Here is a 288,358-nt window from a genome sequence, read left to right on the forward strand (position 1 = left end):
GAACTGTCTCTGCTGTGAAGGTAGTCTGAAGAAACTCAGGTCAGGTGGGAATATTTAGCTCTACCTCCTGTATTGTCTGTGTTTTCTAGAACTTCTGAGAAATGCATTTGTAAGACAATGATATACTTTCCTCAGTACACTGGTCGTCATTTTCTGCTGAACAACTGCCATAGTGTAATGTACATAACATATCTGGGGTGATTGTTCCAGACCTCACATGTAATAACAGCCAAATAAATGTTGTCTTTTTTTCAAATGGAAACTTTTTTTGTCTCAAGAGTGCATATTGACATGCTGATTTCAACGATTAAAAATAAAAGTTAAGAAAATATATGTTCTCCCAGTCAATTACAAGTTTTTTTTAAGGCAACTTACATCAATAGATTTTTTTTTTAGCAAAATTCAAACTCTTGAAAAATTTGGAAATGTTTTTCCAAATAATAATGTTTTGAAGAGATAATTTGCCCTTCTGCTTTCGATTAACTTGTTTGATTAACTTTGGTTAACTTCGGAGTTTTATACTCCAAATAAGATATTTTCATTTTTAAACATTTAATTTTCAATCACCCAAATATTGTCGAATCACATGTTGAAGTTCAAGTTTATCTAAAGTAAATTATCTCAACAAAAGATTATCGGTCAGCAAAACGTTTAGTTTATTTCAACACTTAAGAGTTTAAGTTTGCTTGAAAACTCAAAGATCTAATGAAGGCAGTTGCCTTGAAATTATGAGTTTTGTGAACTTTTTACATTGAAGAATCGCTGTAGGCCAACAACAGTGGTAAATGAAAATAAAAATAAAATGAACTGTTATTCATTTCCATATTTCTTTTTGTCACAGCCACTGTTCCAGGCTAAACTGGATACTTCGATATACGTCTGGAGGAGACGAATAAAGAAAGTAGGCTAATCATATTCAGAGTGAGGCTTTCTAGCACCTTCTGCTCTGAGACCCCTATGAATGTGTGTGTATGCGCGCGCTCGCGTGCGGGAGAGGGCTCGACTGCTACGTCATGTTAGCCCCACCCAATCCCGGAAGAGCCGCCTGGTTAGCGGCAGCTCATCAGAGGAGGCTGCGACGATAATAAGCTCGAGTTTTGTAGGATGAAACAAAGATTTCTCCCTGCTGAAGACGGTGTCCGGCTGCGGTGAAGTTGTGAAACACTTGCAATTCCGCTATGACCGGGTTATGACGGAGCAGCTGTGTCATAAGGCTTTCTTATTGTTGTTGTTGTTGTTGTTGTTGACAGAGAGTCGTGTTCACGCTGTCTTAAGCTAACCCGTCTCTTTTCCTCGGTCGGCTACAAGGTTAGTAATGTTACCTCAGACTGGACTGTAATGGTAGCCACAGCACCTTGAGGCTTTGTTCTGTTTACCTCCTCTGTCGTGTGTGTTCAGTCTGCCCCCCCTCCCCACTAATGTAGGTGATGTCATCATCTGGAGATGACAACAGGGAACCTGCATCTCTTCTTCTTCTGCTTCTTCTGTAACATGAAGTCCCATCACATTACAAATACCGTTCACTGATGTAGCAATACTGCATGTGCAGCTAGAAAAATCACTGACACAGCTTCATGTAACACACACTCACCGCCTTTCTACTCTTTGTTGTAGAGTCTAGGGATGTAAGATAATGTTGAAAATATCAGCTGCAAAGACCAATTGATTATCAATCAATTACTGAATAAATTGCAAACTATTTGGAAAGTCAGTTCATTAGTTTGAGTAATTTTTAAGAAAAAAATGTCACAATTTTCTGATTTCAGCTTCTTAAATGTTAATATTTTCTGGATTCTTTACTCCTTTATGACAGTAAATGAATATCTTTAGGTTGTGAGTAAAACATATTAGGACATGATCTTAGGCTTTGGGAAACACTGACATTTTTCATCATTTTCTGACATTTTGAAGCAAACAACTATTTTTCGATTAATCGTCAAAATAATTGAACGATTCATTGATAATGAACATAATCTTACTTGCAGCTCTATATTTTGTGATACTGTATCAATTTTCAAACGCCTTATTGTGATATTGTGATAAATGCAAAGATTTGTGTCACTGGTTAATTTTGTGTGGCTTAAACCCAGCTGTTAGATGGCAGTGCTGTTACCTGTTCTGAATGCATAAAAAAGGAAACTTTTTTAACTCAGTTGTTATACATGTGGTTTGTTCTTTATACGATGACAATTTTTCAAAATCATATTTAAAAAATAGCGATATATCATCTTACTTACAGTATTGCAATATATTCCAGTATATTGAATTGTAACCCCTGTATTGTTTCTTGACATTCTTGCCAATCTGTTTCAATGCCCTGATGTCAATTTGAATTTTATATTTATGTAGAATACTGGCTCTAATATCTGCACAGGCCCCATAACATCCAGTATCAGTCAGGCTCTACTTTATAGCGAGTGAAATGAATTCTGATTGCAACTTGAAAAATAAACCATCTGTTTTTTTCGCAGACTTTAACATGCCAAAGGAGGCAGACCACCCAGAGGGGGGAGGAGACAAGGAGTCAAAGGAGGAGAGGACGCAGGATGCTTCTGAGGAGACGGTGAGGAAGAGGGTGCGGGCAAATACTCCCAGTCCACACAGAGGGAACGCTGCTCAAGGTGAGAGACGGGTTGAACTCAGAAGGGAACACAGAGCAACACACCTGATCAGAGACAGGGACCATGTGTGTCTGATCCTACATCCTACATCCTACACAGCTTCATTTGAAACACTTCAAGACAAGGTCTACTTAAATTTAAAAAATTTGGCTTTAGGATGTCCAAGCTACTGTTGCTAGTGGCCTCTGTGTATTTTAGAACTTGGCGTGTGGAGCAAAGCTTTCAAGTTCTTGGCTTCAATCTGCTCCTTCAGTTCTTCAGTATCTCGTCAGCAGTTCTTTATAAGCACAAACACGTGGACTTAAACCTGAACACAAACAACCCTCCTTTTGTATAGAGCGGAAGAAACATTCATGTGAGGAAATGTGGCAGCCTCATTAGCACGTTCCCTCAGGGGTTGGCAAATAATCTCTTCCTGACTGTAGTGCTCATCCCCTGTAAAGGAAAAGAAAGTTTTTCTTCTAAACACATTATATATGTTAGAGCATAGTTGCTGAAAACATGTTAAAATGCTGAGAACTGTGTAGATGTGAATTCTGGGAATAGACCGGTAGACTTTCCAGTAGATTTCTGTGTCCAGGTTTTTTTTGGGTGGACCTGAAAAATGGCTCAGTGACGTGCCAGAGCCATGGTCCCCCAACACTGTATAACCCCATGAACCAACACTTAAAGGTCAACTTTATAGTCCCATATTAGTGGGGAATTATGTTTAATTAGTTACACTGAGTTGTTATCATGTAGCACACCGATTTTTTTATGTTTTCTGAATCAGTATAAGCATTCTTGTTTCTAGCTTTTGCTGGTAATACACTGTGTCATTTTGCAAGAGCACATTTTAATCATTTAATTTAATTTCTCCCTCACAGCCAGCCCTCCCAGATTTGTCTCTGTGGAGGAGCTGATGGAGACAGCTAAAGGAGTCACCAACATGGCTTTGGCCCATGAAATAATGGTCAACCATGCTTTCCAAGTCAAACCTGCAGAGCTTCCTGAGGGGAGGTGAGAGTTTGATCAGATACAGTAGTCCTTGTCTTTGAGTGAGTACTTTCTCACTATAGAAGTGATTGTTCCTGCTTTGCTCCTGTACAGTTTGGAGCGCAGAGTGAAGGAGATCATGCACAAAGCATTCTGGGATTGTTTAGAAGCTCAGTTGAAGGAGGATCCCCCGACGTACGGACACGCCATCAAACTGCTGGCTGAGATCAAAGAGGTGAGACAGAGGTTTTTATTTTATTCAGGAAAGACTCCCATAACTTTTCAAATTTGTAGTCTTATTTTAGCTGCCACCGTCTCTCAGATATGATCCTGCAATGTATTTCAAGAATATAATATAATACAACATCTATTAATTCTCTTAGTCTTTTCTTTCCCGTCTGTGTTTTTAATCATCCTCTCTTTCCCTGCTCACCCAGACACTTCTGTCTTTCTTGCTGCCGGGCCACAGCCGTCTGCGCTCCCGTATCGAAGAGGTTCTAGACCTTCCCCTAATCCAGCAGCAGGCTGAGAACGGAGCACTTGACATCAGTCGACTGTCCCAGTTCATCGTTGGCATGATGGGCTCTCTGTGCGCCCCCTGCAGAGATGAAGACATCAGTAAGCTAAAGGAGATCACCGATATTGTGCCTCTGCTCAAGTAAGCCAAGAGACAAGAGAGAGACTATTATTAGTTCTGCATGGTCCTGGTCGTGGTTTAACTTTAGATTGTGTAATTTCATTCCAGTGCATTACAGCACAGAGGTCGGCTCACTCTGGAGTGATGTTATCATAGAGGGTAATAAGAGATGAGTGAGCTGTTCCCCACACTTAAAGGGATAGTTCTGATTATTTAAACTATGGAAGATAAGCAATAGACTGCTGTGGACACGGGCAGCAACAAAAGATATTTAGTCATTTAAAAAAGGTCCACCTAAAACATCAGAATCAGTTGAAGTGTATGCTATATTTAGAATGTTTTCACAGCTTTTCTTTGCTGTCAAGCAGCCTTTTGCAAAGGGAAACGGTCATTATATAAGCTAAATATCACTCTCTCCAAACCAACCCAAAATTTCATGGGTGCAACCAGAAATTTTACCCTGCAGAAAACAAGAGTTGCTGGTCTACCGCTGCCTCAATCTGTTTGTTTGTGTTATTGTGTGACTTTAGTTATTCCAGACTATCCTGTTAAAACACCAAACTTGAACAATAATCTGCCTCTCCAGGATTTCGCGGGCCTTTTTTGGGATTGGTACAGCGTAAAATGCCTGATTTCATGGCAGCTTTTCTAAAAAAATTGCAATGCATGTTGCAATGCCTTCATGCATTTTTTGCAATAAAATACTAAAAATTGAAGGCAACTTGTTCCAGGGAGAACAAAATGACACTCTGTTCTGAGTGTTCCAACTAACCTTATACCAAAAAGGCTCAGAATTACAAAAATGATAATAATCAGCTTTTTAAGTGCATGGATTGTTTATAAATGTCTGCAACAATGACAAATGTTGTGTTTTTTTCAGTACCAGTGATGACTGGTCAAATTTGCATAAAAGTTCCAAGAGTTTGGACCAAAATTGCAAGGTCGTATAGAATTCACAGGGATTGGGTGAATTTGTTTGCAGTTGGAACTTTTTGGAGTGACTGAGTAACACAAACACACCAACAGATCAAGGTAGCAGTAGACCATCAACTCACATTTTTGCAAGGTAAAATTACTGATTTCACCCATGGTGATTTAATATAGTGTTTAATATAAATATTATATTTTTAGTTTGACTTTTTTAAGAGATTAAAATACTGTTGCTGACTCGTCACAGTACATTGCTTCGCTTCCATGCTGGTACTCCTCTCCATTTCTCTAAACTGGGGGCGCGTCAACCATCATCTACTGTAGCTAATACACAGACTATCATTAAGTCCCTCATACAACCCCAGTTCAAATAATTCCAACTATCCCTTTAATGCAGACTTTATGAAAATGAATACCAAGACAAACTCCAGTTCAGTTGGACTTTGATTTTTAACCACTACAGTATATTTTGAGAGGACAGGATTTCATGACATACAACTATCTCTTTCTGTCTCCATCTTCCTCTGTCCTCCCTCCTTCTCAGGGCGATATTCTCTGTGCTGGACCTGATGAAGGTGGACATGGCTAACTTTGCCGTCAGCAGCATCAGGCCTCATCTGATGCAGCAGTCGGTTGAGTATGAGAGAAGCAAGTTCCAGGAGTTTCTGGAGAAACAACCCAGTAAGGAATCACTCTGGCATTTAGATAATATTAAGATCTAAAAACTACATACAGACAGTCGGGACTGAAAGACACCACAGAGCTCATGCCACCATGAAACAAAACCTGAAATTGTTTATGAAATTCAAGTGAAATTCAGTGACAACTGAATGCTTTAAATGCCGCAATTTCTGCACTCAGGGTGGAGTGAAGTAAGGACATTCATAATGGTCTACCACTTCCTCTAGATGCTTCTGCTGCTCTCCCCTTTGATTAAGCATTAATACATTTCTTAGTTAGCATGGTCATTTACACAATCTTCTGTTGACTTCTGCTGTGCATAAATGATGGAAAGCTATTATTAGTGTTTAAGCACTTAAACAGACGGATGTTGCAAGTCATGCGAAACAACTGGGACAACAGGGATCTGATCTACCCAGGAAATAAAATAAACTGTTCTTCTTTAGATGCCTTAGACTACACTGAGAAGTGGCTTGAGGACACAGTGAGATGCCTGAGAGAGGCCGCGGCAGATGGTTCGAGTGCTGCCTCATCTGACCCTCCCTCGCTCCTCCCCCTTAATGTCCATAATCATGCCTATCTACGCCTGCTGAGGTGGGACCATGCCTCAGACCCCTTCCCAGAGGTAAACACTGCCAATCCTGAAGCCTATCCTTGTGTCTCTCTGAGGTCGTTCATACAGGATATTAACATGCGTCATAGGTGACCGATCACAAGTGAACAGCTCAGTTCACTGAATAAGAGACAGACAACAAAGAAGAGTCAGAGAAAGTAAAAGTGAACAACTTTTCACAGCAACTCAATGATTTTTCCAAGTAAAGAAGAACTTAATGAATCAAATTTACTGATGAATTTACAAGAAGGCAAGAGTTATTAAGAATTTGCTGCAGATGTTTTACTTCTCCACTCTTTCAAGATTCAAGATGATTATTGTCACACAGGTTATACAAGTACAAACATGACATGCTCCAGTATAAAAATAACAGTAGGTAAGTAACAGAAACACAGAACTAGAAATAGAATAATTGTAAAAAAAAAAAAAAAAAAGACAAAGATAAAATATACATAGATAGGAAAAAAGAAAAAAACAAGCAACAATATTGATATATGCAAATAAACACACGTTTGCAAAATGTGTTGTTATTTTTAGTCGGTGGTATTAATAGCCAACACACACAGACAAACGAACACAATGCTTTTTAAACAGAGAAAGAAATAGTAGAAAGTATAATATCTGCATCTTACAAGAAAGCCCAGATAATTAAGAAATGGTTGTATGCAGCATTTAACAAAGTTTTAATAAAGTCTGGGATTCACAAATGTCTGCTGCTCATCCTGGCAAGTAAAAGAGCCCCAACATAATTTGCATTACAGTGAAATGCTACCAAGTATTCACTGCGTACTATTTGACGATCATTCAGAGACTGAATTGAGATTAGTTGCGTCAAACAAGCCGTTATGTTCACAGTGTGTCATGTGTTGCCCAGTGTTATACAATTAGTCCAACAGTACCCAAGCTTCTGACAATAGTCATATTAGCAGCATAGTAGTGCCAAATTCAACAGGATAAGCTATGGAGTAAACACTAGAACTACATAAAACATGGAAAAATTTACTGCCAGTTTTAGGTCACAGCAGCTGGTGTTTATCCACTGATCTTGAACCGATACCGGCAGGCTTTTGTTGAGAAAGTAGTCAGGTGGAGTAAAATCCACACACATGTTGTCATCAACACTGGTGAAACAAGGGAAACAAACACGGGAAAATAGATTTTAAAAGACAAAACCATAGTTGCACAAACTATTCGTTGTTGTTGTTTTTTTTATAATTTAATGACTATTCAAATATTCAAAAATCATGACCCATCCCTAGTACTAACAGGATGTCAGTTGAGAAGGCAATGCAGCACAGACTACCTGCACATCTGGTCTGAGCAACTGGATATCAAATACATCTTGGGTGTTTTCACACCTGTACCTCCACTTGAGTTTAGATCACTGAGACAGCATGTTAATATCAGGGGTAAAGCCTCTCTGTTAGTTATATATCTTTTTTAATTCTCTTGTGTTTGTTTCTGCCACCATAAACCATAAACCTTGTCTTCTCCTCTCTGTAGACACTGTTGATGGATCAGGTTCGGTTCCAGGAGATGCAACAGGAGGCTGAGCAGCTAGTCCTGCTCTCCTCCGTGCTCCTTGTTGTCTACACTACCACAGGGGAGGCCATCTCAGGCCTGCCGGGGCTGATGGAGACTCTTAAAAACACTGTCAGTGTCATGCTTGCAGACATGCACACACCGTGAGTACCAGTACTTTGTCACAAATATACAGCCATCCAAAAGTTTGGAATTGCCCTAATAGTTTTTCTCTACCTTTAGCTGAGTTGTGTTGCTCTACTTAAATACTTTATTTTTGCCTGTCCCAAGGTCTTTTAGTGCACAGGAGGCCTTAGCGACCATCGGGGAGAAACTGTGTGTTGAGCTGAGTCAGTGTCTAAGCCAACATGGCTACTCTCCATTTTCAGCTGACCGAAAGAGCATTCTGAGAGGACAAATCTCGGCCACCGTCCAGCCAGACAACACAGTCCGCAAGCTGATGGGTAGGCACAGTGACACGTGTGATGACTTCCACGTTTGTGTGCACATTTCTTTGGCAGTGACAAAGACCCCCTTTCCTCTCCCCTCCTCTCAGACTCTCGGGTCCAGAGCTACCTCCTGGCTTCCCTGGAGTCCAGTCAACATAAGGCCCCTCCTCCTCTCCCAGGAGGTCTGGTTCCAGTCGGCAAGGAGCTGAAGGAGCTCGCTGTTCGCTTCAGTCGCCTCGTCAACTACAACAAGCTGGTCTTCTCTCCGTTTTACCAAAAGATTCTCCATAAGATACTGGCAGGAGTGGAGAGTCCTTAAACACTGATCTGTGGAGTTAGAGCAGTGTGGAGAGTGGTCTGTAGTTTTGCCATTTCCCCTCTCTAGTAATGGTTAAGATATTGAGAAATGAGTTGAGGAAGCTGATCTGTATTGAGCAGATAAATCCAGAGCGTGCACCTTAAGCTGACATAATCAAAAAACACTGGCTACCATCCCAGCTGCATTAACTCACAGTGTTGCTTCTTTGATAAAATCTCAGGCCTCATAATTGTGACCTTACAGTAGCCATCTCGCGTTAAGTTGAGTTCAGTATTACTAGCAGGGGTGGGTATCAGTCCAAATAGTTTGATAATATCGATCCTATACAATATCTTTGTGTTAGAAACATTTCTGAAACAATACCTAGTGTTAAGGTTACCTTACTTTGCAGAGTATAAACACATTTCTCTCTACAAAAAAGGTCAAGTATAACATAACAGATTAATGAAGTATCAAGCCAACAAGATAAAGTGTCTCGGAGTAGGAAATCAGTCCTCATTGGCCAGCAGTTCTTAGAGTGACACTTAATTGTTCCTGCATTTAAGCCTAGAAGTATTTTATCAGTGGGCCTCTTGCATGAATTGTTTATACTCACAGGTTTGATCTTAAATTTTGCATGCAATTAATCTAAGAACTTTCGTGGCATTCATCAGTACTCATCATCAGTAAATGTAAAAGTGCCCTCGACCACACAACTTTGTAATATAGCCAAATTCAATTGTCTATTTGCAGGAGGTGCAATATTTGTGAAATGCAAAATGTGTGTCAAAATTAGCGCTGCGCGACTTCATTAAAATAAAAGTCGCATTGCGATTATTTTGACTGAAATTGCAACTGTGATATGCAAAACAGTTAGTGAAAATTATGAGTTTTGCATTATAATTTTCATGTTCACTGAAAAGAAATTACAATACCATGATGATGATGATGGCGAACAAGATTTTGGGAGTAAGATTTTAGGCCAGGTCATTCTATGCAGCACTACAAAATTGTGATTTGGATATTGCACTTGGCCATATTGCAGTTTCATTGCAGTTGCGATTAGCTGTACAGCCCTAGTCCAAATACCATGTTAAATTAAATATTGTCATGCCGCAGAGATGTCCTGGCCTTTATATGATATTCTTCAGACTTAAGAAAACTGTTATGTTTGGTACAGATCCCCACAGAAATCATACCAGAATTTTTTTAAAATGTTTTTCATGAAAATGATAATAATGACCTTAAAATAATAATTCCCTCTATGACTGTAAATCATATCACAAGTAATCACACTTATTTATTCAAAATAACTTTGCACCAATGAAAACACACGAGAAAAATGTTCTACAATTATTTATTGATTTAAAAAGTTTACTGTTCTGGAGCCTCAACTTAAATCACAGACAAATGATCTAATCCACCTCCTCTGCAGGTACCGAACGCTGTCAGTTTCCTGGCAACTGGGATCTTCAAGGGAGAGACTGGTGATAGGTCTGACATATCCCAGAACACTGTTAGTCATGCGCTCCCCAGAGTTCCCCGGTACATTCAGTTTACATGCTGCTGCTCAGCAGACCAGATAAATCCACTGTACTCCTGCACATCAAGGCACTGTTTCCAAATTGGTTCCCCTACTCCAATAGAAAAAAATTCCATTCAGTAAACATCCAAATGATATGTAATGGAAGAACGTGACCTGACTGCAACCCGGACAGAGAAATCTGTTAGTGACTGACTCATCCATGTCTGTTGAAAAGTTTTTTTTACACCTGTCAGTGTCTCGTTGCTTTGTGGTTTGCAGATGGCACTTAAGTTTGCTGCCCTTATATGGATTTATTTGGATGTAGCCATATGCTAATTGATAATTTCCTCGCACACACATCCAATTACCGCTCAAACGCTCAAATCAACATACTCAGGTGGATTTAGGACAGATGTGGTTGTCAGTGCATGTTTGATGAATCCCATTGAGGGTTTTCCTACTTCCCTGTTATTGCTTTGTGCTAGACTAAATAAAAGAGAAAAATAAAACCTTCATGCATGAGGCCCACTGTTCTACACGTAGAAAATGTTCCTTATCTCTGCCATATTCAGGTGAGCTCCAGAGGTGTCTCAACCTGTCAGGAGTTGCCAGGAGATGGCGTTCAGGCAGAGACGTGCGGGCACATTCCATGGAGGCAGAGACGTCCCATGATGACAAGATTATTTAAGGAATAATTTTACATTTTAGGAAATATGTTTAGTAGGGTTTTTTTTTTTTTTTGTTTTGATTTTGTCGAGAGATGCATAGCACTCATGTCATAACTCAGGTCTGTATGGTGGATATAAGGCTGCAGCCGTCAGTCGATTAACTTGAAAACTTAAAAACTGGAAATGGAGCAAAACGGCTAATCTCGCTTAGTTTAAAGGTTTTAAAATCAACCTACCATCACTTCTAAAGCTCACTGACATGTTCTATCATGTTTATTTATTTCATTGTTAAAAGTCTGAGTCTCTGTGTCGCAAGACTCCATATTCACAAACTTGACTTGACTTAATCATGTCTAACCAGGAGTTATAGCTTTAGAGCATCTCTGAGCAAGGAAGGGACAAAAACTGTTATCTCAGTGAGGAGTTGTGGTCGACCCCTATTGCTAGGTTTGACTCATTCATCCAAAAAAGAAAAAAAAAAGCACTCATAGTGACACTGGGCATAGAATGCACGGTAAAATCGACAGAGTTCAGTCTCTTTCATGACATGGTGTAATTCTGAAAACTATCTAAGAATATCTTTGTTAAATAAATTGTAAGCCAGACTTTATTATTATTTATTATAATTATTATAAAACAAACATCATGCTTGTATAATTTAATGTGTCATTCAGCATTTGGAGAATATTTCTCTTACATCTTTGTCTTTCTCCCATTTTCTCCTCTGCTCAAGAAGCTTTTAAGCCTATTAAAAATCCTCCTTCCTACTCCTAACAGTTTTTCACCATAGGAGCTTTTATCTTTACTAAGATCGACTCTTAGAAAGCCTTAGAAAATGTCACAATTCTAAGAATTTTCTCAGAATTTCTCCACCAGGAGCAACTCCTTGCACTAGGAAGATTTGTGAATGCGGCCCCTGACCTTTTCACCAAGCTCTGCAAGAAAGCAAATGAGTATGTATAGCCCAAAAATGTTGAACTATTACTTTAAAATAGACCATTTTGACACGTTTGATGTGTTAATTTGCTCGGCAGCACATCAGACACAGTAATGCACAGATTCATCCAGTTTCCCACCACTCATTGTGAAATAACAGCTTTAACAAGCTGCATTAATCCAAATTCCTGGTGTATTTATTTATTTTTTCATCCGTGTATGATGTATATGAGTTGGAGGGGTCATGATATTTGAGAGGTGCGTTGATTTCTTTTCCTGTATAATGGCACACCAGTTTACAAAGCATGCAGCAGAAACCTCGGTAACTAAGTCACCAGGTTGTCAAGCACTCCCTAAACAAATCTCCTCCAGCAGAATGTGTGTCTACTTGACCAGTTTGTCCTGTCGGCTCACAACAGGTAAAACACCTCTGGAGCTCTCTGAAATACTGGCAAAGATGGCAGCCATTTCCCAAGTTAAGAATGTTAATAAAATAAGCTTTTACTCTGAAGAAAGTAGGACCGAAACTGCATCACTCACAGCATTTTTTTCTGTGACAACAGATTCCTACACTCAGACACTGGATACAAACCTTGGCCAAGTATAACCGCTTTCAGTGCTTTATAAATTTCAAACTCAGTGCCACTGACACAGTTTAATTGACTCAAAGGGTTAAAGAATCGTATAGCATGAACTAAACTGCATGCTGTCCTATATACTTCAATTATTAAGAGATACAGTGGATACAAAGGCTCTTTACACCTTTATGTCTTGTAAAATTTTCTCTTCATTTGGCTTGACATCAAATGATTCTTAAATTTCCTCGGTTAGAGTAATAGTAAGAATATGTTTGTGCTCCTTTCTTACAGTGTGTTAAAAATGAAAACATAACACACACATCTTCATAAAATCACAGTCTGGAGTCTTTATTTGACTAAATTAAAATCAGTAGAGAGCCTATTTGAACAAATTTTTTATTGTCAAAATTAGGGATGCCCAATAATATTAGCACATCATTGGTAACAGCTGATAAATGCTTTAAAATGAAATATTGTTCTTGGCCTGAAATGAACATTTCTGCCAACATGACAGGAATGACACAGCACGAGTGTGCAGTGTGGAGGTTTTCTGAAGTGTCTGAAACGGATAGCGAAGGTGCTATTTATAATGGTTGTTCAGCGTCTGTCATGTGAGGAGGAATTTGTGAAGAACAAAGTGAAACGGGCACCAGCGAAAAAAAAACCTGTTTGCAGTAGTTTTCTTATTTTTGCCCAGTGAATGTCTGCATTTTGAAAAACGTTGTGTTTTATGTCTGCATCTGCCAGTGGGCCATTATGAGAAGAGCAGGCAGAATAGTGTGTTCATTCATTAAGGGAGATACTTGATGTTCTCTGCAATTAGGTGGAAAAAAATGTGCCTATATCGGTATTGGTAATGGGTCCTTTATAATAATTTATGTTAAAGAAGCGGATCTACTTCTCTTGTGAAAAAAACACCTAGTTTTTTTTTCTACATTTCTGTAAATGTGGCAGTGAGCTTCAGATTTATTTCACGTGGATACAAAAATGGGCAACTGTATTCCATTACAGTTACAGATTAAAAAAGGAAATGATCAGATTGCATACACATTCAGTAAAAATGGGAATTATTAGTAGGATTACAATTCTTAAATGAAGAACGATATACTTCCATGCACAATGCACACACAGCTTCCAATTCATTATCATGTCCTCTAGTTCAAAATTATTATTAATATTGTGATACTTGGATCAAGTTACTGATTACATTTTTTAGCAGGTCATTAGTAACCCTATCAGAATACATTTTTAAAGTAACCCTGGTCATTACTGAATACAGATTACAAGGCAATTTTTGTAATAAGTAATGTGATCAATTGGATATCAAGAAATATTAATCTGAGTACTTTTTGATTACACCCCATTTACACTCGGTATTAAAAATGTGATCTGTGTCTGGATAAATTATCCAGATTGTTGTACACATTGTGTTTACACCTTCCTAAGATTTGAACACAGTGCAAGCCAGACTACCTCAAATGTGGTCTTGCAGAACTGATCACATTCAGATCATGGAGTATTTCCTCCTTGCATTAATACCAGGTGTAAATGTGGTGTTTATCTCTATGTCAGACCCATTTTTAATGTGTCAATAGAGCCCTGGTTATCTTGAAAAAAAGAATTAATTTTGATAACAGTTTGATAAAAATGTAATCCTTGACGGTGTAACTATAATCTAATTAAACATTTGTTCAATCTGGCCTCATGATAGTTACTTATTTTTTGTAATCTGATTACATAATCCGTCACTGCCCCACCCTGCTCTCAGCAATATGAAACTACAGGGGTGTGTAGAGATTTTGTATCCACTGTATGTGCACAAAAGACGGTTCTTTTACAGTGTATCACATAAAGGGAAAATGACCAGAATGAACTGATGTGTACTGAAGTCTGACTGGTGTTATGGACCAACTTGAACTGATGCTCTTTTAATTGTTGGTTTAAAATTCTGTTCACTTATTTATAATATTTCTGATAGTTTATAAGATGTTTAGGATATTTACTTTTGACAAACACTTTGCTTTGCATACATACATACATATTTTTACACACTCGACTCACCACAGAGTACTCACCACAGTGGTTGTTAACATTTCTTCAGCTCCTCCAGGCAGAATGATGTCGCCTGTTCCCCAAAATGAATAACACATGTTCCTTGACTGGTCACATCAGTTACATTGATATTTGTCTTTGAATGTTCATCCAACATGCCAATAAAGCATTGTTTGTCGCACACAACAGAGCCGTTTCTTTATTTCCTCCACATCTTCTTGGTTTAACCTCTTTCCTGGCCTGTTTGCATCACATTTGGTGTAAGTGAGGGATCTAATGGGATTCTCATGTTGCTCTTTGGCCTGAGAGATGTTAGTCAGCTGGATGAAACTGGACTAGACTGAGTAGATCATTTTAATGTTAATGACCTAATATGTTTATGAGATGACAGTCTCTTCATGCAGCAAAGATTTCTGTGGTGACTAACCATCATTCTGACATTGTACTCCAGGCTTATTCAATTACTTTTTTTTTTTTAGAAGGGTCAGATTTGAAAAAAGTGAAGTATGAAGGCGCAGGACCCTGCTACGTTTTTTGGAGCTACTGGAGTTTGACAGGAAAACAGCATTGCAGAATCTCCAAAACAGTTTAATTGAATGGTGACCAGTTTTCAAATGGAGAAAAAAACAACAACCCAGAAAGTAAATAGATGAGTGAAATGCCTCCATACTGATCGTTTGGTGTAATTCAAGTCACCTGAAGCCCCGACATGCCAAGTTGACTTGAAAGATTCATTTATGCCATGTTTCAAGCCTAAATCTTTACTGATCCTGAGCTTGGACCCACGTTCACGTGCACATGAACCGGGTGAGTGTGTATGATGGTGTGCACGCAGAAGTGAACAGCATGTTGGGGCTTTAGGAGACTTGAATTACACCAGACAAGAAGTATGGAGGCTTTTTTTCTTTTTGGTTTGTTTGTTTCCGGTTGTTTTTCAGCATTTGAAAACTGGTCGCCATTTGCTTCAGTTGTTTGGGACATTTTACAGTTCTCCTGTGAAACTCCAGCAGTATTTTGTGGACTAAAAAACTTAACACAACCTTCAATCGGCATGAGGATGAGTAGATAATGACTGTACACAATTTTTGGGTGAACTATCCCTTTAAAAGGCCTGAATTAAAATAAGTATTTCTGTGCTTAACAACAGATATAACCAAAACTTGTTAGCAGATTATTCAAATCAAATCAAGATACTTTTTTCATATTTATAAATGATCACAGGACCAGATTGAAGGACAGCCAACTGAATATTCTTGTTTTGCTCCATCTTTACTGGCTGGTTGTCTGACTAATCTCAGACCAAAGAACAATCTGAATGTCATGCAAACAACAGAGAACACCCACCACCATCATCTCGACCAAACGGCCTTAACATGATTTACATATGAGACACTAGGTGGAGCCAGAAACCCAATTTACAATCTGATATAACAGTTTGATCAGTCATATAATAGAAGCAGAATATACAATAATTACACAGCAGCCCTTAACAACCAAACCCTCAACAACAGCAAATGTATAGAGTTTTTCTGGCAGTAGTACAACATACAAATGATGGACTGACTGACAGAATGAGCTACAGAATTACATTTTAATATGTCATTAAATACACTTTGTTATAAAAGTTGATGCAGGATATTTCTAAGCTTTGTGACAAGCAAGCAGTGACAAGTGCTCATAAATGTGCAAAATACATCTGGCATCAAGAAGTGTAACAGCTATCTTACCAATGGTTAAACTATAAACCAGCACAAATGTGAACATGGGAAATGGGAAATGATTCAAGATTCAAGATGTTTCTTGTCACACCGGTTATACAAGTACAATCGTGTGAAAAACTTTGGCTGGAATGCTCCAATACAAAAATAACAGTAAGTAAGTAACTGAAACACAAGTAAGTGATACAACACAGAACTAGAAATAGAATAATAATTTAGAAAAGATAAAATATACAATAATCAAGCGTATAATACTGAGAAAATAACATAAACAAACAACATATACACACAAAGCAGTGAAGGTTGCATAGTTGTAGTACTGCAAAAGCTTATATTGCGCCTGAGGTCTGAGGTCCACACTTCAGACTGGGGAATGGAGACAGCGTCTCAAGGTGGGTCCCCTGAAAGTCAAACAGCAGCACCATCAACTGAGAAATCTGAGGCGCCGGTGTTTCCAACAAAACCCCAAGCTTCCACCGAGCTTTGAAAATATCACCCTCAACCCCTGAAATGTGTTTTCTTTGTGGTGGTCGTGAACACCAACCTGATTATTCTGAGGGGCTCTGACTTGAAAAGGTTGAGAACTGTAGCTCTAAACCAAACCAAACCAAACTCTTTTTTTTTTTGTGGGGACACACTTTATAAAAATGGCAAACATTTCACTTGTGCATAAATAAACATTCATGACCATTTTTACTGGCATTTTTGCATCACCTTGACTTGTGTTATTCAAAACATATACATGTTAAGTACCATGTAAATCAGTTTTTACTTCCTCTCATCAGGAAAACAAGATAGAACATTTCATATATAAGAAAAAAATAAGCGCATTTAGGTGGAATCAACAGGCTCTTATTTTTCCCTATCATCAATAAAATAATATACAAATTTTAATTGCTTTAAAAAAGCTGTAGTGTTGATATAAATCTTAAATTTGCAGAATTTACTCCATAGTCTTTTATTTATTTGATGACCAAACAAAAATCTCCCATGACCCAGCAATCTTTATTCTGATTAAATGAGATATTGCCCTATTTCTTAAATTCTGTTTAGTGGTGAGGCCCTGTTCGTCACAACATTGCAGTTCCTTCTATTTGGATATTCCGCTTGGCCATATTGCAGTTTTGATAATGTTTTGATCAGTTATTCAGGAGTATTACTATTATCCTATCCATGTTCGTAGTACATCTAATGGATCTGGCAATAACATTCTTAAAACTGTGCTGATTTGTGAGTTATTACAGAAGATAGGATAACTAATTTGAAATACTTTACTTTTATATATAATGCCTGAATAAATACTTGAATAAACACATTGTGTATGTAGAAATTCCCCTGAACTTTATATGTAATAACTAAATAAACACATAAGGTTTATGAATAAGTTTGTATTAATCCAATGAAATCTAACTAATATTTTTAGTTTATTCCTTCTGACTCAACATGTTGGAAAACACTGGATTAAATGTGATCCTTTAAATCAAACTTAGGTAATAACATTATCCATAAAATGTACATGTAATTGAAATAAATTATATCAACTTTTTTGACAAAATTATGTTTATGAGTGCATTTGATGGCATAGTTTGATTTAATTCTAGACAGCGGTATTGTTAGACAGAGGAAGCTGTACTTTACTCATTATAGTCGAAAGCCCTTCAATGCATTTAAGCAAGTCCGTGGGCACATCTATGACAAGAACCAGGTTCTAACTGCAGCTCTGGCCAGTGCCTGGTTCAAGAGCAATGGCAGGACTGCCCCTTCACATGCGTCTTTCTAGATTTGCAGATTTTATACTGGAATAACCCTTTTTCACAGATAACATAATTTCAGTCCAATTTCATTTAGTTTTGCAAAACCTTTCCAGTGAGCCATCATGCACAAGAGCAGCACCCTGACTCTGACAGACCCTTGATTAGTATCATTGATAACACTTACTATGCTTGAACAGAACAGAGCCATTATTAATAATATTAATAACATCTGTGAGAGCTCAAGAAAACTGTTGTGATATTATAAAAAATTACATTAATCTATACCCTCAATACATACTTAAAACTATTACTATTAAACCTTTTATGAAGCACACAAAATGTGTGTAGTTTTACTGATGAGAGGAAAAAATGAAAGCCTGTTAATTCAACCTAAATGCACTTATTTTGATTCATTTATGAAGTAGGCTAAAATGTCCTACACTGTAAAAACTAAAAAGTAAAGAAAATTCACAATTTCAATGCAACTTACTTCAATAGATTTCTGAGTCTAAAGCCCAGCTTAAACTATTAAAGGGACAGTCCCCCCAAGTCAAAATTCCATCATTATCTACTCACTCTCATGGTGACTGAAGGTCGGGTTTAGTCCTTTAGTCCACAAAACACTGCTGGAGTTTCCCAGGAAAACAGCATTGTGGAATCTCCCAAACAACTGAAGTGAATGCCTGGTTTTAAAACGTAAAAAAACAACAGAATAAAAACATAAAATGCCTCCATACTGCTCACCTGGAGTAATCCAGGCCTCCTAAAGATCCAACATGCCGTTCACACACTATCACATCACACACACCCAGTTCAGACGGTGTGCACATGCACGTGAATGTGGCTCAAAGATGAGGACAGTGAGGATGTGGGGTAAAAACATGATGTCAGTGACACCTTTCAAGTCAACTTGACGTGTTTGGACTTTAGGAGATTATTCCAGACAAGCAATGCAGAGGCATTTTATATTTTTTTTACATTTGAAAACTGGTCATCATTCACGTCGATTGTTTGGGAGATTTTACAATGTTGAATTGAACCTGTGAAACTCCAGCAGTGTTTTGTAGACTAAAAAACTAAACCCGACCTTCACTCGGCATGAGGGTGAGTAGATAATAACTGAATTTTCATTTTTGGGTGAACTATCCCTTTAAGTTTTAAGAAGGTTTTACCAACTGATAATGTTTTTTTGAAATAATTTACATTTCTTCTATAGATAAAATTGAATCTTTACGTTTTAGAAAACCACAAAAATGTAGTTCACAAATTATATAATATAATTATAAAATTAAATTCAGCCTGAATGCATTTATTTCTAATTTATAAAGTGTTAAACATGTGTTTCTTGCCTGCAGATAATATAAAGTGATGTGGAAATGGTAGTAAAATGATCAGGAACATTCACTGATGCACAAATGAACTCTCCCAGGAGGTTTTTCTAAGGCCTATTGTGAATTGGATCATGATGGTTGTCATTTTAAAAAAGTGGGTCCCCAAAAAAAGTTGGGGAAACACTGATGGATGGATAAACAACACTAGAGTTAAGAAGAAAATATGTATTTTTGTTTTTGCAGTGAACTGTCCCTTTAAATAAAGTTCAGTACAGATGATTAAATAAACACATCATTATATGTTTTTAAATATAACATATCTAAATTTATCTAATGGAGTAAAATATCACGGAAGTGAAATGTTTGTGCTCAGCTGTCACAGTGTGACATTTATAGACACAGTGTACAGACTCTCCTCCCTCCCCAACATTCCACACATGCGGAGAAGCAACAAGCTACTGAACCAGCAGCTAGCAGCAGCAGCAGCAGCAGCTAACTCTCTCTGTCGGGGACGCGGCGTATTAACATGCAAAAGTTTAGAAACACGGATTCCTTGTCCTGAGTAAAGGCGAGAGCGACGCGCGGTGAAACTTGAGGCGGATGTGGAAACCATGGGTCACGGCTGGCTTTCGTACTAGCTAGTTATTTGCGTTATTTGAAGCTTCAAATGTGTGAAAAGTCGCTCGGTGTCTCCTCGTCGTTGAACAAGATGGCAGCAGCGGCGGCAGCATCGTTGCAGGATCTGGCTGTGGTGCGGCTCCTCGTTGCTAGCCTGTTCCTTGACGCTCTGGGTGTTTGTATAATTTACAGGTCTTACTGAAGGTAAGTCACTTTATTTAACTAAACGGGTTGTCAAATACGTTTTCCTTGTAACGGTGCTGGTTGTCTATCTTATCATTTTAACGTTGAACGGACCCAGCTGGGTTAGCTTGTTTGCTAATTGTTAAGCTAGCCAACTTCAGTTTGTTCCCTTTGGCAGACAAGTGTTAACGTTAGCTGCTGAAGCTAATAAGTTAGAGCTAACGACGAAGAGTAGTTATTCAAGGGTTTATCGCCAGCATGCAGTTGTTTGTGGTTTGTGTTTGAGTAACTTTAGCTGTGCTTCTTGTAACGTTACTTTGAAAAGATGTGGAAAAAAAGACATGGGAGCATCGTTTATTGGGTAAAAAGATATTGATAATCGTAACATTTACCTTACAGTAAGTATAATTGGCCAGAATGGTTATCAAAAGTTATCGAGGAAGTTATCACCTATCCCACACAGTAAAACACACCCATTATTTAGCTGCCTGTCACTTGCAACATAAGTTTCAACAGGTGTCTAGGCTGGTGTTGCCCTTCCCCCAAACACACACACACACACACACACACACACACACACACACACACACACACTACCCCTCCCATATGTTAACTGTCTCCTAGATTGATCAGTAACAAATTGCGTATACAGCTGGCGTTTTTTTTTTTTTTTTTTTTTTTAAACAACGGTGAAACACACCACAAACACCCATGCGCGCACGCACACACCTGTGTGTCATGGCTCTCCATTTCAGGCTTGGATCCTGTCGCCCTGTGGTATATCAGGCTACCTAGTTTGGCAATGAGAGGACAGAGCAGGAGGTATCATAGCTGTGTCTGTGTCAGTGTCACTGGAAGGCTAATGAGTATGGCATCTTGGCCAGCATACCCAGCAGGGCTGCATGTTATGGTTATAAAATGATATTTTGATTATTTTGTCAGATATTGTGATTGCAATATAATTCACGATTAGTGGATATTGTAGGCCAGGTCAGCACCACAGTTCTTCATTACGAGGCTGTTTTGTGACAGATTTTTCCTTTATTATAAAGTTCCAGCTTTTTAAGCTACTTTTCAGCTAATTTAGATATTGCACTTGGCCATATTCAAGGCTCAGCAGTGAAGATTGCCCACATGCTTCAGGCAAGTAAAATTCCATGTCAGGCCACTAAACCTCCCCAAAAATAGAAGTAAACAACTGTCGCTTAATCGTAATCTTTCATACAGATTGGCAGAAAATGCTGTTTTCAGCCTCTCAAATATGATAATTTCCTACTTTTGTTAATTTATTATCATATTAAACTGAATATATTTGGGTTTTGGACTGACAAAACAAGGTGTTTAAAGACATCACCTTGGACTTTAAAAAGAAAAGGGTGAATATTTTTTCCTATTTTCTGATGTTTTATAGACGTTGCAGCTGTGCAGCCCTAATACACAGGGTGAAATACCTGCACCGCACCAGTCGTAAGATGGAATTTCTTTTGCTAACCTTTGTCAGTTGCATCAACAAAGTATTTTCAATAGCTGCCAGGCTCGCAGCTGTGGGTGGTAAATGAAGAAAGTGCTTTTCTAGCATACAAACAATGACCTCTCCTTAACGACAGCAAAACATTATCTTTATGGAAATCTCTCTTATCTGCAGAAATTTTAATTTGACCCTCCCATTTGCTGTCTGGGAGTTGACCAGAAGAACTTATTTATTTATAGTTAGCCAGTACTTGTTAGCTCTGTTTTGCACTTTAAAAACCAGTAATATTGTTCTGACTAGATGAAATCCATAGAAGTTTTTTCTTTGGTTGAAGTTTGTGTGTGACAGTGGTGGGTAATCTCAGTATTTGTGGTTAAACTCTCCTGCCATTCAAGTCATGGGAAGTGAAGTGTGTTGCATTGTCATGTAGCCATAAAGGCACACCTCTTTGCCTGTCTGAGCCTGTGTGTGACAGCTTCAGCAGTTAAAAAGGCCACTGGCTCTCAGCAGGCCTTTCTTGTCGAACAAAACTTTGTACTTGAGACAACCAGCTTCATGAGTGTGTTTATATGAGATGTGTGGTGTAGCATTAAAACTGGAATCACCTGAGTCTGAGTATGAACTCAGTCAGGCAAAATCTATGTCTCTGTTTGGAAATATTCAGGAAGAGTGGTCGATAGGCTGGGCCCTTGCCTGTTTGCTTCCTCATATCATGGTGTCATGAGTTGCTCCATGGACAAAAGAAACTTTAAAATATTGTTTTAAACTGGAAAATAGTTTGATCTAACAACAGCTATGATATACTTAAGTTAGTATTAACAGTTAAACAGATGATGCCCATCTATAGATAGACAGAACTGACACTGATACTGAACAGATAGTATTGAATATGTTAGCAGTTGAAAAAATGCACACAGTTGATTTTTTTTTTTGTTTTCAGCATACCAACAAAGCTTTCATTTAAACGCACAGATCTGGGTTTTCTGGTTCGTACAATTCAGTTGCAGTGCCTGTGCTTTTTTTTTTCTCTCTTGCGCCTCCAACTACCAGAGCAGGGCTGAACAATTAAGTATTATAGAAATCACAGTGTCGCTCACTGCAATATCCTGATTGCAGGAGCTGCAATTTTTTTATGTCACAGCATGCCATTATAAATGAAGCATTGTGGTGCTATGGAGATGCCCTGGTATACAAATCCTATTCTCTAGATGTAAGAGAACATGCTTGTTTGGTACAGACCCCAGCAAAAATCACACCATCATTTTTATGTTTTTTCCCAGTGAAAATCAAATGCAAAAATTATCACTCCCACAAAAATTGTAGCTCATATTGCAATTATGATATCTGTCAAAATAATCATAATTGGACTTTTCCTTAACCAGTAGTTGATAACAATCGATAAGCAATTAATCAATAATAATTATTAAACTACAAAATGCCTGTCTGTTTCTCGGTCTTAACTTTTATTTTAAAAATTCTAGTGGTGCATTAGTAAATGTGAAATGTGAAATATTCATAAATGATTCACAAACAAATTTTAAAGAATAGAATAACAAAACAATAAGGATGTCACTCAAAACAGCTTCACTTGTCTGCCTCTTATTTATTACATAAATTTTTCCAAACAAAACAAATGTGGCACAATTACTGCCATTTCTAGAAACAAACAAGGCAGACCAAACCCAACTGTGAGGAAACCTGTGAACTCTGGAGAAATAGTACATTTTATACACAAACATACATTGTCGGGCAATGAATTTTGGATGCTGATAATACTGTTAATTATTAACATTCCCAATTACAGTATGATTTTTTTTTTTTTTTACCATGTCGTTCAGCCCTATACCAGAGACAGTGAGTAACACTACTCGTGGTTCTCCAAGGGCTAAAGAATGGAAAATTCGGTCTCATTTGTTTGTAAAGACTTTGTTGTTAGGACAGGCAGACATCGTAATATTACTCATGTATGCATGTGGGTTGTTTTGGGTGTAAACTCGGATGTCAGATATGAGTCACGTAAAAGTAGATGTAAAGATATGGTTGAAAATACTGAATGTTGAGAATGCAGTCATTGCCAGTGGTCTTTATGATCTCAATAAAATTTGGAGGTAGAATGAGACCTGCCAGACTGTATGGACTCTTACTGCATTATATTATTTGAATTGTAGCATTGCACAGACTAGGGGTGGGGGAAATTTCCGATTCTTAGATGCATCGCGATTCGGACGTGGACGAATCTGAATCGATTCACAAACGTCCAAATTTCGATTATTTAAATCTGTTAATTAAAGTGATACAGAAGCTTCTAAATAATGTGGAACTAAGAAGCGCGGTACGCGTCATCGCCGGGACACTTTGGGACGCGCACCTGGAGCGACACGCGCACAGCGGAAAACAAACATGGCCGACCGGCAGCCACCTCGCCATGAGGTCCGAACAGCTCCTTCTAATTTAAAAGCAGCCGCGTGGAAACACTTCGGCTTCTATAACGTCGACGGCGGAAGCGAACTGGACAAGAGCCACGTTATATGTAAGCTGTGTCGAGCTAAAATAAAATACTTTGGCAACACAACAAACATGAGAAGCCGTAACTCGATTCCACCCGACGGAGGAGTCGGGGAGACGGCAGGCTGCTGTTGCTGCGGCTACTAGTGGCTACTGTTGGTACTTTCCAGTTTGCACATATTTCCAATAGTTTAATAAAATATAATCGAAATGAATTCTTATTACAAATGCGCTGTTTTTAAAAATTGCAAGTGACGAATGCTTATTCAGTGAGACAAAAAGAAATGTGTTTGTGAAAAAGTGCATCAATATACATAAAGATGCATCAATAATCGTTTTATAATCGAATCGTAGCCCCTGAATCGTAATCGTAATCGAATCGGCAGGTGCCCAAAGATTCCCACCCCTAGCACAGACCATAAACTAAACAAGCAGCAGCTACAGCTCCCATGTGAATTTAGTTCAGCATTTCAGTAACTCAGATTTGAATTTTGAAGCACAGCAGATGAACGTTGAGGTTGTTTCTTGTAACAGTAACAAATGGTCATGGCTTATAAAACAATATTTCATTAGTACCCCACACAGCAAGGTTTATCAATTGGATCAGGTGTATAGATGTAATTGTAAAATGTCAGTGAGTTACAGAACATTAATTATGCTTCATGATGTATCATTTACCCCTGGAGTACTGCTTGCTTTGCGATTCTACTTTGTATGAAACTGACCCTCCATGGTAGCGTGCAGGAACAGGCTAGAGATGCAACGGGCTTTCCCCATCTCCCATTACAGTCCACCAGTTCCCCTTTCCAGTAAGGGTGACATGACGGCTTACTTGTGTATTCACTCTGGCAGCTTTCATGACTGCTTTATTTAGACTGCAATCTTTGTTAGGAGCATGGTGCCATTTTGCTATTTAAGGGTTCACTTCTATGGAGTTATGTGGAGTGGCTTTGAACAGCGTCTCATTTTAATATTAACAAGTTGTGGGCTGAATCTGGCCCCTAAACGCACTCAATACAGCCCTTAAATCTTTGAAAGGCTTTTCACACTGCACCTAGCCTTAGGCTAAGAAAGTTTTCACACTGGCAAAATCCTGGCACATTCCAAAGTGGGCTAACCCCAACTTAAGCCTTGGGCTTTCTTGCCCTGCTCAGGAGCAGGGTTAGACCTGAGTTTGTGGGGTTAACCCCTGAAAATTCACTAAACCCAGGGATTAAAAGTGCCAGTGTGAAATGTGGATAAAAGATAAAGGAGCAGTCACTGAACATTCTAAAAATGTTCACAGCGGTTGCTGCACCAACAGACATTTAATGTAGAGCTGTAAATTGTTTAGCTAATTGAATGAAAAAAGACATTAATTAACTAATCTAGGCCTACAGAGGGCTTTGTTTTTCCAGTACATTTTTACAAGTTTCTTTTCCAATTGTCAAAACTGATAAAGCAGAGAAAAAAATAAACACAGTGTTTTACACATATAAATTTTGAACTTTACAACTTAGACATAGGAAATGTTATTGTGTGCCCCCTTGGCACTTTACTGATTTCAAATCTGGCCCTTCTAAATCAGCCATAAGCTATCTCGGCACATGAACTAATCATATGAGCAAATCCTATTCTTTAAGTCTAAAAACTTAATTGTGTTACCTTTACTATACCTGTTATGTGTCTCTCTTGTTTAGGTATGGCCTCACAAGTCTCGGTCTACCCATCACACCTGCACTCAGCTCAAACAAGTGCCTTAGGATCCAGCAGCAGTGGTACCAGCAAACACAAAGACGAAGCTCACTGCAGTAATAACACCAGCAGAGCCTTTCAGCACCGTCCCCCGCCCAAGACCTATGTGATCGGAGTCAACTACGGTATTGCCTATCCCAACAACGTTATCCCATCCTCAAGTGGTGCTGATTCAGGAGGACTACACAGGGGACTACAACAACTCAGAGAGAGGGAGGAGTGGGCGTTGTTGGCTGCAGGATTACAGAGAGAGGAGAGCTGGGAGGGACAAGGAGAAGGCCCAGCTGGGATTGAGGTGTCTCTCAGCCAGAGCAGAGGCCCACAGGAAGTGAGACTTCGCAGAGACAGTGGTGGAACGCCATCAGGTGGAGGCCTGGACTGTGGCCTACTGAGGAGGGCCTGCATCAGAGCCAAGGCAGAGGAGGACAGAAACAGAAGAATACAAGCAAGAGGAGAATACATCAACCTTCTAGACACAGGTGCCACCCAGAGATGTGAACAGAAGGCAAGTGAAGTTGGAGAACATCTGCAGGAGAAAAGCTGCAGTGGAACCATGCAGATAGTGGAGGAGGTATCTGCTCTGCCTTCACTTCCTCCCCCTGTGGCCATGTTGCAAACCAGCAAAGGGAACAATGCAGACACACTCAGATTAGGGGGCGGAGGGACACTGCCTACTCAACACAACAGGGTTGAGGTGGTGAATGGCATGGGAGTTGGGGTGGACGGGGCAGAAATCGGGCCTAATCGCAGCACTGAGGCCGTGGCAGGAGCTACAGTGACCAGAACTGGATCAGGAGATGGTGACTATCAGCTAGTGCAGCACGAGGTTCTGTGCTCTTTGAAGAACAGTTACGAGGTCTTGGAGTTTCTTGGTCGTGGCACCTTTGGTCAGGTGGTGAAGTGCTGGAAGAGGGGAACAAATGAAGTGGTGGCTGTCAAAATACTGAAGAACCACCCATCATATGCACGTCAAGGACAGATTGAGGTGAGGATTTGTACAGTATAGGCTGTGTTTGATCTCTCTAGATGCTAAAAACTGTCCATTTGCTTTAAAGTTTTCTTCTGGACTTTTTTCCTTAACTGAATCTCTCATATTGTATTTCTTGTTTTTGAACCCCCAGGTGGAGATCCTGGCACGTTTGAGCAGTGAGAATGCAGATGAGCACAATGTGGTTCGTGCTCTGGAGTGCTTTCAGCACCGCAGCCACACCTGCTTGGTGTTTGAGATGCTGGAGCAAAACCTCTATGACTTCCTCAAACAGAACAAGTTCAGTCCACTGCCACTCAAAATCATCAGGCCGATTCTTCAGCAGGTAAAATGACGTCTCTTGTAGACATACAGATATATGCAGCTACAGTACACATACCAATGGATGCAAACACAGATGCACATAGAAGATGATGTTTTCTTAAGGCTTGACATTTCCAATTTTGGGTCCAGAATCTCAAACTGATGCATCTTTTATATATGTAAATCTTTGCAGGTTGCAACAGCCTTAAAGAAGCTGAAGTCTCTGGGTTTGATCCATGCTGACCTGAAGCCAGAGAACATCATGCTGGTGGACCCCACCAGGCAGCCCTATAGAGTCAAAGTCATTGACTTTGGCTCAGCCAGCCATGTCTCCAAGGCTGTCTGCTCCACTTACTTGCAGTCCAGATACTACAGGTGAGGTCTTTCACTTTCTGTCAAAGTTCTGTGTAATCCATGGTTCACAAAGTTCAAGAAGTCATAGAAATGTCTTTGTTTCAGAATACATAAGCACTGCAAGGGAGTCACCGTGCAATGGATGAGTCTTGAGTTGACTGACATACCTATTCATACTTGATAACACTGGTTTTGTCAGCATTCTTCTCAGTTACTTATCAAAGTTGTTACATCTCATAAACATCATTTGCTATGATCAGGACAATTCATTAGACTGGCTTTTGCTAGTGTAGAAATTACAGATTCAGTGGTCAGTGATATTTTTTAAAAACCCAGAACCCCTGTGTGAAATGAGGAATTTCTTTGTGGGGTTGTCTATCCCATACCTGGGGCTGAGCACAGTGTTGAATTTCGGACCAAATGTTCCAAAACTTTTGGTCTGAAGTTTTCATTCATATTACACCACTGACACAGAGTAAACTGTCCACAGGTGAAAGTGAGTTGTGTTTAATTTTTATTTGTAGTCTTGTTTGTTATGAGAGAAACCAAAAATAGTAAAAAAAAAAAAAAAAGTTGCACACCTCAGAAGAAACACAGCAGCTTTCAAATAGTACAAAATGTTCAGAAATGAGATCCACATGGTAGGGTATTTTTACTAGGATCAGACATGTCAAGAAGTCAAATGTCATTTGTCATCATGATATGCCACCATAGTTAGCTGACCTAGTCCCACGGGTAATGGTTGTTTATATGTGTGTCTCTGTGAGTTTCCCACAGGGCTTAGCAACGTCTTGCCCCAGCTTTATGTGTTGTGGCCTTCTCTTTTCTTGTGTAATGTGAAGTGCTCTGTATTAACCTGCACACAAGGGACGTGCTAGAGATTGGCTCCAACGTCACCAGAAACCACATGTACACATAAATCATCTACGCACCACCCTCCTGGACCAATTATTGTCTTTAATTTAGAGACCCACACCCGCACTATGGGGCTGCCCCTTAAATTCTTTCAGTCAAGTACTCATTTTTTTCCATTGTCAGTGAGTGTGCATCATAATTACAGGATAAAGCAAAAATGCACACAGAGAGCATTTCAATGAGGAATTATAAATAAGGGGAATCATCAGTATAATTTTATATTGTTTGTTGCACAGTAGTCCTCGTGATAATGTGCTGGTGGTTTAATGATAAGAGAAGATGAAATGAGTAGTTGGTAAAGTTTCAGTTCTTGTTTTTTAGTGGCATCATGGTATTTAGCTTTAAATGTGTTCACATTTTAGAGAATGTAATTATTTTCCTTATTAATGATATATTTTTTCATCCATCCGCCATTAATCTATGTTAATATTTAAGACCCACCATGCCTGACCTATGGTTTTCCCGCAGGTATAACTGCAGCCCGTGCATCTCTACTGCACACCCTAACTGGGAGCTCCACGATAGCCTTTCACCCCACTTTCTCTTTTTCTGGCTTTTCACTTTTTGTCCTCTTTGCCGGCTGTCTTTCTCTTTGCCCTGCCCCCTCACTCTTTCCTCCACTCTGGCATTTTTGGACCCATGCCTGCATGCATGTATGTCTGATCTGTGTTCAGCACGTCACGCCCTAAACTCTGCTGCTGTTGCATAACGTGCAGAGGAACTGAGATGTTTATATGAGGAACAGCGTAATGAAATATTTGGCATGTCTTGTAGGCTAGAGTGAGAGCGAGAATGAGAACGTGCTTAGGAAACACAGCCAGGATTGTGAACTTCAAGACATATTGTTCGACAAAAGAACTTCATTAAGTAATTAAGCTGCAAGCTTGCATTATGCCACAAAGTACATGAAGGATCTGCTGTAGTTTAAAAACTAAATTGCACATTGTAAGAAGTGGATCATTTGTTCATCACCCAAACCTTTTCATTCATTGGAAATGCACTGTAAATAGTTGATGACTAATTGTGGACTTGAGGCAAATAGAGGTCAGTGGCAGTTGACACATGTAATGATGTCCACACTAGTTTCCCAGGCAAAATATTTCCTTTTCACTAACCACTGGAGAACTTCTTGGCTGGTAATTTTGTTCAGCTACACTGTCACAAGCAAGTTTCAGCAAGGTTGATCAGGTTGGGTAAACTATTGCAAACTCTTCAAACATTGCGCAAGCTATGACAAATGCTCTTGAGGTACTGGGTATGTCTGCAACTAATGCACTGCACACACCCACCATTACACTCTATGTACTCCCAATTTTGTTGCCCTATGAAGAGCACCACATTTTCTCAGTTATTTCAAGTATAATTTCTGCTAACAGAGATCATGCAGACAGAGCACCAAAATACCAGCATTTACCCTGCAGCTTCTCTATTTTTGCAAAAGCAAGCCACTTGTTAGGCCCCCTCTCAGATAGTGGAGCTATAGCTGTTGCATAACATAAAGGCTTTGCTCTGCAGTTGACCTGCTTAAGTGTGTGTATGAGAGTGTGTTCATGTGTGCTTGTGTGTTTTGTCTTTTGAGTAGCAGCAGCAACGCTGAGATCATAGTGCAGTTAAAATGGGCCGGCACTGAAATTTAGGGAGGTCGCTCAGGACACAGAAGGCCAGGGAAGAATGTGGTATGTTAAAACCCACATTTAGATCCAGGAAAAAACATTCAGACATTCCTGTGTGTGTCTGGGTGTGTTCATATGTGTGCCCCTGTCCATGCAAGAGCTTGCATGCTGGATACTTCATGTAGGTTACACATTGTACCCTATCATGCTTCACAATAACTCAGTTCAAATCTGATAAAGAGGTTCTCTGAGGATGGAAAACTGGTGTGTCAAGATTTTTAACTTAACCTGTGAGACACAAAGCTACATTGATCCTGTGAAGTGTAACGTCTGGCCATATTTTGCTGTGCCCACCACCAGTGTGCAACAGTTTCAGTCTTTTTTATTTTATTTTTTTTATTGCATCTATTTTTTCTTCTCAAATAAGAGTCACTGGTTAGAGAGTTTATTCAAAGAGTTCAGACACAGCAACATTTTGGTTTCTAAGGGTACACCAGCATGTCCAATGGTCTGTCTCTTCACTTTATTTGCCCCCCATCCTACCTGCTTTCCACTGTGTGTGTCTATGTGTGAGCGTGTGCATTGGTGGGCCGGTATGTTAGCTTGATAAGGTAAATACCTGTGTTGTTAGGGGCATGACATCACACTGTTTTTCACTGCTCTGTACTAATTTTCATATCTATAAGATTATGTAATCTGAGCCCCAGAGTGGTGTGAGTGTGTATGTGTCATTTTGTTTGAACATCAGGTTATCAGGAGAGTGATTTGCAGGACACAGTGTCTCCTCATCTCATATTGCATAATGGCTGTACTGTATTGTTACCACACTGAAGCTGCTAAAAATGCTAGCCTCACCACAGTGGGTAGGAGGAGGTTTTTTACAGCTCTGGGGTTTTCCCTGGATTTTCCAGAACCATAGGTAGCTACGTTGCCAGCAGTTCAACTTTGATGTAAAAGTCAGTTTTTCAAGAAACAAAGAAAACCCCAAGGGCCTATAAAATTCAGGTTGTCTTAACACTCTGATTAAAGGCACAATCTGAGATCAAAATGAAACAAAATTACAAATACAGTCAATACAGTTTTGCTTTCAGCACTCACATATGAACTGGCAGTTGTTTAAATGCGCAGATAAACACTAGACATCTGTAGGGTCCATGTTTTTTTGTTTTTTTTAAATATATTTTCTGATTTACTTCGGGTTGTACACAGCTTTGCCAAACAAATTCATTCTTTTCACGCATAGCCTTTTGAAGTAAAGCAACACAAACCCAGACACTGGCGAAAAGGATCACCAAACAAAAACGTCCGGCTTCGGTATAACAACAAAGGTAAAGCTGGCTGAGCTAGTGCTGCAGCATAAACTTCCATTAAAATCTGTTTGAAAAAAACAGTAACTGGCATTTGACCTACTACTCTTGATATCCATTTGGCTTCAAATGAGGCTTAATATTGACATGGTTTCTCTCGTCTTGATATCACAACATCAGTCCAACATAGCACCAGCCTATGGTAGTAGCCACCCACAATAGCCGTAAATTTTGCCAATGCCAAATTCAACATGATAACCTACAAAATAAAGACTGAAACAATGTAAAACATGGCAAAACTTACAGCTTTCGAGCAGCAGGTCACAGATAGCTGTTATCAATCTATCATTGAGTTGCTTGAACTTGAACTGACACTGGTTGACAAGGCACATGTTGTCATCAAAAATAAACTTTTTATTCCATCAGCTCTTCTCTCCTGTGATTCTGGTGCCAATTGCAACAATTTGTGCTGGTTCTTTGACATGGTGTCAATTAGTTTGGGTCGAGTCTGCATACAGTGTGTCGCACCCATGACAATAATGGATTAAAAAGTGCTTCTCTTTTTATGAAAGTAACACTGATGACTGTCTGGCAAATGAGAATTTGGTCGGACAGGAGCATATTTACCAACTGACTAAAAGCCTACAAGCATGGGCACTTTGTAGACTAAAACATGCCAGTATTTTAAAAGATCAAATGAGTGACACTCAAAATGTTAATTGCCCGAATGAACAGAATGGGCCTTAAACCATTAGCACATAACAAGCATTGATGGGACATTTTGTCATTGTCATAATTGATTATGTTCATGATTATGAACATTGTCATAATTAATATGCTAAATAAAGGTGTCCCACTGTTCACCCTAGTTTCTGTCTGTTTTGTCCATCTAAACATGTAGTTTTCAACAACAATAATTGGATTCACTTGTACATAAATCAGCTTATGGTTTCTCTTATTGTCTTTGACTAGGAGGAGTTAGAGGCCTGTGTGTCTAGTACTACTTCCCTTAGGTTAATTCTTCCTGGTGGTACATTGCCATCCATTATTAGCATCCTACCATTGGAAATGAGTAGCTTGGTTGGCTGTGACTCTGATATATTTTAGAGTAGTAATGCATGTTTTATGCACTACACTTTTTTTGCCAAGCTTTCAGGCTGTAGTTCAGTATACTGTAAGGATTGGTTTTCAGCAGCAGTATTCAGTTTTCACACTGAATTTGTTTTGGATTTGTATATATATCTATGACTCACTAGGATGTCTGTGGCTCAGGTGGTAGCATGTTCAGTATTAGTAGGGTGGTGTTTTGATCCCTGGATTCTCCTCCTCAAGTAATTAGTCATTCAAGTCTGGTCTTATAGTGACATAAATTATGTTCTGCAGTAGATTGTGATAAACATGCATTCAGCATAATTTCTACTGAAACGGTGTACCAATCGTTCGTTCATCTACCCACATCAATTAGTCATCGTCCCTGAATGGACCTTGTTAGTCCACAGCCAGGCAAACAGGATCTTGCCTTATGCTTTAGTAGTCCCTGGGTGTTTTAATTTGCCTTCAGTAAACAGGTGCAACACTTTTTCTTGCATAGTATTTTCAGTTTAAACACACAGATGTCTGTTAGGTAGCAATAGGAACTTCAACTCTGTTGATTTTGTTAGCATAACTCTGTAGCTAGAAGTCTCTGGCAGAAGCTTTTCAATGCTTGTCATGCTCTAATGTGTTGTTGCCATAGTAGCATGACACAGCAGGGCCTGGTGAGGTGACTGTTCTGTCCTGTGGGTGCTGGTGACGTAAAACCACCTCCCACAATGAAAATGGAGCACTGGGCTATGTGAATAATTCAGTTTAACAGATCAGGTGGAGGGAAAGGTGGCTATCATCTTAGCATGCTTACAGATTTGGGCAGGCTTTGTTAGACTTCCATCATCTAGGTGTGATTTCTTTGTCATGCTGGTGGTGGTGTTTTGTTTTACACTAGCACCTAGTTGCATACATGTTGTTGTCAATTATTTTATGTACATACTCAGATGTGTATTCTCCTTAGAAGTAACAGCAAAGTGCATTTCTGAGTAGACCTTGACAAGTAGCCCAGAGCCTTCTTTCTATGTTGAGTTGTGTTTTGCTGACTGGCTCACACTGTCAGTTTCACTCCACAGTTTCAAAAATCAAGACCAGTAGATGAGTGGTTTTTTACACAGCTGGGTACTTTTACTGGTTAGCTAAATACGCTTCAGCACTGCTTGTGGATTCATGTTGTCTGACCCCATATGTGCTGCAAGGACTCAAATATAGTGCATCATGAATAACACATGATCACCTACAAGTGGTGCTTTTGTGAAAACATGTTGCTAGTAGAGCCAGACAGATAGTGGATTTTTTTTGAGGCTGATACAATACCTGGGAGAGAAAAAATCTGCTGTGTGTAAACTGGGGGAAAAAAAAAAAATGTTTCCATATTGACACATACGCTGTTACGTATATATACCACTATAGATGTGAAGGGCCAAAATTGGATGACTGATAGGCCTGTGTTAGTCTTGCTTTTTCTTACCAACAGGCTGTTCATTTTTACCAAACAAATAATTAGCCTACAACATGTTATTTTTGTCTTTGCTTAGCCTTTGTGTTTTTTTTTTCTTTTTCTCAAAATGCTACTGCCTTTCCTGCTTTGTTCATGCATGTGTATGTATTCGGTCAGCTTAATTATGGTCTTAATGTGGACCCCAGAAAGAGTAACTGCTACTGTGGTATGAAACAGCAGGGGAAACTGATGTTGTCCAGAGGTACAGTTTAACATGAGGAAACGCAGCTTTCCACTCCCTTGGTCTTTTTTCCTTCTCATAAGCATTTAAGACATGTTGTATTTGCTCTGTTTTTAATTTTGCCTCTAATTTAACCTAAACTGGGCCATTGCATTTGTTAGAAACTGAACTGCTATAATTCTTTTTGATTGAGCCTGATTGTCATTAAGACTGCTAGTTTGCTTACGGTCATAGCTGAATTTACTATGGCCTTGTGGCTTTTTTTTTTAATAATTAATTTATTGATTTATTCATTTAGTGCTTCCTCGCCTCCTTGACTCCTGCTGTGTGGCCAAGTCTGCCACCCACAACAGCCTTTTGTAGTATTAAATAGGTGATTTTTTTTCTCTTTCAAAATAAAATCAAAGATCAGGTAGCCTAATTAGTTTCTAGTAGTCTTAATTAGTCTTAAAGAGCAGCTCTGTAAATATAGACTTCTAATTTGCATTGCTGTCTTTTACAAAGACTGGGGTCACAGGGTTATAACAAAGTATTACATTTGAAAATCCAAAACCAATTAAATGTATTGAATATCATTGACAAGTCTTTAATTTTGTTAACAAAGGTCTTTTTCCTGTCCTTTCATAGGTTTATGTAAATACAATAACTTCAAAAATAACTGTCAAATACGTGTGTTTTGGTGTAATTTATTATCACACTGCAGTCTCACCCCTGCTCCGTATCAGGGCGGCTTTTACACATAGGTACACACACAGACACAAACATGTACACACAGCGAAGTCCGTGAACAGCAGAGTAGAGGTGGCATAGTGGAGAGACAGTAAAGTGAAAATAAATCAAAGATGAGTCTACTTGAGTTTGACTACTATGTTACTGTAAGTAAGTAAGTGGCAGAAAAGTTTGAGTAAAAAGCCAATACTTTATCAGTACCCCTGTTTGTTTTGATTTTTTTTTCTTTTAAAGCAGTTATTCAGTAATATAAATGAATTTTTCATTCTGTCTTTAATACTTCAGCTGGTATGGTCATGAAGTTGGCATTAAATTTCATTCTAAGTGGTATTAAAAAGTTCTGAAAAACCCCAGGGAAATACCCGGCAAGAAAGGACAATGCAAGCATTTTTAAAATGCAACTGAAAGTAATTACAAGTTTGATATTCAAGTGGTGCTTCTCAGATGACCTCAGCTTTTAGTGTGTATCTCTCTGGTTGCTGCACATGCGCGTTGACTCTTGTAAGTTGATCTGCTGTCCTGCACATTAAGCCTTAGTAATGTAGTGGGGTGTGTTTGAAATGTAATCATCATGGATCAGCTTTGTCTACAAATGCTAAAGCACTGGGTTCATATGTCCTGTAGTGAGTCACCTCTCATGGTGTTTAACACGCTTGCATACTGTTCGTGCCTGAAGTGATAGCTATCCCAATTCTCTGTGCACAGCAACAGTGGTTCGCCATATAGTCTGCGGTGTTTGTTCTTGTTGTAACTGCTGCTCTCTAGTGTGACTAGTTAGTTCTGGAAACCTGGTATGGCTGCCAAACACCTGTGGGTGTGTGTATAGCTCTGGAAAGCCGGGGCCATTGCTGCAGCTTTTATCAGTCTGGCAGTATAGCTGGGAGCAACAACACACACATACACAGTCCTTTTTTTCAGTTTATTTTTGTGTCTCTCTTAATCCCTGACACTACGTGTGTGTGTGTGTGTGTGTGTGTGTGTGTGTGTGTGTGTGTGTGTGCATGTTTGTTTATATTTACCATCGATCTGTAATGGACAGGTATACCCTGAGTGTGTGTTGGTGCAGCCTGTGGATAATATTTGTTTCTGCAGTTAACACTCATCTGATGGAGGAACAGGCCCTGCTAACAGGAGTGTGAAATCAAAATACTTGATGATGATGATGTTTTAAAACTTTTTAAAAGAGCTGTATAAAAAAACAGGCCCTAATAAAACTGGTCAAATTTTACTATAAAACTTTTTGTCCCTGTTTGTTTCCTTCTGTACCTCAAACATTAAGCAAGAGCAGAGCCCGTGGATGTGATACCAGATCACAGACAAAACCAGACTGTCCCTGTCTCTGTTTCTTCATCAGTGTAGTAAATTGTTTTAAGTTTTGTAATCTTGAGCAGTTACTTAAGTTGGCCTTACTTGATCATAAGTGTGTGCAGTGTGAGTCAAGCAGAACTGAAAGCTGTGTAAGAAAAGCAATATCAAGTCTATGTAGTTACTCCTAATTTTGTAGTAGTTTACTACTGCCAGTGTGTAGTTTGTTCACCTATGTTAGTTTAAATGTATTTTAACTGCCCTTAAGACTTGTCAAAAAGACTTGTCACTATTTTGACAGGTTCCTCATTGTGTCCAGAAAGGTTTTTTGTGGTCTGATGGTTTTGTCTGTGGGCAAATTCACCTCTGTTGATTGTAGTGCTTAAAACAAGGAAAACAGCAATCAATGTCTTAGTCCCTGCTTCACTGGATTGTTCTGTAAAATGTTTGAGGCAGTCTCCCCTAAGGGTCGTTTGGGTATTGCATAACTGGATGTCTTCCTCTTGATGGAGCAATAGGAAATGGTAAAGTGTAATTTCCTCCTCCAGGCTAAGGAGGGCAGAAAGCTTGAGCTGTGATGGACATGACATCTGAAATTGTGTGTCTGCACACATAGAAACACACGTATGCTCACAGTCATACACACATGGAGGTGAGTGATGGCCCCATTTATCACCCTGTAATACTGTTACATTATGGTCTTGCGTCCGGTTGTTACTCGGCAACAGTCATTTCCCCTGTGGTCGTCACAGCAGTGGTTGCTATTTGCAGCACTGTTGCTCAGCTGCTGTGTCCAGGCCTAATAGCCCATTGTTTTCCCGCACTACCTCATACTACTGCTGCAAGATTACAAGTCCCATTTGAATTGTGTAAGTGACAAAGTCCATTCGTTGGAAGAGATTTAGTTCTTTGTTGCAGTAACACTGCATTCACGTCATATGGGTGTAATGTTCAATTTGAGATCCCTGAATAACCCTTGTTGATGAGAGCCTGATTTTTTGCACAGTGACAGTTAAGTACCATGCTATGTGGTAGTTTTAAGCTTAGCTAAAATTATTGACTTAGTTTCCTTTAAATTGAATCCAGTTTGACAGCTGTAATTGGACCCTGTGAAATGTAAAACCTTAACCAAAAAGCTGATGATATGAGTAAAAGTTTTTGCCATTTATTTAGATTTCTAAATGAGGGAAATTTGGTGCTTTAACCATGACATAAATAAACATTGGTTCCAGAGAAAAAACCCTGTCTGCCTTCTCTGCCCACAGAAAGCACCATCTATAACAATCTTATGACTCCCACTGTAAGTGGAAAAAATTTATTTGTTCATGAAACATATTAAATCGTAAAATGCCACATGATAAGTATTACAAAAAACTGTTACATATAATATATTTATCCAATATAAATGTCACCCAAATCAGATCTGTTTTCAGTATGGTGCTTAAAATAACCCATAAAAGGAACATCAGTGTAATCTAATTCATATTTTCACATTCTTCCCTTAATATTTAAATTTTCATTTTATGTTGATGGGTAGAACTAATCGTTGTTGGTCCATGGTTGGTCCTGCGGCACATCTCTGTGTGGCCGCAGAGTCTGAAAAAATGGGAAGAGTGACTGATTTTAAACGCTGTCACATTGCCTCTATCGAGTGACATCAATGTTCGTTGGTGACTTCTAACCAATCAGATAGTGTTGTGGGCAGGATATTGAGCCAGATTATTGAGTGTAGTAATGTGGATTGCAATGAACTGCAGGCCAGTTTTGGTTGTAGCCGACAGTGGATTAGCGGAGGCTTTACAGATGGCATCCTCCGACACAATTTATTAGCCACCATCGAGGAATACAATTGTATCAAAAATCCAGCAGCTTTTACACAGAAAAGAGCCAAAGACAGTGTAGTAGCAGGAGCTGAATATATTGTGCTGACTAGGAATCATTGAACTTTGGTTACCAATCACGATCACCTGGGTGTAACTTAAGTCCCACTTCAGGGGGACTTAAGTTACTTTGTTACATCAGATTGGTACATAGACTTGCGTACGTACTGACACCGATATCAGCATTTTAGGCTGTATCAGAGACATTATTTTTCAATTCTGTATCTAAATCGATTGCGATTAATCGATTATGAATCAGTTATTAAATTAATCGATAATAGATTAATTCGATTGAGTAAAAAAAAAAAAGGAAAGTCAGAATTCTTTGATTCTTTATGACAGTAAACTGAATATCTTGGGGTTGTAGGAAAAACAAGATATTTGAGCAGTAGCGGACTCAGGCTGTCTGAGGGGCAGGGGCAAAAAAAGGTGAAAGTTGTGATACATTTATGGTGAAACAGTTCCAATAGCTGGTTTACATTTAGATTGGTATATTGTGTGACAACTCGTATACCACTAAAAACACACTGTGAACTATTTAGCCATTAAGAGGTTTGTATAGAGACCAACTCATTTGTCTTGGACAGTGGGCCACTTAATCATATTTTGGCTTTCTTAGGGGCATCAAGGGTTTTGTAATCTTAAGTAGTTACCTAATCAGGCCTTACTTGATCTTTAGTTTGTGCAACAGAGCTGCATCAGAAAAGCCATATCAAGTCTGTGTTGTTAGTCCTAATTTTGTAATAATGTATCTTATGTATTGCCAGTGTGTAGTTAGTGCTACGCTAGTTTAAATGTAATTAAATTTAAATGTATTTTAAGTGCTCTTGGTCCTTGTGTCCACCAATGCATTTGAAGACTGTGAAAATAATCGTTAGTTCCAGCCCTAGCGTAATGTGTACGGATAAGAGCCAGTGTTGAATTGAGCTTTCTGAGCTACAGTAGAAACATGACTGTGAAACATAGCAGATTCCATAGGAGAGAATGTGTGTCTCTGCAGATTTAATAGGCTCATTCTAAAGTAATGAAAGCACGTTATTCCATTTCTGCCATATTCTACCAATAGATCCCTGCAAATTTTACACACTGTCCCTTTAAATTCCCTATGCAGGAAACACAATTTGGAGTCATAGCAGTCATATTAGTCTACTCTAATATTGCTTTTATATGGTTGACAGGGTTTGCTCTGTCCACTAAGCTATCTGACCTTTTGGTGCAGTGGAAACATTTTCTGTTCACCCTCTCTTTTTGAGCTCCATCCATCCAACAAAAGCCCCAGACCCTTGGCCTGCCACTCTTGTGAATGTTGTGTGACATCTTGTCCTTCGGGCTGTGACTGTGAAATTTTTTTTTTATTTTACATGACACACTCCTAGACATAACCTTTTGTGCCTCTCTATTTTTTTTCTCTCCGTAGGGCTCCAGAGATTATTTTGGGCCTGCCATTTTGCGAGGCCATAGACATGTGGTCACTGGGCTGTGTGATAGCTGAGCTCTTCTTGGGCTGGCCCCTCTACCCTGGAGCGCTGGAGTACGACCAGGTAACATTCCTCACACACACACACACTCACACACACTCACACACACTCACACACACTCACACACACTCACACACACACACACACACACACACACACACACACACACACACACACACACACACACATGCAAGAACTGGAAGCTACTGTGTCATATGCAAACACACTCCAAAGAAGGGAAGGAGAGACCTTAAAGATGTAGCCCTCCTAACCCTAACCCTAACCCTGAGAGGGAGTGAAAAGGACAAGATAAACAACAAGAAATTACGTTTTTCACAGATTACACAATACATATTTAATGCTTATAATTCTTGGGTATCTACTTTCCCAGAAACTGAAACTCATCAGTATGTTCATTATATAGTTAAACCTTTATTTGTTGTTGCTCCGTGATCTCTCTCTCGCCGTATGACCGAAGTCCAACAAATCCAGCACGAAATCCATCTAATACTAATCTGAGCTGAGTGAATCAGGAAATTGTTCTTGGCAATGTGTGATTATCTTCCCACAGGGTTGTCCAGTCTAAACTACACAACTGGGACTTTAAATGGAGTCCCCCGGCGAGGGAGAGGGAGCATGGGAAAAGGCCCACACTACATTCACAGACCAATACAGGATTACCCTGTGTTTGACTATAGGCAGAATTAAACCTGAATTAGACCAGAATTAAACCTGTCATGTTTTCAGTATATAAGTTTATACATTTTGAAAAGAAAAGCTCTAACACCCTGTTATTGTCGTGTCTTGGCATTTATTATGTTGGGAGAAAATTATACTTCACCTTTTATGGACATCTACAGAGTTCTCCCAAGCTCTCAACTTCTTGGCCAAACCAAATGTTTGGAATTGGTTGGATTTCCGTAGTATATACGCCAGTACCAAACATTCTTGTTCATAACCTTTTTTTTTTTTTTTTTAAAGAATTGTAGGCTTGTTTGGTGAGATCCTGTATAATGCGTGTGCATGTGTCTGTTTTTGGATTTTTTTTTTTTTCTTTTTTGGTGAGGTATCACTTGTGGCTCCAACAGTAGCTAGCAGTTTGGACAATCATCAGTCAGGTCTAGTGGCTGATGGAGCTTTGCTGTGCAGTGACAGCTCTGTCATACCACTGGGCAGTGCCAGGACGCACACTCGCGCGTGCACGTTGAGTCCCCCAAAGTATGCTGTGCTATGCCAAGGCTCACTGCAGTTCCACTCTACACAGCAAAATGTATTTATAAACATAAGCCTGATGGTAGACATGTGCCCACACACACACACACACACACACACACACACACACACACACACTCACTGTGGTGAGCATTCAGTGCACCATCAGCAGGTTCTCAGTCCAGTGCCCTCTGGCCAGTCAGTGTGTTTGTTCTGGGCCGTAGACACGTGCACTCATGCTCGCACATATACAGGCTGTAAAAACGAACCACTGTCAGACTTCTATTGGTTGTGGGATTTCTGGAGTATCGTGGAATTTTGAGAGGACTAATCAAGACGGGGCAGACTGGAGAGTTGAATGAATTTTTGGGAAAAGTTGGCACATATCTACGAACTTTTCGGGGGTATACCAGAAAATGTTTTAGAGCCTGGAAATCATTAAACTGAAAAACACACAATAACAGAACAAAAGAAACAGATTATCATTTCAGTAGAAATACATTTTTATGGTCAGTGACATAATCTAACTTTGTCATACAAAAGTCATGTAGTTTGTACAGCCATGTTTGGAAATGCCAGTGGAACGTGTTAGAAATTTGCATGTTTCAGTTGTAGATGTAGGGCTGCCCCCTGATAGTCCACAATTCGAATCATTAGTCGCAGATGCCTTAGTCTACTGAGATTCCTCCAATCGAGCACTTGTTTGTTTTATTTCTCTGTCAGTCAGTGTGCATTACAGTTACAGCCAACAGAAGCTTACAAAAAAATTGAAGGAAATCATAAAAATATTTTTATGTTAGCTCGTGCACTTAAACAAGTTTCTGCTCATTTTTTATTTTCATGATTGTACACAGAGCAATGCAACAGCATCACAGGCTGTAAACTTTACAGACTGAGTCTCTACATCACCATGAACTACAAAACTAACTGTGATGGAAGAGGGTAAGGGTGATAGAAACACAGAGCAACGTGATGCGCTATCAGCCACCTTATCCAAACGCACCCACAGTGAGCAAGTGTGCTTGTTTTTGCCACTGACAGGCACAGATTGTTGTTGATGTTGATTATTGTTGGTAGTCTCTGAGAACATTATGGACGGATCACGACAGTGGGAGGCCTTATTTTCAAAAGTAGGATATGTTTCGTTTAACCAGAAACAGCTGTTTGATTGCTCTCATCAGACTCAGAAACTAAATAAAACTCACCGAAAACGTGTTGGTTCTTCTTTCCACTGTCCCAACAATCAACATTACCATCTCTGGTTTGGTCCAAATAAATCTTTAATTCACGGCACAAAAGCGTGTGTAGGACCGACGATGCCAGACAGCGAGTGCAACCTCAGGAGAGAAGCTCCACAGGTCTGCTGATTTTATAACTGGACTGTAAAAAGTATGCTAAACTATATATAAAGTATATTCTACACAACTAGATAAAATAACTGAACTACAGGAATTTCTATGATCTGAAAAAAGAAGGGCATTAAAACAAAAGTCTAAATGGTAAAACATACTCATGTAGGCTCATATTGGAATTTCGACTATTCGTATAGGACAGCCAAATCTGATTTGACTAAAGAAAATCTTACTTGGGGTCAGCCCTATTCAGTTCTATTATATATATTTTTTAGATCCATATGCACAGTTTGAGGGTTTTTTGTGTTTGTTTGTTTGTTTTTTGTAATTGCTGCATAATTGCACACAGATCAGTGCAGGATAACAGCATGCCAGACTGTAACCTTGACAAACAGACACTCAAAGTGACCTAACCACAAAATGAGCTGTGATGGAAGCAGAGAAGGGTAATAGACCGGACAGCCCGGCAGGCTAACCAGAACACACACTTTTAATTTCTTTTGGTTACTGCATTTTCAGAATGTCTTCATTGGTTTGACGTAAGCTCTGGTCATAAGATTTACATCAGGGCGAGAGACATTTAATCTGTTACTTAAAGTTCAAATAAGGAAATTGAAGTCATGGGGCTTTGAAGATACTTGTTTAGGTTAAGTATGAATTTAATTAGAGTACTTTGTCTTTGGCTGTATTCAGTAAGGATTACTTTTTTGTAAGTAATGCATGGTTTAAAAGTTTAAAAGTGTTAACATAAACTGAATCCTCAGTGCACACGATCTTGTTTAGCTCATGTCACTAACCTCTGACTGCCCTTTCCATGTGTGTGGCTTGTTTGCTGCATCCGCCTTGGGCTCATGAAGCACTCCATCTATGTCAGTTTGGCAGAGCAATAAAGGTTAAAGTGCATGGATTTTAAAGTGCCGTATTAGATAACAAGCAACTTATAGACCAGCTCTTGGACAACCTCCAAAATGCAGAGCATAACATAAGTTGACATGTGGGTGATGATGTCTGTGCCTCATGTTGTTTACCATTACAGCGCTGGTCCTTGAAATATCAACCAGTTCATATTTTTCATGACTGTTCTGCAGGATTTTTCTGTCTCTTCACAAAAACAGTTTCACTTCCTTTATCACCTTTATGGAATGAATAGAGCACTAGTGAAAAGGTCTCCAAAATGTACCTCCACGCTAATAAGCTGCTGACATATGTTCAGAATTGTATATGGTTGGAGTGCATCAGCTGAACACAAGGGTTTATTTTCAGTAACTGGGTAAAATTAATTAAGTTACAAGTTAATTATCTTGTTTTCAGTCAAGGTGTTGTGATATAAACCACTATCTCTTAATACTCTCTCAACCTCTCTTCCTTCCTAGGGATTTCTCTTTCTATATTTCCCCTTGTCTTCTTTCACATCTTTTCTCTGTCATTTCACCATACTTGAATTTCTTTTTAATTTTCTCCTCCTTCTCCCCGTCTTCTGTGTCTCTGCTCAGATCCGGTACATCTCTCAGACTCAAGGCCTGCCTGCTGAGCAGCTGCTCAACAAGGGGACCAAGACTTCTCGTTTCTTCACCAAAGAGTCAGACTCTCCCTACGCCTCCTGGAGACTAAAAGTACCTGCACACAAATAACACAAATATACACGCACATGACATGCTTGTTATGAGCAATGCCCGATTTGAGTGGGAAGCTGACATTTGAAAACACAAGAGATATTCATTGGAAATTCTAGAGAAAGTTCCTGCTGCAAGGGGGGAAAAGTATGAAGTGGCAGTACATTCCCTATAGGAAACAGCTGCATAAGCTTTTCAAAACAGGACAAAGCCAGCACACCCTGATGAAGGCTCCAGGAAATGTGAAACTCTGTTTAGACTACCTGCTGAGTGGATTCTAAATAATTTTAAATGAATGTGTGACTAATATTTATCTGTCCATGTACTTTCTAGCAAAATCCTAACAGTGTAACACTGATTTACCACATAGATTCACAGACACTCTCAGCTCGCACTACCTGTTTATATGTAATACTTTGACCTTTCATTCTTTGTCATTTAAACCTGACAAAACCAGCAGTAGCTTTCAACACACAGAAATGTGTTTATACAGAAATCTCAACATTCTGCACCTACATGCTGTAGATCTTTTTAATTTTAATATTTTCTCTTCCCCCAGACAACAGAAGAGCATGAGAAAGAGACGGGACTTAAATCCAAAGAGGCCAGAAAGTATATCTTCAGCTGCCTGGATGACATAGCACACGTGAGTCCAACCAGACAAAATGACTTTAATCACATACAAACCAAAGAAGAAATGTGATATCTAGAGGTGTAAGAAAGACAGTTTCGGGTTTGGACACATGACATTGTGTTGACTTTAAATGTGTTGGAACTTCAAGATCACATCTCTAAACATAGTGAACCAAGTTGTGTTCAGGGCTGGGCAATATGGCATGTAAATAAGATTTCTATTCTTAGGCTGTGCTATGATATGAGATATATGTTGTGATATATATCTCAATATATACATTTTCTCTAAAATAGCATTCCAGAAATTCTCAAATTGTGACGATCTCATAGAATGTGGGCAATGCTGTCAAATATCACAATTATATCACAAAATTTTAGGGATGACTTTGGTGCTTTCACAAAATATTAACACAGTGGGATTTTTGATAGGCCAAGTAATTATCAGTAATGTGGATATAATGACTGAGTGGGTACAAGCAAATAAAAGAACAGCTAGAACAGTTTGATACGTTCAGAAAATTACATCACATTACTGTAATGCAGCCTTTAAAACCAGGAAAAGACAACACATATTCCATGACATGATATCTAGTCTCATATGACAATATTGATTTCACTATATTGCCCTGGCCTAGTTATGATGCTGTAAAACCACAATATCACTTCATTGGTTCAATTACTCCTGTTTTTCTTTATGAACTGTGACATCAACTGTGTGGTTCTCAGATGCAGTGTTTTCTTTGCCTCCCATTTTTTCAGGTGAACCTGGTGCTGAGTCCTGATAACAGTGACATGCAGGCAGAGAAGACCGACAGGAGGGAGTTTGTTTCTCTGCTGAAGAGCATGCTCTTGATCACCGCTGAAGACAGGACTGTTCCCTCCAGCGTCCTCAATCACCCCTTCCTTACTATGACTCATCTGCTGGACTACCCACACAGTAACCAGTAAGGCTGCTACAACTGCCATTGACACACACAGTGTGTTGGCTTGCACACTCTTGCTTGTTTTGTTTTTCTTCTCTGTAGTATAGAGCAGCATGCAAAGAGGCATAACTGGTATAAACGTGTTATTGATGAATGTACTATGAACTCAAGTCATAAAATGTTTCTCCAAATCCACTACAATGCTTCTCATTCCCTCCAGTGTGCAGTCATCTTTCCGCATCATGGACATGTGCCACAGTCGGCCCACCAATGCAGTTTTTGACGCTCTGAATCAGAACACCATTCATTTCTCAAGACCTCCCGTAGCCCCCACTGCCTCCTCTGGCCTCCCTCTGGGCTACAGCAACTTGCCAGTCCACACTCAGGTGAGAAACTGTAGCCATGTATGTATATGCTCCAAGCAACTTTTGGTTTATCTCAATATTATATTTTTTAATTTCATCTGTAATGAATTATATTGGCATGATGAAGATCTTGATTTACAAACACCACAGTCAGTTCTTTTTTAACCATGGCTGTGGCTACATTATTTAATTTGAAAATTAAACCTCTACACATAGTTTCTCAGTTACATCTCATTTTTTTTCCCAGACAGAACATAAATAAATGCCCATAAATCTCTCTAATCTTTGGTTATGTAATGTTTCTCTGTGTTGTACTTTTGACCCAATGTTGCCCTCTGCAGGGTAGAAAGTGCTATAACATCATCTCAGTATTTTGGTCATTCACTTCATTTCCTCTAAATCAATTTTCTTAATATTCTTTTCACATTTTCCCTTTCTCCTTTACATTCTCTTCTCTGCCTGCTATGCCATCTCCGTTTCTTTCTCTGCCACTCTTTTTCCATCCTCTTTTTTAAAGCAGACTATAACCCAGTCAGCTCCCTCAGTGTTGCATCCTGGCATAGCTCTAGCAAGTGGTAATGGTCAGTTTGGGTGCAGTGACTCGTTTCCACCTGCCCTTCTTCTTTGTCCTCCCACAATGCAAGGTATGTAGGCTGCTTTTTTTGTCATTAAATTTTAATGCAAATATTTCAAATTTCAAATGATGTGATGTGTTAAATGGATAGTTCTTTTAGTCCTTTTTGATGTATGGTTGTATGAGGTATTAATCAATAGTCAGTGTATTACAGCAGATGGAGGTCAGACAGCCTTTTCTAACAGCAAACCACCATTATTTAAGCCAAATAATGGTCTCTCTCCAAAGTAACCAGACTGCACAGTTGTTTATTAAATTATAGTATGTAAATAAGTAACCGTACCTTGCAGAACATGGGTTGCTGGTTTACGCCTCAGTCAGTTAGTTTGTCTTATTGTGTGGCTTTGTTGAATCCAAATATCCTTTTAATATACTGAAGATGCACAATGAGCCAAAGTAACTGATGGCGGCATCAGTATACCAGCACCTGGTGTTCTGTGAGGGAAAATTACTGAGGGAGTCTGGTAGCTTCTGGGGGAGTGATACTTGGCTTACATAACAGCAGTTTCCCACCAGAAAGGACTTTCTGGCAGCAAGTTAAAGTGGTGAAAATACACTAAATGCCGCATACACTTAAACTGATATTGATATTCTTTGGTGAACCTTGTTTTTGAAGTGGCTGAAATACTTCTTGGTAGGTGAATAAATAACAGGTGGGTTTTCTTACGCTTTTTTCTTAAAGGTAACCTTAACCAACCAGCAGGGTATTCTGTTCCCATGGTAACTCAGGCCCCTCCCATACAGCCCTTACCAGTGAGGCCTGGTGTAATTGCACAGGTAAGACATGACCCAAACCTGAATTCTACATAGGTGTGTAGATTATGTGTTTTCTTAGTCTTTGAGACCACTTTTCTGTACTCCCCAACATAACCTTTGACCCCACCATCGTTCCTCAGGGTAGTCTGAGGAAGTGAATACAGATTTTGACTAGATGATTGCATAACATCCTTGATTTTCCTGTTCTGTCCCTGCAGCAGGCATGGTCTAGCCGGGGGCAGCAGCTCCTGGTCCCAGCAGCCTGGCAGCAGATGACTCCAGTGGGTCCTCCTCCCTCTCACCCCCCACCACCACCCCCGTCCTCTCTTACCAATGATACCACAGCCGGACCACAAAGGATCGGCGACTGGGGGTGAGTCACACTACTCTGAGTCACCCAAACTCAAAGTCTGGGAAATTCCCTGTTTTAAGACTTACCCTCGTCAAAAATTTTGCTGCATTCAATGTGTGGACATGCAGTAAAGTAACAAGATTACTGTCAGCTTTCTGTTGTAACATAATTTCTGAAATGCAATGCAGTTTGCATTATGTTTCTCTTGCACCTCTCTTTAGTTTTTTTCCTTTGTGACCTTTTAATAGGAAAGTGCGTCCTCACAGCAGTCACTACAGTTCAGTGATGCAGCAGCCTCTCCTGACTAATCAGATGTCAGCCCTTTCTGCCCATCAGCCAATCAACATTGGCATAGCTCATGTTGTGTGGCCCCAGCCAGCCAATAAAAGGAACAGACACAGTCATAACAGGTGAAACTCTGCTCCTTAGTCATGCCTTTGAAGTTAACCCACTTTGCCATTTTATTTCTAGCTAACATATTATCAACTGCTCTGTTATAAGGAACCTGTCCCACCTCAGCAACATCCACATATCAGCATGTCGGACACCCAAGATGGCCGACGTTGTTGGACAGGCAGTGGCACGAAGGGAACAGCCTCAGAGCGAGGTGCCTCTGGTGGAACCCAGGCAAGTGGAAGTTCAGAACACAGATGAAGAGGAAGACGATGTAGAGGAGGAAGTGAGCTGCTTTAAAGAGGTAGTACCAAATGGTAACAGCCAGCTGGACCTGTCCAGTCAGCAACAGCGAGATGTGGCTGTTCTGATGGGCGACACACCAAGCCCCGCTCCCAGTGTTATCAGCATCCACAGTGAACTCACCGATGGAGAGGATGAGGGGGACGATGAAGACCCTCAGAGGTGCCATTTGAGCGAGTGAGTAATATCAAAGATAATAGACATGGGATTATCAAAATCAACCTGTTTGTTCAAATCCTTACAAAGACGTGCAGAAGAACTCGGAAAGCAATGACCTTCACCTGCTCTAACAGTGTTTGTTTTCAGTAGCTGAATGTGCCTCTGTAACAGTGTCTGCTTACCATTGTAAATCAAATGAGGTTTGTGCCTCACTAATGCTAACCTGCTTTTTTCTGTCCTTAGGTGTAAGGAAGAGTGCGTGTGTGAGGCGTGCAGAAACACCAGCGTGTCCATGGAGAGAGTGTGTTCCCTGAGCAGCCCCGACAGCAGCCTCAGCACCAGTTCTTTTGCCTCCAACTCACTCCAGTCCAGTCCCTCTGTCTCACCATGCAAGAGACCCAACAGGTGCGGATGTGTGTCCTTACCCTTTGGGCAAGAAACAGAAATGTTTTACTTGCCTAACAGCCCAAATTTACCTGTCAGAAATGGAAAATATAGGCCTATTAAAAGAAGAAAAATCAACTTTAGACATTTGTATTATATTATACTTAAAATGCTTTTCCATTAGTAAAGTTTCAAATGTAGAACTTTAACTTGTAGTTGAGTATTCACAGTCGGTTTAGTATTATTCCTTTTGCTGAAGTATGGATGTAAATATTCTGCTTCTGGTTAGCACACCCATAAGCTAATTGCACCTGTGTGACTGGCTCGAGCCTTCATTTCTAGGGAAAGTTGCGTTGTCGGTAAATTGTGTATGCATGTGGGTGTGTGGGAGTCTAGTGGCTTTGTTGTTAAAGTGAGTTTTTCCCAGTGTGTGAAGGGTGGTTACGTTACTTTGGTCATAGAATATGTAGATAAGCTCAGGTTTCACTATAATAGTTACTGAAAGTCTCTGTGTAGCTACCACAGAAAAGAGATATAAAAGTCCCTGCTGCGTAGTGTTACCGGTGTCATCTTGTACTCTTCACAACAGAGTTAGTCTAGACTATGGAAAGCTATTTAGCAGCTATGAGTCAGGCTAAAAACAATTGAAATATAAAATCTCTGCGGCTGGAAACCTTTTCTCCTGATGACTAGCAATGACTTGTAGCTGCTAACTAGCTACCTTTAAGCGTAAGTGGAATGGACACCTTCGCATGGCGACTTATAAAATCCTAAAGCAGTGGTGGTAATAAATGTAACGGTATGTAACAGAAACACTGGAGGAACAATGTAAGCCAAAAACAAGACGGTCACTCATTATTCCATTATGCAGCTCATTGGGGATCAGAGCTGCCACAGTCAGACACCGGAAAATAGATGAATGCATCACAGTGGTTTTCACTTCCCTAGTGTGACAGTTCCATGAGGCATTCCACTTACCCAAACACAGAGCTTACTCGCCCCAGGCAAGCGTTAATGTGGACCCCTGCCAACTATTTAAGGAAGTAATGTTCCACAAAGGGAAATACACTCTTCCAGTTCCAGTATCATAATGTGTTATTTCTCCTCTCTGCTCAGCATGTCCGAGGACGACGGCCACGAGAGCGGCTGTGACACAGTGGAAGGCTCCCCCACATCCGACACATCAACCTCCCCGCATGGTAACAGTACCTACCGTTACCTTGACAACAGTAACCACAACAACCGCCCACCTTTGGCTGCAATGGTAGCGCCACTGCCTTCCCCTGCAGTACCGGGCAAGAGTCCCCGTGGCATAAGGACCATGGTGGTTCCACCAATGAGAGTGCAGAACAACAACACTCAAGGGACAGAGGAGCGTGTTCAGAGAACGGGTCAGTGGAAATGTCTCTTTCTGACAGAGAAGAAACATTTTAGTCCGTGTGTTCATATACTTCATGATTTCTTTTGTTTATACATTTGATGGATATCATGGGTGAGAAGTGGAGCTGCTACAATTAGTCGATTAATTGATTAGTCGATTGAAAGAAAATTAGTTATCAACTATGTTTTTCAAGTAAAAACGTCAAAACACATGCTGGTTCCCGCTTCTTAAATGTGAAGAATTGCTTCTTTTCTTTCTCATTATGATAGTAAATTAAGAGGAAAATAGAGTCTTTGGGTTGGACTGTTGGTTGGACAAAAGAAGCAATTTAAAAATGTCACATGGTGCTCTGGGAAACTGTGATGAGCATTTTTCAAGGCTTCTTTTGACATTTCATGGACTAATCAATTAATATCTTAAACATCAATTAATAGCTTAAATTTAGATATAATCTGCAGTTTACTTGATAATCAAAATTGTTAGTTGCAGCCCTAGTGAAAAGTGGAAAAACGAGTGGTAGGTTTTAACCATTTTTCCCCATAACAAGCTGTGAGACACTGATGCTTATGAAAATATTGTTGTGTACTAACATCCAGAAAAGTTTTTTTTCCATAATGTCTGTCATCTTGCGACCAGTCATGTGGTCTGTCACCTGTGCTTTGGCGGTGTCTGCTTTGCAGGTCATATGGAAGCAGTAGGGGCTTACCACCCCCTTGTGGGTCATAGAGGCTTTAACAGGTGATCAAGAGACACCAGTGGAGAACTGGCCACATTTTATCAGTACCTCAAAGATGCATCCATAGGAGGCAATGCTAACATTGCCAGTAGCTCTTTTATGGCTTTCCCTCCATCAAAATAGCAGTTTTCTTGAAGGAAACAAGATGCTGTGTTTGTTCCTCAGCTACTACACATGCACACTTAGATAGGGACATGAACACTGTCTTTTACATGCATGCATCATTTGAAATTTGTCAACATCTAGTGTACACTTCAGTGAACCTGATATCCTGAGGCAAAGCAAGTTTCATTAATTTGGGTGCTGTGCAGAAAGAGTGAAATGATGGAAGCTCTCCTCATCTGAGCAGTCACTTTGGCTCATGGTGGAGGTTTTTTCCCTGTTAATCCCTTAAGTAACTCACTAACCCTTCAAAAGAATATCTTAACTGCAGCTTAAGTATCTAAAACAAATCCCTCCTTGTTTGACAACACCAATTTATGCCTGCCTCAGTGATCCACAATTTATTTTACACTAGAGGAAGAGGGAAAGCACGGCAGATGTATTTTTTTGAACAGGAGTCTGTTGGATCCTAATAGTGGAGGGAAAGGTGGATGCATTTCTTTTGGTATTGAGTCATAGGCCATGTTTTCTCTGCTGGTTCTTGTCATTTGACAAAAGTTGGTCCAAGGCTCTGATCTGATATTGATTTCATAGTTGTATCCTCCCCAGATGTTAATTTTTATTACTGGTGAGGTGACTTTAAAACAGATACAGACCAGAGTCCAAGGATCAACTTTGCTCCTCAGGTGCCTTTTCTGAGTGCCAACAATCTTTTTCTTTCCCTTTCCCCAACTTGAAGGATTTTATTGTCGTTTTTTATGGTGCTGTGTTTTATGAGAAGATTCCCAGCTGTTAAAAAGAGAAAGACGTGTTTGATGATTCTTTAATAGCAGCAGAAATTACAGTTACTCTTCGGCCATAAAATGCAAAATTTTTATTCCTCAGACATTTCATCTGAAGCAGGTAATTTTCTCATCCTCACCGGGGTCACAGCCCTGCTATGATATAAAACCTCTTCCGCACCGACTGTAATGCAGAGGGAGTGGCGTGCTTCTGCACTATCAAGTAGTGCTTCTCTTTGGCCAGCTTGTAGGTGATCCAGTACAAGTCTCTACAATGAGTAGAACATGTCAACACCTCAACATGTCCATCACTGTATTTGTCTCTGTCAGAAAAAGTGCTGGCAGGGCACAGGGGAGCGCTGGGATGAAGCGTGAGAAAGTGCAGTTTGCTTTTTATTGTTTCTACTTAACTCTATGCTAGCAGAGGGTTGACTAATACTTACAACAAGCTTATGATGTGTAGGGTGATGAAAGTAGACTTGAGACTCACCAGTAACATTCAGTGTTAGGCTAATCTGCTCCCACAAATGGGCTTTTCAGTTTCTTTCTGACATATCATCAAGCTCAGAACATGGCCAAAGCAAGCTTCTCCTCCATTTTTTTTATTTACCGGGTTCACCTATCCTGCCATATTAATGTGTGATTGGTTGCCTGAAAATGAGTGACACTGAAGACATGAGCACCTTTTTAAAGTTCAGAGATTTTCAACTAAAAGCACTCAAAAAGATGCTGGCTGCAGTGGTTTTTCTCACAGCATACACACACTCTTCATTCGGAACAACTGAAAAAGGTTGCTATATAAAAACGCGATATGGACACTACCCCTTAGATTATACCTGTGAAGTTTAAATAATCCTTTGGCTGTTCTTAAAATAAGCAAGTTGTTCTTGTTCCGTTGCAGATGCTGCTGTGTCTTAATAATTAGCTTGTTATTCTGTTTTCAGATGTTGTTGTCCCTTCAGTTTTGCCTGCTTTTGCTGTGAATGTAAATTTTTGTTTGTGAAAATCTTTCTTCTGCACAGCCCTCCTAGAAATGTTGTGCCGCTACATTGATTGTCTTTAATCAGCACTCGGGAGAACAATTTGGCGTCTTTGCTAAATTCTTCCCAATACATTTTACATTTCTCCAGTGTCTACAAATATTTTGTTTTTGATAGTGTGTTCAGACATTTTCAGACTTTTGGGACCAACATGGACCAGATGCATCATGCTGCTCTGAAGCCTGTATGTTTAGCCTTTTTCTAGCTTGTAAAGTTACTCTTGATACATATGAGGACTCTGTTCTTGTCCTGTAAAAAAAATCATTTTGTAATAGTTCATCTCATAGGTCGCCACAGCCACACAAATGTTGTTTCAACAATGTGAAGTGCTCCACATGGGTTTTATTAATGTAACTGCTCCTTAAGTAACATATTAGTAAATGCAGTGAGGGGTAATGCTGTTCAAAACTTTGGTGGTGACAAATATATACAAACCTGAATTCAGGTTTTACCTGGGAATGTATGCGTTTGATATCTGGATAGATTTTCTCTCTGTATGCATGCTTGTTTGTTGTTTGAAGTCTTTGTTGTTGGTCTGCTTCACTGTCTTCAGTCTTGCAGGTCCTACGGACTAAAACTGCCATCTGTTTTTACAGTATATAAGTCCTTGTTTGACTCACTTCTGTCTTCTCTCTGGCCTAGTCTCAGAATCCTGGTCCCGGTCCAAAGGGCGCTGCAGCCTCGTAGGACAACACAGCACTCCCTCCTCCGTCCCCCTCCTCCCATCCGCCCCTCTCCTGTCCCGGCAGCAAAAGGTGACTGGGCAGCAGCAGCATCATCTGGGCTTTGGACAGGTCAGTTCACTTCCCTTCCTTTCTCTTTATAGTATATGGAGTATTATGCAGGAGCTGAACACTTCAGAATATAGCGGTGAATATAAATAGGAGAGTGTGACATTTTTTGTCAGAGCTGTGGTCATATGACAGGAAGATGAAACTGATCCCTCAAATAATTCAGAAGAAATTAAGCAAGTTTTATTTTTTGAAATACTGATGTTTTGAAAAAATGATGGGGCCTGTGTTGCTTTGTGGAATAAGATTAGGTATTTTAATGAGCTTGCAAAGTGTGGGTAGCAAGAAACAGTATTTGTACAAAGATCCTCTGAAAAGTTAAAACCCAGTGGCTACATTGTGGAAGCTAATGGAAACAGACAGATGTGAAAATCACAAATGTGTTCTGACACTTTGTTAGTAAAGCAGTTTGTGAAGACCTACCTTCAGAGATAAATGCCTCTGAAGCTCATAACATACGCTTTAACATGTTACATCTTGTTTGTTTGATTTGAATAAACAAGTTGTGGTTATACAGGAGGCTTTAGAGCTTTAGAGGTGCGGGTAGGTAGATTATATCATTGGGCAGAGCCAGGCTAGCAGCCTCCCCCTCCTGCAGTTCATTTCAGTCGGCAGAAAAACTACGAAAAGTATTTTCTTTAGCCCACAATGATGCAAAAATGCACTGCTGATGATCATCTTACCTGCATATGACTTCAGTAATGAAATAATTGTTGATAATAAAAAAAAATTAATCAATAGATTAATCAAAAAATAATTGATAAAAAATAATTTGTAAGGTGCAGCCCTAATAGAGTCTCTAAGTTGTGCCTAAATTCAGAGAAAAAATGAATGGTTGTCTGTGGTGAGACACGAATTATAGGAATTATATTTGTTGTTTATCAACTTAAAACATAATTTTACAAGTCAAGAAAATCTCAGTTTGTGTTATGTTTGCCTTAGTTTAGCTTTAATTTGACAAAAGATAATGTGTGTGATTCATGGCACAAATTTATCAGGATTTAAAAAATAATTTGTCTTTAGCCATTGACTAGAGTTGATATTTTTTCTGGAATAAGGTCCCATGGTGGTCCACTGGAGGGGACGTGATTTTGGCACTCTGTTGTATTGTTTTTAAGCACATGGTGTTGGGGAAAAAAAAATCAACAATTTTGAGAGCCACAGCCAGAATCGTCCGGTGGGTCAATGGGCTGTTATATTTTCTATTTTACATGTACAGTGTGAGCTCATAAATCAGGAGCTTTGGCTTTGCATCGTAGATGGTTTACTCATACAGTAGGAGCTGGAATAGCTTTTGTAAATTGGAGTGTATGCCCAGCATTACTCTCAAAAATAAAGCGAATGAACGGATTTTCCAAAATGTCCAAGCATTCTTCTAATACAGTCTGTAGAAGCTGTGTGTGAACACTGTCTCTTGTGTCTCTCAGGTGCAGCCGTACGGTTCAAACCACAGCAACAAAGAGTGGAACGGCAACTATGGGCCTCTGCGACCGCACGCCTACATCCCCCCTACTGTCCACACACACACTTTCACACACCTGCCGCACAGCAGCCCCACGCACACTTCTGCTGCCCCGCACACACACAGCCAAGGCCTGCCCACACACACCTTGCTGTCCTACCCTCCCAATGGCCCCCTCCCCGCCGCTCACCACCCCCACCCCATCCTGCCCTCTCGCCCTCCCCCTCCCCCTCTCCTCCAGCACAGCTACAGTCTCTCCCACCCGCAGGGAGGCGCTATAGTTCACCAGGTGACCCTTGGTATCGGCACCCACCCCCACCACCCTGGACACCCCGCTCCCCACCCACACAGGCTCCTCCCTTCCCCGACCATCCACCCACATCACCAGCCCGGCTATGCCCACCACCCCCACCAGTTCAAGCCTCCCTTTCCCCCTCCTCACCCTTACATGGCCTCCCCGGCCGCCTATACCGGCTTCCCTCTGAGCCCCACCAAGCTCAGCCACCACCCCCAGTTCTCCTACATCTGAGGAGCCGCACGGGGCCACATCAGTACCTTCTGGTGAGGAAGGCCAACGGCAAATGGACTGGGGCTGCGACCTGGGCAGGTAGAGCTAGCAGCAGAGCACAAAACGGACACTTGTGATGATGAAGATGAGGAAGAGGAAAATGTGAGAGGGAATTGCGAGAGAAAAAAAAAACAATGTAGAAGATGATGTTTTCCGGTGACACGCGGCCTCTGCAATCTGGAGGTTCACATCAAAAGTCACCGATCAAGTTTGTCAGAGCGACTTCGGCTCTGAAAGACCTCCTGCGCATTGTCATTGTTGCTCCTATCGTTTGTTGTTTGAGAAGTGTTCGATCTAATTAGAGGCTGGAAATCATTTGTCGTCTTTGCTGTCAGGGTGCTCAGCCTCCCCTTCCTTCCCTTTATCTTTGTTGCCTTGTAGCACATGTTAGCCGGTCAGATCTGTTTGTTAAGCCATCCCAGTCTGTATTAATCAGGATCGAACGCTCCTGTCTTTGTTTGAGGCAGACTTTACTGCTGCCACCTCCTAGTGCCTTAAAACCAGAGTCTACGATGTTACTTCAGGAGCTTATAGATTGTAAATTTCAATGGGCTTGCAGCACTTAACCTTCAGACTCTGAATTCGATGGGCTTATTGGATAGACGCGAGGATTAACGCTTGTGGTTATGTTATAATGTTGGACTTCAGTTTGCTTTCTAACTCAGAGTATGGATTTACTTTAGCTAGAGGCTGCACATTTAGGGCTTTGACTGAATGAGCTTTTTATGTACATAAAGAGTGATTTGATATTTTGAGAATCGATTTCTATTCACTATAGTACTTAATTCATAACAGTATTGTCACTGTTTACTGTAACTGCAATACAATCTAGAAAGCCTCTGGGTTGCTGTGTTTTTATTATTTTTGCATTTAGGCTAGACTTGCATTAATGCATTTTGTGTTTTAGTTTTTGGGAGTGGCATAGACTAAAAAGAAAAAAATGTTTCATGTTTTTACTTCTAAATGCTTCTCAGTGTTTGAAATAACCTATGAACTTACAGTACCATTGCTGGGCTATTGAGTGTTAGAGGTGTATCGATAATTGTTTCAATTATTCGTGTGCGACGAACCTTTTTGTCCATGTATTGAAGCCTGTTTCTCAGTTTTGATACATTCCTTCAGGGTGGATGCATAGCCTTGATTTTGTTTTGGTTGTGTTTGATTTCCAGTGTGTAGTAGAGCTGCGTCTTGACCTGTCATATCAGCTGGTATTTTACTCCAATCAGCACCAAAGACTGTTCATTAATCATTTCTGAAGCATGGTCGATACTATTTCTCCTTTCACCTCCAGCATACTGTTGCAGTTATCAACATTGGAATATATTGTGAGATCTCTATTTTAAAAATGAGGTTGAGGTTTTATTTTTCTGAGCTATGTTTGGCAAATTGTATTTCGAATGTATAGATAATAAGCTGCTATGTACTGATTATCTGCCACTTCGTAGCTGTGAATTTAGAGGATTAATCTCATTCTAGCCTGCATTCTCTCTTTTGTATTGTAGTTCTGACGACTAGATACAATAGAAGTGGGTTTTATTTTAAAGTATATTGAATGCTATTCCTATATGCTAGTGCCTCTGTATATTAGCTTTGTTATTTTGAAGTGATTGTAAACTGCTGTAATGGAAGTTATCAGTTTTTTTTTAATTCTGTTGCTTTTATGGTGTGTGTGTGCGTGTTTTTTTTTTTTTTTTTGTGCGTGTGAATTTAGCATCAGTATTTCAAACGTAGGCTGGGTTCACTCTTGGATTCCGTAACCGGTGTGTTGTTGATGTATTATCGTTTTTTCGTGTTTTCTTCTAATGACATGGCTTTTTATTTCCGTTAATGGACTGTATTCGCAACTCTTCGTACTGTACAACTAGTGCCTTTCTCCAAACAAGTGGCTGACAGATCGTCTTGCATTGATATCAAAGCAGTCTGAAAAATTGTAGACTAGTTCCTTCTAAGGTGATCAGTTCCTATTTTCACATCACGAAACCCCAAAGTTGTTTGTTTGTTAGACTAAGATGAATTCTGAAAACAATGCTTATTTTTTTTACAGAATCCTAAGAAAGTACAAGTCAGGGAATGTTTTATTGCGCTCACCTAGAACACCGTGCAGTACTCAAAAACATAGGGCCTGAATATACACAAATGCAAAGCTTTATTCTCACACCGTGAATGTATTAGTGGAACTCGAGACTGTTTTCAGTTTGCAAATGAGTTAGTTGTTGCATTTCTGACGGCTACACAGCGTTTTCTCTCATTTTGTGATTGGGATGTTGATAGCTCCTGTATGCAGCTATTACCATAGGTTGATATCATCATGTGTTCCAGTCAGGGGTTCTTTCAAAATGCTTTATCCATCAATCATACTCAAAGTTTAGGTCCAAAGCTGTCCCATCCTTATCTATGGAAGAATATTGCTGCCACTGTGACAGAAATATCTGCTCAGTTTCTAGTTATGAGAAACTTTGCTTGTTTTTACAAGAACCTACAAGAAATATTGTCAGTATTGATAAACCTACAGATATTTTCATGATTAAATAATGCTCACCACAGTTGCCCAGAGCCCAAAGAGTTCTTCAGATGGCTTCTTTTAGTCCAAAACCCAAAGACTCTTCATTTACTGTTGTAAATGACAAAGGATAAAAAGCAGCAAATCCATAGATTTCAGAAGCTTGAAGCAGCAAATGTTGAAAAAATTTTGAAAAAATGACAATCGAGTATCAAAATTGTTGGCAACTAATTTTCTTTCAATTGACTTACTGTTGCAGCTTCAAAATGTTTCTTGTAAAAGAAAAAAAAATGAATAATTTGTCTATTAATGACAAGAAAATCTGTCAAAACAAAAATTTGTTCTGATGTGAAAACCAGGAAAATTTGTTGCTGGAACAAGAAGCCTGATATCTTTGTCACGGTGGCAGCAGTACACTGCCGTTCTCACCTACTTAATGTATTACGTTGTAATGGTTTTGCTATGTTGCTTGTAAAGGGTGTATTTTGTGTACTCGTCTAATATGCTACTGTGTTGACGATCCTTAGACAAACGAGAGGATGCACTGTTGAGCTCGGAGTGCAGCGTATTGCAGTGCAGAATTATGACCGATAGTTGCGTGTCACGGCACAGTAATCTGTACTTTACTTCAAGGAAACTGTTCTGTTTTTCCACCCCGTGGTGTGTGCAGCCTCTCTTGTCGATTCCCCGTACGTCTCTTGTATTCTTTGTGTCAGCTCAGCACCTGTGATGAGATGAACACAAGTCCCACTTCAGTGATGTCCTGCCCTGTAATCCCCCCCACCACTTTGGGTTGATTGAGTAGGAGGAGGACGATGGATAATCCTTCCTCCCTGCAGCCTTGTGCTGACAGTTATATCATCAGTGTCACCGGTGGGTCGCACAGACCTCAGATCCAAAGCTCAACAAGCACATGGAGCCCAGCAGCCTTAAGAAACGGAGCAGGCCTGGGGACTGTTTTAACACTTTTAAATTATTAAGGGAAAATTGAGCAAACATGAATCACGTTTTATAAAATGGCAATAAACAAGGATTGGGTCCAGCTTGTGTTCATCAATATTTCACAGATCAAGCTGTAGGTTTTGGTCCCTGTAGGCCTGCTTTTACTGGGATCTCACATGAAAAAACTCAACAAGCATGGGTCTGAACATCTCATTTAGGTACTGGGCTGAAAAATAAATAAATTTGACTCCGAAGACACATTTTAGATTTTGTACCACAACTATCTAATTATTTGGTTGACATTTATTGTATTTAGACACAAATATGTAGACATGATTGCTAAATTGAAACTGTTACTGTTCTAAATATGTGTAGATCTGTGTGGCTTTATGATTTTATTTTATTTTATTTTTTTCCTAAATGCTACACTAGTTTGACATGTAGCAACTGCACTGTGCAATATTCAACAATATGAGGACTGGGAAAATGATTATTGTTTGGATGTAATAATGTGTGTCTTACCAGTTTGCGGTCGTTTTCTTTTCCCCCCTCTAGTTCTCAGTGAGTTTCAATGTGACCAAGCCTTATGTACTTTGTCACAAAAAGCGGGTTCCTTCTTGGTGACTCTTATTGGTGAGTGTCAAATTATGAATTGATTGTGTACTATGTCAAGATTCACTTTGAATTAAAAAAAAAAGATCTTTTGCTTCAGTCACTGTTGTCTTTATTGATCGATTTTCATTGTTCGTTGGATTTTCAACCAACAAGCATTTACATGTATGTTGGTTTATATTAATGACAGAAATTTGAGGAAGGTTTCTCTCTGTAGCTGTTAACTTAGTAAGTTTATAGAGTTGTGGTCAGGTTGTGAGCTGCAGCTCTCACACTAATGATAATAAGTAGACATACCTGAGCTGCCTTCAGTTAAATGCTGTGAGCTGAACAAGCAGCAGCAAGCAATCCAACAGTGCTCTGCTGTGGGTTTGGCCGCTCAGGCTGCATATTGGTTATCCTACCTTCATTTTTTGTTAACCATTTAAAGTCCAACACATGAAATAATTGCCAGAAAATCTCATTTTAATTGGACCATTTGACAAAATGAAAAAAAAAATCACTGATCGGAATAGTTTTTATTGCAGAAACAAAAACAAATATTCTTCATTTTGTTTGGAAAATCTGGCACATTTCGCTTGGTTTTGGTTCTGTTTTTTTTTTTTTTTTTTTTGACGAGGAACCCTTTTTTATTTTGCCTTGTGATCAGCAAAAACAGTCTAATCAATATAAATCTGGTGGTTAACAGTGGTTAACACTGCTGCCTCACAACAAGAAGGTCCTGAGTTCGATTCCCCCAGCTTAGCTGGGGCGCTGCGGCCGCACCTTTCTGCGCAGAGTTGGCATGTTCTCCTTGTGTCCGCGTGTGTTCTCTCTGGGTTCTCCGGCTTCCTCCCGCAGTCCAATGACATGCAGCATAATAGGTTAATTGGTGACTCTAAATTGCCCGTAGGTGTGAGTGTGAGTGGTTGTTTCTCTCTGTGCACCCCGCCTCTCACTCAGTGTCAGCTGGGATAGGCTCCAGCCCCCCCATGACCCTTCAAGGATAAGTGGTTACAGACAATGAATGAACGAACATCCAGTTATGAGATAATTGGTCAGTGTATATGTGAAAAAGTGTTGGGAGTAAATTGCAACCTTAACAGACTCTGCAACATTATTTGAACAATTCTTTTTTTTCCATAATGCTTAATAATCTAAGTCTGTCAGTGGCAAAAACAAGCTCTTTTAGTGGACGTACTGATTACATTACAGGCCATTTTGTGGCTGCTGGCTGCAGCGGTCTCATTCACTGGACCCGTTTCAGACATTGTTGTCCCCATGAGTCACTTGGACACAAAAACATGGGAAAAAGAGCAAACTGTTGAGGGGATCACCGGAGGCGTTGTTAAAGTTAAGTTCATTTTTACATGTGTTGGGTACACTTGGATTACAGTTTTTCTCAAATGCACACACACAAAAAGTGGAACTATGCACACAAATCTAAAAGCTCAAAGCTCATGTATCAACAACAAGACTCCTATGACTGCTAAACTCTTAGCACAGTTCCTTTGTTTCCACTCAAATAGATATTGTACATCACATTTTTGCAGACATCTAAGCACAAATCGCATCATTTTCATCACATTTTTTTTTATGATTGCTTAAGCATAGTTTTAAAAACGGGGCTCATTTTGTCAAAACACTTCACACAGTTCACACACAAGTAGCAGAACACCTCAGATCTTTTGCAAAAGAGCTGATGCTTTACTTCCTAAGTGTCAGGTTTCACTAACTGTTATTTTTACTTTTAGTGTGTAAGCAATTGCAAGAAACTGCAAACACCTTCAGTCAGATTTGATTAATTCAATGCAAACATCTACATAAACCTTGTGTGTTTGTTCAGTTATTGCATGTAAAGTTAAGAGGAAGTTTTACATAAGACTTATTGTGTATACACTTGTCTTGTGCACAGACATAAACCAAAAATAAGCGAACAAACTGTATGTTGTGTTCACGCAGTAGCATTTCGAGCACTTGGTGTAGTAAAACGTTGCCTCGATATGTTTTTTTTTTTTTCCTGTGTCCACACAGGGGTTTTATCGCAGGTTTTCTCATTACAAGTTACCAAGTTTGTCACTGATTTCACTCATCCTATTACATGTATACAGTTTTTGTTTTTACAGACAGAATTGGGGAATAAAATAAAAAGACAGAAAAAGGAAAAAGAAACTAGGAGAAAAGTGTCCTGCAATGTCTTAAGTATAATTTAACTATTCCACTCCATCTCTTTCTTTAACCCATTTACTCCAGTTTCTTTTGAATTCCTCCTCTCTGTTCCTCAACCTGTAAGTGATTCTTCCCATTTCTTTAATCTCTTCAACAGTGAATTTCCAGGTGTCAAAGATGGTGACTTAACATTCATCCAGTTCTGTGTCATTTGTTTTAATGCAGCTTTACATGTTATTGTACACATATTTATCTCCTCCCCTCTCTGTTTCTGCTGGAATGATTCCTGTCATAATATTTGACTGGCTGTGCTGGCTTCTTTAAATTAAAAATGTTTATGGTTTTCTCCTGAATTGACCCCCAAAACATTTTCACCACAAGGCAAAAGTGAAAAGATATGTGAATGATGAGCTTCCTGTTCCCCACACTCCCTCCAGCATTCAGTGCCGCCTGATTAACTGTATTTTGATGTGATTTTCGGTGTTGCAAAAACCCTCATGTTAATTTTCCAAGCAAATTCTTTCCAATGTTTTGATCGTCTTCCAGTCTTCTCATTTGTATAGGTTTATGTAAAAGAGGCCTATTCTCAGTCTGGTGAACAATAATCCTTTTTCATGGCAGCCATATTGATATGAAATAGCGTGGTCGGCATGTGTTACCAATAATAATGAAGGTCCTGTTCCATCTCGTGTATCAGAGTCTTTCCACTGAACCAACATGCACAACAGCAGCACCCAGACTCTGTTTGACCTGGATTCTTTGTGCACCAGCCTGTCAGTCTCTTATGAAACAAACTGCTGAATAAGCTATAAAATGAGCCATTTATTTTTAAGTCTGTTGTTCTGAATGGCATAAAAATGGTGATTCAGTGAGTTCATGAGTGGGAATAAATGATCTGTTTGTTCAGATTACAGTTTTTTACAATGACTTGCACACTAAAATTAAAAATAACACTGTTAGTGAAACCTGACACTCAAGGAGCAAAACGTCAGCCCAGATCTGCACGACTATAAGCACGTTTGCAGCCTCACACTTTTTGCAAAACACTGAACAGTGTTTGTCAAATCAATCGACACATTTCTCTACATCACCTCCTTTTCAAAGCACAACCTTTCAGAATACCACACAATTCAAACCATTGATCAAACACAGCCATCAGGCGTCGATGGAGACGAGGACCAAACTTTACAGACGTGATTCGAGCAACATTGCTTGTCCATGATGTAAACTCTGGGTTGACATTGAGAGTTCAGCCCAACCTCAAGCGATCATTTGAACATTTCAACATGAGCTCAAGTGAAAAAACAACTTTTCTCTAAAATCGTATTTTTTCTTTCTTTTTGTCTCCTCAGTTGTGTTTGGTCAATATATTTATGTACTTCACTCTAACAACATCTCTGAAAAACTTCAATCCAGACAATAAGACAAGCAGAAATGTTCTAAGTGTGTAAGACTGAGCTCAGTTGTGTGTAACAGCTTCAAACAGAATCAGTTCATATGAAGCATATGTGTGCCATGCAGTGAAGTGTTCTGCCACTTGTGTGTGTAGTTAGATGAATTGTGTGTAGTGTTTTGACTAAATTATAAAAAACTGTAATGTGATTTTTTCCCCCCAAATTAAAAGTATCTGCAAAGATTTGGTTAATGATAACAAAAGTTAATGGTTACTGATATATTCAACTAATATCCTTTCTTAGAGCCTCTCTGGGAACTAAAATTGATTTACCTACACTCAGTGATATAGATAAACATTTATGTTTGACATCCAAGGTTTATATTATATTTATATATTATTTTAGATGTGGTACAGCAGAGGGCTTGTTTCTGCACTGCTCTTGGTCATGTACCAAGCTCAATACATTTTGGGACAACTTTACTGATATCATGACAAACTTACAGGATCCACTAATTTGCTTATTGCAGAATTTTACAACCATTAGAGTGCATTTAAGGAACTTCTATAAGAGTTTTTTGGAAATAGCTTTGTGCACTGCCAGGAAGTGCACAGCAGTGACACTGAAGTCTGATTCCCACCTTCCCATAGTTAGATGTTTTTAGGAAATGAACAGCTGCATCCCACTTAAAAAGATCACGTATACTTTTAGAAATGTGTATTATTATTAATTTTATTTATTTATCTGGTTGTATGTGGGTGGGCCGGGAGGGCATGTGGAACCATGTTTGTGTGAAATTTGAAAATAAAAAATATATTTAGAAAAAAAAAAGAAAAACTAATTTTAACTTTTTTTTTTTGTCATTTTTTTCAACCTAGAGTCATTCAGATAACTTCTCCTCCTGTGCAGGTTTAGGTTAAATGCACTTTGAGGACATACAGTCTTTGAACAGTGTGTTACAGATTTATGGTACTGGAGGTTGTTCCAGCAGTAAGTGGTCACAGTGACATGAGGACTGATGCAGAGTGTTTGTCCCCAGCGTGGACGTCGTCCTGCTCCTGTGAGTGTAAGTCTCCCACCAGGGGCCGCCTGCCTCCCGTTCAGCCCGGAGCTGCTAACACATCGTCATTAGACCTCTGCTCCTTCATGTACGGCACGTTAAAGAGGAACCAAAGACTCCAGTCAGTTGTCTGGACTCTCGGCTCAGTTTTTAAAGCTGGGGGGTCATTAGTGTGTCCGTTATGAGGAGTCTGTCCCTGACAATTTCACGCAGCAGCCTCAGTCTTTACCTGCTGCGAGCTGCGTCAAGCTAGCGTTAGCCACCAGTTAGCCTCAACAAGACCGGAAGTTGCGCACACATTAAAAGTAACAAAACAATAAATAAATTAAAAAAATATATTGTATTGCAATTTTTCACAATTGCTAAGACACATTTATTTAAACCTTCCAATATTTTCTCAAAATTCTAAACACAAAACCAAATATTCAAACTACATTCACAACAATGCTTTCAGATCATAGACACATCCAGTCATTATATATACACAGCTGAACAGTCATTATACACCACATAAAAAAAAAAAAAAGTGTTCAGGACATGGAGATACAGGAAAACATTTCGGTGTGTATAAATGCATTTTGAATTTTCAGAAAAATGGGTAAAAAACGCATATTTACAGTTAAGTACAGAACATATTGTGTCCCGAGTACTTCAAGTAATACAGATGATAGATTCATTCTGGCTCAGTATCCTGATTTTGTACTGGAACAGATCAGAGGACTTCATGTACGTCACAAGCAACATTTTAGGGGGTGAAAACTCTCCGTGCTGGAAGAAGACTTGACAAAAGTCCAAGTCTATCACTGCAGGTCAAGTCACCTGTAGACATTTTTCCTGATGTATGGGTTACAGTCATAGACCATGCAGGCATTTACAGTTTCTTACAACTGCTTAGGCTCGATTGTGAAAACACGGCTCATTTTGTCAAACACACATGTAGCAAAACACCTCAGATCTTTTGCAAAATGAATCACTTCATGTACAAAAATGAGTAAAAACACAACTTTGTCACCATAAGCACAGGCATGCCTCATACGATCTGATTTTGTTTCATATTTTTTACTTTTTTTATGACCCGGGTTTTTTTAGAGATATTGTTAGGACGGTGGCTCCCAAACTATTTTTTGGCATGTCCCTCGTTTCAGAAGCCAAAAAAAGTTTGTGCCACCCCCCTCACCCCACAGTTTTTATCAATCATTAACAATAATTGAGTTTGGAACTGCTAAAAAAAAAGATTCAAAAGATTCATTTTAGTGAAATAAAGTTTGGAGGGATGCAATCTGTTAACTTTTATTTGTTTATTTCCCAAACATAAATCATATTCATTCAACTTTGTTTCATTCTGTATTTCCCTCTGCAGTAGCTCGGCCACCCACTTTGGAAACCACTGTGTCAGGGTACAGTACATGAATATATGGATCAAATACAACACAAAACAGTCCTGCACACCGATGAAAATATTTCTCTTCACATTGTAAAAACTGACAATTCATCCATGCATTTACAAAATTTGCATTTTGAACTGAAAATCAGAAGAGAACATCGTAAATATCACATAAACACAACAGCAACATGTGTGGAGACAAAACAGAAAGTATGAATTACATTCAGTAATATAGCTTGGCATTGTGATTGGCGTTGCTTTCCAGAGGAACACATGAGATTTTACTGTAATTTTGAATGTTGCATTTATGCAGAGTACTACCTGCAGCGTTTTGCAAAAAATGTGATTTACATAGAATTAAAAACTGAATATATGGCAGAAATTGTGCTGCAATGTTGCATGCAACTTAGGGATTTGAAACATGGGTTTATGAGTTTTGCATTTAAAGTTCCAGTTTTTTGTGCAAACTCTTGTAGACATTTGTAATTCACATCATTAGAAAGGAGTGTGAGGAATTTTGAGCTGAATGTAAATGATGACAGTTGTGTTGTAGTTGTGTTCAGCTTCTGCCGCTCATGTTCACCATTTTGCAACACAAGTGCATCACAGTGCAAAATGTGCCATAGCAAATAAAAATGTGTTTAGAGTTTAGAGATAAATGGATTTTAGTGCACTGAGCGTTTGCTTCAGAGAGTGGGGTTTAGTGTTTTAGAAACTGTGAAAAACTAACAGTGTTCAAAAATCTCTAGCTTGAATCTCACTTGTGAGACCAGGAGTGGGTGGGGAGATTCACCTGCCAGTGCACAGGGGAGGAGTTTGGAGAAGGCGGAGGTTATATAAAGTTGGGAGTGGTTTGTGAAGTCATTGTGTCTGTGACCCTGCTGCCACACCAGTAAGTTTGTTTGATTGTTTCAACCAGTTTGTTTGAATGAACTTATTGTCTGTGTACTTTGAACTGACATGACATACATCCAAAGTCACTGTGTGTATTAGACTTTCTAAGAGACCATAATGTTTGGGGGATGTTTGATTTATCTACCTGAGTAAGCTGAAATGTTTGATGCATGCTAGATATTGTGTTGGAGCCAGTTGCACTTAACCTGTAGATGAGCTAAATGTGTAAGTAAAAGATGATGATGATGGTGGTATAGTTGTATATCCTGTATTAACTGATGTTTCTGCTAACAGGATTCCTATGAGGACCTGTAGGAGTGTCTGTTCACCTCAATGGATGCATTAATAATGTAAGCTTACTCATGTGCATTTTATTTATTATTAATTATTATGGCAATATATTAATTTATGTTTGTTTTGAGATCATCTCAACCATTCCATCCTATCATCCGTTCATCTATCAATTTAAATTTGATCAAAATTGCAGTATGGCCTATGGCAATTTTCAAATCAGAGGAGGTGCAATATGTGTTAAATACAAAACGTGTCTCAAACTTCCATGTCAAATGAAAAACCGTGCTGCAGTGATGTCCTGGCCAGCATGTCAAATTTGTACATCATATTTGTGTATTTGTTTGGTACAGATCGCACCATAATGGTGTTTTAAATGAAAACAGTGACATAAAAATTAGCATTCTCTCTAATATCACAATTGCAATATCGATCAAAATAATCGCAATTAATTATGTGTTCAAAATTACTAAGTACTATGGTCATCCCAGTCAGTCAATAAATGGTTAAAATGGTTGAAATGAGTCTGGGATTCTTGTGTATGAATATGCACACCAGGTAGAGGTTCACTGGTCCAAATTATAAATGCACAATCTTTTGTTCAAACAGTGTAAAGCTCCAGCTTTGAATGGATGCTAAACACAACCTGCAGCTGTCTTTAAAGGCTTTAGCACCTTTGATCTTTTTCACCTTTAACCAGAGAAAAAAGCACCACTGAATTTAAGTTTTAGTCAGTGTAGAAACATTTCTTTTTTACCCTAGCCTATTTGTACTGTTTTTACCTCAGAGTGCAGTATCAGACAATATGTTTTTGAATTTTACAAGTTAATCTTGATATCAGCCCAATAGACCTTCTTTTATCACAGCAGCCATAATGATACGAGAGAGTAAGGTTCATTTAGTGTAGCAGAGGCTTTCCGGTGAGTCAGCATGTACAATAGTAGCACCCTGAGTCTGTTTGACCTGAATTCAGATCAGAAATACTGAGCATCGTCCGCCAGATGTTGAAGGACCTCAGCCGTCTCAGAAAAAAGACGGTTCTGGCCCTTCTTGTAGAGGCCTTCAGTGTTCCTGGCACAGTCCTGTTCACTTGTCATTGTGTACCGTACCTGTTATCCTCTACAGTGTCCACTCTAACCCTCTGGATGAGAGTGGGGGGGTCATTGTTGTCTTGGCTCTAAGATCCACAACCAGATCCTTTGTCTTTGTCACGGTGAGCTGCAGACGGTTCTGCTCACACCAGCAGCCCTGCACTCGACTGCATCACCTTTGCTGATACACCTAGAGGCATTTTACTGCTTTTACACAGTTAAAGGGATAGTTAAAATTATTTGATGTGGGGTTGTATGATGTACTGACAGTAGTCAGTGTATTACCTACACGCCCCTAGTTTAGAGAAGCAGAGAGGAGCACCAGCAAGGAAGCTAATCAATGTACTGATGTGGGCAGGTTAAGCAGCAAAATGTATTTTAGCCACTTGAAAAAAATGTCCAACTAAAATAAAATCAGTATTAGTTTAAGTGTGCCCTATATTAAGAGTATTTTCACAGTTTACCTTGTTGTCAGACAGCCTTTTCCAGCAGGAAACTGTCGTTGTTTACACCAAACATCGCTCTCTCCTGCTCAACTAGATTCCATTGAAATCAATGATTTTTACCTCGCAGCACACAGGAGTTGCTGGTCTACTGCTGCCTTGATTGGTTAGTAAGTGTTATTGTGTGACCTTGGTGAATCTGACCTAAGCTGATATTGATGAATCTGATACTGTTTTTTTTTTGGTGGCTAAAATTTATTTTGTTGCTCAAACAACAACTCCACGTCAAATAATTAGAAATATCCCTTTAACTGTGCAAAATCAGTGACATGCCCCTTTATGACTTTAACTGTCACATGCGCTTCCAGACAAACTGCACGCCTTTATTTTGAAGGCAGCAGAAGCAGAGTTCCGGTGTAGTGTCGGTACGTTGATGCCGCTTCCAGCAGAGATGGGGAGCGCTCTGCGGTCGCAGTAGGGACATCACACTTCACGTACACAAACACACACACACACACACAGCTGAGACGCGTAAAGGAAAAATTACAAATCTGTTTGTTTCCTCCTCGATCCCCGCAGCCTGCAGGCTCATGGAGAGCGGAGCCCCGCTTGTCCGCACCGGGGGCGCGTTGATCGGATGCCTTTCACCACAGCAGCGCCGTTAGATGCTCTCCATCCAGGATTAATTGGTTGACCAATGGCTCCCAAACATGCGCTCCTCTCCAGCAGCGGCAGCAGTGGCCCCGGGGTCGGAGGGGTGAATCATAATGGAGACCCCCGCTCTTCCTCTCCGGCGGCATGGATCCTGAATGCGGGGATGGTGGCCGTCTCTTTGCCGAGGAACGGGAAGAGGACGCGGGCGCTGGATGGGATGCTGGCCCGGTGGTTTGTGACCGTCGGCGCGGTGCTGGTGCTGATGATGCAGAGCTCCTCGGCCTCTGACGGTAAGACACTGATGCTGTGTTATCTTCCAACCTGTAAGAATGGTCATTTATTCCGTGTATAATCACACAAATAAACCACTGAAACCACAGGACCAGCAGCCTGAGCAGTGCTGAATGTTCTGACTCCCATCCCAGTCCCAGCCTGTTCAGTATCACCCTATATATCATATTATTAATACAGATATGTATAAGTCAATTTAAGAGAAGATTCATGTATGAAGATTTAATCAGACTCTGACTGATGGAAGTGATAACCACTAAAGACAACAGCTGGGTTGTATAAGACATGGCAGTCATTTTGATGCGTCTGGAGCTCTTTCAGACATCTCTGAGGGCTTTGTTGTCATTTTCACATCCTATATATTTTTATTAATTTGATTTAATGCTCCGACTTCCTTAAATATGTTCGATATGCATTTAAAACCGCGGTGCGGTCGCATACAGGCCCTCACAACCGATGTCACGTCCCCAAACACGCAGCCGGAGCGCACGGCGGACCGCAGCGCTGCGCCGCGCTGCGCCGAACCGGGTCGCGCCGCCACATCTCATCTCACTGACCGCAGCCGCTTCTTTGCATTAAGGAGGGAAACTTTTTTTTTGTTTGTTTTTTAATTCATTCATGGAGAATTGAGCCTCGAGGTCGCCAACCTCGAACAAGATCCATAGGGGACGTTTCATAGTCGGCACAGATAAATAATTTATGATCTCCGTGTCTTCACAGTCATCTGAGGAAAACACAAAAATAGCAGCAAAGACGTTCACATGTTTCAGTCAGATTGCTTTGACTACAGCTCTTAAAGAGGACAAGACATTGTTACACTTCAGTGAACAGACAGGGGTTGTGATCATTTTGACAGCAAATATATATTAAATCTATTTTTTGTTCCCTGTTTTGGCGTGATTTTGTTATGATTTCCAAAATATTTGGACTCGCCCAGAGGTTTTATTAAAGGATTATGTTTAATGGTTTTTAAAGCTCTGGTCGGTTCCTAACTGAGCTCTCTGGCAGCAAAAAAACTGAACCCCAACCAACCTCCAGGCGTCACTGTGTGTCATTTACATTTCGTTTTGATCTAAAACCTTGGAGGAGGTTGTTAGTCATGTTTGTGTTGATTAATGGGATGTCACTGTGAAATCCATGTTTGGATTCGTAATCGATTTAATACTTACAAGATTCCCAATGTTAGATTTAGTTGGTTGCATTTGCTAAGGGGCTAATCATAGCCTTGATTCAACAAGTGGGCTCACATTAACAAGAGTCCAAAAGCATTAATGTTACCTACTTCCCAACAGTGTTTATGGGCATCTATGGAACATAGTTAACATGACGTTTCTGCACCTTCATGTCTCCCTATGACTGCTGTATTAGTTTGAGCTTCACTGTACCAAGCTATTTTGGCACAGTGTTTATTGAGAGCTTTAGAGCTGTTGCGTCAGTGGACGAAAAACTCCTGTTTTGTGATGACTGTGTGATTTGATTGGTTCTTTGGATTGTAACTGAGTCTGTCGACAACCATACAAAATATGTTTTTGGACATCGTTGGGAAGGCTGTGAAAAAGTTAGCCTGGAGCGCTGCACAGTCATGCATCCTGCTGCAAACTTTTGTTCGGTTGTGATCGTCTTCTCTAAATGTTAACACATTTCTCCTGTCATCCTAAATGACAGCAAATCTAAAGTAAAACTGTCACTGCCTAATGTTCAATATCATGTCATAATCAATAATATGACACACTGACACTGGTTGACATGCTCTTAGATAAATATCAGTCATGTTCTGAAATCTGCACCACAACCCCTAGATTCTCAAACTGTGGTGAGCTAGTGGTTCGCAGAGGAATACCAGAAATATTTTCTTAAAATTAAATATATTATGCAATCAAAATGCTGCAAAAAATTTGACAGAAAACACATGAAAAAAATGAGATGACTGAAATGTAAGTTAAAATAAGTTGAATTTCTTGTGTTTTTGTCTCAATATCAACCTGCAACATAGTCACAGTCATGCACATAGCACGCCCATATGTCATCCATGATTACCAGTAGTTACGAGCTAAACTGTGAAGGCAAGTATAATAAGCAGAGGTAAAATGGAAAGGCTAAAATAAACCCTTCAAAAACACTGCAATTGTAGCTCCAAACAGGAGCTATTATGAAGAGAAGTGCAGATCAGGAGGAGAATATTTGAAGCTGGTGTGTTGAAAGTGAAGAGGATGACGGTAACCATGTTCTTTTGCTACTGGCTACTTAAGAAACGCCAGTGAAGTTTCCAAAAGTTAGGTTGTACTTGGAGAGCTCAATATTTTCTGAGGTGGAACGCGGTATGAAAAGTTTGAGGAACACTGCCATAACCCAGTGCATTTTTCTGTTTCATTAATACAAATCTGTAACATGTTTCTGATTAATTGATTAGTTGTTTGGTCTGTAATGTCTAATGTCAGAAAGTTGGGAAAAATGTTGATCAGTGTTTCTCACAACTCAAGCTAATGTCCTCAAATGTCTTGTTTTGCTCATAACCCAAAAGATGTTCAGAATAAAAATCATATTTAAGAAGCTAAAGAATGAATGAAGAGAATTTTGAGGTTTTTTCATAAAAAAAATTACTCAAACCAATTAATTGATTGTCAAAATAGTTGGTGATTAATCATCAGCCATTTAAAAAACCCACATCGGTCGACCACCAGTTAAAAGTTTAAATAGCTGTATTTGCAGAAGTTTGGAGACATTGGCTGCTCAAGATCTGCAAAGTTCAGTCATATGCACTGTTAAAAACAAGTTTCCCTATACAATGAATGCTGAATGCTGTTAAACAATCAAAGCACTCTTAAAATAAAAAAATACAAATATGAGAATATAAAAATACAAGAGATAAAAATAAAGATATTGGGGGAGAAAGAAGAAAGTACCTAAATAAAGTAACCAAGGAACACTACATCAAATTACAATATTTAGTTTCAAATACACATGTTCCATACATTGTCCAAAAACACACAATAAACAGTATAAATGATATATAAAAAAGTATATGCAAAATTTGTATACATGAGCAGAATGGCTGTGAATGTCTGTGAATGTGCAGAGTGCAGTGAGTGTTTATGTGTGTAAAGTGAAGTTATTGTTATGGTGAGGTACGAGGGGGATGCAGCGGCAGTTGGTTTGATCTGTTGATCTGTCTGATGTCCTCAGGAAAGACGGTGTCCCTCAGCCTAGAAGTCCTGCATTTCAGAGTGCAGATGTGTGAAGAGTCTGTGGCCCTTTTTTGTGTGTTTACACTGAACTAGGGCTGCAAGTAATGATTAAATTCACTGTCAATTAATCTGTTGATTATTTTCTTGATTAAATGATTAGTTGTTTGGTCTATAAAATGCTATAATATAGTGAAAAAAAATATTAATCAGTGTTTCCCAAAGCCCATGATTAGATCCTTAAATGTCTTCTTTGTCCCACAGCTCAAAAATACTCAGTTTACTGTCAGAGTAAAGAAATCAGGAAATATTTGCATTAAAGAAGCTGAAACCAGAGAATTTGGATTTTTTCTTTCTTAAAAAAATCACTCAAACTGATTCATCAATGATCAAAATAATTAATTTAATAATCGATCAACTGTTGCAGCTCTACACTGAACCATGCAGCTCTGGCATGAAGCCGCCACAGCGTGTCCTTTTACACAGCATGAGTGACATAACATAACAGCACAACGGTCAACATGTGATCCCACTAGTTTATAATCACACATGGGGCTGATAACCTTAAAGCTTTTTATGTGCTCCTGGATAAAGGGGCCGTCACTTCTGCAACAGTTAAATTAAAAATATCACCTTGTGTGATGATCTGTGGGGAGGATTTCTCTCTTCCTGTGTGTGTCTGCTCAGTGCATGTAACCCTGTGTCAGCGCGGTAAAAAAAAAGTTCAGAATTTAAAGAATACACTCAAAAATGATAGTGAACGTGTAAATCAAAGATGCTCTCTATATAGCAGCTGTAAGACAAAAAGTCTGTATATACCTTAGCTGTCATAGTACACTGTGCACACATACAAAAAACTTAAATCTTCCCTGATCCCTGCTCTGCTTTAAACATCCCGACATCACATTTCGTACAAAGTGAATATGATAATAATTGCACTCTATCTGGCCTGAAGGAAACCCTTGGGAGTTTGCCTTTATGGACAACATAAAGAAACTTGGACAAAAGCAGAATGAAATGGTCCTTAGTAATGGAAGCACTTGAAACATTTTAACATTTCAAAATAAAACATTTATTAAACCAAAGTTAGACCTCAGCGGAGATAAAATAAAAATATTACAACCGCCAGTTTACCTGTATATACAAATCCTACATAAGCCAGTACACAGTCGAGGGCTTCTCTCTTTTCCCATCAGTGGGCAAAAACTTTACTCGGCTTCACTTAAACAGTAGTAAAGACTCAGAAAATGTGTGTTAAGGGCACTTTTAACTGTTACAACTTCAGTTAAACTAATGTTAATTAAAAATACTCACCATAGAGAAATGCACATGCAGTATTGGCAGGCTCAGGCACCAATCAAAACAAAGAAAAATGCCGCAAAATTACTGAAGTTTCGCCCCAGTTGCAGGCCTGATCGTGGCTGGTGTGGGCTGGGTCACAGATAAGATGATGGCTGCTGAATGTGACCATGAAACAGAGTAACTCACCCTCAGAAGTCCAGTTTACCACAGAGAAGGTGAATTTTCACACCAGTTTCTCAACAATTGATGAAGACAGCCTCTCTGCCTTCGTCCCCAGAGGTGCAGCTTGGCTTTACCTCGCCACCCAGTGCGCTATTTTGTTTCCTCGTACCTGTTGTCGTGTTGATGATGTCCATTAAGGTGCTGGCTGTAGGTAAGCATCAAAGCTAATAAAGACGAAAGTCCAGATGCGTTACCTTGGTGACAGCGTGCATCAAAGCGAATTAAGTTCTGGTCTAGCTCAATAAGAACCTGGCTGTTAGCTAAACATTAGCAGTTAGCTGAAAACTCACACAACACTTTCAATTTTACCCTTTTTTTTTTAGATTATTTTGGGGCTTTTCAGCCTTTATTTGATAGGACAGCATTAGACAGGAAATGGGGGAGAGAGAGAGGAAAGACATTGAATCAAGGGTCACCAACTTCAATATCACTCTTATCCAACTCGTATCATGCAGACATTCAAAGAATATATTAGACATTATATGGTTATATAAATAGAAAAGACGGAAAATATCCATTTGTGGACCCAGGGGGTTACATATAATAAGTATTAAAGTGATTGACTGGCTTAACTTGCATGCTGAGAGTCAGGAAGTCAGACGAACAGTCTCTCTGTACGACCGTAGCAATCTCTTATTAACTCTCAAATTGGAAAATAATGAAATCCTGGCTCCTCTTACTAACACATGCTGCCACTTCTCAGGGTGTCATCTGAGGGTAATAAAGGATGTCTGTGCCCGCATGATTAGCACAGATGTATTAAATGCATACCCCCTTGTTAAGCGCAGATTTTAGAGCGAGAGCGGAGATACAGAACATGGAGAAGATTGCCAAAGTATTTGGTAAAAGACAGTTTATCTGCCCAGCCTCCCCAGTTAAATCAGAGCAAATCGCCCACTCACTCTTAACATATCCTCTTTTATATCATGCTGCTGTGGCACTTAAGAGCGAGCTTTTCCACAGCATGGCTCGGGGAGATTTGACTTTCTCTTACCTGGTTATTCAAGCATTCAGCCGTTTCAGGTCTTTTTAGAGAGAAAACATTCCTGTTGTATTTTTGTATTCTGTCTCCATTTATAACAAAAAGGAGGTTTTGGTGGCTGATGCCTGGCTGGTGTATGTGTGTGATTTATGCATGCGTGTGTTAGCATTTGTGTCTGCAGGCATGCACAGAATGTGTGTGTGTAGGTGTTTTCTTTAATAGGTCTACAGAGATCTTCATCCTCAGTCAATAGCTGAGATCTATTGGTCCGTGTTACCATGGGAACAGATCAGCAGCTAGTACTTTTCTCACTGTGTGTCTGTGTTTGTCAGTCAGGGATTGAAATAACATCTGAGTAAGTGTCAGGTCTGTTGCCTAGTAATCAGCGTCCGATGACACACCAGCGGAGATAAAACGCTCTCTGGAGCACTGGGAGAACATTTGTGGGGTTTGAACTCAAACCCTTCCAGCTGCTAAACATCCGGCTCTCCGCTAATGTCTGAGTCAGCGCTGCTGCTGTTTTCGCAGAATTGAATGTCATTTGTGTGTGTGACCCTTTTCTCACATCATTCTGTCCTTGATATCTACAAAACAGTTCCAAGTTAAACCAGCAGCATGACGGCATTTCTTGCTACAATGTAGATGTAGAAGTAGTGTCCGGAAGGGTCTGGAGAATAAAGGAAGATTAAAATATTGAGTTGCAGCCAGTAACTCATTTGTTCAAAATTAACAAGAGTATGTGGCAAAATGGAAGATGTCTTTTCTTTGTATCGTTCCTCCCATAAAAAAGCAAATAACAACAACAGCCACCTCTTACAGCTTTTCTGATCATATCTAAATAATCTGATATACAGTAGTAATTAAACAGTATCACTGTAGTAATGCTAAGATTGATATAGTCAAAGATTTAAGGCTTGACATTGTTCAAAAATGTTTGATATTGCCAATATGACACCTGTATGGACACCAAAAAATTCAGTTTTTCAGTACCTTGGTTTGTGTGTCAAATGTTAAATGGCATCTAAATACAAACTTAGGCACAAAAATGTCTATAATGTCTAAAATGATCAACAGATATGGTAGGTGAACATTATTAAAAAGTCTAAAATTAATAAAATAAGCATTCTAACCTACTTGTCAACTTAAAATGCATATTTCACCAGAGACCCTCTATGATTGGCTTTTTACAAAAATCCTATTTTTAGTCTTGGGCAACAATGTTCAAAGGTTCTGTTCATCAAAACACCAGTAAAAACTTTTTTCTCCATTTAGTATTATAAACAAAAAAAGGGGTGAGAATAGCCACCTTTTTCAGCTATTTACACCTTGCCCCAGAGTTTGAATAGACTTTGCCGCAAAGCCTTTGTGCACATGGAACATGTGTAGATGAACGAGTACAGGACTTTTAAACATTATTACTTTCAAGTTTCAGTTGCAGTTTGTTTAGGTTTAGTCAATAAAACTAGCCTACTTGATTAGCTTTAGGAAAAGAAATCTAAATGTGAAAAGTTTCTTTCTACCAAAGAAAACTGATCTGTTGATTATTCAGAGTGAGGCTGTGTTCAGACAAATGGCGCCCACCCCACCGCAATCACGTTTTCTTTTCGATCATTGAGAGGGAACACTAAATGATTGTCACTTCGTTAACTTTTTGTTATAAATCACCTGCAGTGTTTTGGCATCTGATAAACCTTCAAACTTATCCATGCCAGCCTTTACAATTTGACAGTTGACACTGTACATTTTCTACGCCTACTACTTTTTGGCACGTTTTGATCTGGTTCTGATTGTGGAGGAGCCTGAAATGATAATGCAGTTTATGTGCTTCATCATATAAAAAACGGCGCTGACTGCTCTGAAGCAGGTGCTGTAATGGCTTTCATAAACAAAATGATGTATCTTCTTACTGGCTGAGCTTAAAATGGCTTGTTACTATACTTTCTTGGCTTTAAATAGAGGGATCGGACAAACTCCTGGAGTCAATAACCTGGGCGGGAAAGTGAGGACTTGAATGGCTGCCTGGCCACATTGATAAATCGTGTGCTGAATATCATTTATCTGCTGTCATCAATTACAGTGATCGATTGTGCTGATTAGGTACAGTACAGGTTGGCTCCTGTCTGTCTCCTGTGGTTTCTGAGAGTGGAGAAGTTGGCTGAGGATCAGGGCTCTGAGACTCTGCACACTCACAACCTGATTAAAAGTTTGTTGCCTGTACCAAGACAACAAAAAAGTTTCTTGTGATACTGCAGAAGAAAAGCAATGCTACTGTTGTGTTAACTGCATATACGAGAAAGACAGAAAGAGAGCAGGCAGTCAGACAGATTCACACACTGATGTTGAATTTATGATTACAGGATCAATACAAGTCCGGCTCATAGGAATGATTGGCATTGAGATCAGGTGTGTTAAACCCTCTGGAAATTTGAAGAAGTGAAAATGCATACATGATATGTATCTCATTAAGCATCCACATATATGTATGTGAAAATAAACTTTCATAACTGCTTAAAAAAATCTAGTAAAAAAAAGCTGTTAATTTAGCTGTTTTAGACCATTTCTCAAGACTGTGTAGATGTGGCAGATCATGTTTTCATTGACATCTTCCTCATGAGCACCAGCATGGAAGTGAAGCAATGTACTGCAGTGGACAGGGTCAACAGCAAAACATATTTTAGCCACCTATAAAATTCAATAGTTTAAGTGTGCGCTGTATTTAGAATATTTTCACTACTTTACTTTGCTTACTTCAAAGCCACCAGAGTCCTTTTGACATTAATTTTACCTCACAGAACTGGTGCCATGATTGGTCAGTTTGTGTTATTGTGTGATTTTGGTGTTTTCACATGTTGTTTGGATCCAACGGCAAGCTGCAGCGATTAGTTGGTTAGTCAGTTAGTTGACTGATTGATAATAAATGAAGAGTCTTTGAACTGTTTGTTGGACAAAGGAAGGAATTTCGAAAGACGTCACTTTGGGCAGTGGGAAATTGCGATGCACATTTTTCACAATTTTTTGACATTTTATAGTAAAATGAGTGATAGTGAAAATAACTGGCAGATTAATGAAATGAAAATAATCTTTAATTGACCGTACGCTAAGCACTACCCTCCTTAGTTGCTGCTGCTAAGCCTGTCAAACTTTTCATTCTTGCACTCCATTGATGCAGCTTATGGTGATAACACTGTCAGATTTAACATCGAAGTTTGGAGTAATTGTAGAAACACGAGCCCTGTGAATCCTTAGAAGTAAACAAAAGCAACGTTTCATTTCTAGCTGATGACGGTGGATTTTGTCGGCTAAAATTATGACTCACAAGCAGATTTTATGTGTAGCTGGCTGATGTAAGCTACTGCTAACTTGACTTGAATCAGATGAGAAGTCTCCAGTCGACGCTTTCATATTTCCATCTGACACGTTTTAAAACAAGAACCCTGTGAAAGTGTAAATGTAAAGTTATCTGACAGCTGCACACATGGTATAACGTTAATGCTAAAAGACTGAGGCTAAAGCTAGCTTACATCTCAGCAAACATTGGTCGGATGGTGAAATACAGCAGGTACATCTACATGATAGATGACATAAATACTCTCATTAATGAGGGAAAAGGAAGCAAAGAGACTCGAGTAGTGCTGCGGACCTTGAGGCAGGTCACCCAGCCAGACCTTGATTGTAGAAGACAGCCAGGATAAGAACTAAGCTAAGCGGCTTAGACCTGAGACAGCGAGCCAGAGAGAGATGCATCGTCGACGGCCCACTTTGATTCTGCATCAGCCCACATCCTCCTCAAAACTCCACACAACAAATGCAGATGCAGTGGTATCTAACAAGTTTGACTGCAGCTTACTGCAGCTAGTACACTAGTGTTAGTTAGCTGGAAATGCTAACGTTTGCAGCTTATGTTAGAGCAGGTGAGAACAGAGACATTTCTGAGAGACAGCAAAAAAGACGGCGCCATCCAGACTCATGAAATGCAGAGTATCGCTCATCTCAGAGCCTCCTGCACACCTTCAACATGGGGAAAAATAGAAAGCTTGACAGCTCTAGTTATGGTTGCTAAACTATGATTGGACAGTTGCTGTTGCTTAGCAAAGGGTCACTTTCAGTAATAATCCAAACCAACATTACATGCTGCACATAATTAATAGGAGAATTGTTGTTTTTGTTGAAGTAATATAACTGTTTCAGGTCAGAGTGGATCATCTGACATGGATTCAGCCGTTGCCCTAAAGGCCCAATTCAAACCTCAGGAAAGTTCATAAACCTAAAATGACAATATTTTCAGAATATTTCAGCTCTACCAAATCTGGGGTTGCACTGAATGATTAAAACAATAAAATCTATAAATATTCATCTTTGCAGCCCTTTATTAAAAGTGAAGGGAGAATGACTTTGCCGTGCATCCTTCTGTGTATGTCAATTTTTAGTCGTTTTGACTCATAATTCCACAAGGTTCATGGAGCACTTAAGCGCAGAGCTCGTGTTTAATGCATGGAGACTGTCAGATGTGATCCCTCTGGAAACTTTGACGATGGCTGACAGATGAGAACGCTTGCCGCGCTACAACCTGCTTTATTTGATGTCGGCTACTTGGCTTCATAAGGATTCTCGCTCACACACCGTCGCTCAGTTCATCGCTTTAGAAACCCCTGACAAATTGAATGAATGGCAGCACACTCCGCTGTGTCCTCTGCAGCGCCGAAGTAAATAACATTTCATTCCAAAAGGTTCCTGAAGCCACAGTTCACTTCTGCTCAATTTATTTTGTGTCAAAGCGTGTCTCTTAAAACTGCATTTAAAAGGATATGTCAGCGAATATCAGAAAAATAAAGTACAGCGCTGTGGCAAGTTAGGTAAGTGCCGAGTTGATGTTCACTCATGATCCATAGGTAATAATGTAGCCGCTAACTTTTCAACAATACGAGAGATGGAATGGCACAGATGTCATGATATTTGTTCATATACCAGAGACACACAAGCATCCTGTATAGCTCAAGCATCAGGTTGGTTGCTGTGGTTACCATCGTCATTATATAGGCTATGTTAGTGGAGTGAAATCATCCTGATGTACAATGTTGAGCCAGCTAGTCAGGAACAAGTATTTTCTATGTACATATAAATAGCAACATTATAGAAATACAATCATACGTATTAAGTCTAGTTCTATTTAATGTATTCATTTAATTAATGTGTCATTAATCAGAAGAACAGCCTAAAAGTTTTTACACTAAATTAATGCTGTATCAAGAATATATGTAGCCACAAAGCAGAGGAAATGTCTTATTATTGTTATAGTCTACCCATATTATACTCACATTGAAGCTGTGGCTACATAATTATTAAAGAAAAGAAAATAGAGAATCATCCTTTTTTATTTAAGGCAGTGTATGTGAGAAGTCAAATAAAATAAATATATTGTGAAAGTCCAGTATCCACACTGGACTGGCCTGCCTGCAGCCTGGAGACCCCGGACTGTTGAGCATCTCAGGCAAGAATAGGAAATAATTTAACTTTCAAAACTTCAACAGTCGGTGTCATCAGTTCCCAAAAGCTTTCGGATTGTTATTAAAAGAAAAGGTGATGTGTCACCTGTCATCCGTCCTAACTTTTTTTTGGAATGTGTTGCAGGCATCAAAGTCAGAATGAATGTATATTTATCAGTTTTAACATTAAATGTCTAGTCTTTGTACTGTATACTATTGAATATAGTTTGAAAAGTTTTTGCAGATCATTGCATTCTGTTTTTATTTACATTTTACACAGTGTCCTAACTGTTCAGGAATTAGGGTTTTTAATAGACATCTGACAATCGGTAAGAAGCAGGTATATTCCAGGGTTGGTATCGTATCCATTATTAGATACTCCATTACCATTTCATGTAAATTTCCATTTGTGCATTGAGAAAGTAGATAAGAAGAAGGTGGAACAAGGCTAAATATTTCAAAACACTGAGTGCCATATTGCTTTTGGCTGCAGCACCATTAGAGGCTTTGCAGTCGCTGGTTACCTCAGCCTCATGCTAGATGTTGGCAGACATTTCATCAAGATGAGTGACAAGAGTTGGAGCACAAACCTGACTGGAGAGGGAGGAGACCAGCACGATCAATACTGTCACTACCTCAAGGATAAAAATTTCATGTTGCAGCTTTAATTCATGCCATCACAAACCGTAAGCTGTCCTCCTTTGCCTCATCACACTGCTCCATTTCCCCCCCTTTTGTCTGAAGAGCTCAGGTGATCAGAGGTGTAGCAGTACATCTGGAATTGATCCAAGGCCAAAGATCCTGCATATGGTCCCAGAGGCAGGGGAGGAGGGGGGGGGGGCACAAAGCACTGCATCATCCCTGCACATGTTCTCAGCATTAAAGCAGCAGTGGCTCGTTTTGCATTGCTCCGCTTGGCTGCACCCCGCTCTGCACTGCTCTGTGTCGCTCTGATTACGCACTGCTGGAGCTTTTCACACCGATAAGGAAAAGAAAAAAGAAATCGGATGGAAGTTCTGCCTTTTACACCCCACACTGTTACATACAAACCAGGACTATGAGAGTATTCTGACACTGGAAGGAAGTGGAGACTTAATTAAATAATCACTGTTAATGAGAACATGATGAGCCACATTTCATAATACAGTGCTCATCAGTTTTTTTTTGCCTTCAATTTCTCATGGTGCTGCCAGTCCTCTTTGTAATATTTGTCGTTTATGGTGCATCAGAGACTGCTCTGCACTGTGTAATCATGCCTGCTATCATGTTTAACGTCTCTGTTGTCATCGCTCTCACTGTTGCCAGGCAGAAACACAGAGAGGCAGCTTTATTGTACAAGGAAGATGAACTCTCATGATATGATTGACACAACTCTTGTTTCTGTGATTGTGACCGGTTGAACGTCTCTGACAGAGTCCTTATCTGAGCTGTTATGCACCTCGGCATTTTCCCCTCTATCACACACATAATGGGCATGAAACACATACACATACTCAGTGCAGCACTCACTTTCATCAGTGTAACAGACAGCTCCTTTCTGCTGCATTCTGGTGATAATAATTTCTGGGAAATGTGTGAGTGAGGAATATCGAGAGAGACTGGAAGTCGGCGGGGGGGGAGAGAGGTTTCATATGCAGATCATAAATATTTCCCCAGCTTGTACATTAAATGCATTATGCATGGCAGGGCCCTGTTACAAATCATACGGGTAGGCAGAAGCCCTTTTGGATAAATTGATTTTTATAATCCCAATTAGCCACACTTTGTATTTTTCTAATCTGTGGGGGCTGTGCGAGGCTGCGTGTTTCCTCGCCGGTGTGTTTTAGGAAGGTTAATTATTTTCCAACAGTCTCATGTGAGGAGCACTTTGATGTACAAAAGCGTCTTTACATGAGAACACCTCTCATGTTCAAAGCTCAGTCAAGTGTGCGCACGGCAGATACACAATATGGAGTCATGCGATTGCAGATTGTAAAGTCTGTCTTAATGTGTCCACAGAGGATTCGCAGCATGCAGTGTGTGCAGGTAGCTCTTTGCAGTAAACTGGAGACATCTGTGTGGGTGCATGCTTTGTGCGTCCCTCCAGATGTTGTGTAATGCAAGAACGGTGCTGCATTTCCAGTGAGCCTCTGCTTTGCGTGTAATAAGGGAAAAGAGGGAAATTAATATTGTGATTCACCCCAATTAGACACACACACACACACGCAAACACACAACATCTAATTTCTCAAGTGAGTAGGATATTGGTGCTTTTGGGTTTATTTGCAATGATTCTTAGATATCCAACCCTTTAAGGTAGCTTATGTACTAAAGAGAAGACACAGAGGTAAATGCCAGACGAGATCTAATGATCATATTCTACAGTTCACCCTCCAGGTTCAGACTGAATGTTAAAACGTCTAAAAACTCTAGACCTACTTTGTTCTTTTGTTGCGTACCTACATTACCCTAAAATGTTTACAACCATCGTCAGACCCAGAGAAATCTGTAATTTATTCAAGGTAATGGTGCTTTTCCTGTTAGCCACTGATTGCTATAACTTCCGGGGAAACATGGGATACGTCGGCTACGTCAAAGAGTGAAGAAGTAAGTTGGCGAACACTTCTGAAGGTATCGACAAACAAAACTTTAATATGTCACCTCATTCGTGAATATGACTTCTGAGTGACGTGAGATAGATTTTTATCTGCAGTGGTGGTTGATTAACAACTCCCATGATCCCACGCCATTTCACAACATCATCAAACTACATCTTTTGTTAATGTTCGAAAGTGAGACAGCTCTAGCAGCAGAACTTACATATTGTGTGTTTAGGCAACACTCCAGAACAGTAAGTTTTACTCTGCAGATGTTTTGTTTGGTCTGTTTTTTGTCTGGTTCATCTGTAGTCTAATTCCAGAGACTTAATTAAAGGGTCTATGACCAATTTTATCACCTCCTCCAAGATTTATATCAGTGCAGTATCTATATATACTGTGTATGATGATCAATTTATACTGCATATTCTCTCTTACTCACTCATGCACTGCTCACTTTATAATAAACACTTTAAAATTCACACTGTAGTGAGCAGTAAATTCACATAGTCATTTTAAGTCATCATCAACACCAACAGTTGCACCACTGCAGTTTTTGCAGGCATGAAATGCTCTGCATGGCGTTGTGGTTAGCAGAAAGTGATGTACGAGCCATGAAAATGACTTTTTTTCATTTGATACAGAGCATAAATTTCACACTCAGAATTGGGACTCTCAAATAAAATGATGGACAGTGAACTTACAGTGCTCTGTCACTGAACTCAGAGCTGTGCGTGACTGACATCTCCCAAACTCTACTCATAGGTTGGGTGTTTTTTTTTTTGAATGGGAAAATTACATATTTATCATTCATGTGACACATTTATCATACATTTTCACTGAAGTACTTTTGACAGTTCCAAGTAGGAAAAGCACAGGTCTAAATAATAAAGTTGATGATGGCTGAATTCCATTTAGCTGCCTCAGTTTCAGGGTCCTGCTATTGTTGAGAGTCATCAAACGTCAGCAGACGTCCAATCACCCAGAATAATTAACAACACTCGTGTGAGTGTGCAGAAATATCTAGTCCCAGTGTGTAAGATTTAAAATGGTGAGCAAAAAATGTGCAAACAGGGCAAAGTATTATTTTGCTTCTTAAACGTCTCTGGCACCCTGTCTTGTTCACTTGTAATTAAAGATTTAAGGTTCAGATTTAAAGATGAATAAAGATACACAGCTTTTTAAAAGTCTATATACTGTATTTCCATCCATTTTTTTGATCTAGTCATGTCTGTGCTTTACATCCCACACACCACACACAGACTGATTGATCATGTTTGCCATGTATTGATTACCATCATTACTTTATTACATTAGCCTGATAAAATGCAGACATGTTGCTGCTGCCAGGAACATTCATACTGTGTTGACTTTAGAGACCCCTGTGTTTCCTCCACCATAACCACAAAATGTGACTCCAAAAATAAAGTTGCCTAAATAAAAATCCCCTCCTGCTTCTTTTTAATGTACGGTTCACTGTAACTTCGCCTGGGAAAATGTAAACACAGGCTTGTTTCATATGAACCCTGGTGGCAGCATTAAAAATAACTAACAGCTGATCTTCTCACTGATGCGCTCGTTTGCTTATGTAGGCCACATGGAGGCATCGGTATTAAACTGAGACTGCTTCATACCCAGTTAAAAACTCCTTGTAGTACGCTTAACAAATAAAAATCCTCTGAAGTACACTTCATGGGATGAATGTAGGCACTACCATAAACACCGCTGCTTTATTTTTTCCATCTTTTCAGTCTTGTTTGTTTGACTCAGTCGGTCAGCAGCACCTCAGAAACATGAAGAAATTCCCAAGAAATTTGATGGACAGAAGGAAGAATTGAGTAAATGTAGATGATGATCCAAATGTGAAATGTCAGTCATTATTTGATAGCTGAAATGGAACTAATAGAAATTTGGACGCCTAATAGTACCTAATTCTTCAAGGTCAGAAAATCAATTTTGTAACGCCGAGCAGAGAGAATTGTTCAGCGCTGGTGGAGGTTTGTGTTTTCAGCGGTTCTGCCTAGTTGCGTGATTGAATTGACAAAAAATGGTTTTGGCGTGACCCCATCATGAAGTGATTTTCATGAGGTGGCAGACCCCCCCCCCATACAGGCAACAAATAAAAGATGGAGCTTGATAGAGAGCACACACTGTCGGTGGTAATAACAACTTTGGAGATGAAGTGTCAAACCTGGAATTGGAAATTTCCCTCTGGAGCAGTCATGGACGGTGCCCAAAGAGTTTCATTTCCTGATTGGTTCGGTATGAAATGAGGAGACAGGAAGTATCAAGAAAGGGGGAAAAAATGAAAAGGGAGTGGAAAAAAAGCTGACATCCTGACTATCTTATGAAGAAATTGAACAAAAGTGTGACACACTTGAAAAAAGACTTGTCATCACCATTGTTGTCGCCATTGGCCTTGTAGTTGTTGTTTCTGTTCAAAGAAATGAAAACCAAAGCTTTCATTTACAGTATAACAGGTGTCACTGCAAATCATTTAAACTGCTCAACTTAAAAATGTCCCCTGCTGCCCTAAAAATACGAGTTAACTGAACCATGGTTGAGTAACTTCTTCAAAGTTTCCTGAGTTTTGAAAATGTCAAACCAATTGAGTTAAGTGAACTTGAGAAAACATTTAAGTTCATTAAACTAAAGATATTAAGTTGAATCTAAAGCTGCAATTATTAACCAATTAATATATTAGGAATAAATTAAATTAATCTCCAACTATTTTGGTAATCAATAAAAGTATTAAAAGTAAACTGTAATATCTTTGGGTTGTGGACAAAACAAGACATTTGAGGACGTCATCTTGGGCTTTGGGAAACACTGATGGACATTTTGTTTTACCAAGCAACTAATCGATTTATCGAGAAAATAATCAGCAGATTCACTGACAATGAAAATAAATGTAAATTGCAGCCCGTAAGCCGTAGGAAATGAATTTGAAAACTTATATTATGATTTGTCTTAACACGTTAAAGAAAAACAGCACGTTTCAATCTTGTATTTTTGCCTTCAAACTCCAAAAACAACTCTAACAACTGCATGCTGGGAAGTCTGCTAATTTGCTGCAAAACTTAATTCAATGAGTTAAGTGAAACTAATTCAACTCAAAAGGCCTCAAGTCAGAACAACTCGTATTAATATGTTCTGAAGTGGTCTGAAAATAAAAGCTTGAAATTTTAAATAGATTGAGATGACTTGAGAGAATTAAAGTGTATATATTTCTATAAAGTTAATGAAAAACTATTAGTTAATTCCACTAAATTGCTGTCTGATGTTTTACAGTGTTGGAGGCTCGATCCTTTTCCACCGTTCAGTCTGGATTTTGCTTTTCATTCAGTGTGGCCTTGGTCGAGGCTTATAAGAGCTGAATTTTCTCTGACAGTGAGGCTTTTTGAGTGATTTTTCCATACTCTTGCCTTCAGCCTCAGGACTCTTGAACGAGAAGATTTATTTCTCTTCTGTCACTGAACAAAAATGGAATAAAAACAAGGTATATTGCTTCTGTGCGAACTCCCCGCTGGTCTTGTAAAGCTTTTTATACCGACTGATCAGACCGATTGTGGAGTGCGCGTTCAAAGGCCTCTGTGTCTTTGCGTCGGGACTCGCTTCGCCGTCCCGTCTTCAAGGTGTGTTTGTATCATTCACTCGAGCCTGGTCTCAAGTTGTTCCACTATTCAATTCAAAATCAGCTGCTTTAGAAAATCTTGCAGGACAAAGAAAATGCAATCCAGCCTGTGATGACTGTGAGAAAAAATCAATTTGTTCACACGAGTCTTGTAGGGTGGAGGCTTTCTTCTGTAGATGTAGATGTTAAAGAGTTCCTTGTACCCACAGGAGGTTGTTTCAGCCTCCAAAACAGGCCAACAGACAGGCGGCAGGGATTTATTTCTACTGTAGCGTCTGAAAAAGAAAGAAGGGGGGGAGGAAAGCGAGAGACAGAATGAAAATTTAATCAGCCCTCGCTTCTTAAGGGTTGACCGGGAGCGAGAAGGATTTATAGCTGCTTGGCCTCCTCTCCTTCAACTCACCATGTATCACTGCAGCTGCTCACCTCCCTCCTTCACTCCATCGCTGTGTGCACCCGTCTGTCCAAGCGTCTTTCTGTCTGTGTCTGATGTCATGAGGCCTTGAAGTCACAGTTGTGTGTGTTAACAGCCTCATTTTTTTTTCTCCTTTCTAAGTTTGCTATTCAGCAGTGAGCTTCATTCACTGCAGCTGATGCCTGAACGACTTGGCTCTTATTGTTATAGTTTTGGCCATCATTCTTATTAGTAATAATAACCGCACTCGCCAAGTTAAAGTTATAATATGCAAAATTTCAGCATTAATATGTTTAAAAATGAGTAGTTTACTTATATTATCTGAAATGTTTCAAACGATAAAACACAGAGAAATCTGTAATTTACTCAGGTTAATGTTGCTTTTCCTGCTAGCCACTTGTTGCTTTGACTTCTGGAATACGTCAGAGAGTGAGAGGTGCGTATTTCCTGTTGTCTGTGCCATAGCATTGCACAACAATAATACCACACAATGCTGAAAAGTTGTCTGATTCCACTTTAATTGCTGAAATCTAAGAGAAAAGGCGAGACAGGTCAGACAGGGAACATGGATGTTCAGTTTTAACCCATTGCTCAGGTTAATCACACTTTGGCGTTTCCCCCGAAGTTACACAATAACACAAACAAACAAACTGACTGAGGCAGCAGCAGACTGGCAAGTCCCGAGTTCTGCGAGGTAAAATGACTGATTTTGCTAATGGAGTCTGGTTGAGCAGGAGAGAGAAATATTTGGCTTATACTGTAAATAACCCCAATTCATTGTGGTTAAAATAGTTTTATTTTGAAGTGTATTTGTTATGCTCCTACATTGGCATTTCCTGTGAAAAAGTAGGTTTTATTTTGAAAGGTCACTGAACACAGTGAACCAAAAGTGAAAAAAGCTAAACAGTGATAAAAAAAAAAAAAGTAATAAATATGAACAGGAAAGTAAGCTGTTAAAAGAAGTTTGGCTCCAGTCAAGAGTGGCAATTTTTTTTAGTTTATTATGTGTATTTTCATCTTGATGGTGTTTAAAGTGTACTGTATTATTTACCAAGCAATAATGTGCTATTTGTCTTTTGTTTATTTTCTGTTTAGCTTTTCGATCATTGTCGGTTGATGGTCTACTGCCTTTTAAACGACAGTAGACCATCAGTCCTGGCTTACCCTTATTTCAGCTGGAACGCTGCGTATGTATGTATAATGGTGGTTTCCAGCTGGACAAGGCTTTCTGATGTTAAGCAGTGAAAATATTCTAAATGTAGCATACAATTAAACTGATATTGATTTTTTTTTTGGCTGGCACATTTTCTTGCTGACCCTGTCCACAGCAGTACATAACTTAGCTTCTGTGCTGGTGCCCCTCTCTGTTTCTACAGACTGTGGGCCGACCTCCATCTGCTCTAGGGAAATACACTCGCTGTACCTCGTACAGCCGCACTTCAAATAATCTGAACTGTCCCTTTAAGTTTGAGGATTCAGCAAAGAAATGCTTTGGTCAAGCCCACCTCTGTGCTGATAATGAGGGATAAGCAAGCACTTGTATATTTGTGTTAATGGCAAACAAAGTATGTGTATTGTATGGTTAACAGCCAACTCAAAGACATGGTGAGTGTGTTGTGTGTGTTGTGTGTGTTGTGTGTGTTGTGTGTGTGTGTGTGTGTGTGTGTGGAGTGTGCTACATGCTGTTCCACCCTGCTTCTTTACATAAAGGCCACACTAGTTTGTGTAGTGGAGTTAACATTTTCGACTTGGTAAATGAAAACAACATATTTCATCACCAAATAAAAAACAGCAGCTCATAAAACCCATCTGAGTGTGATTATATAACAGCTGCAGTACGGTGATATTAGCTTAAAATTACTTTACTTTTTCTATTAGATAAGCTCATGTTTATTACAGTATGTCTCCTCTGTTTCCATGGTGATGTTTGAAATATTCCCTTTGCTTGTCTGTGATAGGAATATGAAGATGCATATAAACAGCTTATCCTGAATTTGACCTCAGTCAGGATTTTGGTTATTATCCTGAACACTCAGTGCTTGTAAATAGCAGCTAAATCTACGGGCCGGGTAATTCAGGCTGCAAAATATTTGGACGGCACATAGACAGTATTCATAAATTACATGGAGCTTAAATGACAGTTGATTCATTAAAAAATTATAATACATTTCAAGCCATTTCATTTGTGTTAAAATCAAAGTCAACAATCAGCAGCAATTAAGTGACTCCATTTCCACATGGCAGCTTGTTTTCCTCATTATGTCTGTCTGCTGGACCGAGGTTACATTGCTGTTTAAACGGAACAATTGCTTTCGATGAGGAAGGTAATTATTCCCCGTGGGTAAATCAAAGTCAACCGGCACGGTTCTGACCTCCCCGCACACCCTGCTGTCTATTTACCAGCCTGGAGAAAAAAATCTTCATCGAATATTCATAACTGTGCATAATCATACACGCTGTTCAAGACCTAGTTTAGGTGTTTGGATGCTGTAAGCTGGCCGTGCTCTCGACAACCCGGATTAGATCGTGTATTTGTGAGAGGGAAATGTGGAAAACATTGGTGCACCCGTCGGTTCAGATGAAATTCAGTCTGAAAGATCAGAGGCGGAGGCATTATGGAGCCGGGGCCTGAGTTTAAGCACTGAGAGCCTTGATATGAAAGGTGAAAACGGTGGAGAACAGTGTTTTTGGTTTGTATTTTTCATTCTTTAGGATTGAAGTGAAGTGTTGAGTTCTGCTGTAAAATCACTTTCTTTTGAAGACTTCAGAAGTCTGTGATGTCTTCTTAACTGGCACAAAGCGTCAGTGGGGATGTTGAACTCTGTCACACACTGTGTGTACGTGTGTGATTTTTTTTTTTCTTTTTTGGTTCAGACGGTTACATAACGGGCAGGGACTAATTAGTGTAGACTTTATTCTCTTTACTGTAGTTTGAAGAAGTGCAGGGACTTTATTTTCATCAACCTCGCCATCCACATCATCACATCATCATCTCTGGGCGGAGGCAGCGAATGATATGGTATGAGTCAGGTTAAGGATAACGACGACTACGCTTAATCAGATTAATGCCGACAGTCAGTAACGAAATGGCACTCTGTACTCACACCATATGTGTCTTATAAAACACACACACACAGTGTGCCACCACAGGGGACACAGTAAGGGCAAACAGACATCAGATGCTCAGGGCCAATCAGATTCACTCAGCTCTCCGATTGGTTTGTGCAGAGTCACATGGTGCATCCTGCAGCAGTTTTGGCATGTGTTTTACTGGAAAATCAATATTGCTTTACACACAGCCACAAATACTGTAGACACACACACACACACACGCACACACTCAGACACACAATGTTTCAAAATCATCAGTCAAAGTGCCAGAACAGCCCACTATGATTATTGCTTTCGCATAAGCATGTGTGTGTGTCTGAGTGAGTGAGTGAGTGTCTGAGTGTGTATGAGTGTTCACTTGTGTGATGATGCGAGTGTGTGATGTGTTCTGTTTTGAGGGCGTACTTGAGTTAATAGGAATTCATAAGCGAATTAGAGCTTTGAACTTCCCTTCCTGTGTGTTTAATGTGTGTGTGTGTGTGTGTGTGTGTGTGTGTGCACGTGTGCGTGTCTGTGACGTGTGTGTGTGTGTGTGTGTGTGTGTGTGTGTGTGTGTTTGTGTGTTTCACACTACAAAGAGGCCTGTCCTCCTTTCTGACGTTTCCTCAGAGGAAATGGTTTTCTTCAATAATTTGACAGTTTTCACATGTTTTTAGAAAAACCAGCACTCTGCAGCTGACACATTACTCATGACAGCTGAGAGCGAATACAACCTGATGTGACTGGATTTTAAAGGCAGCTGAAAAATGCAGTATATACTCTCCATTTAAAAGTGCAGCTTTTATGGCTCACATGGTAGAAGTGAATTTACATATACGATTAAGTTGAGAATGCATAGTTTGTTCTGTGTTGCACATTAAAGTTACGTCCCTGAGATTCACACTTAAAGTAACATCATCTTGACGTCACCTACAAGAATAAACTCTGAGGTGAAACTCATGTCATTCACTCTTGAGTTTGAGATGGTTTTCATTAATATTTTTCACTAAAAAGAAACTTCTATCTTGACATATAGATCCAAGTGTATTCTCCTGACAGTATCCCCAACTCACCCCTCCCTCTCCTCATTCCCCTGTCTCAGGTCACATATACATAGAGTAACAGTAATGACAATAAAAACAATACTGGTAATGATGCTAAGCAAAAATTTGAGATGAAAAAAGCTAATATAACAACAGTAACCCCCTAACCCATATTAATAATAAAAAAGTAACAACAAAAATAATATAAATACATACAATTAAGTAAAAAAAATACATAAATAAATACAACAAAAGTGGTACATTACAAGCTTGACATCATAATAGGAACATCATCAATTTTCAGTTGATGAATTTATAGACCAATTTCAGTTAGTTTATTAATTTACAGAATCTGTTAAAGCCTTAATATATGGGGACCAAGATTTCTTAAATTTTTATATGAACCACGCATAGCAAGTTTGAATTTTTTTTCCTCCTGGACCCACTGAGTAAAAGAATTTCTGGGCCACTCACTTTTCAATCACACTGAATGATTCGCTGGACCAGCAAGGAGGCAAACGTGATTGCGTTCCTTTGGTGACCTGGAAAGCCCTCCTCGGGTTGGACTGTCAGGTTGTGGACAAAGCAAGTGATCTAGGAATGTCATTTTTGGGCTTTGGGAAACACTGATCAGCATTTTTCACTCAATTACATATAGAGTGATAGTTTTGACCTTTAAAATTCAGTCATTTTATTTACACCTTTACAGAAACTCCTGTGTCTGTCTGTCTGAATTCACCTGCTTGTCAAGTAATTCTGTTTGACAGGAAAAAGTTGAGTCTTTCTTTTTATGAGACATCATTAAAGCACCTTCCACTGGTGAGGTGAAACTGAGGCTCTCAAACTGTTTTATGTGAGTCTCTGATATTGCTGTCCAGATTCAATAAAACCAGATTGAATTTCCCCCCAGTGACAGATCCATGCTCCAAAAACAGACGCTACTTAATCTAACAGACTCTGGCTCTCCATTTTACCTTTACCAGAGCCGAAAATTGAAATCTAAAAATAAAACAAACTGCTCTGCGTGCTGTAGTGTGGATGCAGAGCACCACTAAAAGCCACCAAGAGGTATTCTCGGGTGTCCAGTGACCCATGCAAGGTATTGGGAATCATTGTCTGCTGTTTTCCCAAACTCGTCAAAGTTAGTCAGAACTGTCAGTTGCAGCTTAAAGGGATAGTTCACCCAAATATTCAGCACAGTTCAAAATTTAGTCATTATCTGCTCACCTAATGCTGATTGAAGGTAGGTTTAGGTTTTTGTTGACTAAAAAGCTAAACTAAATTAGCATTTTTGGGTGAACTATCCCTTTAAATATGTGTAGTTTGCATGCACTGACTTGCATCTCTCAAGAATTTGACTTGAGAGTCTGTTTAACAAACAGATAAGTTGGGTTTGTAGCTTTGTTTGTCATCTCCACACAGTCACCGCTTCAAGAGCAATAACTTTTTGATAAATTCAAATACTCAGAAATCCTCTAAAGAGATGTCAGCCAGTTGCACATCAAGTACTTAATTCATCATTTTCTGACCGTAAAGCTGTCTTCCTCTAACAGTCTATACCAAACAGGACTAAAAATAAGCCCAGTTTCGTCTGGGCAGATCACTCCTCCCTGCAGCACAGTAGACAGATTGGACATGTCACTTTGTGTGGGTGGAGAAGATTTCCCACCAGTGACCATACCCAGCAAACAGGGCGACACCGTGGGCTGTCCGATAGACAGGAATGGTTCCCAACTTGGAAAATCTTCCCAGTTTCACGTTAAACCTGCATTTGCAGATTTTTATTTTTTGGCACCTTGGAGACCACATTAAGAAGCTGTAAACACAAAATTGACATATTATCACCTTTTAAAGCAACATTTTGTATGATTTTTTTTAAAATGCGATTTGGTGCCCCCTGTTTCAGTGCAGCATGAAAAGACATAGCACGCAGCTGATATTACTTACTGGTCCAACAGTGAAAAGGACAGCTCGGCCTCTGTCTGTCAGCCTTTTATTTCACAAGCCTCCCACCAGTGACTGGACTTGTCCAGTGGCCTCTTGCTTGGTCACTCTCTCCTTTTCTCTTCGTAGCTTCCTCCGTCAATGTCCTCTTCGATCTCTTCGCCTCTGACATGATGGCCATAGCGTTGCAGGCTGAGCCCGGTTAGGATTCTGACATGACACTGGCGCCACTCCGCGCCAGTATTCCCTGTCACCCCAGGCCTGAAAACCTGTGGCTCTCCCCCTGTGGTCGGACATGATACCCAGTCCCACTCCTCCTGCCTGAACCTACCCAACCCCAGCGGCCCAAACCAACAAAGGCAAAGAGTAATAGTGAATCAGAGTCAGAGTAGGGCAGGTCATGACCTTGCAATCCTGAGGGAAAACAAAATGTGCCTGGGCAGTAAGGCTAAGCTAAGTACGGCCGGCGGAGCAACCGGAGAACATCAGAGGGAAAAACAGAAAATGTTTTCTCCTTTAAAATATGATCTGGTTTTTACCAAAATCCACAGTAAATGACGTAATTGTTGATGTATGACTTAAAGCATTACGCACTTGTTGTAACCTGCCCATAAAAGTTACATAGTGCTAGAAATTCATGCTATTGCATGTCAGTGTAGCATCAAATGATTTTAAAACAGTTATTTTATGGTACAGTAGTTATATAATGTTGCTTGTTTGTAGATAGATGCCTATTCACATATCCAGCAGATATAGAGCAACATGATCATTCATTTGGAATCATGTTTTTGTCCACCTGGTGAATGCAAGTCTCATATTCACTCTTATTCTAGGTGTGTTTTGGTGTCTGCCTACTCCTGAGGGAAATATCACACTTGTTTGGTGCTAAATGCTCCACAGTGTTCACCAGCTAGGTGCTATCTTTGCCTGCTGTTTGGTGCTGGGCAGGTAGCGCACAGCAGATTTTATATGAGCTTTCTCCCTGAAAACAGCGGGCTGCTGAAATCTGAAAACAGAGGTGATGGAGAGTGGTGAGAGTGAGCAGAAATGTAAAATTAAGGATTTGTAAAACGGAAACTGTGTGCTGAAAGAAAGATGAGAGTCGAGCTGAGCTCATCCCTACGAGCAACTCCTTTGATACACACATTGATATTTGATCCATTGTTAATAGGGATGATCATGTTTAATTGATAATCTGTTAATCAGTCGTGAAGAATTTGTTTGATCAAGTAAAATTCAATCGACCTGCTATCAATATGTAGATGTAGGCTATGTAATTTTCATGACTTTTCAATCACAATTAATCAGTTGTTTTATTGTAATGTTACTGATGATCGATTGAGGAAAGTTTTTTGTAAACTTTTAAGATAAAGATTAAATCAGCTTGAATACCTTCAGACATCCTGTAGAAATGATGCAACGCTGCACAACTTCGGTTACAACATCTTCAAATAAAAGTAGATAAAAAACTAAACTTGACATCAGCAACTTGCAAGCTTTTCCGTAGGAAACTCAAATCTACAGTTTTCTCTCCCCCAAGACGACACTATATCAAATGCAAATGTGCAGCAGAAAATCAATGCCGATCAATACTGCATGCAGCCTGGATATATTCGCAGCTTCACAATCGCTTGGAGACGTTCCAGCTTTTGATTTTTATCACAAAAAATTTGATCTGCCAGCTGACCAGAGGAGCACAGAGGTCTTACAGGTCACTGATGAAACTTTCCTACAGTTAAATTAAACTTTTTTTGATGTTTCGCACATGTTTATGTTGTTGACACTGGAGTTAGGGATTTGCTCAAACTTTGAGATACATCTCGGTTTTATATCACTCCTCTGCTTCTCTGTGCTTGTTCAGCTTGAGCAGGCCTACAGTTGCTTGGTTGAGCCTTAGGGATTGGTCCTGCTGCTGGAAAATACTGTTTTCAGAGGAAGTACAGAAGTGAGCAGCACTGACCCATGATGCACTGGGCTCCTCTTTCCTCCTTCGTTAGCGGTACCAAGTTCTCTGTTCTGCTTCAAAAACGGCTCCATTTTCTCTATCCTCTTCTCTTTTATGTTGAAACTGCTTTGCTTTTTTCACAGCCTGTTCATTAAAAAAAAATCTCCCCTCTGCTCCACAGCAAGTTATATTTCTCAGCCTTCCTCACGTAACTCCTGCCTTCTGCTTTAATTATACCCTGTTTACACTTTGCTTGTTAAGTTATATTTGCTTAAATCAATTTTTTTAATCCAAATCTTTGCCTGCTGGGGTTGTGATAAACTTTGTCTGCAGTGCCAGGTTGCCTGACAGATTTATTGGTGCACAGCACTGAAGTTGCTTCACACAGTCCACAGTTCTGCTCCGAGATTGTCCGCTAAATCCAAATGTGTGTCTCATCTTTCCTGGTAGCTTTATACGGGCTTCCTTGTTGATCTTAAAATAGATTTTTAAAAATCCTTTCTTTGCTTTGCTCCTCTCTCACACATCTGTTTTATTCTGTTCTGTGTTCTATCATGTTGATTTGTGACAGTGAGTCTCTGGTACCACTTTACAATAATACCCTACCCTTGTGAATGATTTATAGATAGACCTAATTAGGTTGTAAACACTTTATAAATCATTAATAAGCTGTTACAGCGCAACAGTGACCTGTTGCTTGCCAAATAGTGAGCCCACATTTATCTGTACTGTTAAATCCTCAGAGTTCTCCATCCATCAGTGTTTATACTGGTGAGCTTCATCAGAGATTTGTTAACATATAACTTGTATTTATAACTGCATGATATGTTTAAAAAACTGAAAGAAATATAGGCCTGTTGAAGTTATTTTGACAGGTATGATGCACCATTAGTGGGAATAATCATTTTTGCATTTGCTTCACAATTTTCATTTTACCTGGAAAAAAAAAAACAAAAAACTTTTGTTGGGGTCTGTACCTACAACTAGGGTACAAGGTATGTAGACCAGAGTATCTCTGCAGATACAGATGATTATGCAGGTTTTATGCACAGTGGATATTCAATTACTTTATTTCATGGCTTTGTTAAATACTCTATTCTGACTGGTCAATTACAGCAGTCTAAGGTCTGTTATTTCTGCACAGCTGACCATTGCTTTGTATAACAGTCATGAAAAACAGACCTTAATATTAATATTAACCTTAATATCATTTTAAAGGAGGATCATGTACACTGAGCAGGTCACTATTGTGAAATAAATGTTACGGCTGACAAAGTGGAGGACCCAAATGCAGACACAGGAGGCAGGGGGTAGACTTCAAAAGGTATTTAATGAACAAAAAAAACCAAACATAAGCTTACATGAATGACGAGGGTGAATCCAAAAACAGGTAGGGAGGAACAAAACCAAAAATCCATAAATCCGAAAACACTGGGAAACACTGACCAAGACGGAGACGAGACGCGAGAGTGACAGAAACAATGAACCGACAAAGGAAGAGGACAAGACACAGGATTAAATACACTAGGAAGGGGAAGGAAAACAAGACACAGGTGAGGGCAATCAGGAACAGGTGAAAACAATCAGAGATCACAAGGGGAGGGAACACAGACAAAGACAGGAAGTAAAACCAAAACACATGAGGGAGGAACAGAAACTATCAAAATAAAACAGGGAACAACCAACCAGAATCCCAAACCATGACAGTACCCCCCCCTTAAGGGACGGATCCCAGACGTCCCTTCATAAACTAAATCAAAACTCAGTCCAAAAAAAAAAAAAAGAGTCCAAGAGGAGCAGGGTGGGCGGAGGGGGTCCGGAGGAGGGCAAAACAAAAATCAGTCACGATCTCAGGCACCCAGCCTGGCAACAAGGATCAGAAGTCCGAGTTCATAGGCCCCGGGGACTGGACAGGGGTCAGACATGAAGGCTTGAGGGCCAGGCCGAAGCGAAGGCGAGAAGCAGAAGACCTCAGGCGGACGGCCTGAGTGCGGGGCAGAGGCGAAGCAGGAGACCTCAGGCGGACGGCCTGAGTGCGTGGCAGAGGCGAAGCAGGAGACCTCAGGCGGACGGCCCGAGTGCGGGGCAGAGGTAGGGACCTCAGGCGGACGGCCCGGGTGCAGGGCAGAGCAGGAGCAGAGCCCTTCTTGAGGCCGGCGACGAAGGCGAAGGCAGAGCCCCTCTGGAGACGGGCGACGAGCAGGAGGCCGACGGCGAGGGCTAGACCACTCTGGAGACGGGCGACGAACAGGAGGCCGACGGCGAGGGCTAGACCACTCTGGAGACGGGCGACGAGCAGGAGGCCGGCGGCGAAGGCAAGACCTCTCTGGAGACGGGCGACGAGCAGGAGGCCGGCGGCGAAGGCGGGACCCCTCTGGCGGACGAGCAGGAGGCCGGCGGCGAAGGCGGGACCCCTCTGGCGGACGAGCAGGAGGCCGGCGGCGAAGGCGGGACCCCTCTGGCGGACGAGCAGGAGGCCGGCGGCGAAGGCGGGACCCCTCTGGCGGACGAGCAGAAGGCCGGCGGCGAAGGCGGGACCCCTCTAGCGGACGAGCAGGCGGCCGGCTGTGCTGGCGAAGACGGAGGTGGAACTCCTGTGGCAGTTGAGGCGACAACTCCAACGGCAGCCCAGCCACAGCAGGAACTGGAGGCTGTGGCGATGGCTGTGGCGATGGCTGTGGCGATGGCTGTGGCGATGACTGTGGCGATGGCTGTGGCGATGGCTGTGGCGATGGCTCAGCCGGAGCAGGAGGAGGTGAAGATGGAGGTGGCGGCTGCGGCAGTGGCAGCGGCCCAGCCGCAGCAGGAGCAGGGACTGGCGAAAACTGCAGTGGAGGCTGCGGCGGCCGCCCAGCCGGAGCAGGAACTGGAGACGGCGGCTGCGGCGGTGGCCCAGCCGGAGCAGGAACTGGAGACGGCTGCGGCCCAGCCGGAGCAGGAACTGGAGACGGCTGCGGCAGCAGCGGTGGCTGCGGCCCAGCCGGAGCAGGAACCGGAGACGGCTGCGGCCCAGCCGGAGCAGGAACCGGAGACGGCTGCGGCCCAGCCGGAGCAGGAACTGGAGATGGCTGCGGCTGCAGCGGCGGCGGCCCAGCCGGAGCAGGAACCGGAGACGGCGGCTGCGGCGGTGGCCCGGCCGGAGCAAGAACCGGAGACGGCTGCGGTTGCCGCGGCAGCGGCCCAGCCGGAGCAGGAACTGGAGACGACCCAGCCAGAACAGGAACTGGAAATGGCTGCGGCAGCGGCGGTGGCTGCGGCCCAGCCTGAGCAGGAACTGGAGATGGCTGCGGCAGCGGCGGTGGCTGCGGCCCAGCCGGAGCAGGAACTGGAGATGGCTGCGGCAGCGGCGGTGGCTGCGGCCCAGCCGGAGCAGGAACTGGAGATGGCTGCGGCAGCGGCGGTGGCTGCGGCCCAGCCGGAGCAGGAACTGGAGATGGCTGCGGCAGCGGCGGTGGCTGCGGCCCAGCCGGAGCAGGAACTGGAGATGGCTGCGGCAGCGGCGGTGGCTGCGGCCCAGCCGGAGCAGGAACTGGAGAAGGCTGCGGCAGCGGCGGTGGCTGCGGCCCAGCCGGAGCAGGAACTGGAGAAGGCTGCGGCAGCGGCGGTGGCTGCGGCCCAGCCGGAGCAGGAACTGGAGATGGCTGCGGCAGCGGCGGTGGCTGCGGCCCAGCCGGAACACGAGGAGATGATGGCGGCGACCCATCCGGAACCCGAGGAGATGATGGCGGCGACCCAGCCAGAAGAGGAGAAGGCTGCGGCGGCCCCATCGGGACACGAGGAGATGATGGCGGCGGCCCCATCGGAACACGAGGAGATGATGGCGGCGGCCCCATCGGAACACGAGGAGATGATGGCGGCGACCCAGCCAGAAGAGGAGAAGGCTGCGGCGGCCCCATCGGGACACGAGGAGATGATGGCGGCGGCCCCATCGGAACACGAGGAGATGATGGCGGCGGCCCCATCGGAACACGAGGAGATGATGGCGGCGACCCAGCCAGAAGAGGAGAAGGCTGCGGCGGCAACCCAGCTGGAACAGGGGAAGGCTGCGGAGACCCCACCGGAACACGAGGAGATGATGGCGGCGGCCCCACCGGGACACGAGAAGATGGTGGCGGCAACCCAGCTGGAAGAGAAGATAGCTGTGGCGGCCCCACTAGGACAGGAGGCGATGGTGGCGGCGGCCCCATCGGAACAGGAGGCGATGGTGGCGACGGCCCCACCGGGACAGGAGAGATGAAGGCTGGGTTACAGGACAGCGGAGGCTCAGGAAAGCTGGGCAGCTGAGGCTCGGGTACGCTGGGCAGCTGAGGCTCGGGAACGCTGGGCAACTGAGAGGCACGACGCCGGCGGGAGCCACGCCCGCGTCCGGGAGGCCCCCCAGCAAACGACTCCGGGGCCGGGTCAGGCAGGCAACCGGCAGGCTTGAGGCCTGTAGATGGAGGGCCAGCCAACCCAGATGCCGGAGTGGGGGGAGGGCCAGCAGGCTGAGCAGGTGGTTCTTGGCTCGCAGAGTCCAATAGATCGAGGTAGATCTGTAATTCCCTCTTCATGTCACCCAGTCCAATTAGGAGCTGAGCAATTGGGGGGAAAATCCAAAGTCTGGGTCTAGACGACACGGTCTTTTCAACTAAAGAATAAACAAAAAGCTTACGTCTGGGATCCGTGCATCCCTGGATGGCTGAGAGGAGCTGGCCACTCTCCTCAACAGTCTTCTTAAGTTCCTCTGCCAGCTCCACTGACACAGAAAAATCTGCTGGGTCCATGTCTGGTCGGTTCATTCTGTTACGGCTGACAAAGTGGAGGACCCAAATGCAGACACAGGAGGCAGGGGGTAGACTTCAAAAGGTATTTAATGAACAAAAAAAACCAAACATAAGCTTACATGAATGACGAGGGTGAATCCAAAAACAGGTAGGGAGGAACAAAACCAAAAATCCATAAATCCGAAAACACTGGGAAACACTGACCAAGACGGAGACGAGACGCGAGAGTGACAGAAACAATGAACCGACAAAGGAAGAGGACAAGACACAGGATTAAATACACTAGGAAGGGGAAGGAAAACAAGACACAGGTGAGGGCAATCAGGAACAGGTGAAAACAATCAGAGATCACAAGGGGAGGGAACACAGACAAAGACAGGAAGTAAAACCAAAACACATGAGGGAGGAACAGAAACTATCAAAATAAAACAGGGAACAACCAACCAGAATCCCAAACCATGACAATAAAGACATAATCTTTTGAAAAGTAATATTTTTCGACACATAAATGTTTGACAAATATATATAAGTATATTTTTGTTAAATAACCACGTGATAAACAGGATAATGTGCAGTGAGTAGGTCATTACTGTGAAATAAAACTCTTCATAATTCAAGATCCTTCCACTTTGCATTGGTATCCTGCTTCATCGTGCTGGGATTCATTTCCTTATATATTTCAATGCTTGCATTTTACAATAAGGCTCCTTTTTTGCCAGTTATAAATGGTAGTCACTCATTAGTAAGATTATTTATTAGAAAGCAGTAACTGAATCTTGCCAAATAGTGAGCCCATGTTGATGTAAGAAAACGTTATAACTTTATAAACGATTTATAAAGTGTGTACAGCCTTATTAATAACCCAGTTAATGACCATTTATGAATCATTTATGAGGACAGTCACATTGTAAAGTGCTGCTCAGTCTCTTTTCAGAGCCTGAGAATCCTGCAGTGTTTTAGTTGTAATGCTGCTGAGACGAGGTGAATGCTGAAAAGGACGAAGACTTTGAAACAATCAGAGAAACAAACAAGGCCTCAGCAGCATCCATCCATTCTCCTTACACCATGCACACACACACATACACACACATACACACACACCCACACATACACACACACCCATACTGTATGAACACTTCCACAGTGATCCGTCATCATCTGTCATCATAGAGCTGCTGTCACGCTAGCGAGGCCTCAGCAGCAGCAGGTTGGCTGCGGGAAATGAAGCGAGAGATGGAACCTGAGCTGGCGTAAATGAGTGTGTGTGTGTGTGTGTTTGTTTGTGTGTGTTTTTCTTAAATTTTGATGTTGTTTCTGTTCTGTGCATTTTCTCCTGTATGTGTGTCACTCCGTCAGGCTCGATGTTTGCGTGCATGACCGTCTGTGTGTGTGCGCATGTGTCTGGATGTGTTACTGTCACTGTATGTGTAGCTCTGTGTGTGTGTGTGTGTGTGTGTGTGTGTGTGTGTGTGTGTGTGTGTGTGTGTGCGCCTGAGTAAATGGATTTAGGCAGATGATGTAATAGTTTTTGTCCCCTTGTGTGTCGCTCCACATGAGCTAAAGGCTCCGGAGTTCAGTGTGTGGCAGACAGGATGTACAGTGTGTGTGTGTGTGTGTGTGTGTGTGTGTGTGTGTGTGTGTGTGTTTGTGTGTGTCTGTGTTGGGTAATTTCCCTAGATGCATCTTGTTAAAAAAAAAGACAGGAAAGTGCTCAGCAAAACCATAATCCCTAATTGTTTAAAGTGCAGTATTAAAATGCTGAATTTCATCATCAGCACAGAGTGATGTAGCTGAGGGTTTATTCTTCGAAAGAGTGTGTGTGAACTCAAAAGAAAAGCTGCACCCAATATTAATATTAAAGATGGTTGAGACTATTTCCAAGGCCAAGTGGTGTGTATTTAAAAGCCATTACAGCCAATAAATAAATCGGAAATTAACATAATTGAGGCTGACATCACTTATTGCTTAGGAGAAAAGAGATGAAATCCTTCATCCTGAACTGTCATCGGGCTTCTCAGTGGTTCACTGGCCTGCTGCTCTGCAGTCACTGAGCTGAGGTGCTTGATCACACTGCACAATGTGAGCTGAAAGGACAAAACAAATATGTGGAGTAGTGCACCTAAATGCACCCAGTAGGCCTGGGTGATAAAGCTGAAAAACCTGTTGTGATAGTGAGGTTTCATATCTATATGTCTGTTGATAATTATTGATCATGTAGGTTGTGACTGATAACATGCTTTATACTCAAATGTGGGGAAGCAGCTGAGGGGATAAAATGAGTAAATATCACAATATTTTTGACCAAATACCTCAATATTTTAACAATAATGTGGGTATGATTTATTGGTGCTTTCACAAAATATTAACACAATGAGATTTTTGGTGAATAATCATCACGAAAGACAAATAATAGAACAGTTAGAACAGTCTGATAAGTTCAGGGTATTACATCACTTCACTGTAATGCAGCCTTTAAAATCAGGAATAGATAACACTTCAGCTATATCATGATATAACGATATCCAAAATCTATCACGATATCTAGTCTTATATCATGATGCGATATAATACTGACAGTGGTGGACAAAGTACTCAACCCCAGTATTTGAGTTGAAGTACTAGAGAACTTTCTTCAAAACATATTTAAGTACTGAAAAGTACAAATTGCAAAATACATTTTCTAATATCAATACATGCTGTATTGTTTTCACGATACATTTACAGAACCTTGTAACTCTCTGAAACCATCTAATGATGCACTGACCTGCTTGTAGAACCACTCTGCTACACAAAGTCTATAGAAACACCTATAAACACTTCAGCATAGAAATACAATCAAAAACAAAAAGGACAGCTGTTGTCATTTTCTGATGTAACTTTATTAAAATCACTGCATAAAATTAGATTGAAGCCAACTGTAAAGATTTATTCAAGTCTGTTAAATAACTGAGATTTCTTTCTGGCTTCAAGAGCAGTATATACATTAATTATGGGGTATTTTTCACCATGATAAAAACAATCCAACATTAAAAGCCGACCTGGAATTATCTCACTTTTTCTAATTATAATAGAGATAATAGAGATTTAGTTTTGTCTTTCTCCTGCTGTGACCATTACAGAGTTTTGTTTGAATAAAAGAGGGAGAGCTTGTTTGTTCTTGTTACACTACGCTCCTGGATGACGTATTTCTGCTTTTACATCGATCCCAGTTGAGAGCGGGTACTGTGATTGGTCTCCTTCTGTGAGGAAAACAGAGTGTGACCAATTGCATTTTAGAAACTCCAACAGCTGACTTCAAAGCTCTGCTTAGACTAAAAGTAATGAGTAACGTCAACCTTCCCAGAAATGTAGTGGAGTCAAAAGTACAATATTTGTCTTTGAAATGTAGTGGCAAAGTTTGAAGTTTCCAAAAAAACAAGTTCTCGGGTAAAATACAGATACTTAAGTACAGTACTCAAGTAAATATACTTCGTTACTGTCCATCACTGAATATTGATATATTGCCCAGCCCTGCCTCCTTTATTTCTTTTTAAATTCTTGTAGCTTTCTGCTTTCTGTGCCAAACTCCCATGCATGTGATCCAGAGTGCAGTGTCTCTGCATGTCGTACAGGAAGACGTGTTCAGGGAGCGGATTAGAACACATTAGATAACAGAGAGAATCAATTGACCTTTGCTGCTCTCATTCTCTACAGCAGTGTGAGCAACAGAATTGCCATGACGAAGAGAGGATGATACTGCTGTGCGGTATTGTACATGAGGGGGGCTTTTTGGCGGTTGTATAAGAAAATTAAATTCAAAATGGATGTGCCTCACATGGTAAATTAATAATGGGATGATAAAAGTGAAAGCTTATGACGCAGAGGAGCCAACCTTCTGCTCTTTGTGTCTCTGTGTGTACGTGTGTTGACAGATGCGACAGATGAGTCGATCTGCGTGGAAACAAGCTAAATCATTTCTCTCTGTGACAGATTTCCTCTTTTTTTCCCCCAATCTTTTGGTTATATCTGAAATATCAAAATCTTCATGCAGGAACCACTCATAAAAACAGATCTGATTTAAGAGAATTTGTGGTGTTCACCAATTTTCAGTTGGTGCAGTCCAGGTCATAGAGGTCATATAGAGATTTTCTGCCTTCCTCCACAGTAAACAGTTGCTGAAATCATGTGAAAAGACTGAGAAATGTGTAGTACTGGATTCTGGAGTTTGACTACTGGACTGCTGTTCATGATTTCTGTGTTCAGGATGTTTTGGGAAGACCTGAAACATGGCTCAATGATGTTGGAGCCATCGTCCCCCAGCACGATATATGCTCCACGAACTGACACACTAACGACACCGCCTCCCCCTCCCCTCACCCTCCCTAATGGTCAATAACAAACGTACCTTCAGTGACTCTCTCAGTCCAAATCAGCCCAGCAGTTCGCTTCAGCTCATTTCAGTTCCAACAAAAAAATCCTGTCACTGTCCTCTGGTTCTGGTGGCTCAGACATGTCTGGGCGTGTCCAATAAAGCTGCCATATGTAGTGTCCATTATTCAGATCATTTTCATTTCATAGTGGTGTTTGACACTGAGACAGAGCAGAGAAAACTTCTAATTTTTTCATGATTTGGAGACCAAATTTTTTAATCTTTCGAATTTGCCTGGCTGATTAATTGCACTCTGTTTCTGGCGTGACAAACAGATCACGCATTCATTCCTGATCCCCAATTTTTTTAAGGATTGTAATAGTTTAAAAATGTTAAATCTAATAAAAATAAATAACTATAACTAAAACAAACTATTACATGGTTTCGGTGAAATTTTGTGCAAACATTCATGGTTCCCGGACGATGAATCATAATTTCTTAGAGTTTCTGACCCCCCACGCAGGGACTTTTTTGGGGGGTGAAACTTAATTTAGACCCTGGTCTCTGCAGCGGAGCGGAGTTCTGCCAAAGGTTCCTAGTTCCTGGGAAAAATTCCAGTGCTGCAAACATTACATTTTTCTCCTCCTCCAGTATCTCTTTTTCATTAATTAATCTAACCACCTGCATGTCATCATGTCATGTAATTGTGAGGATGTTAGCATGCTCATGTTAGCCTTGTGTCTCAAAACGCCATTGTCCTTTGGCATTGTCCCACAGAATAGCAAGCGCAACTGTAGATTGCAACTTTCCTTAGTTGTCAGAAAAATCTCTTACTTGCAGGAGGTGCTGCATGGTCTTTATGCAGATTTCTGTCCAGGTATTCATGTTATGTCAAACACTTACACTTTATTTCCTTGGCAGTATAACAATATTTCTGCCCACAAATAGAGCTTTGATTAGCCGTTTATTGTGCTCATGATCAAAACTCACAAAGGCACACCTGCTCATGAACAGGTGGCGTTCATCAAGTTGAAACAAGCGATTAAAACGTTTTCACGGTTAAGAAAATCTGGTGAATCAGACTTGGAAGACTTGTATGAGTGAGCCTCATGGAGAGAAAGTTAAAGTTGTGTATAAAAATATGAAAATCTTTTTGCACAAGGCCCATTCTCTTGAAAGGCGACAGTGCCCCATGATCACACACCATAAAGACCATAAAGAAGATGAACCCTAAGACTCTCCTCTGACCTCCTGCAGTGTGCCTGCAGGCTCGTGTCCAGGGTCACATTGCCATAATCTCCCTGCTCTGTGGGCCATACCCGCATTTCAATAAGATGCAAGAATTGTTTTTGCTTCCTCCGAATGCTTTCAACACCATCCAGCTCCTCCCGCTGGGGGAATATGCTCATGGCAGCGAGTGTGAAGACACCCACGGTGTCAAGGATTATAGGCGATCACACTGGCAGGCAGCGGTTCGGGGGCCTCCAAACCAATGAATAGCAACAAGCACTGGGGCTTGAATTATGGTTGTTTCTGTCTGTATTGGTTGATATTTTGGGCTTGCTGAGCTTTCTGAATCTTTTAAGATATGAGGATGAAAAAAGTACAAGGCAACTGTATAATAAAATATTAAACTGAAAGACCCCAAACAGCTTCAAACTTCCAGCCACCTCTTTTTTCTTTTTTTATCTCACTCTCCCCTTAGGGTGGAGGCAGCTTTGTATGTGTGTTACATATTGATTTGGACTGACTTAAGGTTAGTGGAACTTGACTTAATATTAATATCACAAGTTCATGCTGATTTAGCTGATAATGCTGCCTGCAATAGAAGTCAGCCAGTAGCTGCATTTTCCTATTTTCATACCGAGGTAGCTTTTAAAACTGCACAAACCATATTTTGATTAAAAATAAACTAATATCTGAAAGGTGACAAAACAGTCTCTGTGCAAGCCACTTACTACTTTGTTCTGAAAGTGTACTTTTATCAGCTGCTGTCACAAAACTGTAGATGCTCCAACCTTCCATTATTTTGTGCTTTTAGGTCTTTTTGTCCCCTTCTTGCCTTAAATGTGACCTATTGTACTCATTTCCAGCTCTATATTTTCATTCTGGTGTTCCACTAGAGGAGCTTTAAATGATTCACAGTTCAAAAACGTATTTATTTTATAGTGGCCCTTTATGTGGCCGCTCTGTTTTGCCTCTGTCTGCAGCAGGCCATTTAGCTCCTGTCTCTTTCCATAAAAGCCTGCTTTATTCTGATTGTCCAGCTTCTCGGCAGGGACATTGCCTGTGCTTGTGAATTAACTGTTACATAGCATTGCACAGCATATCTAAACAAAGGAAAGGAGAAAGTTGACACAGGTATCAAGCTTGCTCAACTGTCGCTGGTGCAGAGAGTGGAAAGGGGCGGGACTAAGGAAGGGTCACTTATGGGATCTTAGTCGACTGGTAAAACAAAGTTTCATCAAGTCAGCGAATGGGGCTTTACGTCTGGCACTACTGGCTGCACCGAGTCAAACCGTGCCATACTGATTTGCATTTCCGTTGCCACTTTTATTGCGCCTAGCTGTGTGGAGTCGCACTCGAGATGAACCTACTCTGGAGCGGGACCAAAATAAGACTGACCCGCCTCCAAGCAGGCTGCAGTGACGACCCTCCTTCTCTCCCTCATACAAGCGAGTGTTGTGAGACTCAACTCCTATCTCTGCAGGAGAGCAGACAGAAAGACGTTTCTCAGAGTCTGTGACTGACTGTTCTCTCTTTGCTGCTTCATAATAAAAGTTTTTGTATAACACAATAAGCTAGGACTTTTATTGTGAAAAATTTTCAGGAAGTTCAGTGTTTATTTGCAGTTTTACAGTTGCTTGACTCAAGATAAGTTGCTCATCCTCAGTCGTGAAACGCACCTTCAAGTGAGTAGCCCAGTTGTAATGTAAGTGTTTATTTTTTGTAAGAACTGCTTAAGAAAACGAAGAGTGATTAAACCTGTCATCAAAGCTAAAGGTGGCTATTTTGAAGAATCTAAAATATCAAAGAGCAAACTTGTGGGTCATGAGGTGTATAGGAGAAGGGCATGGGTCGACAATGTAAAGCAAAAAAGACTCTTTGCACACTCCACTGTCAACAATGTTGTTAAATCCTTGATTACACGTGTAAAATACACGTTTGTCTTTTTGCCTCTTAAGAATCTAAAATATCACATTTTTTGCTTACTGCACTATTCTACAAATAAAAATAATAAAACACTGAATGAGAAGATGTGTCCAAACCTTTGACTGGTACTGAATGTGTAAAAATGGACAACAACATACTGGTGGTCATGGTCAAGTAAAGCTGCTGGATGGAAAACCATTGAGTGTGCAAGTGTTTTATTGCTTGTTAATTGAACGTCTCAGTTGTAAGAGGAAGATTTTGTTGTTTCTTCTTTCCAAAGTTACATAGTCCTGTTTGTTTCACTCAAAGAAAGCCCAAAAAAACCCAATAAAAAAATAAAATAAATAAATAAATAAATGCTTGCGTGCGTAAAAAAGGTCACTTTTATTTTCTTCACAATCACATATTTGAATATACATAATACAACAGACTGTGTAGAGTATATGGTCTATTAAATGTCTCCATCTGCGGTGCTTTTAATGCCATTGGACCTGTGTATCAGATATCAACAATGAGACAAAACAACTGAAAAGCTGCCAAAAGACTGGTGATGGCTACGATGTTGAATATCCTCCTACCGACCGTCGAGCAGTGTTTCAGGTGGTCACCTGACAATAGGCTGCTCCCCTCCCACAGCAGCTACAACACCGGCCAGATGGGATGTTGTTGAACACAGCTACAGCGTGAGCTGCAGCCAGCTGGGAGGGTGTTGAGAAGTGTTTAGGAATGGATACAGAATCTGTCGCCTCTCTGCTTCTCAGCCCCAGCTCAGTCTGAGCTTGTCTGCACACAGCTACAACTAATCTACAACCCTGCTGGAGATTGGAGATTTTACTTTCAATAACGTTCACGTCAGGCTTCCCGACTGTTTTTTTTGGAAGGAGCTTCCCAGAGTTGCTGTTGCTGCTGTCTGTCCGTTAATAGGTGTCTCGACCCTAACGTCTCTGCATTTCATCTCTCTATTCTCCTGAAAGGTTTTAACATAATCCAAACTATATTTTGAGACGCGTTTCAGTTCAGATCAGTAGGACGTTAAACATAAGGCTGCAAAATTAATCAAAATGTAATTGAAATCACAGTGTGGCTTTCTGCAAATTTCAAATTGCAGGAGGTGCAATATTTGTTAAGGGCAAAATGTGTCAAAAACCTGTGAGGCAGAGATATCCTGTCCTACAAATCTACAGACTAAAAAAAAAACTTAATTTAGTGCAGATTCCTGCAAAAAAAGAAATCACACCATAGTCATTTTAACATGTTTTTAAAGAATAATGATGTAAAAATGATAATTACCTCTAATATATTTTTTCTAAATCATTCAGCCCTAGTTAAACCCCAACGTTTTACATTTACAGTTCATATTTTTTCCAAAGTGGTCCAGGGGTTTTAAGCGTACTACACAGCCATGATGCCACTGTGGTCTTATTTACTGTAAGTGTGTGTGTGAGACAGATGGAAAGACCGTAATAAGTGGAGACGGAGTGGTGTTTTGTGTATGTGTCTGTTTTTATCTGCATATGAAGGGAGAAAGTGGAGATGGAGTGTGTGTGCCAGTACGAGTCTATTTTTGCCACAGAAAATGTGAGTCTGTCTGAGTGTTTGTAAGTGCCCGACTCAAGTCTTCTTCTACGCCTCAGTTTAAATGTCTGCTGGCTTGCGTGAGTTCATGTGAGTATGTTGGGTGTGCACGTGTCAATTAAGGTCTTTGAGCTCATGTGTGTTTGTACGTGTATGTGTGTGCGCGCACAAACATCCGAGCAGCCCAGGATGTCTCCCCAGTTCTGTTTATGCTAGACTGGCTGACCTACTGAGTGCCCCAGAGCTGTCACATGACTGTGTCAGCCAGTCACATGGGACCCTGCGACAGAGCAGCACAGATGAGGCGCCATGCTGCCTTCTGTGTGTGTTTGTCTTAATTATTGCATGACTGCATCCTTATTGCCTTACCGATACTTTACCTTCTCGTGTGTTGTCTGTGTAACAGCGCTGAACTTCTCAGATCAGGCTCTGGTGGTAGAAATGTGTGAAAAGTGAAAAGTCATTCAACTGACTTTTAAAGGTAGACCTCACTTAGACATTCAGGTCGTTCACAGCTACTCTGGTTTAATTTATGTGTACTGGTGCGCATCATTTCTTATTATCCAAGCATATTAATACAAAGTGTAATACAAAAATTGAAGGGTGCAACAGTCTGTCCTAATTTGCTGTTCCTGGCCAAAAAAACACTTTGTATGGAGTGGTTCAGCAACCTTCAGGCCGGGGGTGTCAAACTCATTTTAGTTCATGGGTCACTGGCAGCCTGATTTGATCTCAAGTGGGCCGGATCAGTGAAACCACCTATAAATAACAGCCTCCAAATTTTCCCCTTTTTCAGTCTGAAAAAGTACAAAAGCAATGTGAAAACATTCACAATATGAATGATCCACTTACAAAACAGGTGAACAGCCTGAGGATCAGTGTGTAGGATTTAGTGGCATCTAGCAGTGAGATGGTAGACTCTGTGGAAGAGAACCTGCAGCCTATTTAAATAAAAACAGCATGTTCTAAGTCAGGGGTCTGTAACCTTTACTGACAGAGGAGCCATTTCTGGCCACAAAGGAAAAACATTAAGTGTGTAGGTGACACATTTTTACAGTTGGACAATATAACAATCGCTTGAGGCCTTGACAAATAAAAATTAAAGAAACATTATTAATTTCTATCTAAATTTTTTGTCAAAGCCATTAGGAGCTGCTGGAGAAGGACAAAAGAGCCACATGTGGCTCCGGAGCAGCAGGTCGCAGATTGTTGTTCAAAGGCAACAAAAACGCACAACTTTCATTTTTATTAATAGAGCTTCCTAATGTTACACATGTAACCTTTAAGACAAATAAGCGCAATTTCAACAATGGCTCAGTTTTTCCACATTTATTCAGTCTACTGTCATTAGATGTGCATTACAATATATAGATCACAGTGGACCTAAATTATATATGCATAAAACATTTATGTATTTTGGAACCAAACAACAATACAGTATTTTACTTCTTTATTATTTAGAACAAAGAAACACTGAAACACTAACAGAGACAGGTGTGTAGGAGAAGGGTGAGTAAACCAGAAAGTTGCGAGAGGACTCCCACACACTGTCTAACTTGTAACATTTATTTGTGACATTTCAGTACTAGACCTTCATCAGGCAAACAGTTTGTGTTGATGAGAAGCCGTCTTAAATAGGGAGCAGTTGTTAGTCTGCAACCAGTCAAATTTCCTGTGTGGGAAAAAAAGGACAAAAATACATATTGCTTTTTAAATACGCTACACTTTCCAAACAGAGTTATAAAAATGAAACACTCTACATATTTACCCATTTAATGAAAGTCTTTTGGGGATACATTTACAATTGTAATTATATAAAGGTAAAACAGCATTCTCAAAATATATAGAAATTACAAAAAAAATTCATAGATATTTTGAAATATTGCATCTTACATTTGTAAATGAGACAATAGGGACAAACTAGCATCAATGAATTAATAGAAATCCACATGACAGACACAACAAAGCAAATCAGTGAATGAAAGTGTTCACTGTTTTTAGAGAACTATATTCTGGTCATCCGGTGGGCTGGCAGTGGACCCCTTTGGTAGGCTGATTCTGACCCACAAGCCATATGTTTGACACCACTGCTTGAGATCACTCTAACATCATGACACTCAGTCTGTGCAGACTGTTGTTTCTCACTATGTTGCAATAATTGTGTCTTATTTGGTATGCACATAATAGGCAGCTAGTCATAATAAACGTCTGGGAGGCTGTTAGTCAGTTTTGATGAATATAAAATGTGTAATGTGTGTGCTCACTGTGTTTATGTGTGGGAAGTGATAACACCTAGCTTGGCCTTGCCAGACGAACTCACAAACTGGATACACCTGCAACCAATCAGATATTTATTTTAAAACTGTAATCCTACTAATAATCCCTATTTTTACTAAAGGTATCTGTAATGTGATGATCTTTTTGTTATCTGTAACTGTAACGGAATGCAGTTACCTCAGTGCTGCATCCAGATTATGTAATCCCGTTAAATGTAATCCTTTGCTCCCTTTTAAGCACCTGGCGGTTTCCAGCAGCCTATAAGGCAGTATTATTATTACGCCGCTGCCAACTTTCTGACACGTCTGGAACGTGGTGTAATAATAATCTGCCACTAGCTGTTTGACACCTGTATTTATTTTGACCACCAACAGTGCTGCTCACCCTCAGATAGACCTAAATCACTTGAAGGGCAGTTTCTGTTTTGTTGAGCTTTTCGTGAGCTGCATTTCTGCATTAATAGCATATTCATTTTCCCTTTCTCTGTCCAACCACTCGTAATATAATGTCCTATGATTCTTGACTGATCTCATTCTGACACTCACAGCCTTGTTACATGGCAGAACACTGACTAAATTATCATATAGTTTATTTTATGGTAGCTAAAATTACTCTGTTTTTATAACAGTAATAATAATCTTTTCTTTTACTTTTGATTGGTAGTGTATAGATTGAGGTGACCAGCTGTTTAAACTAAAACAAGGGCAGAACTGAATATATTTTATGTGCGTGTTAGATGCAGTAAGATGCCCCTGAAACAACTCAAAAGGTTTTTATGTGTTACTTGTTTCCAGTGTTACTTCACGTTCAGTCAAGACAAGTCAACCACACCTGAGAAATTGATTTATGCGTTTATCCCCTCCAGTGAAAATCACGTTTTTTAACCTTGTTAACATGCCTGTGTGGTGTTTCTCATGTTTTACGAGGCATATCAGAAGTGAAATAAGTGGTGAACGCTTAATGTCTGATCATTTCTTGCTTTGAAACTCCTTTGAGCAAAGGTAGTCTAAAAAAAAAAAAATGAAGTCATTCAGGCTGGGTGTATGATAAACTTGAGGAGCCAATCCCAGCCCACAGGAGACTTAGGGGAAGGGGTGGGGGTCAGTGCATGTAGGATGAGCAGAGAGGACAGGGACTATTTGCATATTCATGAATTCTTGAATACCAAATAAAGGTAAGGTGTCGAGTTACATGTAAGCCATTTTAGCAGGATATTTGAACTTATTTAAAAAAAAAAAAAACACATCAGACACAACTTATTACTTCTTGCAGAGCGTTTTATTGTTTAAGACATGACTCCCCACAGTCCAGATGAAGGTTGTGACCAGAGCAATGTACAGTTTGCTGAGTCTGTTCTGTTCTGAGTCCAGTTTTGAGCTGATGTGGTGTCGTCCATCTGTTGGGTCAATAGTGCTGATCCTCCTCACCACAGCAGAGCATTTTAGGGAAGGGAAACAGTGAAATCTTACTATTAATGTTATTTCATCTTCCATATTTTGAAATCATGTTTCAATCAGTTTGCTGAACCTCGGGGGAAGTAAGAGTGCTCGTGGGGAAAAGTGTGATTTTATATGGTATTAAGTGTGGTTACTGTGATGGAGGGTTGGTTATTTTGATGTAGGTCGCTCAGTAGGAGGGCAACCCCACTGAGCCCACTGGCCTCTCACATCAAACAGAAGACCATCGAGCCTGAGGTCTAAATATAATCTACAGCTGACTCTTATTAGTTTTGTGCTCACCACAACTAACCTTCCTAATGTCCTCTATAACTTCAATGAATCATTCTTTTTAAAGGAATCAATTCAAATGAAAGCAGTTTTGTTTCTGTCCCCTTTTCATGCAACCAACTAATCCTCGTAAATCCCTAGTAATAATAATTTTATTATGACAGATTAATAAACAATTTATGGGTCAATTTATCATTTATCTTTGAACTGTTGCCACAGTATGTTAAGCCCTTGTGTGCGTTTTCATCCTGCCATTAAAAATAACATCTAATGCTGCCTCTTATCATAAGCTGTGTAAATGCAGGGCACTGATGCGACCATAAGTTCTCTGATTTGTGTCAGATGCCGAGGGTGATTGTGATCATATACTTTACTCTGACCGGAAGCCAAAGACTGCCAAAACAAATCTTTTTTCTGTTTCCTTCATTTTGTCAGCTGATATTTTCAGTTCATAAAATCCTCGTTGGTGAAATTTTCTCAGTATTTATTAAATTACATGAATTCATTTTGTGCTCTGCTCACTTGCAAAGATGAAAGTTGTTGCGTGAAATTGATTTTGTGTTTGTTTTGATAACATCACGGCACCTTATTACTGCTCCTTTGTTGTTACAGCTGTATTTCAGAGTGATGCACACGACAGACAGGACGGACGTCACAAAAGCACAGAACACTCTGTTTCCTTCTTTATATCTGTGGTAATGGTTACCGTGGTGACAGCATCCCTGCGGTTGCTGTAGAGACCCAGCAGCAGAAGCAGCCCTGCTGTCAAGCTGAAAACAGCACTGTTGATTTGGTGTTACCTCAAATAGGTTCAGTCTCTGCTTTGCTTCTTTTCATCTCTTTATTAACCGGGTGTTTGGATGGCATTAGTTACCTGTTTTGATCTTTAAGGTTGACATCTTATATTGATGGCAACTCAAGTTTCTTTAATACAACTAAGTGTAAACTGGAAATCTCTGTTCATTAGCATATTATGAGACTTCTCTTTTTTTCTCTTCCTCTTTGATTTTGAGGGCTTTAGGGTATCAAAGCCTTGTTGCTAGTGAAGTAGAAACCGAACATGGATGGTTCAAAAAGCTCTGAAGCTCTTAATTTGTTCACTCTAAACCATGTCTAAAACCAGAGAGAAAAAAAAGAGGAGCAATTATTCTGTCCTCTTTCTATCCTTCTAGCAATTTCCGATAAAGTGTCAATACAAACTGCATGACACAGGGCTTGACACAGCAATTCTTTTTATTTTTGGTTGCTGAATTGACCCAAACACCCAGAATGTTCAGCTCAAACAGCTGTGAAAAATGGCATTTCAGCTTGACATTTTGTGACTTTTTGTGCTTTCCCTCCTCCATACCAGTCCAAAGACCACACACACACACACACACACACACACACACACACACACACACACACACACACGTTAGGTAAAAACCTACTCAATCTCTTGTACAGTATGTCAATGGTCTGTTGAAGGGAGGTACATTCACTGTGGCTGTGGAGCTGCAGGATTAAAGGCATACTATGCAGTATTTTCCTAAAAAAACGCAGCTGATTTAACCTTTAAATGATGTGATAATTTTTAAACAAAATGTATTTTAAAAACACTAATTTAACTTCTCGAGTAGAAAATAGATTTTATCAGAAACATTTCCTCCACGGCAATAATATTTATTTAAATACTGGAATAGGATATTTCAGTGTCAGGTTCAGCTCAGTCAAATATTTATGTAATGTAAAAATATTTTATTAAATTAAATAAATAATTCTAATTGAAACCATGAATGTAAACCTAAAATTGTGAACAGAAATGATGAATTCTACAATGAATTCTAACAAAAAAACAAAAAACAAAAAACAAATGAATCAAACAAACAAACAAACACAAACAACAACAAAACAATGATAGCATAGTGCAGTGGAGTCACTATTGTCACTGAAACAGGCCTAGCTAACCTTAAGAGATTTAAGCTGGCTAGAAATTGCTAACACAAGCTAACATTAACCAACATATGTTACAGTGTTGCCGTAGTATTTCTCCAACAACTTAATGAGTTGCATCATTGCTACACTGGCTCAACTATTCCCACGCAACAGTGTTATTATTGGCTAATAGTCATTGCCTTGATGGTCATTGCCAGAAAGGTAGTATTTTAACCCAAACCATAATCTTTTCCTAAACCTAAGTAGTTTTCTTTACTCCTTCATTTTTAGTATTTTTGTTTTTAGTATTTTTCTGAATATGTGTGCTTATATGATGTGTGAATTCTTATTTTATGAGTTGTATATCTGACGTTTTATGATGAAAGCAAAGGCAAATTTCCACATTGTGGACTATAAAGTCTTTGTATTTGTGTTCATATTAGCTGCGTGTTGTGACAGTGTAACTTCACAGAGAGGATAGTGTACATACATTGTAATAATGTGTAAAGAGTATTTGAATCACATTTATATTCCACTGAGCTCAATGTGATGCCATCCTATTACATCAGACGGTCTAATATCAAGTCAGCTGTCATGTCAAAGCAAAGCAGCTCCTATGTGACATCCCAGGAGAACTAACGTCAAGTCAAGGACAGGATGATGACTGATGATTTGAAGGTTTTTACCAGGTTTAGTTATAAGGCAAGGCAAACAAGGAGGAGAATAAAGAGAGAGAGAGTTGAGTTTCAGTAGATTTATTGGCAGAATATGGCAGAAATTGAATATAATATTCATAAGTATGTTTTCATTGGTTTATAATCATCTGAAAATGAGAGTTGTTGTGTTTTCATTACCTTAGAATGAGCCTTTACATCTAAAGAGGGTGTAGGTTCTTTTCCATGGAGGCCACCATGCTGCACCACTATGATTCTACAGTAGCCCAGAATGGACAAACTAAACACTAGCTCTAAAATCAGGCTTTTGCATTTTACATGAGTTTTGCAGCCACCATACGTTCTTCAACATGTTTGGAAGGGGAGGGTGAGGTGATGTGTTTGCAACCTGCAAGCTCACCACCAGATGTCACTAAATCCTACACACTGTTCCTTTAACAACTTTTTTTTCAAAAACTGTCAATGAGATAAAACAAATTCTTCCCTTCTTGTTTCCTGTATGCTTGCCAGGCTTTCCTCCTTCCCTTCCTCCTGTTTCAGACCCCTGTATGCCCCAGTTACCCCCTTTTCGAACAATACATCATTTGACAGTTGAGGACACTGACAACATAAATATTGATATGGCTCGAATTGCAAAAGCCTCCACCATAGTGCCTCCATTATTTTAAATAAACCCAGTGCTTGCATAGTAACTTCAGTCTTCCAGAATCTTCCATGTAGATAGATCCGATCAAATTGGACAAGTGTATCCACCTGCACTGTACCTGGTGAAAGACGGTTGTTGCTTTTGTGGACATGTCTGCTGTACAGGTATCTACAAAGTTGGTGTGTCTCTTTCTGTGTGTGTGTGTGTGTGTGTGTGTGTGTGTGTGTATTCCTTTCAAATTTCGGAGCTGGTGATGCAACTTAGGGAAACTGAGGTGCTTCACCATTAGCCATTCCATCCATACGTCAATCCATCGGACTGTCCGCTATGTGTGTAAATTGGATAAACTGGCTGTGACGAGGAATGTCACGCTGGCTTTTCTTTGTAGAATAAGTGAGAAAAAAATGAATTAGTGTAATCTTCAAATCATCTATTTTCTCATTTATATTACTATTAAACCTTAAAAAAGCACTTCCCCTTTATATTCTGTGTTGATATGATGTTCTATTGTAGTCAGTTCACACATTGTGTAGCTTTTGTAGTCAGGCAGTTTTTCTCACACTTTGCCAGTTCTTCAGAGTGTTACTGAGAAAAGATGGCACACTTTCCTCTTTAACTCTACTCACTATCACCATTTCAAAGGGAGGCAAATTTCTCCACATGCAGTGAGAGATATTGGTGTAAGTACAATGTTTTAGATATCCAGGTCTGCTAATAATAATATGATGTCACACCTCGGCGTGCCATGTTTTCATGCCAGCCACCCATCCATCCATCGTGACCGATTCTTTGTGCTCCATCTCTCACAAACAGATGGACACTCTGGGTCAGTCCAGTTCTGTCAGATCCTGTCAAAGCGACAGTCCTGGTCACACTAAGCTGTTGGCAAATATGAGAACTCACTTATGCCTGGCTGGAGGCTGACCCCAAAAAAAAAAAAAATTAGCATGAAAAACATCTGTTTGTTTTCTGTGTGGACATGACATTGATTAGCGATTCTCACTTCGTCATCCATTGATCTGTTTACCTGACCATCCATCCGTTCGACGATCCATCCAAATTGTTTCCTGTTCTCGCCTCCACACAGACAGATGGATGATGCCCTGAATAGTTCCAGGAAATGGTTACATGTCCATCCTGTTGGACGGCCTCACTCTGTTGGACAAAACCTCCTGGCTTGGGACCATCCTTACTCCCACTGAGTCTCGTACCACATCGAGTATATCTCGAGCTTTGACTTGCTACCAGCACTCCCACTCCAACCGCAGAGGCTTCACTTTTTTAAATCACTCACTGAAAAAGAACATAGTTGTCTCATCCTCAAATGACTCGCTCTTCCCGTCAGCGGCCTTACAATCGTGGTTTGAATGTACGCCCTTTATTTGCCTCACCTTTCAGAAATTACTCAAAGCTCACAAACAGTACAAAGCCTTGTTCTAATATTGTCAATGAGTCACATGGCTAAGCTGAAATGATCATTTGTAGAGCTGGGCTCACTCACAAATAATATCCATCCATGCAGCTTTTAGTCTGTTAGCCTGTTTGGACTGACATATTTGCTGAATGCTTCAGTCTGAGTGAGTCCCCCATATGGACCTTTTTCACTGCAGCCATTTTAACATGAAATAGTGGTAGAGCGTTACCAGTGATACCAATTAAGGTTTTGTTCCATTCAGGTCAAACAGAGTCAGGATGCTGCTATCGTGTACGTTGCCTCACTGGAAAGTGAGCTGCTACTCTAAGTGGACCAGAAGCATAAATAATATCATGTTGATGCTACTATTTAATATCAATATGACTGCTGTGAAAAATCTCTCATCAAGAAAACAAACGTAAAAAAAAGTTGACAGCTCAAAATTTGAAGGCAGCTCACTAGATTTTTGAGTTTTGAATCAAACTGAAAAATCTATTACCGTGAGTAAAATGTTGCTGACCTATAATCTTTAGTTTAGATAATTTACTTTTCTTCTTTTGATAAACTTGAACCTGCCATAAACCTGTTTTGTCATTATTTTCTTTCACTTCCACAAGTTTACTCCTTAATTTTTGAAATACATTTTCAGGGGTTTCTTAAACTAAAAGATTCAAGTTTACCTGAAGAAGAAAAGTAAATTATCTCAAGAAAACATTATTAGTTGGGAAGTTTTTCAAAACAGTTTGAGTTGGGCTCAAAACTCAAAAATTTATTGAAGTAAGCTTGTTAAGTAAAACAGTACACACATTTTAAATTTGTATCTTTTTATTTGGTGATGCACCTGTGGGTCACGACCTGCCGTTTGGGAATGACTGGATTAAACTATATAGGTAGTTGTTTCCAGTAAACAAGCTAATACAACAGCAGTTAAAAACTTTTTTAGTTTTTGAGAAGAATACTTTTGCATAAGAATGTTTGTACCATGAGTAGTTCTACTTGTAGTTGAGTAGTATTGTAGTAATGTAACAGTACTTGCACAGTAAAGATTTTCAAACCTCTTTCTACCACTGATCAGCATCTGAGGTTGTAGATTAATGTATTAGCATATGCGCAGTTTCTAATTAGAACTAAGTATGAGTTAATGACATTAGTTTTGTATTTGACCAACATCGCCATCCGGACAGCCACGCCGCCAGTGAGGCTAAAGATCTTGCATATAACCTACATTTTGCTGTTGGGTCACTGGCTCTGGTGAGGTTAGTAAAAAAGAGTGTGCTGTCTGCAGTTTACCACTGTTTCTGATATGACGCACTGAAAATGAAATGGGGATGTCAAATCAATCCGTTTCTCTTTGCTGTCATTTGAGTCTGCCAGCTCACAAAGTTGCCTTGTGTCGCTCTGAGATAAGACATGAAGCAACCCTGAGCAACTTTTGCAGCCCTAAGTGCTCGTTGGTGTTAACTGACTTTCTGAAAGTTTGACAGACTTTCACTGCTCCTAAATCTTGATGCCGACAGTCTGTACTCACTTTTTATTCTGTCCTCTCGGTAACATAGAGTATATGAATGGAGATGGCAAAGGAATCTTTTGCAGAAGGCGTTGTTAGTGTGCTCGGCTTTCGGCACGTTGTGTTCTTTTGTTTCATCACTTTCTGAGGCTGCACAATTTTCTGCAACCATAACTAACACCACTATTATGCTTGTACTAATGAGGTGAAACTACAGTGTTTTCATTATTAATCACCATGTGATTCTGTACTGCAGCCCAGTCTTATAAATTAAACTGGAGCCTGACCATAGAAAAAAATCATGCCCAGTACAGCTTTAAGACAGAGATTAAGACGTATTATTTTTCATCTGTCCTGTTTAATAATAACTATGATTAAAGCTCGCTACCACTTGGCTAGTTGGCAGTTTCAGCTAACCAGACTCCCCCCTCCTCACTTTTCCCTCTGAGTTTCACAGAGCTGAGGACCAGTTGGCTCACTCCCATTCACACACTTCCTAACCACCTGTCCTGCTTACAGGCAGGGTGGCAGCATGGATCCACTCTGCTTGGCCCGCAGCTCAGAGAGAGCTACACAGGACTGAGGAGGGCGAAGCCATGGCCATAGAGCGCAGACATTTACCATTATACAATCATAGGCACCTGAGAACTGCTAATCTGAGTGGTCAGAAAGCTTGTTGTGACCTGGCAAGGCTTTACAGGGCTGTGTTGGCATCTGCGGAGACTCAGCGGGGCATCAGGGGACACAGTGCCAACTGGCAAGGCACTATGGTCAATACATAACATGACACTAGTCCAAAGCCTTGTAAATGGCCAGCAGTGCTTTGTGCACCATTTCCCATAATCTGCTATTAGCTGAATGTTCTCACACAGAAATAGGCAAAAATGTCCTGTGTGTTTTGTCCAAATAGATAAAGCAGGTCAGCTCTGCTCTGATCCACGTTTATCCATCTTTAATCCACACTTTCTGTTCTACCAACCATCCACCATCTATCTGTCATCCATCTATCCATCCTGTCCATATTTGTTCTCAGTGGAGGTTCTTCTTTCCTAGCGTTTTGTCAGAGGTTTGATGGTAGAGTCACATATGTCGCTCTCAGTCAGAGCAGGTGGCTAGCTGTTGGAGGAGAAAACACTCAAAACACTGCTAACAGTTATGCATATGGTACAGTCCTTCCATCCATCCATCAATCCATTCATTCAGTCTTACTATACATACTGGTTATCATCGATTCTCCCATTATTCCACTGAAACAAATTGATTCCTAATAAATACCAGAACACACGTTCCATTCTGAACCCAGTTATATTGTTAATAGTGGCATATATTGGTTCTTAACTAGTGTAGTGCTGGAACAACTAAGAAAAAATGTATAGGAATTACAGCTACATTGTAATTAAGTACAAATAAGAGTACATATTAAAAACTAAAAAAAAGAGAAGAAGAGAAGAAAACATTTGAATAACTAAATAGATCGATATATACCAAAATAAGAGTTGATAAGACCATCAGTGAAATGCCTAAAAGTGCATTTACTGTAGGTTGTGTCACTATAAAAACCTATAGAAATACCCCGAATGAAAAGAAACATGTAAAGCTGCATGCATTTGTTTTTTGGACCACTTGGGGCGCAGCAGAACAAGCTGTACAACATTGACATGTTATCACCATTTAGTTGTTATTATGAAACAACTGCCTGCACACATGCAGCAGTCTCAGAACTACACTCACATTCATTTGCAGTCTTGTGTCTGTCTTCCTAACATCTCAATGAAATACTCACTCTGTTAAGTTTCTGCTTTCACCACAAATTCCTGTGTGAAGCACCTGACTCTTTAGCTGATAAATTCTCCACTTTCTCACCTGCTAATCTTAGTTTTGTGCTGTTTGGTGGTGGAGAGGTAGTTTACAGTTTGTTTAGCAGCACTTTCTCGCTGAAAACAGCTTCCTGCGGCTGGGAAATGAGGTAGATGTTGATGGAATTTGTGGGCCAGGAAACCAAAATAATCCGCTAAAATGCTTTGTATAGCCTCTGTGTAGGATCATCACTACAAAGCTACATAAAGCTGGACATACACTGTACAATTTTTAGAAATGTTGTTTCATTCCAACACCTATTATATGAATAAATCAGCTATGATGTAAAGCTGAAGATTTATGTGCTCACACTGTATGGTCCAATATTCGAGCCACCACCTGAGTGCTCACAGTGTAATGTATCTAAAATATAAAATAAAATGGCCTGTCAGCCACTGTGGATCATTCTGGCTAGTGACACTTGTCAGTAAAGATTTGCGTGAAAGCTCCAAGACACGTAGAAGTTTGTTTGCTGTCAATAATGCAAACAAGGTAGAGACATGCTTTCTTGATCATCTGTGTCACCTTGTGTGCCAAAACCTGTAACAGAAAAAGCGAATTGGAGGTGAGCGATGCTTTACTGTCCATATTTTCCATCCTCGTGACACGTGTCACCATATTTGCCACTTCCACGGGTGCAGTGAGAAAGCAGACCTGGGGAATTGACTCATAGCTCTGCTTCAACCGTGGGAGGGCCTGACACCAGCTGACCAAAATTTATGATCTGTCAGAAATTCATTCAGACATCTAGCAGCTGTTAGAAAGAAGCTGATTGGAAGCTGAAATTTAGATTGTGAAATGAGACTCAACACGTGGTCCTTCGATCCTTTGAGGAATATTGAATAGTCCAGCTTTAATATTTTATTAATGTAAAGTAAGAGTTTCGTATTTTTAGGCAATTACTGTGTGCAGCTTTAATTGAGAGCTTTTGAAGTTCAGCTGTACATATGTTGTTGACTGTCTGAGCAGGTGTCTTCATCTGTGTGTGAGAGGTCCAAACCGAGTCTGGAAGACACCGCTGCAGCATATTAAACAGTCCCTCTTCAAACCCGATGCTAGCAGGAGCCTTTGCGTTCAGGCGGGACTCGCTATCAGCATTTATTCCCTTTCCCATCACCATCTGTCAGGAGCACTCCACGCTGAAAATCTGTAGCGCTCGTTGACGAGATGAATCGCCTCAAAGAGAAATGCCACATTTCAGTTAAGTTTAACAAGCACGTTCCTTTGCTGCCCCTGCGGTACCCAAGTAATTGCCCCTGCCGCCTCTGGCTATGTCATTTTCTCCTCGCAAACTGACTAATTTGAGCTCTGGATGCTGACACCAGCACACAACATGGACCCCATAGAAGCTGAAGTATAAATTGTCAGTATATTTCCCCTTTTAATGACATTTATGATATGACATCCTATAACAAGGAACAGAATGTTCAGTGGTGTTAGTTAATAGCGGGGTGGTTGAAATGCTTTATAGCAGGTGTCCAGAGGATATGCAGCAGCTAAGCCCGGAGCTCGTTCTGTAAAGCCTCTCTTGCTCACAATCACTGTCTTTTAATTAACCAACCCTCCGCAGAGACATGGGGAGCGTGGGAAGTGTGCGACACATGCACGCTTAACGCACTCGCAGGCAGAAATGAGCGTCCGCTTACATCCTGACTGCCTGGAACCTGGCTTCCCTCTTGCGATATTTTACGTCGAGAGCGGGAGAAACTGGACGTCAACCTGGAGCGACGCCAAAGCCAAACCTTTTCTACTTCAGAACAAATGGGCAGATGCAATAAACTGTGTCATCCAGTTGAGGCAGCCAGTGAGCCAGTCAGACGGTCAGCCTTGTTTTTTTCTCATCTTTCAATCCCACTAAAGCAAGGTGCCTTTGAGACTGAATGTATTAGGCAGGATAATCGCCTCAGCCTGCCAAACCTTCAGGCTTTGTTGAGGCTACAGAGAAGATGAAGACAGTTCACGGAGATAAAGGCCGGAGCTAAATGCTTTGACTGGATGATATCTCTGCGGCTCCATTTCCATAATATGACTCATTTGGTGTCAACTTTAAAAAATGAAAAATGACTCTGTAATACTGTCATTTCTTACAAATAACTCACCCCAGACTTTGCTTTGAAATTATGTTTCAGCATCGTCAAGCTCAAGCTTATAGGTCAGACTGATACTGAGTGGTTGTGTATGTTCTAGGAATAATAAATCCTAGGGGTAGCTTAGCTAACCTAACAGATCAGATTAGTATCTGTGAAATCACAGCTGATTAGGGGGTGTGTATGTGTACGTGTGTGTGTCTGTGTCCCAATTTATGCACTCTGGAACATCTAAATTAATTCCCTATGCTTTATCCTCTAAAAACATAAGTGACCTACTTTGGACATTATTCCTATTTTCCCACAATTGCATTTTTAAAAAAAATCAGAATATGCATATTTGTGTATTTGCCTGAGAGTAGAAGAGAAGTGCGTATGCTCTCATTATGCTTGCTGAGCAGTTTAAAATCTCATGGCTGTTGGATAGTTGTAGTGGCATTATGAGGACTAATGATCATAAGACCCCAGCTGTGTGTGTGTGTGTGCATGTATGTGTGTTTGTGTGTATGTTAGGGCTGGGCAATATATCAATATTATGTTAATACTGTGATACCACAGACTAGATTTATTATTATTTATTTTGGATATTGTTAGTGTTTTGTATTTTCCTGGTTTTAAAGGCTGCATTACAGTAAAGTGATGTACTTTTCTGAACTTATCAGACTGTTCTAGCTGTTCTACCTTTTGTCATTACCCACATAGTCATCACATCCACAGTACAGATAATTATCAACGCCAATCGTCAACTCCACAGTTTTATCATAATATTGATATTCAGGCATTTGGTCAAAAATATTGTGATGTTTTTGATATTATGACCATATAACACATGGAGGATACCAAGGTCATATTTTTGAGTGCTTGGCTCCTATGTTGATGTCCTTTTTTTTTTTTGCATTTTGAAATGATCTTGCAGCCCCCTTGGGGCTCCTGACCCCCAGGTTAGGAACCCCTGTTATGGTATATTCTTTACATATCATAATATATTCTTTGTATTGTGTATAAAAATGATATTGTATAGATATATATTTTATCTATGAGGTATGCTAAGGCTTTCTCCACTGTTTTGTATTGAGCTATTTAATGTATGTTAGTAGCTTGGTGTGTTATTTTTCTATTGATATACAGTTCCTTCTTCTTATATTCACGTATATTACATCGTGTTTACTATTTCTGTGCAATGCTTGGATAAACTACTGCTGTAACACAAGACTTTCCTAATTTGGGATCAATAATCTACGTCGTGTCTACCTACCTATCAATCTACTTCCTGGCTATTTACCCGCCTGCAGACTTATCTACCTATGAACCTACTTACCATCCTATGCATCTACCTACCTACCAACCTACCTTTATAACTCACGACCTACCTACATTATATGACCCAGCCCTACTATAGGATCATCGGTATTTGAGATTTTATTCTATGTAAATTAAGAGAAAATGTGTACATCAAGATATATACATGATGTATCACGGAATAGACTAAGATACAGAGATATCGTTTTATGAGCTGTGTTAGTCAGCCCTATTTTGTAGAAGGGCTGATGCTAGATCAGTTAAACAAAGAACTTAAAGTGAAATCGTTGTGCAGTCCTACCAACCTACCAATCCACTGACCTTGCAAACTTCCCTCCTGACCTACCTACCTACTTACCTACCTACATAAATGCTCCTGCCCCACTATAGGATCATCAGTGTTTGAGAATTCATGCTGTGTAATTTAAGACAAAGTACCTACATCATGGAATAGACTAAAAATTCTGCAATATTGTTTATATGCTATATTGGTAATCTTCAGTGTGCTGAAGTTAGATGAGTTAAACAAAGAAATGGAAGTGAAATCGTTGTCCAGTCTGTGGGAGAGATGAGTCAAAGACTGCTGACAATGCTGCCCCAAACTCCTAATTAAACACTTTTTTTGCTTTTTCTTTCATCCATCCCTTTCTCCATCTCCCTCATGTCTCCTACAGCTGAGGGAGGTCACCATGAGTCAATGAGACGGGCTGTCTTCCCTCTGGATCGCGCAGTGCCCTCCAACCTCTCAGCCGCCCCAGGGACTGGAGAAAGAGCCGGGGCCAAAGACAAAGATGCGACTGACGGTGATCCTGGAGCTGGAGCCAGAGCTTGGCCCGAGGGTAAAGTGTTTGCCGGGGCCAGGACAGCGGTTTGGACTGAAACAGAAGCAGCAGTGCGTGCTGGGGCAGGTGGCAAAGTCTTTGCCGAGACTGGGATTATGACGGGAACCGGTGCCTGGGCTGAAGTCGGGGCTGAATGGAGGCTGGGCGGCGCTGAGGGGGGTGACCTGCCAAGCATGTCCAGAGACCCGGCTGCCTGGCTGGGGCAGCGGAGACTGCAGACGCGCGGGGTGGGCCCAAGAGAGCAGGCGGCCTTCTCATCGGTCCCCACCATACTGGCGGAGACGGTGGAGCTGCAGGCACCAGTGTTAGGAAAACCTTTAGGACTGCTGTCTAAAGCTGCTTGGTCCAAAAGCTCCTCTTCATCGTCATCCAAGGCCTCCTCCTCTACAACAAAAGCATCCTCTTTGCCTTCCTCCTCCTCTTCCTCCTCCTTCTCTTCCTCCTCCTCTCCAGCCAGTAACAGAGAGAATCAGACAGCAGCATCAGGCAACGTCTCTCTGGTTGTCATCAACAGCAACTCCTCCAGCAGCAGCAGCAACAACAACAACAGCAGTTTGGGTATGTTGCAGTGTTGTTCTGTCATTTAAAAATATTTCAACCATTGTCTTTTTACAGTGTAATTAATCGTTTACTACCCCCTCCTTGAAAAGCAAGTTGCCAACCATAGCATCCATAACTAGGCACAGCACGTCTCTCAAGCTTTGATTTCTCCACATGCTAAAACCATGTGCAGGGGGCTCTTGGACATGTTTCAAGAGTTTGGAGGTTGTGTCCTCCGACAGCTGTAACCTAGTATTACTCTTAAAACCAAGGAGCTCATCATTAGCTAACATTATCTTGTGGGATTACAAAATAAAAATGTCCACATCTTACAAGACCTTTCTCTTGAAAAAGTAAAAACGGGCAGTAATAATAAATATATCTAACCTTTGTGTTGTTTGTCCACTAATGTTTTTATAGTAAGCATTCAAACATTTTAATTACATTTTTATTTATAGCATTGCACTATAATAGACCATACAAGACAATGAACATGCTCATTTCCATCATCATCAGTTGGGGAGGGTGGTGATTTTTTACCATGGACATATAGCTTTAGCCTTAGTCTTTTAGCGCGATATCATGTGTGTAGCCGTCAAGTGCATATTTAGGATCCTTTTAGAGGGTTCTCATTTAAAACAAGTAGTTTCTGATGTACATAATACAGTAGTAAACATCTAAAAAGTACTGGAAATGAGTTTTTTAATCCAAATCCAAAATTTTGTCGTTCCTGATATTGGGTTCAAACTGGACATGCTTATGCCTGGAAATTATTTCAAAAGTTCTGCAAATAATTAATTAAACCAATAATTTAAAAATCCACATCAGCTGTCCCACAACAAAACTGCTCTGTTTCCTCTCAATCTGCTTCTGAGTGGTTGTTTTTTTTTTTTTTAGGACGATTTTTGGGGCGATATTTGTCATTTTATTTTGCTAATGTAATGATATACAGAGTGACAGCCACTGCTCCACAATGCACTCTCACCCAGCAGCTCAGTTCACACCCACTCAGCCGGGCCATGAGTGCTCTGAGCTGGGTGAGAAGTGAGAGGAAAACAGCCTGTAGAGTCAGACTCTTTGCACTCTTTTCACACGATGAATTAAGGGATTAATCTGACCAAACCAGAGCTGATGATTGGTGGAGGAGTGGACAGACTAACAAAGACAATTTACGTGAGTTTTACATGTTTTTCTGCTGAGTTGGAATAAAGTGTGTTTTATGAGGAGTTAATGAGCCAGTTAAACTTGTCTTCGTTCGGTAAAAGAGAAAAACTTGAATTCAGAAGGTGTATTACTCTGTTGAAAAAGTAAACTAGGTGTGAGAATATTCAATTTCCTGAGTGAGTTAATTTGTTTAATAGGCATAGTCAACATACACAGCGTTTGTAACATAGTGGATTTGCCACCTGCGCACAGCAACCAGCTGAGACTCGAGCACATAGGAGGAGAAATATCTCACCAGTTTCCAGTGGATATATCACTGCTTTAACACACACAGTGATTTAACCTGTCTGAAATCAGTATCGGTTTGAATGTACACTATATTTAAAACATTTTCCCTGCTTTACTTTGTTGTTGGACAGTCTTTCCTGATGGGAAACTGGAGCTGCTGTCTTTGCTCTCTTCCTAAAGACAAAACTCCATTGAAAAAAAACATAATTTTCCTTCACGGGACGTAGGAGTTGCTGGTGCATCGCTGCAGTGATCTGCAGCAGGTAACATTCGTTCAGACTTTAACAAACCTGTTGAATACTGAAATCACACCAAAGTGAAACAGTAACACAAACTAACTAACAAACACAAACTCCTACAATTCTCGTGTCCTGTGAAATAAAGAGAGGGTTTCTGCTAAATGGAGTCTGGTGACTCCAGAGAGCATTAGACGGCATCTTCAGTTCCTCATTGGAGAACACTGTCTGATGACAAAGTAAAGCGGCCAACGTCTGCTGCCCGTGTCTACAGCGGCCCTCAGCAGTACAAAAATAATAATTTAAAAAACAAACAAAAAACCCCACGTCTTTGTGAACCAATAATACTGTCCTCCATGTGAGAACTGAAAGCTTGACAGATGTAGCAACAGTATGTAAGGAGGTTTTTTTGAGTACTTCACCATCACACAATAAAATTAGTTATAATAGTATTCTTCATCAGTCTTCATCTTTAATAACCATTTTCATCACAGTGTGATTTTCAGCAGTGCTTTCACCATAGCCATCGACACAACCATCATCTTCATCATCAGCATCATCATTTTGTCATCACCTCTATCATATGTCATCGTCATCATCATCATCAGCATCATCATCATCATCACCTCTGTCATCATCCTCTGTCCTGTCTCATTCCACCACCTCTGTCCTCCCTCTTCATGTCACACCTGTAACAGTGACATCACCAACAAGGTATTTCCTTCACACGTATTTTAGCTTCCGACACGAGAATGAACAAAAGCTAACCTCCCAGTGTTTCCTATCACAGTGATTCACATCACAGTCACAATACAGCATGTCCTCATGTGGTGATGTGAGGGGAGGATAAGAGGGAATCAGGATCTCTCTCAGTCTGGAAGGATTGATTGCCTCCTCTTGTTCACTCCAGCCTCCTTTACACCTCTCATCGACATGTATCTGATTTCACTATGTTGTCTAGAGACATAGATGGATTAAATGGCGCTTCTGTGGTTTGCACAATGAAATTGGATTCCTATTTCCTGCGCACTTCATCTTATGCGTCTTCAAATTGATGATAACCTGCTCATCTTCCTTGTTCCTCATTTGTGAGAAAACTGACAATTCAGTCTTGACAAGTCTGTTATTAATCTGCCAACTGTATCATTTGCACGACTTTCTTTACGTGTGGATTCCTTTGCCGAGTTGCTTTAAGTGGATTTAAGATGCATGGCTTCACATTTTGTTTCTAAGAGGTAAAATACATCTGTCATCATCCAGGTAGTGTTTAATTATGCGAGTGGGCCTTTGCACACATCTTAGGTGCATTTACACTTTTTTTTTTATCCATATGACAGTTAGATTGTCTCATGTTGAAGGATAACTGAAAGTCCTTGTAGAGGAAAAAAAGTGAGTTTTTCCTCTGAATACATTCCACATGTTGGAACATAGGTGATAAAAATGTGGGAAAAACTGAGAACTATGAAGTACTGAGTTCTGAAGTTAGACTGGTAAACTTTTGTTCACAATTCCCATGTCAGTATTTTTTGGGTGGACCTGAAACATGGCTCTGTATTGTGCCAGAGCCATGGTCCCCCACCATTATATAAGGCCCACAGACAGACACAAATGTACCCTCAGCGACTCTCTAAGTCCAAATCAGCCCAGCATATCACTTCAGCTCACTTCAGTTCCAACAATCTGACACAGAAGAAAAGAGAAAAAAACATCCTGTCACCGTCCTCTGACTGTGGTGGCTCAAACATGTCTGGACATGTCCAATAAAGGTGCTAGACAGAGCATCCATGTTTCAGGCTGCTTTCAGGTCATAGTGGTGTTTGACACTGAGACAGTTGAGTGGACGCGCCCCAAGAGTTTCAGAGAAATTGCTATTTTTTCATGATTTTGAGACCTAATTTTATATACCTTGTGATATATTTTTTTTTTAAATCATTCAAATTTGGCTTGGTGGCTAATAACTTGTTTCTGTGGTGTGACAAACTCAGAACACACATTTATTGTTGCTTTATAGTCCAAGGTTTGCAGTACTCCATCATTTTGTTATTGTCAACAAATGCCATAAAAAGACCAAAACCAACAATGCATTAGACTGATTTTAGTATTTTCAGACTTTCCTACCTCATCCTAAGGAGACTAAACAAGAGGCAACGGTCATTATATCATTATAACGTGACATTTTGAGCTCCAGGCTTTTCCTCAAACTGAGGCTCTTCCACTTTTAGTGTGTGGATTTTTTCCTTTTCTTAAGCCTTTTAGTTCTTAATGAAGAGATACAAGTCGTGGTTTTATTTTGTGCATTTGTGCAGTGCATTTCTTTTGGGAACATTTTCAGCCCTTGATCAATACACATTTGGTCTAGTGAGAATCAATGACAGCAGGGGCCAGATTCACAAAGATATTCGAGACTGGTCTGTAGTGTTAGTCTTTAGTCTATTGCAAGTTAGACCACAAAAATAATCTATGAGCAAAATTAAGACTGGCCTAACTGTTAGTCAAAAAAATCAGACACCTTACCCCCAGGCTGACTCGGGCTTAAGACCCACATTACCATGGGAACAATCAGTGCCACCAACTGATCAGTAGCATCCAACAACAAAAGACAGAAACATGGCTCATAACTTGTGGTTTGCAAACATTGCTTTGCAGAGAGCAATGATTTCTTTGCGTCTTGTGCCATATTTCTTTTATGTTTTTTGAACATCTTTGATGTTCCTCTCAACAGTGGAATTACTGCTTACTGTCCCTGCAGTTTTTTTTCCATATCAGATTTTTTTTACACTCTTCACTAAACTTTCCAAGTAAAATGTCCCTCTAACTGTTGAAGTCCTCCAAAAGATAAATATTGTCTGCTGGGGTAAACGGAGCTGAGCTGTTGGATGTGGTCACTCAGTCGGCCATTTTTTTTTTTTTATTTTGAAAAAGATCATGATTTACTCATAATTCATTGTGCCACAGTCCAACCTAAGACAGTCCAGAACTAAACTGCTTTGTTCTAGCATCTATCTGAAGACTGACTATCTGTTATATCTCACCCTTAGTCAAAGTGTGTTTTTGTGAGACCGGCTGCAGGAAGGTGTATCTGGGATTGAATCAAAATAACTGCAGTGTGTGTTCACAGTAATGAAGAAACATGTCCCTCAGTGTAACAGTGTCACTCATTGATGTGTTTTAATGGTTTTGGACAACAATGGAGCTCTGTGACACAGAGGAATAAGCTAGATCAAGCTTCACAGACAATACTTACTAATAGGATCAATTTGTTGTTGGTTTTGTCTTTTCAAGGGATTAGTTGACAAATAAAAAACTTCAGAATATCACTAGAGATCCTTTAATATCATTTCCAAATGTTTTCCGCCCTGCAGAGGACTCGGTGAGCAGCCTGCCAGCCTGGGATCTCCCCACCGTCCCGGAGTCACTCCTCTCCACAGTGGGCGACCACGACATCACACTCCCTGCCAACGTCACCAGCCCTTTCTCCACCCACCAGTGGAACACCACCATGCCCGTGCGCACCAGAAACACCTCGCGGCAAACAGCCACATCAACCGCCGCCATAAACACATCTCTGTCACCCACCACCACCTCAACTTTAGCGTTATCCACGACGGCGAGCGTGCAGACACCATCAGGATCCACCACGGTTTCTCACACCACAAGCCAGGACACTGTGACCAATGACGGCCTTCAGCTGACGACAGTAACCACGACGACGCCCTCAACGACCACTCTTACTGTGATGGCTGTTGAGATGATGTCACAGGTGGTGACCACTGAGAGCGATGTGACGGTAGTGTCGAATTCGACCGCTGCTACGACCGTGCAGCAAACGACAAGCCTCGAGCTGACCACAGCAGCTACAACTCAGCCTGCAACCACCACCACAACCACACCTGCCACCACTACCACCACCACCACTACTGTCCCACCAACCACCACCACCACCACCACTCCTCCTCCAACCACTACTACAGCTACCACACCTGCAACAACCACTACCGCCGCAACCACTACTACTACTACCACTACAACTACAACAACAACCAGGGCACCTGCCACCACTGTGTTCATCCCAGTGCAAACCACACCGCCTCCCACCACAACCACAGAACCTCCGTCCAGTACCAGCGCAGAGGAGAGCCCTCTACCATGCAACGTGACGGAGAAGTATTGGGTCAAAACAGGTACGAGACTAAAACCCCATCACAAGGATTAATCTATAATAACAAAATGACAATAAAATAATGATGTATTTCTCAATCTTGTTATACACATGTGGGAGATAAAGAACAGAGAATCAAAAGATGAATGGCCAAAACTTCAGGGCGTTCTTCAAAACAACACTTAACTGTTACTGTGGGTCCTGCATGTCCCTCATCAAATTACCTACAGCATACTCAACATTTCATACAGGCAGGCTCTAGCCATTCGTCTGGAAAAATGATTACAAAGTAATGATGAAATGCCATTTCAAAAGCTCAGGCATAGTGTACCTATTATGTGTCCAAGATGTAATTACATGCACACAAATTAATTAAAACTTGCACAAAAGCAAAGGCAGGTTTGCCTCTAGCACAAACACTTACATTAATAGGAAGCTGGAGACTGTAATCTTTGATTACATTTACCAGAATACTGTTAAATAACAGACCAAAGTACAAGCTCCTTTGTCCTTGAATGAATTGCTAACTTTAGAATTTTTCAGCCCAGACCCCTTTTTTCCCATGTTTTTGTGTCGAAGTGAGTAATGGGGACAACAATATTTTAAATTGGTCCAGTATTGAGCGAGATCACTGCAGCTGGCAGAAGCAAAACTCTGCAAATGTAATCCCCCCCAGGCAACAGCACCATCAATGTAAGTCTACCAAAAGTGCTTGTTTTTGCACCTGACAGGCTGTCTGACAAGATAATAGAAACGATCACTACTGAGGCTGCACCATTTGGTAAAAAAAATATTACTTTGACTGAAATTGCGATTGCAATATGTGATACAGTCAGTGGAAATGGTCAATTTTGCATTACAATTTTCATGTTCACTGAAAAAAAACAATTACATTTGTGAGGATGTGATATTTATTGAGATCTGAACCAAACAAACATGTTTTATTTCATCTGGACGGCACAATTTGTAGGCCAGGTCATCTCTGCAGCACTACAGTACCTTATAATGCCGTTTTCTCAAAACCCTTTAAAAAAAATTGAGATTTGTTTGGCGCTTGGCCGGATTGTGATTTTATTGTGATTAATTGCCCTTGTCAAGCTAACCAGACTCCCTTTGTGAAGCTGTAATTTTAGCATTGTCATCATCCTCTTTGTTTAAACTCAACAGACACAAAATAAAACTCACCAAGGACATCTTGGCTCATCTTTCCACAATGATCACCAGGTCTGGTTTGGTGAAAATTAACCCTTAATTCACGGAGCTGGATGTGAAAATATCAGGAGAGGAGCATCAGAGAAGTAGCAGGGAGAAACGACATGTGAAGCCAGAATATTTTCACATCTAACTCAGTGAATAAAGGATTGGTGATTGTTGGTACCGCAGAAAAATAAACCAAGATGTTTTTAGTGAGTTTTACTTTATTTCTGTCAAGTTTGAATAAAGACGATGATGACAATGTTAAAATTACAGTTTTGTAAAGGGAATGTGGTTAGTTTGGTGGGAGCAATAAAACAGATGTTCCTGGTTGAACAAAACATGTCTTACTCATTAGAAAAAGGTCTCTCCCCAGAGTGATCCTTTCCATAGTGTTGTCAGACCTGTCAGCGACAAAAACAGACACTTTTAATGGACATACTTTGTCTGTGTACAGTTGCCTGGCGAGATTATGTTGTAGCTTAAGTTTTGCTTCTGCCAGTTGCAGTGCTCCCGCTCAATACTGGACCATTTTCAAAAATCTGCCCTTTTTGCCAGAGTTGCCCTTTAAGTGTCCTTGGGCAAGATATTAAATCCCTACCAACTCCATGGTGCTGGGGGGGGGATCAATAAAGTATGACATTATGTTGGTGTGGTGTGGTGAAAGTGAGATTTGTCACAGAATACGAACAAGCTAAATATGGACACACTGGGGACAGACACTGAGCTCAGATTTGTCTAACTTTGTCTTTGCAGTTCTGTCCATTGAGCTGCGGAGGAACCGCCTCGACCTGATCCTGAAACAGAACCTCTCTAAAGGGCTGAGCCATGCCCTGCAGAGAGCTCTGAATGACTCCACAGCACATGCACAGGTCAGTGTCTCTTACAGGTTCACTACGGTAACCACGGGTCAGTGGCTAGTAAGCACAGCACACTGGCTTATAATCACAAGGTCAGTAACCTCAGGTCATGGACTAATAAACAGGTTAATTGTTTAGAAATAACTAAACACATGCCTTTCTATGTATGTGTCAGTGGATAATCTGGCTAAGTAAAACATCTAGAAGAAGCATTTGCATCAGTGCACCGTCCAGCCTTTAGTATGATATGGACTCTGTAGTCATGCTTCTTGGAATACGTTCACACTGATCTGGGACCAGTAACTACGTGCCCGGGGCTGATAAAACATGTTTGTGGGAACACATCTGCCTGGTAAACCTAGATGAGTGGCAGGTCAGTTGTTGATAAACACAGACAAGCAGACTTACGTCAGTGGCTAATAAGTGAAGATCAATGGCTAGTAAACATAGATCAGTGGGTAGTAAATAAAGGTCAGTGGCTAGTGAGCATGGGTCAGTGGCTCCTAAATAAAAGTTACATGCAACTAAACACAGGGCAGTGGCTAGTAGAAACAGATCAGTGGGTAGTAAATAAAGGTCAATGGCCAGTGAACATGGATCAGTGGCTTGTAACAAAAAGTCCCAGGCTAGTAAACACAACTCAGTGGCTAGTAAATACTGGTCAGTGGTTACTAAATAAACATCAGTGGCTACTGAACATGGCTCAGGTGCTTGTAAATGAAAGTCACAGGCTAGTAAGCACAAGTCAGTTACTTGTAAACACCGTTCAGTGGGTAGTAAATAAAAGTCAGATAGTCAGCTAGTAAATACAGGTCATGGCTAGTAAACACAGGTAAGTTGATAGTAATTATCAAGTAATTAACAATTTTAATGTTCCTTTAATGTTTTATTTTAATGTATTTCTAAGTTCTTGTAAAGCACCTTGAATTGCCTCACGTCTGAATGGTGCTATATAAATTAACTTGCTTTGCCTAGTAAATAAAGGCCACTGGCTAGTAAACACGTGAATGGTTAGTAAACACAGGCCGGTAGCTAGTAAAGCAAAGACTGGCTAATAAACATAGGTCGGTTGCTAGTAAATACAAGTCGTGGCTAGTAAACACAGCTTGTTGGCTAGTAAATACAGGTGGTGGCTAATAAACACAGGTTATTGGCTCGTAAATACCGGTCATGGTGAGTAAACATAGGTTGGTAGCTGGTAAATACAGATCAGTGGCTAGTAATTAATAGTCAGTTGCAAGTAAATAAAGGTCACAGGCCAGGGGTTCATAGGCAGTTAATTGTTTGAGTTGTCTCGTTAGAAGAAGATACAGATGTTAAATGGTTTTCAGAGCTTTAACTTATAATCTTACCTCTAACTCCCAACAGTCTTGATGTGTCTGTACCATTATACTGAGTAAAAGTGCTTTTCCAACTGATGCTAATAATATAAAATCTGATCTTTAGAAATCTTTAGATTTTAATCTTGCAGCAGTGTTGTCTCTTCATATACGTGCATATCCCATTCTTGAGTGTGTCATCATTTTACAGTATTATACAGTATTTATCATTTTCTCATTCACCTCACAAGGACTCATCTGAATGGTGCTAGAGACAAATAGAGAGAGATGACTAATGCAGACGCTGTTCGTGTCTGAATAGAAATAACCTGTTGAATAGTCAGTGTTTGCTTAGAGGGGTTATTACACACACTCATTCTCTCTCACACACACATGCTAATGGAAAATAAATCCAGAATAAATTATTCTTTTCTTTTTCCTGCATCATGGCAGTGCAGTCCAGTGATCTTTCGATTACGCTGCTTTTTGTGGATCGTTTTCTGTCTCCGTTTTGTTTTGTCCAACCTTTCTTATGTTCCTTTTCAACTGAGTCTGTTTGTATTTCTTTTTTATCTTCTCTCTCTGAAACCATCGCACTCTCGCCCTCTTCCCTCGTATCTCTCAATATTTACATTTCTCGTACTGCTTGCTTCCTCCACCATCTCCCCTATCTGATTGCTCCCGCGGTTTAAGTCAATTGATTTTCTGCCAACCTGTCTGTCTCCCCTGTCTGTTGGTCTGCCCGTCGTATGCGCCCGCCTCTCTGTCTGTCCACCTGCCTCCCCTCATCGTGCTGTCTGCCTGTCTTCTGTCTTCATCTGCCTGCTTTTTCTATTTTTATCCAGTTGTTTGTGAGCCTGCACAGGGAGTGACTCAGTGTCTCTAAGCTCCAGTCCACTTTCATCTACCCCCTGCCACACACACACATGCTCACACACACTCACACACACACACACTCCTCAGTTCACATCCTCTCCATCAAATAATGTAGACTATTATTTGGCAGTCTGGATCAGACTATTGAGAGACAGCAGCAGAACCAACAAGGTATAAAAATGTCCAGAGCTTTAAATGCTGTGATATGTAGACACTGTTTTGAGGCATTGTTAATGGGCAACTATAACAAACATCATGAAATTAGCATGCAGCAGTATTTAATGTGTTGCATCACTGAACAATGTGGTTAACCATAATTGCTTGCAAAGATCTGCCAGTTTTACAGCTTTAAAATGTTGCCAGGGAGAAAGATGTGACAGCAGAGGGCAAGCTTAGTGTCGGCTTGGCTTTATTAGGTACAGTGCTGCTTTAAAGTAGGTATGCAAAACAAACGTGACATCAAAACCTTGCAGTTTCTGCAGGGTGCCTGAGGAAGCCCCTGGTTTAGCATTTACAAGTGGTGTTTAAAAATTGGTTCAGAACATTATAGTGTGGCTGTAATCATACATACAGACATTTTAATGTAATGTTTGAACAGTATGAACAGCTGATTAATGCTTGGTAACACAGGAGAGTGATAATCATATATAATTATTTATATCTTCATTAGCTTTAAATAATAATATTATTTACAAAGTTGTTTTAAGCCTGCAATACATGTTTAGAGGAAGTTTATGAATGTTTTACAGCAGTGTAAGCTAATATAGATCTTATGATTGGTATTCATACATTTATTTATAAAAGCATTAGTACTATAAACAATTTAAAATCCAAAACCTAACCTACAAAGGATTTGTATTCTTTAATGACTTAATAAATGTGTAATAGGTTTACCCATATTCTTTAATAAATTATTCCATATTGTGCTGGTTATTATGTTAAGGAATGCAGGAATGCATTGCATCTTTTAAAAGGAATATTGAGTCAGAATGATTCATGCCAGAGTGCATAAAATAAACGTTGTGTTATAAGGATTTTCATGAATGAAGACATCCATTTTGAGCAAACCTGCATTTTGTAAAATGCCTGCAAAATGTAGTAATTTGTCACAAAAAGAACCTTATTACATATTGTATCCAGGCTGTTAATTACATAATGTGGTGTTATTTCATAATGAGTAGTTACATCTTTGTATATTGTATGGGAACAATTCAAAAACTGATCAAGTGTATGTGTCCGGCCGTCTTAACCATGATTTATCCGTCTTCTGTAACTGTGTGCTGTTAGACACAAATAATCCACACAATGCAGCCATTTTTTTTTTTTTTACTACAAGTGTATGTGATTGTGGACATTGTAGTGTATGCAGTACATGCTGTTTTTAATTGCTGATGAGCAACATATGTCTTACAGAGACATTTCCTGATCATCAGTAGATGTGGTTGTTTACAATTTATCTATATCTATATAGAATATATATAATTAGCTATTGCTGTTATAACTGTCACTCTGTGTTATAAACCAATTATTAATAGTTTTTATTCTGCTATAAGAAAATACTTAATATGAGGGTTTGAAACAAATTGTGACCACTCAGCTGACAGCTTTGAAGAACCGTTTTAAAATTAAAAAACAAAATAACATGCAAAATATGGAATCAGTGATTTTATTTTCTTAAAAGAGCTATTTTTGGCCAAAAGCTGGAACTATTAAATTGTCTATTTTCCTCTGAGACTTTTCTTCTTTTTGGATGTGACTCAAGACTGGCCACCAGCAGAAATTTCAAGAAAAAAAAAAAAAAAAGGACCAAGCTGTAGCTATGACGCACATTTTAGTTAATGAAATGTTAAAACTCTTGTTGTGTAATTTTGTCTATAGGCAATTTAGGCCAACAACAATCATAATGAAAATCAAAATGTTACATAAAGTATTTATTTCCATACAATAAATATAATAAGGGGCAAAAAAGCCACATATGGCTCCAGACCTTCAGTGTAGGAGAACAAGAGGACATAAAATCCCAAATGCTTTACAGTCAAATATTATCATGAAAAGGAAATGGTTAAAATTCCTCACTCAGTGATTTGAGTTAAGACATAAAGTAAAAGATCCAAAAGATCTCTTTTTGTTTTCTAATGAAATGCAAAACACACAGGTATGTTGTTGGAATAAAAGAATGTGTCGCTGAGGATAATTAAAAACCAAAGAGCTTCTTGATGAACTGGGGCTAAAGCTTCAGCGAGTGCTGGCAGGTAGGTATGGTTTAAAAAAAAAAAAAACAGGCTGAGTTTTTTAAATTTTTGTTGGAAGATTAGAAGAGGTAATGAGATACAGTTTCACCAAGAGAGGGTGGGTTTTTTTTGTAGAAAAAGACTAGCTTGGGGCAGCTGGCTAACGCTTACAGATGAGACTGTGAGGAAGAGAAGGATGAAGAAAGAGGAGGGAGCCATAGTAACAGCCACAGCTGCTCAGTGTGGATGAAGGTGGAGGGGAGAGGAAGGTGGGCGGCGTGTAGTTCCAGAAATACGAGCCTTGACTCACCACCAATTGTTGTCTGTATGTGTTTTTCCAGGACACAGTTAGTCAGATTTATGACTGTTGAAGCCTCAAATGAAAATATTCCCTCAAGGCAGATTTGCCTTTCAAAAAAAAACAAAAAACACAAGGATTATAAATACTCTTAGTCTGATGCATTTGTATTCTAAACCTATAGCTCAGGCACAACATGTGTTAGAAAAAGGTGCTTTACACCTCGTCTCTGCTGCAGTCTTCTGAGTGTTTCACCTGGTAGCACTGATTTCTTCTTTGATGCTTTGGGTAGTAAATGCAGGCTTTGAAATAAGAACACAAGTCATACAAGCATCACCACGTTGTGAGGATATATGTACACTGAATCTGTTGAAATACAGATGCGAGTGTAGTGAACAAAAAACAAAACAAAACCTATAACTTCTTCTTTTTCTGTCTCAGGTGGAACGTGATGACTGCAGCCCCCACAACGTGACGCTGGGTTACTACGTGACCAGCGGCAAAGCTGTCTATATTTCCTCCTTGGTGGTTGAGGCGCTGAATGTTTACGGTTTTGACAAGCTGCTGTCGGACATCAGGCAGCACACACCGTTGGTCAAGGCAGTTCTGGTTCCCGTGGCAACCTGGCTGCCCAGTCCGAGCATTCACCTGCAGCTGAAAACAGGTGATGAAACCAGATGGAAAACAAGACAAGAAAGAGAAACCTTTATGTAACAGAATCTACCGAAAAGCGGTCGGAGGTGGAGTGCGAGGGGATGAAGACTAGCAGAGGTTGGAGAAATGTGGATGAGGAGGATGAGGAGTAGGAGGAGGAGGAGGAGGAGGAGGAGGAGGGAGAGAATGTGAGCGGAGAGATAGAAAATGCAATGAGAGTACAGGGAGGGAGACACAGGGGAAGAGTGGAGCAGAGACAAAATTAGAAAATTCTGATTACATGTCTGCTCTCCTTTACTCTTCTCTGATACCCTAAATCCCATACAAACTCCCATGATTGCAGAGCAAAGGCAAATTGGTCCATTCATTTAGTCAGCCTCTTAAGCCTCTTTAAAAAACACATTTCAGAGCGCGCGCGCACACACACACACACACACACACACACACACACACACACACACACTTAAATTGAGTCTTGTGGGAACAAGGGTAGGAAAATCAGTGCAATTAACAATTTGTTATTTAAAAGATGCATATGCAGATTGAAAACCCATTACTTTTCTCAGCTAAGAATTTTATTTTTTAAAATTGTTGGTCTGGCGTTTCATTTTGCAGTTGTGTTGCTTATGATTAAGATTAAGAGGATGTATTGGCAGAACGTGCCAGAAATGGAATTGAATATTCATAAGTATGTTTTCATTAGTGTATAATCACCTGAAAATTGTGTTTTCGTCACCTTAGAATGTGATATTTATATCAGAGGGCCAGGTCAGAAGGGGAAGAGGAGGGTGAGATGAGGTGTTTGCAATGTTGAACTCGATACAGACCCACTAAATCCTCTTAAGACTTTGACTAATCTTCAAAATTGATTGAATTATGAAGTTAAAATTACTTTTATAAAGTTGCATTAACTTCAGTCTTGCTTTTAAATTTGTTTTGGGGAAAATTGGTGTTAATCACATTATTAACTACAAAACAAAACCAACACCAATAAGGACTAATGCAAAGTATATACAGTGCTTATATGATAAATCTCATATATATTTTTTTGCCAGTATGGATGTGAAATGGCATCCATAATTGTCTTAAAAGTCTTTAAAACACTTCCAATTTATTTGTTGAAACATGCAGAAGCCCTGCTTTAAATTAAAGACACTATGTACATTGTTTGCATAATTCTTTTTACCATTTCTTAAAGCTGCACTGAAAAATATATTTGGCTTTATGGCCTGATTTTTTTCTGGGTTTTTCACATGGAAACACCCACTCAGCCATTACAAAAACCACAGCACCAAGTGGCAGACAAAGTTAGCAATTAGCTGGTGAACGTAGAGCAACATTTTTTTTTTTATGTTGCTTTCAAGGCATTCATCTTACTATATTTCAGACAACTGGCTTTAGAGGGGGCACCAGAGGTTTCATTGGATACAAGTAGGGGGGCTCCAAGGAAAAAATGTTGGGAACCACTCTTTTAGACTATGGTGCCTTTAATCACCAACACAAATCTGTGCTGTGTCCTCAGATTGCATATTTCACTTGTGTGATGTTTACCGCAGTAAAGACTTCCCATGTTAGTGTGCAGCTGTGTTGAGGCGAGAACAAAAATCCATTTCTAGCTTGTTCGGCTCAGAAACCATAAATACACAGAATATGGCAATTTACCATCCACAGCACAATTTGCATAAGATTACCAACTGGGTCAACACTGTTTGTGCCTGTGTTACAGACGATGAGACCAGTGAAGGATGTTGAGTTTTTTCGCCTTTTTTTTTTTTTTTTTTTTGGAGACGTAGCCTGCACTCATAAGCACCACGGTGTTTGAATTTAGGTCAGAATATTGTTCCACCTCTCCTATCCCCATCCTTTTAGAGGCTTTTTTTCAAAAAGAACAGAGAAAGACAGAGTACAGGGAGAGAATGGAGGACAACCACGGTAAAAGGACTGAGACGATATTAATAAAATCCTCCATAATCTGCTGATGGACTCAATATTGTTTACCCTGCTTCTTCCCGATGTGGAACTGCCTCACGCTGATAGACAACTTCTCTTTTCATTGTTCTCGTCCTAGGTAGTTGCGATAATCCTCTTTCTCTGTCTCACTGCTTAGGTTTATCGGTCACACAGACAGCATCTATCTAGAGCGCTACTTTCATTAATACCAGAAACACAAACCCGGATAAAGCCTGATGAAGTCCATCGATGTAGAGTTTCTAAATGTTTTTTTCCCCTGCTGTTTTTCATTGTTTCAGTTCAGTTGGAAGAAAAAGTTCAGTTCTGACACCAGATAACTGTTGTTGGTGCCATAAATGCAATCTGGTTTTAGAACCAGTACTGATGAAGCTTTGAGGAAATCTGAGCTGCAATAAAAAATAATCAATGTACTGTTTGAGTATTTCTTCATCTCAGAAATACAGTTGACAATGACTTAGTGCCAAAAAATTTGAAGGATGATTAAGTAGCAACTTGGGCAGTAGGTATCAACATGTTGCAATTTCCAAAACATTCAACAGGGTTCTCACAGGCGCTGGAAATCCTTATAAATACTTGAATTTTAATGTAGTGTTTTCAAGGTTTGAAAAGTGTTTGAGACTGAAGTTACTTCCACAATAAATGAGTCTGAGCCTAATTTGGTAAATCAGAAAATATTAAAATTTAAGAAGCTGAAATCAGAGAATTTTAGAATATATAGTAATAATATCTAAGAATATCTAATTGTTGCAGCTCTGTCAGGATGCCGGATATATTCCTTTAGTTTGTCTCCCTTCTGTAGAATTTTGTCATGAAACATAAGTTTAGTTGTTTATAGCAAAATAACACCAGATTTTAACATTTTGAGCATATACATGTATATAAGTATGTCATTTACCACAGCTGTGAGGTGCTGGAAAAGCTTGAAAATGGACCTTGAAAATGTTTGAGAAGTGCTTGAATTTGACTTAGGTTCCAAGGCTATAAATCAGTACCAACTGCATAAAATAAATACAAAAGAAAATGAATTTCAGTCAGGGTTCCTACACCTTTTCCAGACAAATCTGCCAAGCTCGCATCTCAAAAGACAGCTATAAGAATTTTAAACCATCCCACTAAATTAGAAGTACAGTACAGATTTGTAGGGACTGCCATTTTTTTTGTCTGAAATAAATTTCTTTTTGAATATCAACTAAATGCTATTTTCTTTCTCTCCCCACCAGTGCTGAGGTTTGTTGGCCCAACAGACAACATCTACTCCTGCAGTTTTGTCCAGATGTTGGAGCAGAGGCTGGAAAACGCCTTCGACGAGGCTCAGGACAAAGTGCTGGAGACCTACAACAGGCTCGCCGTGGAGGTACCACATGGGTTGATGGAGGCTGTTTTTAATGCAGGGAGCCAAATATGTCATATTTGCATGTGGCATGCTAATCAGGCTAATGAATAATAAAGCTCCAGGTAACATCCTGCACATTTACAAACATGCAAGTTTTTTGCGTGGCTGGACAGCGTGGCCTGGAGCTGGGTATTGTTAAAAAAAATATGATACCAGTACTAATACCAGTACCCTTAAAGTGATGCTAGTACCAACTGAGTACTTAATTCAATACCTTTTCTTTCATTTTGGTGGCACATCAGCATGCTGAACTGCCAGTTCTGCCAAACACGCCACGCTCGACTTCACCGCCACAGACTGTATGTAGCTGCTAGCTGTAGCTGCAGTAGATGCTTCACTGCCAATTAACACATAAAACACAGAAATTTGTTCTGTAATTTTTCAATAAAAGGTGACAAAAGTCAGACAAGATTTGTTTGCAATTCACACTTCAAGCAGGATGTGCCTGTAGAGGCTCATAATGTTTTATTTCTGCAGACACAATCAAAGCTCAATCTTCCACAGCGCTGTTATAGGTTTAAACCCTTTCCTTTTGTTCTCCACTTTCCTTCATTTTCATTTTCTATCTCTTTCTCTCCGGCTGTCAAGGCACTCTCCTGAGTGCAGGGTATACATGCACACATCATCATAATCATAAAGTAGGTCTCAGCAAGCAGAAGCAGATATAGGGGTCCATTCATAATTCACCCTCTGAAATATTAACGCTCATGGAGGAATGTGATGGGAATTCCTGGTATCTCGTATCATCATCCACTCTACTATGGTGACTCAGTCACATTAGTTTCAGAGCGCCACAAAGGTCTTATTTTAGACTGAAAAAAACATTGTTCATTTAAAGTGTTGTACTGTGTTTGGAGCTCTGTTATACATTCTTTATTTGAATCTTAGACATTTGGTATGATACCATTAGATCTCTCTGTATGAATGGTTGAATTATACATGTGCCCTCTGCTGCCTGTTTACAAGTTTGCTATAAATAGAAAATTGAAAAATCATTCTTTTTTTTTTTTAAATTGAAGAGGTATTCAAGTACAGACCTTTATGAAATATTACAAAAATCAAAAACGGACATCAGTGTTGACACAGAATTGGAGACAAAAACAAAAATGGGACAAAAACAAATAAATCATAAATAAATCCAATAAAGAAAATAAGATTCAGGGTGTTTCTGTCAGTCAATAGTTGAGTTGATTCCTCCATCTGTTAAATATTTACATTTAAATCTTACCATCTATGAATGCAGTCCTTACCTAACAAATTAAAATTGTTCATCAAAATATCCAAGTTTTTCTCCTTCATAAGTACTTCGCTGTTATCGACATCACATTTATCCGTTGCAACAGTGAACAGTATCTTTAGATTGAAGCCAGCTCTGAATTTAAATCCAAAAATTCCTGTACAGATTCACACCGGATGAAAATCTGTTCTGCATCTCAATACCCCTCTACCAGAGGGTCACCACTTTTCCTTCTCATATCATTGGGGTCGTATTGTGCTGATAAAACTCCTGATAAATGTGTTAGTGAACTGATTGTTAGTTAAGTTGATACCGTCAATACAGAGTGGCCTTATTTCTGATGCAATGTTGGAATTGTTTTGAGGGGAGCTGGATGACCCTTTTCACTTTTTTATACTGACTAACTGGACAGGGAAGATTAAATTTGTCACAGAAATCTTCAAAACTTACCAAACTCATCCATCAAATGAGTCACAGCCCTTGTAGTAGCATAGTTGATTTAAACAAAATATTACTGGAGACCATCTTTTGATGGGATCTTAGCAGCCACAGTGTTGACCACACTCATCTTCAAAATTGTCAGATACACATCTGTCAACTTTTGTGACTGTATGACAAAATTCAGACAAAATCTGTCCATATACAGACAGAAAGACAGACAGAACACTTGGCAAAATACTCAAGATGACCTCTGTGGTAGTTCCCACTTTAAGAGGAGTCTACATGACCACATTTGCCATGGTGACACTCACGTGTGTGTGTATATCTCCAGATCCAGGGTGTGTCCCAGGAGCCGGGGTCTCCGTCCGTCTCTCTGGTGTATGTGGTGAAGAATCAGGACACGATTCTTAACGGGACCATCTCCAGTGGCCTCCTCAACCAGCTGACCGCTGAGCTGGTGGGATACTTTCTGTTTTACCCGCCCCTGGTCATCGCTGAGCGTAAGTAAAACCACAGTGCACCTTATGCTTTAGTGATGACACAGATCTAATTAATGATCAGTATATTTGAGTGCTGTGTCAGCTCTCTGATTAATTCAAATCTGCCTTCATTCTTAAGCTGGTGTCCAGCAGTTAACAAATGGATTCCTAATAAGACGGGCCTGTGGACTTTTATTGTTACTAAGTTACTTTTATATTCAATGTTTCTCACAGAAATACATCCCAGAGGTCTACCAAACAAAATGTTAAATGTATTTCTTAAATCATGAAACAGTTGCAAAGCAATTGAATTCAGTGGAAACCTCTTATATAGTTTGGAACAGAATCATCCCTATAAAATGCTATAAAATAATTTGCTTATAGTAAGTAGTTGTAGTTGTAGTACAGTGTTCAATTTTGGTCTTTTCACTAATGAAAAACAATTCTTAAACTGCAGTAATTCTATGCTTATTGTCAGGTCCCATGATGCTCAATGAAAGCACCCAAAAAGAAAGTAGTTGTCTCTCCATGAAAAACTTGTCCTTGAAGCTTGTGACAAACAGCCAAAAACACACCAATGAGCTGCAGCAGGGAAGCTTGTGTTCTTTGGTTACCTTGTGTAGTCCAATCAAACAGCAAGAAACAGTCTGCTAGTGATGGAGACGGAAAAGAAAAAAGTACTTATTATTCATGTTGTAATACACAATAATCTGCATGAGAAATAAAGAATAACAAAACTTTGGCTTCGTAATCATCTGCTTATATTAATCAGACGTGATCACTATAAGAAGCTTCCACTGTATTTAAAATTCCCACATTATTTGCGTCATTGTTTGTTAGCCGACAGTCCTAAATCTGTTGGCTCATAACTAAGTTTCTGTGTACACTGATCAGTGGAATGTATGCAGAAATATGACTTATATGTGTACAAAATGGACACATACTTATAAAGACATAAATGGTACCTTCAGCAATATATTGTTCAATTAGAAGCTCTAACAAAAAAGCTCATATGGTATATCACTCAACATACAGTATGACAGTGCTGCTAAATAAACAATGTCTTAAAGGGACAGCTCACCCCAAAATCAAAAATATATATTTTTCCTCTGGCCTGTAGTGCTGTTTATCCATCAAGATTGTCTTGGCATGAGTTGCAGATTTTTGGATATATGAGCCATAGAGATGTCTGCCTTCTCTCCAACATTATGGGACCAGATGTCACTTGTGGTGCTCAAAGCACCAAAAAATAAGTTTGGAAATTTCAATACCTCTTTTCAATCATCATCAATCTTTACTCAGTTATTAAAGATAATACACAGACCTTGTTCTGATTATGTTTCACATAGGAACTACTTTCTATCTTGTAGGAAAGAAAGTAGTTCTGTTAGATTATATTGCAAACTCTGCATCTCACACCAATAAATTTGGATGGATAAATGGCACTACAGGCCAGGAGGGAAGTATATATTTTTGATTTTGGGGTGAACTGTCCTGTTAAGTTTGTCCACAATGATTTTTATTATTCAGTAAGGACATTTTGGATGAATAAAAGTCAAGTGACAGTTTTCAATCCTTTATGAGCAGTCAGTTTTCTTATATAAAGGTTTCCAGATTATAAATAATGAAGCTGAGCCTGTGGTTGCATACTCTTCTCACAACAACATATATCACTTGCACAAATTTCATTATGGTGCTGGCAGTGCTCTGCACACTGTTTTGCTGCCACGCCTGCTGACACAAATGGCTCTTCTGAAATCGTCACTCCCCACTTCCTGCTGCTGTTTATGTTTATGTTTGTTCAATGCATCCATCTGGAGAGTCGACAGGAGATGCTCCATGATTTCAGTGTCCACCGAGACTGTCAGTTGTGTCTGACTTTTGTCTCAAATGGAAAAAAAGTTGCCCTCAGAGTCTCCTCTGAGGACAGCTGGGACCGGCTCTTTTTGCAGGGATGGAAATGTGGTAAAAGTGTAACAGTAACTGATTGCTTATTTGAAAACTCAACTTAATAACTGAGGAATTGAAGTGTAAAACTAGTGTGTCATGTTGTGTAATGAGCAGTGGTGGAGAGAGTACTGTTTTTATTACTCAATTACAAGTAAAAGTACAAAGTATTAATCACAAAAACTACTCAGTGTTAGTTACTTTTTAACTACTGCTCACAGTCACCTCTACAAATTTTGTGCATTTCATAGTTTAAAATGCTCACAATAGATAATAATTTATAATTCCAAAATTTTAGATTTAGAATTTTTTTCTCATTTTCTTTTTTTTCTGGGTTATTTTGTCATCATTTGTGATTATTTTGAGTTATCTCTCCAAACAAGGGTTGCAAATTTTATGCGTTTTGCTTTAATAGTGGAAATACTAACAATCGATTAATCATTAATAATTTATAAAATACAAAACATGTTTTTTCCCCTCATTTTCTATTTCTCTCTTTTTGTCTCATGTTTTTTTTCTCATTTTAAGTTTTTAGTTTTTCCTTATTCAACAAACGTTTCCACTGGACAAAACAAAGTTGATTTCGTCTTGTTTTATCCCTATGTCCTGGTTTTCATTGTCTTGTTTGTGATCAGATCACCTGATTGGCTACAAAAATGCAGATGAAAGGTTTGGATATTAATTCAAATTGTACTCAGTACTCAACCATGATTTTAAAAGTAACTAAGTAGATTACATCTTGTAATGCATAATTAAGTATAAGTTAAAGTACAGACTTGAAAGTCTACTCATAACTCAGTTACTTCCTCCCCTTGTAATGAGTACAACCCCAACACTGGTGGGGAGAACACAGGTCAGAGGCAGGACCCCAGTTTCAACACAGTACATCTACACTCATGTGTGACTTTGCTGAATACTTACCTCTTGTGGTATCTAACCAGGGAGAATTTTTATTTGGAACTACTTTCAACCAAAGATGGCCTGTGGCTTAGTAATGGTGGCTTTATTTCTGGGAAAAAAAACACTAAGTAGTTTTTGTGACCACAAAATCAGAATTCAATTTGGCTTCATTATTAAATCCAACTCTATCTCCATGGCTAAATACCACTATGGGTGAGTGGGAAAATGTGTTGTTGTTGTTTTTTTTTTTTTAAATGGGTGGACCGACCCTTTAAATGTTGGACCTTGATTTCCCTTGATAGCGCATTAGTATGATGAACATACATTTGCAGTAATTAATTCTATGTTGAATCCAAACAGGCTTTACACACAATCAAAGGTCACATATTCATATGCAGATCAGCCGCTGAGGTCATGTGGCAGCTTGTCTGGATGTTTTGAGCAGCCAGCAGCTACATGAGTTGGCATCACTGCTCGTGGACATTTCATTCTTCACTCGTAATGCTAATTTCTGAGCCACAAAGAGTTGTTTTGCTTTTATGGTCATACATAAGGACTTGGCTAGCATTGCCTAACCCAGAAGTAATGGTGTCTAGCCAGCAAATTAGAGTCCAGTCAGGGTGCTTAATATTCATTCGCTTGATGTACCCCCAAGCTGTCCTCTCAGACGCACTGCTGGACAATCATGATGCATTTGTAATTATTCACAGAGGGCTGTAACTGAAAATGAAAAGGAACAATTAATCTGTGGACAAAGCACGTGGCTCTGACAGCAGCATTCGACACAAATATCTAATTTGTAATGTTTAGCTAAGTGCTGTAGAAACACACCAACTTTTTGAGTCGTGCCAGAGCTAATTTCCAGTACAATGCAAAACAGGATTGGTGTTGACGTTCTGCTGGTTTGACATCATGTTGTCCGAATGGCTAATTTCAGCTCACTGTCGCACACACTGAAAATATGCTCTCTCCATTACAGCTAGTGTTCACTTTTGGTTGATAAGGTGACTTAAAAAAAAATCTATGCACTAGATAAACACCCACCCCCCACCCCCACACACACACTCACACACATATGTTAGGAGGGCTTTCTTTAGCTGTACCAACACATTTTTATATTTTAAAAAGAAGTTCATATAACCTGCAGTTTATGAACAGCTGAGGGTAACAGAGGCTCAGCAGAGATTTAATGGATCATATTCCACAAACGTAACTGACATCACTGTTACAATAATAACAAAGAACAGTTCACTCTTCATTTCGGTTTATATATATATTTTTATATCCAATATTTATCAGCCAATATATAACAATACCGATATAGACCGATATACCTGCGATCGGCCAATATTAAGTGATAATTAAACGGCCCTGATATTCTTTGTGTATACCAATTTATGATATACCACTGTGCCATTTCAGGCACAAGCCTTTCTTCAGACATGAAACAAATACATTTATTTAAAGTTATGGTGATTATATAATGGTGAGCACTGTAAACATTTCAACAACTAAAATGGATGTAGAATATATTCTAAAATATCATCAGGTCAAAAAGCGTCATACTTAAATGTTGTATTTAGAGGAGAAAAACCTACAGTAATAAGCACCGTAGAAAAGCATATAATTCATAGACAATATAATAAATGATAAAATAAAAGTCCCCATAAAATATACTATATATGTGCGCACACACAAACACACACACACACACACACACACACACACACACACACACACACACACACACACACACACAAGAAATGTAAAATTTTCACCTTATCTGTCAGGTCAAAAATCCTTATATAATACGAAGAGATTCATCAGAACAACTTGAATATCCAATGACTACAACATCAGGTATGAACTGTCATAATGCTATGCAATAATCATGAAGAAAACAAAGGAAAATGTAACCTAACCTGAAGGATCTTTGTTTGAACTTTCATCACCTCAGCTCATTTTCTTCCTCTAATAGACCTGGATGTACTGATGGGTGTCTTGCATCGAGATACATTAACTTAAACTAATAATATGCCAAGAAAGTGTGAAGATCCTTTTTTTTTTCCCTACGTAGCCTTAGTGTAACCCTCAGGCTGTGAGAGTGTTGACTTGAAAACACAACAGAAACTGTGCCCACATCGCCAGTTTGTGTGTTTTAAGAGCCTTTTAGCAGCAGCAGGAAGGAACAAATGTACAGAGCCGAGTCCTAAAAAAGGTTTTTTTTTACATTCTGAGCCTTATTTTAGTCTTGAAAGGCTCACCAGACAGAGGTTGGAGGTAGGATGGAGGACTGCCAGCAGTGAAGGATTACAATATTGACACAAGAGGAGCAGAGATATTTTGAGCTGAAGAGGAGACAGAAAATGAGCGCGTCCCAGCAGGTCTTGGTTGGCCTTGGAGATGTTCTAACCGCAGAACTGGACATCAGGACGTTAGTCATTACATAACAGTTGTTGTGCTGCTTGTTCTCTGCGCTGCTGGGCTGAGACGAACTTACACAGCCATATGTATGGTGCCTTCAACAGCACTGACTACCGAGAACCATCGAGTCAACTGCAGGGCAATGCATGATTCATGACTTAGCGTATGTTTGACCTGCTTCTCTCTGAGATGGGAATTCAGGATTAGTCTATACTGTGTAAGAAAAGAAGGATGTCAGTCTATACTATGGCCTGCAGCGTAGAAAGAGCCTCAGCATCCAACCGTGTCTCCTACAAAATACATTTATGCAACTTTTCTGAATACAGTTGGCAGGAAATGGGGTTATGGTTGGATTAACTTTACAGGGAACCATTTTTCTTGTAGTGTGGTTTCATTGTACCAGACAGTCAGTTATTCTGACCTACTGACATCTTGTGAGTTCTAAATGTGAGGTAGTAGCTTCAAACCTACAGCCCTTACATTTCTTCAAGGGCACGCCTCACTGGAAACGATGCTCTCCTCTAATTCTCCTCACAATTCCTTCATGTCACTGCACCAGTATGAATGGCCGTTTCTGCAATGGAGTTTTTTAAACGCTCTATTGTTTCCACCCAGTTTCAACAATAAAAACAAAGTTAAAAACTGAACTTATCATTTTTTTATATTAGGAAGGGTTCAGATTACTTTAGGTTGCAGTGGTGCACCATTTCATGGTATATCATGGTATGTGGGTTATAATACTATGTGCATTTGCTTATCTATGATATTGAATTCTATGATAGAGGTGTTATAAAAAAAAATATAGGACATAATAACCAAACAGCACAACCAAAAATCCCCTTCTCTTTTCTTTTTTTAAGTCATTTTTTATTCACACACAAAACACAACCTGGAGATGCAAATACAAGTACACTTGTTTAAAGTTCACATTCTTTTCATGTCCGTTCTGAGCATTATTACGCAGTTATTACTCTGCACTGGTAGTAATAACTCTCCAGGTACATACAGTGAGCCTGTAGCACCCTTAAGTTAACAATACAATAATTACAGTATTCACTAAACACATTTTTTAAAGTGTACCTGTTAAAGGAATCTAATAAAATTAAAAACCTTTCAACGAGTCTGTCTGTTTTCAGTTGCAATTTTGCTGTGATTTTCTCCATGATGAAGACTTTTTTTTTAACCCGTCTCTTCATTGCAATATGTCAGAAATGGTTATCATTTTCTTTGCTATGAAGAGCAGAGCTCTCAATAATGAAATCAAGTCCCTATCTCTCATACTATCTGGGAGTATCCCTGGTATGATCTAGAGCAAAATTAATACCACAAATCTGTTAAACACCCCTCTATTTTCATTCCTTTAAGGGTCATTGTTACTGATGATAATAAGAGTTGTGTAATACCATATACCAAGATACTGTGAAACCATGATCATTTCTGAGATGGTTATTGGACTGTGAAAATCTCACACCATTGCAACCTTAATTACTGTTATGTGTAAGAGGTCACACATGGTCATGAACCCAAAGAGAATTATCACCTGAGTCTGCAGATCTCCTCAGCTCTGCACAGCTTTTAAGCTCCTGTCAGGTTTCCCAGCGTGCATTTTTATCGTTTTGATTCAGTCTCTCATCAACATTGTTTCCAGCAGCAGTATGCTGTTTTCAGCAAGCTTTATCCACGCTAACTGTGTGAGGAAAAAAAAACAAAACAAACATAAATTAAAGGTGTTTTGTGCTTTTGGACACGTGTGTGCACACCTCAGCCAAACGCACAGTTTGTTGTCTTGTGCAGACGGACCTACTGCGCCACAGACTTTACACTTCGACCGGGATTTAGGTCACCAGGTCTGTGATGTTAGACCTCCTGCTCAAAGGTGCACAGACAGGCGCAAGTTAATTTGCTACCTTGCAAACATGAGAGAAATGACAACCACACCGGTATAAGAAAGGTATATATGAACATAATTACATATTCAGGGTTCTCCTGAATATTTTAAAATGTGTAATGGTTGAGGTAACGTGGCATTGGGACTACTTACAGTAGGTGCAGGCAAAAGTAGTTAGTTATTTCTTTATTCTTCATCATCTGCCTCATGAGGGATGAACAGACCATAGACCCCATAGATGAACCACTTGAGCTCTGTTTGTATTCCACTCCAGCCTCTAATGCCATCTGTGAGATTTTAAAAGGGCAAACAGCTGTACAGCTCCTATCATCTGAATCATGCCATAGGCAATCTGTTGTCCATGCCCCCTGAATGAGCTAATTTTAGCCCAGTGAGATTAGATTAGTATCTATTTGTGCGTGCTCTCAACACCCAAAGGGCTAAAACACCACACTTCACATCCAAACCCACTTGGCATCGCCACGGAAACCCTGTCTGTTCCCTTAAAAAACAGCAGCTCTCACTATTCATGAAATGAGCAGATGATTGTAGAACCACATACAATGATGCAGTAGATTAATTATCGATCGAAGAATGGCTGTAAGTAGTCACAGACACATCAGTGATTATGGTGAATAGTCCAGACGTGTATCGGTGCAGACACATTGACTGTGGTTATTCTGAGAGCACAGATGGATGATCAATGCTCATGTGATCACAGCAGCCTGAATATTGACCTTCGCTATCTGTTTACATGCAGAGGAGTCTATGTGGACAGCTGCCTCCATGTCTGCAGCATGTAACCATTTAACCAGAGAGTACTCTGTAACCTTAGACCAGAGATTCATACACCATCTGTAACCTGGAGGATAAACAGCACATGTGCCGTCCTCTTTCTTCATTTCCACCCAGCAGTATTGCATGTTTATACAGTGGAAAAATGGCAATTAAAGAAAGTCCTAATATTTTCTGTTAAGAATGAGTAAGTCTTGGTTTTTCTCTTCCTGTCATTTGCATTTGATTATTAAATTAGTTTTAAGTCTTTATTTGTTAAAGTTTGAATTATACATTTTGTGTCAGTATAGCCGCAAAGATCCGTATGATGTAATTTTAATTATCTACCACAGGAGCTGACTGTGCCTGTGTGAACACATGTGCCTATAGCAAACACCCACGGTACAATAAACAGAATCCTGTGGTTAACTGCTGTCTGTCACGCACACACACAGAATTGGCTCATTTACAAAACTAGTTATTTTTATAACTAAATCTGCCCAAGCATTCGCACACGAATTACAATGCATAATTTCAGTGACCAGTTGTGTTGGAATATCACCACACCGATCACGTCGTCGGGTAGTGATGAGCCACAGGCAGCTAGCTAACATTCCCTTGGACGCAATGACATAACATGGATGGATTTTTGAAACAGAAAATTGGTGTGGGAGACAACCCTGCAACAGTAAAAGCTCCAGAGTGTGTGGTGAGGAAATCTGACCTCGAGTACATTAAATTTGGATCCATAATGGCAGCAGTGATGCTGAGCACACTGTGTGAAATGTAGTGAAATCCTGTCACAGCCAAGTTTATTTTTTCTCGTTCTTCCCTCATGCTGTGTTTTTTTTCTCTCATTTATTTGGGAAAGTGGTCCTGGAAATGTTTAAAGGGATAGTTCACCCCAAAATGAAAATTCAGTCATTATCAACTCATCCTCATGCTGATTGAGGGTTGGGTTTATTTTGTTAGTCTGCAAAATGCTGCTGGAGTTTCACAGGAAAACAGTGTTGCAGAATCTGCACAACAATGGAAGTGAATGGAGACCAGTTGTCAAATGTAAAAAAACAACTGGAAAAAAATACAATGCTTCCATATTGCCTCAACATGCCATTTCCACACCGTCACACCACACACACCCAGTTCAGACAGTGTGTATGTGCATGTGAACGTGGCCCCCAGCTAAGGATATACAGTGAAGATTCAGGCTAAAAACATGGTGTCAGTAACATTTTTAGGCAACTTGTCATGTTGGGGCTTTAAGAGACTTGTATTACACCAGATGAGTAGTATGGAGGCATGTTATGTTTGTTTTTTTTTCTGTTGTTTTTTTTACATTTGAAAACTGGTCACCGTTCACCTCCAATGTTTGCAAGATTTTGCAAGGCTGTTTTCCTGTGGAAACTGGCACAAGGGTGAGTAGATAATGGCTGAATTTTCATTGTTGGGTGCTATCCCTTTAACAATCAGAAATGGGCCCTCAGTTCCAAAAGGTTGAGAACCTCTGTGGTAGACAGAGAGAGTGTTTTATCTGATATTAGCTCATTGCAGACATATTGATATGGCTGTACAGTATATGGCAGCCAATAACTTTGTCCACCAGTTTATTTTTCTGTAACTATAAAATGTCCTGCCCTGTACATTTATTGATCAACAACCTTATAAAAAATGTTTACTTATGTTATGGGTTTCATAAAGGTAATTAATATTGGTATATCGTTATCTGTTTCAGTGTCAGCCTCAAAATCCTTCTCAGAGGACTCAGACTCAGAGGATCCTCTTCTGTTTGTTCCACAGATTTTCTATGGGCTAAATCTGTGGCAAATGTGTGGTTTTCACGAGTTGAATGTATCTAACATCAGTGAGAGAAAACAGACAAACAAGTATTTAAAGAAACTGTCCAAAACGATTAAAAACATGTTCGTGAGCCGACATCGTTCCCCAGAGGAGGGGAAAAGTACAGAATAAGATCTCGTCTTTGCCCAGCCTGTTTCTCCTAGACATAAATGAGCTCAACTTAAGACTGTTATTTTCTCAAACTTCTGAAATTCAGCTTCTGAAAAATAGCCTTTGACTCATCTCAGCCTTTGAGCCCAATTGAAGATTTTAAAATGCTTTTTTTTGTCTCCCTGCATTGGTCTTAAGTTTGTCTTCAATAATCAGCTCTTGAGATAACAGGGACAGCTCAAAGAAAACTCGGCTGTCCTAAATGAGATCTTAAATTTGACTCTGTGGTCAAATTAAGAGAAATAGATGAGATTTCACTAAATTCAAAATAAGAATTTATGTCTCATAAGATGAAGAAAAGACCAAATTTTCCTCTGGGTCATATATTATTAATACCATGAACTTGCACACTTGTAGTTTATTCACTCAATCCCAAGTACACTGTGCTGCTGCTGGAAATACTAATACTAAAATCCCATTGACAGTACTATGACAAATAGTGATAATCATCCAGTTTCAGTGCAATGGTGAGAGGGACAGAGGTGATGGGTGTCCAGTAAATCCATAATTCATGCATGCTGCGTTATACTTCATAGTTTTACTTGGCCGGGAATTCTTTAGATTTTTTTTTGCAGCTTAGCTTTTGTCAGCTGGACAGCTGGTTTGCTTGTCAGGTCTTTTCTTTTTTTAAAAGTATGTTCTTTTTTGTGAGTTAACACCGGCTCTAAAGTTCACTAAATGTCAGGAGCTTCGAAGCAGGAGCAGAGCGGTCAATACTGACAGCTGGTAGGATGTTTTGACTGTTAGGAAATTAAAAAAATGGACACAGCAAATAAGATTTTGATGTTATATATTACTGTCCTTTATATTTTATAATAATACACACAATAATAACTCTTCTTAGTTTTTATAAACTGCTTTTTTAGCCTTTTGCTGAGGCCCCTGGTGACAGGGGGCCAGGGCCACTGCATTAGAGCACCAAATGTTGATTAATCTACAGCTGAAAATAGTGCCTCATAAATACAGTTTGTACTCTTGTTTGAGTAAAAACCACAGTGCCCAGCTGGTTTCGGACATTCAGGACAGTAATGAATGAGCTTTAGGCTGAGTGCCACAGACCGGGTAGAGAAGTCAGTATTGAGCAGATAATCCATTGTTAGTTTTGGTCTTTTCACTGGATTTGTTGACAGCAGGACAAATATAGAATGACATCAGCCTCATGCTTTAGACATCTTACATTTATTTATTATTAGACTGGAGCAGGGGCTTTGTCTATTTCCTCTGTTTTTTGGAATAATGCAACAACACTTTCCGGCTGCTGTGTTAATGAAATGAATCCTCTGGATTTGTCAGCCCGTTGACCTGATTCTCCAAAGGGCACCGAGTGCGTCTGAACGTTCACACTTCAGTGCTGTTTGTCTTAGGTGTTTATGTGAGCTTGTTTAAGTTGCAGAAGAGCTCAGTGAATGTAAATGCGCTCACGTACGGAGGCATCAGGGGAGGCTGCAGCAGACAGAGTGCTGAGCAGAAACACTCGCTGGTATTAACAGCTACCGCTGCTGCAGCACCATTGACTCGAGCTGAACACTACCCTCGGCAGACAGCCAGCTTGGAGGAGTTAGGTGGAGACAGATGGTGAAACAGGCAGATGGTAAATAAGGAAAGATAGGTTGCCGGATGGATAGGACACAGAAAGAGGTCGACGGACTGAGAGAGTGATGATGGGGGGATAAAGACAGAAGGAGACAGTTGGCTGGACGGAAAGGAGGAGGCGTTTTAGGAAATGAATAGGCTGACAGGTAAACAGGTAGAAAATGAGGCAGAGGCACGCAGGCAGAAAGGTGTAGATGGACAGAGGAGGTAAGACAGTGAGAGGTACGACAGTAAAGGTTGATAATTAGAACTGACAAGAAGTGGTTAATTGGATTTTATCATCGGTGCCGAGGGCCAACGTTAAAAATCTTTTTCATAAAATATAAAAGGCAGGAATCTAGAAGTACTTAAGTGATAAACCTGAGTGAATCTAAGATGTCACATTCAGATTTTCTTATTGTACCACAAACATATGATCTGCATACTTTAGCTCTCTTAAGTGCAACTTCTTGGCACATCCACAAGTGATATTTCAACTTACTGTGCTTCTACTGACTTGGTATACAGTCGCACTATCTTTAAATATTTTGGTTGGCATTTGGGTAATAGGTATGTAATAGTCATGCAATATACTAGAGAAGCATAAATCCCACAGAAAACAAGGATTATATTACATACTGATACATGTTAAGAAAAAAAACATGAATCTTTAGATGAAATCCTTAGAACACATAAGAATAACATCATACATTCAGTTCTAGATAGAGGTGCCGACACTCTAAAAGTTGAGAAAACTCAGTTTTCAAGGCAACTTACAAAATAGTTTTGTTTTGTTGAGATAATTTAATTTTCTTCATTAGATAAACTTGATTCTTCAAGTTTAAACCTCTCCTAAAAAGTAGTATTTCAAATGAATAATGGGAAATAATTTAATGTTTTCACCTGCATTCATTTAATTTTCAAGTATCCAAATAATGACAAAGCACAGCTCTTTTCTTTTGAAACACATTTTTTTAAATGTGAAGACCAAAAGTTAATTATCCCAACAAAAGGTTAAAGGTTGGCAAAACTGTTTAATTTATTTCAAACTTAAGAGTTTGAGTTTGATTGAAAAATTGAAACTTTCTTTTACAGTGTGTATCCTAAGTAAGATTTCCCTAAAAGACACAGGGGAACAGGATTCCTCCGTCTCATGTTTAAATGTAATATAATTTGTTGTTTTCTGTGGGTTTTATATTTCACTAGTATCATCACGGCAATCAGAGCATGTGTATTTAAAGATGGCGTCTCTGTGTGTATAACTAAGTCTGAATTACTTGTACAAGTGCCAATAAGCTGGACTTAAGGGAGCTATAGTGTGGGAACATTTTTCATTATTTTCACTGCTGTCTTCTATTGTTCCAATACCTGTCTTAAACGGTAGAGCGAGTGACAAGGGAATGAGCGAGGGCATCTTAGGTCAGGCTCCAGGGACAAAGTAGCATCAGGGTATAACCAGGTCGAGTCAGGACAGTCGGGTCAGCCCAGGCTTTTATTTATTTATCCGCTTCAATTTTATCCATTTACTTAGTAGTGCATGCTGGTGCAGTGCCGATTGCTTGGCCTCTGGTGTTGCCGCTCGCAGCTTTCTCGAGAGCCACTCATCCGAACACTTCAGACTCTACCCTGACTGCGTATGTGCAGTGGCTTAAACGTTGACATTTAAACAACAATCATCTAATCATCATCATCTAATTTCCACATGACTACTGTGTTATGATTTAAGATGCCTGATCAGAAAAGTACCTCAGGTCCAAAAGAGTTACTGTGCTGTGAATTTCCCTGAACTGGAGAATCAGTATTTTTACTTAAGAACTAGACTTAAAAATGTAAAATGGTTATGACATGGATTTATTTCATCACTGGAGTAATATGCAATTAAGATAATCACTGGGAAATGTGTTTTTGCATCAGTCAGGGGCGAGGAAATTAATTGAAACAAGTTACAGACTGTTTGTTTATTAAATGTATTAATATTAAGAGTGTCGCATGTCCAAATGTCACACTGCACTTTCTAAGGTCCCCAGCAACACTCGTGCAAAGTGTGAAAGGGAGTGAACGAATAGTTCTAGAGACAGTCAAATTACAGGGTGACATGGGAGTGTATTTTCACTCCTAATCCCAGAAGAGTGATTCCCATCCTGTCCTCGTCAATCCACAGTCCACACACAACATTAAACACATTTTCATATATAAAAAACTGGCCTACTGTTATTATGATTCCTGCTACCGCCCGCTGTCTCTGACTTTTGTTCTGTCCTGTCCCAGTGCTGTGATGAATAGTGAAATCGACTCCCCCAGGATTCCCCAAACAATGCCAACCTCACTTGTTGCTGCTGACTTTGCTTTCTTGTGCTTCAGGCTGCTGCAGACTTGTAGGTGGTTGATAAAACTTACACCGACTGTAGGTTAAAGTCACACACAGAGAGGGGCAACAGCACAGAAGCTAAACAATAAAAACGCTTTGGACAGAGTCAGCAGCAAAACGCATTATTCATAGTTTTCATGTGACGTCACGTCTTTTTGGGAACGTCCCCTTGGAGGGCAAAACAATGCTGTCTTCAGCCGCCTGCCACTTTACGAACTGAATGGTTTTTGTTGTTTTGGATAGCTGTTGTGCGATTGGATGCACTAACTGACGGGGAGAGAAGCCTGGGCTGTGATTCTACAGAATCCGAGGAGATTGTGGATTTGTGCCATTGAACGTGCAACAACAATGACAGCCGTCAGAGTACACACATATTTACAGGGAACACTTTACCAAAATTTTGATTAGATTTATGTCATGAGATATTATGTTAATCTAATAAAATGACAGTAATGCTGAAACTAAGTAAAACTCATCTGTTGGTATTAGATAGCTAATGTTAGTTAATTACTACTCACCTTTACTGTGGCAATAAAGAATTTAATTGCCTTCCAAACGGCAGCATTATTGACCCATCCAGATCAAAAATACATATAGATGTCTGTATTTTTGCTTTCATCCTGTCGGCAGTGTACAGTGAGGGATTCTCCACATGACAGACGTAAACGTCACTGAAGTGGACCTCTGGCAGGGACTGTAGTGACTCAAATATGGTGGCCGGTGTTCTATAAGGATCACACGTGCTCAGAACTTTTAGTTTGTTTCCATATCTTTGTTTTTCTTGAGTTGAGAGGTGTTTGACACAGAGAGTGATTTTAGCAGTTTGTGCCGCGTCTCTATGGAGAGTTTGGTGTGAGCTGCCATGTTGGCCCACTGTTTTTTCCCTCCAGGTCACCATATGTCACGTGACTGAAAACTATGAATAGCCACTTAAAAAAAAGGTCCACCCAAAAATTTCAATGTCAGTGTAAGTGTAGACAATATTTAGAAAAATTTCATCGCTTTACCTTGAAAGTAGTGTTATGAAAGTCAAATATTGCTCTCTCCAAAGCTCCCAGAATGTTTTAGCAAAAACCATAACTTTACCTCGCTGAAGACAAGGGTTGCTGGTCTGCTGCTGCCTCGATTTGGTAATTTGTTTGTCTTGTAATTTGTTGTTTGTATGTCTTCGGTGGTTACACCATAACACAAACTAACCAATCAAAGTAGTGGTAGACCAGCAACTCCTGTGTTCTGCGAGGTAAAATTACAGTTTTTCTCTCAGTAATCTTGTTTTTTGAGAGAGAGAGTGATAATTGCAGTAGATAATGACCATTTCCCATCACAAAAGGCTGTCTGGTGGCCAGGCAAAGCAGTCTGTAGGTTATTCACTGACTATTGATAAATACTTCATACACTTCACCTAATCCAAGCTATCCGTTAAAATGATACATTGAAGAGTAACATTATGGCTGGGCTAATTTTCCCTTTGATGCATGTTTCTACCTGTGATACATTGTGCTTTTTTTTTTTTTTTAGAGAATTATGAAAAAATGTGGTGAGTAGGAAGTGTGTGTGCAGTTTAGGAAATGGATCATAAACTGGTTTGATCCTGCAGATCATGATGGTTTTTACAAAAGTGAATGAGGCTTTCTACAAGCTGCAGATTCCTGTAACTTTGCCTCTGTCTCTCTTTTTCTCTCCTCAGCCCTTGAATACCATAATCTCAACACGTCGATGGCAACCAAGAACTATTGGGTGATAACAGGTAAATTGCTCTTGTGCAAACACACACCCCCAAACACACACACACACTCACACACAGACACACAGACAAAAGTGCTGCTGGGTGATCAGTGGTAATCAAGAGCTGCATCGATTGAACAAAACAGCAGTTAGTTAAATGCCCTGGCGCTCGCTGTTGTGCAATTCAGCACAATAGTATTGGCTCTCTACATTTTCCTCCCCTCCCCTCTCTCGCTCTCAGCCCCCCCTCCTCTCACCTGCTCGCTCCCTCATCCGCCCGCCTGCCCGCCTGCTCAGTCTCAGCGCTCAGAGTGTCTTTAGCCGCTCTGTTCCTGGGAAAACCTATTGATGTATAATTCACAGCTTCCTGACTGGGGCAGAGGGAGAGATCACTTCACATCACATCACGGCCGGGTGTGAATGATGCTCGAGTGTGTGTGTGTGTGTGTGTGTGTGTGTGTGTGTGTGTGTGTGTGTGTGTGTGTGTGTGTGTGTGAAGTCTGTCCACTGCTCTATCTCACTTATAGCCTCTAGTAAGAGACGGACTCATGAGCGAGATTGATGCAAGCACCTGTGTGTGTGTGTGTGTGTGTGTGTGTGCACCAACATGTGTTTGTGTTTATTTCTCGCTGCAGCTGTAATAGAAGTTTCTGGATGAGCAGCTCTTAAATGGAAGGGACGATCATCCAGTCCTCTTTAATCCCCCACTCATCTCCTGTCTCCTCTCTTGTTCTCCTCTCTGTCCTCATATGATCTCCCTTTTCTCTTCTTCTCTAACTTCACCCATTTTCTCTGCTCTCCTCCCATCTCTCGCTGTCGTCTCCCCCTCGCCCGTCTCCTCTTTCGCCCCTCTTTGCCTGCCTGAACGCCTCTCCGCTCCCCTAAAATCCCTCCTCTGTCCTCTCTCGTCTCCCCTTCACAGTGATCCAGGATGTGGACAGCGCCTCCCTGGAGGCCAACTACCAGAGCTTTGCCAGCATGATGGAGCAGCGGCTGGCGGAGCTCTTCCTGGTGGCGGCCAGGCAGGGCTCTCGGACGGTGCGCTCTCGGCGGGCCTCCACTGTGGGGGGTTACACTGTACAGGTAGGTGGGGGATTTCTGTACGTCTTTGTGTGTATTACACAGGTGATCCAAATTTTGATTGAGTTTCAGTCATATTTTTGACATCTGAATTGTTTTCATTTTAGTTGGCTTAATATCAGAATATTTTAGCTAACTAAAATTGAAAGGGTTTGTTTAAAGTTTAATGGTTTTTTTTGAGCATTTCCCCAGAATTTCCACTCAAACATACTCTTGGAAGAAATATCCTTTAACTTGTTATTAAAGCCTCTGGCTTCAAGTTGAGTGTCTCATTAAGCGTCTACAAAGATCTGAGTGAAAATAGAAAATTCATATCTAAAGAAAAACTGTAGTTTAAAATAAAAACAGCACATTCTTCTCTTTATTTAGACCATTTCTCCAAACTGTGCGGGCATGGCAGATCATGTTTGATTGACATGTCCCTTTAGGAGTCCCACCAAGGAAGCTAACCATAGCTTTACTTTTTCATTTTCCAAAGGGGAACTGAGTTGCTGGTCTACTACTGTTTTAATGTGTGACTTTGTTGTTTTAACAGGTTAGTTCAGATCTGAATGCAGCAATAGCAGCAGCTCTTATGTTCTGTGAGGTAAAATTACTTTTTTTTAAAGGAGTCTGGTGGCTGTTAAGAGAGCACAGACTGTGTTTTAGTTCCCCATCAGAAAGGGCTGTCTGACAGCAAAGTAAAGAGGTGAAAATGCTCTAAAGATAGCACACACTTAAACCAGTATTGATTGCTGCGAGGTAGAATTGCTGCCTTTGTCAAAGGACTCTGAGGCAATGTAACGTCTTCATCTCCCGGTTGTTGAGCGGACTTAGACTCAGAGGCAGACTGAAGCGGAAGCAGAGAGGTTTTGCTGCGGCCGTTTGAGTGACACAACTCAGCAACTGTGTTGTTTTTTTTAATGATTCATTCATGGAATTTATTTCTAATTTTCATAATAAATGTCTGAGCATAAGCACGCTCAGTTCAAATCCAGTATCAGGAAAGTGTACAAAACCTTTTCGTTGGTTATTTGGATTATAATTGATTCCTCATACTTTTTATATGCGTACTATTATGTACATGAGACTCTAACCCTCATGAACCAAACTATTGAATCACTTCTGTACAACATCTACACAAAACCTACTAGTACCATGACTTGATTGCTATTGAGACGTGAAGCAAACTAGTAGATATTAGTGTAGTAATTTCAGTAGTGAGTAGAGTTTAAGGATGTATGCCTGCTGATGATGACTATTTAAATCACTGCTTCATTATTACTTCTGTCTCATTGTTTTTTCTTCTGTCTACACAAACCCTTTTCACCTATTATTGACAAAAGACACATTTATAAATTATTCTTATCAAACAAGAAAAGTCTTACACAAGCTTTTTTTCAACAATTTGTATTAAACTGATGGAATTATGTTTTTGTGGGAGATGCTGATGCTGCATTTCCCCCCCGACGGAGACGCCTCAGTCTGGTGTTACTTTCACCCCGCAAATAAGTTAATAACGTTTGAAGATGATCGTCTGACACAGGCTAATGTTACCCATTAATGTTCGCTCACATCGGCCGTGTTAGATTTGATTGCAGTTTATGAAAATGCCTTTTGCTTACAATTATTGTTTCGTTGCTGTCCCAGTTGGCTTCGCTTTATTGGGAGTTTTTGAGCCCCTCTTTGTTTGCTTGGCTGAAACTGATCTGCTTGACCAGTTTTTACCGATGATTGTCTCTTCACAGTTCACAGATGGTCTTGTTTTCCTTGACATTAAATGTAAAATTTATCCAAACTAGTACAGTGCATGTTCAAAACACGCCTGTTCTGTTCTGATGATTATTCCATTAATCTATCAACAAATGTATCGATTATTCCAGAGAGTAATCCATTGACTCATGCATCAGTTATTACGGAGAGTATTTTTATTACTCAAGTAATATCAACTAACAATTAATTAAAGGTATAATCTGCAATATTTTCCTAAAAAAAGACAAAAAACAATGTTTATGATGCAGTACAAGTGTGTGGTGGTGGCTCTCTCTGCCTGTATTTTCTTATTTTCTCTCATTGTTTGGCTGTACCAGGGACGTATTTGATATCCTGATGCATTTAGGAACAGCTCAGGCAAATCCTACTGACTCTACCTTAAACCCAAAGTAAATGTTAATATGTCAGTAGTTTTTTCAGTCATCTAGACATTATCATTTCCATGCCATGTCAAATAGTGGACCTGAAATTCAAAGATTACTGTGACATTCTCTCACATGGTGTTTGAAGTAACAACTAAACTAAACTAACTCCTTATTTTGAGAAGGTTTCACATTATTTTAAGATACTCAGTCATTATATTAAGATACTAACTTATTTAAAGATACCAAGTCATCAAGTCATTGTTTTTGAAATACTAAGTCATTATTTTGAGATTTTAAATCATTACGCTAAAGTGCTAAGTCATTATTTTTGAAATGCTGTCATTATTTTAAGATACTGACTCATTATTTTGAAAGTCTCATTTCATCATAAAAATATCAGAAAAAATAAAGAAATTTCATCATAATGACTTACAGGATCTTATTTTTTTTCCATGACATTATCAGACATGGGCTTCCACAGAGAGAGACGGAGCACAGGCATGCATGGAAATACAGACGTTTCACTGTGGACTGACTCCAGTCTGCAGCCACAGAATTGTAGAGTAACATCAGGCTTCATGATCAAACAAAGTGTTTATCACTACGACACTTCTGTCCAGTATTCACATGCTGCCTCTGTCGGCTCATCTTGAGCGGACTCTCTGCTCTCTCTGCTGGGAGTCGGCACACAAAACAGCCCGGGGGCCATGAGGCTAAACTAAACGGGCACGACCACTGTGAAATTCCTGCCCTGATAAGCCATGTCTGAGCTTATAAAGGGCCACATTGTGTCTAAGACACAAAACTCTAGAAATTGCTAAAACACTTCAGGTGATCATGAGCGAGGTCTTTTAGCTGCAACTTGTTTTTCAGGTGAAGTGTGCTGACCGGGTGCAGCCGTGTGCTTTGGCGACGTGCCGATGATGTCATTATGTTGATGAGTCCCATTCCCGACTGCTACGAATGTGACGCATGTCCATATTGCACCAGATCCGACACTGCACCCAGATCTCCAGTAACACACTTGCCAAATTTGAAGTAGATCAAATGAGCGGTTCTAAAGAATGTGAGAGACAGACAGTGATTCCTTGCTTTTACAGATTTTTTTTTTAGACATTTCTGTACAACTTGTGAGACACGCAACAACTGCACGGTAGTTGACTTCCTGGGTAGAACAGCACTGTCCAATTGTGTGCATCTAACCTCCCTACCACAAAAGGGATCGGATCTGATTGGTTCTTTTCCCAGCTTCCCTCCACAACATTTTCATCTAAATTTAAGTTGCTGATAAGCATGTCAGTAAATTTCCTCATAGTTATTGTCATCATAAATTAGTTTTCATTTAGTTATTGCCTCATTTTTTTGCTTGGAAAAAAATGTTGACTAAAACTATGATGAAATTTATTAATCAACAGTATAAAAAAACATTTCTAGTGCAGTTACCAGCAGTGATGGTGCACCGGCCCATTGAGATTATTCTTACAGGAAGCATGGTGGTGCTTTGAGCTGTATACTAATGTCAGCATGGCAGCCTGCTCACAATGACAATGTTAACATGCTGATGTTGCAGCAGGTGTAATGTGTACAATCATCATCAGCCTAGTTTAGCGTGTTAGCATGCTTACACGCATGAAGGTGTAGTTGAGCAGTTTTGACCCGTTTGTGGTGCTGGAATAAAAGTTAGAGGATTCCATCAAGGCTCAAAGTGAAATATGAGCTTAAGTGAAAAGAAAACCCGGCTTGAATTAACCTTCAACTTCTGGTGTAGTCGAAGCTAACTCAAGCCAGGCTTAAATAAACTTGCACTGTGAGCTTGCATTGAAGACATGAGCAGCACAGAACAGTCGACTGTTGAAAAGGACACCATGTCGCAAAAAAGGAGGATTAGAGACAAAGTAAATGCCAAGCTGATGGGACTCTGGGCTTCACCCCAATAGCTCACTTTAGAGCATTTGCCCCATGTACCAAGGACTCAGCAGCACGAGTCTCAAACCGAGGCTGACCTGCATGTAATCCTCTCTCTTTCTCTCTCGCTCTCTCTCTCTTTCCTCCTTTTCCTCCCTACCTATGACTTTACTATTTGACAAAAAATCCAAAAAGGTGGAACTTGGATATAAATGAATATAGTGAGTGAATAATGAGCCTGAGTTGAAGGCAAACTATTGGCCACCAGTCGGTGAACATCTGAGAAAGCTCTGCGATCAGGACCCTGGACAGCACGCTCTTCTTCTTGATGTGCCGACGACAGCTTCACACTCTACAATATTATATTAGTAACTGAGTGCTCATAAATGAAGTTTTCAGAAACACAACACACACAAAAAAGTCAGCAAGCACGTTGCAAAATTGATAGTGGGAATTATATCTGTAATAAAACTGATTAATCTGTAACTATTTTGATAATAATAATCATTAAGGTCAAACATTCACTAATTCCAGCTTTTTTTCTTGCTTTTCTTCATCTAAGATTATAGTGAGCTGAATATCTGTTTTAGTTGTGGACTGTTGGTTGACTGCTTATGGCATCAACTTGAACTTTAGAAATGGTCTGGTACATTTTTCTTTTTTTTTTTTTTCTAACATTTTATAGACCAAACAGTTAATCAATGCTGAAAATATTCAGGAGATTAATCAATAATATTTTGTTGTTGTCATTGTTGCAGATGTAATAATGTTTTGCATTAAAAAAGTTGCTGAATGGGAGCCAGGGCTTGAAATGAACCTTTTTACCTCGGTGTCCTGCTGAGCAGGGGACATTACAGCATTGGACTATTAAGATAGTTGCCAACTGCTGTAAAATAAAATACAATTTTATTTGTTAGAATATAGGCAATGGCATGTTGGGATTTTTTCCTATGCATTTTTCAGCACAAAAAATACTTTATTGCAGTTTCATGCTGGTATTCACTTTCAGTATCTAGTGAACATCAGCTAGTAATATGTCACTGTCAGGCAGAAACCTCTTATGTTCAGAACTGTTACTTTTCAGGAAATAAAAAAAAAACTTTTTAAACTAATTGAGTGTTGCTTAGTCAAAGTTATTAACTTTTTAATACTTTTTAATGGTTAAATATTTGTAAAAAACCCAGACACAGGCATAAAGGCTGACCAATAGCATGACAAAACTGGATTTATTTATTTATTTTTTTCTTTGTGTTATTCCAAGTCTGAGTCTCATTGCAAGTCGGAGTGTCTTTGAATGCATCAATAAGGACTAAATCAGTAAAGGACTAAACTGTCCCTGCTTTGCCAGACAACATGAAACCTTCAAACATAAATAGGCAAATGAATTAATAATGATTACAATATACAATATACATAGTAAGCAGGCCTCAAGTCTGTGCCACTTTTTTTTTGTTGATTTTCTCATATTGGAAAAATACAGCAGTACTCATTGCTCCAAAGTAAGATGGAAGACATGGAAATTCAAAAAGTGATGTACCACTTCAATGTTAGATTAATGAATAATAATAATAATAATAATAATAGTAATAACAGAATAAAACAAAAATAAAATAAATAGTAGGATGGAGGTTTTTTTTTGGGGGGGGGGGGGGGGGGGGTACATTGTATTAATGGAAGGGAACTCAAAGTCAAAAGAGGATAGAAATGGTTGCCAGACCTTATAATACTTCTAGGTGGAGACTTGGACTGTATATTTAAGCTGTTCCAAGTTTTAGGCAAGACATTACCTCCTCCACCCATCGCCTGTGGGATGATGGTACACTTCCAACTATGAAGTATTAGGCATCCAGCCAGCAAGGTGGAAAGTCTCTGCAAGTAGATTTCCATCGTGCGCTGAAATTAAAGCACGGGCTGCGAATGAAAACCATGAAAAACTCATGGTACAGGACAGTTTGGATGTGTTAGACTTGTTGGTGCGGTTCTATGAGTATGATCATTTAAAATTAGACAGTGTTAGAATTAGATTGATGTAGTTGTGTGGGATAATGATCCTGGATTAAGTGTACTTGAACTGAAGGTACTCATGAGCACCAAGGTTTGTGTGAATGCTGTTGTCTGTATGTGTCACCGCCCCACCCGCTGTTCCGTGTTGTGCAGTTTGAGACAGCAATTTGGCGCAACAACAACGACTCCTCCCGGGCTTTATGCCTTACACACCCTCATAGTTTTATGGAAGTCACAGATGACCAGTTTTATGGCTGCAGAAATGGAGGAGGGAAAGGCTTCCAGTGATGGGGGGGTGGGAGGGGGACTGGGAGTTGCAGTGTGGGGAGAAATCATCCAGCCATTTAATATCACGCGTCCCTTCTTTTTATGACAAAATCAAATTACCAGACTTGATTAAATTGTCTGATGTGTTCGTCAAATAAAAAAAAAAGGTGTTTGATGTATGATGAAAGGAAATTGAGATTTCAAGTTACTCAGTTATCCTCGAGTGTCTTCTCCAAGTGCAGCTATCTTGCAGCAAATGGCTCGTCATGATCAAAGCAGCCGAGCCGATTCAGAATTTTGATTGGGCCACTGCAGATGTAGCAGCGACTTTTAATCTGTTGGTGCAAAGAGATAAAGCAAGTCTGGCTAGAGATGATATGTTGTGCTCATCTTTAAAGTAAACTATTCTTTTGAACGAACGAGTCTGGCGTTTATGTAGTCTATTCAAATGATAACACTTTGTTACTTTATTTGTCCTCTTTCAGATGGTGAACATGCGTCGACTGCCTGGTCCGAAGAACCCGGCAGAGATGACGTACTACGTCCAGCTGAACGGAGCACCCATCACTGGAACCAGCGCTGCCAAGACCCTCAGCAGTCTGGACTCCCAGACCATGGCTCTGACGCTGGGATACTTTGTGCAAGTGCAGGCCGAACGTAAGCTTCTTGTCCTACTGCACAGAGTTACACAATACATGTACGTGTCATGTTTGTGAAGGACTGAGCAAGTCAGGCTCATGAGAGACGATGTAAGATAAGATAAGATGAATTATTGATCCCACAACGGGGAAATTCACACATTACAGCTGCTCAAAAAGTAGAGATAGAAAAGATCAAGTAAAAATAGAGTAATATTGGCTTGTGAATGGATAATTTCACATAGACTCATTTTATTTAAGGGTTTTATTTACCTGAATGTCCAAAGGAATTCATAAACTGACCAACACATGTGGACACTCAACAAAACAAAGACAAAGAGAAAAAAGGGGAAACCTTTACATCTTCTGTGCAGACAATGAATATAAAAAATTAGAAAAGGGGACATCAGCTGCAGATAGTTTCTCAGTTTAGTCCACAGTGCTTCTTTGTTCTGTATAATTTAAAAATCTAATTAATATTAATAACGCACAATAGAGGGTGACACTGGAGTGGATTGTCACTCCTCACCCATCCAACTCCCACAAAAATAGTCCTGTCCAGTCCCAGTCCCGGAACAATGACTCCCCTCCCGTCCTGTTCCCGTCAATCCACAGTCCACACACATTATGCACCGCTCTGGTGACTGGTTGCAGGAAAGAATAAGAAAAGAATTTAAAAAAAAAAAGAAAGAAAAAACGATCAACAGGAATTATATTAAAAAATAAAGAAAATAGTGTTTATTCATGTTAGAAATGCATGCATATATGTAAAGAACTCCCATACTGCCCACTCCTGTTGACTTTTTCCTGTCCCATCCCGGACTAATGAAACTGACTCCTGTCCCGCGAGAATCCCACAGGATTCCCGCAAAAATATCAGCCTCTAACACACATTTAACTTTCATATTGTTTTGTTTATTGTTGTATTATGTCTTGATTTTGAAGGAGGCCAAAAGCAGCAGTATTCCCACCACTATAACCACAAAATAAAATGTCAAAAATAAAATTATATATTTAAAAAAATCCCCTCCTGCTTCTTTTTAACTGGCAAACATAACTTTGAGTTTGAATGTTCTCCCTGTGCTTGTGTGGGTTTCCTCTGGGTGCTTTGCTTCCCCACCACCATCAAAAACATGTAAACTAGGTCAGTTCTCCAGTCAGTACCCCTGAACAAGGCGCTGGCTAACATCTGGAGTTGGTACATGGGCCTGAATCTGTATGTTGTCCTCTGTATGATTGTATATGTCACATTAAAGCTGAACTTTACTTTTAAAAAGCTGCCTCAGTGGGATGCATTAAGGATAAATGCATAGAAATAGCCAATCCTCCTGTTGCTCTTGTTTTCTTTTGTAGGTCATGAACAGGCATCAGTATTAAATTGAGACCGTTTCATAACCAGTTATGAACTCCTTGTAGTGCATTGAAGTTGACTTAAAGCAGCACTCTGGTGATTTGGTATTGTACGGTACTTTCTAAAGTTGGGGGACTCACCAGAGACTTTATTTTTAAAAGAATGATCAAAAGCGATACAGTAGAAAGATTTTAATTCTCTCGAATGGGTCAGTCGCTCAAAACCCTACATTTCCCATAATACCACACTGTAATACTATTTGTTGGCCAAGAAATAGTTTCTCACAGCTCTTTGTAAAATGACCAATTATCACTTTTACACTTTGGTTTTTGTGCATATTAAACAAACAAGACATAACTTATAAGTTATTGTGCTTCAGATGTGCTAGTATGTCATTATTATTATTATTGTTATTATTATTATTATTATTATTATTATTATTATTATTATTATTATTATTATTATTATTAGACAGGTTTCCCCTTGGTTTTAGTCTTAACTTTATGTTACAATAAATGCTAAATCTAAGTATACAGTCTGCAGTATTCACATTTATTCATGTATGTGTCGATTTACTCCGGCTATAGAAATAATTAACATAAAAATAAGAACAGTGCAGTTTGTGGACTCGCATATTTACACATTTTCTTTTTGTTTCTTATTTTGCATTGAGGAAATATGTGTGTATAATATTATAGATGCTCACAGAACACACAGAGACACCACACTGCAGAAAACATTTACAGTCTAAGCGCTCTTTAGGGTTTATCTGCTGAACTTATGCGTAACAATCTTCACTTGCCGTGCACAGTGTAGCATTTGGGTTTTCCATAAATTTCCATAATTTCTGTAATTTCCTATGCATCCTATAACGCTATAGAATGTCAGTGCAAATTCAGACTCAGAGACTGTGTTTCAACTCTTACCTGAAGCTCGGAAAATGATAGTTATATGCATCTGTTGTCGTTGTTTGTTGTAACAGCGTTCAGACGATGCTCGACCATTCAGCAGGATGCTCATAACTGTAGCTGTCGGAGAGGACAAAGTGTTCCCTCTCACCTTTTCTCTCTCACATTTCCCCAGAATCCATAATTAACAAACTGGAGAGACACCAGCAACCATCAGCGCTCTTCACAGCTCCTCCTAACTGCGCTCCAGCCAGGAACTGAGCACAATGTTCTTGTAAAATTAATCTAGTTTGCCGTAACAGGCTCAGTGGAAACAAACTGCATTAGTCCTTCAAATAAAAACACAGCCTCAAAGAAATCAGTTCTTAGGAAGTGAAAAACATCAGGTTCAAGCAAGCTTTTAATGTTGTACTTTAAAGCACATTTCTTGATGTAGATTTCAAGTTTACAAAGGTGTTTTCTTTCATCACATTCCCATATTTATTATGCAGTTTTTGTAATATTTAAGTGAATAGTTCAAGATTTTAGGAAATATGCTAATTTGCTTTCTCTCTGAGAGTAATATTAGAAGAATGAGACCCCTCTAATGAGCTAAATATAAAGCAACAGCCAGAAAATGTTAAGTCTACAAATACTCAAATTACTGTCAATAAGTAGTTTTTTGGGTACTTGTACTTTCCAGTCTGTACTTTTAGTCCTACTTAAGTATGCATCGGAAGATGTAATCTACTTAGTTACTATAGTCGAGTACTGAGGACAATTTGAATTGATGTCCAAACCTTTTGACTGCATTTCAGTAGCCAGTCAGGTGATCTGATCACAAATGGGCCAATGAAAACAAGGACATGCTAACGAAACCCAAAACAAAATGCTGCAGCAGCACACATTTAGACTAGAGATGTTAATGATTAAGCACAAGTCGATTAATTGCTGTAAAGAAATTAACCAATTCAAAATGTATTCATGGATATTTAATCAATAGACATGGCAGTAATTCCACATCATTTGACATTGTTTTGTGGGGCCAAGGCATTAGCAGCCATTCTTAGACTTAAAAATGAAAAAAACATGACCAGAAAAATTGAAAATGGAGTCTTATAAGTTGTTAATGATTAATCGATTATTAACGTTTTCAACTACTGGTTAAGGAAACGACACAAAGTTTGCAACCGTAGTTTGGAGAGACATCAGTGGTTGAAAGTAACTAATACTCTGAGTCGTTTTTGTGACAAATACTTTGTACTTAAGTATATTTCTACCACCAGTACCTTTACTTGTAATTGAGTAGTATTGTAGCAGTGTAACAGTACTTGTATTTGAATACAGATTTTCAGTACTCTTTCTGCCACTGAGCCTAGCCGGGCTTAGCATTAGAAACCAGAAACATAATGAAAATCTTCCAGCTGGCACCTCCAAAGCTCATCACATGATATATTTCCCAATCAATGGTAGTCTAATCATAAAAACTTAAATGCTTTGTTAATTAATGTGTCATTTATATTTTGCTAGGCCTCATATGTTATGATAGACAAATACAGATGTGCAGCATACTCATCAAAAACAGCACCATACCACCACGTTTAATATTATTAATATTTAATATTGCTGTTCAGTTCTAGCATATTTTAGGAAAATAGTGTGTAAATAATACATTTTTTGCAATCTATTCTTAAAGGCATTAGGACATCAAAGTGTTTTGGGGTGGTGAAATGTCCTGAGCACAGCAAAAATGATGAGGAAAATGAGGAAAGACAGAATAATTATGCCATATGAGTCTTACACATTGCTTCCTTTGAGAACATGTTGTATTACACCTTTAGGCTTACTGCTCTGAATGCATGGTGATGACTGAAAGCAACTCACATGAATATATCAACATTTTCATCAACTTCCTCATCTGGATTTTGTCAGAGTGACATGAAGAAGATATTGTTCACAGAGATTTGCACTCTAAATCTAACTGAAACTACAAAGGCCGACATGACATTTGTACAGATCAAACAAGTGAAATATAAAATGTTGATGCATGTTCAGACAGTTCCAGGTTGCCCTGCTAGAAAGTAGTTCTGACAGATTCTACTGCAGAAAGAAAGTAGTTCCTACACGAATCTGCTCACACCAAGGTCTGTGGATTATTTAAAACGACTGGGTCATGATTTCTGGAAAGATGCATTGCTTTTGAGCTTTTCAGATGTATTTTTTTGGTGCTTTGAGCACCACAGGACCAGTGCCATCTAGACAGACCATGTCACATATTTCCAAAATTCAGCAACTCTCACCAAAACAGTATAGATGGATATAAAGCTTTGTAGGCCAGGGGGGAAATCTATATTTTTGAGCGCTGTTGGCACTGGTGTAACACCATATACTGCATATAAACATGAGTGGTGTCAATCTTCTCATCTAACTCTCAACAAGAAAGTGAATAAACATGTTTGTCGAACCAGAGATGTGTTTGTCATCCCTTAAGAGTCGGTTCAGGCTAAACTGCTCAGGAATGATTGATCGCACAGTCAAGCACTGATAAATGATGTTTGTATGTTTATAGCTGTGGTAAAGACGCCGCCCGGGAACCTGTGGATCATGGCCATTCTGACGCCTCTCTTCCTGTTGATGGTGGTGATCGGCATGGTGGCCTTCATTCTCTGTAAGAGGAACAGGGTCATCTTCAAAACCGGCGCCTTCAGGACCTTCAAAACCCGCTCCAAGGTAAGACTGTGAAGCGTAGCCGTCCAGCTTTATCCCCCAGCTCCTGCTTTTGTTTACCGCCTTCAGAATTCCTCCTCACCATCTTCCTTTTCTCTCTCTACTCTGTTATTCCTCTTCTTCTTTCTCCTTCTATTATTAATTCAAAACAGCTGTTGCCTCTCTCGGAGAGTTAGGTCTCACCTCAAAATGTTTAAACATCGCTGCTTCATCTTATCACGCCCCAGAAACCAATTCTACAGTGAAGATTACATAACCCGGCTCTGGATGAATGACACATCGCACAGCAAACCGATTGTGTCAAGTCGTTCCTTCAGTTTAAAAAAAGATGGAATCCCATATGTGCGGGCCTCATTCGTTTGTTTCCTCGCTGCCCAATAGCCCGTGGTCATTGCTAATCATGCATGCTGCGTAGACTAATCGGCCGAGAAGAAACGGGCAGGGCTTAGTGTACTGGAAGCGAACCTTAGGGTAATGCTGGCCCTTTCACAATAATAACTCACATGAGCTTAAATAGAAATCAATCATTTCAAATGAGCGTGTGTATAATAGATTGCTAGCAGCTGGTTTGATCAGGTCAGATTGTTTTCCTGGATGCGGTGCAGCACGTGGCGCCAGAACAACAGCTGCTTGTGTCACTGCAGTCAGTCAAGTGGTAAACTGGCAGCCGAGCCGGCCAGCCTCATTTGTTCTGAGGACGCTCTTGAAGAGTGTTGGCTTTGTTCAGAATTCTGGTCCCATTTTATTTTACCCTTATGCCAAATTGGACAAAAACTAGAAATAATATATTTTATTAGACAGTAAACACACACAGTTATACTCTAATAAGAGCTAAGAAGCCATACTTTGTATGAAATATTTTTTATTAGACACTGAAACACAACTTTACCCTAAGAAGAACTAACAAGCCGTACTTTGTATCAAATTAGAACACAACTAGAAATTATATTTTGTGTTAGACACTGATTACCCCCTAATAAGATCTAATAAGTGCCAGTGCAAAATAAAACACTTCAGTTTACAGTACAGTTATGTTGTAATTTGTCCTCTAGTATGGCTTGTTAACTCTTATTAGGGTAAAGTTGTGTTTGTTTACTGTAATCAAAAATATTTCAAGCTTTTATAGGAATATAACTCTGGGTGTTTGCTGGTTAATAAAAATATTTTTAGTTTTTGTCTAATTTGATACAAAATTTGCCTTTTTAGGATCTTTTTGGGTGTAAGCGTGTTTGTTCAGTGTCGATCTAATCTGATATAAAGTACGGTTTGTTATGTGTTATTATAACGTTGGGCCTCATGCAAGAACCACTCGTATGAACAGATTTGTTTTTAAGTGTTGCATACGAGTGATTTAAGAGAAATTGTAGCTCGTATTTTGAGTTTTGTTTCAGATATCAGCCCTGTTTCCTGTCATAGAGTCATGTGCAGTCAGTCTGCTGGTATCCAGTTTTTCAGTAACGACTGTATGTTTAATTTGTTTGAAGACATTTTGAGCTTGAAAAGTAAAGTACACTTCATAATTGTGTCCACATTATCCTGTTTGATTACATTTCAAATTATACTATAATTGTAAATTTACTTATAAAGCCTCTGATCATTAATTCAGTGATCAATTATGACCTGCTGTCAGGTGTATTGGCTGTTTATCTGCACATGCAGGTTTATGAAGTGTCTGTCCAGGCGAACATCTTCACTTATTCTGTCGTCTGTCTCAATGATGTAAACTTCCCCTTAACCCTCTCCTCCTCCTGCAGTCGTCGATCGCCCCTTACTGTGGCGAGTCGTTTTTCTCTTAAGTCTTTTTCATACTGAGACATTTCTTCTTTATTTCATTGACAGTCTGACCCTCCATTAACATGGAATTAATAGCACTCGCTTTTCTCATTTCTTGCTTTAGTAAGTCTTTTTAATTCCACTGTTGACAGTGTTAAAATGACAGACCCATTGTGTTTTTTTACTGTCTAATAAAGAACATATTATTTCTAGTTTTTGATACAAAGCGAGGCTTGTTGCGTCTTATTAGGGAACAGTAAAATAAGATGCGACCAGAATTCCATAATCTTTCTCGCTTGACACCGTGGTTCGATTTCCACTGCAGTGAGAGCTCCTGTCATCGGGTGCACATGTACTGAACTGACCGTGCTCTGGTTAGGGTCTTATTCAGGTCAAGCTGTTCACACAAACTTTTGATACGCAGCAGTTTATTCAGTCTTCACCCTAAGTGCAACAATTATACACATTTTCTTGCATTTTATACTCAATATACTCTGTTGATTATTTTCTCGATTAATCAGTTCATTAATCCGGTCACAATCTTAAAAATAGGTCCAGTCTCTTGTCTAATGATTGTTTTCATTATCAGTCAATCTGTTGATCATTTTCTCCACTGATCAATTAGTTGTTTGGTCCATAAAATGCCAGTGTTTCACAAAATTCCAGATGACGTCCTCAAATGTCTTGTTTTGTCCACAACCCAAAGATATTCAGTTCCGTTTTCTGTCAATCATGATATTGTAACACTGTGCTCACCAAGTTGTCAAAATCGGTGAACACAAAGACATCGACTACTTTTACATGCACAGTAATTTTCCACTAATTTTCAGAATATGACAGTGTTCTAAATTTGATACAGGTCTCGTAGAAAACTTTTCCCTGTTGGTCCCTCTCCTCTCGGTTCTCGGGATGATAGCTTTTCTACAGTGTGTAAGTGTGTGTATGATAAATCAAACCTGTTGTGTAATACTAAATTGAAACACCGTTCCTTCTTCAAAAACTTGACTTAACCTCCACTCTCGTTTTAAGGTAAATTGAACAACTGGCTCAGTTTACCCCACAGTATTTGGCTCACTTTGCCTCATAGCCACCATTCTGGAAACAAACCCGCCTCGCTTAGCAATTCAGGCTAATCTTTAGCTAAATGATTCACATGCTTTTATACATCAGCAAATCACCAACACGTAAAATACACACAACGGTTGCTATTTGATGATATGTAGAAAATTTACTTTGACCAAAAATGAAAAAACAAAAACATATTTCTCTATGTGCTCCTGTCCATCATGGCCAGAGAGAAATGATAGGTGCTTCCTAAATTTGTAGTCACTTGAGAGAAAAAGAGTGGGGGGTGTCTACTTACCCACTGGCTCATCTTACCCCACTCTCCCCTATCTAAGGATTTCAAAGACTGTACTGTATTTGCATCATGCCCTTATCTACCGGCATACATTATCGACATTGCTTAGTTTTTTTGTTGTATGATCACTAAACACACTGGGAACTAGTGTATTTAGTGTGTGTTTCGTTAACCAATGAAACGCAGACATATAAATCGGGCGGGAAAGAGACAAAGACAGGAAGCAACGACACATGAGGAAAGTCTCAAATCAAAATAAAGCAGGAACTAATTAAACTCAAACTAAAAACTTTGACATTTTCCAGTTAATTTGGTGAGTACAATGTTATGAACACAAATAGGAGTGATTGACAAAATGTGAAAATTAGACACATCCTATCCTATCCTATCCTATCCTATCCTATCCTATCCTATCCTATCCTATCCATTTTGTCATTTCCCATTCTAATCTCCTCTCTTCTGTTTTTATACTAACCCCTCCCTGACCTTGTCCTTCTGACTCTCTCCCTGTTTAGACCTCGTATCGAAGGGAGGGCAGTTACCACCACCAGGTATTCATTAAGACGCTGGTTGGGTGGATTACTGTCTGAATTAATCCATGTATTAATGAATGAATGAGTTACTGCTCTGTTTGCTGATTTTGACTGACTTACTGTGTTGATCGGCTCGTGTACAACTGCCTCTTGTTGGCTGCTTATTTCTGTATGTCGCTGTTGCTGGGTAAATTCTTGCATGTAGCTCCTGTGCTGTGGACATGACTTATTCCACCGTCTTCATTGGCTTTGGGAGATCAATAGCAGGAGAGAGGAGAGGGGAGGGCGGCGAGGAGAGGTGAAAAAACTGTAATAGGGGTGTAAAATTCGCAAGCACGTTCCCTAAGATTTAAATTGTTTTGGTTTGAGTCGATCGGCTGAATTAACAAGGAGAGGCTAGCTCGTAAAAACAGGCAAATGAGCTCAATCCTGCCGGCCAGAGGAAGCCATTTTTACCCAGGGCTCATAAACATGAATAGCAGAAAGGAAGCTCAACACCTGCAAACCAAACCAATCTATTTTTATTTTGTAGCATCCATAAAAAGTGACTCAGGCTTGTGTCATCAGCCTTGGCTGCCTCGCTGCCACTTCCTTTCCCTTCCATGCCGGTCGTTTTATCCTCTCAGATGAAGCCCCTCTCATCCCTCGGTGGCTCAGCAGGAACCCTACACAGACCCCTCCAACCCAATCCTTTTTTTTTTTTCACATGAGGCTCTCCACTGGATTATGGAAGCTACTTTATCGCGCTAGACCCCCAAAAAAAGAGCAGCAGCGGCCACAGACCATGGATAGAAAATGCTAAAGCGCTTGAAATCACAAAGCTCCGTGCAGAGGCCGTCCCTGTGGGAACTGTGGCTTTAGTGGAGCATGTCAGCTGATTTGCAGGTTATTTTTATTTACCTCATCCCTTGAGAGGCAAAGTGAGGCGGGATGAAGGATGGAGGCCTGGATGAATGGGGTAGGCAGGACATTTTTGTTGGATAATGGAGCCAACAACACATCACAGCAGGGTGTAAATGTATAAATATATAAACTGTTTGTGATAACCTACCTAAAAAAGTTGAGTTAATTTTGTAATGATTTAAAACAAATTAATTTTTCTGGTTAAATAAAATTGATAGTAATGTAGTTGTACTTGAGAAAACATGTTCAATAAGCTTGATATGAACCAACAGCTCCTCAGTCAGACTGACAAACATTACAAAGTAAATGTTTTTACATTTCCTCAGTTTTAAGAGTCAGTTCTTCATTTCACACAAAGAACTCCCAGCTGAGAGTGAGATTTCATGAGAATGAGAATTCAGTGAGCCAAACTACGATATGATATTAACCATGATATTGGTGCAATCACAAGAGGTCAGCCTGCAACAGAATGAATCTGATGGGCCAGAAGGTGTTACCATACTACCTACAATAGAGGCGCAATCCCACACGGCCATACTTGGAGTATGCATGTGATTGTTAATCATAGCACTTTGTGTTAATAAATAGGCTGTGTTGTGTTTTACCGGCACACAGCACACACACACACACACACACACACACACACACACCTGCTGTCAACCCACATTTTTCTGAATCAATTTTAATATGTTCTGTGTGTTTAAAGAAGTAAAACATTTTTTCCACATTTCCCATCAATGTATTTCCTGAGAAACAGGAAATGTTTCCCGGGACTGAAGCCGTGATTAGTAGAGGAAACCCCCATGAGAGAGTCTAGACTCTGGTGGTGGTGGTGAAGAGATGGCTGATGATCTGGATGAGGTGACTGGACTTCTGATGAGCTCAACCTGGGAACTGGATTAGAAGTAACTGGAGGAGAATGGGGTGGAGGAGTGTTGCAACAATTTGGTGCAGAAATTACCGCTGAAAGCGGCAGAGAGGAGAACAGATTTAAGGTTTTGACACAATGACATGATTGGCTGATGGAGACTGTGGTTAAATCTGGCTGGTTGATTTAAAGAGTGAACACTCATGGATAGCTGATTGAGAATAAATTGGTAAAGAGAGAGGGTGCAGAAAAAGACAGATGAATGAGGCATAAACATAGTCTTCCTGATGGAACTTACGCTTCATTAGAAACACAATTTTCCATCATGTATTTCTTCTTCAAACTGTAAACAGAAGTGTCTCAGGAGAGTTTGAACTCTTAAATTGCATGCTGGGAAGTCTGCTAATATACTGATTATGTTTCTTTAGAATCTTAATTTAATAAATTTGATTGAACTCTGAACATTCAACCCATCATTTCAACTTGGTGGAACTCATGTTTATAAGATCTGAACTGTTCTGAAAATAGAACTAGAAAAAAAAGGGTTTTTTTGTCAGTGTATGTGTGGATGATGTGTGTGTGTGTGTGTGTGTTGCCTCTGTTCCTGTATCTCCTCATACTGTAGTATCACATTAGCATTTTAATTTCTGAACTCCATGGATTTGTTTGCTTTCACAATTGTTTGTAAACATTTAATATTACTTATGTTTTGTTCTACGAGAGAGTGCATCAAATATTAAAGCGTCCTCAAATGAGATTTCACAAGTGGCGCCGTGAGGCTACAATCACTGTTCTTATCCACAGTGGTATTTACCCTCTTCCAATCCTGAGCAGTGGCATGCATTAGCAAATGAGATAAATATTTCACACAGGGGTTTGGTTTGGAAAGAGCTTGTGGCAATGAGGGAAAGATACACACCTCTAGTTCTTAAGAGCAGAGGTTAGAATTAAAAAAAAAGTTTTAATATAAGACTCATATGCCTGCATGTACTTTGTACTGTAATTAGTCCTTCTGTCAATACAGGCCTTGTAGTTTTTATGCCTTTCTTGGATAGTAAACACTGAGAGGTGTGACAGGAAATGAGAGGAAAAGAGGGGATGACATGGAAGTAAGGAAGTAAGTAAGGAGCAGCTGTACTCAAACAGGGGAGGTTTGTTGTTGGTCAGCATCTTAGACTCCTAAGCCACCAGGATATTCAGAGTGATTCCGGTTTAAGAGATAAGGAGCAAAATTGCAACCCTTGTTTTGTGCAACATTTATCTTCCAAAGTTACAGACATTTTAGTCCTCAGTTCCCTCTTTGTGTTTTGCTCATCAGTGTTTCCTTGCTGAGCTGCAGTGAAGGGAAACATATCATGCTGTAAAGACTAATGTTGGAAGATAGCCATGTAATTTGCTCCGTGTACAGAGGCTGTGAGTCTCCCTGCAGCAGCCGGGGCATCGACTCCTGGCTATGGTCATTTGCTACATGCCATACTTCCCTTCTCCTGTCATATCGTCAGCTATCTTATAGGATAAAGGCATAAAAGCCCCCCAAAATATTAAAAGAAACAAGACTGCACTCAGCACTAGGCGGCAAAATGGTGAAGCACCTACTGCAATGTCAGCACAATTGCCAAATATGAACTGCAGAGATTTGCAAAGTTTTGCATACATTTTTTTGTATATTACAGTGTCAGTTTTCTTTAAGATACATCGAATAGTGTAATGGTATTGTAACTGAGTGTCCTTGGGTCACCTTACTATATAAACTAAAAAGGAAAGAGTAAATGGGATGATGAGTCCGAACTTCTCAATTTAGATATTGTCATTTAACCAGGCAGCTTTACATCAATATAATAGATATAAATATCTACATTTTTGCAGAAAGTCCCAAGAGCTGAAGTTCTAAATAATTTACAGTTGATGTTTTCCATTCATAAGTTGGAGCCTGCATGTCCCAGTTGATGTTGTGGCTGTTGAGAAGGTTAATATTTTGACATAGACCTGATCAGACCACATACACAAGTAACCACTATCACGTTCAAGTTCTCGTATTTATAACAAACCAAATTTCATGACAGTTGCTTCAGAATTAAGTGCGTTACAGATGAATTTGTAGTGACGTTTACATCTTTCAATTCGCATTGTATTTGTTTACTAGCAGACTTGCTAACAAGACAAGGACTTAGTCATCTTGTATCGTAACTTTGGTGAATCATAACCTGTTGGGTATGAAATTGCTCTGCAGATGCTTGTTAGATGAAACAAAACTTTTCCCTGGATGTCAGTTTTTGAGCCATGACAAACAGGCCAGGTAAGCCTTGTTTTTAGCCAATGACTTGTGGCAAACAAAGCATGTTCCAGGTCAATGGAAGCAACGCTAGGGACGGCGATCTGTCATTTTTAAATCACTCGAGAAAACCTGCTAACTACTGCTACTACTTGTAGCTGTTGCCAGGTTGTTCGAAGCTTGCAGCAAGTGGTGGAGTTAGGTGACCTTACGCAGTTGATCTTTTGTGTGTATTTGTGTGTGTGTGTGTGTGTGTGTGTGTGTGTGTGTGTGTGTGTTTGTGTGATCTGCTCCCAGCCCACTCAGCAATCAGTCACAGTGCAGGACAGGCTAAAGCTGCTGATCAATACCGTGGTTTATACTGGGTCTGCATGTGTGTTTAAGCATTAAGGAGTGATTCTGCGGAGTCCGGCTCACTTCATCACTCCGCCGCACGTCTTCTGTGCAGCCGGAACATTTTTCAAAATGGCTTTTACTCCCCCTGTGCCTCCTTGCATAGGCATGAAAGCCTCAGATAGCCGGCTTCCGTGTGGAGCACAATAGAGGTGGAATCAGCAAAAGTAGAAGCAATCCATTTTTCATTTGTAAGGTGTTCAATGAAAGCACAATGCAGCGGCTGCCATTTAAAGGACATTTAAAGGTGTTTTGCATTTTGCTGCATCATGCCTCAATGTGGCCCAGAAGGCGTTTATCTAACCAATACAGCCCCATGCTGATGTGCACCTCAGTCTGCTCCGCTGCGTGTCTCATTTTACTTCTTCAGTGTACCCACTCTTTGGGACTTTTTTTTTTCATGCAGTTCTGTGGTGCGCTTTCCATTCACCCTGCTAGAGCTGAATTTAAATCAATATGGCCACAGGGGGAATAGAGCATATCTCATCCATCTGCTGTACCTCATCATGCTGCTGTTGGCTGTTGCTCTGAGTTAAAATTAGACATGATGAGAAGCTTCTGTTTGATGGTGCAGGCAAGGAAAATAAGAGTGGATAATTTGGCGGTGCAGCGGGGTCGCGCTCACAGTCACTTCACATGGCATCTTTAAGTAAAAGAAACAGTCAGACCCTGTGTGTTCTCTCACACTCTTTTGCTCCGTCACCGTTTTAAATGGATCCATCTCTGACAGGCTGATCAGAGGCTCACGCTGTACCACAAGCCCCATCTGCAGCCAAAGTCTTCATTAAACTGAGCCGCTCACGCAAAAGATGAAAGATGGCCATTTGTTCAGTCAACATGCTGACAGTGGTGGAGATAGGGAGAAGAGGCAGGATTAGAGAGGAAGACAGAAGAAGAGGCAGGGACAAACAGGAAAAAGGGATGTGCGAGTGTGAAAAGACCGGACGGAGGAAGAGAAAGACCCTGAGCCAGTGCAGTAAAACACGAGTCGTGAAATGTCAGGCGCAGTTTTCAAGGTTACGCCCCACGGCTCTGTCATTTCTGAGAATCCATACTGTCTCTGTGCATGACAGCCATTACCCATCAGCCACTGAATGATGCATCTATTACTGTCCATGTGCAGTGCGCGTCAGGTGGTCTCTCAGTTCAACAGCCCCGACGCCACAGCTAATGTTTGTTCCTCAGTAATCCATACACACAATGCAGATTGGTGGAGGGGTGTGTTTGGAGCAGCGCCTCCCTCCTCCCTCGGCTGTTGCCCTTTACCCACTCATCATAAACTAACACACACGCACAGTTAACCCCCCCAAAGCTGTGAACAGCATGAGGCCATAGGCAAATTAACATTTGCACTCTCTATACATCTTTCACACGATAGAGTCACAACTGTCACCATACATCACTTCACAGGCTGGAGAATGTGTGCAGACACACACACACACACTCAATCCATACAATCATGCTGTAATATGTGTGTGTGTGTGTGTATCAATTTCCTGACGCTCGTCCACGGATGCAGCCACGTGTGTTGGAGCTGGCTGATGGCACAGCGGTGTGTATGACTGATGAATTATTAACAATGCCGTCAGCCGAAAGCCCACGCTGCCTAACCTCACATGCTCTCAGAATTTAGCATGCATCATCAAATGCATTAGGCGTCCCATTTTAGAGCTGCTCAAAATAGAAAAAGTGGAGGCAAAAAAAAAAAGAAAAAGAAAATCAGGGTTTCGTCTGCTTTGTTGTGTAACCTAAAAAGGGACTTTCTCTCCTTTTTTTTCTCTCGTTCTCAATTCCACAAATTGAAAGGCATTTAGTTTAACAAAGAACGTGTCCAGGCCTTGGAGGCTTAGCAAAACATGTCTTCTGCTGCCTTTCTTTCTTTGTCTCTTTATGCCAAAACCCCTGACTTCAAAGGTGCTATTAAGCTTTGTTATTTATTTATTTTTCAACTTTTTCATTATGCCAGCCGCGGTGTTTGGAGACAGATAAAAACTGGTTCGGGGAGGGAGGTCCAACCAATTACCTTTATCTGAAATGGAAGCAACGCTTATCTGGAGGTTTTGCTTTAATATTCAGGAGACCATGTCATGTTAGCTGTAAGCAACTCTGACATCCGTTCAGCCGTGTCAGACTGTTCAGCACTTCAGCTGGGCTGAGAATCTAAATGTGACACTTTGAAGACTGCGCTGTGGATCAGATCGGAGCTACACTTAATCCATTTGTTGTTTTTTATGCTGAATTAAAAAGTGTGGAGTGGAGTGGTTTATTTTACCAATTCAAATGAGCAATCCAATCACCAACTTAGATTCTAGATATTTATGCCTCAGGATCTCAACTTCATGGCTGCTACTGTGCCATTCATGGCTTCGCTATCTTGCATTTATTCACATATAGGAGAAAATACTGTAAATCCTAAAACAGAATTCACATCATCCCTTTAAAACCTAAGATAAAAAGAAAGCCTGTGTTGTAACGCCAACCAGCCTATGAGACATTTATTAAAAAGGATACCACTTTATATGAAGGTGTCTGTAACAAGCATAATAGGTAATAACTCCATTATAAAATGCTTATTAACATTAATATGTGTAATTAATTGTGTTATAGAAGTGTCAATAACAGTGTAATAAACACGTTTATTGTTAGATTATAAAACATTTATAAGAACTTCAAAGAAACTTGTTAACAGTTTATAGACTGCAAAAGAATGTTAATAAAATTTGTTGTTCACAAACATATTTATTGAGTTTAAATAATTTACTTATTGTGTCATTTTTAAACCTGTTTAAAACCCTTTTTCAGGGGGTACCTGATCTAAAGTCTGAACAGTGCTCATTGAAGTTAATTAATCCTTTATAAGGCACTTATTAACAATTACCTGTTATTTATTTTTTCATCATGACATGCATAATAAGCAGTACTGACACTTTAGACCCAAAATGCATAGTTACCTGTTGAGAAGTGCATAGTTACCTGCTAATAAATGTGTAATAAAGTATGGTGAAATCACAATAAATCAAGAACTAATGACATAGATGGGTTTATAAATGTGTTTGTAATTGTATTAGAAACTTGTAAGGCTATATAAATCCTGACTTTGATCAGAGGGGTGATTTCCTCTGGAGAGTTTCCTCTGTCTTGTGTGTTTATAAAAATCATTTTCAAGTTCTATTAATATTAATATTATTATATTATATTACATTATTATACTATAATGAATATAATATAATAATTAATTTTATTTAAAAAGGCATAAAAAGCTTAAAACATAATAGTTAGCTAACACAGTAATGAAATTCTGTCTGTCTCCCTTTCTGAATTGCCATGTGATGGGATATTGGGCTGATATATTTTGTTTCCAGTGTCCAAAATGTGAAGTGTGCCATGGGTACCAAATACAGACTGCAACACTTGTTGCAGCAGCAGTAAAGAAAGAACAATGTAAACAACATGGATGTATGGCGCTGAGTGAATGAAGTTTTACTGTTTGATATAAAAGATACAGTTTATTATTATTACCAGTGGAAACAGAACCGGCCCCTTTCAGAATAAATGCCCGACAACTGTTTAATGGTAAGAAAAATGTTACTGTCTCTGTTGGATTTTAATTCCAATATTTTCCAATAAGTTCTCATGATGACTTTGCCAACCACACGAAGCTTTTTAGTGGGCCACATTTTGCTCAGATCTGGTCTATCCTGAACGTTATTACATGTCAGAAAGAAACAATTTACAACGATTAAACATTTTCTCAAAAAATCTTGGGAAATAAAATCCACACTGTGTGCATCTGTGTGCTGTTGTGCGCTTTGATTGTTGAATCAATCTTGTGACTCCATACCATTGGGACTGTCTTACCAACATTAGCTGCAGTTTACTATGTATTTTTCTTTGTCACTCATTGCTCATTATTGTGAGTTGTAAGTGACTTTGGCTGACAGTATTCCCCTACCTTATCAGTCTGTGATATGTAGCAGAGATGTGCTGTGGAATACTGCTGTATCTTGTGCTGCCTTCTCTATGTCTTTGCATGTGCTTTATGCTTCATGTAACAGCTGCTTGTTTTGCTGTTGGTCAAGCAAACTGAAAAAAAAAGCCCATTTTATAAATACAAGAAACACTCTCAGATACTGTACAATTAATTAGGAAACAAACACTTTAAGCATCTTCATAATCCATCAGTTTGAACATTTCCTGAATGGATTGATCTACGAGCTGTAATGTTTCTGTTTTCTGACCCCTCGTGTGTGTTATCTTTTCCCTGCCAGCCTGTCCAGGGCTTTGACTATGCCAAGAAGCACATGGGTCGAACGGGTGATGAGGCCATCTCCGTCACCAAGGAGACGCTGGTTCTGGGGCTGCCTGTACGAGACGCCCCACTGTCACTGTCTTTGGATAAGAAGGTCCACCAGGACGGGACCGCCAACAAGAGGCCTCCATCTGCTGACATACACAAAGGAGGGTAAGACAGTTTTGCTCACATGTTTGCTTGAATGTGTTCTCATTTGTTTGCTCTGGATCACTATAGTAGATTTTCAAAAACTATGGGCCTTGTGTGCCAATATGAGCATAGAATTTACTTATTTTTGACACAAAATAAGTTGGCCAATTTTCTATGGTCAGTCAGAATCATTCTAATTTGACAGACGTGTGCCTGCTATTTGTAATCAGCATACTGCAACTTTTCTCTATGTAAGGAAATATGTTTGCTAAGAGGAATATCATGGAAAAAGCAGCGAAGTTGTTAAAAGAGAAGAGCAGAAACCAGAGAAGCCGCACCTTTCTGAAGTGTTTCCTCTGGAGTGACAATGGTTTAAAAAAAGAAAAAAGCTCGGGCTGCAATCACTGAAGCGGAGAATGTTGCATCCCCCTGAGATACAGACTGTGTCTCGGGTAAAAGAGAAACCTTTGACATTAAAGTTGATGTGGAAAAAAAGAAGATAGGGCAGAAGATAAAGATGGAAACATGGAGAACAAGGAGCACCTGATCTGTCAGCTTAAGATAAGAGCCTCTTATTGAACAAACACACGAAAGTGGGAAATTTCTAAGAAATGAGGGTGAAAGTGATGATATCCAGCCAGGACTTCAACCCCGAGGTAATTTATTTCATAATTGTATGATTATACTTGCAATTGCTTGTGTTATTTGTAATTAATGAGCACAACTCAATCAGAATAATATTTACATTTTTATTCAAATTAAAGTAGCAACACATTAGTAAATTAATGGTTTTAAATAATAATAGTACTTTATAATGATACTTTATAAATAAAGTACAATTTATGCAACACAAAGTGCTCAACATAAAAGCAAATGATCATGATGTTTATGATAAAACAGTAAAAGAAAAGCAGATCCAATCAAATTTAATTTAATCAATAGGATAAGACAATATTAAACAACCACTGAAACACTTAGTTAAAAGGTTTTCAGCGTGACCGGCCCTGACCGGTGTCCAGCCAGTCAGCGTCACATGTCCAGGTCTGTGCCCGTTATATTCACACACATGCTCTGCACGATGGTCACATCATGCGCGCAGCAGAAACACTGACCCTAACATAACACCCACAAAAGCACTGATCACAGTCACACACACTCAGACACATGCTGGCATGAAGTCAGTGTTGGTGACAGATTCCAAGAACAGGATAAACAGAAGATGGACAGTTTGCAAGGAGATGCAACAGCTGAGCAGCTGACGATGTCGCAGAACAGCCATAAACTATGTAGCTCTTCATGCTAATGTTAGCCAGCAGCAGACTGCTGTTCACAGACCGACAGTTAAAATCTCACCTCCTGTTCTGACTGAAGAATAAACAACCTGTGTTGATGTGTCTCCTAAAACGTTTTCTCATCCAGAATCATTTAACTTTTCATTCTGTTTTTCTCACTGCAAAGCTTTACTACAGCAAACTGTTGCACCATGTCTGTCTCTAGTACATAATCTTAATATTATAATATAATAAGCCCTGGCTGGAAATAGTATCTCATAAATGTTTCATATTCAGTGTTTTATTATGAACATCCAATTTAAATTTACAAGAAAAGTTGGGAAAAAATGTTTGTGTATGCTGTCAATTATAGTATAGTAGTATAGACAGTAGTATAGACTGAGAAAGACTGAAAATTGGAATCAGCCAAAACTGTATTGGCAATCGGCCACCTGAGAAAAATATCTCAGCTCTGTAGTTGGTAAATGCTCCATTCTCTTCACCAGCTAGTTGCAAACTTTGTCTGCTGTTTAGTGTTGCACAGGTAGTTTGCAGTAGGTTTCAGAGCCATTTTGCCGACAGCAGCAGCAAGTGAGACTGAACCAAAACAGATGTGTTGCAGTAGTGATACATTACAAAGCAATGAGCTTAAAGATGTTAAATGCTCTGTAGAGCTGAGGGGAACTGCAGAGTCAGTTGATGATTCTCCATGAGTTCCTCACTTGTCGTGGGGGTCAACTTTGAGACATTTAATTTTGTCTGCTATAATTTGATTTGGAAGCACAAATTTTCATATTTAAAGACTTCAAAATTGTTTAGAGTTCAAGAACAACCAGCAGCTGGATTGGACGAAATTCAAGGTTTATGGTTTGCTCATGGGTTTTGCAACAAACCATTTTTAATACACATAGCTAAGAGAGGTGCCAGTCAGAGACTGTGTACTAATGATGTTTGATGATGTTTTGGCAAAGTCTGCTCATTCAAATCATCTCTGTAGCCTGTGATTCATCCCAGGTACAGAGTTGAAATAACAAGCTGATCAGACAGCTGGAAGCTTTGTAAAGGGGAACCACAAAGTTCTGGAGCAGCTGCTTGAGTCGGTGAACAAGCCAGCAACAAAACCGCGAGCTTTACGGCAGGACCAGACATCAGTGTTTGTTTGCGCTCCGCGGTGTTAAGCCAGAGAGAAGCCGACAGTAAGCAGTGCAGACTCTGACAGATTGACATGATCTGAACATAAGTCCAGTGTTAACGAGGAGTTGTTTGGAGACAATAAGAGGAGATTTTAACGGCGACTGATACATGAGACTGATACCGTCTGCTGCTGCCAGAGCGAAGGAAAAGTAAAGACGGAGCATGTAAGCATGAAAAAATAAACAGCCTAACTCTTATCTGAGCCACTGTCTAACACAGACATCCTAGTGGGCTGAAAGGTTTCCTCTGAGCAAAAAGATGCTATGAATAACCGGTCACAAATAACTGTCCTGCTCTGGCAGCAGGTAGCCCTGTGCTGAGCTAAGTGATCTAAAGCATATCTGTGCTCTGTTCTTCTTTCAGCATCAAAGAAATCCAGCTTATCCAGATTGTTGTCTGCACAGTGTGAACAAGAACTGAAGGCAGCAAAAGGCAGTTAGATTTCCCAAAATGTTCACATTCGACATTCACTTTTATCCTCAGTAACTTTTTCACCAAATTTGTTGCACACTGCAGTGCAGGATAAGCCTGACTGGTGTTGCACAGGTGTTATTTTAGCATCATGTTGAGCACGTTGCACAATTTAACAGTTGAGTGGAAACTGCCAGGCTGCAGTTAGGGATCGTCTCAAAGTGCATGCAGATTAGCCAAGAGACTGTCCAACTTCCTGTGGGCGCACAACTTCATTTTTTAAATGCGGTACAGCTCATTGATACTAGCTTTGTTTTGTCTCTCTTTTTTCATGAAGTTGTGTCAGATCAACTTTACCCTTACCTGGGCCTTCACCTCCAATTTTAAACCATGCAGTGTGGATCTGTGGATTGTATTAAATAAAATTAAATTTCTGCTATTTATTTCCACCTGGACTATTAACAGTTACACAGCTTTTATTGAAACTCAGTTTGTACTTTTTCTTTTGCGATATTGGGGTTCAAATTCAAACTTATTCTTAATTTGGGTACAGAGTTAAAATTCTATATTATAAATGTTATTTTATATATTTTATGAGCAGCTACACTTGTACATGGATGAAGAGGAGTATAACTAGCAGTACCAAACAAACAGAAAATAAAGCAGTCTAGATTATTTCCAACAAGAGATCCAAATGTATCATCACTGTGTTAAGAAAAGTAAAAGATTCACCCATTGAATCCCAGGTGATTCAGTGGTTAAAGGAACATTTTTGGATGAACAATTTTCTAATAATTTTCAGTAAGGATATAAAATGTCCTCTCATTAGCAAGAATCAGCAGCAGTGGATTTCACACACCCTGCTCACTAATGAATGTCAAGCCTCTACTTTAGCCCACACAGTTTTAAATATGCAGACGACATGGAATTAGATTGTTTCTTGCTGCCAAATTCTGCATCCCTGACTGACTTTCAGGGGGGGAAAAAGACTTACAAATCCATTAGATAATGTGCAGATAATTATCTACGAGAAGATGTATGTATAAGATAATTTGTCTTAGATTTCAGGCAAAACAAGTGTGATGTTCGTCTGACCCAGTGTGGGTACCTTATTAAAATGAGAGCACTAGAGAATGTTTCTGCTGCTTAATTTCAAATCTGACTGAAGGGTGTTAGAAATCTGTGCTACAAAGGTTACCATCATTTATCGTAGTCGTAGTTCTTTGAAATGTGCACCAGGGGCTGTGTTATAGAAGAACAGTTCCTGATGTTTCTGACTTAAGTAAAGTGTATTACACATCCTAACTTCCCAAAATCTTGAATAAGTCTGCTATCTTAGCACACTCCTTTATTTCATGAGTGAATGTTGTTGTGAATTTCCCAAAGAGAACATCTATGGATTTCTCTTCAGATGTTGCCGAAATGAAACGAGAAAAGTAGTGTCAGTTGCTAGGTAACAGACCTAAAAGATTTCCTGACCTGAGAGAAGATTGGATGAAATAAGATAAGATAAGATAGGGTTCCTAAAGTTACTCAGAATTTGCTTCTGTAACAGCAAATTGGGAAAAATGTTATTAGAAACTCGTCTGATCTTAAGACACAAGATAGGAGGTTTCTGTGATGCAGCCCAAGCCCACCAATCATTTATCAGTGACAGACCTCTGTTCTGATTGGACAAAAAAAGCAAATCAAACTTTAATTTAACTTTTTAAACAATAACCCCCATAGACACTGAATAAAGAATAGTGAACTAGGCAGGTTTAATGGATATTTTACTGTACATCTGGGATAATATAATATTACAAAGCTGGATGATGGATATTGCAAAATGTAGGATGTGTTTGGCTGCTGCTGATCTTCATGTTTTATGGTATTTGTCTCAATTTGGCATTTAATTTAACGCTGAGGTTTTTTCCCCCACATATTTTAGTCGTCTTTGTTATACTATTCAACGTTTTCTGCACTAATCTTCTTTGTTTGCATCTTCTATTTTTTATGCCTAAGCAATGAATATGATTTGTAAGCATCTGTCAAAATCACAGTTTTTAATGTATTCTCCAAAAATGTGCAAAACAGTCTGATTCCCGAAAGACTTCACCGGGATTATGAGTTCTAATCTGTTCTTTGCACGGACAAAGACAACAAAATGATGAAAACACACTTTTTAAACTTTTTCCGTCCCCAGATATTTCTCTACTACAGGCTACACCCACACACACACACCCACCACAGCGGTGACACTTCCCTTAAGGAAGCCACAAATGAGATGCATCATGGCTCCTCTCACAGAAATGCTAATTCAGACACACAAGACAGTGCCTCATATTTACACACTACTAAACGAAAATGAATGGAGGTGGGATTAGTTGTGCTTTGCTTCCCGAGGAAGATAAACACATGTATATTTATAACCCTGGCTATAGCCATGCCAGAGGGAGCCATTCAGTGCAACAATGATGACAGTGTAAAATCCTGGAAGAGCTGGCATAGTGCGATAATCAGCTTTACCAACCTGCATATACGCAGACGTATATCTTATGGGGAGCCATTTTTCAAAGAAGGTATTATAGGTTATTCTACCACCTGGGTGTACACTAATTAGAAAATGAGGCAGTATCTCATCCGCTAAACAAGTGTAGTATGAAGTGCGATGGGATGAGAGGGGAAATCTCACACCAAAACAACAACAAAGGATGCAATTATGCCTGGACTGAATAAAGGTAACTGAGCAGAGAACAAGACTTCTGAAGTGTTTCTCCTCTTCAAATGCTCAGCCTCTGTGTGCTAAATCAGAGGAAAACTGAAATAAGAAAAGACAGAAAACAAAACTGAGGCTGTGTCTGAAATTCCTCCCTCATTCACTCAATAACCATCCCCTTCATTTATTGGACACTCAGTATATTAATGAGGAGTAAAAAGACAGAGAGATAGACAAGACTGTCTTTTTCAAATCTATAATATGATCCTTACATTATTTGATTTTGAGCTAAATGTAGTTCAGTAGAAACTAGTTTCTGCTGTCTTCCTCCCAATGTTTTTAAGTGCACTGTTTTATATTTCATACTCAGAAATCAGACAAGCTAGCAGCTCTGAGGCTGCACTGAGGCACGGTGGAGATGCAAGAATGGACGTTGTTCTGTAGATGTTTGGTCACAAAACAAAATATCGGTCTTTTATGAATCTAGAAGAAAAGTTAAGGGATCATCAAAATTATTACAGTTCATTTGGTGGGGAACATGAACACGAACATGGTATGCTGGAAGTTTGTTACGACTGATTTCCCTTCAGAGTAAACAGAAATTTAGCTTTAGACCAGTGAACTTGTCTGTAAGTAAGAAAAAACTCTGTAAAGTGTTATATTTTGGTGGTAAATGTTAGCAGTGCTAGCAACAGCAGCCTGCTCTCCTTGCAGGTTAACATCCACGTGCCTGTGCTGAACGTGGTTACTGATTGCTCCAGTCTAGTGGCTTTACATGCATCCTTATTTTCCTTTTCTAGATCAGAATACTGCCAAACAGCACTCATTATACAAGATGCCATCGTGTCCCATCTAACTTGTTTACATCTGGGGAGGGATGTGAGTGGCTGCGCAACATCATAGACCTAACAGTTAACTGGCATTTTACAGTACATTTTACATGGTGTAGATTAGTGAGGATATCAAAGTTTAACTGACTAGATAACTCATCATGCACATCCCTAATCTTCATCATGCTTTTCTGTTCTTGAGACGTTTCTCCGACATTCCATTTTAAACAAAACGTGCACTGTAATCTGAAATCTATGAGAGACGTTTCATGAAGAAGCTTATTCTACCTGCCTAGTTTGATCAGTGACAAAGACTGAACGTGTGTACTCAAGCACAAGTACTGTTACATTACTAGAATGTTACTTATTACTTACTTATTACTTTATTTAATCAGAGATATTTCTGTTTCTCCAAATCTTTGGTCTGAATCTCTCCCAGCTCCTTCTCTGTTCTGCTCAGTGATCACAGTCACTGCTCCAAACTGGGGTTGCAGCTGTTGTGCATTTTCCTTAACTGATTGGTTGAAAAGGCAAACACTTGGGTAATCGTTAATAATTTATCAGATACAAAATGCATGGGTTTTAATTTTTTATGATCTTCTTTTCATTTTTTTCTGTTTTTCATCATTATAAGTTTAAGATTCTTTATTCAACAAATGGCTCCGCCAGACAACACAATGTCAAATGAGGTGCAGTTACCACCATTTCTAGACTATTGATTGAAAATCAGTTAATATGTTTTCAATTTGTAAAATTCTTAATGCCAGTTAATCAGTTAATGGTCAATCATTAACATCCCTATTCCAAATCTGTGCCTACTTCAGTGTTTTGGGTTCCTTTTTTTTTTTTTTTTTGGTGGTGTTGTTTTGTTTTTTGGTGTGTTTTCATTGGCTCATTCGTGATCAGATGACCTTACTGGTGACACAGATGCAGATGAGAGGTTTGGATATTAATTCAAATTGTACTCAGAATGTAATGATGATTTTAAAATAAACTAAGCGGATTACATAGTGTAAAAAATACTTAAGAACAAATAAAAGTTCAGACTTGAAAATCTACTCATAAGTACCCAAAAAGCTACATCATTACAGTAATTTGAGTACTTGTAATTAGTTACTTCCACCCCTGCAAATCACTCTCTGTAATTGTATTCTAAATGAATTCTTTGCCATTTCATTTAAATGAGTGTGTAAATACATCCAGTAGATAGAGCCCTCACAACAGTTGAATGAAAAAAGTAGCTCCCATGGCAGACCCTCTTTCTGCCAACAATCCCACAATGCAATGCTGAGCATTTTATAGATAATGACATTACTGTTACTTGAGTGAAAAGATAAAGAAGGGAGTGATTCTGTACACATCCACAGAAAAACTTTTTACACAGCACAGGTGTTAATAAAATTCATTAACTCTGGCTCTGCTCAGGTCTGTTCAGGGGTGGAAGTAACTAATTACAAATACTTATATTACTGTCATTGAGGAATTGTTTGGGTACTTTTTTATGTATATACTTTTATAAGTATATTTTCATTTCTGTAGTTGAACTCCTACTTAAGTATTCATTATAATATGTAAAGTATGTGAGCTGAAAACCTGAAACAAGTGAAGCTGTTATAAACTGCAGCAGTTATTTCAGCTGCAGATTGTTCACCTGTCTGAGGGAAGAGAAAGGCGCAGACTGAATGCTAACCACGAGGGAAAGTGGAAGGACGGGTTCGTAGGTAGAACATTTATTCCGCTCACTGCATCCACCGGAGAGCTTGAAAGTGTGTGAGGCACAAAGACAGAAGAGAAGCAGGGAGTGGAACGTTACTCTCCAGCAGTGTGATTATTGATTGTGTTGCTCCTCTCTGCGGCCTTCCCACACACATTTACATGGAACACAAACTGTGTTTCTCCCTCCATCCCTCCGGCTCTTTGCTTAATACCACGACTTTAACACTCACTCTGCCAGCCATTGACCGCTGTGCAGGCTGCACTGTGTGTGTGTATGTGTGTGTGTGTGTGTGTGTTCACACAGGCTGGGTGTTAGCCTTGCCTGTGGCTCTTTAATGTCCGGTCTTGCTGATCTGTGCATCTCACACCACCTGTAGTCGGGCCTGTCATGTTGTGTAGCTGTTGTGGCTTACATGCCTCAAGGCTGTGAGTGTATGTGTTGTGTGTGTGTGTCTGTGTGTCCCGTATGTGCCTGTGGTGTGTTAGGCAAGAATAAAGAGAGTAAGACCTATATATGTCTCTTCATATATGTTGCTGCATGAATTTATTGACTCGTCTATAGTAAAGTGTGTGTGTACTGTATGACACATACATACTGAGCTATTTCCATCCAAGCTCTCCCAGAGGAAAGAAGATGTTCAAGAAAGAGCTTGTCTTTACATAACCTGTCTTCTAGACATAAATGAGCTTAAATGAAAAACAATATGAGACTTAAATTCGGCTCCTTGCTCTTGCTCTTGAAACTAATTTGAGCCCAACTGAAGATCTTGAAATGTTCGTTGTTTTTTTTGTCTCATTGCACTAATCTTAAATTTGTCTTCAGGTCCTAAGATAACAGTGAGATCTAAAGGAAAACTCATTTGTCTGAAACAAGTTCTTAAATTTGTCTCAGTGGTCAAATTAAATTCTTGCACGGCTGTCAAGGAGAAACCTTCGACACACCAGCATCAGCAAAAGATCTGCAGCTTTTTTTATGTTCTTCTCCTTTGTCCTCCTTTTGTCATCAGACAAAAAAACGCTGATTGTGAACAACAACATTTTCATCTGGGCTTAGATGTTTAACAACCTGCCCAACAAAATCAGGATTGTTTCTGCTCTCCTTGTCCTTTATGTTTGTCCTGTATTTCTCAAATTTTCTCTGCAGTATAGCAGATTTTTCTTGGATTCATGCCCCAAATAAAAAGGAAAAGAAACATCTCACAATAAGTGCAACTCAAAATGATTATTCTAAAATATAGCAAAGAGCTACAATATATGAGTGCTGTTATATTACTAAAATATTAACCAAGTACAAGTTAAACTACAAATCAAAGGTGTTTCTGTTTCTCCAAATCTTCAGTCTAAATTACTCCCAATTCACCCCTCCAAACCTATGACTGCTACAGGACATTAAAGCAATCATATGTAACATTTCTGCATTTAAATGTCTATAAATGACCAGACGTCATATATATTATTGAGTCGTGTACTTACATTATCCCAAATGTTTCTAACTATAGAAATTTGTAATGTATTTAAGGTAACGGTGCAGTTGCTAGAACCTTCGGGAAAGCATGGGATACATCAGAGAGTGAGGAAGGAAGTCAGCGAACATGATCAAACATAACGTGAATAAAACTCCATTGCATTACCTTGCATTACCAACAACTCCCATGATCCCACACTACTTCATCGTACTACATCTTCTGTCATTGTCTTAATATGAAACGAAAGAACTTGTATATTGTGTGTTTTTATTCAAATTGTTGGCCTGCTCAGGAGTCAGTGCTGAATTTAGAAGTAACTAAGTAGATTACATAGTGCTCTGCAGAGGTTTTCAAAGTGGGAGGCGGGTCTCAGGGGGGCTGCATCCAGCTTTAGTGAATGGAGGTAAAAAAAAACTTTCTATCTTTTTTTTCTTTCTTGTCTTCTTCTTTTTTGTGTGGCTGTGTTGGGTATGTGTTATTTAAAATTTTGCAATGTACACGAAAGAAACAGTTGTCTGGATTAATGAAACTTTAATCATGGCAATAAAGTATTTAAAAAAAAGAAGTACTCATACAAGCAAAACACCACACACAAAAAAGACATAATTACAGTAATTCGTGAAGTTGTAATTAGTTACTTCCACCCTTGACAGTAGTTAGCAGCTAACATTAGCATATATGAGTCACAATGACGTCGCTGTCTATTCTTGTTCTCTAGTCTGTCAACCAGGGGCGGGGCCTGAGGGGTGGCACAGGCCTTAGTGGCAACCCTGGTGCCCCCCTACCAGAGTCAGAGGGTGATAGATAGTTGGCTTATTGGTATCATGGATGGATTAGTGAATGAACCTACCAGGGCCTCGAATATTGTGTTGGGATAGTTGTATGAAACGATTACAAGGACATGCAAATAAAATAAGTTGTGAGTACTGAAATAATTGTAAGTACTACTACTGTCCGAATGATAATGGCATCAGAGTCTTGTGGTCATTTCCCAGAGTTCCTGGCGAGATTTTGACAGCAACAGCAGAGCTCCACCTCACAGAATCCCCACCCCTATTGTCCAGATCCCATAAAGAGGCGTTCAGATGTAGAAAAAGAAAATGTGAGAAAAGAATTGCTAATCAAAAATAAGAAACACAAAAAGAAAAAGTGTGATTCTGGCTTCACTGATGTCCATTTCATGATGCAGCTCTTAATAAGCTTTTAATAAATGTTATTGTTGAATGGTTTGTTATCCCACATTTTTTGTGTTTTTATTAATAGACAAAATTATCACCTTAATTTTTAGCCACATTTCTATTAATTATATGCTGTTTTCGTCCTTTACTTATATGTATGCACACTCACATACAACACAGACTGATACCCAAGATGTCTTTGGATTTTAAAACACTGCATTAATGTCAGTTTTCTAACTTTTTGAAATCTGAAGTTGATTGATGGTGTGTTGCCAGTATTAACTGTGAGGTGATGCCCTGTTTGTGTACACACAGAGACTCACAAGCCCTCCCCTCTTCTCTCCTTACTCCCTTGCCTCTCTCTGTTGCCATGGATACTACAGGCGGTTGCCAAGTGAGGAGGACGGCTCGATGTCGAGCAACGGCTCCGGGAAGCTGAACACCAGCAAGAGCTCCTCTGCCCGAAGGACGACGACCGGCAGCAGCACCAAGAACACCAAAGAGGAGCTGCACAAGAGGAGCACCAACGGTGAGGAGGAGGAAGAGGAGGAGGAAGAGGAGGAGGTCAGGCAGGAAATATGGAGGGGGTTGCACGGTGTTCAGTGAGAGAATAGAAGATGGAGAAGAATAAAACCTTAGATAGAGACACACTGATTGAGAGACAAAAAGAGGAGAAATCTGTCCCTCCTTATGTTTGCGCCACCACAAAGTCAGAAACAAATGTTCAAATCACCAAAAAACTGAAACACACATACACTAACCTGCCTCATGCGCGCACACACACACACACACACACACACACACACACACACACACACACACACACACACACACACACACACACACACACACACATTCTCATACTATGATATTTACCCAAAGGACCAATAATATGAACTAATGAGGAGATCATGAACAGAAAGAGTGTACAGAGTGACTCAGCCTGCTGCTGCATGAAGTTACTCTCAGTGACGACACTCATATACTCTCACTTGCCGTTTCACACACTCTCATACACACAAACGGGGGACAAATTGGTCTGAATCAAAAGAGACGTTTCAGGTGTTTGTATTTCTGCTGTTTTCAGTTGCCTTGCCTCATTCGGGGACACAAAGCTCAAAGTGCTGTGTAAAGATAAAAGCCAGCGGTTGGCGGTGTGTGTGCCTTCAGCGCTGCATCAAGTCATTTTTGAGTCGAATCACAGAGGAAAAACAGGGAAGTGGAAAGCGTCGTGACAGCATGCAGTCATATTAGGAGTTATCAAATGCAAACAACCCGCAGCATATGGTTTGTGCATGTGAACAGTGACTCAATGTGCAAATGGATAACTGCACATTTTGCACACAGCTTGATGAATTTAGTCACTTTTCAGAGCCATGGGCTCTTGAAGAGGATTTAAAATTAGATTGTATGTTTGGGCTGCACCAACAAGGATTCACTGTTTTTAACCTGATTAATCATATTAGCTTAACTTTAGATTATATTGCACTAAATATCTAAACTATCACAAAAATAAGAAAATTAAATTGAAAACTCTCTTTAAAAATCAGTTTTTACTCTGATTGAATTTAATTTTGTTGCACCAAATTCTTAAAGGGACAGTTCACCCCAATATTTTTCCTCTGGCCTGTAGTGCTTTTTACTATAGGCAGTAGATTCTGCAGTAAAATTTACCAGAACCACATTATCATGAGTAGTCATGATTTTTGGAAAGAGATGCTGGTTTTGAATTTTCAAATGTATTTTTTTGGTGCTTTGAGCCCACAAGTGCTGTTAAGTCCTATTATACTGTCTCAGTGTGAGCCAGTGTTAACTTTAAACTTACACTTGAGGAGGTTTAACCTTTATTCACGTTATTCCTAGCCCCCATGATCCCTTGCACAAATTACTGGTGTGATTTCTGGCACATCCTGTCACTGAACTGTCACTTTTCAGCTTGCTTGCAAAAATGATAACATTTTATCAACTTTTTAGCTAGTTAGCAAACAGTTAAACAATTTGTTAACTTTTTAAGCTGCCAAGCAAACAATGCAATGTTGTGGAATACAGAGCAGCTGAAAGTTAAAAATTTTCCTTTCTTTTTTATACACATTAGATATTGACCGCACTTCATTTTATTACAGAGTCAAAGGCGAGAGACATAGTTTTTTATCCTGTTTGAACTGCGTCAAGAATTACACATATAATGTTTGTTTGCCATGTTTGTTGTCTCATACTATATACATCACCAACACCAACATCACTGTCCCCTGTAACAATATCCTACCTTAAGTATTTTATTCAGCGACTCCTGGTGCTTTTATCAGCCAGAAATTATTTGTGTTTTTGTATCAGGACGTAGCCTCACAATGACAATGTAGCTTCAGCGGCTAAAATGAGCTTTTAGAGGGAGAAGGTCATGGTGTGACAAGGGTGTGTAGTCTTTCTAATTATTTACCTTCATAGTCTGATACTTCAAACATTTTTGACAAATGGCAACTTCATTGACTTGAAAAATCAGCTTTCAAATTGACATCATATGTGTGATTCGTAGCACATTTCAAATGGAATAAAAAAATATTATGATATATATTTTAAGTTCTCATGGTGGTCCACCGGAAGGGGCGTGACTTTGGCGCTCTATTTTAATATGGTTTATATAGTCTAGTTTTGCTGAATTCTGATTAGAACAAATTTTTGATTCTTAATCTTAAATTTATGTAATTAATTATCCATCTGCACAGCTCCCTCTCCAGTGTCCAGTGAAAACACTTTATAATCCTATTCAGACTTTGATACAGATCCCTATTAAGGCACACATTTATAGGCTACACATGCTTTTATCTACAGCACCTGTTATCAGTGGTGGCAGTAAATGTGCTCCATCTTTGATACGACTTACGGCAGATTACCAGGCACATCTTTTTTTCTGCTCTGCAGACTCTGAATTGGTTGCATGAACATTGCTCTGATCGCTGATAAATCTGCAGCGTTGTTTCTGTTCAGTGACATTCTGGGACACTGTGATGTTCAATCTCTTTTGCATCAGCCAGCCAGCATTCGCAGTGATTTGTGTGATTTATAGTGTTTGCGCAAGCGAATGAATGGATACCCAGAGGAGAGGTAGAAAGGATGAGTAATTGTTTCATTTTCTCCCTACTGTTCACAGAGAACCGGAGACGGACACAAGTCCAAAAAAAAAAGAATAAAAACAGATCGGAGTTAACTGGAGCCCTGTTCAAGACATTGTATAAATCCAGCAAACTACAAGCACGGATGTGTGATTCAGAGAGACAGAAGGATTGTATACAAAATCACATGAGGGACAGTAAAATACAGAATAGATAAAAAGATGAAAAAAACTAAAATACTAAGAGAAATAAAAGATCATCATGCAGAAATGTATGTCAGGTCACATGGGAAAATGTGTATAGACGGGCTTGGAAAACAGCTTTTTGACGTGAAAACCAATATAAGAATGTTAGAATTTGAATACATAAGGAACACTACTTGGAAGCTACAGAATGATATAAATATCTCAAAAGACAAAAATAATAGAAAATAGAACATATGCTTCTTAATCTATACACAAAAATAAATGAAAATGATTTTTTGGGTAGTTATGTGCTGGAATCTTCACTGATGTAAAGCTGACTGGCGCTCGGCTCAGTCCACAGACCTGACAGTTGTATTCATTATTCTTTTCATTTAGATTTTAAAATACAGTATGGGAATGCTTTAAAATGAAATATAGTAGTGCCCCATGTACGTGTGTGAGGGTAGTGACAGATATCTGTGTCAGTGAGCTTCTATGTCTGTAATCGTAGTTGTGCTTCCACTGAGCTGTCAGATCTGTTAATGATGTTTATAACATGGTTTATGGTTTATAACTTGATTCTTTTCTCTTACAACCGTTAAATGCACATGTAGTTTGGATGAAGTTTAGTCATCATTTGAAATTCATCTGCTACTCAACTTGTAGCCATAGCAACATTAAATCTTACTTGTTACCAACTGCGGCAAGCGAGCTGAGTTATGCTGGATTCCAGAGAACTCAGAACTCAGACATTTCCAACCTCCTAGGCCCTAGTAGAAAAAATAAAGTGGAAGGTCAGAAGTAGGAGTTCCTACTTGCGAATCCAGGGCACCGGACTACATGAGGATTGACGTCACACAACAACCCATTGAAACTAATAGATACTATCATATAGTAGAACTGTAGTAGTTCTGCATTTATTCGTTCATTCATTGTCTGTAGCCACTTATACTTGAAGGGTCGCAGTGGGCTGGAGCCTATCCCAGCTGACACTGGGTGAGAGGTGTGGTCCACCCCGGACAAGTCGCCAGTTCATCGCAGGGCTGACAGACAACCACTCACGCTCACATTCACACCTACGGGCAATTTAGAGTCACCAATTAACCTATCAACCTGCATGTCTTTGGACTGTGGGAGGAAGCCGGAGTATTTGGAGAGAACCCACGTGGGCACGAGGAGAACATGCAAACTCTGCACAGAAAGGCCCTGCCCCAGCCACAAACTCCTTCCATGTTAATTAATCAATTGCCAGTGTTATATAGTGCCAAAATGTCAAAATAAAATGTATAGTGGAGTCTGTTACCTCAAACATCATTTTTCCTCCTCTGTGTTGTTTATTCAATCAGGCTGCACTGCTGAGGGTCCAAATGAATGAATACTTGCCAATGAGACTCATCAATTTGTCATGATCAGCCAAGTTTTTTTTTTTTTAATCTTAGGTGCTTTGAACACTTTGAGGTCCATTTTTTTTCCATATCACTTATTACCCACAGTAGATGGAGGTTGGCACATCCCCGGTTTGGAGAAGCAGAGAGTACCAGCACAGAAGCTACTGCTGTGGAATGAACTGCTGTGGACAGGGTCAGCAAAAAAAACATATTTTAGCCAACTAAAAAAAAAAAAACAATATCAGTATAAATGTACACTTGGATAGTGGGATATTTTCGCCACTTTACCTTGCTGTCAGTTAGCCTTTTCCGATGGGAAACCACTGCTGCTATGTAAGTGAAATATCGTTTCACCAAATCAACCAGACTCCATGGGCGAAATCAGTCATTTGGACTCACGGATGGTCTGTTGCCGCCTTGATTGGTTTGGTTTGTTATTTGTGTTATTTCAATATTTAAAAGCTGAGTTCAGATTCACTGAAGAGGTGAAATTACTGTTTTTTGTCAAATAGTCTGTTTTTTTTCATACATTGCATTTAGCTCCAATTTCATTAAATCTAGTGAAGTGAGTCCACACTGAACATTTAGCCCTGTCAACCATGACTCAAGTGCACAGAATTTAAACTCTCAGTTACTCAGCGTCAGACGTAATGGCCTGATGCTGGTAGCGTCATCATCATTAGGAGCCAGAGTTTGAAAATGCCAGCTACCTTGGAGCAAATTATCATTAAGTAAATACTGATAGCAGCACTGTTTGTGCAGGTTGTGCTTATCAATATTGCAGTACTGACAATCAGGAACTGGGACCAGCTCTCAATATCTATCCCTCGCTGCAAATGTTGTTAAAAACTTACCTTTTGAAAGCAGTAAATAGATCACTGCAGACATGAAGACACACATGCAGACACACAAAACAATGAACAGTCAAAGAAAAGCACTTATCAACAAGCAGATTGTCAAATGAGTCACAAAGTTTTCATGTGCAGAAAACGCTCATAAGAAATTGACCTTAGTAACAGTTGCTGAAAAATGAAGTTATTTTAAACCAGTAACATATACAAGCTACATGATCAGTATTCAAAAACCATTCAGCAATCTTAGGAAAACACTTTACATGTTTGATTACAACAACAGGTCAGTGTTCAGCATCTGTCATGACAGTAGCAGAAGCGGCTTCATGGCAGCTCACAGTGCTCAGAGTGCACATTATTTACATGTGGTGTCGTGCTTTCCTGTCCGGTTCACAGCCTCTCCGCTGCTCGTGACGCCACCTGTCCTGACCTTAACTGTCACACCCGGGAAGAGCAACACATAAAGCGGGCTGAGCTGCAGCCAGGATGAATGGTGACAGCGTGGGTTTGCAGCTGAGCTAATGGCAGACTGTTGTAGCCCTACAACGGAGCAGTCTGCCATATGATGTCAGTCAGGCAGTGAATCACAGTGGAGCCAGTACAGCACAACACCATCCATCTGCTGCTCCCTGCAATAACATAAATACAGAGCCTCATATACTGCGAGAAGCGGACGACGTGCCGTACAGCTGATGTTTCCTCATTAAGGCAACAACATAAAGCTGCACAGAAATCCTGAACCATGTCACATAAACACAATTTGTGATGCAATGCTCTAATCTAAATTTGTAGTTGCCATGGCAACAAGTGTATCTTACATTCGAGACATATTCGACAGATGTCATTATTATTAGTGCATGACAGTGTGGCTAGGCCACTAGAGGCATGGAAACAAAACACAACACCTGGAAGAAAGCCGAAAAGCAGACATTCAGAATTGTGCACAAAGAATCTGGTACAGATTCATGAAATTCTCTCTCACACACAGCCCTACTATACAATCTCTTTGCAATCCTGTTAGGTTCTTATATACTTTTATTCTTATTTGTTTGCTAACTTTGCAGCACATTTATTCTTTACAAGGGCCAGGTAGTGTTGACATATTTTGCTGCTTGTCCTGATACAATAATTCTCTATTTTGCTGGATATTGGTACTTGATACCTTCAAGGTATTGACCAAAATAACCCAGTACCAAGTAGTATAAAAAGTTCACCAGTCAAATGATACCTGTGTTTGAGCCTTTTTGTACCCAGACCTAGAAAAAAATTATTATTTATATGGTTTTGCCCACAGCTAATCAGTGCAAGTGTTCCTAATTGAATGTGATGTGTGATTGGCCCACTACAGCAGCAGCTACAACCTGTACAAACTGTGGTGTGCTGAAGTTGAGCACTGTGTATTTGTTTGAATTGGTATATCAGCTTGAAATGCCATCAAAACATTGTAAAGTATGTCTATACTATACACATGTAACATCTGATAAAATAAAATGCAAAGGATTATCTCAGGAATGCTTTAATTCACATTATGGGTATTAAATAAAGTTGAAGAAAAGTTTATCAGATGAGCTCTACTGGGATCAGTTTCACTTGCAGGAAACTGGTTACCAGTTGCAACAGCGGGGCTGGTATTGTTTTCACCTTGTGAGTTTGTGTGCGAGTCTGTGTACAAGTTATCATGTCAGACAGGTTTGTACATGAGATCAAAATGAGGGTCGAGTTTGAAGATGGGTGTGTTAGGGTTAAGGGGGCCACTAGCCTCCCACTTTACACCCCTGGCCAACATTTCATTTTAGGAGCTTTTGCTGAGCCCTGGTCACATTTGCGCGATTACACACATTCACACAGCTGCCCAGTACAACCACAGTGTGATCTGCTGGCCTGGCAGCTCCTCTGGAGCAGTCGGGGCTGCTCGGGGAGAGTTGCTCACCCACATTTATCCTGCCAACCCATGAACTGAACCAGCAACCTCTGGCCATGAAAGCTTTCTCGTGGGCAGTTCAGGTCAAAATTAAAGCCAAGTTCAAAGATGGATGTGGTCTGACCCGTGGGTATTGAGTACTTGTGTAACTACAGAGTACTAATAGGTCCAAATATCAACATGCTGACGGGTGTCACAGCTGGCATGATCCCGTTGCAAGATGGTTTGGCACCACTATCGAAATATTTTTAATGATAACCAGCTCTGATTGACTGCCATACATCAAAAACATGACCATAATTTTCTTCATAACCCTTGTTTTGTTAAAGAATAGGAACCAAATCCAGGGTTGAATATTATCTATACATATTTTACAAACAGAAAATGTTGAGCCACATGGCAAGCAGTAGTAATTAGGAGGCAGCAGCTATGTAAGATATCAATGCACTCAATTTAAAACTCAACTTGTAGCTAAATTAAAATACACAAATTATATTCTGCTCATAGCTTACATTTAAAATTTAGTAAATGAAATACTCATGGACAAATAGTGTCCAAGGAAAGAATGTAGGGAAATAAACTGCAGCAGGAGGAGCAGTCACACTCTGCTCTTTGCCTCGCTCAGTAAAGGAATAGTTTGACATTTTGGAAAATAAGCTACTCCCAGCTTTTCGCTGAGAGTTAGATATGAGGCTCAATACTACCATCATATCAGTTCAATCAGTGTAAGGCTTAGCTTGGCATTAAGACTGGAAACAAGGGTACACCGATAGCTTGGCTCTGCACTGAACCCCATTTAAAGACCCTTCGGTTCTTTTATGGATTAAATGTAGAAGATCTAGAATGTTAATGGACTGGGTGTTTTTTTCATTTGGAGAGAGTCAATCTAGCTGTTTCAACCAGTTTCCAGTCTTCATGCTATGCTAAACTAATCATCGGCTTACTCGCATATAGCTGCCTATAGCAGCATAGCCTTAAATGCATTTGACTAGAGGTTAAGACACTCATTCTAGGGAGGAAAAGCGTCAAGAACACAAGGAATGTCAAATTAAATCCATTTACAGTATGCCAGAAACATTTGTGATTGCAACACAAACATCGTATTGCAACATCAACACAGCTTCCTGGAGGGATGGTGTCTGTCTGACTCTTGATCATCTGTTTGTCTCACTTTTTTCCCCAGACCCGTATGAAGACCATTCAGGCTCTCTGCGTCTCATCACCATCAAACCCATGACGGCCCAGCCGACCTACTCCTACCCGTCCTCCTCGTCGCACAGCCAAGACTCTGTTGTCCTCAATGGGGAGGTGAGTCTACACACACACACACACACACACACACACACACACACACACACACACACACAATGTATGCACACACAGGGTTGGGAGGGTTACTTAAAAAAATGTCTTCCGATATAGATACTAATTACCGGTTAAAAAATGTAATCAGTGACATAATCCAAGCATCACAATATTAAAGCAATGTCACTTGATTACTTTATGTTACTTTTGGATTACGTCAGTATAAAATATGGAGAAATTGTTTAGACAAAAATTGTGTTTTTAGGGCTGCACGGTCATTTTCATCATCAATTAATCGGTTCAATTATTTTCTCTATTAATCAATCAGTTGTTTGGTCCAAGAAATGTCAGAAAATGAAAAATCTTGATCAGTGCTCGAGATGACATCCTCAAATGTCGTGTTTCATCCACAATGATATTCAGTTTACGGACAGACATGTATGTGCTCCACATGTTTGGATCTATTTTTCAGGTCTTTCCTCTGATTATTTTCATTATTGATTAATCTGTTCTCCATTAATCACTTTGTTCTTTGGTCCATAAAATGTCAGAAACAGGTGAAAAATGTTGATCAACATAATGTCCTGTTGTCTTGTTTTGTCCACAAATTAAAAACCATTTTACTGCTGGAAAGAAGTAAAGAAATGGGAAAATATTCACACATAAGAAGCTGAAATCTGAGAATTTTGACTTTCTTTTAAATTAAAAATGTCTCAGTGTTAAGTGTTCTATGTTTGTTGTTAGGTTTATTAGTTTGTCCAGCAGTTCATTCCTCTGTTGTGTGCAGTTTATTGATTGATTGGTTGATTTAATGACAAAAAACTGTGTGCACACTGTGCATGGTAGTGTATCATTCTTTATTTTAAAATTGTAATCCTACTAATAATCCCCATTTTTACTAAATGTCTCTATAATCTGATTCTGTTTTGCTATCTGTAACTGTAATGCAATATAGTTACCTTCTTTTTCTATCCAAATTACATAATCCCATTACTCCCCAAACCTGCACACACTCGAGGCGCTCAGCTGTGAGGTGAGTCCACAGTGTTGACAGTATAGGACAGAGCAAAAACTAGAACATCGTCATGAGTCACACAGGATGAGGACATACAGTACAGCAGCATTTGGTAACTGTGTACTGTAGTGCAGCTGATATTTTTCTGTCTCACACAGTCTGGTTCATTTTTATGTTTGTCACTGGTGATGCTTTATGTCAGTGATTTGCAGACAGTAGTGCTTGGAAAGATGATGCTGTAGCTCAACTAATCTGAAAAAAATAGAATTTATGATTAAAAAAGAAAAGAATCACCTTAAGCTGTAACAATATTATCAGTGTTTTTGAGAACGTTTATTGGTGAAGGTCCAGTCGAGTTTACATGCAGATAGAAGCCGTATCTTTGCCTCAACATGGCCGCTGCAGTCTGGCCTTTTGACTGACACCTAACTTGAGCTAACAGGAGCTTCCGTGTTCACGCTGAAAGGAAGATTGTGCCTCTCGTCTCTGGTGTTAAGACAGAACCAGTTGAAACAGATTCTGTGGATGACTGTGGCTTTGTATGGCCAATAAATTCCTGAAAATGACCATATGCAGTTTTTAGTTTTTAGGTAGAACTGCTTGTAATATGAACTGCTTCCACCATAGCACTTGTTTTCATGCCTTTGAAGAACAGAGTATAATTTAAGACGGGAAAAAAGTATTTATGCCTCAGTTACTCTGAAGCAGAGATTTTAGGAGTCTTCTAATGTTTTTTTTCTTGCTAAAATAAACACTAAGACATAACCATTGAAAAAAAGATGTGTAAATATTCATTCTGTGGTACTGGTATCACATTTGTTGGGACTAAATGGCTTAATGCTGTGATCCTCTTGTGTTTATCAGCTGATAAGTTCTAGTTATAGGTTGTCTGCAGACATATATTTAGGGAAAAAAAATTCAGGCAGAAATAAAAATCTACTTCAGTGTGTTCAGTCTGATATTACTCAATACCAGTAGCACTTTAGAGATCAGAACCATGCACATACTCCAAATGGTTCAAGAACAGCTCTGGGTTTAATTTGGGTATGTCTTGGAAAGGAGTTTTGGGCTAATTTTACAGAAGATGAGGAGGGTCAGGGATAAATGGCGAAAAAATTATAAATAAATAATGGATAGTCAAGATAACAAACCTTGAATGTTTGCCTGTTTCTCATTGTTTTACAATTACACTTCTATTACAGATTAAAATGCCATTAAAAAAGCAGCTTTTAATGTTGATGAAGGTGGAATCTATAGCATTTTAGGTCAGATTATAGAGTCTTTACAATATTTTCACATGTGACTGAACATAATCTGGGGTTCTACAGAAACGTAGCACTGTTTATTGCCCAAAACTGTTGTATGTAGGATTCTTTCCTTTGAGTTTATTATAAATCTGTTAGCGGTAATGGTAATTAGAGTAAAAGTAAAGGATAAATGGCTAACATAACTAAAAGCTTGTTAAAAAAAATAGCATCTGTACTCAAAATACTTGACAAAACTAACCCCAAAATTGGCAGTTCAAGTGTAAAATTGTAGAACTGTCCTCTTTTATATATTCAACAATGTCCAGTTTAAAATCAAGTGATCATTTGGAGGATGGGTGGTGGTGTCAGTGTCACTGGGCTGTCAGACCTTCAGGAACCACTGCTTTGTGTTACATTCTCCAGTTTCAGCTGTGTGTTATGCCGCCCTTCCTGTGCTGTAGTATTATTATCATAACATCTCCTCTGGGACAGATAGCACTGATACTGAATTTAGCTGTTGTTGCTACAAACACAATGCCTCCTCTCCTCCTCTTATCTCCTACTGATCTTGTCACTTCTCTCCCACTCAGCCTGTCACCTCTCACTCTTTTCCTCATTTTACCTCTACCTCTCTGCACTTCTCTGCAGCCGGGACCGCGGCACACGAGATGATGATAAATTGTCTCTCAGTCAATTAACATAGGAGCAGAAAATCCTCTCAGGGGCTCTCCGGTTTTCCAGTTGAGCTGCGATTGGTTGGTGTACATTAGCAGAAAATATCACGTTCAGGGCGTGATATGTGTTCTGATTACCCCAGGAATGTTTGTTAAAACAGATTCATCTGTCTTAGCACTAGAAAGAAAAGAGGAAAGAAAAACTTTAAAAAATAAATTTCACTCAACTGGCTGCATTTTAGCATATGGAGCCAGAAAAATATGATTACTTGAATTTAATACTTGAGGGGACTGTTTGCAGGCAAACCACGGTGGGCTGAAGCAGAAGTCGGACATCGAGCACTACAGGAACAAGCTGCGTCAGAAGGCCCGCAGGAAGGGATACGGGGAGTTCTCTCTGTCCGAGAGCGGCAGCCATGGCTACAGTCACCGTGACGCCAGGCACAGTCGGCATGACAACGGGGTCAAGGAGCCGATGACCGCTGAGGAGAAGAGGGCCTCCTTCGCAGGATGTCACAAGAGGTATGAAGTCGACTTTGTGGGGGATCCAGAGATTCCAGAAAAATAAACTGGACATATTTAAGCAACTAATGGGAACAACACTTTTGAAAGTGGTCCAGTATTGAGGGAGAGTCCTGCAGCTGGCAGAAGCAAAGCTGAGCTACGACGTGATCCTTTTAGGCAACTATGCACCACTAAAGTACATCCAACAAAAGTGCTTGTTTTTGTCACTGACAGGCGCAGATTATTACAAGTGTCTGACAACATTATGGAAAGGATCTACTTAGTTACTTTTAAAATCATAGTTGAGTATTGAGTACAATTTGATATTCAAACCTTTCATCTGCATTTTAGTTGCAGATGAGGTGCTCAGATCACAAACGGGCCAATAAACATACAACTGAAAAACAAAACAAAACAAAACCCTGCAGCAGGACACATTTGGAATAAGGATGTTAATGATAAATCATTAATTGATTAATTGCCAAATTAAGAATTTAACCAATTAAAAATGTATTCATGGATATTTCATCAGTAGTCACAGTAGTAACTGCACCTCAGTTGATATTGTTTTATGTGGTGGGGCTGTTTGTTGAATAAAGAAAACTTGGATTAAAAAAAGACAAAAAAAGACAAAAACTGAAAAAAAAAAAAAAAGAAAATGAAGAAAAAACGTGTTTTGTATCTTATAAGTTATTAATAATTAATCAGATGTTAGGGTTTTCAAATATTGGTTAACATAAATCAAAAGATAATAAAAGTAACTAATACTCTGAGTACTTTTTACAACAAATACTTTGTATCTTTACTTAACACCAGTACTTTTACTTGTAATTGAGTAATATTTTAGCAATGTAACAGTACTTGTACTGATCCATTGGTCACTTAGACACAAAAACATGGGAAAATAGGGTCCACATTAAAAAATACTGAAATCAGCCTTTAACTGCATTGTAGATGGTTAAACAAATCAGAAGAATTGATGAAAGCAGTACATTCAGATTAAATATTGGTTACCATGGGACAAAATCTGATCAAATGTTTCAGCAAACATTTGATAAAAAGTGTTTGATCCCAAAACTAGAGAATTAGACTTTAATATCAAGGCTAAGTTATTTTTCTTAACTGAAGCATATGAAATGATTCTATTTTTGTTCTGCTGCATTTCATCGTTATCTAACTTTTATGAATTTATGATTTTGTTTTTTGTGTAATCAGTAATAATTGAATGCCAAGTAAATTGTATTCCTCCACCAAGAATTATAAATCTACTGTAGATGTGTTGCTGTAGAGCATAGTTGCTAAGCAACACATAAGGAGTGAGTAGTGAGGGGTGATTTTTTTGGTCAGCACATTAATATTTTATAGTTCACACACACATGTGTCTGTTTTGTTCTTTTTGTTACTGCTCATTTAACATATTCATCCTTGACAGACTTTATGAATCCTTTTATATTTGCTGTTCTGACAAAGAAAATCACCTGTTTCCCTCCTGAAACTTAAACACAACACTTTTTTAAATAAAAGAAAAGTATGCATTTAATTAGCAACAGTCCAGCAGGGTTAGTTTTAAATTATAATAATGATAATTAAATGAAAACCTTGAAAGGCGTAAAGGCGTTAAACTGTGTGTTTTGTGGTTCTATACTCACACTGTAGACAAAATGAGTCTTTCTCTCTTAAACTTTGATTTATGAGCGTAAATGTTAGTCAGAATAAAAACTGATTAATTAGGTAAAAGCAAGAGCATTTTTTCCTGTCACATTCAGTGAATCTAACTAAACTTCTTTTCAAAGTAAAGTAAATCAGGGATAAATATCATTAGCAATAAATCTTCACAGTTTCCCACACAGTGGTTTTGTAAATAAGTAAGACCAGAACAAATGTTCCCATGATTTGTTTTAACTTAACAATATCATCAAGTATTGATTTTTATATTAATTGTAAAATAGATTACATCATTGTGTTAACTGGTCTTCTGGTCTTCACCCCACCTCCCTGAAATGTCATACTTCACATAAAATAAGTTCAAATTTTATAGATCCAGTGTGTGTTACATGTGGGGTTGCTTCCTTCAGTGTGGAAAAATACAAGACATCTTGTCTGTTGCATTTTGGTGAATTTTTATGCACCAATTTGATCTTTTTTTTATGCATCAGTTTCAAAGTCCTCTGCTACTCTGAACACAAATGTAAAGGAAATAAAGAGTCAGTAGGAGTAAAGCACATTTATATCAGTGGATGAAAACAAAGGATCATAGGCCTGGGCAAAATATTTGATTGACCAAAATAGCTGTGGTGTGGTAGTTTGCTACCTGAATGCTTCAGGTTCACAAAGGACAATAGAAAATACTCTAAACTCTTTGCCTTGTACTCACTAACAGGACTGATCTAATAGTGGTCTGCCTGTCAGTCAGATCTGTATTTGGACAGACTCTTTTTTTCTTAACAGCCAGGTTTGGGCACGTCTCAGTCTATATAACCAGAGCAACAATGAAAATGAGTGACAGACAACCTACCTGTTATTCTAGATGTCTTTCTCCACCAGGAATTCTGATTTAATTCTTCTCTGCTGTGGCTCGTGAAATTCTTATCTTATTCCATTCCACGCATGAGAGTAAGGTGTGCTTGAAAATACGGGACAAACTGCATCCCGTATTGATTCAGTAAGGGACAGCATTTTATTTTTCAACATTAGGGGACAAGTGGCGTCCCTATATAAACTCTCTTCAGTCTCTAAAATACCCAAATCCTCCATCCAAAACATTTCAGAGGATTTGACATGAGTGTCATCAGAGATAGCTGCAGTGTTTATTTATTTATTTTTAATAATCTTTTAATTATTTTTGGTAATACATGGACAACACAATGATGTTGACATACAGTCATGTATGATGATCCCGACCCGACTGCCCATCCCAGCATTTCTTGCATGACAGTACATAGTTATATACTTAGTTATATACTTAGAGTAAAAGATGGGAAAAAAAGTAATGAGGGGTTAAGGTGCTGATTTAAGTGATTGCAGGTTATTTAAAACGATAAAATAAAATAGATTTCCTTCAGTACTTTAAAAGTTTTTTCCTCACACCTGTCCATCAGGTACTCCCACCCACGGGAGCCCACGTATTGGAGCCGTCAGTCTCTGAGCAGCCCGAGCCCAGTAGAGACAGAGATGGACCTGCTGGTGCTGAGGGAAAGATCCAGGAGGGGCATCCGAAACAACGGCTACGATGTGAGTAACCGGACAAGATGTTCCTCGATGTATTTTAAAGCACTGAGCCAGAAATGGGCTCAGTAGTTTCCAGACGGTGAGTCATGCCGAGCGATGATGAAACCTCGGATGGATCCTTCGTCTTCCAAACGGGTCACATGACCGTTGTGGCAAAGTAAATCTCTGCCACTTTGTCAAACTAATAAAATAATCTTCTGAGAGCATTTATAACTTAAATCCCTCCTTTCCCGCCTTCACTCTCTCTGCGATGCTCTGAGCTCGCACCCAGAGGATTAACAAATCACCTTTGGATGAACTTTATAAACCTGCGCCACACAGGAAGATGAATGTACGGGAGGTAGGAAGGAAAAGGGAGGAAATGACAAAGCGATTAGAGAAAAGGTGATTCCTTCATTTTTAACGACAGTGAGAGATGGAGAAAGGAAGAAAGAGAAGGAGATAAAATGAGGACTGATAGGTTGAGTGTGAATGAAATCTCTTTATGCTGCCTCTGTGCTGCACCACAGTAACAGCAGCGACCGTGCTACCTAGCTGAATGTCAATGACTCTGAATATGATTATAGCCTATTCATGGATTCAGATGGGAGGCTCGATAGCGCTTAATAGCCTTGGATGCAGCAAACTGAAACGCCACAAGGAGAACAGTGTGTGTGTGTGTGCAGGAGCATGTATGTTTGTGTGTATTCATACAGTAGGGGCACATCTTATCAGCTTGGTCTCATGCTTTACAATCGCTGCTATAAGCAGCCTGCTACAGTATTTATCTTGGTTTTGGGCAACAGGGCTACAAGCTTCATGTTTGTGTATGTGCTGGTTTGTATTGTGTGTTTATCCAATATAGTTATGTTGGATAATTATTTTGGATAATATTGAACAGTTTCCAAATTAAATAACCCATGCAAAAGGGACAGATTTACTATTACCTGCACTGAACATTAAAGGGATGGTTCAGATATTTTTGAAGTAGGGTCGTATGAGGTTCTCATCCACAGTCAGTGTATTACTTACAGTAGATGGTGGTCAGTATGTCCCCAGTTTGGAGAAGCAGCAGGAGTACAGGTGTAGGAAGCCAAGCAATGCCAAGTGCCAAGGCTTATATATTGGCATTTTCCCATTGGAAAAAGTTAGGTGACAACAAGGTGAAGTGGTGAAAATATTCAAGCTATATAACATACTCTTAAATTGATACTGATTTTTTTTTAGGTGGCTAAAATAGATTTTGCTGCTGTCCACTGCAGTATACTGCTTAACCTCCTACACAGGTACTGCACACCGCCATCTCCTGTAGGTAATACTGAACTATCTTAAATGTGATGCCTTTAATGTAATTATTTTCTATGTGATTTTGCATACATTTGATATTTTGTAATATTTACTTTCAGCTATAATACTCAGCTTGCGACTATGTATGAGTGCATGCATGTGTTTGATCTTGCATGTTTCTTACAGAACAGTGATTGTCAACCAGTGGTACTTGTACCCCAAGAGACATGTTGAAGTGAGCAGGGAAGTCAAAACAGACATAAAATAGCTAGAAGACTGGGTCTCTGTAGGTGATGCTGGCACCTTGGCGTTTGTCAGTTGATGGTGCTAGTATCAGGATTTCAGGTGTCCCACCTTAAGACATGGTCTCCGTTTCCTGTCCGGCCTCGTGTTGGCACCAGTCTTGAGCTGGAATATGTTTTCTGAGAAGCCATCACTCCATAGTAGTCGTTCCACGCGATAACTATCAAAACTGTCTATAGCTGCTTGGTTAAACACAATACTGCAGCACAAAAGCAACAAAATTAAAGACTTTTTGTGTCCAATCAGAAGTCATGTGCTTGATTCTTACAAAAAAAAAACTTTCATCCAGAGATGTCTGTCCAAAATATCACCCTCACTCCGGTCTGAGAAGCTTAAGTTTTCTATTTTATGTTCCAAAATGTAACTTTTTGAGCGTTTGTGTCTGTTCAGGGTCTGGTGGTTTATGTTGGTAATCGTAATTTTTGTGCTGGTCTGTAGTTTTAACCATTGGTGAGGCGGCTGCATATTTTTGAGTGCTTGTCCCTTATGTTGAATATCATTATGAATGTCATGTTATGTCAGAGTTGCTTCCTTGGTCTCACTCTGTGCTGCCTGTCACAATATTTTATTTTGTTCTCCTCAACCAGAAATTATTTCGTGACCCCCTTTGGGGCACCCGACCCTCATATTGAAACCACTGGTGTAGGGGGTACAGGTCTGATGATTCTACCTGATGATCAGAGATAAAAAGTGAAGCAGTTTGGTTTACTTTAGACTCCTTATTTCAAATTTACTGGGAAACATTTTCTACATCTAGGCTCACTAACTTCTCCCTTCACGCCTAAATCTTTGAGAGAATTTGTTTGTTAGGAAAGCAAAAGTTCATGTGCAGAGGTTGGTACTTGGTCTCTCACGAACGTGTGTGATTTCAGTGTCCATGTCCTCATCAGTTCATGGACAAGTTGATGAATGCACCCCTGTCCTCCTGTGTGTGTGCGCTCTGCAGGGTGAACCAGAGCCGTTTGAGGAGACCAACGTGGACCGTCTGATGAGCTCTCTGGGTTACGGAGGTGGTTCTACTGGCACCGGGAACGGCAGCTTGGGGGTGAAAGCTCACCGCGGCTCCGACTCCTCCACACTCAGCTCTCAGCCATCCATTGACGAGGTCCGCACGCAGATGCATATGTTGCTAGGCAACGCCTTCAGCCTGGCACCTCCGGACCACGACCCCCCTTCTCCTCCAACCAAGTAAACTTGTTTTTCACTTATTATCTATTTCTCAGCACATCTGCATGATTTACACTATTGTGTAGGAAAGAAAAGAGAGAGGTGCCCTGATACACGATTTGAATTCCCAGTGTTGAAGAGCGCACATCCCACTCTAAGCTGTTTTTCACAGAGCAGAGTATATTTTTCTGAACTCGATTATCTACTGAACTCTGGAGAGAAACAGGAAAACCAAAGAGAGTAGGTGTGTATCGGTTGACTCAACTTTTTCTTCTTTGTTAACGTTCGTCTCTCTCGTCAGCGGCCACCACCATCACCACCACCACGCCCACAGAGCCTACAACCCGTCCCACACCAGCCACTACAGCGACGGGGTGACCAGCGCCCCGGGGACCATGAACCATCCCTGTGGAGGCAGGCAGAGGAGCATAGGCTACGAGGACATGCACCAGTGTAGCCTGCCCAAACCAGTAAGCACTAGGAGGAGTTCATTCAGTTACAAAAAAACATATTTTCCCACTGTGTGTCTAGTCATTTTAGGTTTGGTTGTATTAGTCCATACTCACAGCTTAGAAAAATGGCTTTCAAAAATTCAACAGTGATGTCTTTTTAACTCCGGCACAGAAAGTTATTAAAAAAAAAAAAAAAGAAAAAACATTTACAGCAACATCTAAGAAGAGTAGATATAAGATGGGAAACAAAAAGAGTCCACAAAGTAATACAATTATGTACAAATACACTATTACATGTGAAAGTCTTACATCGTACGTATGGAAATATTAGCAGCGAAATCTACTTCAGTCCACCTTTACTGATTTTTTTGACCACTGTGTGACAGCCAGCAAGCTGTAAACATGCAACTAGAAATATTATCACCAACTGAGGTGGATGTTATGACAAATTATAGACCAGAGGTGCCCAAAGTCTCTTCTATGAAGGGCCAAAGATTAAATGTTAAATGTTGATGTCATGTAAAATTACATTGACTTAAAATGTATTATATTTTATAGAAAAAAATGTCCATGTGTTTTGCTTTGGGAGCATAAATTTGAAAGGAAAGACACCTTTTTGACAGAAAGTGTTTGCAGCTCAAGTTGCTTTAAATTAAGCTACTCGCTCACCTTTGAAATCAAAACTGGAAATTTGACTTCAGCTTGAAAAATTCACCTTGATAAAAATATACATCATAGTGACAACACTGAATACAGGGGTGGAAGTAACTAATTACAAACACTCAAATTACTGTAATTAAGTAGTTTCTTTGGGCACTAGATTTTCAAGTCTGTACTTATACTTGTATGTAAGTATTCATTACATCATGTAATCTACTTGTTTATTTTGAAAATCACAACTGAGTGATAAATACAATTTAAAGTAATTTTTTGTAGCCAGTAAGGCTGTTTGATAACAAACAGGCCACTGAAAACCAACACAGATGGAAAAACTCCCAAAATGCTGCAGTAGAGAGCGTAGGGATGTTAATGATTAGGAATTTGACCAATTGAAAATGTATTAATCCACATTTAATCAATAGTCTATAAATTGCGGTAATTGCGCCTCATTTGTGGAATAAGGAAACTCAAAATGACAAAAAAAAGACAAATGATAAAGAAAAATGAAAATGAGAAAAAGATCTTTCTAACTGCATTTTGTATCATATAAATTATTGATGATTACTCAGTTAATCGATTGTTAGGGTTCACAACTATTGGTTAAGGAAAAAGCACAAAATTTGTAACCAGAGTTTTGAAAGGTGAGTGTGACCACTGAGCAGAACAGAGCAGGAGCTGGCAGTTAAAAAAAAGTAACTAATACTCTCAGTAGTTCTTTGACGAGAATACTTTGTACTTGTTCTTCAATATTTATTTAACACCAGTACTTTTACTTGCAATTGAGTAGTATTTTAGTAATGTAACAGTACTTGTACTTGAGTACAGATATTCAGTTCTCTTTCCCCACTGACTGAATAACAAATAAGTCTTTGTGTTGTATCAGCTCTCAGATGTATATCACTCTGGATAACTGTCTGCTAGCTGAAATTGTTAGCATTGAATATTAATAAATTTACACTGAGCAGTGTTACACATCAACAAAAAATGCCCCCATCTTACAGGCATAGTTCTCGTTTGGTCTCAACCAACTCTTGAGAAAATTATCTGTTTATTTAGCTGCTAAATGCTCCACAGCGTTCACCTGGACGTCTACAGCGTTGTCTGTCTGGGTTTGTCATAGCTCGCTAAAAACAGCTGCGTACGGCTGCTGGGAACAAAGTTGATGATAGCCGTGAGACTGAATCAAAACCATAAAGTTGCCAACCATAAAACCAAAAGATAAACTAAAGGAACTGCAGGGGAGCTGCAGGGTTGGATAATGATTCTCTGTGGGCTCGCACCTCTTACATTATACACAATCATTTAATCCACTGTTGATATAACCAAGACTGTGACAGCAACCCCTTAAAATAACAAAAAAAAACCTCTTTATGAGTTCAGAATGTTAAATAACATTAACAATGAATACGACTGTGTCCTGGTTTAATCTGTAATAACTGATCACATTTTATGAGCCTGTCATAGGTTTTTGCAAGTGAAGTATTTTTTTTATCTATAACCACCAAGTTTAAAGTTTTGGGTTCTGAACCAAAGTTATGAAATGAAAAGAGCAGTATGTCTCTTTGAAAAGTAGCAAAGTACGGTGTTGCACAAAATGAGTACAAGTACTTAAAAATTGTATTTAAAGTAAGTTTAGTACTTGAATTAATGTGCTTAATTTAAATCTGCACTATACATTTTTTTATTTCATGGACCGCCTCCTGACAGACAGAGAGTGAGTGAACTTGTATGTATAAAACATGTATAAAACCTGACTTTGATGTGAAAATGAATGTATCTAAGCTGAATCTAAACTTGACTTCAGTGATTTTCCTGCTGGTTATGTCAGGATACTGTAGTTTGGGATGTGTACTGTATGTCCCCAAGCCTGTAGTGAACATTGCATTAGCTTTATGAACAGTGTGATGGGATTGATCAGTTAAAGATGTGAAGAATTACTCCCAAGCGACGTGCTTGGCCTTGTTTGTCAAACCCAGTATTTAGTCCACGGAATAATTCATGTTGCCTGCTTTCAGTGTCCTTTACCGCTGCTTTGATTTTGTCCTCCAGAAAGTTTGATTTTCTCTTTTGCTCCATGGCTATTCCTGACTAAACTCTCAATTGTGAAGCAGGTGCCACCAATTTTCAGTTAATTTGATATTTGTAGATTACTGGTGCTTAGGTTACAAATTTTCAACACCCATAAGCAAAGTTTTTTTATGCTCAGAATCTTTTATGAATCAGACATAAGTGCACTGTCAGATATGATCTTAAGAAGTACGAATCTAAGAAGATTTTTTAAATGAGGCCCTAGATACGCCACATGTGATGTTGCAGCGGCGCAGCTTGTGATTTCCCCCCTCAGTAAATAAGTAAGTTAATTGTCCAAGTTATTTATTCATAACTAACATAATTGTCTTAAGTCAGCTTCGTTTCTATGTAGTTTGGGGACAGTTTATGTGGTTGTAACTTCTACCAACTTCCCAATTTCCTTAAAACTTCTTTTTTTGATGATAATCTCTAGACAAGGTGTGCTGTGGATCAGTGACAGGTGTGACAGCTCTTCACCTCAGAAGTTTCTCGTCCTCTGTGTTGAATGCTGCCTGGAGCTTTTCAAACAAGCGACACATTGCTTAGTCTTTTTGCTGAAGCACGCTGCAGATGAATACATCCTCACTGTGAAAAACTGAAACAATCTAATGTTCACTCATTCACATCACATCCAGTTATGAAGCAGTGCAATGCTATGCTAGTTAAACTCCTGCAGAGCAAGTCAAAAGTTGCTAATTGTGCTGGTACAAAAATAAAGCCTATTTGACTGTGACAAAGTCATGCAAATTTAGGTTCCATGAATATTCAAGTTTTCTCTACATTTTTGCACTCATTGAAATAGTATCATATATAGTGGGGGTCTGAAACCTGCAGCTCTGGAGCTGCATGCAGCTTTTTAGTCTCTCTCCAGTGGAAATGAATAACTTTTTTTTTTTTTTTACATTTTAACTTTCATTTATCATTGTTGCAGGTCTACACTGTGAGACCAAAAAAGTTGAGAAAATCTTTCAAAAAAAAAATTCAAGGCAACATACTGTTTTGAGCCCAATTGAAAAATTTTTTACCAACTATTGATTTTTTGTTGAGATTTACTTTTCTTCTTTAGACAAACTTAAATCTTTGAGTTTTAGATTCTCCCCAAAATATCTTTAAAAACAATACTGAGTAAATGTAGTGAAGTGAATGTTAAAATTGTTTGTATTTTCCACTAAAACCATTTAATTTTCAGACAAAAAAGACTCAGATTCAAGTTTATGTAACGGAGGAAAGTAAACGATCTCAATTAAAGATCATAGGTCAGCAAACTTTTCAGTCAAAGTCAAAAAGATTGAGTTGGGCTCAAAACTCAAAAATCTATTGCAGTATGTTGCCTTGAAATTGAGTTGTCTCAGCTATTGTTTTTTTTATAGTGTAAAGTGATTCTTACATTCTCCAACTGTAGAAATATGTAGCTTATACACCATATTAAAGAAAAAGTTTTCTAATCATAATTATATTTTGTCAACTAAAGCGTTTGTCATAACCTACGTCTAAGGCTCGTTGCATTCTCCTCCAAATTCTGGTGGTGACTCATCATCTTGAGTCTTCATAAGTTAGCCATGAATGCCAAATAAATAAAAAAGGAAAGACTTAAGGGAAAAGAGAGAATTTTATAGTTGCAGCTCCAGACAGATTTTTTTTCTCTTCTTTCTGAAGTGCTTCTTTTGATCATAAAGGTTATAGACCCCTGGTATATAAGGTTATGCAAGTTGAATTATTTGCAAATTCACAACATTTAATGCAGCTATAAAACATCCCTAAACTGTTCTAGCGCTCACTAGATCCTGTAAAATGTTTGCACGGAGAGGTTGGACATCCAGAGGAGCTGCTGTTAGTGCTGTCAGTGTGTGCATCGCCAGCAGCTGATCAGCAAGGGAGAAGCTTTGCAGAGATTAAAGCGACTGAGGATTGAACACCCACCAACAAATAACACTGCCACATGCAGCTTTAATCTGTATCTTCTGTTTCGCTCTGATCACACGTCCATCTGATTTTCGAACCCTCTTCATTTGCTAGTTTCGGTGTAGTGTTCCTTCCACTTCTTCTCATTTGACTTTGCTGTGTTGATTTGTTTCGTACTCACAGGGTTTCCGGTTCACCCAGCTTCCTGATATGGGCATTGGGTCTCCCCCGCCACTGATCCCCTCGAGACCAGGTCCACCACCTGGGACCTCACTACGACGGTAACACACACACACACACTCAACACAAATATGGACAACTACACAACAACATAAAAAAAAGAAAATTTTAGAGCAGAAGACCAGACGCACATGACTTGAGAAGTTAAAATGATGACAGAATGTTGACTCCAGGCCAATCCAGGCCAATGACTATTATTATATGTGCCGCAAAACTGGGTGGCATCTGCAGTCCACCTGCTACCTGCTGCTGCCAAGTCGAGCTTGTCCACTTGAGGATTTGAATCTGACCTTATGGTTACAGGGCATGTGTTCAGACCACTAGACCATCAGGGCAACATGGCTTACACTGACAGCAATCGAGAGAAAACATTCATTTGGTTCTGAATACAATTAGTAAAGTACCACATTGAAAGTGTTGAGGATGAATAATGTAAATGAACCACCTTGAAATATTTTGCTAGTGATCAGTACATCATAGTGATTGGTTTTGTTAAATGATGAGCTACTACGGTACCTCTTATGGAGTTAGAAGAAAAGAAAGACTTCATCATGGAGCCCAAACAGGCTGAGGCCTAAATTGAACCAGTTATAAATACTTTCTTGATGCCCTCTTCGATGCCACCCGCTGAACTTCACAAGCAGAAAGCAGAGAGAGGAATGTCACGAAACTCTAAAAATTCACACACCAGCCTGCATTTCTCATATGAACTGTACAAATTATACCAAGATATTAAATACCACTGTGGATCTGAACACAATCCGAAAAACACTTGATGTCTACCATCTGGAGCGATCATTCCCAAAGACTGGGTCGTGACCCACAGATGGGCCACAGGAGATTTTATTTGGGCCATCAAAGAAATAAAAGACCATGGAAGAAATTATGCAAGTTTAAGATTCAGAGCCAGTTAATTCCACCTAAATGTGCTTATTTTTTCTCATTTATAAAGTAGGATAAAATGTCCTGTATTGTTTTACTGATGAGAGGAAATAAAAACAATGAGATGGCCTGAGTATTTAACATGTGTGTATGCATGTTTGTTTTCAATAACACACGTCAAGAGAATATAAGATAGTGCATTAATGGTTGTAAAAATTGTCAGGAACGTTCATTTATGTGCATTTTAATATGCAATTTATTAATAAGACCTATTGTTTTGGTAGCCTTTGTATGAAGACCTCTGGAGATAAACATGTCAATTGAGTTTGCATATTTTTAGCCAATCAAAATGCAGCACTGGGGCTTATCACTTTATCAGATAAATACACTCAACAAAATATAAATGGATTTTGTTTTTGCTCCCGTTTTTCATGAGTTGGAATAAAAGATCTCAGACTTCTTCTGTGAACTTACAACAATCCATCCATCCTGACAGATGTTGCATATAGATATGCTGATTAAACAGCAGGATTATGACACAGGTGTGTCTTGGACAAGTCACAATAAAAGGACTCTAAAGTGTACAGTTTAGACATTTATTAGGCATTGAACTATGGCTATTTCATATAAGGCTACAGAAGATATTGATACTAATATTCTTACTTTGACCAAAGTTATTTGTCACTTTAGAACATAACTTTGCAAGAAGGTTTCAGTTTGTGGTAGGTTTGGAAACTACGTCTTTTGTCTTCATACTTCACCAACACCAGTCTTGCTGCCCCTTGTAACATTATCTTACCCGAAGTGTTTTATCCAGAGCTTTTATCAGCCGAAAAGCGAAAGAAAGGTTAAGACCCCGTGTTGTGTGACTACATCCTGGTACATAAACACACAGGCATCTTAGCTTCAGGACGTTAGCTTTTGGACAAAGTCATGGCATCGCTTATGTGACCTCTGGGTGTGTAATCTCTCTAATTAGGTATCTTCACAGTCTGATACTTAACCAGTTTTACGACAAACTGACTGTTTTCATGTCATCATGTGTGTGATTTGTGGCAAAAACAGGATCAAAAATCATTTGTCTCTCTCCGTTGACTACAGTTCATATTTTTTCAGAAGTTAGGTCCATGGTGATCCACCAGAAGAGTGCTTTCACACCGAGAAGGTCTGAACCAGAGATCTTTTTTGGGGGCACTGTTTACATTTAGTCCTGTTAGTTTTGTTTTCTCATATACAAGCGGATTAAAGAACTATACATGTTATACCTACATCCTGTCATCATCACCTACATGGGTTGCGTCTCCCTATATTTGACATCGATTGGTTTGTAGACAGGCATGCGTCTGATGTCAGGGTGTTTATAGTTCGGCAGGCAGCCTGACTTCAGTGGCTGTTTATGGAGGGAGACAACTGTAGAGTGTCCCACATTTTTCCTGTCCTCATGTGCTCCTGCAGCTCATTTTGTTTTGGTGCATTGTCTTTCCTTCTTCCATCTCTGATGATATCCTGTTGTAATAGGTCTGAAAGTCCAAACCATTTTAAGAGCGTTTTCACACCATGGTTCAGTTTGAGCCAAACCGAGATCGCCTCTTTTAACCAGACCAAAGTCCGCCTTTTTGGACTGTGGTCCAGAGAAGGTTTCACACTTGTAATTTTGATCCAGGTGAAACTGAAAAGTCTGAAAGTCCAGGTAGGTGTGATGATGTATTGTGACCAGTCCGATTATTGCACATCTGTGCAATAACCAGCATCTCTATATGCCACACCTGTCAGGTGGATGGATCATCTTGGCAAAGCAGAAGTGTTCACTAACATGGATTTTAACAAATTTGTGAGCAAAATTTGATCGAAATAAACCTTTGTGTGCACAGAAGACGTCTTAGATGGTTGATAGGAGCAAAAACAAAGGTGTTGTGTTCATATTTTTGTTGAATGTCCACAAATCCTGAGTGGAGAACGTGCAGGAGAATACAGAGCGAAAAAAAAAAGCTACAGAATACTAATCATCATCGTTTGAACCGGCTGCCCTCCACATCCACCCTCTATCTGAGCCTCTCACTTCTCTCTCGCAGGCCCATATGTTAGTGTGCATCATTTGAACTGAGCAGCTTCTTCATTTAAATGCTGTTGCTGTGTGCACCGTGTTGCTGGGCACTTTAGCACTGCAGAGAGTGATTGACTGCTCAGCCGTTTGTGGGTCGTGTGGAGGGGGATGTTCGCCATCTAGTGGACAAAGAGAGGAAATTGCACTTACGAGTAAACATGTTCCAGCTTTGTACTGCAGACTGACAAGAACACACTCTGCAAGAAAACACCAAAATATCATTTAGATATTTAGGAAATTACCTAGATGTGATACAGGATTTTCAATGTTTGTATATTATATGACAGAAACAGCTCTGTTGGTTTTATAATTCTCAACAGTTACTGCTAATTTAATTTTGAACGTGTAATTCTGAAACTATGGGTGTGTGACCGTTATTCTTGCTTGAAAAGCAGAAACAGAAATGTTTCCGTAGTTAATCAGTCAGCTCGTCATACATCAGTTCCTCTGTACCCTCAGGAGGGAAGAGTGCAGCATTTTAATTCCTCTTTAGTATGCACCGTGAGGCATTAGTGTGCACAGTGCATTATGGTCCTGAGCCCTGGCAGTGACATCATCTGTCCTCCAGTGTCCTAACATGGACAGTAGTAAGGGTTTCTACAGTGCAGAGGATGCTGCTGCATTGTAGAAGAGGAGGGCATGGATACTGATAAGAAACATGTCACACTGAAAATATAAAGCTGTGGCCAAACAGAGACGGGTAATAAATCTCTGGAACATGGACATACTGAGGAAATTTTAATCAGGCACCAAATAAAAACACGTCTCAAAAATGTTTTTGTCTAGACTGCCTAAGTCGTGTATCTTTTTATCAGTGGACCACAATGAGACCTAACTTTGGAAAAAATATTAACTGTAGTCAATGGTAAGTGACAAATTATTTTTTGATTCTGTTTGAATTGTTTGTCAATTTAAAAGATATTTTTTAAGTGAAGAAAGTCACAGTTTGTTGTAAAACTGTTGAAGTATCAGACTGTGAAGATACGTAAGCCATGTCTTGATCCAAAAGCTCACATTAGCCGCTGAAGCAATGATGCCTGTATGTTTTTGTACCAAGATGTAGTCACACAACAACAGGTCTTGCTAATTTTTTCTCTTTACTGCTGGTAAAAGCACCAGGAGTCACTAGTTAAAACCCTTCAGGTAAGATGACGTTACAAAGAACAGCCAGATTAGTGGTGGTGACGTATATTGTGCAAGACGAGGGATGTAGTTCACACAAAACTAAACTAAACTACAACAAACCCACCACAAACTGAGTCCTTCCTGACTTGTAAAATGGTCTTAAAATGACAAATAAAATGTGTGTAATTTGTGGCACAGTTCAAACGGAATCAAAAACTCATTTGTCTCTCGACATTTAGGTCCCATGGGACACACCAGGAGGGGCGACACTCTACTCTTCGACACTCTATTTATAGAGTCAGCTGTTCTGTTCAGTTTTTTTGTGGAATTGAAGGATGTAAATTTGGCAATCCTCTGAAATTCAAGTTACTGTACTCAAATAAAAAAGATGGATGAGATTATTTTTTAAAGCTCAGATCAAACTACATGCTTCTATTTTGCTTTTACCTAATTTTTACCTTGAGTGCAGTGTTTTATTATATTTTTAGCCTTAAAAAGATTAAACATTTCATACAAATTCAAATAATTTGTCGCCAGATTGGGTGGTTTCCAGTCCAGTTGGGTTGTTTTATGTTGTATTGTGAGAGCTAAAATGGGATTGGGCACTTTAATAGGATTTTGGCTGGTTTACCATGAGTTGGGCTAGTCTTTAAATATAAACAAATATTATTTTATTATTTTAATGTTGCACAAAGTTCATATGACATAATTTTGTATTCATTAGCATCATTACCACCCACATGACTTACCCTACAAACACAGATGAGCTGTACTGTTTTCACAAATCTGTGTTTTCAGCGTGACACAAACCTCTTTGCCTGCAACATTACATCATCATTATTTGGTTGGCAGCTTTTTGATAGCATCTCCTTCTCTCTCCTTCTGCCTCTTTCTTTCTCTCCCTCTTCATGCGTATGTGTGCGTGTGGGAGGTCTCCATTTTAAGTTAGCGTGCTGTCAAGGCTTGTTGCGGTTTACCAAGTTAGATAAAACCTTTATTTGTGTTATCTGAGCTGTCACTTTATTTATTTATTTATTTATTTATATTTTCCCCAGAAATGGAAATTGTATTGTAGCCTCCTATCTGTGTTCTAGTGCACTTTGAACACATGAATGGTTGTTTCATGATTCTGTCAAAACTGTGATAAACCTCAACACTTTTGCTGCTGCTGAATTCATTTGTATTGTTTATTATAGATAATATTTGGGTGGATTTCAAGCAGTTATTGGGCTGGAAAACATCCAACCAATCTGGCAACTTTATCCTTGTCTCTTCTTTCTCCTTTGTGGAAAAACATGTCGTCTAATACTGTGATATATTTCTTTACTCAGCATTAGTATTGAATGATACCCAGTGGAATCTATTACAGACCTTGGCTAAAATGTTTTTAATGTAATTAGTCCATGCCTGTCTATGGGAAAATGCAATTAAAAAACGCACTTGATTGGTGGATGGAAAAGCTGATGTGGTTATCAGTCTGCTGACTGGTGGTGTGCTTGTTCTGAATGTAAACACACCGACTGACCTAATTTTGATTCTTCAGCTGACAGGTCAAATACTTGCTGAGCCCACAGTTCATCTGCTGTCACAGTGTACATACCAACTGACAACTAGGAGCAGCTCACACACTTCATGGGGATTTACTGGCAGAATGAATGTTTCATTCATGCAGTATCACCTGAAAATAAGAATTGTTTTGTTTTTATTACTTTAGAGTGAACCCTTTATATCTACAGAGTCCTCTTCCATGGAGGCTGTTATGTTGCGCCATCACTGATTCAATAGACCAGAGCAGACAAGCCAGATACTGGCTCACAAGTTTCATGGCCACTGTAGGTTCACCTACATACTTGGAAGGGGAGGGTGAGGAGGAGGTGTTTGCAATCTGCAAGCTCACCACTAGATGACACACCGGTCCTTAAGGCACCAAAGTGCAACTATCGCACATGCCAACTGTTCACGCATTTTAGACATTTAACGCCACTGGAAACTCAAACCCCTGAAAGTCTGTTAACTACGTAATTTAGTATCATATGTAGATAATAATAAGCATCTAAAAAGTATTAGAATTCAGCTTCAATCCAAATTTGAAATATTTTTAGGTTTGAATTGAGTGTGGTTATGCTTGGACATTTAGAGGAGACAAATTTTGCTCATTTTCAGGTTCATACTTTTATATGGTGGTTATAATAGAATAGGTTTACAGACTTTAATGTTCATAAAACACATAATCTTTCTCATAATGGCCTTTGCTGCAGAACAATGCTGCTGCAAAAAAGCTGAAAATCCCAGTCTGCTCTAAACTGGTCAGCTTCCTGCTCAGGCAAACAAGCACCGCCTACTGTTATTCACCAGGTGTCCAGTGGGTGGCACAGTCACCGGTCTAGAGGTGGTGCTAAGCCCTTTATGACATTGTGAAGGGAGGCAAACCTGATGCTGTTTTAGAACACTCTTGTTCTAAAAGGCCTTTTTTCATATTTAGAGACACTGAGGGCAGATATTCTTGTTGTAAAACCATGAAAATTTTTATTTTGCATAATATGTGAGCAGTTAGTAAGCAGTTAATCCTATGAACCTTTCATAAAAAAAACAAAATCATTTGTCCCATCAAACAGGTTCAACAGAACCTTTGACATTGTACCTTGTTTACTTGTTAGTATTCAAACACAATAGTCACACAATAAGACAAACAAACTATCTGATGGAGGCAGTGATAGTTCAGCAACTCCCATGTTCTGCATGGTAAAATGACTGTTTTTGTCAAAGGAGTGTGGTGGCATTGACACGGCTTTTAAGGCGGTGAAAACAATATAAATATAACTTATACTTTAAGTGATGGTTAAAATACATTTTGCTGCAGAACCTGTCCACAGCTGTACATTGTTTAGCTTTTGTGCCTGCACTCCTGCAGGAGATGTCAGTCAAATCAGGATCTGGCACGCCTACACAGTCTTGAGAAAAACGAGCAAAATGAGCCGTTTTGTGAGCCAGGTTTTTCAAATAATTATGGAAGTTTACTTTCGCTCAGATTTCCGTAGATCCTTAGAGACACTCAACTTTCATGTCATGTTTGCATTTTCACTATTTCAAGTCAAATTGCCAGAGGCTTTAAAATGATTGCAGCGTTCAACAACTCCTGTTAAAAGCCTGTTAGTTTGTTTGCTATTTGTGTGATGACTGTATTTCTGTATCTAACGTGAAGATGCAGTCAGTAGGCCTGACAGTCATAGTCATCGCTAATTTAAATTTATGATGATGTTATGAATACATTTAGAATTTTATGATAATTGGGATTGCAGAGTCAAACAGCATAATGACAACATGATTATGAAGTGTAATTTATATAGGATTTTCAAATTTAAAATTTCTTCAATGTAGGGCTGGGTAATATATCAATATCATATCAATATTATATCCACATTACTGATGATTAGAGCTGCAATGATTAATTGATTAATAGTAAAGTAAAGATTTCAGTTTCTTAAATGTGAATATTTTTTGGTTTCTTTACTCCGCTATGACAGTAAACTGAATATCTTTGGGTTGTGAGTAAAACAAGACATTTGAGGAAGTCATTTTAGGCTTTAGGAAACACTAATTGATATTTTTCACCATTTTCTGACACATTAAATTTGTGTGATTAATTGTATATCAGGTTCTCACACCCGTCTGTCCCTCCTCTGCACTCACAGCTCCACCCCTGATGTTAGTCTGAAGCCTCGAGTGTCCGAGGCCTCAGACCTGCAGGCCCAGCAGCACAACGGTGGCCCGTACCTGCCGCTGTCCAGGACCCCCTTCCCTGCTGTCACTGTCGACCAGTCCATCACCACCTACTCAGGTACGACACAGCAGTGGGGCGCCTGAAGGCAGACAGAGGCTGTGATAAGTGATTTGCACTCACTGACTACATATTTTCATCTCACAGGAAATCCAATAACAGCAGTCTACGCTATATCAGCCAACCGCCCGGGTTACTCAGACTACTTTGTCATGTCACCGCCGTCCTCGTACCGTAGCCCGTCCTGGATGTCCTACCCGCCTGAGCCGGAAGACCTGCCCCGGCAGTGGAACGACACGCCGGTGAGACACACACACACACACACACACAGCTCCTGTATACATGACAGCTGCAGACGCTGTGTGTACGTTTTCAGCGTGTGAAGCCGTTTTTCTCTTCTCCCTCCGCAGAACTCCCGTCATCTTGAAACCATCTGCTGAAGTCGTCCGCCTGTGACACTGAGTGGAAACAGCCAGTAGCTTGGTGGGTCATATCATCTCTGCACTGCGATGTTCTGCTGTCATGCTTGATCAGTCAGTGGGGAAAAGCAGTCATCTCCCTGTTTGAGTGTCCTTTCACCGTCGGCCTTCATGCCAGAACAGTTTCCTTTTCTTAACTTTCTTTTACTTCGCTTTTGGACGGCGAGCTCGTATGAGTGTCCCATGTCAGACTGCAAAACATGATGAATGCTACTTGTGCATATTTGAGTGCACATTCATGAGAACAGTAAATTAGCATAATCAATGCCCCAATAAAATCATTATGAGAATAATATAGTTTATTTATATAGTACTTTTAACACAATGACTAAATTTTCACAAAGAGATAAAAAGACAGTGAGACATTATAATTTCTATCAGTACATGAAAAGAAATGAAATTCACACACACATAAAAGCTTTTTTTAAAAAAAGAATGTTTTAAGTGTGTTAGATTAATTTCAGAGTTTGCTCTTAGTAACAAGTTGGGCTCTGGGATGGACCAGAAAGCCACCATCAGCTGATCTTAGAGGACACTCAGAACTTTGATATAATTAGGGGCCTGGTCATATAAAGAAGCCTGTCAGGTCAACAATAAAATCTGACAGTCAGTGTGAAAATAAATGGGATGCCAGTGTAGGGAAGCCAGAATTGGAGTTATAAGATCTGTCTTCTGTCTTGACCCGATGATAATCCCAGCAGCAGCAGTTTGAACTAACTGGAGGTGATGGAGGGAGGTGTGAGTAATACCTGTGTAGAGGGTGTCACAGATGGACAACCCTGTATTTTTTTAATTGTATTTTGTCTGTACCTTTTTGTCCTTCTTGAGAGTTATGAAATATACACAATCTATTAGTGAAAAATGTTGTTATTTGACTTGTATCATTATACAACACAGGTTTGCAAAACCAAATGAAAGGTTTAGTCTCTTCATGCTACACACATATATAACATATATACAGATAATTAAATTCAGAATAGAACAAAATATAGAATGCATGCAATTAGTTAGAATGCATAGAAACACTCACAGGGGGGGAAACAACAAAATGTGACCCAGGACATTCCTAGCTACATATCTACATACTAACAACTAGTCATCCATAAAATTATCAGAACCTAAAACATCAGCTTGACTCAGGATGGGCTGCCATATTAGTGTAAACTTCTCAGCTGACCCCCAGTTTTTCTCCAGTTTAATAAAATGCATAATGTTGCTTATCCACTGTGAAAATGTTGGAGGGTTACGCTGTTTCCACTTAATCAAAATTCAGGTCCCTGGTTAGATTCAACAGGCTGCATAGATTTTTACTTTTGTGCAAAAAGCAAACAAACGAACATTTATATAATAGAATATATTGAGAATTTTCTAAACATATTGATATATGAATACAACCTAGATCTCTGTTATCATCAGATTTAACTATTCAACTAACATCTCTGCAAACATCTGGACCAAATGTCCTCTTGTCGACAAAATAGTATGACAGCACAGTGGAACCGATAAAAAAAAACAACATTAAATTATAATTATAATATATATAATATAATATATAATATAAATATATGTATAATATTAATCACCTTGAGGGCTTTGGAGAAATGTTTTCATGAGTTGTTTTGTTAATGATGCACAGGTGGTGGTAAAATACCAAGAATTGCAGCAATATAAGAGCAAAGGCAGGGAGGAAGAAGCCTGCTAGCAAGAAAACAAAAGATTTAATCAATACAGCTTTCAAATAGAAAACAAAAACATAATCAGCCTTACAAATGATTTATCAGTAAGGAAATGCACTCAACATGTTTGTTAGAGCTCAAGGAGACACAGAGGCTAATGCATTTTGCTGAATGATGCTGAATGTAAACAAGCAAACTCCACAGAGTACCTTTAACTATCCAATACCATGTAAATCTTTGAACACATTACAACAAATCAGCCTGTAAATGTTTTGTTTTGTTTTCTTTGCCCAGTCGATTTTCTGTTTTCCTGGTCTGAAAGCATTTGGCAAGTTATTCCATCCAGACAACAAACAGATTATCTCTTTTGGTGTTTCGATTGCAGAGCAGCCTTCAGGTGGAAAGCAAACAGGATCAAATATCTGCAGTGGTGCTCAGAGGAGGGCAGCGCTGCACCTTCACAGATGTCTTTTGAAGCCAGTTTAAAGAATATTTTAGACTGAACCAGTGCAGGGTAGAAAATTAAAAGCTTATGTGGTAATAAAACTATTGAACTGTGTTTACGCACACTGGCACCCCTTAAATCAGATCAAAACGGTGGCCTGGTAGCTCAGATGGTGGAGCGTTTACCCCATGTCCTCTTTAGCGGCTGTGGGTTCGACTCCTACCTGCTACCTTTTTCTGCAAATCATTCCCCCACTTTTGTTCCCCCCTTTCCTGTCATATCATAAGCTGTCCTATAAGATTAGAGGCATAAACACCCCCAAAATATATGGAAGATAGATCAAAATACAGACATAAAGAGAAAAATACTAAATAAATGATGAGAAGATTAAAACAAAAACAAGTTTTTAAAATGAGTCATCCTGACCTTTTCTTGTCAGCAGGACATAAAAAAAAAGCCTCCAAACCTAATTATAAGATCTGGAACATAATTGAGCAGCAGTGACACCACAAAGTGAGAGGGTGAACTCTAGTAGCTGATGAGCTAATAACTAACTCACCGGTGCAGTCCAACTGAACATGCACTAGTCAGTGCTGCAGGGATGATGTGCTTTTGTAAGGAAACCCTGAAGTGAGCATTGCTCTAGTTATTATCCAACAAGGTTGTATAGCGAGATTTGACATAGTTCCTCTTTTGTTTGATTGATTAGATTGGCTAGAGAGACAAAACATTTAAAAATATAGAATATAGGGATTTCTGCTTTTTTAAGTTTCTTTAAGAAACACAGCAATTTCTGAGCCTTCTTTACCAGCATAGAGATGTATGTTGACAGGTTCTCTGTGATGTTGATTCCCAAGAACCTAAAACTGTACAGCTGCACCACCTCAGCTCCACTGATGTAGACAGGGGTTTGTATATTTGCCTCCCAGTAGGTTGTTTTCTATGCACCACTCTGCAAGACTGTTGATTTCCTCCCAACATGAAGTCTCATTGTTGTGTAAAATGTGGCTGATGATGGTGGTGTCATCTGCAAACTTCACAATAGAATATTCTCCATATTAGGGGCTGCAATTATGGGTGCACAGTGTGAACAGGAGGGGGCTGAGCACACAGCTCTGTGGGACTCCAGTGTTGAACTAAGTGCAGATAATAACCTGTGGTGACCAAAAAAAAAAAAAAAACCCAAATAAACCCAAAACATTTTGTTCAGAAAGATAATCTTTGCAAATGAACATCACTTCTATGAAATTTGAATTGCAAATGCAAAGGACTACATCACAATCACATTACTTCATGTTACCACCACTAAGTGACTAGTGTTTGGCGCAATGACGTTTATTATCCCTGAAAACCTCAGGAGTCTCATTTAGCCATGACACGTAAAAGCTTCAGGATTCATGAGCCAGATATTTACTGACATATTTTATGTTATAGAAACATGTGTTAGCCGCAGACTATACTTCAGGCATCATTCTTGACTTTGACTTTGGAACCAGAGAACCAGAGATACAAATATGCCAAGTCGTTTTTAGGGCTCATTCCTGCCGCACTATAACTCTGTTTTATTTCTACCAGCTGCTAGCTTGTCCTTGTCAAAGTATAGCTAATGTAGCACTCATCTTGCTGTTGTCTTTCGCTGTTAGTTTCAGTGTCCCTAGCACTAAAGTACGTCATTATAATGCTGTTTTCTTACAGATTTTTCCTCCCTGTGATTTGTTTCTGCAATTTGGATATTACACTGGCTATATAATGATTTTATTGCAATTGCGATTAATTGCGCAGCCCTAATAGCTATGTTTTTCTTCAGGTGTCTCTTTGGACGGGCAGAGGACCTCTCACTGAAAACTCTCTGGAGCTTTATCACCCCTCCTTCACTTGGCCCCAGCCTTCCGTCTGTTTTAATTCATTCATCACCAGTGGACACCCCTCTGCCCTCACCGTATCCCCAGCTCCTCCTCCCCCCCCCGCCCCAGCCCCTTCTCTGCCCCGGCCTGACCTCCGCCTATCCTCTCTCAGCCCGCTTCATCTGCAGCTCAAAGCGTTTCTCATCCTCCAGAAGTCCTCTGCCCCATAAGCCCCTTCACCTGCTCAAAGTTCTGCTTCAGTCTCCTCACCAATACAAGTGTTCAGCCATAATTCTCTCTCTGTCTATATTCTCTCTGCTCCCTGAGCCCCTGGCCTCAACGGCCCTTACTGGCCCCTCTGGGCCCCATGTCACTATCTCTATGTAGACTGCCTCTTCTGTGGTGACCACCACTGTGCAGCGAGAGGCCCCTCACACTGCTGAACTGAGCTGAGCTGCGTAATAACACACGTGTGACGCACAGTGTGGATGAACAGGGGCCCCAGCAAACATCATACAGTAACTGCCATCTGCCCAGCACATGATGGCACACAGCGCTGCATTCTCCGTACAGTAGCGCTCCAGCCATGGCCAGTAGTCTGCTCCTCCTCTGAACTGGATTGGACTGGACCATCCTGGACTTGCCTCTAAGGTCCACCATGAAGCCAGGAACGCTGGACTGACTTAAAACTGTGCTTTTTTTTTGATGAATCCAAATTCCTATGTAAACCTTCTACAGCTGGTTAATATATGTATTTTAAACTTAAGTGAGAAAAAAAAATCAAAGGAAAAAGGAGAAAAAAAAATCTTGTCTTGAGCTGTCTCAATTTCAGTTTTTGGATATTTGTGTGCTTTTGTCTTTTACTTTTGTGCATTGATGATTATCAATGGATTACTGTACAAAAAAGACATAGTGAGTGTTTACCTTTCACTCACCTTATTTCAAGGCAAAAAAAAAAAAATTACATTCTTCAAAACAGAGAAACCGGCGGCTTAGTTGTCTGTGGTTATGATGGCATTTCTGTACTTTTAAAAAGAATTACTTCATTTACTTTTTTCCTTCCTCTGATTCAGCATTGAAAACAAGAATTAGTCACTACGTTCTGTCCATCATCTGATTATAAAGTTTTTGTCTGCTAACCATGAGACAGACCTGGGTCAAACAGAACTCATCGAAATCACACATAGTTGTGTTTTTTGTAGCGCTGCAGCCGCTCTGACTTAACAGAAGTTAAAGATAAAACATTTACCATATGATGAGCTGGATTTGAACTGGATTTCAGTTCTGGTTCGACTCAGGTCTGTTCCAATTATGTGAACACACCAGTATTCTTAGAAAAACAGTTTGTTTACTTGAAGGTGTCTACTATATTCTACTGTATAAGGACTTTTGACTTTTGGTTATTTTGGTCTTGATGAAGAGGGATGAATATTTGGTCAATGGACTATGGTATAGTACTGTTTAAGAGACTTGCCGGGCTCAGACGAGCCGTATATGTAACGAATTAATGTATTACTGTATATAGCAGATGATTTAATGAAGAGATTTATGCAAGTACTGTGGGAGGGATAGTTCACCTGACGCCATTTTTCTTTCTTTAAGTTTCACTGCGTTTATGATGAAGGATGGTCAGACGGTTTCCTCGACTTTCTGAACGATGCACACATTTCAGAATCATCCGAATCATCTTTTTTCATAGTAATACAAGAGAAAATATTACAGATAACATATTACAAAAGAAACGGACGGAGTGTTTAGAGTGGCATGCAGTAAAAGGTACATGTTGGAGTAGATCTTACCCTAGATCTTACAGTATTCTTATGTTTGAACAAAGCTAATATAGCCATAATAGTTGAAATAATGCAATTTTTTAGTACAAAGAATGTCACTGTCGAAATTATATTTACCCTCATTTTTTCTGAGGAAAACTGAGAATCTGTGAGCACACTGTATGTAAGGCTCCTCATCATTTAGATGGTACTAAAGGAGATTATAGCCATATATTAACTTCACCAAGTGGACAACAGCTAAGATATACAGTGTTATGTTAAAAAGTGGCAAATGATACCAAATGAGAGTATATTAGATAGGAAATGATGAGGCAGGGAATAGAGCTATAGTAGAGATAGTAAGTATAGTTTAACATGAAATGAGCACTTTTATCAAGAATCCTAACCTTGGCAGAAAAGAGCAGAATCAATGCAAAAATGCTGTTGTATAGCATGAAATATTCAGATTATATAAATCTATAAAACATTTTAACAAAGCCTGAAACTGTAAATATACAATCAGTCAAAAGTCAAAGTTTTAAATATCTTTTTTTCAGCTAAATTATGAACTTTGTTGTACCCCTATAGTCTGCAGCTACAATTGAGCACACACAGCATGTGAACAGTATTATTTTAGGGAATCGGAGGGTTCACCCCCAAATTAAAAATATATATGATTCTCCTGGGCTGTACTTCTGTTTATCCATGTATACTGTTTTAGTGTGAGTTTCTGATATTCTCCACCAATCCTGTGGGGCTCAAAGTATCAAAAACATATATTTGAAAGAGTCAGAAATCCTGACCTGGTCAAGATGGTCCAAAGGTGTTTTCATGTAGGAACTACTTTCTTTTTGCAATAGAACTTATTTAGAATCTGCTGGAATCTCCTACATGAAGCAGCTCACTGTGGATTACTTTCAGTAACCGGGTCATGAATTTTGGAAACAGACACTGGTTTTGAATTTTTCAAACATATTTTTTTTGGCACTTTGAGCACCACAAGCTGAGTGCCATTTAGTTCCTTTATACTGGGAAGAAGGCAGACATCTCCTCAGGCGATATCTTCAAAACTCTGCAATTCGTGCCAGAAAGATGTAGATGAGCAAATAGCACCACAGTCCAGGGGAAAAATATTTAATTTTGATTTAGCTGTGAACTGTCCCTTTCATGACCTGAGTAGGAGTTTACATGAGACAATATGACAAAAATTATACAGAGAGAAGCTTTAAAGCCAGATTCTGTTTTTTTTGTAAGGTCAAAATTCTTATATTTGACTGTTTTAGGCCAAAAAACATAAACATGCCATCTTTGAAATAGCATTTAGATAGTAATGTCGGGAGATAAAGTTTACAAAAAGTGTATTTTGACAGTTAAATTTATAAAGGAAATGTGAACCCTTTTGGTGGCTGGTCAAAAAAATTTCATATGGGGGCAACTGGGGTTGCATTGTTGGACTTTGTACTCTTGACCTCAGCATTTCTAAAATCCTGACTATGGCCCTGCCTCTACATTTATGACTTCAAATTGAAATTCCAAAGTAAGGTATGGAATATATCTACATACATTTAAAATTAAATCACCACATTTAATCTTTACAATCCGTCAAAAGAGGCCGGTATGTAGAAAGTAGCACAGATAACAAGTTGTCTTTTTCAGGTCAGACATTGTTTAAAATTCCTTCCTTTTCTAAAACGAGGCCTGCGCATGATTAATATTAGATGTGGATATTTAGGGAAAAGAAAGCAAAGGTATGAGATGACAGGACTGGAACATTACGAGCGCACAACATGCTGTTGGTGTTTTGAATAATCATTATCATCTCTAGAGACGTGCAGCAACCATCATATTTGAAATCATCCTCAGTGTATAAACCCATGTATGGCTGAAGAGAAAATGCTTCCACTCATGTTTATCATTTATTTGACTCTGTGTTAAAGAGCGGGGCGGGTGGGTTTTGGTTTTTAAGCAGTAATTTTAAGAGGGAGACTTGATGCTATGCTATAAGTTGATGTGCAATGTTTGTGCTTTACACGGGTAGCGGCGAGATGCTTTTATTGACGATGGACTCTGGGAAGGACTGATGTTTTTTTTTTCTGCAGTTTGAGCCATGTCATGGCGCTGAGACGTCATGGTGGCACTGATGATGTCACACTGTCGTCACTTGGGTGTTAATGAGGTCACAGTGACGACAACAATGAATGCTGTTGGATGTAGTTATGCAGAAAACTTTTTGGTGAATTTAAACAATAAAGACAAATTACACTTCTTGGCTCTTGTGCTTTTTTCTTTTTGTTTGTGTTTCATTTTGTTTTTTGTTTTCTTACAATTTTATGCTACCAGTGTGAAGCACTAGGTCAAAATTCAGTTCACAGAGATTAAAATGAACTAGTTCATGTTCATTTCTACTTTTTTTTTTTTTTAAATGGATCATTCTTCTATCAGTGACACTGGAGTTGACATAATGACGTTATAGTGAATAATGGGCAATATTCATGTTTTTGTATTTATGTTATTTGTAAATGTAGAAGTATTTTAACTCAATTCAAACAGGCCTAATTAAAATCATAGAATAGTGGTCTAGTCTTATGCAAAAATAGAGGTAGACTTTTGCTATGGGGGCAATGGTAACACTTTGACATCTTGCATTATATTTAATATTACAGTCTTGTCCTTATTGGTGAAAACATAGAAATTATATTATTAATTGGTGCACATATCTATATTTCTCATATCACAACATGACTTGTTGATTTTCCAATAGTCTGTGAGTTATGAAGAAAACTAAAAAGAAAACTTACAATTGCCATTTATCTTCCCTATCTTAAAATATTTAGTTCTCAAGATACTGAGAAACTTTTAGAAAATAATAACTTAATAGCTCAAAAATTATTCATGTTAGCTACCTAACCTGGCCTGCTAGCAGAACTACTCATTTACAGCGGTGGTAAACTTCAGGATTGTGGGTATTGTAGTACTTCTTCATGACATTGTGAATAATGGGGTAAGTGCATATTATGATTAAATCCTCCATGTAATGTACTATGTGCAGTAGTTAATGCATTAGTTGACACAAACTCATGCATGAATCAGTGGATTAGTTAACATGAACTAATGCATGAATTAATGCACTAAGGATTGTGGGTGTTGTAGTACTTTTTCATGACATTGCAAACAATGCTTATTTTCTTAAAACAAGGTTGATATCATATGGATATGTGTCATCTACAGGAACGTATACCATGATTTCACAAGATTTCATAGCTCATGGTAAAGTCCACATAATGACTGATGATCTAAATCCTCAATGTAATGTACTACGTACATTAGTTCATACATTAGTTAGCATGAACTAATGCTTGAACCAATGCATTAGTTAATATGAACAAATGCATGAACTAAAACATTAGCTATGCACTAGTTGACAAGACCTGACATGAATTAAGTGTGTTGGAGAAACAAAAAAAAGGGTGCTGCACTTGTGAAAAAGAGGAACTCAAATAAAAAATGTTTTCAAATTTGATTTTTCTTTTCAGCCTAGCATGTGACTGAACTACCCAGGTAGAAGGAGTTAGGTAGACTGATGTAAATGTGTGAGATCCACAAGAGGCAGATTCAACAAATTATTTTAACTCACAACAATCACAACAGCATTAACCCTCGGGGCTACTTTCCTGGCTCATAAGTGAGACCACCAAAATAGTCAGCTTTGGGTTCCCCCCTTTGTTCACAAAATTCCAGGTTATTTCCTTGTTTTATTATTATAATCATATAATGGATAATACTGTGTTAAATGTATATTTGCTTCGAGATTTATGTAATTTACTATGACCCTGAATGCACCAGAGGAAGTTTGTTTGCAAGCTGCAGTGTTTGCATGTGGTGAGGTGTTCAAATGTAACCTGCTAATTTGCATTGGTTACTGCTGTTTGTCTACTTCTAGTTAGTCAATGAAGAGGCAACATGAAGTTCCTTGTTTTCTGCTTGGTTAAAGGGTGAGATAACAACATTAGAATATGGATAAGCGTGTGTGAAAGCAGAGGACGAAAAAAAGCTCCCGATATTCAGCTGCTTTGCACGAAAGGTATTGCTGTCTTTAAACTTAAATAACAGTCATATTGAAGTTAGGAGACACTATGAGTTGCTGTCGCTGCTTTTGTGAGTTAAATGCATTGTATTCAGACTGCCAGAGTTTAGTGCGCAACTAATGTTAAACTATGCTTACGAGCTAGCTTAGATGCTAACAGCCACGCTTTCATTCAGTAAGCGCCTCTGTGGAAATCTTGACCGTCAGCCAGCACCCGAGTGGATATCAGCCCGACGCTGGGCGCGAGGAAACCAGACAGCGCACTGGGTGACCAGGTTTAGCCCAGCTGCACCTCTGGTGACGGGGGAGGAGAAACTTTAAACCACTGTTCAGAGGACTGCTGTGAGGGGCCACTTCCTTCACTGGAGTAGCCGCTTTTGGAGGCTTGAGCACGGAGATCAACGGGACCCCGGAGGGTGAGTAACCCGCCTCAGGGTCACATTCAGCGGCGTCATTTTATCGGTGACCCAGCGCACGCCGTCAACAATCAGGGCTGCAGCTGGGTCAAATTAAGATGCTTTGCCATTTTTAAATATTTTCTAGAGTGTGGGCACACAAATACTGTATGTGAATTATAGTTGAATATTGTTGACTAAAGTGCATTTGCTGTATTGAATAACATAAGGTAAATAGACGTTTAAAGTGTTTGAGGTGCTTTAACAGCATATAAAAGCTTACACAATTGGTGTATTTCTATATTGGGTATTTGCTTGAAAGATCAATTGTTATATTTTATTTTTGTATTTGTTTAGACCTGCTTTGGGTGTGATAAACCTTTTAAAAAAGGTTTAAAGGTGCAGGATTTACTTAAATGTGCTCTTAGCAAGGTTATAAGTACTGATAAGTAGATTAAAAGTATGTTTAAAGGTATGTCATAACTGAGACCACACAATAGTTTGAGTCTTTATTCTTTAACAAAGTAGACTGTCATGCACTCAGTACACATCAGAAGCATACAGTACAGTAGTTTTACTTTATTGAGTGTAGGTAAACAAATCTAGCACTGTTCATAAGGCCAGCAGACCAGAACATTTTAGAGATTGCATAATTGAATGATGTGATAGCATAATTTAATGTCCCACCAACCTCTATTCCTGTGCATAAGCGTGTCTGTGCTGGTCTCAAGTGAGGAAAGGAGAATTCTTGTCTTTGCTTCAAACTGATCACATTCATCATGAACAGAATTTAAAGTCATACACATCATTGATAATGAGGGCTCAAGACCCAAAGGATGAAAGCTTTGATCTGTTACGCTCCATCAGTGATATGTAGTGAGAGGCAAGTTGTTTCATTCCATGAATCATATGCACCAGCGATAGCACTTTGTAAATGCATTATGCAATGAATTGTGGTAAGACCTGCAAAACAAGTGCCATGACGAATTAAACTGTAGATGAAGACTTCAGACAGGAAGTGACATTTAACTTCTTCATGAGGTGTTCAAAACAAAACACTATTCAGAGCATTGCTAATGGGTCAGTGTCCAGCAATGAGGCCATGGCTGCTGCGTGTCCTAATGTGTGCAGGCGGTGTGAGGGCCTGGTCAACACTCCTGGCAGCTTTAATTCTTTTTCTTTGTCCTCCTCAGTTGAATTTTTGAGGGCCTAAACCTGCTTGATACCACTTGAAACTTCACACACACGTCAGATGTAGAGAAAAATTTTGTCTGATGGCTAGCTGGCTTGACCCCGCCCCCTAAACAGCAACCCCTGCAAAATGTTTCATGCATGATAATCAGTGGATGCATGTATCATGCCCAGACATACAAAACACCTCCTAAAGCCATAACCTAAACCCAATACATAAGGTGACTGTTTTGAATTAAATGTTTTTTGTGATCTGCAGGCATTGTATTTAAAGAAACTGCTCCTACAGAGTTTATCATATTGACTTCAAAATCGGTGTGTATGATCGAGACTACAATTGTAAGACCTTTATATTGAAAAGTTCTTAAAAGGTTGTGTTTTCCTTGGATGGTGTTGCTGTGGCATGGTGTCAAATTTCTTTTAAGCCATGAAACTGGAAGTTATCGTAACTTAAATGTACATGATTAAATCTGTGCCACCTCCTGGCAACAGGTAGTAAGACTTGTTGATGATTGACTATTGATTATCATTGTGAGGTCTTCTCTTGATGTATTGGAACAACAACAGGGGATCATTTATGGGTGCTCTCTAGCACCACCTTATGGACACAGACAGTGAAAGCTTTGCACATTGTCCAAAATGTGTTATAATTCAGAGCCACCCAGCAATGAGGCCGTGCCCACTGCATGTCCCACTGTGCATGGGGCTGCCAGGCCTGATCATTGCTTTGCATTTCATTTCATCTGCTTAGTTATTTTTGAAATCATAATTCAGTACTGAGTAGAGCTGCACAATATATCATTTGAGCATCGTCATCGCAATGTATGTGAGCGCAGTAGTCACATTGCAGGTCCTGCGATGTGAGGCAAATGAACTAAACGTGTTCTCATCTAATTTCAAGGGTACCTGACACACACTGCGCGCAGTGATCCACCAATCACAATCGTTCTTAATCAGTTTGCCAAAGCAGACCACGCCCCTGCATATGGAGTGAGTCGCAAGATCAGTGCAGGTTAATTGTCCACAAGATGGCAGCAGTGCAGCATAACATAAAGTGCTATTCAAGTCATCTGGTGAAAATTCCTGTATTTTTTATAACGCAATATATATATCACAGGGTTAAAAAAAATCGCAATGTCAGTTTTTTCCAATATCGTGCAGCCCTAGTACTGAGTACAATTTACAGTTACATTCAATAACCATAATTAAAGCTGTGATAGGCAACAGTTTTTTGGCATTAGTGAGCAATAATTCCATACTTATGTTTATAGACTATTGATAACCTTTTAGTATATAGTAAATCAAGTGGTCTGAGTGAAAACTAGACTTCTGTTCTGTGTTCAGGCTTAAGGAAATCTGGCCCGTGACGGTAGTCTTAAAATGATCATAGGTCATCTCGTAGACTGGGTGTTCCTATTTGCTCTTCTACCAGTGCAGCTGTGCGTGCACGCTCCTTCAGTGAAACCCTGAATCATTGGCAGAAACTTCTGCAGGAAAAGTTGCTATAAAACAGAATTTCTTGGCTCACCTGGTTACGTTTGACTTGACCTTAAGCTGCGTTCATTCAGGTCTAGCGCAGCACTTTTGCCGAGGGCCGAGAGGACGCAGCTGAGCTGAGCGACAGAGCTGACAGACAGCTGCTCAGAGCCAGGGAGCTTTGGAGGAGAGGATCGGTGGCAGACTGGAGCTTCTTAATTAGTCGCTCTGATGCTGACTCCTTTATTGGCAGGTGGGGAGCTCAGAGTGTATGTTTCAAACGTCTGGGATTAAAAAGCAGATTTATTTTCACTCCTTTTTCTCAGCCCCCTCTAGCAGCGATCCACAAAGTCACTGACCCGCCGCTGGCCAGACAAGAGCTCAGCATTTGTTTTTTAAACTTTTGGGATTTACAAGTGGGTTTATCCTCATGTTTGCTTGTAAACTCTTGTACAGCAGCGACCACAGAGGAGCTGACTGCACTGTTCACAGTAAGAAAATTACTCTCTCTGTCCATGTTGACTGCTGACCGGAGGAGAAATGTATTTGAAAGACGTGCATGAGAGTACAGAGAGGAGGCAGGGGGAGAAGGGATAGGAGGGATATAAATGAAAGAACTGACTCCTCTAATGAGTACTGTCAGAGCCTGACGCTCAAACACACACACACAGCTGACGTCTGCTGGTCCCTGCTCACTTGCTATGATTGCTGCGGTAAACTGTTGCATGAAGCATTTGCGGCTCGTCTCGTAGGACAGGCTGAGGATGGAGAAAACAAAACCTAACTCACATCCTGGAGATGAGACTCGACAATGCTTTCTTAGTGCAGCTTCAATATCCAAACTTTTTATCTATATTTTTGTCGCAGTAAGGCTCTCCAATTGCAAATGGGCCAGGGACATTTCACCCCCAGATCAAAAATACTTATTTTTCCTCTCGCCTGTAGTGATAAGTATCCATCTATACTGTTGTAGTGTGAGTTGCTGACTTTTGGAGACATCGACTCTAGTCTGCCCTCAGTGACCAAAAAAATACATTTGAAAAATTCTAACCAATGTATCTGTCCAAAAATCATGACCTGGTTACTCAAGATAATCCACATACCCTTTTGTGTGCAGTTTCATGTAGGAACTCTGTGCTTGGAGCAACACAGGACTTGTGCCATTTAGTCCCATTTTATTGGAGTGAGGGCAGATATCTCAAAAACCACCAAACACCAACACCAAAACAATTGAGATGGATAAAAAAGCACTACAGGCTGTGGGAGAAATATGTATTTTTGATTAGGGGTTGAACTGTCCCTTTAAGTATTTATTTTACACCAGTACTTTTACTTGTAGTTGAGTGACATTCCAGTAATGTAAAAGTTCTTGTACTTGAGTACTGTATTCTTCCTCTTCTGTGTATTTTCACTTTAGAGCCCTTTAGACCTGTAATATGATTTCAGAGCCGACACCAGCCTTTCATCTTTTCAGAGGCTATTAATTGATGCCACAAAAGGTCAGACATCAGTAAGATGTATGCGGTATAATCAGGCTGGAATGTTTTTCGTTAATGTTTAAAATAACACTCAATTTTTTATAACCACTGTGAATTAATTAACTGGGGGATCACCAGAATTTAGTATGATTTAACTTGTGATTTGCCTGACTGTTGCAATGATTTGACTTGACTAGATTCTCACCACAGTAACTTGGGACTTGCTTGGCACTGCTAATGAGTTGCTGTGGAAGCACACTACACAGGAGACCACTAGAGGGAGGCAGACACGTATAGGACAGTCCTTAACTTAAGCTCCCCATCAGACACACTGCTTCAGCCAGTGTTTTCAGTCATCTGAAAATTCTTCCAGCAGGCAATCAAAAGTATGTGTCTCTTCACATTTGCCTTGTCTGTGCTGAAAGCGAAAGAAGTAACAACACATTCTGTGTTAAGGTGAGTAGCAGTAGCATGATGAATAAAACATCTGAAGAATCATTTCTGTCCCTGAGATGAGAGCGGAGCTGCTGTAACTGCCTCCTGTCGGTGACCTTGACTCTTCAAATGCAAGCAAACCGTTAGTCAACAGGATGAAATGTTGCCGCGGTGAGGACTGATTCTTGTAAATTCCGACAGACATGGCCATGAATCACAGCAGGGACAACGCTGCTTCTTATGCCTCTGATTGTAGCTAAAGGAATAATAATAAATTCTTTTCTTTGAAGGATTTTGGAATAGGATGAAGGGAGTAACTCAGGAGCAGACAAAGCTTGTTTGTTCCTTGTTACTGTGCTCAGTATGGGAAAGAACAGCTTTCCAGGACTGGGTTGCAACAGTTATTTATAAATTCATCAGTAAATTAGTTTACTAATTGGTCATGCACAAATTGGTCACTTGGAAACACCTATAGTGTTATCCAATCAAAAGGAATCCACACTGTAAATAGGAAGTAACTTCACCATCACAAGATGGCATGATGACTCGAGGGAACGTTTGTAAGCTGTCCCTCGAATGATCGCCACTACTGATTCCTACTGGACACTGTTTTTGACCTAAGGATAATCTGAGGCTGTTTATAACCCTGAATTAGTCAGTAAGCTTTGATCAAACATCATTCCCTGCACTCCTCCTGCTCCTGATCAGGCTGTGTGCCTAGTGTGCCCATGGCTCAAGACAGCAAAGGTGCATTTGGACACGGCTTGAATAAATTAAAACTCTTGCACCTTTGAATCATGTGCTTTAGATCACCATAAGATCGGGCCCAATGTCAAGTTCACTGACTCATGCTGTTGATCTTGACCGTCTGTGAAAATCCATGGTCATAGAAGAACAGACCAGCACATAGCACTTTTACTATTGGGCCTTAGCTCATACCAAAACAGCCTGTGTTACCCAGAAGCCTTTGCTCCGCTTTAACACAAAATGCTGCTCACAGTCTTGCAGTGACCTCTTGTGACTACTGTAGATATAGCTACAATTAAATCACATCACAGCAGACCCAAAAATCTTTAGAGAAACCCAAGCATAAATGCATTATAGTGCTTGCTTCATGCACATAAAGGCATCAAAACAAGTAGCATGGTGGAAAAAAACAGTTAATATAAAAGTGACTCAAAACAAGCTATTAAAACGTACTCTGGTATGCCAAATCAACAGCAGATAAGCTTGGTATAATGACTACATTCAGGAAGGAGGTTGCTGTTTAGCTGACAAATCACACAAAAAACAAGAATGCCAGATGCTTATAATGTTAACTAGCATATAAAGTTATGATGTCACAGGTAATGTAGCTGGCTTTACACAGTGGTCACATCCACAGGCCATAATATCATGATCAACATCATTCCTGCTGAGTCAAATGTAGTCCTTTTCTGCATCCTGAAACTTTGGTAAAGTAAATAAATGACAAGACTCATCATCAGCGGAATTGTCAGGGTTGAGTGCAACTTGATCTTTCCCTGTGTGTTTGAGGTTATGTTCACCCCTTTGTTTCTATCACAGTTTGATCTGAAGTGCCCTTGCTGAGTGTGATGAGCTGAATGCATTATTCAACAGCACTGATGTTGACATCCCGTATTATTTAAGCTTGAGTCATTACTGACCTGATAGTCAAGCCAAAATGGCTCATAAATGGGTGCTGATAAAACCATATGGTTCATTGAACTGTAAAAAAAGTTGCAATGCAGATGCAATATCTGGCAAACTTGTTCCGTTATTACCTGCTGAGATTTGCATCTCCCTGTTTGATCCTAGTGTCTGAAAATAAACTTAGGAGGCAACTGCATTATTTTGCAAGAGAGATTTGCTTCCCTAACCCTAACCCTGATTTCCCAGCATAAATAAGTGTTAGATGTTTGAAAATCTCAATGTCAAGTCAAAGTGGACAGAAAAATTAGCAGTCAACAGCGTTCAGCCCAAAAGTGTTGGGGAATAAATTTAAGGGGTTATCACTAGTGCAGCTGTCTAGTCTTCTGCAAAAAACAAATAGACTTTTGCTTTGAATGCATGCGGTGCCTGACAGCTAAAAAAAATAAAAAAATCTTAAGTAACATAATTAAACTCTAGAGCAGTAATGTGATTACTTTTAGTTCTTATTTAATCACAGTTAAAATTGCCCCTAACCATTGTCACATTTGCCTCACCAAGGTGGCAATGGACTTGCATGAAATTTGACATTAGTCTTGTCTTCATTGGTGAAAATGTATCAATTGTATTAATTAATGCATACATATATGCATAGTAATTGGTTGGGGGCACAGACCCCACCCAAGTAGGGTCCTCCCAGTAAAACCTGGGCATTTCCACCACTGATGACAGGTGTCATGGTATGGTCATGACTAGAGATGCACTGATTACAATTTTCTTAGCCGATTCCGATTTCCGGTTTTTATAAGGGTCTGACCTGCCGATTCCGATTTTGGCAGATTCCGATTTTCATTATTAAGTATCCATTAAATACTATTTAAATTTTCTCCAAATTCCTCTGGGTTACAGCCAGGGCTCATTATAGTTTTACATTAAGATTATGAATCGCTGAATGCTGGCTGAAATCCTGCGAGATTTCACAGGATGTGATTTCACGTGATCTCTTGTGGAAGCCGATGTAAATAAACCGGAGACGGACGCTATGCCACAGTTCGCTGCAGTAAAACTTTGCCGTGAAAAAAGCAGACGCAGACGTGAAACGAGTCTGGATGAGAAAATGTTTGAGGAGACACATCAACACAGGTTGTTTATTCTTCATCCAGAACAGGAGGTGAGATTTTAACTGTCCCTCTGTGAACAGTAGCCTGCCGCTGACTAATATTAGCCTGAAGAGCTACAAACTTTATGGCTGTTTTGCGACATTGTCAGCTGCTCTGTCTCGTTGTAGACTGTCTGTCTTCTCTTTATCCTACTCTTGGAATCTGTTGCTAACACCATCTTCAAGCAAGCATGTGTCAGAGTGTGTAGCTGTTATCAGCGCTGTGTTGATATCACGGTCAGTTTGTCTGCTGCGTGCATGACATGACCATCGTGCAGAATGTGTGTGACAATGACGGGCACAGAATCAGATATGTGACGTTGACTGGTCTAACTGGCCGGTTCTGGTCTCTGGCTGGTCGATCGGTGCATCTTTAGTCATGACAGCGTAACGACAGTCTTATGCACACCCCTTCCTTCGATCGCCAACAAAATAATCAGTGCAGCTGTAAGTTCACCTTTGACAGCATGTCAGTGTCACTGCATGAGTTGTACTGGTTAGGATTTTTTAGATACCGACACTGATACTGCTTATTAATAACAATAATTGTCGATAAACTTATCGTTACTACATTCCATAATTAAATGTAAAAAAATAAAGAGATGATATGCAAAGAAGTGAAAAAAAATCTGCAGACTTTTAACTGAGGTAACTGGGGCTACAGGCTGCTGTCATCTCCTGAGCAAAGAAGCAGCTTGTCACTGAATTGAGAATAGCCAGGTCCACCTTAAGTGAGCCTGTGTCGGAGCTGTCGCTACTTTGGGCTGAACACCCCCTCATCTCAACTGCACACTCAGATGGCGACATTAGCAGCAGGGGATGCTAGAAAAAAAAAAAGACAGCGGTGTGTGCAGGAGCTTAATATTGCCAATTAGCAGCCGGCACCAATTCAGTACCAGTTCTCGATACTCCTGGTCTATTCTCAGGGGGTCAGAGGACTCATTTTGACGGTGTAAGAGAAGCTCAACATGATGTGAAGGCTTTTGTAAGGCTTTGATAGGCTCTGTGCAAACACTGAACAGCCTGCCTTTGTGCTTGCTCAGGTGCCTTGTGTTTGTGATATTCTTCATCCTGTCTTGGCTTTGGTCAGCTTGTCTCTGGTGTTAATCCCCTGCACTCTCATGTGGGAGGTTGATGTTATACTCAGGTAAAACCAGCTAGATTTTGCTCAGAACAGCATCTTTTGGCCAATAGTGTCTTTAGCAGCTGTGTGTGCGCGCGTGCACGTGTGTTTGAGTCCTGTTTCAGCTCCATGCCTTTGACCTGCGTGGTAGGGCCAATATAATAAGCGGTTTAACAGCTCTGCACCGCACACTGTGTGTTGTTTTGTGTGTGTGTTTCTGCCTGTGCTTAATTTCTCAAGCCAGTAATTAATGGCTAATCTCTCTATGTCAAACAAATGGGAATAAAGAGAGCGGGCTACTCAGCTGAAGATCAGAGCATGATTTTAGGGCTTACACTGCTCAGAGGAATTAGATCCTCCTCACACACACACACACACACACACACACACACACACACACACACACACACACACACACACACACACACACACACACACACACACACACACACACTAACGCACACTATTCAATTCAACGAGTAAATTAGCACACACAACGGCAACAGCAATAACCCCCTAATGGTTGTTCAGTGTTGTCTGAGTCAAGCCTGTGTCAAGTCCGGCTTTTCTTTTCCTGTTCAGGGCCTCCTAGTGCTTACCAATAATGGGTGGGCTCCTTCTCCCTGCCGCCGCCATTGTCTAACATGAGAGAGAGAGACAAACAGAGACAGAGAGGGGTGAGTCAGAGGAGAGAGAGAGAGAGACAGAGGACAAGAGGAAGAGAGAGACAGACGGAGAGAGGGGACTGTTTAGCCAGCGTTAATTAAGTTTGGACAAGCTCTCCAGGGAACCATTATGAAAGTCTTATCTGCTAATAAGAAAAAGAAGACACTGTAATTACAGTTCTAAATAGAGTACAGGACAGGAGAGGAGTGGAGAAGAGAGAGGGATGGCAGGACGGAAGGAAGAGTGCAGACAGGAGTGAAATATTGCTCATTTACACTATCTGCTTTGTTTCCAGTTGTTAAGCAGTCTGTCTGTAGCTATGAGACGGGAGCCAAAAGTGACCGTGGCTTTAAAGCTGCAAATATGATTATAGGAGATGTTGGCTCCGTCAGTACAACAACATAAAAACCCATCAGGGGCCAGTATTTCTAAACTCTTAATCTAGATCAAAATAATCCAGATTTTGGAATCCCTTTTTTACTATTCCTGATGAAACTGATCTTGCAGGTTTTGTCCTGGTTTTTCAAAGAATTTCCAGATAGGACCAGTCTGACCCAGATATCACAAGATCAGGGTCACAGAATTGTGATTTGCAGTCTTTGGAAAGGCCTCCACCTGTTGGTCAGAGTAACATTTCATTATCACAAACGTGTGAATGTGTGAACACTTAGTAGTTTTGTCAGCATACTATTGTTTTTATTGATCAAAAGACCAACAGTAAAATAATGGTTCACTACAACATTTCTCATTGTGTGTCCAGCATCTTTTAAGCATGATGCAGGTGAGAACTATGCTGCATATTTGGAGGAAAAAATGTGAAATTCTTGTTTTTTCAGTGACCTATTTTACACAACAGCAGCTTGGAGGGTTTTCTCAGGTTTATTGGTTAAGTGTTTATATTAGAATATACTTTGTTTTGGCACAATCTGTGTTACTGTAATATGCAAGGAATAAGCAGTGCTTTAATCTAGAAAATGGAAATAATGTTGACTGTAGACTATGACAGAATAAGCTGATATATGTTCACTCGACTGGAGAAACGTGCCCACATTAAGCACAGACATGGACATAAACCTGCAAGCAGAGCAGCAGCTAGCACTGCTAACATTAGCCACACTGTGTGTCAGGCTGGCAGCTAACGTTAGCTCTGGGTCCTTTACCCGCAGACACTGTCATCCTCTTCGGTCTGAAAAGGTGAAGCATTTAGTGAGTTGTTGTCATGTTTTGTACATTTGTGAGTAAGGCTTGTATTGCACAGCGCAAAGTAGCGCACATTTCAGCTTCATGTAAAGTACGATTTGGCGATTAAAGACTGTGATTAACAGCTTCGAATGACTCTTAATACACAGTATTTTTTTTTCAGACAGTGTTTAACATTATAAATTAATAAATTCTACTAAACTGTTTTCTGAGTGTTTTCTTAGTGTTTAGACTAGTCAACTAGTCTAAATTAAATTTTGAGTTTAGACGACAGGGAAATTAGTCACCAGGAACATCCCTATTATCAACTGAACAGTTTCTATTTTACTTATAATTACTTTTTTTTTAAAAATTACACAGTCTTTTCAAAAAATCTTTTTTGAAACTTGCATGTTAGCAGATGGGACATGGGCCAAACTAAAATATTAAAGCACTTGTCAAATTTAATTTTTCCCAAAATTAGTTTCTGTCATTTTAGTGGTTCTTATGACGCTGAGATTTTGTTCCTATTGCTGATCTATTGGGCTTTAATTAATTATGATGCAATAAAAAGGGGTATCATGTCATGATTAAAAGCAATCAAAAGCCAAAGGTGGAGCCGTGGTGTCCATCTTTATTTATAGTGGATGGTTTAAACCATTGAAGAAGAAGGACCATTGACTGACAATTTTTCTACAGATGGAGAATGCATCTTAAATATACATTGCACAAGATGGATGCCTAGTTATGCACCAGAAATACTTGGCTCAAATAAATAACACTGATTCAAAGCTGACACCTCAGATTCCTATGAACTCAATAATCCTCCATGTCTGCTCAGCTCCAAACGTCCTCACTCCTCCTCATTCTGAGCGTGCGTAGGCTGTTCTGGCAACAGTCTGATGGTCAGAGATTCTGCCAGCAGCCCCTCTGCTCCTTTGGTGCCCTGAGGGAGGCAAACACACACACACACACACACACACACACACACACACACACACACACACACACACACACACACACACACACACACAGGCGAGTGCATAGTTCAACCGTTCAATCCAACCCCTTCGCTCAAGCTGTTGCTGCGATGACCCGACCACTAAGGCCAGGCTCCTCTGTTTTTCCCGCCGGCAACTCTGTCAAGGCCCTGCAGCCAGCCTGCTCCCCATGCTCCCCCAATAAACACCTGATGTAGTAGCAAAGATAATAGTACTTATTGTCTGCCTTGGGGACAGATTCCAGCCTGACAGCCCAGTCTGTGCTGTAGCACAGACAGTGGTGGACTATGTACAAACATTTACTTAAGTATTGTGTAAATAAGTTAGTATATATTTGTGCTACTTGTACTTTCTAGTGTTTTCATTTTTCATGCAACTTCTTGTTGACTTCTTGTTGTCTTGTTGTTGTAGACAGCTGTTACTAGTTACTGATTATAATTCATCATATTCTTCTTTCGAAAATCATGTACCTCCAAATGAAGTGTTGTGGAATTTCAGTGTTTTATGATAAACCATTAAAGCTGTAGTAGGTAGAAGGCCTGGAAAAAAACAGCTGATTGTTGAATCTCACCTACAGGTTTTGAGTAAGGTTTCGTTTTCTGTTTTGTAGCGACCTTTCCTGCAGGAGTTTCTGCTGTTGATTCAGGGTTTCACCAAAGGAACGTGCACGTGCAGCTGCACTTGTTGTAGAACAACCAATAGAAACACCCAGTCTGAGATGACCTGTGGTTGGTTTAAGTCTACCGTTGCAAGCCAGATTCCCTAAAGGCTGAAAACCAAGCCAAGAGTAGGTGCAGAAGTCTAGTTCTCTCTCAGACCACCTGATTTACAGTATGCCAAAAGGTTATTACGGGTAAAAACAGGCGTATAATGCTCTTGGAAACTGCAGATTTATAACTCAAGCCTTGCAGGAGAGTTACACTACCATAGACATGACATTAAAAAGTGGACAAAGCTTCTGGGCCTGAAAAGTCAAGCCAGTGTGAAAGTGTCTTACTCCTGCATTCTTTCTAATGGGCAGTGGGGGGCGACTCCACTGTCAGAATGAACCTACTACTCATTTGATTTGTGACGTCTGTAAACAGTCTCCTGAAGAGTTTATGGTCTCAACTGTTAGTTTCAAATCTATATTCCGGAAATTATGGCCCCATTTAGAGTAAAATTTCTAATAAAGCAGATGACCTGAGTGATTGACATGTCTTTCTCAATGAGTCTCCCCAATGCAAGACACAGGGCTCACAAAACCGAGATTAAACCGAACTAGACAGGGTTTATAAAATATGAATCAAGACTCTGTTACTGCACTGCCTTTGTCTCGCCAAACTTTGTGGCCAGGCAGGCCGCCATTTTTTCCTGATAACGGTCTAGCTGAAACCAAGCATGATCCACGTCACAGTGCTTACCCACAAGCTCCAGCAATGGGTGATGACTATCATATCAGGTTGCGTGGAAGGAAATGACTGTTTTAACATATCTCACCGCCTCTGCTGCTTTAAAGGTGACACTAGTGAGACCCTAGCATTCAAAAATGAGTACAGCAAACAGTGAGTTGAAGCCATAGATGCTGGCAGGTTATACTTTGACGCTGACAAGCGATGACAAGTCCTACACTGTAAGTTGATCAGCTGTTTATACTGTCTATTGTTGACTTAAAGCTAAGACTGTTATCAGAAAATCAAAAGCCCACAGCTCTGGAAATAAACACTCTTGCATATTTCTCAACTTAGCCGTTATAAACATCCACTTTTTAAAAGATTATTTATTATTTCTTATGACTCATAAACAGACACTTACTTATTCAGTGATCATTTGGCAGTAATGTTAGCTCTAATAAACCTGAAATGATCAAACAAAAAGACATTCTGAACCAGAATGACAGTTTCAAACGAGAACATGCCGACTCTAGCACTGGCGTCGGAGAAACCAGTATTTCAATTTAGCATTTTTCCCAAATCTCTGCTGACATATTATGGTCATTTTATAATTTAGTGCTGTAAATAACTCTCCATTTCTCCTTCTTCTTTTACTTTTTAAAATCATTTTGTTGCATGAAGTGCAGTAGTAAAGTTCCCCAAACCAAAGCAGCCCCGACCTAAAGTACACAAAAGGCCACATAGGTTAGCATTACATTTGGACATACAGTAGAATGAACCTCACAAATGTACTGCTGAGCTCTTGCTGAGCCCACTCCATTCTTCACATACACTCTAGATATAATTAAACATGCTGCATTGGGTAATACAGTAGGACCATGTTACTGGAACCAGTCTCTTGTTTAATTCTGGCCCTGAGGTCCTTTTTCATTTTGATAGCTAATTTTTGATCATAATTCTACCTGAATACAAGCTGTTGCTTTCAGGCTCCTTTGGGCTTCTGCTCCATTTACCCTGTGAGGAGTTAATGATGAAATTATAGATACAGTAGACCACCACTAGATGGCACTGTGTGATGCACTTGGAGAACAAACAAATTCCTTGCCACCACCAACACTGAGAAAAGTGCTCCAAAACCTCAAGCTCTTGCTTATACTGTCAAACAATACATGCAGTGGTTTACAATAGATTAGATTGCATCAGAAGTTTTTATTGGCTCTTGTCTCTCTGTTTTTTTTTTTCAAATCTGCATTTCTCTGCAAAAACTACAAACAAAGAAATATGGCCCACATGTTACACAACAATAGAGACATGTGGCACCAAAGGGTCTATTTCTTGGGGGGATCTCTTGTCATCATGTGTCATTATCCAATGATTTTGAGTGGGTGTAAAATTCCCTGGGGTTGGATAAGTGGCTCCAGACACTGACAGCTATATTGCAAATCAACCTCCAAAATAGCTCAATGGAGACAAGAAGAGCTTTTGGTAGTACACACATCTGTCCGTGGACATAACATAAGATACATGAGGCGATTTGGATGACGTCCAATGGCACTTTTCAGCTGACATTATGAATTTTACCCTTTTAGGAACTCTGAATTTTGTGAAGGAAAGCCATCATTTACTTCCACACCATCAGCCAACGCCCCCTGACTGACAACATGCTACACTTAATTCATCCTCTCCTGTGACAGCACCACATAAACTAGCCCTATTTACCATGATCTCCTGCTTTAACCACACACACACACACACACACACACACACACACACACACACACACACACACACACACACACACACCTTTCCTTTTGTCACTCCTCCATACCTTCACCTTTCTCCATCTATCAATCTGTGTCAGTATAACACTTCATTTTCTCCTTTTCTATTTCTGTAACTGTCTGTAGACACCAGTGAACCTCAGCTGGAGGCTGACTGGTGTTCTGACAAGAAGGTGGAGTGTGATCATGTTAATTGGTGTCAATTCATTAGCTTTCATCACCTGCCACACACAAAAGAATATGTTGCTTTGCTGTACATCAATGCCACTGACCTTGACATTCACTGTATAGTTAATTAAAAGAAAAAACAGCGTAATTATAAAACCATTTAATATCATCTGAAAGGAAGCATTCCTTTTCATTACCCACTTACTCATTTTCAGGGTCATGGAGTTTATTCCAGCAGGCATTGTGTCAGAGAGGCGCGGGAGAGGTCGCCACAGAGCTAACACACACAGACACTCGCACACACTCACATTAATCCACCTGACCAGCGTGTGTTTAGGCTGTGGGAAGAGAGGAGAAGAGATAGACTGTGTAAACTCCACACACACAAGAAGGAACTGAAGACTATCTTATCAGGAGGAAACATGAGCCACCCAAGAATTTAGGCAGTCTTTCACTGAAATTTTCACCGCCTCTGTATAAGACAAAACAAAGTGAATTCTACAAACTCACAGCTTTAGTTATTTATTTTCCCAGTTGATACATAGGCATGTATGTATACAGTTACATTCACCATGGGTATGTTTGTGTTTTTAAATGGTACCTTACTTTTATTACCCTTACAAAAAATAAGTTCATTCTGTTTTGATATAAGTAAATTTACTACATAAAATTATCGCATTTTATCAAAAATTATCGGACCTGAGATCAAGCCATGATCATCGTTTCAACATAAAAGCCCCAGACGGTGTTACTGCTCTACCAGCTGCTTGACCAGCGCGGTGCAGATGTGATTGGCTGTTATCAAACACGTTTTTGTTGCGGGTTTATGGAAACGTCAGAAGTTTATGTGATAGTTTGCAGTGCATGATGGATCTCCCTCTGTCTGTCTAACATGAGATGTGTGCGGTCTGTGTCGTGCTTGCAGCCACTTCCAGAGCTCATCTGTGACTCTGTGCCTGACAGACGTGAGCGTGAGCTACAACTATTTACCATGTTTGATAAATGCCACCATGCACGAAATGAAGCTCGCAACGTTTTACAGCTGTACAGACAATATGCATGTTGTTACTCTTTATAGGTGCACATAATTTTATAACAAGTCAACAATTATCTCTCAGTCAAGCTTTAATGTAGGAGAATAAAAAAATATTCAGATCCTTTACTTATCTAAAAGTCCTGCATTCAAAAAAAAATGAACTGAAGTAAAATTTGATGTTTTTGGATTAATATTATTGCTGCATTACCATTACTACTGTTTACTGCTGTCATTTTGACTTTTGTAGGCCACTGTTGGCTAGTTTAATCTACAGCAGTGCATCATATTCTTTAAGATCATCTGTCCTGTGAGAACCACAAATCTCTACAGAGTCAGAAAACAGGCTTATTTTTTTAAGATGTAAGGATTAAAAAGTACAGTATTTGCCTCTGGGATGTAGTGGACTAGAAGTATAAAGTTGGATAAAATGGAATTATTACAGTTCAAGTACTTGATGTAAATGTACCTACAGTCCACCACTGATTACAACTCTGGACTAAAGCAAGAAGGAAATGAATGGATTGACAATGTCTGATGATTGATCGATTAATTGAATAGTGATTTTAAAGTCAACTGACTAATTACGAGGCTGCAGAGTTGTGTTTTAGTATCTTCTATATTTTATATATTCTAAAATTTCTTATTCATGTTAATGTTAATATTTTATATGGTAATATTCTGTTAAATGAATATTGTACTTGTTTTTTGTACCTCATTCTGTTCTTTATAGGCGACAATTTGTCAGAATGTGACGAGTTCAGAATGAGATGGCGCTGAAAACCTGATTATAATTTATGTCATGTTGTCAGCCAAGAATCGGTGTGGTCCAGTATCATTCCAGCCCTGCTGATTGTTCCCATAAAGTTCATACAGAGTTTAAGTTTACACAGTCTCATGTTCATTGTCGGTGGAGCAGCTGCAGATTTTACTCTGGTATGTCAGATAAGACTCTGTGTCCCCAAAGACAGAAACAGAACAGTCAATGTGTGATTGAATGATATCCCCCTTTTGGAACTATACCATAATGATATATTTTTCATTGTAGGTGTTTTAATCTTTTATCATCTCAAACTCAGTTTTGTGTACTATGATACAGAAATACTGACACATATTGAACTCTTTTCACTTGACACACAGTGTCAGTATGCCTGAAATGTCAGTCTCCAATTAATCTGTACTCCAGTCTTTCCCTTCTGAATCTGCTGTCCTTGATCTGAGCAGAATCTTCTTCAGCATCATAGTGCTGGAAAACTCACATAGAGCCCTTTTCACCTGAAATATTTTCATTTGTGTACTGTGGAAGTTTTACAGTAGTAGTGGAATCAAAACAACCATCTTCATCTATCATTCAGTATAAAAGTCCTGTTCCCATTCAAAACATTTCTGTTCAGAACAGGCCGATTGCTTGGCCTCTGGTATCACTGCTTTCAGTGTTCTTGAGAACCGCTCATCCAAACTACTTCACACTCTGCACTGAGCTTCCTCGGGTCCTGAGCAATTCACCTGCCGTGACATGGTTGCCTCCCCCTGGCATTGCTAGAGTACACACGGCATCTTGATGTCAATGGCGGTGCATGCTGCGGTTGATAGCTCCTTCAACCTTTGCTACTTTCAATCTGATGTTTTTCTGCTTTATTTCTCCCACGACAGAAATACACTCATTGATACTGAAAAAGGAGGTTAGGGGTTTAGATTAAAGAGAAAAACAATTTGTCGCCGCATCAAGAAATGCAAGTTAAGACTCTGCCATGCAAAGTGAAAGCTGTAAATCAACAACATCCAGAACTGCTGTTGATTTCCTGAGCTCATCTGAGATGGACTGATGTAAAGTGGAAAGGTGTGCTGCGGCCTGATGAGTCCACATTTCAAAATGTTTTTTGAAATCGTGGATGTCGTGACCTCTGGACTAAAGAGAAGCACCATTCAGATTTTTATTCCAGAGATGGACACTTGTCTACATGTGTTACAGCAAAACACCACTAGAGGGCACAACAGAGAACTCAGACCATAAACCACCTGTAAAAACAAAAGAAAGAAGAAAAAGAATTCTGTTTTTCCATCATCGTCCACCATGCACTTACGTAGTGGTCTCAAGCCTGTTTTCTTTTATTGCGACATGTCGCCAGCTGATGTGGCAGGCATGTTTTTTTTCGCTGTGTAGCGGCACTGATGCCTCATAAAAATGAGGGTAGTCGCGGATCTGTTCAATGAGCCTGTCCTCAAAACTTTCTGCTGTTGTTGTTGCTGGTGAAGAATCTCCTGACCCCGTCACTGCATTCTGCCCCTACACTGCCCCATGCGGACGCATGGTGTTAATTTCTGAGGACATGCACAACCGATGCTCCAAATGGACGCAGGATCCACGAGGCTGACATCATGTGTACACTAACACGTAGTTAAAAGTAAGGTTGTAGAATACACCAGTTTTTTTTTTGTTACTGTGGATTACATCATCAGTTATCATAGTCTGAGTTTAGAGGCCTCAAATATTTAACAGACAGCCTGGAGTTTGAAAGGTATGAGCTTCTACCTGCCAGGGAGGGTTTAATGAAAATATGCTATTGGTTGCAGTGTGGGAAATGTAGGATAGCCATACAAAGGACTACAAGTCAGGATATCCCAGCCAGTGCAGTACTAGATTGCTTGGGTACTATTTAATGGTGGATGTACCATCTGGTGCTCTGAAGTCTGTAAAACCCCCATAATTCCCAGCAGGACCTTGCACTGTGAAATAAAATCACTAGTGACACAGTATGACAAGAAAAAGGATCAGCCAAGTAACAGTTGTGGTGATTGTCATATCAGTATTATTATTTGTGGCACCAGTAGCATTGTATTCCTAATTAGAGTCCGTATTCTCTTCTGTCTCTGCCTCCCTCTGTCCCAGTGTTGTGGGGTGAAGGAGGCTCCATGTTGTGTTTCAACAGCACAAAGCTAATAATGCAGAGCGAGGGAAAACAGCTCTGACTGCCAGAACACAGCAGAGAGGAAAAAGAAAAACAACTACTGCCAGTAATGAGGGATTTATTACAGAGGAGAGTGGCTTTGTGCTGCGTGTGTGTGCACATCTATATATGTGTGTGCTCTAATAGTCAGAAGAAACAAACACAAACAAACCTTCAGATGGATTAAGAGAGGAAACAAGGCCCCATAATTGCAGGAAGGGGGTAAATGGATTCCTCTGGAGAGAGTAAAGTGAATTACATCCAAGTGCCACAGCTCCCCTCTGAACCACATGAACTCTGTGTCTGTCCCTCCCTTGTGGTCGCTGTCGCCTCGGCTGTTTCTGCTCTTTTCTCTTTCTCTCTGGTTCACAGTCTGGGTGGCTGCTGGTAATTCACTTTCCAGCTCCATCTACACCTCTTTTACTGTCGTGTCTCCCTCCTCTCTGTCCAGCTAATCTAACTGGCTTTCCCGGAGAGTGCACATCAATGTCAGCAACATTATCGCATTGGGTCACGGTTGTTTCAGAAGGCAGAACAAAATGTGGGCCAGCAGCAGCTCACAGTGAGAAAGAGGCAGTGACTGAGAGATGTCATACCGTAATTAGTGCTGGTAATACAGTACACAAAGAAAAAAATACTTTGAGCACTGCATCAAGGGAAAACAGCAATTATAATAAAAACAGAACAGTTTTGTGATTTACAGTTTCATTATGAATGCAAAACAAAACGTATATTGCTGTCCATCAAAGGTTTTTAATTAAGCATTCTTTTTATGACCAACTGCTTACTGTCATTTTCAATAGAAACAGAACAATATTAATACAAACAATACAATGAGCTATGGCTGCCCTCGCATAGTCAACGGTTGCCTGAGATTCTTCCAGGATCATGACAGTGAGATTATTTTAAAGAGAAATATGTTTTCTTTGACCAGAAACAGCTGTTTAATTGCTCTTGCCAAACTCTCCAGACTCCTTTTGCGTCATCAGAAGCTTCATTTAAACAGAAAGTCGGACTCACCAAAAATGTCTTGGGTCGTCTTTCCACTTATCCCAATAATCACCAGTTCTGGTTTCAGCTGAATGGAGGTTGAAAAGGACATTGTGACTCATTGTAATTTTTTTTTTTTTTTTGCGTTTTACACAGCATCACAACTTTTTTGGAATTGGGGTTTGTATTTTGTTAGCCAACTGTAGCATTAGATGACAAAAATATTCATCTAGCCTGCAGCTAGTCTGTAGTTCTTCCTTAACACCAGTGATGTCACTGTGACATCACTGAACGCAGGAAAAATGTTGAGCAGCATTTACAGCAGGAAAACTCAATACAGCACGCACTGAGGAGCTTTTTTCAATATATTTTTTGGGGCGGGGCCTTTTATGACAGGGAAGGGGGAGAGAGTGGGGGAATGAAATGCAGCACTAGTTGAACCCACGGTAGCTACAGAGGAGGCCCAGTCTTATTTGCCTGTTTGTTTAGTTATTTATACCTCTGTAATATACGAGAACATTTACTTATTTATGTACTTAAGTACTTTCTTGCTAATGTAGCTGCTTGCTAATTCCTTATTTCACTTACATCATGTATTAATTTCCTTTGTTTCTCACTTACTTTCATGGCTGCATGTATAATCACCCAGATGCTCACACACTTATCGATTTGCTTTCTTACAAAATTACTCCACAGTTCACTTCCTCCCAAAGTTAATATAGCCTTGCTCACTTTCCCCCCAGTTTTCATGTACTTTATTGCTTGCTTTTCTACTGACTCGCTACCTCACACACCCACTCACTTCTGTTCCGACTTACCATATTTATCATCTTGTTTATTTACTTAGTGAAATTTAATTAAAAACTTGAGTGACATAATTTGGAAAAAGTTTTTACCGTGTGACATTTCCTTATGACACTCTTATTTCCTGCTGAGAGCTGCTAATCTGCATAAATTAAAACAGACAAAGTTTATATTAGGTGTGAATATAGCAGTAATGCCAGTCTTTTTTTTAACCTTTGTATTATGGAGCCTTGACTCTGGTGGAGGTCAGCTGAAGGTGGAGTAAACACAGAAATGATGTGACAAGATGACAGCATTTAACAAAAGCTACAAGCAGGTAGTTAATTCTGAGAAAAGAGTGAAAATGTTAACAGGATAATAGAACCTTAAGAGAATAATAGACCCTGAGTAAAATGAAAGGGTGGCAGCAGTAAGAGAAGTAATCATCTCATTAACTTCAAATATGGCTCCATTTCTAATCCAACACAGTGATGACTTGTAACAGAAGGAAAAACTAAAGATCAGAAAGGCTGCAGAAGACAGGATGACACAACAGGAATCTGGCTTTTTAATTTTTTAAGAGTTGAAAAGTTGAGTGTCTTGGATTCATTTCCCTCTTTGTTTTTTGAAAAGCTTATTAGTGCTGCCATTTTTGCAGCTGTTGACAACAGGCAGCAGAGAGATGCTCTGCAGGGGCCATGAGCATTTGATATTCTGAGTTTTAGCTTCACTGTTATGAATAAACTAGATAACAGAATATTTGCATTCACAGATGGAATAGATGAGTATAAATGTATGATAGAGTAGAGTAGAACATGGGATACATAAGTTAGAATGTACCTTATCGTTCCCTTTACAAACTTGCGGGGGGCGTGAGACATTAACATGTGAGAGCACTATTGATTTCTTGTTTTCCTACCTATTAAGGTTCATTCATTTTCATGTTAATAAATCTTAACCATAGTGGTGATCAGAGATCCCTCATATTACAAATTTTTGTAACAACCATTTGTCCATTTTAGATGGCAGTACTGCAACAATCAAAGGTGCCTCAGCACCAGGGGCACCAAATCAGAATGAACTTTTGTCTTCAGTGCAAATGCACCTGATTGAATATGTGCCTTTTAACGCTGTGTGCAACTTATGTCTTATTTCGAGCTGCTACAAAACAGTGGATAAACACATTAATTTCCTATAAATTCATCACAATTATTTTGGTATTTAGAGGCTTTTATTCTGCAGCAGCAAAATCAGGACTTGTTGGGGTTTCATCATCAGTAACTTAATGACTTCTACACCGCTGAAAGTGAAATCAAACTGCAAAATAAGGCAGAAACATTTAAGTACAAACAGCATTGAAGGAGAGAAACAAAAATTCAGACAGCAGAGATTCAGTTAGAAGCTCCAGAAGTACTTAGAGCTGAACACACAAAGATTTTTGAAAATATCTTTGTCTGATCTGATGCATAGGCATGAGTTGAGTCTTGGTTTTCATGGGACAGAGCAGAAAAAACACAGAAAGGCAACTGCTGACAATGGGAAAATGGTCAGTTGCAAAAAAAACACCTACATATGCATGCTGATTTTGATGTAAAAACATTAAGTAAAAATTTCATACTTTCTACTATAGTTTTCACCTTTTACACTGAAGACTTTTTGCATCACGGTCAGTCACGTAGCTGTTTTGGAAACACACCGACATCCATAAGGAAACAACAATCTTGCTCAACCCGATAATATTCTTGATCTGCAAATTTGGTAAGTTGAGCCTGAAGTGTTTCTGAAGTGGGGTTTTAAAGGGGCAGTTCAGATTCACCAAACTCACACAATAACACAAACAAACTAACCAATGGAGGCAGTAAGAGATGAGCAACTCCAGTGTTCTGCAGGTAAAATTGCTGTTTTTGCCTTAGTCTTTGGAGAGAGCGATATTTGGCTTGTATGACTCCTGGTGGAAAAGATGGCACAGTAAAGCAGTGAAAATATTGTAAATATAGTGTTCACTTAAAATGATGTTGATTTCTTTTTTTTAAGGTGGCTAAAATATGCAGTGCTATTGACCCTGTCCACAGCAGTACATTACTTGGCTTTCATCCACTGTTTCTCCTAACAGGTTGTGCCATCCGCCATTTACTGTAGGTAATACACTGACGATGGACAAGTACCTCATACAAACCCACTTCAAATAACGTGAACTATCCCTTTAACTAAAGAAAGAGAAACCCAGATATTAAGACATTAAGAATCAATCATTCTCATTGTCACCTCTTAACTATGTGACCTTTTGCAATTTATGAGCGGAACAGGAATGGCAATTCAGTGAAGACCTTTTCCTTCATTCATCACCACCTAACCAGAGATATTTTTCATTGCTCAGTCTGTTTTAATCCATTTTTGGATTGCAGTCACCACGGTCAAGTTAACAGTAAGGGGTAAATGCTCCTGCTGCATTCCCCCTTCACTGCATCATGTGACCTGGAAACCTCAGACGGTTATGTATTTCACAAGCACATACAAGTCAGCACAAGGTATTCATGGGGCTGCCTCCCGGCAAAAGAAAGACAAAGTGCCACATTTTTCCTCTAGCAGGTGTGAAAAAGTGAGGTGGTGAAGGTGGATCAAAGGTAAGGCTGGAGGAAAAGTGGGGTGAAGTCAAAAGAACAAAAGAATGAATGAAAAAAAGGGATGGAGGAAAGAAGGAAGGAAAGAAACTGGATATGAAGAGGTGACATGTATTCAGCTGCATCTCACTCAGCAGTTTTCATTACACCTTCTCTCCTGCCTCATTTCCATAGCCCAGTGCATTTTCTCATCTGGCATGATTTATGTGTAGTGCAGATTTTACCATCAGGCGATCATGTCATCAGCTGGTAGAAGGTCAGACTTAGTAATGTAGTTCTACTCCTTTTTTCTCTATTCACTATTTCTTATTTACTATCATTTTGAACAGTTTTCCTCTGAGGGCTAATGCAGCCAAATGGAGAAAAATGATCGTCTCGCTGGTTATTGAATGAATAAATCACAGAGCATAGCCTTGGGTTTTCTGTTTGGGTCCCTTCTTTTTGGGCTGTGTGTGTTTGTGTGTTAGTGTGTGTGGGGGGGTATAACTGAAGCTATTTTTGGGGACACATTTCAGAAGTAAGACCAGATAATGGGGGACAGCTGGCGCAGTTGTGGACAAAAGCACTGTCCAGTTGGAAAAAACTATTTTATGGTCAGTGGTTAAGCGTCAGGTTAGGTGTTTCCCGTCAAAACAGGCAGCTAGGGAGGTGCTGCAACCATGGATTGATGTTCACAACAGCGAATAGCGCTGTAGCTTACGTCCACCACCATACAGCTAAAGTGGTATGTGGATGCTGGGGTTTGGTGCTAAGGATGTTCCTGGCAACTAATTTCCCTGTTGATTGAACACAAAAATTTAATTTAGACCAATTGACTAGTCCAACACTAAGAAAACACTCAGAAAGCAGTTAAAATTGATCAGAATCTATTAATTTATAACATTAAACACTGTCCAAAAAAACTGTACATATTAAGAAACAACACAGAGCTGTGACTAACATTAGCAGTGCTAGCAGCAGCAGCAGCTGCTCTGTTTGCAGGTTAATGTCCATGTGTATGCTGAATGTTGACACATGTTGCTCCAGTTGAGTGGTTACCTATCAGATTATTCTTTCACAGTCTACATTCAACATTATTTCCATTTTCTAGATTAAACCACTGCCAAACTGCACTGGTTTTATGAGCTGTCTGAATTTGCTGATATACACATCCGGGTTTGTCTGGATGCGCTTACACCGTATGACAAGAGGGGCTGCTGTCCGACATGATCGCAGCCCTGACTGTTGGGGGGCGGTTGCATAACATCTTAGAGACAACAGCTAACTGGCATTTTGCATTAATGAAATATTGATGACCAGTTTAAATGAATAGTATTTCTGGTGCTGACTAGTGACGGTGACGATGTTTAATCGTATAGTCAACTAATTGAGCATCCCTATTGGGTACTGAGTTCAGTATTTTTAAGGGTACTGACTGAATTACGTCAAGCACTAATTCACATTAAATCAATTGGTACCAAATTTCAAAACCTGGGAGCACAGGTGGTTGAGAGAGTAATAGAAAATATAGTATGAAAGAGAGAGAATGGCGTCATTAAAGTCACAGAGCAGTGTGAATAGGTCAGGGCAGTAGCGAGCCAAAAATGTGATTGAACTTTTCAAACGCTGATACACACAACATTGACTGCAGTATTTGTAATGTGAAAATGTGCAGTTTCCATACCCTAAAAGTGGCCCACAGCAGCTAATAATGTTAGCACACCTGCAGCCACACCTAAACAGATGAGGGACGCCATGGACTACATGGACTTTAAGTGAGCCATTGACAACTTCATTGACATCCCCAGGTGATTAGTTAGCTTGTTGGATATGTTGTTGTAGGAGATATCTGGGCTTTTTTTTTACTGCAGTAACTGTCCTGGTTGTCTAAACATTTTTACTAGCATTAACATTTTATTTTGTGTGGTGTGTTAACTGTGAGTGCAGGATAAGTCATCATTTAAATTTTTTTCCTCTAAAGGAAACTCAGAAATGCTGCTAAAATATCTGAGATTACGTACAAAATACATTTTTTGTCATTGCTGGGCCAGATACTGCTTAAAATGTGAGTACATGTGTGCACAATGCAGGGAAATACAGAGGTGGTTTTCTTGTCAAGTTTGGCTCCATCGTGGTCAGTGATTAGCTAAAGTGCTTTAACAACAAGTAAAGCAATTTTTCCATCAGGAAAATCTGTAAACAACCTATATTCTCAATCAGGCTCAGAGGCACTGTTCATCCTGTTGACCAATCTTGATCAGTGGTAGGCAGCTAAGCACTTTGATTTTGATTTCATGAGAACTTAAAGGTTAGGGTTAGACCAGTATTGATTAAGGGTAGGAGCAGAATAATGAATGTTAGTCTATATAATGTCCCCAAAAATGACAAAGTAAATGCATGTGTGTGCAGTCAAAGTCAGTAAACAGCTTCATGGTGAATACAATGGAGGGATGTCTTTAGTTACTCATGTCAGAATATTAAATAAAGGGTTTTCTGGGTAAATAAGAATGTGTCATCTTGCTCAGAGATTATTGCATGTTGATAATTCTTAAAAGAAAAATCCCCTAAAACGCTTTAATAATGTTTAACAACTACAAACAGCGAACAAACATCAACCACTGATGTAAATGACAGGTTTCGGTGTCAGCACCTCAGTCAAAGAGTCAGAGTTTCTTTATAATCTCACCAGGCGTGAATCCATCACAGAAGAGAGGAAAATGGCATTTTCTCCACCGGCAGCCTCACCACCCACAGTGCAATGCAACCTTTAAAGACATGCTGTGGCTTTGAATTGGCTATATCACACATACGGTAGTGCTGAGAGTTTAAGGTAACTTCTGAAACATCATCAAATGAATGAGGCCATCAGGAATAATTTGGAGATCAGTACTTTGCTCCAAGGACTCAATCAAACCACTATCCCTGAAATGAATGTTCAACCTACTGAGCTACAGCTGCCATATACATGATACATCATGGCTTTTAATTGCTCCTTCCCACCAAAATATGTATGTATATTTTATGGATTAATGGATTTGACTTTTCTTGAGCCCTGCATTTTTAGAAATGGGTAATGTCTTGAATCAAGGGCGTTGCGGTTATGTACACCTGCAACACATCTACCATTGTTTTTTAATAGTCCTCAAATTAAGGAACTTCTAAGTAGGAAAGTTTCTGGAATGCACTGTGTGATTTAGTGCTAATTATAAGGACAAGGAGGAGCTGTCAATTAATATCCTCCAATTAATTAAAATGAATTGCCACTGCATGCCAGAGGGTTTTGTAGTCGGTGCACAGCAGGCCAGCTGAACATGGGAATTGGTCTATAGGCAAAACTCAACATATTCATTCATTTTCTGTAACCGCTTAGTCCGTAAGAGTTGCGGGGCTGCTGGAGCCTATCCCAGCTGACATTGGGTGAGAGGCGGGGTTCACCCTGGACAAGTCGCCAGTTCATCACAGGGCTGACACATAGAGACAGACAACCACTGACACTCACATTCACACCTACGGGCAATTTAGAGTCACCAATTAACCTAGCATGCATGTCTTTGGACTGTGGGAGGAAGCCGGAGAACCCGGAGAGAACCCACGCAGACACGGGGAGAACATGCAAACTCCACAGCTACCCCAGCCGGGGAGCTGGGGGATCGAACTCAGGACCTTCTTGCTGTGAGGCAGCAGTGCTAACCACTGCACCACCGTGCTGCCCAAACTCAACATATATGGAGTATAAAGTTTTTAATGATACCTTCAGGGAAATTCATCTAGACACTGTCTCTGTTTTTCCTGTTACTAGTACCAAATTACAAAGTTCTCTGTTGGAATCTCCCTAGGAATTGACCAGTAAAACCAAATGTCGCTTTTTCTTTTTTATATTTGGCAGTGGCAGGAAGAAAAATACCACAATGTCAAAGTGGGTCCAAGTGAGTGAAAAGTCATTTCCTTTTTAGCATGCGGATTTTTCAACTTCTGTTGAGTTTACAGTTATTTTTTCAAATCTTTAAGCCCTCTCCACCAGGTCTTTGTGTTTCAATTGGAAAAAGGATGTAATTGATCCTCTGAGCACTAGGGGGTGTATGATAAAGGCCAAGCTGGCCACAGGAAATATAATACAAGTAATCACTGAAGCTGAAACAGTTTCTGACTGTGCTCGGACAACACTGAATGGCCGTATTTGTTTTGACCTAAGTGACAGACAGTACGGGGTAAGAATTATGATGTAAAGCATAAAACACCATCAACTTGTCCTGATTTTCATCTCCTCCTGCCATTTGATTATCTTCTGCAAGTGAAAAGGAGAAATACTGACTCACTCCCTAACTGCTTTACTCCCTCACTGTTTCAAGCAAGTCATCTCAATTTAAAGACAAAAGCAGCACACAGCTGGATTGCTGTGCACGACTGAGAGGACACTGAAGTGAGAAACTTAGATGTCATGGGCCACACAGAAACTTGTCTCCCAGTGTCACTTGACCCCTTGCAAGCAGCATATCGCTCCAACCGGTCCACATGCGTTTCCTCTGCCCTCCATTTAGGTCTGTCACATCTAGAAAACATAAACACCCATGTAAGAATGCTGTTCTTTGATTTCAGCTGCGCATTCAACAGAACCATTCCACAGAAACTGGATTCTGGACTTTATCACACAGAAACAGGAACATCACCTCCACATCATCACTCTCAGTACTGGTGTCCCCCAGGGATGTGTGCTCAGCCCACTGCTGTTCAAAGTAATGGTACAGAGGTGAGGAACTACAGAGGAACCATCAAGCTCTACAAAAAGAGGGCCTCCAGGGATGATAAAAGACCGTCCACGGACCCTGCTGCCATCTGGAAAAAGGTAGCTTACCAAAGCATCTATGCAAGATCCTCTAGACTCAGCAACAGCTTCTTCCCTCAGGCTGTCAGACTCCCAGACACCCCGCTGGCCCCAAGCTCAACATAACAAACACCTGTGGCAAAAAGGTTTGTACAGCAGCATATTTTTAGGCATTCCTGGCAGACACTGTCACAACTTCTTGCTGCTGTCAGTTGATTGACAGTAAGAATAGTGAAATTTAGATTACACCAAAAAGACTAGCACTAGCACGATAACCGTCACATCCACCACAATTGAATCATGTCAAACTAAACAAAGGTGTCATGTTTGTGATGGATTATCTCACTTTGTAGGTGTTGTTTTTTCCATCCAGCTGCAGCGCAGATCAGATATTTCCTGTAGTATTGTGGAGGAGAGGGAGAAGACCATGTGATCAAAAGAGAGCAAGACATGACTATGTGCAAGGATGCAATTATAGCAGTGGCCTGCTGTCATGTTTCTGTAAGAACCTGCTGTCTGCATAGTTCAGGATATAATTGTAGTTGTCAGAGAGGATGATGGATGACAGCAGATACTCTCCAGTGCTGGGGACTCTATGACTTCCATTAAGGCTAGTTCATTCAGCGAGGTAATGAATTACATAGTTCATGTTAGCACTTATTGAATTGAATTGCATATAACATTCTATGGGGAGTAATTTGATATATTATTTAAACATTTTATTGAATGTCTGAGTTAATTTCACACCTCACCCACTCTCACCTACTACACAAAGAGAAGGCCTACTGCTCTGCTTTGCTGCTCATTATGACAGTACTAACACACTGGTGTTATAGCGCACAGGCGTGGTAAAATGGTTAAAGAAAAACAGGTAGGCACATGTCTTGACCTACAGAACAGCGTCTTGGAGCTGTACCCTGAACCCAACAGGAAGTCTGCCATTTTGAATTTACTCTGCAAGTTTAGGGCTTTTTTTTTTTTGCCATTTCTAGGCTTTGTATTTTGACAGCCTCCTCACAGAGATTTGATTATATTGACTACAAATTTGATGTGTGCAGTATTGAGACCTTCATGATGAAAAGTTGTTAAAAGCTTCAGTTTTTGTTGAAAGGTAGTTATTGTGTTTTGCCATAAAACAGGAAGTTGTTATTAGGGATGTTTGTGTTTAGTTGACAAAATTATTAAACGTGGCCACCTTCACTAGTCATCACCAGAAATACTAGTCGGTTAAACTATTGATCAATATTTTATTCATGTACGATCAGTTAACTGTTGCCTCTAAGATGTTATGCAGCCGCCCAACACTAGTCAGAGCTGCAGCGTTGCTGAAGCATTTAGTGAGTTGTCATGTTTTGTAGGTTAATGTGTAATGCTCACATTGCATGGCGCAAAGTGGCACACATTTCAGCAGCATTTAAAATATGATAAGGCAACAGTATTCAACATTATCAATTACTTGTGCTAAATTTTAACTGCTTTCTGAGTGTTTTCTTACTCATAGACTAGTCGACTGGTCTAAATTCAATTTTGGGTTGAATCGACAAGTAAGTTAGTCAACAGGAACATCCTTCGTTGTTATAATTTAAGTGAACATGGTCAAATATCCCCCACATTTCACAGATTTGATAAGACTCCCTGAAGATATCAAGATGCTAAATAAAAGTAATATTTATTGCACCACCTACTGGCAACAAGAAGTAAGCCTAGAGTGCCAGTCATCATCTGATTTAAATGTAATTTTCATGGTACCATCTGTGCTTGATATAGAGGTTCTGTAGTAATGCAAAGTAGAGAGAGGGAGTAACATTGATCACCTTGTGCTGTGTTCAGAACTCATGAAAATGAAGATCCTGATCGACCGGACTGTATCCAATAACGAGGCAGCTTAAAGATATGATCCATTAATTATTTAGAGGCTTTAACAAGGTCCCATTCATCAATATTTTAATCAGTTGTGACCAAAATGTGTTGTGTTGTATTCTTGTCTTCAGCCAGTGTACGTGTGTGTTGATTCAGCAGGGATAAAAGAAAGAAAAGCTGATCTACAATATTTAAAGCAGTAGAGAATGCCTGAGAGCCTTCCTGCATTATGTTTAATTATATTTCAAATTGTCACCTGGCGTCTGAATGGTTTTGTCTTTTACATAAATTAAGATTTTAATATGTGTCCCCCCAAAGTAGAAATGACACCTACACCCTTGAAGCAGCGTCAGCTCAGTGGGCTCATTGTCTCACAGTTATACAGAGCTATTAGTAAAGTTGCTGGTTTCATGCAGTTGGTTTCTGGCTGGCTTTACTTGCTCAGTAGTGTCTCAGTAGTTTGAAATGAAAAGGGACCTGGCAAGCTGCTGGGGCCTCCATAATAACCACAATAATTATTTGAACTGTTCGGTGACTGAGGCAAAATGTTCATACTTTCCATAATAATAGAGAGGCTGGCATTAATGGCTAGGAGCTGAGGAGTTTTTAAAAATGGTCGTAGCCAAATCCCAGTGGAACAATCATGCATTATTTATGGTGTTTGTAATGTGAGGAATTCAGTGATATTCATGGCATTTGATAGAAGGAAAAATAAAGGCACACTTTTTGCCATAACACAAGGATGCTTTTTTCAAAGTATATACACCAGACATTACCCTTTATGTGGTCATGATAACATTTTCTTCTTCGATTCAACCTGAACAATTACTATCTAGTGACAGTTTTCTTTAAAAGCTAAAGAGGAAACTTGCAGAAGGCAAAGAACCAATCTTCTAAGCCCTGGGGCAGGTGCTGATGTGTTTACCCATTTACCTCACTATGTGAGTTTGACTATTACTTTTCTGTGTGGGCTTTGTATCAGCTTAGAAATAAGCAGCTTTTACCCGGTCCTTACTGCCCACAGGGCTGGTTCAATACAAATTCATTTTGTCATGTCATTTAGAGTTTAGCTTGAGGTTGGGTTGTGGATCAGAATGACACTTCTGTTTGAAAATAACAAGACTGAGACATTTTGTTGGGCGGGGTAAGATATTTTCTTGTGAGGGCTCACTTTGATGATGATTGGCAGTGAAAAACACATTTCGTTCAGATGATTTCTGCATAACAAGACACGACAGTGTGATGATGGAGGTTCCAGTGCAGTCAGGGCCCTGTTTGGACAGGGGATCATCCATTAACAACAAGCTAGCCCAAATTTGATGTGAAAATGTGTTTGTGTAAATACTGATGTTCTCATTAGCTGCTTCCTGTAAGTGTTGTCAAAATGACATTTTGTCCACTACAATTTCATTTAAATAAAAGAAAAATAATAATTATAACTGACAGCTCTGCCATTTCTTAATACTGAACTAATCATTGTTACATTATTGTTATTATATTATTATATGAATAATAAGTAAAAACATACCATCTGAAATGCACAGGTGGAATGTAACTAAGAACATTTACTAGTTACATTTAAGATGAGTTTTTCATACCGTACTTGACAAGTAAAACCACGTAACTTTAAATGTACAGGGTTCAACACACCGTTGCCAGTTGGGCAAGTAGGTTAGAAATCTAAGTGAATTTTTACTTCCTCTGTACAAATTATTTTATTAACTGTTTAAAAAAAATTAAATAACAGCAAAGACTTATTTGTCATGTTTAATCTAGTCATGTTTTTCAAAGTTCAAGGTGATGTCTTTAAATGTCTTGTTTTGTCAGTCTAAACCAGGGCTGGACAATCTATTGATATATACACACACACATATATACATATATATGTATGTATCTTAAATGTCATAAGTGTTGTATTTATCTGCATTTCAGTAAAGTGATGTAATTTCCTGAATTTATCAGACTGTTCTCGCTGTTCTATTATTTGCTTTTATCACACTTAGTCATTATATCCACATTTGTAATGATTATTTATCAAAAATGTCATTGTGTTAATATTTTGAGCACCATCAGTCTTTCCACTTATACTGGTCAAAATTATTATGATCATAATATAATTTAATTTTGTCTATATTGGCCAGTTATAATCCAGCAAACTCATTTTTATCACTGTAGCTGCTTCCACGCTTTAGAGCACGTAGTAATGACTGATCATGTAGGTTGTGACTAATGACAGTCAGTCACAACCTACATGATCAGTCTATATCGATACTGGCTGATATGAAACTTCATTATTGAGATAGGTTTTTCAACTATATCTCCTAGGCCTACTCTAAAACCAAAGGTATTCAGTTTAATATGATAATTAACAAAGACAAGTGGGAAATCTGCATATTTTAGAGGCTGAGAACAGCATTTTCTGCCATTTTGCATTAAAAATTCAGAACTATTTATCAATGATCAAAATAGTTTAATAGTTTCATTCTTCTTTACCACTGGAGTTGCTGGATTTAATTGCCTAACACAGCCTTTTACTTGCTCTGGATAAGCAGGCAATCCTTATTGTTGAGCCCTGGTATGTTATCAAAAGGAAATCACACAGAATATTCTAAATGTGTGTGATTTGGTTAAAGATATATTTCAGAGATAAAGGATTAGGGAATTTTACTATTTTTCCTGGAGTCAGAAACAAATGAATACTTTTGGATACACTTTTCTTGATGTATTTGGTGTAATCGTAGCTGTGTCTGAGGACAGCCCCGCAGTCTCACACTTTGAAAACCCCTGTTTTAAAGAATCATATAAAGTTTATCTGAGAAAGAAGAACTGCTGTACAAAGTATATCTCAGGGGTGACATTTTTATGCAACTCATATAAATCTGTGTAAAAACTTTAACAGTGATCAGACACTCAGAACCAACATTATATAGACTGTTATGAGCTCTATTTAAAACTACAAGGAACTTTCATATTGTGTTGATTTTGGAAACCCCTGTGGACACTTATGTAAATAAAAATCTCTTTCTTCCTTCTAACTGGATAACATACTGCTACATACTACTACATACTACTAATACTATTACATACTACAGTGTAACTTTGGCTGTTAAAATGTAAACCTATACTTGTTTCATCTGATTTCAGGTAGGATCCAAGCTGGTGGCAGGCATTAAAGCTGTGGTGGGCATCACTGAGCAATAATTCTATAATATCCTTTCAGCATGTTATAAAAAAAAGTGGTCAAAGAGAAAACTTCTGAAGACTTCTGCTTCTCCTCTTGGCTCTGTTTTCAGGCCCATGACGAGAGACTTTGACAAATCATAGGTCATCTCAGAGACTGGCCGCACCTATTGGCTGTCCTAAAAAAGGCAGCTGCACATGCACGTCTCATTGGTAGACTTTACCTTCACTTTTAACTTTAGCTTCAGTTGCGTTTATTCACGTCCATAGCAGGGCTTTTGCAGAGTATTGTGCGGAGAGGGATGGGGCAGGGAGCTGACAGACAGCTGGGGGAGAGAAAGCCAAGGACAGACTGGAGCTTCAGGCTAAAGAGACACCAGAGTCACACTGATTTTGATGCCGACTCCTTCGCCGGCGCATTTATCTTCACTCTCATTTCTCAACCTGCCTGCATCAGCAAAACCAAGGAGGAGACGACCGGCTTGACTGTTCACTGTAAGATAATTAGTCTCTCTGTCCATGTTGCCTGCTGACCAGAGGAGAATTCATTGTAAAGTGACTTTGTGAGCGTACAGAGAAGAGAGAAAGGAGAGGGACAAGAACCGACTTTGGCACACCTGGTGGCTGCAGCTTATGCGCTTGCTGTGATGCCCTCTGTGAACTGTTTCATATGCACGTAAAGCTCATCTGAAAGGAGGTGCTTAGGACAGAGAGCCTCTTACACAAACTAATGGTATCTCACATCCTGGAAATGAGACTTAACCAACAGTTTTTCTAGGCTTTCTACGTTCTGCAGCTTTAAGAACAAATTTAAAGAAATATCCAATCTTCTCGCAGATGATCTTGTTTCATGTGAAATGTACAATTAAATGACCATAAGATATATTACTTCATTTTCTACCAATAACTCAAAATAATTTATTTTAATAATTTAATTGACCTTATAAATAGTCCCAACCACAGTGACAGTCAGTAGGGGGTTGTCCTCCACTTGGGGGCAGAGAGCCACTGCAGGTGGGGAGTGACTGACCACGGACAAATATGAATGAACGAATGCGAATTAACATGATTTATGTTGGGAAAATTAAAAAGAAAAGTTTGTTCATTAAAAGTTGGCTGGTGCTGTTGTGCTAAAATTCAGCTTGGACCCTTTTGATTAGTTGCTTTCCCCATCACTGTTAATGATTCATAAAAAAAATTGTGCGGTGTGAATTTTTTGAGGCTTCTGAAGTGGGGCATGCCAGAAACCGTTTCAGAGCCGCTGTAATAGACTGTTCAACATCTGCAGGCAACAACTAGCAGACAGCTATACAGAGAGGCACACCGACACACAGAGCCAGAGGGGAGAAATGTCTAATAACATGACTGATAGGATCCACTGCACTTTTAATGGCTTATCAGACAGCTGTGTGTGCACTTTGGAGGTCATAAGTTATGTCTATATGTATTGTGTTGAGTTCCAACAGACGTCTGTGAATATGTGTACGTATGTGTGTGAGCATGTCGGTGCAAAACTCCTCTCTGCTGCGTGCTGATAAATGCAGCGGCTGTGTGCTCCTCATCAGAGCTGCGAGTCTATTTGCTGTCTCCCTGCTCTTTGCAGAGTCAACTCAAAGCAGCTAGTTGCCGAGGGGAGAAATGTTTTAACTGAGCTGTCACAGTTTGTAGATCACAAAGCAGGATGATCTGAATTAGCAATGACTGGAGAAGTTGTACATGGTGAAAGAGTGATTCAAGATAGTTATTGCTCCGTCTGACTGCACTTTTAACACTTTTTTCTTAAGTGATTGAAAGAAATTGGTTCCTAAAGTTTGTGTAAAGGAAAAAGAGAGTTTTTCTTCTGAACACATTATACATGTTAAAACATAGCTGCTGAAAACGTGAAAAGTCTGAGTTTGTGGAGTGGAGTTTGAGCATAACTGTTGGTTACAATTTTTGGGGTGGACCTGAAATATGTCATTGTCCTCCCACACTATAAAAGCCCCATTAACAGACACACGAATGGCACCTCAGTTGCGAACGTACCTTCAGTGACTCTCTCAGTCCAAATCAGCCCAGCAGTTCACTTCAGCTCACTTCAGTTCCAACAACCTGACACAGAAGAAAAAAAAACATGCTGTCACTGTTCTCTGGCTCTGGTGGCTCAAACATGTCTGGTCAATTTCATTTAGTAGACGCTTATCCAAAGTGACTAAAATCTGAGAGCCGATACAACACAAGTAAGGATCTGGTCAGGAGTATATGAGCATCTTTCATTGGCAGAGTTTTTTTCGGGTGCAGTTGTGTTTGACACTGAGACATACTTAGAATTTTTTTAATCATTCAGTTTTGGTTGGGTGGTTAATAACTGTGATGTGACAAACCAGAACACACATTTATTGTCACTTTACACCACCTTTAAAATCTTGGTGTGTTCAGTCATATAGTCATTGAATATATGAAGAACCATTTCCTCTTTGGTAACGCTGATCCCATGTAGACACAAGCAAATGTTTAGACGTTAATGGTTAATATATATCTGACAAATAATTTATACAGTCTAAATAACTTGTACTGCCTTTGACTTTGAAAATGCCAGTGTGGAAAAAATAAAGCTGATTTGGAAATTTCCCATTCAAGATTATCACATTAATGTACTGTGCAGATCTACATATGTCTGTGACAGCTAACAGCAACTGTTTGCAATCTGCTCCTCTTGGTGGAGATTTATTGGAAGCAAATACCATGGTTAAAGTGTCAAAACTAGCTGTGTAAAATTTTTATGAGTGTGCTATAATCGCAGTTTTTAAATAACAGGCTACTCACAGTGACAGTCTCTCCTGTGTTAGGTTTGTATTGTGCTATAGTTTTTGGCAGCAAAATTGTCCATGTGAGTTGTTTATGGTCCTTTGTGTGTGTAATCTCAATGTGATGCAGTGTGTGTCAGGAGCACACCAGGATCCACTTTGTGATGAACTTTTGGTTCTTTCTTGTGATGGGAAAATCAGTTCTTTTCAGTGTCTGGAATCATTCAGGTCTGTGTAAAAGAGAAAGGGAGTTTTCCTGTTAAATATCTTCTACATGTTAGAACAGTTGATGAAAACATGAGAAAACACAAAGAACTATGAGGTACCAAATTGTGAATCTACATGAACACACCTTCAGTGACTCTCTCAGTCCTAATCAGCCCAGCAGTTCACTTCAGCTCACTTCAGTTCCAACAACCTGACACCAGAGAAAAAAAATTACCATCCTGTCACTGTTCTCTGGCTCTGGTGGCTCAAACATGTCTGGACATGTCCAATACAGCTGATAGACGGAGCGTCCATGTTGCAGTGACACTGAGAAATCATAACAGACATGTGCCCAGCGTACCAGAACAGACAAAACTTCTCATTTTTTCCACAATTTTCAGACCTAATTTTATATACTTAGCTGTTATTTTAAATCATTCAAATTTGGCTGGGTGATTAATAATGCATGTTTCTGTTTTGTGACAAACTCAGAACTCATTTATTGTTGCTTTACAGTAACTTTAAGATCTGTTCATTAAAGTCAAAAGACTTGCTCACCTAATCATTCAGTGCTTGACCAGAGCTCTGACTAAGGTTGTTCATGGGGATATTTTCCAGACACTCTCTTCATTTCATATAAAACTGAATGCACAAGTCATTATTGATGTGATTGTTTTTAGACACTGATAATGTTTATTACTTAGCAAAACAGACTCTGCATTAGCTACATAGGTTTATTTGGCCTGTCTCTGGCTTTCTTAGCATCACTTACACGTAGCTTGCCTTTCTTTATAAGCATAAAGAGAGGCAAGCTAGGTGTAAGTGCAGATGAAAGTTTGACGTGTTTGCAGCCTTCTCAGTCAGCAGTTTGGCTGATATCTCCTGCCAGACAGCCAGAACTTCTTCTCCAGCAGAGAGGGGTGACAGACAGTAACAGCAAGAAAAATTATTATTGGTTGCCTTTGAAACAAGTTTTACATATGATGACACAGTAATGATGTTAACAACTAAATCAGACAATGCGCATGATATTTCAGCAGTTGTTCTTTTGACCAGTCTTTAAATAAAATCCTAAGCGGTCTTTGTAAAGTATGCAAAGTAAAAGTGCGGTCGATTAACAGATGAGACCTTCAAAAAGTGGCGACCGCACACTGGGAGTATCAAACTGAATTTTGCAGCAGTTCTTTTAAACATTAGATCAATAATAGAGTGACAGGGATGAATACGAGTGAAAGGTGGAACTTGTGTGATCCCTACAGTGAATATGTAAGGCCATGTGTGGTCTTTTATGTGTTGATGCCATGGGATTTTAATCATCGTGTTTGTCCCAGGCTGCCAATGCTGATTCAAAGCATGTTTGATCAGTCTGCTTTTTCTGGCATCCAATATGTCAAGAGATGATAACATTCTCCCACCGAGCTTTTCTTATCTGAATCGAAAGTTTAAAAAGGGCAGCCCCCACTGCAAGAGAAAGACAATCAATTTTCGTCCCAATCACAGATAAGATGAAGATCCGAGATGAGATATTCAAAGTTGGTGTAGTGGTGGGGTGACATACTGATTAAATACTGATGTGTTTTTAGGTCCAGAGATAGTCAAGTAGTTTATTCTCCCTCATCTCAAACTGTGAGCTCCTCTGTCCATGACTTTCTGGGGGACAAATGCTCACTGTGGACAGACTATTTGAGCCAGTTGATTAAGGAATGGCACTAGAGCAGATTATAAGATTGGATCGCAGTAATCTGACAAAACTTGATGAAATATGTGATGTGCATAATTCTACTTTCTTTAAAAAAGCTCAACAATATTGTAACTATAGAAAGACCAAATTTTCCAAAGTTTTAAAACTTACTTTGCATTGATCACTTGATAAATACTGTGGATATATTTTGATTTGCTTAAAATGTGAGTAATCCTTTCTACACTGTAATGTAGTAAGTGATAGAATGTTTTCACACATCTAACAGGATGGATTTTGAATTTGGTCCACTCAAAACTGACCAGACACCATTTTTTATTATTTCAGCTGCAGTTCTGAAAAGTCGTGCTTTTTACCCTCAGTTTTACATGGCGGACGACTCTGGACACGACAAAACAAAGCTTCAGTACCGAAAAGAAGCCAGTCAAAGGCATGATTCTGTAGTAAAGTCAGAACACTTTGTTGTTGCAGTGGTAAACAAACAAACAAACAAAAAACAATAAAATTGCTGAATTCTTTCAAAATTGACCCACAATCTGAAATCAATTTAACTGAAGCTGCAGATTTTAAGCATAGACAGTAGCACAAATTATTTACTAACACACATTAAACATTTTCACAGTAAAGAAAAGTGTTTATAAGTGTGACTAAATGAAACCTGAGAATGTAACTTCATGTTTTTTTGGTGCTCATTCCATTTATATTTTGAGTTGAGTGCACACAACCTAATGTTAACATGCCCTGTGACATGACCTAGTATGTTGTATTTAAATGTAGCCAGTTTTTGCAGTCTTGCAAATAAATAAAATACAGTGTCATCTCCTTTTATCTGTTACGGCAGACCATCCCTCTTTTTCATTTAAGATCCAGAGCTGAGTATCACTTGTAATGAAGTGTCGTGCACAATAATATGCAGAGTTAAGAGGCATTAAGGTGGAAGATGAAGCATGCATACATGCAAAGTACAGTATCACCATAATCAAGTGCAGACAGAATTGTATACTGGACAATAGCCTTTCTAGCAGAAGAGAAACATGATTTATTTAAGTACAAAAATCCAATTTTGACCAATCACAGAGCCATGAAGAGTTTGGGTATGGACAGTAGGGTGGATACTCTTAGGTGACATATTTAATTTGACAGTTTTTACATTACAGTCTTGGGTGATATGATGATATGTGAATATAGATGGTGAATAAAAGAGGGCCAAGAATGGAGCCTTGTGGTACACCTATAATAATGTGAATGGGAGTTGGATTTTTCACCTAGCTCTGTGATTGGATGTGTCTTACCAAATGCAGCTTGGCAGTTGTAGGTAAATATTTTATGTGCACAGGCTTGTACCTTTAACTTTTCAACAAACAACCACAAACCTTGTAGCATAGTTGACCTTTTCTGATGATTAAAGCAGGAGATTTTCAAAAGCGTTCTCTACCTGTGAGTCATGTAACATTGTCCATGCAGCATAAAAACAATGGGACTTTTCCCTCCAGCACCGGGAGCAACCAAAGTACTTCCTCTCTATTTATAATTCCACATCCATGCAGTTAAGAGACCAGTTTCCTGTTTCACACTTGACCTACCACACTTATCACAGTAGGGCACACTCGCCACTTGCCTGCTTGCGCAATTGGGGATTATTAGTAACTTTTCAGCCGCACTAACTTTCAGTTTTAGCACCAAATAAAGTGGTTTAGATGATCCTGCTAATGTGTTGCTTGTTTACATCAGGTATGATCATCTGACAGCTTTTTTTTTTACCTGCTTTGACTTATTTTTAGCCGCTTGGTCAATGTTAGTTTGTGTTTAAGCCTTTAAAACTTAATTTATTTCATGAGATGAAATAGTAAGATTTCATATGACCATTATAGTGATCAAACTTATCACGACTATCAGTATAATTGTTTGATGCTGGAAAGTATTTACTGTGAGTTTTAATAGTAATTAAACAATAATGCTAACCATCAGGAATTTTTTTTATAGCGAAAGCGGTAATCGTTTAATCCCTAGTTTACTTTTGAGGCTGAAATCAAATAACAAGCAGTACTTGCATGGAGTCATTTGTGACGTAATGCGAGTGGCAATGTTCTTTTGGCAGTGGAATCATTTTTCCCAGCATTAGATTTGGAAGATGAATCCCTTAAACAAACACACGCATACATCTACATTACACTCACACAAAGATTTATTTGCACAATCAATTATTGTGCCATCAAAACATCCACGCTGTTTTAATAAAAAAGAATTGCGTCTTTTTATGCAACTGTTTTTCTGTTAGATGGCAGGATGCCAGTAAAATCCAGCCCTTAAAAATGAGTCATAGCCTTTCAATCTCCAGAGGGGTTGAAAGGGAAGACAAATACCTTAAAAAATGAAATTAAAGAAGCATAGCTCTCCGCAACTGACAAAACATGTGATTCATCACTGCGAGGAAATGGTCCTTGCTGTTGTGAGAAAGGCGCCGTGGACCTAAACCCAAATAAATCCAACTTGAACACACGGCTGCGCTGAAGAAAAGCCTGCTCCTTTTAAAAGACAGCTGTAAACACACTCTGTGGACATCCATAATCTCTCTGCAGTCATCTAGTTTCTCTTCTTCCCATCTCACACCTCCCTCCTCCTCCACCCCTCCATGTGTTTCTCTCCACCATGCCTGCCCCCGTCTCTCCCTCTCTCTGCAGGTTGTATTAATGCTCACAGGTTATATTTTATGCCTCATGATTCAGATATTTGCACCCTGACTGCTGTTTGGAGCTGTTCCAATGTCTCCCAAAAGGCCATGAAATGTACCACTATGACAGACTCAAAGTTTCACACGAGTGGGTTATATTTATGCGCAATGATTCACACTGTAGCTGACTACTTTTTGGAGAAGTTCTGCCTTTTTCCCAAAAGGCCTTGGGAAGCATTTTCTCTCTCTCAGATTGCACCCACAAAGTTTTTCCTCTTGCAAGCAGCTTCACACAACGAACAGATTAGTTTTTGCTCTTGCATGCATTTTATAAATAAGTTAGAAAAAAATAGTAGGGGAGCATCAACAGTTGGTGATGTTCACTTTGGTCTACAGTCACTTACATGATGCTAAATTAAACAAATTAAAATGAGAAAAAAATCCATTTAATTTAAACCTCCCTTTAAAACTCATTTTAGTTTTGACTCTAAACCGAGATCAGATTTATTTCTGTTGCACCAAAACTCTAAACTTCAACACTTGAAGGTTTAACTTTTAAAATTTGAGTAGTGTGGGTTGTAGAGACAGTAAAGGAGAAAATCCATTTTGAATACTTATCTTGGTTGGAGCTAATTTCCACTTACCTTCTGATTGACCTGTCTGTTATCTATGTGTTGAATTACTAACCTGCTTACCTGTAAAGTACCTTATACCTTGTGTTACATTGTGTTTGTATTTTCAGTTTCACACTTGCATATAAAAGCCTGTAACCCTGTTCCTTTGAGGACATAGTATGGTTAAGAATTTAGCTGACTGTTGATCTCAACAAAAACGAACAACACAACACTTACATTAAATTAATTTTTGTTGGTGCAACCCAGTCTTAGTGTTGAAACTCTCCTCAGTGCCTGTGAGCCCTTCATACAGCTTTATCAGACTCTAATTCGTGTCTAATTTGTTTCACACCCCAGATGTTGCAACAGCTGTGCCATGCCATGCTGTTTTTGTGCGTTCATATATGCCCATACACTTGTTCCAAATTGCCCACTAGCATAGCTTGTATATGTCAGTGGGGTCTGCCAGCATTCTGTACATGCACGTCTAACTTACAGACCTTTTTCACAGAACACGTTCAGGCTCTTTATACACAGGTGTAACTAATAACACTGATTATGACAAAATTCCATTCAGGTGCACGGCGCCAGGCTCCTGCTTTTGTGCATGCTGGCCCACTGGCATGACTTACTGGCACACCTAAATGGAACAGAGTCCTCATCAACGTCAGAGCTCTCCCTGCCGTGTCAAAATATGTGCCGTGAGAAAGGTCTGTTATGCTAGCTTGTGCTCGTGATGTGAGACCAATTAATTCCAGCTGGAGAGCCCATTGTTATTTCCCAGCTCGGGATGAGACCTGATGATGACCTGCTGGGATTCTTAAAACTTGGTCAACTAGCTAGAGAAGTGTTTTAATGTCTGTCTGGTCTGAAATGTATTGATGTACATATATTCTCATCCATTCATGTTTTCCATGAAATGCTACAAGAATGAAAAAAACAAATTTAAGGGATTTTGTATAATTGTAGTACGATATCATCAGTGGTGGTATCAATAATCCAATATACGGCTACTGTAGACACTGATATGTAGCGGAAGAGTTTTAGACCTAAAGGGATAGTTCACCTAAAAATGAAAATTCACTCGTTATCTACTCGGGTTTAGTTTTTGCTGCACAGGAAAACAATGTTGCAGAATCTCCCAAGCAATGTAAGTGACGAAAACCTGAACAAAAACAATGAAATGTCTCCATACTGCTTGTCTGGTGTAATCCAAGTCTCTTAAAGCTGCAACATGTACATCAGAGGTTGCTTCACTGTTGATCTTTAGCTTGGAGCCAAGTTTACATTTGTATGCACGATGTCTGAACTGAGCACAGTGGTGTGCGCACGCAAGTGAACGGCATGTTGGGAGACTTGGTCGTTTTTTTTTTTCTGTCATCATTCACTTATGTCGTTTGGGAGATTCTGCAACACTGTTTAACTCCAGCAGTGTTTTGTGGACTAAAAAACTAAACCTGACCCTCAGTGAGCATGAGGGTGAGTAGATAATGATTAGATTTTCATTTTTGGGTGAACTATCCCTTTAACAAGCTCAAACTTTCTAACTAAGGAAGTGGGCAGTCAAATGAAACAAGAAAATTAACTGTCAAACAGACACTAGCTTGGTGCTGCTCATTTTTTCTAGCTGATAACTCACTGTTTAGGATGGTTATAGCATTGGAATCTTAATATAAAAAAAAAACGGAACATCAACATTTCTTTTCAGAAAATCAGTGTCCCAGATAATGGAATAAATCACAGACATCAACATAGTTTCTTTGGAACTACTTTGTACTGAAGAGATAATCTCAAGTGAATGATGTTCCAAGTGAAGCCTTTGTACCACGCATAATAATAGGAACACTGTTTCTGACGAGAGATGTTAATGTTCATATTAAAAATGTATTTTTTCAGTGCCTTGAGCGCTACAAGTAAAATTCTAACCAGCGTTGTGTCAGGATGGAGGCAGAAATCTCAGAGATGATCTGAGTGACACGATACAAGTGGAGGTAAGTGAGAAGACAAAGTCAAAAACAAAACAAACAGATAATAAATAAAACATGGTTTAAACAGAGATTTAACTGAGAAAAAAAGACAGGGCACTTTAAGTCAACAGCAACGTCATCTTTGACTGATCGGTAGGGTTACACCTAACAATTATTTTTCAGGCAATAAATCTAACAATTTTCCATTAGTTGACTAGTATAATTGATTTATTTTTCTTAAGATTATTATCTCCACTTGATGCAAGTTAGGAGAGGATCATGTAATCACTTCCATGTGTGTGTGTGAGTGTATACATGATCACTGGAACTGCATCTTGTCCAGAGCTAATCTTGAATACAACTGAGCCGATGAGCCTCATTCTTTTGTGCACATTCATGACTGTATGCTAAAGGGCCTCTGTGATTCAGATTTCTGGAAAAACCTTGAAAGACAAGTTTTTTTTTTCTCAGTGTTAAGTTCTATTAATAACCAAGAGGCTCCAGACTAGGGTTAGTCATCGTCTATCAATGATGGGCTGAATTCATTGGCGATTGCTTTTTTTGGCCAATTTTCAGGGTGATATCTGTCATTTTATTTTGCTAATGTAATAGTCCACAGAGTGACAGCCGCTGCTCTGCATCACGCTCTCATCCAGTGGCGCAGTTCACACCCACTCAGCCAACCATGAGTGCTCTGAGCTGGGTGAGGAGTGAGAGGAAAACAGCCTGCAGAGTCAGACTCTACACTCTTTTCATGTGGTGAATGAAGGATTTATTTTGACTAAACCAGAGCTGGTGATTGTTGGAAGAGTGGACAGACTAACAAAGACGGTTTTGGTGATTTTTACATTTTTTTCTGTTGAGTTTTAATCAAGTCCGATTTCCAAGGCGTTAACGAGCCAGTTAAGGTCATCTTAATTCGGTAAGAGAGAAACTTGAATTTAGAAGGTGTACGGTTGTATTTCTCCATTTAAAATGGAAAATAAGTGTAAGAACATGTAATTTCTAGACACTTAGTGAGTTTATTTTGTCTACTGGATGTAGTGAATGTACGCAGCGTGCGTAACATAGTGAATTCGCCACTTGCGCACATCTCCCAGCTGAGACCCGTGAGGATAGGAGGAGGCGGGAGGAAGGAGGAAGATATCGCCAGTTGCCAATGGATGGGCTTGACGCTGATCGTTTTTTTAACATATCGCACAACTCTACTCCAGACTAATGATGCATTCAAGACAAATTTGGAAGTTTGTGAAATGTCCTACTTCCTACATGAAACCATTCCAATTGCACAAAGCTAAAAATAAAGAAAAAACATGGCTAACCGTGACAGATTTCTTTGGCGAGTGTACACACAGTTGATCTCCCAGCAGTGCAGCTTCCTTGCATGTATTATATAAATAAAACAGAGGAGGAAACCATAACTAGCCACTTACTACACTGGTGACATGCAGTGAACATGCAGAGCAGGTTTGACCCATGTGATAGGTCTGTATGTGTTATCCTAATAAAATACAGGCAATTATAATGCACGTTGCTTTTTAGATGGTGGCTTAATGGGTGCTGCCGTTGTTGTGTTTATTCATGTCGGGATGGATGGTTTGTCTGGAACACTGCATAATTCACATTTGCGAGTTGGTGTGGTGCTGCAAGGAAAAGGGGAAAAAGTGCTGACATTATGGAGAAAATGTTTCAATCAAAGCATCAGTTAAAAATGTAACATAAAAAATCTCAGAGTACAAGAAACCAGGATGGTAATTCCAGTAAAAAGCGTCACTGGAATTCACTGCTTGCCCCCCTGGATAGTCCAGCTACTTTGACCCAGCATTCCTGTGAGAGAATAGTAGCTTACAGTATTTTGGGTTGTGGTGGTCACACAAAGGAGCAACCATTGAAGTGCATTGTGGGTCATTCTGCTCACAAATCCTGATATTCTCTTTCAACATTGCTGCTTTCCAGTATATTGATTACATTGTGTCTACACAGTGGTCAGTGGTTAGAGGGACAGTTCACACCAAAATCGATCTGGCCTGTAGTGCTATTTATCCATCAAGGTAGTTCTGATGTGAGTTGCAGCCTTTTGGAGATAACAGCCACAGAGATGTCTGCTGTTTCTCCAGTGTAATGGCACTAAATGGCACTAGTCCTGTGGCACTCCAACAACCAAAAATTAGAATTACAAATTCAAAACTTGTGTCTCTTTCTAAAAATCATGACACGGTTACTCAAGAAGATTCAAAGACCGTGTCATGAGCAGTTTCATGTAGGAACTATTTTCTTCATAACAGAGCTACTACTTTCCAGTTGTTCTGGTAGATTCTACTGCAGAAGAAAAGTAGTTCCTATGTGAAACTGCTCATAACAAGGTGATGCTGAATTTTTCAATTTTTCTTTTTTTTTTTTTAACCACAAGCTGAGTGCCATTTAGTTCCATTAGGCTGATATCTCCAATACTCTCACTAAAACAGTATAGATGGATAAATTGCACTACAGGCCAGAGGGAAAATATGTATTTTTGATTTTGGGTGAACTGTTCCTAAACTTGAGAACTTAATGCGTGAGTCCCTGGTGGTTCACCTTGTGCTAACTGTACTGTGCCAGAGTAACATCCTGAGAGTAAAATCTTGTAATGTGTTTAAAAGTTTGACTTATTACACTGTGGTCCTACACCACAGCCATAATTTTTGTGCACTTATGCAGTACACAATATCATAGACAGAAAGTTGTATTTCTCCAAACTAACAGATCTCTTCATCATGTGATAAACTTTTGCCTCAGGCTGCAAATGAAAGATAAGATTCACCATTATTAAGTGTGGTGAGGGAGGCAAACAAACAAACAAAAAAGATCAGAAATAGCTGACATTTTATCATTATCACTGTTTTCATCTCGTGTTGACATTCACCACAACCGAGCTTTCATGTCAGAAATCAGTCAAAAAGGTCAGAGCCAGGGAGGGAATGAAATATAAAATACCCTCTTAGATTTTGCATCATCTGGAAACATACTTTGCCTTCTTTACATGGTGCTTATCCATCAAGCCAGTTGAAGTGCTGTTTTAGTTCCCTAAACAGGGTCATAGCTATGATTCAGATAATAGAAAGAGAAGAAATAGTAGAAATAAAGTGAGTATAATATGCCTAAAGTACACGTGATGAAGTGCATTTTTAAAAAGCTTATTTTCACTTACACCGTGAAAAAAAAATCATTTTGAAAAGCTTTGTAGAAAAAGATGGCCGAGTCATGTTTTGTTTCATAAACCCTGCATAAACTGTTCCTCATATGGTATAAATAAAATCTTTTTTGTTAAATAACAAAACCAAATTGACTGGAAACAACTGAAAAGGAAAATTATACTTCCCCAAGGATGAGTCTTTCAATACATTTTACATGACTTTCACCAGGAGACTGAGGTTTGTGTCCCGTGTGAAACCAAAACATTATTTTAAGTTGTGAGGTACAAAACGTCGTGTTGTGAGTCGCTTAAGTGATGTATCATAGTTACTGTAACCCCAAATATGGTCTGATCCTAAACCTAGCCAAGTATTTTTTTGTGCCTAAAACCGAATCAAAGTATGACCGTTTCACAGTGTTGATTCCATATTAAAAAGGTTTTCTGTCTGCGTCATTTACAGCTGCTAAAGGGAACCTTGTGCTTCGATATCAGATGTTTAGGGACGGTGACAAATTGTCAGTTTAAACGTGTTGCCAAACCCATCCCTGGTGCAGTATTTTGGTGAGGTTTTCCTGGTTCCTGGAGAGACTACAAAAATGCAGATGCAAGGTTTGGATATTATTTCAAATTGTACTCAGTCCTCAATTATGATTTTAAAAGTAACTAAGTTGCAAAGGCTAATGCTCTGCAGTGGCCCTGGTTCCATTCCTGTGTGCAGCCCTTGCTGCGTCTCATCCCTTTTTTCTCTTTCCCACCTTTCTTGTCTTTCTTCAGCTATTAAATTAAGGTGAAGAAGACAAAAGGAATAGCTACAGTATAATATCTTTGTAAAATCCAGAATTGTTACCCCCTTATTCCATCTTTTTACCCAGTCCCTACATGTATGTAATGAAGAGTAATGTGCTGGCACGGCATTATAAAAAAAAAACAAAAAAAAACGTAACTCTGGAGTAACTGTGCAGTGAGAGAAAATAACTGTGCTCAGTCTGTTGGACAGCAAGATCTTTCCTCACAGCTGACGGTGCAGCAGAGAGGCTGCTCTCCACTGCTGGACACATAACATGAAGAACACCACACACACTTTGCCTTTGACTGTAGGAGTCATTAAAATTGATTAATTCATTAAGTAATGCAGTTAACTTTTTTTTTTAATAAAAAGGCTACAGACCATTTAATTACCACTTATGTTTCATATTGTATTTCAAGGAAACTGGAGCAAGTGACTGAAAATCACCCCCTTTCTATTAATTCAGTCAAAAACGGACAAAAAGATCCCCTCCCTAAATGTAACGTGCATCATGTTTACTTCTTAGCTAGGATACTTCTTGAGTTTTTGTGAAAATGGCTGAATGTAAGCAGCTGCAGAAAAATACAATCCAACAGGCACCCCATGGCTTAAAAGTTTAAAGTTTCTGATGCATCGAGAATCCATTTATCATCGAGTCGTAGTCCTCTGAATCGTAATCGTGAGATACCCAGAGTGTTGTAATCTGCATCATCAGTTTCTAACTCTATAACATTAAACTACTATAAGTTTTCTTCATATTATTTTTATTAGCACAAAAGATTAGCACAAAAGATAATGCGACAAGTGACAGCTTTATGGAAGTGAACATTTATTCAGAGGCAGCACTGTGTGACATAAGCTTTATTTTAACTTGAAAACTTTGAGAGAAAACTATTCAAGATGTTGCAAAAAGATTTACAGCACACAGGTCACCATTTCTGTCTGTTGTCCTCAGCACTTTCACACACAGATGCATCAACTTTACATATTTTTAAGTTCTCACTCGCTCGGCACTCTTCTCTGCCTCTGCTCCGTCCGCTCTCGTTAACTTTTTTTCCCTCTCTGCATTGTGTCGAACTTTCTCCCTGTGCGGGTTGGGATTTACTTGAAGATACCGCATTATGCTGTCAAATCTTTCAGCAGCCTACAGTTAATCTTTGTTCTCATCTTTGGCTCCAAAATCGATCAAAATTTACAGTATTAGGCTGTGTTTAGGACAAGCGGTACATGACTTTTAGAATTTACTGTATTTTTACAGCAGTAAATTTTGATTTAACACTACAAACACAGCAAAAGTAACACAATACGACACGCACAACCTAATGACTGTACATGACTCTGCCTCAACCACAACCTGAACCAGCTGCTGGAGCTGACAAGGTGCTGTACAGCAGTGTCAGACTGTTTCTTTACACCATGTAACTGCTTTGCTCTGTGCTAGAGATGAACATTAAAAAGGTCAGACATTGTTAATGCACATGTTGCTCATATTTTGCATTGTGCCATGACGTCCTATCATTACAGATATCTGCAAAACTACTATTTTCAAGCAAAAGATTCAGTATTTTTGTTCAATAGATGTCCTCCTCTTTGGAGATTATTAAATCTTACATAATAACTCCCAAAAAGAAAAGGTTCTCAACAGATGAGCATTCATTTGGAAACATAATGTACAACCAGCTCAAGAGGGGTGGGTTATTTACTAGATGAATAATTTATGACAGCACACACCTTGTTGCAAATCACAAGGCTTTTAAAGTCAGCAGCACATCTGCTTACAAGAACAATTGTTAGTACACAGCTGATTTTCTTTGTGTGTTTGAGGGCGAGACTGTTTGATAGCACAGAGTTATTATTCAGGTATATATTAGCATCCATTGGCTCATACTCTTATGCAATTTGTCCTGCCTGTCAGCAGTTAAGTTCAAGTTTTGTAGATGTCGGCTGTAGAGATGTTGGCCTTCTCTCCAAAATAATGAAACTAAATGGTGCTCAGCTTGTGGTGATCAAAGCACCAAAAAAAAAAAAAAAATAATACATTTGAAAAATTCAACGCCAGTGTCTCATTCTAAAAATCATGACTTGGTTACTCAAGATAATCCACAGACCATGTTGTGAGAAGTTTCATAAAGGTTTTAAACCACTGTAGTTCCAGTAGATTCCACTGCAGAAATAAAGTAGACGCTGGTTTTGAATTTTTCAGTTTTTTATAATGGTGCTTTGAGCACCACAAGCTGAGTGCCAGCTAGTCCCATTATACTGGAGAGATGGCAGATAATTCTACTTCCAATATCTCCAAAACTCTGCAGCTCACGCCTAAAAAATCTAGATGGATAAATAACACTGCAGGCCAGGGGAAAAAATCTGTATTTTTAATTTTAGGGTGAACCCTTAAGAATTTGTCTTCCTCCACATTTCCCTGTGAAATTAGTTTAAAAAAGTGCACGATGGATGCAGTGCCAGTGCAAAACCAGTGAATGAAATGACCAAACCAGGCACCATGATGTAACAAACTGGTTTCCTTAAGTGCTTCTTCAGTAGACAGCTTAATCTGCAACATGGCATCATCAAATGATGAAATGGGAACAGAAATATACCTTCATATCATCTCCTGAACTGATTACATTTCATTATTAGCACCACGTTTGTGTCTGTGTGTGTGTGTAAGCTTGTTCTTGTGTGTGTGTGTGTGTGTGTGTGTTGGTAGGCAGGAGCAAAACCCCAGTGCAATCAGTTTTTAATTTCCCTGAAATCAAATTACATGGAAGGGCAATAACCGGAGCACTGGACTATAGGAAAAGTCATCTTGGAGATTATAAATCGACCCCAGTGTGTGTGTGAGTACATGTAAGTGCATGGAGAGCAAGCATGCACGTGTGTGTGTACGTGTGTTATATGCATGCAACAATAAAACCAGCCATGCTGGAGCAGTCGGGTAATGACATGGGTAACAGGTCAAAATGGAAAACTAATGTCATAGATGAACGCTGAGCAAGAAATCAAGCCTGTAACAATCTGCTGACTGCTTCTGTAAACTCCTCACAGCACTGTACCCAATTAATTAGGTCATTAAAAAAGAACTATTAGAAGGCAAAGCCCTGCTACATAATTTGTATTGATCTGCTGCAATGAGCTTATGTATGCTCTACTCAAAATTGCTTTTCCCACAGCAGTTTGCAGCAAAGCGAGGGACAGGATTCAAATGGAGTGCTTTGTGTATTGATATCGGATCCGGAATACTTTTAAATAAGTTTATAACGCTGTTTGTGGTTTGCTCTTTC

The 288,358-nt window shown here is 39.7% G+C and overlaps 3 protein-coding genes across 5 annotated transcripts; all 3 read left to right on the forward strand.

Moving 5' to 3' along the window:
• Nucleotides 1–1,046: 1,046 nt before the first annotated feature.
• tcp11l1 (t-complex 11, testis-specific-like 1) lies at nucleotides 1,047–10,835 on the forward strand. Its single transcript, XM_084734778.1, has 10 exons — nucleotides 1,047–1,308; nucleotides 2,472–2,621; nucleotides 3,488–3,620; nucleotides 3,711–3,831; nucleotides 4,034–4,254; nucleotides 5,708–5,844; nucleotides 6,291–6,469; nucleotides 7,961–8,142; nucleotides 8,270–8,442; nucleotides 8,535–10,835. Exons 2-10 carry the CDS (start codon nucleotides 2,480–2,482, stop codon nucleotides 8,744–8,746), a joined length of 1,500 nt encoding a protein of 499 aa, XP_084590904.1. The 5' UTR covers nucleotides 1,047–1,308; nucleotides 2,472–2,479; the 3' UTR covers nucleotides 8,747–10,835.
• Nucleotides 10,836–19,733: 8,898 nt separating this feature from the next.
• Nucleotides 19,734–59,529, forward strand: hipk3a (homeodomain interacting protein kinase 3a). Its single transcript, XM_084735144.1, has 18 exons — nucleotides 19,734–20,109; nucleotides 25,744–26,783; nucleotides 26,920–27,111; nucleotides 27,283–27,464; nucleotides 39,375–39,498; nucleotides 43,493–43,612; nucleotides 44,172–44,258; nucleotides 45,005–45,189; nucleotides 45,389–45,554; nucleotides 46,054–46,177; nucleotides 46,850–46,944; nucleotides 47,142–47,296; nucleotides 47,524–47,685; nucleotides 47,777–48,148; nucleotides 48,374–48,535; nucleotides 49,631–49,905; nucleotides 53,198–53,349; nucleotides 54,774–59,529. Exons 2-18 carry the CDS (start codon nucleotides 25,746–25,748, stop codon nucleotides 55,335–55,337), a joined length of 4,155 nt encoding a protein of 1,384 aa, XP_084591270.1. The 5' UTR covers nucleotides 19,734–20,109; nucleotides 25,744–25,745; the 3' UTR covers nucleotides 55,338–59,529.
• A 7,075-nt stretch (nucleotides 59,530–66,604) lies between these two features.
• Nucleotides 66,605–234,143, forward strand: kiaa1549la (KIAA1549-like a). Of its 3 annotated transcripts, XM_084734596.1 has the most exons (25): nucleotides 66,605–66,660; nucleotides 68,715–69,079; nucleotides 124,814–125,539; nucleotides 130,572–131,390; nucleotides 133,319–133,434; nucleotides 138,588–138,810; nucleotides 141,992–142,125; nucleotides 144,174–144,342; nucleotides 159,889–159,948; nucleotides 160,849–161,009; nucleotides 167,785–167,956; nucleotides 172,745–172,905; nucleotides 176,551–176,586; nucleotides 185,273–185,466; nucleotides 196,593–196,738; nucleotides 204,848–204,972; nucleotides 208,207–208,427; nucleotides 211,508–211,640; nucleotides 214,153–214,394; nucleotides 214,675–214,843; nucleotides 219,641–219,738; nucleotides 227,501–227,646; nucleotides 227,734–227,888; nucleotides 227,997–228,069; nucleotides 231,994–234,143. In XM_084734596.1, the coding sequence occupies exons 2-24, from the start codon at nucleotides 68,833–68,835 to the stop codon at nucleotides 228,024–228,026; spliced, it is 4,683 nt and encodes a 1,560-aa protein (XP_084590722.1). In that variant the 5' UTR covers nucleotides 66,605–66,660; nucleotides 68,715–68,832; the 3' UTR covers nucleotides 228,027–228,069; nucleotides 231,994–234,143. The 3 variants fall into 3 exon arrangements, with proteins under 3 accessions (XP_084590722.1, XP_084590721.1, XP_084590723.1); XM_084734595.1 differs by lacking the exon at nucleotides 66,605–66,660 and having other exon boundaries at nucleotides 68,590–69,079; XM_084734597.1 differs by lacking the exons at nucleotides 66,605–66,660; nucleotides 176,551–176,586 and having other exon boundaries at nucleotides 68,590–69,079.
• Nucleotides 234,144–288,358: the final 54,215 nt, after the last annotated feature.

Source organism: Lutjanus erythropterus, chromosome 13, assembly GCF_056507025.1.
Source record: "Lutjanus erythropterus isolate fLutEry1 chromosome 13, fLutEry1.hap2, whole genome shotgun sequence".
In the NCBI taxonomy this organism is placed as follows: Eukaryota; Metazoa; Chordata; class Actinopteri; order Lutjaniformes; family Lutjanidae; genus Lutjanus; species Lutjanus erythropterus.

Coding starts and splice junctions, on each gene's coding strand:
- tcp11l1 (XM_084734778.1), top strand. CDS start 2,480: ATGCCAAAGGAGGCAGACCACCCAGAGGGGGGAGGAGACAAGGAGTCA. Junction 3,832..4,033: donor TGCTGGCTGAGATCAAAGAG/GTGAGACAGAGG, acceptor CTGCTCACCCAG/ACACTTCTGTCTTTCTTGCT. Junction 8,443..8,534: donor CACAGTCCGCAAGCTGATGG/GTAGGCACAGTG, acceptor CCCTCCTCTCAG/ACTCTCGGGTCCAGAGCTAC.
- hipk3a (XM_084735144.1), top strand. CDS start 25,746: ATGGCCTCACAAGTCTCGGTCTACCCATCACACCTGCACTCAGCTCAA. Junction 44,259..45,004: donor GCCTGGATGACATAGCACAC/GTGAGTCCAACC, acceptor CCATTTTTTCAG/GTGAACCTGGTGCTGAGTCC. Junction 45,190..45,388: donor GACTACCCACACAGTAACCA/GTAAGGCTGCTA, acceptor CATTCCCTCCAG/TGTGCAGTCATCTTTCCGCA.
- kiaa1549la (XM_084734596.1), top strand. CDS start 68,833: ATGGCTCCCAAACATGCGCTCCTCTCCAGCAGCGGCAGCAGTGGCCCC. Junction 161,010..167,784: donor TGGGGGGTTACACTGTACAG/GTAGGTGGGGGA, acceptor GTCCTCTTTCAG/ATGGTGAACATGCGTCGACT. Junction 219,739..227,500: donor CCTGGGACCTCACTACGACG/GTAACACACACA, acceptor CTGCACTCACAG/CTCCACCCCTGATGTTAGTC.